The sequence below is a fragment of the Vipera berus genome (genome assembly GCF_964194415.1).
Source record: "Vipera berus genome assembly, chromosome: 2".
In the NCBI taxonomy this organism is placed as follows: Eukaryota; Metazoa; Chordata; class Lepidosauria; order Squamata; family Viperidae; genus Vipera; species Vipera berus.
Genome location: NC_138203.1, coordinates 153,756,325 through 154,000,117, shown reverse-complemented (window position 1 = coordinate 154,000,117; position 243,793 = coordinate 153,756,325). Strand labels below are relative to the sequence as shown.

Sequence of the window (243,793 nt, the reverse complement as noted above, 5' to 3'; positions counted from 1 at the left end):
CTAGTCATATATCTGTTTGACACTTTTTACATCAAGAAATCATAACACTGATTGTGGGAATACAATGTGTGATGGAGTTGAATTCTTTAGAGATCTGCTTTACTGCTGAGCCACATGGAGGGTATTTCACAATTACAAAGATTAAGGGGGCTGATCTGCGTTGACTTGTGATGTGAGACTCAGCCTTTTTTAAAAACTGTAAATGTGTCAAAAGCATAGGGTGTATTGTGGACATAACAATTATATTGTTTGAACAATACAAGAATAGTAAACACTGTGATTTATAGCAGGGGTCCCCAACCCCCGGTCCATGGACTAGTACTGGCCCACGGCATGCCAGCAATCAGTCCGCACGAGGAAAGCCCCATCCACAGGATACAGGCAGCACAGAAAACCATGCCCCCTCTGGTTCATGGAAAAACTCTCTCCACGTAACCGGTCCCTGCTCCCCAAAAGGCTGTGGACCTCTGATTTATAGGATCCAACCTGGGCCGGTCACTGGCACCAGAGGTTTAATCTTCTGAGCTTTCAGACTCATACTGGAGCCCATCTCAGGGAACTTCTCTGAACACTTTCTGGTGAGAGAAAAGTTCCCTGAGGATGGGCTCCAGCACGGGTCCGAAAGCTCGGAAGATTAAACCTCTGGTTCCTGTGACCGGCCCAGATTAGATCCTGCAACATTATCCTGGGACACATATATTTGCCTTCCTTCGTGACTATGATTTATGTTACAAGGATCATAGACAGTAGATAGATTTGTGACTATTTATTAAATGTTTAATTTCTTTTATTAAATGTTTATGCCACCCATCTCCCTTATAAAGTGATATTGTTATTTCTGTAATGTGTGAGGTGATTCCAGTTGGACAAGTGATGCAACTCTTTGATATGTAATAATTAAAACAATTATCAATTTGAGACTCTAGGTTTATTTGATATAGCTACTTCAGGGATACATAATTTTAAGTATAACCTAATGGGATTTCAGTGTTTCATTCTGCCATAGAAAATCACTGGCTTTCCCCATCTACGTATCCTCTTGAGATTGTAATTTTAATCCTTGTACTTATAACAAGGATCTATTGAGGCTTGTTTTGTACTGGTAACATTAAGCCACTTGCTCTGCAATGAGTTTCAACATAATGATGCCTGAATAGGTGATTTAAAGTCACCAGCATCAATGATATAAATATTAAAATATTTGAGAGCACAAGTTGAGGAATTGTAACAGCAATCCTGAAGTTAGTCACAAGTCATCTCATACAGTGTGAGTAATAATAATTCCATCCAGTAACTAACTCGCGAGACCTTTCAATGGAGTTGTTCAAAGTCAAGATGGATGGTTTTGCTTGTTATTGCAAGTTCAGGTATTTCTCTACAAGACTATATTATTAAAATTTAGGATGACAATATGCTTACTGCTTCTTGCAGAGTCTCTGGTAATTACAGTGGCTAATAAATTGATTAAATATATAAATAAATCTCTCACTTTAGCTTATAGATACAAATTCTAGAAATACTATCAGATATATTAGAATCTTCTACAGTGATTAAATATCATCATAAGCTTTTAGAACAGACATGTCAAACACAAGGCCTGGGGGCCAGATCCGGCCCGCGAAGTGGTTTCATGCGGCCCGCAAAGCCATCCTGGAAACAGTGAGGGAACGGCCCCCACTGCCTTGGCCCTGGCCCAGAGACCCTCCTTCTGCCAGAGACCCTCAGATCTGTCCCACTCCTGCCCAGGCCCCCATAGGCACCCTTGATGCGAACGATGTAGATCTGGCCATGCCCACCCAGTAGGCCATATGCACTCTAGCCACGCCCACCCAGTAGGCCACACCCACCCAGGCCATACCCACCCGGCCCCCTGAGAGCAACTGCAATGCTGATGTGGCCCTCAATGAAATTGAGTTTGACACCCCTGTTTTAGAACATTCCAAAGAATTTAGGAAGGAGAAACAAGAGGAAATTAGAGAGAAAAAAATAACTTCATAAACTTGGAAAAGCAAATACAAGTGTCTTTCTTATAAAACAATAATAGTGTTAAAATTAACTTGCAGACATATGTGGTATCCTCACAGAGTCACAGTTAAATAGCAAAGTTGTACTTGCATCTGATTTTAAAGTTTGTTTAAAAATCAGATGCAGGTACAATTTTGCTGTTTAACTGTGAGGACACCACTGATGTCTGCAAGTTAATTTTAGAAGGACATGTGGCTGCTTTATATAAACAGGTGTTTGGTTAAGCAATGATGCTAGATAAACAGAAAAAAGATCTGAACAGAAAACAACAGTATGGATAATTTCTCCAATTAGCCTATGGTTGGCCAACCTTTTGGCTTCCTGGGCTATATTGAAGAATAGAATAGAATAGAAATAGAAATAGAAGCTGGAAGGGACCTTGGAGGTCTTCTAGTCCAGCTCCCTGCTCAAGCAGGAGAACCAATACTGTCTCAGACAGGTGAATGTCTAGTCTCTTCTTAAAAATCTCCAGTGATGGAATTGCCATGATTTCTGTAGGCAAGCTGTTCCACTCGTAGATTGTCCTCACTGTCAGAAAATTTCTCCTTAATTCCAGGTTGCTTCTCTCTTTGATCAATTTCCAGCCATTGTTTCTTGTCCTGCTCTCTGGTGCTTTGGTGAACAACCTCTCCCCCCCTCTGCCTTGTGGCAGCCCCTCAGATACTGGAATACTCCCCTATTTCTTCTTTTCTTTAGACTAGCCAAACCCAAGTCACGTAGCTGTTCTTCATATGTTTTAGTCTCCAGGCCTTTGATCATCTTAGTTGTTCTTCTCTGAATTTTTTCCAAACTCTCAATATCTTTTTTGTGATATGGTGACCAAAATTGGCTGCAGTATTCCAGGTATGGTCTTACTAGGGTTTTATAAAACGGTGCATGATCTTGATTCTATGCCTCTATTTATACAACTCAGGATTGTATTAGCTTTTTTGGTTGCTGCTGCACACTGCTGGCTCATAGTCAAGTGATTGTCTACTAGGACTCCAAGGTCCCTCTCACAGTTGCTGTTTCTAAGCCAGGTCTTGCCCAGTCTGTATTTGTACCTTTGGTTTTTCCTGCCTAGATGTAAGACTTTGCTTTTCTCCACGTTGAAACTCATTTTGTTGGATAGGGCCCATTGTTCAAGTTTGTCAAGATCATTTTGGATCCTGAGTTGCCTTCTGGGGTGTTGGCTACTCCTGTCAGTTTGGTGTCATCTGCAAATTTAATGAGTGCCCCTTCAATTCCCTCATCTAAGTCATTGGGTTGGAATGCCTGATCTAGCCTAATATTGCTTGTATGCTACTAGCTTTCCAAGGTTTCCAAGGTTTTTAGCAAGCCATACTACAATCTTCCTGAAGTTAAAACAGCAGAAATGTATTTGAAGTTAATTCCTGATTACTATACAGTTACATCCATATTATTTTCTTGGGAACTGCACATGTCATTAGCCAATGTCATCATCTCAGATCCTTTTAAACTTCCCTGTCTAACCTACAACCCTAATGGGCCCCTATCCAAGATTAACCAATCATGGTCTTATATAGTTTTGAACTGTTACTAGTCCATAAAGTAGTAGCATCTACTCAGCCTTCTCCAGATACTGAACCACAAATCCATTCATCGTTTACTACTGACCATGATACATTGGCTGATATTGAAGAAATATAGCCAATCCTTGTATTAAATAAGTAATTCAACATATCAAGCATTAAATATGGAATATTCATTCAAGGCACAAACTCCAGATTTTGCTTTTTTACTCTATATTTGCTGAATTATCATTTTTACTCATGCTCTGCCAGGCGAAATAGTTACAGGCAAATACCCCAAACCCATTGAACTAAAGAATGAGAACAAGATCTATGTGGGAATTGTGAACCCAAAGAACATTAGAGGACCATGTGTTTATTACAGGTAGTCCTTGGCTTACAACTATTCATGAATGTTCCGAGTTACAACAGCACTGAAAAAAGTGACATGATTATTTTTCACACTTATGACTGTTGCAGCATCCCCATAGTTGCGTGATCAAAATTCAGACACTTGGCAATTGGCATTTATTTATTAGGTTGCAGTGTCCCAAGGTCGACCTTCTGACAAGCAAAATCAATAGGGAAGCCAGATTCACTGAACAATTATGTTATTAAGTTAATAACTTCCATTGCTTAGCAATGGAAATTTTGGTCTCAATTGTGGTCTAAGTAGAGGATTATCCCTATGCTAACAGGCTGACCCTCTCTCAGAGTTCCAGCTAATACTGTAGTTTCCTCATCTTGTTTCACTTACTTACGAAAATGAGTGAAATTCCCAGTCTCTTGGATCTCGGATGGAAGTGATCCTAATTTCACTGATCAACTTGAGTAACTATAGCCACCAACAGTAAATATTGGAAGACTTCACGAGTGACATCACATCGAAGACTGGAAATTTCTCCAGGCCAAAGCACAAATCTACACTCAACACCTCTCGGGTGCCATAAACAAAAGTGACCTCTCTCTGGGGTTTGAGAGGGAAACTTTGGGGAAAAAAATAAGCCCGAAATCCGTGCAGTCCTCATTGACTGAACCCCTGGAGCCCAGGCATCTCAAAGGCGAAGGGGCTTCCCCTGAACTCGGATCAGGCAGGCTCAGCGGCTTCGCCCCAGGGCTCTGTGGGTTACCCTCCCTGGGTGTGCTGGGGTCAGTCCTCGGGGCTCCTGGGCCTGACTGAGGAGTCTCGCCCCACTTCTACAGCCAGGGAAAGCCTGTGGGATGCCCTGAGGGACTCCCTCTGGGCGTGACGAAACCAGGATTTTGCTCGTTGCAGCTGGGAGAGCGCTCTAAAGGCCGGCGGCGGCGGCAGCAGCGGCAACTCTTCCTTTTATAACAGCCACACATCCACCCTCTGAGTCAAAGCTGCTCTCTCGGCCTCTCGCTTTGTTGCCCTAGCCGGCTGAGCCTCGGGCAGGGGGCGGAAGGCAAGGCGGCTGCGTCTCTTCCTCCTCCTCCTCCTCCTCCTCCTCCTCTCTTCCTCCTCCTCCTCCTGGCGCTGCCCCCGCTCATGGCGACACTGGGCACATCCGGGCTTTTCTTTCTTCGGCGGCCGCCGCCGCCGCCGCCGCCGCCGCCAGCGTCGCTGCTGCTGCTTCTGCTGCTCTGAGCCGCGGCCGGCCCGACTCCATTAGCGGGTCCCGTTCCCCCCCCTCGCCCTTGCCTGCCTGCCCGCCTGCCTGCCCTCCCGCCCTCTCCCCGCAGCGTCCCTGGCGGGGAGGGCCCGAGAACGGCGGCGCCGCCGCGTTCCCGGAGGGATCCACGGTGTCATGTCCAACCAGGGCCCCCGGAGGAACGGGCCCGTCAAGCTGCGCCTGACAGGTGAGGAGGGCTCTGCGGGGCTCCCCGGGGCACACACGTTGCTGGGCCCGCCAAGGGCGCCCGGCCTGGGGAGGGACGGGGGGGGGGAGGCGGCGAGCCGGGAAGGGGCGCCGCGGCTTGAAGGAGCCCCGCGACCTGGGAGCGGGTTGGGAGGAAATGCGTGGGTCGTGCCGTGGGCGGCGTGGCGAGGAAAGCGCGGCCCGGCTTTGTTTCAGTGGGAAGGGGGAGAGGGTCGCACGGAAGAAAGCCTTCTCGGGGGTGGCGGGGCGGTGGTCAGCGAGGGCGGGAGAGGAGAGGGCCCGGTGCAGGGAAGGAAAGGGAAGACGAGGGAACTCTTCCACCCGGGTGGTTGGCGAGAAGAGACGAGGAAGAGCTCGGAACCCGGGTGGGTCGCGTTTGCGCTGAGCTGAAGCGAACGAGCTGCTTCGGTGCCTTTGAGATTGAACCTGGGGGCTCCCGGACTCCCCCGAAAGCTGCCAGGCCTCGGGAGAAAAGTAAACTCTTCACCCCACGTTTCTGGGCTGAGGGGCTGGAAGGGGAAGGGCGGCGGGAAGAAGGGTTTGGTGTGTGCCGCGGAAGGAAAAGTGAAATCCTAGAGTCGAACTAGTAGACGCCGCAAAGACTTGCTGGGCTGGTTCTTCAGAAAGGTGGAAAACAATCCCAGTTTGAACCGCTAGCGTGAGCGGGACGACGGGCTCTGCTTTTCCGCGGTTTTAATTCTTACTCTGATTCTACTATTTGCGGGATTGAGGGGGATTAATTAAAGCCAGTAAACGGTTTATGCTGTGTGAAATTAAATATTGCAACGCTTAGAGGATTAAGCCCACTTGAAGGTTCAGTATAAGTTCCAAAGTTTTTGAGCGTAAACTTGAATCGGTTTTTCCGCCTCTTTGTACTCTTTGTTTTGATGTGCTCTGCTGCTTGCTCTCTTGAATCAACCACCATAAGGAAGGTTGTGTAGGGTTACCTGGGCATAGCTCCTTAGGATGTTGTATGGAATACAAGCGTAATTAGATTTTTCAGAACATTTACAGTTTACATGAATTATCTCGAGTAGATTAGTCCTGTAATTTAAATAAGCAAACCTTACCTTTTAATACTGCAGTTTGCTTGTGCTTTAGTTTAAACAAAATATTCACTATGCGTGCTTTTGGTGGAACTTGGCCTCAATTCTATGTAGGATTGTACTTAAGAGGGACAGAAGCATATAAAAGAACATAAGCAGTAGCTTTATTTACATTTTGATATTATAGCAAGCTTTTAAATGCCAATGTATTATTATATATTTTGAAACATTAAAAATTTAGGCTTGTTTTCATTTACAGTATTACATATGATTGTTGATAAAAAAATCTTACATGTTTATATTTTCTAGTAAATCTGCAATCCATATTTTACTCAGTAAGTTAATTCCACTGTGTTTAGTAGTAATATAAATAAATAAATAAATAAATAAATAAATAAATAGATAGATAGAGCTTATGACAACTGTATAGTGGAGTATAACCCCCAATGTAATATAATTCTGTTAAAGTGTTTTATATTGTGCTGTTGAGATTATGATGTTTAACAAATTTTGAATTTGCATATAAGAATTTTGTAATGCTTACGTAGTAAAGGTTTTTGGAATAACTTCTTGATATTACTAAGCTATCATACTGCAGAACAAATATATATTTTAAGCTTTAAAAACCTGCTGATGTGAAAGGGGAAAAATATTTTTAAGCAATTGTTTTTGACCTACCGGTATTTCTATTTCAGTTTCTAATTTTTCTATTACATGCTAATATATGTGACATTGTTCATAATACCCTAATTAAGAGATTAAAGGAAAATCAGATTTTCATTTATTTCAAGAACTCATTCAGAAGGCAAACACTGCAGTTAATTTAAGAGGTGCACTTTTTAAAGTCAATGTACTCCAGTAGATCTTGAGAACCTTGAATAAATAATATTATGTTGGAGGTATCGCAATTTGGTTGACAGAAGGCAATTTTGTAATATTCTTTGAAAACAAAATAAGAGAATTGATATATGATTACTAAAAACAGAGAAAATATTTGACACTGGAGAGGATACATCACTTGGCTAACTATTTAGTCTGCACATAATGTCTCTTTTTCCCATAGTCTCTAGGGAATCTTTAGCACAAGATGCTTTGGAACAATATTTAAAGAAAAAAATGCTACTATCATATTTATTTAGAAGTAAGCAATAAAGAACTTTGGGGCTTCTGAATATAACATATACAGCTGTGGACTGTTGAGTTTTTAAGGCTTTGTAGAGTGCCTTAATTCCATGCTTCCTCCAGTTTGATTTCTCATCCTGATTAAAAATTTACTTCCAAGAATTTTTGATGCTAAAATTATGCAGATTTTAAATATCTGAAACTACAAATTTAACTGGAACTGTTTAAATAGCTATGTACTATCAATGTGTTTAGATGCTGTTTGCTCTAAGAATCTGATTTCTTTGTACTATATATATTTAGATTTCATAAACTTTGGAATCTCTTGTCTAAATTATATAACAAACGTAATAAGTATTTCAAATTTATTATCTCTGAGTGTGATGCTACAGTCTGAAAAATTCTTTGGAAAAACTGGATTCAATTAGCTATTTTCAGGACATAAACATTAAAGGTTCTAACTAGAAATGTTGTTGTGACTGACTTGATAAATTACAGGATGTTTGATGCTAGTCCAAGAATTGATTTGGACCTAATGCCCAAGTACTCTTGTTCATTTTGAGCAGCCAAATAAAATATTTAGCTTAGGCCTGATTTAGAAGAAAAGGTTGATTCTCTGTGAGACTTTTAAGAATATTTGAGGAATGTTTGGCATATCTTTGCTCTAAGTGTTTAGCAATTAATATATTAGAGATCTAATTTTACAGAATATCTTTTCATAGTTATTTTCCATATTAATTTTGTACAGTTGAAAATTGAGTCATTTGTGGTAACTTCTTTCATTTATCAACAATATATGGATATATTATTTGTCAGACATCCTATCTCAAATTGTTTCTGCTCGTCCTACCAGAACCATCATGGTGACCATGTTCTGGGTCCCTTCTATTAAGCAGCACCATCTTGTGGGACCTAGGAGTTGAGCCTTTTCTGTTGCAACACCTGTTCTGTGGAAGAGCATCCTCTCAGGGCAGAATGATCTTCTTTGATCACTGACATGTGATATATTGATTAATCATAATAATTTGTTTTTAGTTAATTGAAGTTTTTTTATTTTTTGTTTGTCACCTAGAGTCAAAGTAGTAATCATATAAAAATTATTTAAACAAATACTGACACATATTAGGATAAAAATTAGCTTCTTCCATCAACTTTTCTAAGCATGACAGTAGTATAGTAATATGGGTCAGGGATTACTAATGTCATTTGTCTCATATAAATTAAAGTCGGAAAGGAACTAGATGTTTTGAAGTGTTAATTTTGGATTTCCTTCATTTCTGAATAAGGGAAAAGACACAAATACTTTCTTGTTTAAGTATAGATTTATTTTGCTTTCTGTACTGAGTGATAGCTGAGAAATATTTTTTTCAGAGATTACAGGTGATTGATTTCTAGAGCTATTAATCAAAATGCATTATGCACTATTTAGATTCTCACCCCTTAACAGATTATCACTGAAAAGAAAAAAGGTAGCAATAGTTTTAAATAAAAATAGCTATGTAAAATACTGATACTTGAATCATAGAATTTCATGAACGAGACAAATAACTGCTGGATAAAAGCTTTATCTGCATTTAAAAAACATCTAGCAGTATACTAGATGGCTACATTAAAAAAATCCAGGAAGAAAGCAGTGGCAAACTACTCTTGCATACTCGTCAAGAAATTAACATATAGAATTTGAAACTGACTCGATGTAGACTATTTTTAATGAATTACAGATTGTTCTTCATGTATCAGTCATGAAAATTCCACAGAATGACACACCAAATAAACTTTAAGGAAGATACTTCACATATTATTTGCATAATAATTTGAATGAAAGCTTGTTCTATCAACCTAATGCTGTAGTTTAAATGTTTTGGATCAGAGTATGTATATTGCTATTGAATTTATGGATTCACAAAGATGCTGAATCCAAATTATAATGAAGTACCTGTAATACCATAAAATTTAATAAATATAATACACAAGTGGAGCATAACAATATTTTGTAGTAATTAAGGTGATGAATTATGGGAATTATATTAGTCTCTCCTCTCTTGTTTAAGGATGTTTTTTGAGAAAAAAATCAAACAGAAGCTGGTGGCCACATTATCAGCACTTGTGAGCAGTTCTGATTTTTATCTTCTTGTATTGATACACATGAACTAACATATAAACCAAATAACTGAGTAAAAAAAATTCTAGAATTATCTGGAAAAAATGAGTTGGACATACAGGAAAATAAAACAACAAAACTGCACTCAAAATTTAAAAATACATTAGTGTCTCTTGGAAATTGCTCTCAAATTCTTTTTGGTTATGCTTCTTGAAAACAACTTGTGTTTTCAGTCTGTGACTGTTTAAATTATCTTATTTTAAGAAATAGAAGATTCTTAAGTATGATTTGAAGCAAGAGTTGAAAAATTGCAAAAGGTAATAAAATGATCAAGGAGCTAGAAATAATCCTTACGAGGAAAACAGAATGAGTTTGATTGGGAATGATAGAAGTGTATTAAATAATATGCCAGGGAGAAAATGGTAAGAAAAATTACACTAGGACTGGAGATGTGAAGAAATTCAGGATAGATAGAAAGTATTTCTGATAAACCATTCCAACATCTGTCTCTGTGCTGTCATTGTACAGTGATAAGTAACAGCAACTCTGGAATGCATTTATTTCTTTGTAATTTTTTTAGAACATCCTAAATAAGTAAGACTCAACAGTGAATAAAAAAGCATGAATTAAAAGCACAGTAAACAAAGAAAAATGATAAATCTGTGCATGATCAAGTTGGCATAAAGGCACAAAGAGAATTGCAGCGCTGTTTAAAAGTTTGTGAATCTTTTTGAATTTTCAGCATTTCTGCATAAACAACAGTGGTGTGTGTATACAGCAGGGGTATAAAGAGAAAACCACTACTCTCCAAAAAGAACATTGCTGCCCATCTACAGTTTGTATAAGACCATATGGATGAGCCAGAAGGCTATTGAAAGAATGTTCTGTAGACTGATGAGACCAAAATAGAACTTTTTGGCTTGAATGAAAAGCATTCTGTTTGGCAAAAGCAAACACTGCATTCCAGCACAAGAACCTTGTCTCATCTGTGAAATGTGGTGGCAGTATCATGATTTGGGCCTATGTTGCTGCATCTGGATCAGGACAATTTGATGTCACTGATATAAATTCTAAACTATCAGCAAATTCTACCAGAAAGTATGTGTTCAAACTGAAGCTCAAAAGAAAGTGGATCATGCAGCAAGACAATGATGCAAAACATACAAACCATATGACTAAAAACTAAAGAATGGTTAAAGCAGAAGAAAGTTAATGGCCAAATCTCAATCATGACCTTAACCCTATAGCAATGTTTTAAAAGACTTGAAGTTTTAAAAGACTTGAAGTTCATGTGAGGAAGCCCAATAACATTCTTGAGTTGAAGCAGTTCTATAAGGAGGAATGGACTAAAATTCCTTCAAGCCAGTGTGCAAGGAGATCTACACTTATCAAAAATATTTAGTTGCAGTTATTGTTGCTTAAGGGTGGGGGGGCACACCAGTTACTGAAGGCAGAGGTTCACATGCTTTTGCCACACACACAAATAAGTAGCTGTGGTGCCGCAGTGGTTAGAATGCAGTATTGCAGACTAATTGTGCTGACTGCCAACAGTTCAATCCTCACCGGATCAAGGTTGACTCAGCCTTCCATCCTTACTAGGTCAATAAAATGAGGAGCCAGATTGTTTTGAGCCATAGGCCGACACTGTAAACCATGCAGAGAGTGCTGTAAAGTGCTATAGAGTGGTATTTAAGTCTATATACCACTCTATAAGTCTAAGAATTGAATAGTTTTCCTCAACAAATAAATGAACAAGTATATTTTTGACTCATTTGTTGAATTGTGGAGAACAGTTCACATTTTAGATTATATTTATACAGAAATATTGAAAATTGAAAAAGTTTCACAAAGTTTTAATCATTGCATTTCTGTCTTGCAAAATATAGGGAGAAATATACCTCTGGAGAATGTGTTCTAGACTAGAGCATAGGGACTAGGATAGAGAATGTCTGGCACCTCACCCATATCTCATATACTTTTTGCTAGGGAGAAAACATGCTCTTTTAAAAAGTTGGTACATTTTGTTAGGTGCTTGATAGATCACAGATAATGTTTATAGATGACCATTTATCTGTTTTTTACAAACTCACATCTGGATCAGAATGCGGTTGGACTACTACAGTGCATTCTATGTAGGCCTGTCTTTGGAAATAACTCGTAAGCTGCAGCTGGCACAGAAGCCAATGACCAAAATGCCAGTGGGGCCACGGGCTACTGCAGAATAGCAGGAATATTAAAGTCGATGTATTGGTTGCTACTAGCTGCCCATTTCAAAGTGTTGGCTACCAGCTCAGGGATATTAGTGGGTTTCCTCACATAAACTGCTCACCTCAAGTCCTTCTACAACATTTCTATGGCATTAAGGCCTGGTCTCCAAACTGGTCTTTTAGGTCTTTCAATGGTGCATTCATCATCACTAAAACTGAGTCCATCCATGTTGTTGGTCATCCTCTTCTCTCCCCATCTTTCCCAGCATTAAAGCTTTCTTTAAGGAGCTACTGTAGGTCTTTGCATAATATGCCCAAAATATGATCATTTCAGCCTGCCATTTGTGCCTTGATTGAGAACTCTGGGTTTATTTGTTTGGTGAACCTCTATGGCAGACATGTCAAACACAAGGCCCGGGGGCCGGATCCGGCCCGCAAAGTGGTTTCATGCGGCCCGTGAAGCCAACCTGGAAACAGTGAGGGAACGGCCCCCACTGCCTTGGCCCTGGCCCAGAGACCCTCCTTCTGCCAGAGACCCTCAGATCTGTCCCACTCCTGCCCAGGCCCCCATAGGCACCCTTGATGCGAATGATGTAGAGCTGGCCATGCCCACCCAGTAGGCCATACGCACTCTAGCCACGCCCACCCAGTAGGCCACGCCCACCCAGGGCACACTCACCTGGCCCCTTCAGGGTAACCGCAATGCTGATGCGGCCCTCAATGAAATTGAGTTTGACACCCCTGCCTATGGCTTGCATGATTCTGATCCTTATAAGTGGAGAGATCCTTATAAGTGGAGAGATTAGAATATCTTTTCCCAGACCTTGATGGTTGCTTTACCAAGTGCTAGTCTGCACTTTACCAAGTGCTAGTCTGTATTCTTTGACTGCTTGTTTCTTTATTGTTAATGGTTGATCCTAAATGGCAGAAGCTGTCTACCATTTCAATATCTTTATTGTCAATTCTTAGATTACTTGTTTTCCCTGTTTCCATTTGTTTGTTCTTTTAATTCTAGTCCCATTTGTTCACTGTGCTCATTGAGCTTTATTACTAAGGCCTGCAGATCTTTTATATTTTCAGCTATCAAGGTAGTGTAATTGGCACAGAGAAGGTAATTGAAGTTTCTGCTCCATTTATAAAACCATGTTTATTTTCTTCCAGTCCTGCACCCCTTAATATATATTGAACTTATAAGTTGAAAAGGTAAGATTAAAGTATAGTACCTGGAGACTGCAGAATAGAACAGAAAAGAACTGGTGAAAATCACAAAATACAAGATCTACAAATAGATGTAATACTGTGGCAAAAGAAAGCAAATCTAGTACCAACAATAATAGGCACCTGAGATGTATTCCCAAAACAGCTGAAGCACCACATGAATACCACCAGCATTGACAAAGTCACTCTCGGTCAATTGCAAAAGGCAATTTTGCTTGGGACAGCTTACATCCTGCTAGGATACTTTTAACATCATTAAACCACATTTCCCTGTCCTGGGAATAAAAATGGATAAAAATGCCAGATCCCGTCTGAACATCAGGCAGACTGTGTGGCCAACAATTATAATAATGGAGAGGATACATCCTTGTCACAGTCTTTTGCCAACTTGGTATCAGTCTGTTTTACCATGTTCTGTCCATGTTGTGGCTTCCTCATCTGTAATAAGTTGCTCATGATGAAATGTTGTGAGATTCCTTGTGGAATTCCTGTTCCCATGGTATTCTTTGGCTTTCTCAATTACCCAGCATGCATTAGTGTCTCATGTTCTGCAGTGATTTCTAAAGCCAGCTTCCTGTGGCATTTCTTTTTCTCTGTAGGGCTGTAATCTGTGTTTGATGATCCTAAGTATTATTGGGCTTGTTGTTAGCTGCGAAGTCGTATCCAACCCATCGTGACCCTATGGACAACGTTCCTCCAGGTCTTCCTGTCCTCTACCATCTTCTGGAGTCCATTTAGGCTCATGCCTACTGCTTCAGTGACTCCATCCAGACACCTCATTCTGTCGTCCCCTTCTTCTATTGCCCTCAATCTTTCCCAGCATTAGGCTCTTCTTATTGGGCTAGCAGCATGTGAAATTATTTTATGATAATTTACACACCGGTAAATATTTTTGTGGTATTAGAACACCTCTTCCAGTGTGTTGCCAATGTGTTTTCTAGATTTGTTGACACAGCTTGGTTAGAGTCTCTACTGATACTTCTGTTGCTTGCCATTATTTCTGTGATTCCATCAGTTCCTATAGCTTTCTGATTGAGTAATGACCAGAGTGTTGATCTAATTTCATCTTCTTGCATTAGAAATTTTTGTAAAGTAGGGAATATCTTTTAAGATGACTTAAATGTTGACACCTCTACTGTACTATGTTTTAGTGTACCTGTTCGTCACAGTTTGATCTCCTTTCAGTCATTTTCTGTCTGTCCACTGGTATCCTTTAGCATACCTATTTGTGATTAAACCTCTTTTTGAGTTTAGAAATCTTTCGAAAGAGTGTTCTTGTTTTTTCACATCTGTTTCCCTCTTCAATATCTTTACAGATATTGTAATAAAATTACACTAAAGCTGTTCATGACTTTAGTCATTATAGTTTTACATTATATCCAGTAACAGAGGCAATGTGCTTCTCAGTGCTGGCTGCTGGAGGAAGAGCAGCTGGAGGTAAGAAAGGGCTATATTTGTGTCCTACTTATAGACTTATACCTGTCAGGTTGGCTACTGCAGTGTACTTTCAAAGAACTTAAATTGTCTTTGTGTTTCTTCCCTCCAGTGAAGCAACTAGTTTTTCTCGCGTTATTATGTATCAGATAAAATTCACTAGTGATTTTCTTCCTTTGCTAGATAACAGGTTCACAACATAGAGATCCCAGAGGCTTATAAAGACTAGGAAAAAAATTGGACTTCCTGTTCCTGTTTTCCAGCGAGCAGTCTGAAGATTCGGAATGCCAAACTCTTCGGCTGGAATTTCTTTTTTGGGGGGACCATAGGGGCCAGAACCCACCATGAAGGGGTGGAATGAAGGAAGGAAATCCCAGGGACTTAGGAGAGATGGCGGTCTCCCCGAACGGTCCAGGAGAAGCCTCCCAGAAACCAACAGAAGAAAAGGCTGGCTAACTCCATGTCATGTCATACTTGGAGACAACGGAAGTCATAAGCGTTTAAACTAAGCAGATTTGAAACAGCATGCTTGAATCTGGGTAAGAATATTGATTTTCTCTATCCTACCTATTTTCCTGAAGAAGAAAGTCCCAAAAATAAGAGATCTCCGGAAAAAAAAGGAGGGGGATTTTACTCCTTCCTTTTGGTTACCGGAAGCGGTGAAACTTACCCTTTAAAGAGAGAAAAAAAGACTAGAAAGATGAAAAATGAGCAAACGCTGACATCTACTGGTGGGTGAGGATTCTTTTTTTCTCTGACTCTCAAAGTTCTTAGAAAATGCAGCTGTGTAAACAAAGTGAGAGTAACAAATCTGAACCAATGAATACTTCACAAAAGGAAACATATGATAAGTGGCAACAATTTCAAGGGACAATGATTTTAAACTACAAAGAAATACAGAACAACCTTGAGAGTATGAATCAACTTATCTCCAAATTAATTTCACTCCAAGAAATTTCCCAGGAAAATACAGTAGTGATGACTGAACAAAATTCTGAGGATAGAAACTTAAAGATGGAACCGTATAAAATAAAAAAAATCATGATTTAATTCAAATAGGAAATATTTCAACACGTCCAAACAACTCTGAAGATAAGGAAAAGAATGAGAAAAAATACTTTACAGGGAAACGAATGATGCAGCAAAACATACTGATTAAGAAAGGCAATGGCCAGAGAAAAAAGACTAAAATGGAAATCAAGAAAATAGATGATGGGACTTATCAGAGAGAATACTTAAAAAAGAAACATTTGTTTGAATATGGCTAAAAATGGAAAAGCTTTCGAATATATTACTCTTAGAGAGATGAATTTTTTTCTTCTTTTTGTTAACAAATACAATAAGAAACATTTGTTTGAATATAGCTAAAGAAATGGAAAAACTTTGAAATATATTACTCTTAGAGGGATGAATTTTTTTAATTAATACAATGTTTTTTTTCCTTCTAAAAAAGTTGAAATGATTTAAATAAAGCAAACATTTAAATGTGACGATAAAAAAGCATAAAAATGTAATTTGAATGAGAGTTAAAGGATTAGATGATTAGATCTACTGAATGGAATGCCTAAAGTTTAAATAAATTACATTCTCAGCTATGGTCAAAAAGAATAAGAAATTGAGGGAATAAATATATATTAAATTAGGGATACATATTTTAAGTTATATGTTATTGTATCTCAGTGCTTTTGTCTTTTTGTCTTTTTTCTTTTTTTCCTCTTTTTTGTCTCTTCTCTATTTTTTTACTTATTAAGAAAATATAAAAGTATGAGAGGGCTTATATGGAAAAAATAGAATTAAATCCACCAATGTAAATGTAGTTAATTGTTGAAAAAATTGTCACTAGTAAGAATATTTAGAATTTGAGGGGAGAAATAAGCTGAAATAAGCACGGTAACAGGATTTACGATAAGGCAACTAAAATGACAAATAGGATTATTGGAAAAACTATATACTTAATCGTTGTTAATCAAAATAATGAGAATTGTCTTAATCTAATGTTTTGCAAAGAAAGATACTTTGGGGAAAGGGGAAATCAAATGAAATTAACATATGGAATATAGATTATAGAAATCAATTGTTAAAGATTGTCTTATAAATGTTACCCAGACAATATACTGTTTACAAATTACTGAATGATTTATGTTACGTTAAAAAATATCAATAAAATATATACAAAAAAACGTTAGGAAAAAATAGCACCTCTGAGCATCAGTTATGAAATTAACAAATTCTTAAAGACACTGGTTAGCTAGAAAAAAGATTGTATTGAAACTAATCTTGAGGGAAGTTAGACTTTGCAAATTTCCATACCTTTCTATACCTGTTCAAGATAACTCCACTGTTTGTTTTACAAAATCATTTTTTTTGTTCAGGAGTCTGTAGGGCCTAGCTCAGTGATGGCAAACCTTTTAGAGACCGAGTGCCCAAACCGCAACCCAAAACCCACTTATTTATCACAAAGTGCCAGGGGTGCATCAGCATTGTGGTGCCCTCGGGGGGGGGGCAGGGAGGTGCCTCTGAGAGCTGCCTCTGGCACGCAAAAACCAGGGGTGCAAAAATGGGCTACCGTGCTGCAAGGTGCAAAAATGGCCACTGCCACGGCGTGGGGTGCAGATACAAGGTGCTGCACCACACAAGAATGGGGCAGGGCTGGTGAGTATCATGCAGGCACTAGCCCTGCCCTATTTGCAGTGCATGCGTGCTCGTGGCCTCGTGCGTGCATACATGCATGTAAAATGCTTTCTCCTTTTTCTTCCATTCCACCAATCGACAATGGTTGGTGACCTCTGCTCTACCACCTCTACTCGAGCTTGCTAGTCGGCCGCTTCGCCTCCTTTGTGCTCGGCGAGACTCCTGCTCTGGGTGGTGGTGGTAGCCTGATGGACCTGCTGCTGGCAACGGTGTGCGTGCCAACAGAGAGGGCTCTGAGTGCCGCCTCTGGCACGCGTGCCATAGGTTCGCCACCACTGGCCTAGCTGTATACTGGCTTGTTATGTTTTTTTCAGCCTTCTGCTAAACCAGAAAGGGCAATAAAATTAAAACTGCTATAGTATTGCCAGTTGAATAATTTAACCTGGTTGTGCAATTTAAATAGGCACAGGGATGCTGTACCTATAGTATCACTTTAGGAAGCTCAGCTTCTGCCAACCTAGCAGTTCGAAAGCTCGTAAAAATGCAAGTAGAAAAATAGGGACCACTACGGTGGGAAGGTAACAGCGCTCTGTGCGCCTTTGGCGTCTAGTCATGCCGGCCACATGACCATGGAGACGTCCTCGAACAAGCGCTGGCTCTTCGGCTATGAAACGGAGATGAGCACCGGCCCCTAGAGTCGGAAACGACTAGCACGCATGTGCGGGGGAACCTTTACCTTTACCTTAAGTAGAACAGTGGCAGATGAGACTTCACCAAGGATTGGAGGTAGCATGTTTATCAGTTAGAAAGACTCAGTTTATTTTTGCTGTTTAGTTGTACCTGGCTTTGCCTCTGATACAATGGGAGAAGCCTAACAGATTTTACATACCTTGCAGTTGCCATTGAGATTATGTGAGTTTGAGAAAATGCTGCTTTAAATTAATACAGCTAAATATGACTTAAGCCTGTCTTATTTATGAGGTGGTGATGAGATAAAAGCAGTGCCAATGGAACGTGGCAGAGAGAAAAAAACGTTGCCAGGACATGTTTATACTGTGGTTAGGTAAAAGTGAGGAAAGGCCTAGGGTCTTAGGATAGACTGAAGGAAAAGATGCAAATTTAAATGGATTATGCTTTGCGTTACTAAAGGGTGGGAGGAAAAAACTATTAAATTATTTTTAAAACCATAGAATCCAGTAATAGCAAAACTCTTATTAAGTATTCTGTGTATGAACTGTAAAGGCAAAGGCATGTGAGAGCAGTGCTTGCTAACCTTTTTTGATTATGTGCCATTGAATTGGTGTTAGCTCTGTTTCCTCAAAATGCCACTTTTGCTTTCATGGAATATAACAGGGGAAACCACAGTTTGTATGATTCTAATATTTGTAGGTGTAGAAAATTCATTGCATCAGAATATTGTTTCCAAAGGTTTCATTGCTATTCTATTGCTAGTCTATGGCAAATTTTTGACTGCTGGTTCATTTATTGGTGATGGTCAGTTCAAAAAAGCAGAAGCTACCACTTCAATATCTTCACTATCATTTCTTAAGTCAGTTGTTGTACCTGTTGTCATTAGTTCATTTTTTTTAATATTTAATCCTAGAGTTGTTTTTTATTGTACTTTTCTACATTCATGACTAGAGCTTGCAGATCATTTACATTTCCAGCTATCAAAGTAATCTCACATTAATTAGAGCAGGTCCTTGGCATTTCTTCCTCCAGTTTTAAAACAGTGCTCATCTTCTTCCAGTCTAGTTTCCCTCCTTTTAGCATAAGTTAAAAATAATGAGAGAACACACAGCTTTAGTTTTGATGACCTGGAGCCTATTTGTTTCACCATGTTCCATCTAGTCATCAGCTTCCTGACCTGTGTATGGGTTTTGAATCAGGACTATGATATGCTAGCACTTGAAATTAAATATATTGTATGATAGTTTGCATACTCCACTCATATCTGAGCTGTTTCACCAGTGGTTTTCCATATCCTTGAAAAAATAATGTAGTCAGTTTGATTTTTGTGTACTGTATAGTACTTCATCTGGTGATGTCCATGTACAGTATATAAACATTGTTTTTAGTTGTTGGAGAACTGTGTTAGCAATGAAACAAATCACTGGATTAATAGAATGACATTCTCCTGCTCGATTTCAATTTCCTATGCCATATGGTGCAATTAAATTTTCCTTCATATTTCCGACATTCCAGTCTTTTAACTACAAACAGCATATTTTTCTTGCATGTTTTATTGATTTCAGATAGAATTTGACCATGAAACTCATTAGTGTACTACTCTTCCACATCGATGGTTGGAGCATTAACTTGAATAATCATGAGATCAAAGGACTATCTCATAATCATGAGATCAAAGGGATGTAACAAAATTTAATAGATGCTATTCAATCATTGATGCGTTGTACACAAATACTGCTCTTGCTATATCCTTTCTGACTACAAAATCAACACCATTTGTTCTTTGTTTTTCATGTCCTGAGATATAAACAGTATAGGTAGTCCTCAACTTACAATCATTTGCTTAGTGGCTGTTTGAAGTTACAACAGCACTGAAAACAGTGACTTATAACTGTTTTTCACATTTATGACCATTGCACCATCCCCACAGTCACATGATCAAACTTTGGACACTTGGCAACTGGCATGTATTTATGATGGTTGTATCCTGGGGTCACATGGTCATCTTTTGCCACCTTCTGACAAGCAAAGTGAACGGGGAAGCTAGATTCACTTAACTGTGTTACTAACTTAACAACTGCAGTGATTCATTTAAGGTTCTAAAATGCGGCAAAATGACTTAATTGTCTTGCTTGGCAACAGAAATTTTGGGTTCAGTTGTCATAAATCAAGGATTACCTATATGATCTTCTGATGAAAATGTCCAATTCCTGTCCATTTCAACTGACTGATGTCTAAAATGTCAGAGTATACTCAGTTCATATCCACTTTTTTGTGTTGACCTTTTCCCCTCTTCATACCTCTTGCATTTTCTATGCTATTTTTGCAGCTTTGGATCTTTTCCTGCATGGCAACATGAGCAACTAGACATCTCAAAGATTTTTATTTAGCTATGTTATAAACACCATTAGTATTCTGACAAATTCTCAGCTCTTCCTCAATAGCATATTGTGCCATTTGACCTGAAAGGCACTCATCCAGAGCTATATTGACAATAGCTTTACAGTGTCTGTTCATATGGTTTTCTTGGTAAATAGAAGCTTACCATCGCTTTCTCCTTCACAATATGAAATTATATGTTTGCTGATACCATTACAATGATCATCTGTGCTAGTATTTTCATGTATTGCTGTTGCCTAACAGGTGCCTGCTTGATTTAGCTGGACAACTGACATGGCTTTCAGGTTTTGAGTGACCCTGCTGGGATTTTATATTGTTGATAATACATTCTTGATGTACACTGTCAATATTCTTCACGTATTCCTCCTTGGAACACCACAATGAGCAGCACAACAGGATTTCAGGGGATTTTCTAACTACTTGTACGTATTTTTTCTAAAGCATTGTATACAGTATTTTGACATAAGCATTCTGCACTAGCTTAAAATTTCTACTTCTTCATATTCTCACAATGCCAATAGGGTTAAAGAAACTAATTTTATTCTGTCTCAGCTGAGGTGTGCTTAACATGGTTGTGTAGCTCTTGTTGCTTGTTATTGCTCATTGGAGGAAACTCTTGACCCACCTCATCTTTCCTTCTGATATCTAAACTAAAAATTCTAGAAGGAAAATGCTGCGATGAAGATCTTGCAAGTCCTGTTTCATAGAACAGGCTAAGGGAACTGATGAGGAATTTACAAGAACTAGTGTCTTTTCAGGACTGGTCTAGCCATAGATCAGACCAATCAGCCCCCAGGATACCTGGCTATAGAGAGCGGAGGCCAGTCAATCTTCTCAGTTGCCTGTGGTCTTCAGACCACCTTGCCTCTTAAGATGCTAGCCATAGTTGCTGGTGAAATGTCAAATAATCTCTTGTCTAGACCAGATTTAGATATCGGCCAGGAAAGTCTACACCAAAACTTGGTTCAGAAGTAATTTTTGGTAGTTGAGATTCTAACATTTTGTTCTGCATTTTTATATACATATGCATAATTATCTTTCCTATTTTAAGGTTTCAGAAAGCGACAGGCTGAAAAGTACAGTAGATAGAATCATGTTTTTTGTAATAAAAATCATGTGTATGGGAAACTTGATCAGAAAGATTTTAAGATGTTAAAAACAGCAGTTAAAAGCAGCAGTTTGCTCCTTGAAGAACAAAGAATGGCTATCTGCATGCATCTACAGAATGCATATACCTTGGTTTTGACTCCCGGTGACTGCCTAGACTAGTCCCTGCAATTTTCTTGTTAAGAAGTCAGAATTGGTTTGCTATTACCTTCGTCCTGGGACTGAAAGTGAGTGGCCCAAGGTAATTCAGGTAGCTTCATGCCAAAGTGGAACTAAAACTCCTGATTTCTAGCTTGGCATCTTAACCACTATACAGTCTGCTTTTTATGGGCTTATGAATGTAATAAATGTAGAGGTTTTGCCATGAGCGTCTGTAAGAATTCATAATACCTAGCACAGTTTATTTTATGACTTAAAGCTCTGTGCTTTTTTTGGCCCTTTAAACAGCAGAAATATTTGGAAAGTACAAATTATAGTGATGATCTGGTGACAGTGAATTGATTGCATGGATACAATTGAAGGAAGAAATGGTGATGCACTTAATAAATACATTTTACACTTTTTCTAATCTATATCATTATTATTTCATTTTAATCTCTGAGTCCGGTTTTCAAAATCCCACATTTTGCTCATTCCTTAGAAGGAGTAGGAGTTAATCATACAGATAAAAGGTGTGTGGTTAGATTATGTTTCTTTTTTGCTTTTGTTAATAATAGAGTACTTGAGAATTTTCCCACAGATATATAGTGTAGAACTCACACGCAGGAAATACAAGTCCTCTTTTGATTCTTAAGCAGAATGTTTAATGCCATGTAAATTTTAGCCTCCAGGTCCCTGCACTGTTTAATATGGTATGGATTGCATAGTATTTTGTATGAAGCTTACTAATAAAATGCATGTTAATATATTGGGGAAGTATCTGCAACAGTCTTTAAATAAAATGATCAATATTGTAATACTGATTTTATTACATTTTTTTAAATTAAAGAGTTTTAAAAAATTTTTTACAATACATATCCCCAAAACCCATCCACCCCAAACCACCCCCCTTCCCCCCCACTTCCCAGAGCTGAATACAGGGTTATAGATATAACAATCATATTCTAACTAAAATTATCCATTATAAAATTAACCAAATTCATAATGTGCTTTAACTCCCCTTTAACATAGATACATTCAAATTATTAAAAACATAATAATAACTTAAACAAAAATATAATCAATACTAATACTAAAATTAATAACAATATCCCTCTAAAATCTACTCATAAGCTAAGTGGAACTTTTTAGTCCCATATTTATTCTGAATATAATCTATCCATCTTCTCCAAACTGAAATATATCTTTCTTGTGAATGATCCTTCAAATAAGCAGAAATCTTAGACATTTCTGCAAGATTCGATACTTTAAGTACCCATTCTTCTATAGTAGGCAAACTATCCTTCTTCCAGTATTGTCCCACCAGTAATCGTGCTGCTGTTATCAAATTCAACATCAGATTGGTTTCTTTAGTATCACAATCTACAACAATACCCAATAAAAACAATTGTGGAGAAAACTTTATCTTTCTCTTAAAAATCTTTTGAATGTTCCACCAAATTTTAATCCAAAAAGCTTTTATATTTCTACAAGTCCACCACATATGAAAATAGGTGGCATCTAAACTACCATATCTCCAGCATTTAGACTGTAGGTTAGGATACATGTTAGACAACTTTTTGGGATCCAAATGCCATCTATAAAACATTTTATAAAAATTTTCTCTTAAATTTTGAGCCTGAGTAAATTTAACATTTCTAACCCAGATTACCTCCCAAATATCCAATGGAATTGGTTCCTGGATATTTTGTGCCCACTTTATCATACAATCTTTAACTAATTCCGTTTCCGAATCCAATTCAATTAAAACATTATATATCCTCTCTATATGTGCACAATTTAAATCTCTAATTTGTTTTATTAAGTTTTCATCTGTAGTTGTGATGCCAACCTTCTGATCCAGCTTCCACCTAGCTTTCAATTGGGTATATTGAAACCAAGAGTAACTTATGTTTTCTTGCTTTAACTCATCTAATGATTTAAGTTGCCAATTATTCCCTTCCAATCTAAGTAATTCCTTATAGGAAAACATACCCAAACTCACTTCCCATAGATACGCCTTCTATCATGTGTCCGGATGATTTTATTATAATTTGATATTAGATCTCTTCGAAATTTAAAACAAAAGCATAAAGCCAAAGTTGGAACTAAAAATATTACAAGATAAACTATGAGAATGGGTTCAAAAATATGCTTATAACCTTTTAAAGAGATAATGAAGACTCCAGTCCCCTTAATTCAAAGGGTATATACTAAAGATGTAGGGCAGCCAAGTGTACATATGTACAATGGCTATAGGCAAGCCTCAAATACTGGCTAAAGATTGAAGTGGTAGGAAAGCAGAGGGTTGGAAACTGACTATGGTTGCAATCAGAAATGGATTTTGTGGAAAACGTGGCTGCAAAATCTGTTTTATTGAGCTAAGAAATATAGCATGAGGCACTGAGTAGGCTGTTCCAGCCAGGGAACAGACATTGCCAACTTCTTCTAAATCTGTTGTTTCCACTTGGGCTACTAGGACTCAGCTTGATGCTGGTTAACGTCAGGTTTGTCTATTATAAAACCTTGCCCATCCATGATTTGGTGATTGAAAAGCAGGCAAATCTGATGTTTATTATTGAGACTTGGCTGAGGGAGAGCACTGGTGTTGCCCTTAAAGAAATTTGTTCTGTTCAGTTTCAGGTCCTGCACCAACCTTGATGCCAGAGCTGAAGAAAAGGGATGTGTTGATCTTATTTATGGTCAAGGTTGCAGTTCCAGAGGTAGCTGGATATGATTGCTTGTTTGTTCAGTTAGGTCTTTTGATGTGCTGGCTGCTGCACTGCTTGTTATGATCTCTTGCTGAGCTCCTGGACCTGGTCTGTGACCACCATCTGTTGATATTGGGGGACTTCAATCTCCAGTAGAGCACAGGAGTTCATGACCTCCATGAAAACCAGAACTTGTCAAAGGTTATCACGGTGTTGATGCATGTGAACAGTGAGATCTTTCATTTTCAAACAGTTGCTATGTCATGGGGAGGTGGAGGGTATTACCATCTTCCTTTGTCATGGCTGTTCCTGATCCAGATGTGATTGATTATTCATTCCCTACTTCTTCTAGAGAGCTGGACCCTTTTGGATGATTTGCCTCATAAGCATTTGGATTTGTGTTTCCAAGCAAGTGCTTGAGGATGTTCCTACGGATAATGTGGAGAAATCATTTGAGGGTCTAATTTACTGCTAGCATGGGGTGCTATCTTGGGCTTTTGACGGAATAGCTCTTCAGCAGCCTATCTCTGTTGGCTGATCTCAGGAATCTCCTTGTGGTGGAGTCTTGTTGTGGTAACTAGAATACTATGCTGCCATATTGCCTGGGTTTCCTTCTGACCTGTTAACTCCAAGAAACTGGACTGGGTAGAATGTCCTCCGCTATCTGTAGTCAGCCCTACCAGGTAGATTAAAAAATCAACTCCAAAGGAAGGCTAAAACTACTTTTATTGAGAGTGGCTACAATGACAGTCTGATGACGCTAAACCTTCTCTCTGTTCTTAATACTCCTGTGAATAAGGTATGTGTTTGTATAGGTTCCTTTGCAATATTTTGATGGACTTGATACTTGTTTCATCTCTCATTGCTTTGATAATGGAGCATGTCTATGTCTATGTTATAGTCACTTTCCTTACTCTCTACATCAGGGGTGTCAAATTCCCGGCACATGGGCCGGTTGCATCATGTGGAGGCTGCGCCCACCCCAGCTCTGGCAATGCGAAAAAAGTTGTGATATGTTGCAACACATCACGTGACATGGCGAGTTTGATACCCGTGCTCTACACTTGTACACCCTTGTTTTTTCTATGATGGGCTGGTTCTGTGGAATGTCATCCTGTTGAGATTTGATTGGTTCCAATGTTAATTTGCTTTCCAAAAAAAGTAGAAAACAGGGCTTTTGGGATTACTCAGTAATAGATAGTTAGAAGCCTGAATACAGTTGTCAGCTTCAATGAGTCCAATGTAGACTTTTTTTTTATAACGACAACAGCAACCTCCGTTGATAACAAGTTGCTCTGCTGTCGTACAGAAAGGCATTTATGGTGTTAACTAAGATCTTGTCAGCCCTTTGAGACAAGGAACCAAATCTGAGAGTCCTAGCAGTACCATTATTGTGAGTTTACAGTGACAGAATCTTACAAGTCTGAAAGAAGTTCTCCTTTCCCTTGCCTTTTCCAAAAACGAGGGAGGGTCCCTCCTGAGATGCTTTCTCCATCTCCATTCAGTGGGCTCTTGTCAGATGGTGGCTCTTTCTTCTATTTCCCAAGGTTATTTTCACAGCCCATTAGAGATCTCTAATAATCTCTTGGCTAAAAATCGCCATGGATGAAGAAGACAAAAGTTCCAGCAATCTGTTTACATTCTCCAGAGTCATAGTTGTATATTTTAAAATAAAAGTTGTACAAAGTTAAGTCATACTAATACAGAAATAATGTTATTTGTGTAAAAGTGACAACAGGCCAGAAGCTAAAGTGTTTCTTTTAAAAGATCATGTGAAGTACTAATACCACTTTACAATGCCATGGTAAGGCCACACCTGGAATACTGCATCCAGTTTTGGTCACCACAATGTAAAAAAGATGTCAAGACTCTAGAAAGAGTACAGAGAAGAACAACAAAGATGAGTGGGGGACTGGAGGCTGAAACATATAGGGAACGGTTGCTGGAATTGGGTATGTGTAGTTTAATGAAGAGAAGGGTGAGGGGTGACATGATAGTAGTGTTCCAATATCTCAGGGGCTGCCACAAAGAAGAGGGAGTCAAGCTATTCTCCAAAGCACCTGAAAGCAGGACAAGAAGCAACGGATGGAAACTAATCAAGGAGAGAAGCAACCTAGAACTAAGGAGAAACTTCCTGACAGAACAATTAACCAGTGGAACAACCTGCCTCCAGAAGTGGTGAATGCTCCAACACTGGAAATTTTTAAGAAGAGACTGGACAGCCATTTGTCTGAAATGGTATAGGGTTTCCTGCCTGAGCAGGGGGTTGGACTAGATGACCTCCAAGGTCCCTTCCAACTTATTATTATTATTATTATTATTATAGATCATTTTGTAGATTTAGGTGAATTTATGATTTTTAAACAGATGGTCTACCAAATAACTTTATTTTGTATAGAATTTTAAAAATGCTTTTTCTCTGCTTTCCTACTATTTTATGCTTCTGTTTGCACACGTATAGCAATAGCATTTAGACTTACAGTCATGGCCGAAATTGTTGGCACCCCAGAAATTTTTTCAGAAAATCAAGTATTTCTCACAGAAAAGTATTGCAGGAACACATGTTTTGCTATACACAGGATTATTCCCTTTGTGTGTATTGGAACACAACAAAAAAGGGAGGAAAAAAGCAAATTGGACATAATGTCAAACAAAACTCCAAAAATGGGCCGGACAAAATTATTGGCACCCTTTCAAAATTGTGGGTAAACAAGATTGTTTCAAGCATGTGATGCTCCTTTAAACTCACCTGGGGCAAGTAACAGGTGTGGGCAATATAAAAATCACACCTGAAAGCAGATAAAAAGGAGAGAAGTTCACTTAGTCTTTGCATTGTGTGTCTGTGTGTGCCACACTAAGCATGGACAACAGAAAGAGGAGAAGAGAACTGTCTGAGGACTTGAGAACCAAAATTGTGGACAAATATCAACAATCTCAAGGTTACAAGTCCATCTCCAGAGATCTAGATTTGGCTTTGTCCACAGTGCGCAACATTATCAAGAAGTTTGCAACCCATGGCACTGTAGCGAATCTCCCTGGTCGTGGACAGAAGAGAAAAATTGATGAAAGGTTGCAACGCAGAATAGTCTGGATGGTGGATAAGCAGCCCCAAACAAGTTCCAAAGGAATGCAAGCTGTCCTGCAGGCTCAGGGAGCATCAGTGTCAGCGCAAACTATCCGTCGACATTTAAATGAAATGAAATGCTATGGCAGGAGACCCAGGAGGACCCCACTGCTGACACAGAGACATAAAAAAGCAAGATTACAGTTTGCCAAAATGTACTTGAGTAAGCCAAAATCCTTCTGGGAAAACGTCTTGTGGACAGATGAGACCAAGATAGAGCTTTTTGGTAAAGTACATCATTCTACTGTTTACCGAAAACGAAATGAGGCCTACAAAGAAAAGAACACAGTACCTACAGTGAAATATGGTGGAGGTTCAATGATGTTTTGGGGTTGTTTTGCTGCCTCTGGCACTGGGTGCCTTGAATGTGTGCAAGGCATCATGAAATCTGAGGATTACCAAAGGATTTTGGGTCGCACTGTAGAGCCCAGTGTCAGAAAGCTGGGTTTGCATCCAGGATCTTGGGTCTTCCAGCAGGACAATGACCCCAAACATACGTCAAAAAGCACCCAGAAACGGATGGCAAGAAAGCGCTGGAGAGTTCTGAAGTGGCCAGCAATGAGTCCAGATCTGAATCCCATTGAACACCTGTGGAGAGATCTTAAAATTGCTGTTGGGAAAAGGCGCCCTTCCAATAAGAGAGACCTGGAGCAGTTTGCCAAGGAAGAGTGGTCCAAAATTCCGGGTGAGAGGTGTAAGAAGCTTATTGATGGTTATAGGAAGCGACTGATTTCAGTTATTTTTTCCAAAGGGTGTGCAACCAAATATTAAGTTAAGGGTGTCAATAATTTTGTCCGGCCCATTTTTGGAGTTTTGGAGTTTTTGACATTATGTCCAATTTGCTTTTTTTCCTCCCTTTTTTGTTGTGTGCCAATACACACAAAGGGAATAAACCTGTGTATAGCAAAACCTGTGTTCCTGCAATTCTTTTCTGTGAGAAATACTTGATTTTCTGGAAAAATTTCTGGGGTGCCAACAATTTCGGCCATGACTGTATATGCCGCTTCTCAGTGCTCTACAGCCCTCTCTAAGCGGTTTACAGAGTCAGCCTATGGGCCCCAACAATCTGGGTCCTTATTTTACTGACCTTGGAAGGATGGAAGGTTGAGTCAACCTTGAGGTGATGAGAATCAAACTCCTGGAGTGAGCAGTGAGTTAGCCTGCAGTGCTGCATTCTAACCATCACGGCTCATATTACTTTTTACATATGTTGTACAAAGACTCACAAATTTTAAAAGGAATTATTTGAGAATCTCAGTTTGTAGAAATTATAACTCAGAACACTTCACGTACTTTAATGTTATAGAACCTTTCCTTTAGAGCATTAATATAATAATAAATGGCATTGTACATTATTTTAACATACGGTAGTAATTATTCTATTTCTTTTCTGATTATTTTTTCTAAAATTGCATAGTTACTAGTGGATATATTTGTCAGATTAAACTGCTGCCAATTTCTACATTTCCTCTTTTTACAAAACTGCATTAGTATTTTTAATCACAGGATATTTTAAAATGCTACTGATAAAAAGGACAAAGTCTGGTCTCACAAATAACATTAGGTGTTTTGCTTATTGCTAGGTATATAAAATTAGTTAACCTATAACAAGGATACAGGAAAAGCTTTACAAAAGTCTGCCTTGTAGGCAGAAAGCTTGCCAAATGGGAAGTGATTCATCGTCTCTGAATGGGATGAGCACTAAACAGAAATAGTTTAAATTTGAGATTTATTTGGCTCACATACCACCAGTAAATGATTATAAATGTATCTCTCTTCTGTGTCTCATTATTCTGCTCCCCAGGATTTATCAGACCCAAAATACTGTGCCTGAAATGGTTTTTCATCAGCTGTCTGAAGACTTAAATATTGAATTTTGACAGGTTTAAATTATATCCATCTATACAAGATTTGTGTTCTTCAATTAGAAGATTAGTTTTATGATAGCAGTGATGCATGAAAGGCAAGAATGTCGTGATTTACTAGATCTAAAGCAAGTTATTAAATTTTATTGTTTATTTACTGCCTTTGTATCCTCTGGGAACTCCAGGCAACAAACCTGTTTGTCTTCCTCATTTTAACCTCACAACAACTGTTTGAAGCAGTGCTTCTCAACTTTGACTGGTTAAAGATGTATAAACCTTAACGCCAGAATGGTATGCTACCCTGTACTGTCTGGAGAATTCTGGGAGTTTATTTTATTTACCTGTATTTATTTATTTTTATCACTCCTTTATTAGTTTTACAAATAGCTTAAGGTGGTGAATATATTCAACACATCTTCTTCCTCCTGTTTTCCCCACAACAACAACTCTCTGAAGTGGGTTGGGCTGAGAGAGAGGACTGGCTGAAGGCTTTCATGGCTACGGTGGGACTTGAACTCACTGTCTCATGGTTTCTAGTCTGGTGCCTTCACCACTTGACCAAACTGGCTCTTAGTTGAAGTCCACACATCTTCAAGTTGCCACGGTTGAGAAATACTAGTTTGAAGTAAGCTGGAGTTGAGAAGAATAACCACAGAGAGAATTAGTGAGCAAGCAAAATGCTCCATCTGCCCTAAGTTTCTCAGTTCTGTAGGAACTGGGCTACCTCTACATAAGCTTGCTTCTTCCAATAGACAGAGAGTGTTGGGCAAATGTATTCCTGAAAACTCATGTTTATGTGTATTATTTTGGGATATTCTTTAACCAGAATCTATCTTACATGTTAAAAGCACCTGGATAAAGTTCAGATCACATTGTAGGTTACAATATTGTAGGATTATGGATGGTTCTTTCTTCAAAGTAAGTGTTGGGAATTGTTGAAGTTGTGATTACAATCCTGCAGTGCTGTCTTCACTCTTTCACCCCAGACTTATTTTTTATTTGTTTTTAATTTTAATTCCATTTATATCCCGCCCTTCTCCGAAGACTCAGGGCGGCTTACAAACTTAGCAGTAGCCTTCATTCTATGTATATGCCTGCTTATTAGGGCTTTCACACACACCCCAAGCGGCATTATTACAAAGTCAGCTTAATTGCCCCCAACAATCTGGGTCCTCATTTTACCTACCTCGGAAGGATGGAAGGCTGAGTCAACCTTGAGCCTGGTGGGACGCGAACCTGCACTAATTGCAGGCAGCTGGTGTTACTTAAGGAGGCATTAGCCCACTGCTCCACCAAGGCTCTTGCAGTATTGACGTTATGTAGTTGGGTAATGAAACATATGCAAAACAGTCAAGCTCAAAGAGCACCAACGACTATGCTTCATTGTTTGGTCACATTATATTATCTAATACTCAGTGCTTCTACTTGGATTAATTGGATCTTGTGTTCTTCAGCATCATGATGTACGAATAGATGTCATCTAAGAATAAATTATAAAGAATAAATTATAAAACTAATAAGAGAAGCACCAAACCCAATTAATTTAATATATTTTTGCTTTCATACTCTGAGTTTGAAAAATGCCTGGTTGTTGTTTCTAGGGAGCAGAGATGTATGGTCTATCTGAAAGAACCTGTAGAAATTAAAAAGTTAATTTTGCAAGTTCTCATAACTATTATATGCAGGTTTACCCCCTTCTCCTTTATTAGTGTTTCATTGTCCTTCGTTTTTTTTTGACAAGTAAATATGCAGAATTTTAACAAAAGTGTGAATAATAGAATGAATCCAGAGACATAATTAACTGTAAGTAAATTATTTTATATGTGTTTTGTTTTCTGTTTTAACTCTGGCATAGGATAGAAAAATGGGAGGAATTGTGGAAAAGGAAACCTTTTGTTTACTGTGAAACAATACCGTGAAATAGATATGATACTGGCATTTTTTTTAAGTAGCAGTCACAAATGACAGTCTTGTCCTCATTGTAAATTATTCTGCTGAAACAAATGAGGACATAAATGCATTTTTCTGAACTCTTGTTATGTCTGGATATTATTACTCTGTTACTTCATTTTAGTTTTAGGTCTGGAGTTGCGTGAGACGTATCAATGTAATCCATGATGACATGGATTGTATTAGATCCTCCTCTGACATCATTGTACTATTATTGTGCTTTTGTTAGTATTTTTTTTGCTTTGTTGTTGGTTTTAATCCTGCGTTTTAACCTTAGAATTGCAAGAATGGAGGTGGTGTAAATTGAGTGAGTAAATAAATAAATTGCAGTCATCTTTAGTTGGTAGATCTTGGGATGGGGAATATAGTAAAGATGGAAGAAAAAAGAGACACAGGGAGGTGAACTGTCAGAAGGAGAATGGTGAACTTTGGATGACTGCACAACAGACTTATCAAGTATTAGCCATCTGCCCCACTAACCTCTTGGCTAGTCACTGAGGGAGCAAACAGGGAGGATCTTACCTAATCTGGGTGGCACTATTTTGTGACCTCTAGCAGATCACCACAGAGAGCAGACAGCCTATCAACGAATGCAGTTATGTGAAAATATTAGAGGAGCAGGAAAGGATTGAGAACCTAAAGACTGCTGGAGCTACCGGTATCAGCTGGACAGTGCTTTTCTTGGTGTTTAGCAGTGACCACGGGTAGAAATTTCCCAGAAGATTGCTTCCGCTGATAGCAAGAGAACAAGCATTGGATTGGACTGTTCTCCCTCATATACTGTTGTGCAGGATCTGAGGTGTTGCTTGATAAAGAAACACAGGAAACCAGAAGTAGCCTTTAAGCTTTACGTTTTCATTCAGCTGAACAAAGATGGGCTCCTCTAAAAGGGAGAAACCCTGAATGATAGAAAATCCCTATTTTTATACTTTTTGATTACATAAGCAATCCACCCAGCAAAGCTGACACACATAAGATCAAGACTGCCACACTGTAGATAAGAAGGGAGAAAGCAGAAGTAGCTAAAACACCCAAAATGTTCCCAGGTGGGCTGGGGCATGGGATGTTTTCCTTGCTGTCCTTTCATGACCCTGCATCCATGACTCTGCAAGTGCCCAAAGACAGCAGGGCCATCTGCACATATTCACAATTCATACTTCCTAGGCTGTCCCCTAAGGGACGCGGTGGCTCAGTGGGTTAGGATGCTGAGCTTGTCGATCAGAAGGTCGGCAGTTTGGCGGGTTGAATCCTGAGTGCCGCGTAACAGAGTGAGCACCTGTTACTCGTCCCAGCTTCTGCCAACCTAGCAGTTCGAAAGCACGTAAAAATGCAAGTAGAAAAATAGGGACCACTCCAGTGGGAAGGTAACAGCAGAGACGTCCTCGGACAAGCGCTGGCTCTTTGGCTTTGAAACGGAGATGAGCACCGGCCCCTAGAGTTGGAAACGACTAGCACGCATGTGCGGGGGAACCTTTACCTTTACCTTTTAGGCTGTCCCCTAATTCCGGGTCAACAATACCATTCCACTGCTTGAAATGACAGGGTGCAGGAGGAGCTGAAATAGGTACTTCTGAGGAGGAGAAGGAGGAAGTTAGCCAGTGGAGGATAGGAGAAGTGTGAACGGTCAAAGGCACACCAATCCTACTGTTCCCAAGGGGAGCATCACAAGTTTGAGCCAGACAGCCCATTTTAGCTGTGAGAGAAGGGAAAAAAGGAAACCAACATTGTATCACTTTTGCCAAGTTCAAATCTCATTTGAAATGAATGCATTGCTTCAACCAATTTCTGACAGAAAAAAATAATCAGCCAGTCAAAGTGCAGGACTTTCACCTCCAAGAAAATGCCTTGGTGGAGCAGTGGGCTAATGCCTCCTTAAGTAACACCAGCTGCCTACAATTAGTGCAGGTTCGCATCCCACCAGGCTCAAGGTTGACTCAGCCTTCCATCCTTCCGAGGTAGGTAAAATGAGGACCCAGATTGTTGGGGGCAATTAAGCTGACTTTGTAATAATGCCGCTTGGGGGTGTGTGTGAAAGCCCTAACAAGCAGGCATATACATAGAATGAAGGCTATTGCTAAGCACATTGATTTGTGCTTTAAAATTGTAAGCTGCCCTGAGTCTTCGGAGAAGGGCGGGATATAAATGGAATTAAAATAAAAAAAAATATTTTTTTGGTCACTCAATCTACATTAGGGAGAATCTTACTTACTTCTCTTGATTTTATTGATCATTTTACATCCCCCACCTTTCTTCATCTTGTCTTCCAGAATAAATTTGAGAATAAATAGACATACTGGGAACTTCAGGAAAGATAGGGGGATGATTGAGAAAGGAGACTCTAGCAGTGATAGAGTTTTTGTTTAGACCAATGAGATGGATTATTTCAGCCTACATATATTTAAATGAGATACAGGTTTTCAAAACTCCCCAAGGAGAGGCAGACTATGGGTCTTCTCTGACACAGTCTCTGATGGTTTCAGGAAGGAAAAAAGAAGACTTTTCTAAAGATGAAGTTCCTCCCCTCCCCTCCATTCCTTCTCAGTATAGGCTGTTCAGAACAGAGCTAGTTTCTAATATGGGATTCCAAGCCAGTAAAACTAAATTGTTGTGACAGAGGGAGTCCTTCCAAGAGAAAGGAAGGGGGAAAAATTATCTTTTAAAAAAATCTGCATTATCTAGAGCAGACATGTCAAACTTGCGACATCACATGACATCGCGCAGTGTATCGGGACGGTTTTGCCATTGCCGGCAATGGGATGGGCACGGCTTCCGCATAACGCATCTGGCCTGCGGGCCGGCAGTTTGACACCCCTGATCTAGAGTTACTTCTCTAGATAAGGAACTAACTATGCTTTTGTGTCTATTACCTGGTAACTAGTTGGCTACTTGTCAAATCCAACTATCATTCTACCCTGGTGATTTAGCCGTAGCTTCTCAAATAATGCAAAATTTAAATGTTCAGATTGAATCTGCATGCCCTGATCAAATGTATGTTACATGGAAAGTCACATATAGGAAGTCAAATTAAACCTATTAGTTAAAATGTACTCTTATAAAGTTGTAAGACTAGGTAATTTTAAATCATTTTTCACTTTTAATGTCAGGCAGTAGTATGTTTTCTTATTAATGAACAAAGCATAAATGAAAAGTTCTTTTTTAATTAGTGGTGGCTTACTGTTGGCAATCCTTAATTTTGGTTTACATTGCCAATTAAGTGTGCTTCCAGGTGACTTTCTTATTGTGTAATTATTCTTATTTTCAGAACCAGATTCTCCATTTATAACTATTTAGTTTTTTCTACTACTTCTGTCAGGTTTCCTTCCAGAAGAAAACTTACTAAGAAGGAAAAAAATACATAGATCTAATGGTGCTGATGTACCCTATCTGGAAGGACCCACAAATCAACCTGTTTGGGTATCTGTCTGTGTATATATTTGTGCCTTCAAGTCAATCTTGCCTCCTAGTGACTCCGTGGACAAGTGTAATTGCAAGTCATTATGTTATCATAGAAGAGATTAAAAAATATGTTTAACTGGCATATAGAATTAGTGTTAATTGTGACTGCTTTTTGCCCTAAGTATCTAGTGTTCATAAGAAAATTTAATTCTTCAAGTAGTATTGTCTGCTTAGTTAAGGACAGGTTGCTTTGAGATAGAGCTTTTATGGGCTTTATGCATGTAATTTTATAAAGGTTCTAGATGACAAAAATCTTCATTTGTAATGTTTTTGTTTGTCCATACATTGCATTATACTTCATTAAAGAAAATATCAAAGCTGCACAATGATTTTTGATGGTTAGCATTAGAAAAAGATAACAAATGTGGCTGTGTAAGCAGTTTCATATTGAATTATTCTATTAGATTTAGATGACTGGTCTGTTGCAACAGATACAGGTAGTCCTCAAATTATGACTATAATTGAGCCTGGCAATTATGTTTATTTCTCATGACGGTCATAAAGCAGGTCGCCACCCAATTTTACACTTTTTTTGCGGCAGCACTAAGCAAACCCATTGATCACTATGAGGTGTCTTTATGTCATTGTTGTTGTTAGCTGCGAAGTCGTGTCCGACCCATCGCGACCCTATGGACAACATTCCTCCAGGCCTTCCTGTCCTCTACCATCTTCTGGAGTCCATTTAAGCTCACGCCTACTGCTTCAGTGACTCCATCCAGCCACCTCATTCTCTGTCGTCCCCTTCTTCTATTGCCCTCGATCTTTCCCAGCATTAGGCTCTTCTCCAGTGAGTCCTTCCTTCTCATTAGGTGGCCAAAGTATTTGAGTTTTAGCTTCAGGATCTGGCCTTCTAAAGAGCAGTCGGGATTGATCTCCTCTAGGACTGACCGGTTTGATCGCCTTGCAGTCCAAGGGACTCGCAGGAGTCTTCTCCAGCACCATAGTTCAAAGGCCTCAATTCTTTGGCGCTCAGCCTTTCTTATGGTCCAGCTTTCACTGCCATACATTGCAACTGGGAAGACCATAGCCTTGACTATACGCACTTTTGTTGACAGGGTGATGTCTCTGCTTTTTAGTGTGCTGTCTAGATTTGCCATGGCTTTCCTCCCCAGGAGCAAGCGTCTTTTAATTTCTTGGCTACAGTCCCCATCTGCAGTGATCTTGGAGCCCAGGAAAATAAAATCTGTCACTACCTCCATTTCTTCCCCATCTATTTGCCAGGAATTGAGAGGGCCAGATGCCATGATCTTGGTTTTCTTAATGTTAAGTTTCAACCCAAGTTTTGCACTCTCCTTCTTCACCCGCAACAAGAGGCTCTTTAGTTCTTCTTCACTTTCTGCCATTAGAGTGGTATCATCTGCGTATCTTAGGTTGTTGATATTTCTTCCGGCAATTTTAATTCCAACTTTTGATTCGTCTAGCCCTGCCTTTCTCATGATGTGCTCTGCATATAAGTTAAATAGGCAGGGCGACAGTATACATCCTTGCCGGACTCCTTTCCCAATTTTGAACCAATCAGTGGTTCCGTGTCCAGTTCTCACTGTTGCTTCTTGGCCCGCATATAGGTTTCTCAAGAGACAAATAAGATGGTCTGGTACTCCCATCTCTTTAAGAACTTGCCACAGTTTGTTATGATCCACACAATCAAAGGCTTTAGCATAGTCAATGAAGCAGAAGTAGATGTTTTTCTGGAACTCCCTAGCTTTCTCCATGATCCAGCGTATGTTGGCAATTTGATCTCTAGTTCCTCTGCCTCTTCGAAATCCTGCCTGTACTTCTGGTAGTTCTCGATCCACATACTGCTGAAGTCTAGCTTGTAGGATTTTAAGCATGACTTTACTAGCATGAGAAATGAGTGCAATGGTGCGATAGTTTGAACATTCTTTGGCACTGCCTTTCTTTGGAATTGGAATGTAAACTGATCTTTTCCAATCCTGTGGCCACTGTTGAGTTTTCCAAATTTGCTGGCAAATTGAGTGTAGCACTTTTACTGCATTGTCTTTCAAGATTTTGAATAGCTCAGCTGGAATACTGTCACCTCCACTAGCTTTGTTGTTGCTCAGCTTTTCTAAGGCCCACTTCACTTCACATTCTAGGATGTCTGGCTCGAGGTCAGTGACCACCTCATTGTGATTATCTGGGACATTAAGCTCATTCTTGTATAGTTCTTCTGTGTAATTTTGCCACCTCTTCTTAATCTCTTCTGCCTCTGTTAGGTCCCTGCCATTTTGGTCCTTTATCATGCCCATTTTTGCATTAAACGTTCCCTTCATCTCTCCAATTTTCTTGAAAAGATCTCTGGTCCTCCCTATTCTATTGTTTTCTTCTATTTCTTTGCACTGTTCATTTAAGAAGGCATTCTTATCTCTTCTAGCTATTCTCTGGAATTCTGCATTCAATTGGGCATATCTATGTTTTTCTCCCTTGCCTTTCGCTTTCCTCCTTTCCTCAGCTATTTGCAAAGCTTCCTCAGACAGCCATTTTGCTTTCTTGCATTTCTTTTTCTTTGGGATGGTTTTGGTTGCTACCTGTTGTACAATGTCGCGAACCTCTGTCCATAGTTCTTCAGGCACTCTGTCTATCAGATCTAATTCCTTAAATCTATTTGTCACCTCTACTGTATATTCAACAGGGATATGATTTAATTCATACCTGAGGGGCCTAGTGCTTTTCCCTACTTTCTTCAGTTTAAGCCTAAACTTTGCAAGGAGAAGCTCATGGTCTGAGCCACAGTCAGCTCCTGGTCTTGTTTTTACTGACTGTATAGAGCTTCTCCATCTTTGGCTGCAGAGCATATAGTCAATCTGATTTCTGTGTTGACCGTCTGGTGATGTCCATGTGTAGAGCCGTCTCTTGGGTTGTTGGAAAAGAGTGTTTGCTATGACCATCGTATTCTCTTGACAAAATTCTATCAGCCTGTGCCCTGCTTCATTTTGTACTCCAAGGCCAAACTTGCCTGTTATTCCAGTTATCTTTTGGCTTCCTACTTTAGCATTCCAATCCCCCATGATGATAAGGACATCATTTTTTGGTGTCAGTTCTATAAGGTGCTGTAGGGCTTCGTAGAACCGGTCAATTTCATCCTCTTCAGCACTGGTGGTTGGAGCATAGACTTGGACTACTGTGATATTGAATGGTTTGCCTTGGATTTGAACTGAGATCATTCTGTCATTTTGAGGATTGTATCCCAGTATTGCTTTTCCTACTCTTTTATTGACTATGAAGGCTACTCCATTTCTTCTGAGGGATTCTTGTCCGCAGTAGTATACCTGATGGTCATCTGAATTAAATTCACCCATTCCTGTCCATTTTAGTTCGCTGATACCTAAGATGTCGATGTTCAGTCTTGTCATCTCTTGTTTGACCACGTCCAGCTTTCCTTGATTCATGGATCTTACATTCCAGGTTCCTATGGAGAAAAAATCTTTACAGCATCGGACTTTCCTTTCACCACCAGACACATCCACAGCTGAGCATCCTTTCGGCTTTGGCCCAGTCGCTTCATTCTTTCTGGCGCTAATAGTACTAGCCCTCTGCTCTTCCCCAGTAGCATATTGGACGCCTTCCGACCTGAGGGGCTCATCTTCCAGCGTCATATCATTTTGCCTTTTGGTACTGTCCATAGGATTTTCATGGCAAAGATACTGGAGTGGGTTGCCATTTCCTTCTCCAGTGGATCACGTTTTGTCAGAACTCTCTGCTATGGCCTTTCCGTCTTGGGTGGCCCTGCACGGCATAGCTCATAGCTTCATTGAATTACGCAAGCCCCTTCGCCATGACAAGGCAGTAATCCATGAAGGGGCTTTATGTCATAAACAGGAAGTAAATACCAGTTTCCAGCAAAACGGTTGTAAATCATGATCATGTGTCCATGAAATCCTACAAACAGCCATAAATGTGGATTGCTTGCCAAGTGCCCAAAATGTGGTCATGTGACTGGGGAAAACCCAACATCAGAACTGGGTTGTAAGTAGCTTTTTTTGTGGGGGGAGTCTGCTGTAACTTTGAATGCTTGCTGAGCAACCAGTTGTGAGTACCTGTACAGGTGGTCTTCAACTTACAACCACAATTGAGCTCAAAATTTATATTGCTAAGCTAGACATTTATTAAGTGAATTTTGCCCCATTTTATGACCTTTCTTGTCACATTTGTTAAGTAAGTCACTTCAGTTACGGTGGTTCTCCTCCTATCTCCTGGGCCGCTCGCAGTCGGTGTTTACGGGAGGGCAGAGATCCGCCCCGAGGCCTCTCGTTTATGGAGTTCCTCAGGGGTCGGTTCTCTCTCCCCTCCTGTTCAACATCTATATGAAGCCGCTGGGCGAGATCATTTGTGGTTTCGGGGTGGGGTATCATCAGTATGCTGATGATACCCAATTTTTTTTCGCCACCCCGAACCAACCCAGTGATGCCCTCGCCGTGATGTCCCGTTGCCTGGAGGCGGTCCAGGTCTGGATGGGGAGAAACAGGCTTCGTCTCAATCCTGCCAAGACTGAGTGGCCGTGCATACCGGCATCTCTGATTAACCAGAATATTCCATCTTTAACGATGGGGGGTGAGGTGTTACCCCCCGTTGATAGGGCTCGCAACTTGGGTGTCCTCCTGGATTCACGGCTCAATTTTGAAGATCATATAGGATCCGTGACCAGAGGGGCTTTTGCCCAGGTTCGCCTGGTGCGCCAGTTGCGACCCTATCTGGACCGAGATGCCCTACACACAGTCACCCATGCACTCGTGACCTCCCGGTTAGACTACTGCAATGCTCTCTATATGGGGCTGCCCTGGAGGACCACTCGGAGGCTTCAGCTGGTGCAGAATGCTGGTGCGCGAGTTGTGATGGGGGTTTCCCGATACTCCCATGTAACACCTCTTCTCCGTGAGTTGCATTGGCTTCCGGTTGCCCTCCAGGTGAGATTCAAGGTGCTGGTGATGACGTATAAAGCCCTAAATGGCTTGGGTCCGGGATATTTGAGGGAACACCTGCTGCCGGCATCAAGTTCCCTTCATCCTGTGCGCTCCCACATGGAGGGCCTTCTCAGGGTGCCGCCGGTAAAAGACTGCCGGCGGATAACACCCAGGGGGGGGCCTTCTCAGTGGGTGCGCCTGCCCTTTGGAACCAGCTGCCCATGGAGCTTAGGACTGCCCCTGACCTTTGGTCATTCCGCCGGGACCTGAAGACCTGGCTCTTTGAGCTTTCCGGCCCAGGCTGAGAGTTTTTAATTGGGGTTTTATATTTTTCAGGGATCAAATTTAATTATTTTTAACTGTTTTTAACTTTTGTATTGTATTGACGTTTTTAAATACTTTGTAAACCGCCCTGAGTCCTACGGGAAAAGGGCGGTATATAAATTCAATAAACTTAAACTTAGTTAAGTTAGTAACACGATTGTTAAGCAAATCTGGCTTCCCCATTGACTTTGCTTGTCAGAAAGTTGCAGAAGGTGATCACATGACCCCGAGACAGTGCAACCGTTATAAATATGAATCAGTTGCCAACCATGGAATGGAAACTAATCAAGGAGAGAAGCATTCTAGAATTAAGGAGAAACTTCCTGACAGAACAATTAGCCAGTGGAACAACCTGCCTCCAGAAGCGGTGAATCCTCCAACACTGGAAGTTTTTAAGTAGAGACTGGACAGCCATTTCTCTGAAATGGTATAGGGTTTCCTGCCTGAGCAGGGGGTTGGACTAGATGACCTCCAAGGTCCCTTCCAACATCATCATCATTATTATTATTATAAAACTTTTATTCATAAAACATGAAATTCAGTCAATTGAACACTCAAATTGACTGGCACTGATGGTTGACACGGGTTGCTGCCAGCATCCTAGGTATCAACCAGATATCTCCTTAAAATGTAAGATGTTCTGAGTAGTGGAGTTTTTTTTGTAGCTTTGCTGGAGTTATTGCAGAAAGCTGCAATTTTTTGATGTATTTTGAAAAGTTTTTGGACATAGTTCCCAGTGCCCCAATGACAATGGGTATCACTGTTACACGTTTCATCCATAATCACATAGTTTCGATGGCCAGGTCGCAGTATTTTGTAATTTTTTTCCAGTTCTTTTTCTTCGACTCTGGCATCTCCTGATACAGCGATATCAATCAACTGTACGCTTCAGTTCTCTATGACTGCGATATCTGGCGTGTTGTGTTCCAAATGGCGATCTGTCTGTATTTGGAAGTCCCACAAGATCTTCACCCTCTCATTCTTGACAACTTTTTCCACCCTATGTTCCCACAACTTTTTGGACACAAGCAAGTTGTATTTTTTACACAATGCCCAGTGGATTAGTTTAGCAACTCGGTCATGTCTAGCTTTGTAATCAGTTTGCGCGATTTTGCTGCACTCACATATTAAATGTGAAACAGTTTCAACTTTGTCGTTGCAAAGTCGGCAATTTGGATTCTCAGTAGATTTTTGTATCTTCGCTTTCATGGCATTAGTTTGTAGTGCTTGTTCTTGAGCAGCCAGTATTAAGCCTTCCGTTTCTTGATGGTTCCCATCTTAAGCCATGCCCATGTCAAGTTGTTATCACATTTTCCTTCAATATTTTTCAAATGCTGTCCATGCAAAGCTTTGGTTTTTCATCTATTTGATCTGTCATCCAGCTGTTTTTCCTTATATTACAGCATATCCCTTCCATCATCATCATCATCATCATCATCATTATTATTATCATCATCATTAGCATTATCATCATCATCTAAAATTTGGTTACATGACTGGGAATGCCACAATGGTCATAAGTGTGAAAAATAGTTACTTTTTTCAGTATCATCGTAACTTTGAGTGGTGACTAAATGAACTGTTGTAAGTTGAGGACTACCTGTGTACAGTAGCCCACCTTCAAGACCAATTAATCACTAATTGAGATATAAGAAACCTGGAGAAAATGAATAAATGTAACTAGGCAACACATATTTTCTCTCAATAGTGCAAAAAAGCTGGATTATATCACTAATTCCTTTCAGACTCCCCTGATGTTCAAAAATGGTATGCCATACAATGGTATTTGGTAGACATTTGATATACTTTCTTCTAAACAATATACCTTGTTTAAATGACATTATGTGCATATAGTAAAATTGCAAAACGTGTTTCTGAGGAAACAAGGAAATAAAAAAACTACTGACTTTAATTTGGTAAAATGACTAAAGAGATCTTTCTTATCTGCCTTCCTTTTGCCGCCCCAATAGACCCTGAAGATCTTCTGGCGATCCAGGAACAATCTTGAGCTATATGATCTTATATAAGAAAATGTGGTAAAAGCAAGCAAACTCTCCCTTGTACAATGACCAGTTTTTGTCATTCTCTTGGGTGAAAACTAATGCTTGGGGGAATTGTGGGCTTGGGGATTTTTTTTTGTAGTTGAGGCATAGAACATTTTCTGTGGGAGAAATATTTCAGTTTTTATCACATTGTACCTGGATATTTGAATGATATTAAGTGTATTTCCTAGTCTTTTTTGTTAACTTGGTTTATAATTTTTTGGAAGGCATATTACAGCGTTACATAAAAAACCCTAAGTATGGATGGCTCTGTTGCCTTGTGAGTACATAGATATTTGGATGGAGAAGCTTTAAAAAATGAGAATGTTTTGAATGTTCTCTTCTGAAAAGAAGAAAAAAAATTGCCAAATATTTTAATATCACTGCCTTTGAATTGCCAGTGCTGCTCTCTGATTTCAGAAGTAGTATTTTGAAATGGAGAGTTTTCTATTTTTCTAATTCCCTCCCTTCCAGCAGTTTGATTCCAATCAGCAGCATAATTGGAATACAACCACTGTCTGGAGGGAAAGGGGAATTTTTGGCAAGAGGCAATAGAGCGGTTGGAGATTTATTCAGATTAAAGCATAGCTTGTACAACACATATTAACAGCAGTATAGCATTGTGTTTCTACAGCTGGGATATATATTTTAATTATATATGCAAACATAAGGGAACCAATCAGAATACTATGTTAATGAATTCCAGTAGAATATTATTTTGAGTAGAAGCTGAACTGCTATTTGAAGTGGGTTGTGAACTTCCCTTTTCAGTTTGCTTATTTGAGAAAGAGGATGTTCGTTATTTAGATATTTTTTTATAAATAGGTTTGGATATAATGATGTTTTTTTTCTTTGTTGTGATGAAATCACAAAGCTGGAGAATTAGAAAACACCTGGGATCAACTTCTTTCTGTGACAACATTGTTCTTTTCTTAGCCTAGAAATTACTACTTTTGAATAATATCAAATTATATTGCTGATGTAGGAAATGAGTACTGGAAAAGCCTTGCTATTAGATTTTTTAAAAAATAAATAAATAAATATTTTGCTGTAAAAATAGTATAGTGTTTTATTTTTCTTAAAACAAATCTTAATGTATTACATTAAAGGCTTTATGCATGCTAAACAAATGATAAGGTCTTGCCAAGCCTTAGTTTTCAGCTGGGAGACTGTAGCAGATAAAAGATATTTGTTGTCAGTGTTCAGTCTGCTTCATTACTAGAGTGCCAACAGAAATTCCAAACTTGTTTTCTTGAAAATATTTTTTCTTGAGGCCTCCAGTGTTTTTCAGACTTTTTTCTAAGTTTTTGTTTTTATTGTTATTAGAATTTCCATTAGTTTTTTGGTATGTGCAGTTCTGCAGTACAGTGTTATTTTACTGAGATACTTTCCTCTATCAATCAACCTTTATTACTGTCAAAAGCAACATAGGGTGATTGGAGTACAAAAAAAAAAATACATAAAAAACTAATTACCTTCCTCTATTTTCTCTGAATTGCAATAAAGACAAAAGGAATAAAAATACATGTTCTCTATTTTCTTTCTGTTGACTAAGGGAGTGAGAGTTTTTGTTCATTTTTAAGGTTCATTTTCACTTCACTTTTTACCTATTAAAAATGATTTAGGCTCCTGTGTAGGGAAGATGAGAAGGTAGCTGAAGCTTAAAACATGAAAATTAATGAACAATGGTGATAATGAATAAAACAAATTCAATTTGAGTTGCATTAGAAAAACAGAAAAGTATCGTACGCACTACATCTTAAAAGGTTATACAATAGCTATGAGGTCTTTTTATTCTAAAATGTTAATTTTAAAACCTGCTGTTTTGCAGTTGTAAATGCATTTTGCCCCACTTAAAAAACCTAACTCTCAGTCAGTTCTCTGCAAGTTCTGCTTCATATTCTGCCACTCTTTGTTCCTGAATGCTACTTTTTAAAGCTCAGAAATATGTAAATAGTCTCATTCCATGTTAAGAAATAAGAAATTTGGAAAGATTATTTTGCTTAAAACTAATAAAGGTTATGTCTTAACAGGTAGCAGCACTTGAATAACCTTGTCTGGGCTTAAAATTTAAGCAGGATTAGTACTAGGCTACTGACAGCTCTGGGTGAGATTGTAAGTCAAAAAATGAAGAAACAAAAGGAAGGAATTGCAAACAACTTCTGTAGAGTATTGCTGCCAAGAAAACTACATGGATGTGTCCATTTAGTTGGTAGGAGTAGAGCTTGATTGCAAAGAACCATTATCTTTCCAAAGCCATGAATTAGATTATTGTTTATTCGGTTACTTCTTTTTACCTTCACAATGTTTTTCCCCCTCTTTTTGTAAAAGGTTAATTTTGAAATAAGTGGGGATTTGGCCAGTGAAAAGTAGAAATGTATCTGAACAGGTGATAATAAATAGAGTAAAATATCATAGTATAAAGATAGTATAAAAAGTATAGCATAAAGAAATCTGGTGATGCCAATGTTTGTAGTATGTAAACTCTTCTGGGGAAGAGAAGATGAGGATACAAAATGATTCAGTAGGTGTTGATGATCACCTTCTGATTATTATTTACTTATTAATTATAGGAGTATCGTGTGGAATCTGGTATTTTTCACGCTGTAATTTGGCACATGGAATTTTAATTTAAAAAAATGCTTTAATTCATGGTTGTCCAACCTTTTGGCTTGCCTGGGTCGCATTAAGTGAAGAGGAATTGTCTTGAGCCACATATAAAATACATAATACACTAACAGCCATTAACAGAAACCTTAACAACATCTACATACCATTCAAAAGAGACAGTCAAAAAGCCAGAAAGGAAACAAAACAAATACTGTACCTACTCGCCAGCGATCAACAGCCAGATGAGCAGAGAGTAAGACTAAGATTAACATTAGACCAACAATCAAGAAGCAAACAATAGTCCAATCGAGGAATTGCCAAATAAACATCTGTAAACAATATCCAATCAAGGAATCACCAAGACCACTCCCAACAACACTGACATGGGAGCCACTAGAATGTAAAAATGAGGGCAAACCCCATCCTCAACTAGCACTGTGATGTGACCGAGTTTGGTAATGAAATGCCTGCAAGAAAACAACCAAACTCAGAACACCAACACAGTTCAATCCTGAGCTAAAAATGTTATCTTCAATCGATATATAATATGCTTAATGTATATAAATAACTAACTTCTTTTTTAAAATATGTTTAGTATCTTATGGGGCCACATTATTAGCTGTCAGGACTGTGGGTTGGACTTGCCTGCTTTAGTTATTTAATTTTATACCATTGTCTCCCCATTTCTTTTTCTTAAAAAGCTCTTCCACAGTTTGCTTTTTTATCATACCTATTATGTACATATAATCCATGGGCACAGCGGTTTTCATGGGTATCTCCATCATACTATCCTTTGTGGTATATTTCCGGAATATTGTAAGGAGAATATTGGTAAAACTAGGAATTCAGCAAGGAGAAGATAGCAGTGGAGAAAACTTTTTATTAATATTTAACTTGATCCCACTCAAGTAGAGAAAGTAAAAAGGAGAACATGGCAAACCTGGCAGACACCCCCTCTCCAAATATCCTGCCATCACATATTTAGCAAAGGCAACATCAGCTTTCCTTGCCTATGTTCTGTTAAAAGAATTTGAGGCAAATCAACTCTGCTCATACAATGTATTAGCCACAACTTGGTGCTTACTTTATTGTTTGCCAGGCAAGACTGGAAAATTTAGCTGGCTTCGTTTCTCTAGTTATCAGAAATCTTTTCCTCTACTCTATTTTAGAACTCTTACCTTCTTTCAGACATTCTTTCAGAGCTTTTCAGGTACAATCTTTGCATGTTTTGCTAAAAATAATAAAAAAATGTTTTTATTTATTTGATTTAGATTCTATCTGCCCTGAGTTAATATGAAGTGAATGAGAAAAATTAAAGTTTTATTATTTATATCAGTGTAATAAATTGGATAATGGGTAGCGGATTAGGATCAGGGAGGCTTGGGTTCTTCAAGTCCTTCCTTAGCTAAGAAAGTTCCTTGAGTAACTTTGGGCCAGCTATCTGTCATCTACGGTTATCATTTCAGGGATAAAATTGAAGGACGGGATACTATGAGTATCAGAATGCTTGCATTCCTGGAAGAATTGTACGATATAAGTTAGGAATAGTAGGATATAAATTAATGTTTACTAGTACATTTATGGGAAAATGTTCAAGATGTTAATGTGATGTTGAATTAAATACACAAGCTTTGGAATTTGATTTTTTGTCAGGAATAGTGCTTATTCCAGATGTCAAGGAATAATTGTTGAAAATATTTTATCTATCTGTTTTGGAAAAGGCAATATTTTCCGCCTATCAAAGGATGCAGCAATATTTGTTACTATGGAAGAGATTCTATGATATATAGTAGGGGACGTAATGTAAGATATTTTTCTTAGTTTGTATTTTTAAGGTTTTACAGTGTTTTTTTTAAAAATTGGCACTTGTCATTCTGTACTGCTGATGCTTGTTTGTCTCTTAAGCATTTGCATGTATAGAAACTCCTTGCTTATTAACCACAGTTGGGACCAGCAACTGCATTGTTAAGTGAAAAATCACATGATTATCAAAACATATCTTTGGGCTCTATAAGCAATAATTATGTCTAAACAAAATAAATAGAATGACATTTAGGAAGAATTTTTTTCCAGTGTTCCCATTTACTGGCTTCTGAACAAACCAAAATTCAGGGAATTTGATATTGTGACTAGAGATCTGCAGATCCTTTTAAATATATATGCACCTTTATTAAGGTTTTCTCATTTTTACTTTCATCCAATTTGATTCCCTTCTTGGTTTAACCACTTAAGCATTTAAAATCCTGTATTGTTTAGGATTCAAAAGTGTTGAATAAAATTAGAGTTTGAGCCAGATTTTGTTTCCCATTATGCATACCATATACTGTATAACTTCCTTTTTCTAATTGGTACAAAGGAATTGTCATGACAACATTTTTAGAGCTGATATAGAATATTAGTTCCGTTTTTCTCACTATAATATATTGAATAAACATGCATAGAAATTACTTAACAAATTATATTCGCTTTTAATTTATAAATCAAAAAGTATATATATTTTGGGCAATGACATTTGTTTAGAGGCATGGATATAATCTTAGTAATGGTGCTTTTGGATGGGCTGTACCAAACCCAGTTTCTCAACTGCTTATTCTAGTGGATGAAGGGATTGAATAACAGAATGCCAACTTTACAATATGGTTGTGATCCCTGATCTATAAACTGCATTTCTAAGTACATTTACAGTATACTTCAGTGTGGGTACATATGCCTGAGATTGTGTTGTTGAACATTTGGAATACTTACTACATGTATTTAAATTCAAAATGTTAACAGTATTCTATAATTTATTTATTTTTTTTGTTTCAGTTCTCTGTGCAAAAAATTTGGTGAAAAAGGATTTTTTCCGTAAGTACATATTTGTGTTTTTATATCTTTTGTTCTGTATTACCAAGGGTTCAGATTCAAAGATATTGTCCTACTAGGTAGCATTTCATAAACCATTAAACAGAATGTTCTAATAGTCAGATTATCTACTTGCATTCAAGCATTGTTTGTGGCCTGTGCTAATAGAGTATATTGATACACTTGCATTTTGAATGCAAACCAAAGTAGTATAGTCATTAAGACCCTGGACTAAGAGCAGGGAGATTGAGATTCCACTCTCAACCATAGAAACTTATTGGGTGGCTTTGGATCAGATACTGTCTCTCAGCCCAATTGGAGAGGAAAATGTTACTGTGTTTCCCCAAAAGTAAGGCCTATCCCGAAAATAAGCCCTAGTTTGATTTTTGGGGGTTGGCCTAATATAAGCCCTACCCCAAAAATAAGCCGTAGTTTTGGGATGAGGACACACTTAAAAATCAAGCTAGAGTAGGGGTATGGATCTGCCTCCCGCGCCCTGCCCCCCGCTTAACTTGCATCCAGTCCTGCATCTTCTGCAGCCAGGACTGCATTTCTTACTCACAGGCCTTTCCAGAAGGCCACTGCAGCCAAGAACCGAGCTATGGATTCAATCCATAGCTCGGTTCTGTAAGAACTTTGTAGCCAGGGACTGAGCCATGGATCAAATCCATAGTTTGGTATTCGGCTGCACAGGCCTTCTGGAAAGGCCTGACTGCAAAATGCAGGCCGGATTATAGCTGCAGAATGAAGCTGCTCCTTCGGGCCCAGAAGAAGTGGACCTGCTGGACGGGGCTGTTGGTGCTGAAGGTGACCTGGTGCCTCTTTTGGAGGCAAAAAAAAAGGCCTGGTCTTATTTTCGGAGAAACACGGGTATGTATGCTGCCTTGAACCCCTAAAGGAATGGTGGGAATTAAAAAAAAGTATCTATTATGTATCTATTATAATTTTTAATTGTAAACTACTCAGAATCACACTAAGAGTGGGATGGGTGGTATCTAAATTTGAAAATTAAATAAAAGAGGCATGTTGTAAGAATAATGTTTTAATTTGTGTACATTTCTCAATATGAGTATGCAGTCTGTGACACCATCTTTTGTTGAGGTTGAAATCCCAACATCTCCCATTGATCTTGTTTGCTAGAGATGCTGAGAATTGTAATTCTATAATGCCATAAATGCCAATTTATTGTGAAGTTAAAATCTAAAAATGGATCAATATTATAATATACTTTAATCAGCACTAAAATTCAAGATCATAATCCATTTCATAGCATTAACATTTTAGATATAGTTATCAGGAAGCACCCCAAAAGTCTCTTGAGTTTTAAAAATAGCATGGAAATTGAGCATAAGAGTGGTTGGAAAGAGTTGCTGCCACTGGTTTCTTTCGGCTAAATTTGTTGTTTATTAACGAATTACTTTAACTATGGGTACTGCTAACTTATTTAAGTCAAGTACAACTATTGATGATTTCATGAACACATCCAGGTAGCTTTCTTGGTATTAATGTGGATGTGGTCTGCCATGATATTTTTATAGAATGTTTTTCAACTTCTGAACTCAGCTTACTCTATTGGAATTACCTCTTGGTCTCCCATCCGATGTCTGCTATAATCAGGATGACCTAATTAATTTTCTAAGCCCAGTCAAAGTCAACCAGATGCTGCTATCTGCTGATGTTTCATCTGTGTTACAGAATATTTATAAATAACTGTGTGTGTTTCATAAATTTCATCTCTACCGTTATAATTGAATGCTTCAAGAAGTACAGGGAGTCCCTGGGTTAAAAATGAGTTCTGTTCCTAAACCTGTCTTAAACCAAAATTTGTATTTGTCAGAACTCATACTTACAAATGGGCTGCCTACTACTAAAAATGGCGGGTGGCGCTGTTCTTCCTCAAGCCAATGAAGTGCTGAAACCAGGCAATGCTTTCATTAGAAGCAGGCTGTGTATTAAAAACACATGGCTTCAGTGCTGTCTTGATTTTGAATATTCCTGTTCTTGAAAGAATTAGACTTGTGAAGAACATTTTTTAGCATTTACAATGATAGCCCGAAGTGTCTTGAAAGAATGTTGTATGTCCAAATAAATTCAGTATTGGATGTATCTTGCAAAGAACAAATAAATAAATAAATTATGGAATTCCTAGTAGAATTTGTTCTTTATATAAAATTCTACTTTTACAAAAAAGGATTGATACTATTAATGTAGTTGAGTACAAAAATTTCTCAAACCCAGATTGACAGCATAATGGGATTCCTTTGTTCGTTGGATTAAAAAGGAGATAGGTTAGAACATGTAGACACTTTCTAATGGGCCGTCACAAATAAAATGATACCAATTAGCAGTATCCTCATTGTATTATGCATTTTCTGACAGGACTTCCTGATCCATTTGCTAAAGTGGTGGTGGATGGATCTGGCCAGTGCCATTCTACTGATACTGTGAAGAATACCCTTGATCCAAAGTGGAATCAGCATTATGACTTGTATGTATCAATAGAGTTTATTTAAATATGGTCAAACTTTAAGCTGGATAATTGCTAAAAAAATGAAATATATTAAGTCAGGGAATCTTTGTTAAGAATTACTCTGAAAAATAATGCAAGCCTGCATTAGCTGTCTGATTTATTTATAAAGTAGATGGTGGTTCATTGCTAAAGCAGAGGGTTGGTTAATTGATTGGTTATGTGTCATTAGACTAGTGTCAGCTCTTACCAACTACATTCTTAAATGCTGCTTTTTTGTATAAAATCAAAGTGCTTAACTGAGAAACCAAGTATGTATATTTTTTATGACAGTTGGGAAATACAAAAATGCAGATTATTTTAGAAGCTAGTTATTACCCCAGCATGTTTACTTCTAATGATCCCAGTATATCACTGTCTAAGTATTAATTGATATATCATAAATTTATACATAGCACCCAAGAAAATGAAGTAGGGCACTAATATCCCTTGACATAATTCTGAAAGCTCTATATTCTAATGTCTTATATAATCATATCAGGCAACTTTCAACATCAATATTAAAAATAATAAATTTTCATAAATAAATAAATTTCTGCCCTGGCATCCTATTACGGGGATCCCCCAAAAGCACACTATATGTGATATTAAGAAATAGTCCCTCTCTAGTTGCTGACACCATTTGCTGGAAACATAGTCAATGAGTGCCTCTTGGGGAGATAGCACATATGGTAGAGAACATTCTTCCCTTTTTTTGTAACTGAAGGAATACATTTGCAATACATCTGTTCCTGTCCTATATATATATATATGAGAATTCAACTGAAATCTTTGTGCTTGATAGCAGAAATTGTATGTAGAAACAAGTTGAAGGCATCTTTATATGAGTAGTCTTTTCCAAAATGATAATATTCTAACTCTTAGAAAATAATCAGTTTTTGATTTGTAAAATTGGAGAGCATTTATACAGGTAGTCCTCAACTTACAACCACAATTGAGCCCCAAATTTCTGTTGTTAAGTGAGATATTTGTTAAGTGAGTTTTTCCCTATTTTACGACTTTTCTTGCCTTAGTTGTTAAGTGAATCACTGAAGTCATTAAGTTAGTAACCCGGTTGTTAAGTGAATCTGGCTTCCCCATTGACTTTGCTTGTGAGAAGGTCACAAAAGGTGATCACATGACCTTGGGACACAGCAACAGTCATAAATATGAACCAGTTGCCAAACATCTGAATTTTGATCACATGACCATGGGGATGTTGCAAAGGTTGTAACTGTGAAAAACGGTTATAAGTCACATTTTTCGGGCCATTGTAATTTTGAATGTCAAGGATTACCTGTATTATGATGCATTGGAACTCCAGTGTGTTATGGGGTGAGTAAATAATTTAAACGAGTGAGTGTAGAAGGATGTTTTAGTAAATTGAACAGTTTGATGTTTGTACTATGACAGAGGGTATGAAATGGGAGAAGCTTTCTAAACATCTCCCAGAGAGAAACATAATTCTTAAGTGTTACAACTTCTCTCCAAATTAAACACTCAACAACATACCATTTTTTTCTGTTTGAAAGGCTGTGACTGTCTAGCCAAAGGATGTCAGCAATGTTTGATATACAGAAGATATTTTTTAAAAGCTCCTTTGACATTTGTTCAAGTAGGACCTTTCTGTGAGTAAATTAGGATGGAGACTTGAGCACGTCTGTGCATAATGCATTTGACCTCTTCTTCAGCATAAAATAAAAACAAACATTTTATGTTATGACGCTTCAAAAATATTTTGCAGTCAAAAATTATGTTTCATAGACTATAAGAGGTATGCAGGCAACATATGTTTTATTGCTGATTGCCGTCTTTTTCCCTTCCCTTAGATACATTGGAAAGTCTGACTCTATAACAATCAGTGTATGGAACCACAAGAAAATCCATAAAAAACAGGGAGCTGGTTTTCTGGGTTGTGTTAGACTTCTTTCTAACGCTATCAACCGCCTCAAAGACACTGGTTGTAAGTAGGCAGAACAAAAGTACTTCCGTGTTTTGGAGTAAACCTTTTTAGAGTGACTTTAAAGTTAGTTCTATGGAAACTGTAATTTATTTGTTTGTTTACTTATTTATTTATATCCCACCTTTATTATTTTTACGAATAAGGAGGCAAATATATCTACCACAACTTCCTCCTATTTTTTTCACCACCACCACCACAACAACCCCTGTGAGGTGGGTTGAACTGAGAAAGAGTGACTGGCCCATAGTCACCCAGCTGGGTTTCATGCTTAAGGCATGACTTGAACTCATAGCCTCTGACTTTTTAGCCTGATAGCTTAACCACTAGACCATACTGGCTTTGGGGAGGGTGAAAACCAGTATGCTCTTCGTCTTCTTTTGAAATTCTAGAAATGTTCAATTCAGCAATATGTATTTTGCCATAGAAATTACCTTACATGATCATTACATAGAAATAAGGTGCACTTCCTTGGTTGTTTTTTTAAATAGATCAGAGATTAGATCTGTGCAAACTTGGGCCGAATGACAATGACACAGTTAGAGGACAGATAGTAGGTAAGTAATGATTTTATTTTTGCTTTATTTTATAACCTGCCTTGATTATTTTTATAAATAACACAAGGTGGTGAAAATACTCGTTTCTTCTCCCCACAACAACATTCTTGTGAGGTGGGTTGGGGTGAGAGAGAGATAGCTCAAGTTCATGCAGCTGGCTTTCATGGGAAGGCAGGATTAGAATTCACAGTCTCGTCTCTATGGAGATTCTCAGCCAACCAGGTCATGGTTGTCCCAAAGGTGCTTTTCCAAAAGACTTTAAAAAGCATCTTTAGATCATAGTCTCTTGGTTTCTAAGCCAGCACCTTAACCACTAGATCACACTAGACCAGGAGTGTCAAACTGGTGGCCCACAGGCCGGATGCGTCACGAGCAGACCACGCCCACCCCAGCTCCGCAAAGGCAAAAAACGTGATACGTAACGTGACACAATTGAGTTTGACACCCATGCACTAGACCAAATTTAAATATCTATTTTAAACACCAGGATGGAAATGGAAAACAAGGAATGCAAAGTATGATTCTTTCGTTACTTAAGTTTGTTTTGAGTCAGAATGGCATGATTTTGATATAGCCCTGTATAGGTTTGACAGAGAACTCCACCCAAAGATACTATAATTCTGCACTTTATTGGCAAATAAATTTTGAAAGGCTTCTGTGATACAGTTTCGTTCCTAAGTATAACATATAGCAGGTAAAGCAGTATAGCCTTTTGGAAGAGGTCCCTGTAAAAATATGGAAGAGGAATGGTACAGAGTACATTAGATTAAATAGATTGTCCATAAAAGTACCTTGATCCAACAAATGTTTTTTAATAAATAAAAGTGAAAAGCATTGTATTTCCATTTCTTCTTTTGTATGCACCCCCTTTTGCCTCCTCCCATGTGGCTCACGAGGGTTCCCCTGTTATCTGAAGAAGATTTGGGGAGATTAAGGCATAGGCGGAATGAAAGAATTCTCCCCTCTAGAGCTCTGCTGCGTGATTGGATCCCAATTTTGATTGGAAAGAGAAATCATTGCATCTTTTATTTCTGTTCATCAGAATGACTTGGCGTTCATTTTTTTCTCCCTTGTTAATAATTACACTCAGCTTACCATTTCTATTTAAAAGTTGGCAAGTGTAATATATATAAAATTTTAACAGTGGTAGTCAGATATTGTTTAACTGAAATGCTTAAAGCTAACTAAGTTTACATGTTACTGCTTTATTTTCTCTTCTCATTGAAGTTATTTAATATATTGCTTTAGCTATGCATTGATCAATCCTGTTAACGTGCTTGTTAACCCTATGAATTTGTTTTTCAAAAGGAGTGAGTGTGAGAAGGGAAATTGACAAGCAACTTTGTGTTGTGGTGCTCTTCTGAAATACAGTTTGATAGATCTCACCCCTGTGCTGCAAATTATGTGTTTAAATATTAGATACATTCCAAACATTTTATTATGTCAATGGTAGGAGGCTCTGTAGATGAAATTGAGCCTGATCATCCAATTTAACCTTGCTTACAGTACTAACATTTAAGAATCCATTCCACTAAGTGGTTGTTTATGATTAAACAAATTTAAAATTTGGAGGAAGATTAATTACATCTGATGAGAATTTCCAGACATTTGATTTATAAATTGTGTTCTTACTTCCATGTTTTGGGGTTTTGTTTTTTTTTAAATGCTGATCCCAGCAGGTGGAATTATAAGGTTCCCTTTTGCAGATGGTGCCCTACCTTCAGAAAGCCAGCATTCCTTTGGGTTGCAGTGGGGCCCAGCCTCTCTGTTATCGTTCGCTGGGTTGATGCTCATTTTGGTCTAGACTTGAGCTTTCAGTTCCAATCTAAACAGGATTAGGAAAAGCCCATTCATCTTAATGCCACAGAAACCACAAATAAGTCATGTGTTCAGTTTCATTCTTGACTGGCCTCTTTATAAAGTAAACAGAACTACTTAGGTTTACACAGGCAGCCTTTGTTGTATTATTTGCAACACTTTAGGCATAGAATTATCGTTTTATTTTATTTGTGAAAAATCTTTGGACGTAAGAAATGTTAGCGCTAGAGATTGTCTTTTTAATGCAGGTGTGAATATGGGAATTGTTTGTATAGATTTAAACTATTTTTGCAATAGCATTGTGTTCGTCTATGCCATTGCTGAGTCTTGTTACATCTTTCAAAATGCAAGCAAATAAAAATTGTATATCAAATACTTTAAAAAAATGAGTGAGAAGCCAGATCATAATATTATAAAATGAGGACCCAGATTGTTGGGGGCAATCAAGCTGACTTTGTAATAATGCCGCTTGGGGTGTGTGTGTGAAAGCCCTAACAAGCAGGCATATACATAGAATGAAGGCTACTGCTAAGCTTGTAAGCCGCCCTGAGTCTTCGGAGAAGGATATAAATGGAATTAAAATAAAATAAATAAATAAATAAATTATATGGTAAATAAAACCCCTGATATGGAGATGCCTTTTACACAGAAGTATCTGATTCCTAGCAATTGACTTACGGTAAATATGAAGTCCCTTTTCTATATTGTCCACATGTTCAGTGAATTAAACTTCCCAAAGGCTCATCTTTACTGGCAAGATTGTATGTCAGCTTTAAGCAGAACGTTTAGTGGTGGGAATAGGAGGAAAGAACATAAAAATAAGGTATAGCATACAGGGGGGGAAAACAGCAAAAAAAAGAATGACATGTTGAAAATAATGTGATAACAAAATATCTGACCAGGCCAAACCATAAGAATGTCACTAGGCAAGTTTCTTTGAGGAGACGATTCTACAACCTTGGCACGTTAATCAAGAAAACTCTCTCTTTTTCTGGTCACCACTCCCCATTTTCATGGTCCTTAAAGGAGATTCGGTGAAGAAACAAAGCATCTGTTGATTCTCGGGTACTCAGTCTTGTCAGGACTGAGTTGTTGCTTACCGATCCTTGTTCAGTTTATTATTACTCCTGGTATAGTTTCATTATCCTTCACATGAATTTGAATGAGAATGAGAAGTTATCAGCAAAGAGGTGGTGCTTCATCTCCCTTTTGCCTTTTCCAGTTTATTCCGGTATTCAGAACCATGGAGACAACTAAAATCTTGTAGTAGGATCCTATAACGTTGACATATTCCCTCAGTATCACATTTTGGAGTTACTTCTTTAGGTAGAAATGGAATTACTATGTCATTGTTTCTCCCAAAAGAATATGGAAGGAGGTAACGTTGTAATATTGATACTGGAAGTTGCTAGATGCTTCAGAATTAACAAGATCCACATTCCACAATAAATCATCCATTAATATACTGTTAGCAATCTTTGTACTAAGGTAAACATTTCTAACAAAGTATGTTTTGTGTTCTACTAGGCACCTATGAGGAACAGATTGAAGGTGTAAGATTGTAGCTTGAGGTGACATAGACATGGTTATAGGAATACCTATTTACTGAGTTAAAATTTTCAGGGTCAGATTACCTGTATTTTGGAATCTCATCAAACTGCTTTCCACTCTCTTGGAGTAATCCTCAGGGAGTTTTAATGAAAAGATAAGAGCATCCTATATGTTTTCAAAATTTCAAATGTGTATATCACTGAATCAAAAAGATTCATGCAGGATAAGCCATAATAATGTTCTAATTTTGACTTTTGGTTTTTGATAGTAAGTCTTCAGTCCAGAGATCGGATAGGCACAGGAGGGCAAGTTGTTGATTGCAGTAGACTATTTGACAATGATTTACCTGATGGGTAAGTTTTATTTTATTTTTTGATAGTTGGAATAAAATAATATATTGGATGTCCCAAACATTGTTTTACTTTGTGCTTAATATTTGCAGTGATAAAAAGAATGAAAGCATTCTAGTTTAAAATATCACATAAACTTATTTAATAAATAACTGTGAGCTCAGACATTTTAAAATCACACTTCTTACAATATACACTTTTCTTTCAATACAAAAATATTTAGTTGGGAAGAAAGGAGGACAGCTTCTGGAAGAATTCAGTATTTGAATCATATCACACGAACAACACAGTGGGAAAGACCAACACGGTAAGCATTCTTTTAAAGAGCTAAAAGTATGGCGTGCCTACAACTCTAGTGGTTGTCAGTGCTAAAAATTCTCCAATTCTAAGTCAGTTGTTCCACATTATGTCCTTTCCTCCCAAATTAGAGCTTTTTCTCACATTTGTAATATGTACTACATTATCACATAAAAACATAGAACATATTTGCTCATGAGAACCTTTTCAGGGAATCTGGAGAGGCAGAGCATCCAAACTAGTTTTCAGATAAATGAGAGGGTTTGTTTTTTATTCCCCTCTGCAACAGTCATTTTGCTAGAACACTTAACATTATCTCAAACTTCTGCATATGCTATTGGATCAAAACAGTTGCTTATCCCTGTTTTGTTAGATTTCCTTGTCATTATTAATTTATTTTTTAATGTTCAATAATAAGTAATAAAATTGACAAGAGTAAAGAGTCATATATAAAGACAACTGTTTTTTATAGAACTCTGGTTTTTATTAAATTGACTCAGGGTTTGTTATTAGTTTATATATCCTTCCTAGGAAAGGGAAAAACAAGGGAAACAGTTTGGACAGCGTATTAAATAAATTATTCCTATTTTGCTTCCAGTTGAATGGGAGACGGGGAGTTTTGCACCAGTATAAATACACCAGGATTTTCCTGATTCTTCTATTGTTGGTTGTAAAGTTGGCAACTAAGTTATTGCTAATATGTAGGAAATCAGATCTCTCATTTCCCTTTCCCCAAGTCTTCTTTGTTCCCTTTTTAGTACAATGCAAACAGTATGAACATTTCTGAGTGAAGCACAATGTGGGGATAGTTTTAGAACTGCTATTATCAAAGGAGGCATTAGTGGTCTCTCTGGCGAGAAGAACTTTTTTCTAACTACTAGCTGTAACCATTCCTTGTCAGGACTAATCTGGCCTCAGCAATCCTTGTGGTGATAATTTTAGGGCTGGGTTACTGGAAATATGCTTTACGCAAAATTACTCTGGGGGCTGAGGTGGAAACTGCTTCTGATGTAAAATGTTGCAGCCAGATCATTATGAATGTTTTATACCCATCTACCAATCTGTTCATGTTCATGTGAAAGAACGGTTTGGACTTAGGCTGTTGATGCCTAAGAGTAGCCTATTTGTCAAATGACAATTTGTTTATTAGGCCTGAGGCTATGCTGCATTTATCAAGAATTTGCTTTGCCATAATCCAAGAGAATGTCCTCCACACTTGTGCCCTCTTTCACTCTAGCATCCAGCCATCTTGTGCCGCTTCTGATTTTAATCTAATTAAAAGTGAATAATAAACTTTATTTATTAGAATGTGGCTTTTAAACTGGTATTTCTTAAGACGTTAGTTGAAACTCTGTAATTTTAGACTGTAATGCCCATTTGATAGAAGAAACGAAGACTGTTGTTTTTCCCTAGGCCAGCATCGGAATATTCCAGTCCTGGCAGACCTCTGAGTTGCTTTGTGGATGAGAACACACCGGTTACAGGAATAAATGGTGCAACGTGTGGACAGTCATTTGACCCCAGGCTAGCGGAAAGGAGAGTTAGATCTCAGAGGCATAGGAATTACATGAGCAGGACTCACCTGCATACTCCTCCAGATCTACCTGAGGGATATGGTATGTTTTCCTGAAATTGTATAACTATCTACTTGTCTTTTTATAAATAAGAGAGAAAGTATAATTTCCCATTTAAGGGAACTATTTTTTTAAAATTGGATTATAGTGCTGGTGCCAACTATGATGATTTGGCAATTGTGCAACACAAAGGATAATGCTGGGACCTTGTGGTTAATAAATATTTTAACCACTAACATTTTCCTCTCCAGAAAACTCTTACATTACAACCCAGTGTGATCATAAAAATGGATAATTTTGAATCAATATTTTTAGGCAAAGAGCACTTTAGGTTTTTTTTAACGAGGTATATTGTGGCATTGCAAAGATTAATGAGGATAGCTTTGTCTGTGGTGAACATGGGCACATTTGATATATCGTTTTTAAAAATTTAGAAATCCGTAACCGCTTTAGACAAGTCACTAATGTTATGTATTCTCTGTTTCAGAATGCATATATGTACACCAACTCTTTTACTCTTTTCATTTGTTTAGTATGTGTGACACCTGTCAAGGGGGTTATGCTATTGTTATTAATTGTCCTGCAGATATATTAATTTTGAAGGCAGATATACCTGTCCCAGGATACTATTTTAGGATCCAATCGGGGTCGATCACCGGGACCAGAGTTTCCGTCTTTCGAGCTTTTGGGCTTGTGCTGGAGCCCATCTCAGGGAACGTCTCTCTAACACACACTGCTGGAGAGAAGTTCCCTAAGGAAGGGCTATAGCATGGGTCCGAAAGCTCAGAAGACGGAAATTCTGGTCCCGGTGATCGACCCAGAATTGGCTCTGCTATATTAATTTTGTCATATACATGTAAACTACCAAAAATAATTTGATTGTAGCAGGGTATAAGTTTAATAAATAAGGTGTGTGTGTGTGTGTGTGTGTGTGTGTGCGTGCGCGTACACACACACACACACACACACGTATTTACTCTAGTTCAGATACCACAATTCTACCAGAACTCAACTTTTATTATTCTAACATAGATTTTTTTTCCCCTGTACACTTTGAATTTTGATTGTGTTATAGAATTTCTTTACAAAATATGCTATTTAAAATAGCAAGTTCTGAGATCTTAAAATCCATACCAGAAAGTTGTCGGAAGGTTGAATCATGGCAACTGGACTAATTAGTCCAGTTGCCATGATTCAACCTTCTGATGCCTTTGCCTGGATGACTGAGAGTTTTCATTGACATACCAGAAAGTTGTTAATTGACCATCAAAATATTGGGATTCTCTGATCAAATTTAAATTATGTTTGTAAGTTTATGGGCATACATTTGCATTTGTGCATATATGATGCTTTTTAAGGGAAGGGAATGAAAAGAAGTCTCCCCAGCCCCCAAAAAACTCTTAACTGTTTATTTAAAAATCTGTATTGATCTAGTTGGCACTCAGTGTTGGTAAGCATGCAGACACGCCCGATAGGTACCATTTCTGCATTCAGTGGCTCCATCTGCCGAATCTATTAACATATATAGAACTCACTAGCAGGTCTGAGCTGGGAATATTTGTAACTTCAGGATTTCTTCTTTTGTGCAGAAAGTCATTGTTGTTTTAAACAAGGATGAATATTGTATTATTGAAACCTCCATATGAGAAATTCCTGTTAAACTTACCCAGATTCACATCTCAGTATAGAAAAGTACAGGTAGTCCTTGACTTGTGACCAGAATCTAGCCCAAAATTTCGATTGCTAAGGAAGACAGATGTTAAGTGATTTTTGCCCCATTTTGCGACCTTTCTTGCCACAGTTGTTAAGTTAATCACTGAAATTGTTATGTTAGCAGCATAGTTGTTAAGTGACTCTGGCTTCCTCATTGACGTTGCTTGTCAGAAGGTCACAAAAGACGATCACATGACTCTGGACAGTGTAGCCATCATAAATATGAGCCCGTTGCCTAGTGTCCAAATTTTGATCATGTGACCATGGGGATGCTGTAATGGTCATAAGTGTGAAAACGGGCAATAAGTCACTTTTTTCACTGCTGTTGTAACTTTGAATGGACACTAAATGAATGGTTGTAAGTCAGGGACTACCTATATGCATTGTAACTCAATAATGCCTAAACATTTTCTTCCATTTGTAATGGAAAATCCCAGATCACTATAATCGCCACAATAATTGGCACTGCCAGTTTTGTTGTTGTTTTTGTTAGCTGCGAAGTCGTGTCCGACCCATCGCGACCCTATGGACAACATTCCTCCAGGCCTTCCTGTCCTCTACCATCTTCTGGAGTCCATTTAAGCTCACGCCGACTGCTTCAGTGACTCCATCCAGCCACCTCATTCTCTGTCGTCCCCTTCTTCTATTGCCCTCGATCTTTCCCAGCATTAGGCTCTTCTCCAGTGAGTCCTTCCTTCTCATTAGGTGGCCAAAGTATTTGAGTTTTAGCTTCAGGATCTGGCCTTCTAAAGAGCAGTCAGGATTGATCTCCTCTAGGACTGACCGGTTTGATCGCCTTGCAGTCCAAGGGACTCGCAGGAGTCTTCTCCAGCACCATAGTTCAAAGGCCTCAATTCTTTGGCGCTCAGCCTTTCTTATGGTCCAGCTTTCACTGCCATACATTGCAACTGGGAAGACCATAGCCTTGACTATACGCACTTTTGTTGACAGGGTGATGTCTCTGCTTTTTAGTGTGCTGTCTAGATTTGCCATGGCTTTCCTCCCCAGGAGCAAGCGTCTTTTAATTTCTTGGCTACAGTCCCCATCTGCAGTGATCTTGGAGCCCAGGAAAATAAAATCTGTCACTACCTCCATTTCTTCCCCATCTATTTGCCAGGAATTGAGAGGGCCAGATGCCATGATCTTGGTTTTCTTAATGTTAAGTTTCAACCCAAGTTTTGCACTCTCCTTCTTTACCCGCAACAAGAGGCTCTTTAGTTCTTCTTCACTTTCTGCCATTAGAGTGGTATCATCTGCGTATCTTAGGTTGTTGATATTTCTTCCGGCAATTTTAATTCCAACTTTTGATTCGTCTAGCCCTGCCTTTCTCATGATGTGCTCTGCATATAAGTTAAATAGGCAGGGCGACAGTATACATCCTTGCCGGACTCCTTTCCCAATTTTGAACCAATCAGTGGTTCCATGTCCAGTTCTCACTGTTGCTTCTTGGCCCGCATATAGGTTTCTCAAGAGACAAATAAGATGGTCTGGTACTCCCATCTCTTTAAGAACTTGCCACAGTTTGTTATGATCCACACAATCAAAGGCTTTAGCATAGTCAATGAAGCAGAAGTAGATGTTTTTCTGGAACTCCCTAGCTTTCTCCATGATCCAGCGTATGTTGGCAATTTGATCTCTAGTTCCTCTGCCTCTTCAAAATCCTGCCTGTACTTCTGGTAGTTCTCGATCCACATACTGCTGAAGTCTAGCTTGTAGGATTTTAAGCATGACTTTACTAGCATGAGAAATGAGTGCAATAGTGCGATAGTTTGAACATTCTTTGGCACTGCCTTTCTTTGGAATTGGAATGTAAACTGATCTTTTCCAATCCTGTGGCCACTGTTGAGTTTTCCAAATTTGCTGGCAAATTGAGTGTAGCACTTTTACTGCATTGTCTTTCAAGATTTTGAATAGCTCAGCTGGAATACTGTCACCTCCACTAGCTTTGTTGTTGCTCAGCTTTTCTAAGGCCCACTTCACTTCACATTCTAGGATGTCTGGCTCGAGGTCAGTGACCACCTCATTGTGATTATCTGGGACGTTAAGCTCATTCTTGTATAGTTCTTCTGTGTAATTTTGCCACCTCTTCTTAATCTCTTCTGCCTCTGTTAGGTCCCTGCCATTTTGGTCCTTTATCATGCCCATTTTTGCATTAAACGTTCCCTTCATCTCTCCAATTTTCTTGAAAAGATCTCTGGTCCTCCCTATTCTATTGTTTTCTTCTATTTCTTTGCACTGTTCATTTAAGAAGGCATTCTTATCTCTTCTAGCTATTCTCTGGAATTCTGCATTCAATTGGGCATATCTATGTTTTTCTCCCTTGCCTTTCGCTTTCCTCCTTTCCTCAGCTATTTGCAAAGCTTCCTCAGACAGCCATTTTGCTTTCTTGCATTTCTTTTTCTTTGGGATGGTTTTGGTTGCTACCTGTTGTACAATGTCGCGAACCTCTGTCCATAGTTCTTCAGGCACTCTGTCTATCAGATCTAATTCCTTAAATCTATTCGTCACCTCTACTGTATATTCAACAGGGATATGATTTAATTCATACCTGAGGGGCCTAGTGCTTTTCCCTACTTTCTTCAGTTTAAGCCTAAACTTTGCAAGGAGAAGCTCATGGTCTGAGCCACAGTCAGCTCCTGGTCTTGTTTTTACTGACTGTATAGAGCTTCTCCATCTTTGGCTGCAGAGCATATAGTCAATCTGATTTCTGTGTTGACCGTCTGGTGATGTCCATGTGTAAAGCCGTCTCTTGGGTTGTTGGAAAAGAGTGTTTGCTATGACCATCGTATTCTCTTGACAAAATTCTATCAGCCTGTGCCCTGCTTCATTTTGTACTCCAAGGCCAAACTTGCCTGTTATTCCAGTTATCTTTTGGCTTCCTACTTTAGCATTCCAATCCCCCATGATGATAAGGACATCATTTTTTGGTGTTAGTTCTATAAGGTGCTGTAGGGCTTCATAGAACCGGTCAATTTCATCCTCTTCAGCACTGGTGGTTGGGGCATAGACTTGGACTACTGTGATATTGAATGGTTTACCTTGGATTCGAACTGAGATCATTCTGTCATTTTGAGGATTGTATCCCAGTATTGCTTTTCCTACTCTTTTATTGACTATGAAGGCTACTCCATTTCTTCTGAGGGATTCTTGCCCGCAGTAGTATACCTGATGGTCATCTGAATTAAATTCACCCATTCCTGTCCATTTTAGTTCGCTGATACCTAAGATGTCGATGTTCAGTCTTGTCATCTCTTGTTTGACCACGTCCAGCTTTCCTTGATTCATGGATCTTACATTCCAGGTTCCTATGGAGAAAAAATCTTTACAGCATCGGACTTTCCTTTCACCACCAGACACATCCACAGCTGAGCGTCCTTTCGGCTTTGGCCCAGTCGCTTCATTCTTTCTGGCGCTACTAGTACTAGCCCTCTGCTCTTCCCCAGTAGCATATTGGACGCCTTCCGACCTGAGGGGCTCATCTTCCAGCGTCATATCGTTTTGCCTTTTGGTACTGTCCATAGGGTTTTCATGGCAAAGATACTGGAGTGGTTTGCCATTTCCTTCTCCAGTGGATCACGTTTTGTCAGAACTCTCGGCTATGACCTGTCCGTCTTGGGTGGCCCTGCACGGCATAGCTCATAGCTTCATTGAATTACGCAAGCCCCTTCGCCACGACAAGGCAGTAATCCATGAAGGGATTGCCAGTTTAGTTCTGCATTAATTGCCAGTTTAGTTCTGCATTAATTTATAATCCTCACATTATCTCAAAAATTTGTGCCCTGGAGTCCTCTAAGTCCAAGTCACTTTTTTCAGTGTTGTTGTAACTTTAAATGGTCACTAAATAACTGGTTGTAAGTCGAGGACTACCTGTATTCTGCATTCAAACACTTATTACAGATATTGGAGAGTCTTCATTTCCCCATTTCTGTATTGTGTGCCGACTGCTCTGTATTTTTCCAGTCTCTTCAGTGGAATAAAAGTAACTGTGCCTGCATAGGAGAACAGCTTTAAAAGTCTCTTTCTCCTATTTTTCTTCTTGTACCCCACCCTTGCAAATGTCTTTATCCTGTGACAGACAGGCAAGTCTCAAGGGAGATTGGAGAAGAAGCTGGATCTGGACAGGAATTGGGGTAACAAGGTTGGGAGGCCAGCAGAACACACAGTGCTATCCCTGCTGCTCTCCTAAAGTCTAGCAGCTTTTCAGCTATTGTCCAAGGGATTTCTAAAAATACCAAAGATGCAATGGGAAAACAGAAGCAAATTACCCTGGAAGATATTGCTTGTGTTCCGATGAGGTTCAGTTAGGGTTTTTTTTTAAAGCATCTCTGGTCTTTTTCCCACGTAAATACACATCTATGTATCTTTGTGTATTTATGAATAGCCACTATCCTTTGGATTTATCCCAAAGTGAAAAATGCAGTTGTGTATGGATGGAAGTCCTCTAAAGCTAACCCTCTAATATTATACTGTAAAAAAAAGTTCATTCAAACAAGTATTTTTTTAAAATTTTTCCAATATTCTGGCCCTGGGAAGGTTAACAACAGTTAAAAATATAACACAGAAACAGAATAAAGGTTAGGAAAATGTATAAAAAATTACCCCAGTTTCGCTTAGCCAAACTCTTCAAAGTAGTCCCAGTCTGGAACTTCTGATAGCTGTTCTAGAAAAGACCAAAATGGAGCATTGCAAGGAGAAGTTACATAGATTGTAACATTTATGTCTAGATTATCAATGATAACTGGAGATCTGGGGGACTTTTTTTTTAGAAAAGGAAACAATATTTTGAACTTTCTGATTTTGCATTGATAATTTCCCAAACAGAGCAAAGGACAACTCAGCAAGGGCAAGTGTATTTCCTACATACTCAAACCGGTGTAAGCACATGGCACGATCCCCGTGTACCTCGGTAAGAAAATAATGTATCTTCATTGATGCTGGAAATTAAGTAAAGCCCCCTCACAAATAAAATGCAAAATAGCACACAAATTTCAAGTAATTGTACACTTGCCTGGTGTGTGTCGTGTGATTCTATAGAACTCAAATTCAGAACGTGGTTCAGAAAACAATGCATTCTAAAAAATCCCTGTTTTCATTTATAAAGAAGAGAATAGCATGGGCCGAATCTTTATATCTGAAAAAGGATGTATTACATGCCTAATAGGGGGTTTGAATAAGATTTTTCTTTGGTCAGAAATGAAATTAATTAAAACCTAAATTTATTACTTACTTGACTCCAATTTTCTTACCAAAGAAAGTCAAATCAGTGAAGATTTTCTGCTAATGTAATGGCTTTTGTCAGTGGATTTAAGAGCGAGGCAGGTTCCCCACTCTTTACAGTCCTCTGTGTACCCTTAAAATTCCAAGAAATCTCCAAAGGAGATATATGGAGACCTACGAGGTCTTGAGAACTGAAGATGGTCTCGTCACTCGAACAGATTTCCAATATTAACTTTTAAAGTATAAAACTTGTAGTAAGTGCGTTAAAATCAAAATTGTATAGTTTATTTTTTTCTTTAACATTCAGTTTACACACTTAAAGCTAACTTCCCTATTTTTTTATTCGGTAAATGATGTAATAGTTAAAGCATTGTGCTAGGACTGTGGAGAGCCATGTTCAGGTCCCGATGGATTTATGAAGTGTAGTGTGAAAATCTTGGATTGCTTGCTGTGTCTTATCTAGCCTACTTCACATAATTTGTTCTGAGGGTGGGAAGTAAAACACGTACAGTGAAGGATATAGAAATAATGTGAATAATAATATGAATAAATAATGAAAAAAAAGTAAATGGAAGGCTTCTTTTACAAACATTAAAAGATTTTAATCATAGTATATTGAGAAAACTTGTATTCATCTAGAGCTTGTCACTGTAGCTCATGATTAGTCTGCATGGTGAGTTAAAGTCACCTATGGTACACTGCAAGCTTATATAAAATTTATGGAAAATAAGGTCTGTTTTCAGCTTTAGAAAAAGCATTTCAGCTATCCTTAAAAATTAAAAAGTTAAAATTATAACTAAAGATAAAATCAGTATTAAACTCCTATAGTAAGAGAGTGGCCTTTAAGTACTTAAATTTCTAGTAGGAATCACGCTGATTACAGGAATATTTTATTTTTTAAAAAACTGTATAGCTTTTGTGTGATAACAGTGTTTCCAAGGCAGTGTCTTTCTAAGAGCATGTTTTTCTTTTACTTTCATGGACTTACTCCCAGGGAATAGAGATTCAAACTGAAGAGATAATGTTTCTGAAACAATGCGTACATACAGACTTCATGGAATTGTTATGTTACATTTCTGTCTGTTTGGCTCAGAAGGCCTATGCTGAGATATTCCTCATTTATATTTGTTTTTGCAGGGATCTTAGCAACATCAATTGTGAAGAGCTTGGGCCTTTGCCTCCTGGATGGGAAATCCGAAATACAGCCACAGGCAGAGTTTATTTTGTTGACCATAACAACAGGACGACACAGTTTACAGATCCACGACTGTCAGCTAATTTGCACCTGGTTCTAAAGTGAGTTAATGTAGTCACTGATATCACCAATATGTGGCTAATAACATTTAGAGCATTAAGGTAGCATTAAGGAAAGTCTCTTATGCTTTTTAATTTCTATAGGTACATTTTAGATTAACATAATTTACAGCAGAATGTTTGATTTGTTGTAGGCGTGGATTATCTTATGTCATAGAGGCTAATGCTCTAGAAAAGAGCATATTAAAATTGTGTTCTATTTGATGTCACTGATTTGTAAAGAGATGTTAGTAATGTTACCATTGTTATTAATCATTGGTTATATTTTATTTTTACTGTTAGAAAAACATGTTCTGTATTTCTTCTATTCATAACAGCCAAGTTTCTCCTTAATTTCTTTTGCATCTGTCCAAATTAAAATAGAAAAACTTAAGAATGAATACACATGAAGCACAGAAAGAAAGGGGAAAAGGGGGAAAAATGAGATTCAATGTCATTTTCAATTTTGGAAGATTGGTACTTGCCTTAAATATATAATACTAATTTATATACAATATGAGACAATTTCTCTATGCTAATTGAAATTGGCTTTCTAGTAGTAAAGTATGATTTATATTTTCAGGCTAAAAATCTCCTAACCCAGATGGGAATTTTTCAGGATTATCTGATTACATTCTTTCTAAGAAAATTAACATCTTACATTGTTTTAAATCAAAATATAAGATAATATTGATTTTCTCTTGATAGAATTGAAACGGAGGGACCTAAGGAAGCATTTTTAATCCAATAAAATTGTTTTTTCTGCACCAGAGATTTTCCAATTTTGCTCCTGCATTTAACACTTCTGTTCTTCCCAAGAGCAAAAGTTAAGCAAAATTTGCTGTTGTTTAAACCAGAGGTCCCCATCCCCCAGTCTGTGGGCTGGCACTGGGCTGCAACATGCCCGAAACTGGTCCATGCAAACAAGTGAAGCCTCATTCATGGGATACAGGCAGCATGCAAAACCACACACCCCTCTGGTCTGTTGAAAAACCTCTCTCCACGCAACTGGTCCCCGGTGCCCAAAAGATTGGGGGGGCGCTGGTCTAGACACAATTATTATTTCAGATCTTCCTAGAATATTGTACCTTTATATACCAACTGTAAATTTTAACTCACTCGATATTTAACACCCAATTCAGGAACTATTTTTCTCTACTTTTTTTTTCTTAATAAAAGCCTCACAGACATGACTCAGCTTGATTAATCTGTTTATTGCAGATAAGAATAAAACAATATACTCGTGGAAGATTTATCCACTTCAGTATATTGAAATTAAAGTGGTTATATAGGTTCAGGGTTTAAATTCTAGGCTTTTCCCTCTGTCTTTCCAAGTCAGTAGATAGCTATCCATTCTCTTGATTGCCTTGGAAGATACATGATCTGTATTGAGGTAATAGTCGGGGAACTGCTGGCTTCTGCTTTGCCAGCTTCGTTCTGCATACTCTATATGGGAAATAGTTACATGTCCACTTGAGACTCTTTTTAAAAAAAATATTTAAACTATGTTTTCATAGAACAATATTTGGGAATAGGGCTCTGGGAGATGAATTTCTTGGTTAGGTGAACCTAAAGCAGGTTAAAAATTATCTAAAAATACTTGATGTTTATATACCTGTTTTAAAATGTAATTACAAATTTTTAGAAAATCTTTTGGTTTGCATAGCTGTTTAAATCTGGTTTATTTATTTATTGACCAACGTGATATTACAGCAGTCTCTATCTGTTATCTAGAGCAAATATCAAGCACTTTCCAAAGACTTAAAAATAGGCATTTTATGACTAGCAATCTGTATAGAATATAATTTGTGTTTCATATATAGACTAACAAAATAGCTTAACAAATTAGGCTTCTGGCAATAGAAGGAATGTTCTATTTGTCAGGTTCTAAAATCACAGTCTGTTTTTTGCACTTCCCAAGCTACATACTTTATTTTTCCCCTTTATGCATCTGTTTTTCATTATGAAAGGATTTCAGAAATTCAGCTAGGAGTGTCATCAGCAAAATATAGTATCTGATAAATTTTATGTAGCATTTGTTCTTTTATTATACTATATAGGATAAATGAAAATGTTTTCTTCTCATATTTGCACTAAAGAGGAAGCTGGCTGTTTCTGTATATTGAAAACCAGTTATGAGTGTCTATGTGTTTAAGTAAGTAAATACGTGATATAGGGCAGAGTACATTATCAAAACAGTAAAAATCAATAAAGACTACATGTTAAAACTATATTGAACCATTATGCAAAATAACATATATATACATTAGTGCTGGGGAAAAACCCTCACCCAAAGGGTAGTCCACTTCCAGACTCAATAACTGGAGAGCCAGTTTGGTCTGGGATTTAATGCATTTGGCTAGAAAGCTGGAGCCTGGTGGAGTTCTAGTCCTGCCTTAGGCATGAAAGCCAGATGGGTGACTTTGGACCAGTCATTCTCTCAGCCCAACTCACCTCACAAGGTTGTTGTTGTGGAGAAAACCAGTCAAGGAATTTTGGCAGGCAGGGTCCGGGAGAAGGGTCTTCACTGCTGTGGCTCCTGCCCTTTGGGACATCTTACTCCCTGAGCTGAGATCGGCTCTTATCCTTCTGACTTTCCACAAGAACGTGAAGACCTGGCACTGCCAGATGGCTTGGAGCCCTTTTGGGGGAACGTCACAGTGGAGGTGGTTGTCAAATTAAGAGGCAACCCCACCTACATCCCCACATCCTGCCCCCATTTTTAAAGTATATTTTTATCTTTGATTGTAATTCTATTTTTATTGTTTTAAAGATATTTATCTTTTATGGGTTTAATGCTGAAAGCCACCCAGAGTTGCTTTGAAATGAGCAAATAAATTAAAATAAATAAAATAAAATAGTATTAGGTATGTTTGCCACTGTAAGTTACTTATAAGGTAATAAAGGTGGGATAAAAAATAACAATAAAAATCCATATATTTAAAGGCAGGCTAAATAACTTCTGGAGTGGGGACACTCTTCCAAAAGGCTGGAGCATTTGACATATCACATTTGCTACCTTTAATTTATTCCTTTAATTTCTAACTATAATAATTTAAATATGGTTGACTCCTGAGAATATTAAAAAAAAACCTATTTTTAAAAATCCAGTTGAAATTCTACCAGTTCCTGAGAAATGCTTCATGAGTTCTTTTGCCATTCCTCTTAAAGCAGATAAGTTTATACATAATCTTATTTTTAAACTGAGGGTAAAGTAGAATTGCTAGTTATGACTGCTGAGAGCAGAAAACGTGTGGCTAGAAGAATAGAAAATTCTGTAAGCCAGAATGAAGTTTAAAAACAGCAGCCACAGTTTTTTATTACTTGGCATAAAGTAAAGAATGGAGGAAGAAAGCATTTGTTGATGATGTCTTGACCTAACTCTTCTGGTTTATGTTGGCTTTGAATCCAGGTTGGCAACAGTGGTTTTTTTGATATTAGTAAGCATGGTTGGCAAACCATCTGGTGACAGTAAACAAGGCATCTTGGGTGCCATGGCCCATGCCTGGTACTGAAAATGTCAATTACAAGAGAAACAACCATCTGTTTGTAATGAACAACACACTTAATGAACAATACACTTTCATCCCTTATGATGCTGTCTAAACATTCTTATTCCATTAATCAGTGATTATTATTTAGTTTATAGCAGGGTTCTCATAGCATAACACAGAAAAATCTGAGAATTAAAACTAGAGAGCTCTAATATGATTCTTGCAACTATATTAACCAGATAAGGGTTAAAAAGAAGAAACAACACTAAATGACTTGCATTCCCAGCACAAGCTATTACTAGTCAAATGGTGCTGTCTGATGAAATCTAATCCTGATTAGGATTGCAGTCTTGACCAATAGACATTAACTTTTATGAACTATAGATGTGAGTTAATGAGTGATACATTGAATTCCTGATATTCTTTAAATTTTATTAAGTATCCTCAGATGCTAACAAAGATGTAAGCACTTACAAAGTTATATAAATAATTACAAATAAACAGTAGGTTGAAAATTTATAAATTAAGTCCACTATTATTTGCTCTCTTCATTTTTAAAGGGTAAAGGTAAAGGTTCCCCCGCACACGCGTGCTAGTCGTTTCCAGCTCTAGGGGCCGGTGCTCATCTCCGTTTCAAAGCCGAAGAGCCAGCGCTTGTCCGAGGACGTCTCCGTGGTCATGTGGCCGGCATGACTAGACGCCAAAGGCGCATGGAACATTGTTACCTTCCCACCGTAGTGGTCCCTATTTTTCTACTTGCATTTTTATGTGCCTTCGAACTGCTAGGTTGGCAGAAGCTGGGACTAGTAACAGGCTCTCACTCTGCTACGCGGCACTCGGGATTCGACCCGCCAAACTGCCGATCTTCTGATCGACAAGCTCAGCGTCCTAACCCACTGAGCCACCGCGTCCCTCTTCATTTTTAACCTAACAGTTAATTGAAAACGTCCCTAAAATTAGGTTTGGCTTATCTGTGAATATATATGGTAATTCTTATTAAGATTATATATTCATGTATAAGATCATTTGCAGATAAGTCAGTGTTTGAATTTGTAACCAAAATGCCACAAAAATGTGCCAACTGTGGATAAGCCAATTGTGAAAATTATGACACACTAAATTTCAAGAGTTTTATGTGAGAATATAATTTTTCTTCATATTTTGGTTAAAAATTGAGGGTCATCTTGTCTATGAATGGACTTACCCATGTGTTTATTTGTTTAAGTCTTTACTGAATTTTTTATCAACATTTTGATAATATAATCATGGTTGTGCTCTTTTACTTATCAGAATTATTGTGTTCCATCTATATTTGCCTCTTGTTTCTAGTAAAATTAATGAATTTGATTGACAAGGTTGACTCTGTTTATCACTGGCTTCTGCTAATAATTGGAAGTGGCAATGAATTATGTTTCTCCACATTGTGGCTACTAAGAACTATATTACTTTCACAGTTCCATCTGACATTTTATATAGTCTTTTAAACAATCAGATTTAGACATTTTTCTTAGCAAAACTTTTATTCTGAAATCATGTTCTTTCTACTAAAATGCTGCACATTTTGGCATGAGTTTGTAACTATAAAAAAATGTCAGAAGGTCCTACCTTGAATATATCATGTTTTCATCCCTCACTGTCTGAACATATTTTTAAAACACTTTTCTTAATAGCTAGTGAAAATATTCATTTATCTGTGCCAATTGTAAAGTTGCCTACATTCCTGTGGTTAAGACAAATTCAGGTACAGTGGATAGCATCTTAGCCAGACTCTGTCTACCAGCATTTTTGTAAATTAACTTTTCAGGTAAAGCAATTAAAATGCATGATGGTATCCTCCTTTTAGATTGTGTTTTGACACACCTAAACATCTTGGAAAAATAGGGCAGTTTGAGACATTTTGAGTAACAGTGCCCATAAACTATTAGAAATGTTCAGTATTAAAAGAAGCAGAGGTATGTGCTCTTCCAGGCTCCTCAAGAGAATGTTGATAGACTAGCAGACTGAATATATTTTTTTCCAACGTGTTAGCTCACATGTATTTAGTGGAAGTCGTGGAAATGAGAACAACTGGAAGTCTTGGAATCTTGAAAGTCAATGTCGCTCTGTTTCTTTTCAGCCGTCAAAATCAACTTAAAGACCAGCCACAACAGCAGCAACAAGTTGTTTCGCTCTGCCAGCTTTCAGACGAGGCTGAATGTCTCACTGTGCCAAGGTATAAACGAGATCTAGTACAAAAACTCAAGATTTTGAGGCAAGAGCTCTCCCAGCAGCAGCCCCAAGCTGGACACTGTCGTATAGAGGTCTCCAGGGAAGAAATTTTTGAGGTAATGTGAGAATTATAAATTATTGCTGAATTAAAATAAAAGACAGTACCTATTATTATGGTGATCTGGGATTTTGCACTACAAATGGAGGCGTTACTGAGTTACAATGCATACAGGTAGTCCTTAGCCTGTAACCATTTGTTTAATGACCATTCAAAGTTCCAGGGACACACAAAAAAGTGACCTATCGCTATTCTCACGCTTACGATCATTGCAGTATCCCCATGGTCACATGATCAGAATTCAGACGCTTGGTAACTGGCATGTGTTTATCATGGTTGCAGTGTCCTGGAGTCATGTGATCACCTTTTGCAACCTTCTGACAAGCAGAGTCATTGAGGAAGCCAGATTCACTTAATAGCTGTGTTATTAACAACTGCAGAGATTCACTTAACAACTCTGGCAAGAAAGTTCATAAAATGGGGTAAAACTCACTTAGCAACTGTCTTGCTTAGCAACAGAAATTTTGGGCTCAGTTGTGGTTGTAAGTCAAGAACTGCCTGTATTTTGAGATTCAGTAGGGGCTTGTGATTTTATGGAGACAGCATCCTTCTGGTAACGTCTGAAATTAATTTGTTTATGTTTTTCTACAGTCTTTTTCAGAATTAAGTTATTTTTCTTGAATTGATAGGACTTAGATTAGAATAAATAAGACCAAACAAGATAATTTTGTAGGATGATTTCTGGGGATATTGCAGGAATTGTGGAAATTATATTAGAAGAGTATAGGTTTCCTATAAAACATAAAAGACATAAAAGATATACCTTTTTTTCCTTAAGTAAACCAGGTACTGAACAGAACATACCATATGTACTTGAATTTATAAAACTTATGCAAGCATTATCTCTGAACACTAATAGCATTTTTACTGATCTGACAATCAAGAATAAAACTTTATTAATTAAGGCAGTAGTGTAAATTTTGTACAGTCTAGTTAAACATACGAAGTATTCGGCTCATAGGTACCTAATGTAATTGCAGGAGTCTTATAGACAAGTCATGAAGATGAGACCGAAAGACCTATGGAAGAGATTAATGATAAAATTTCGTGGGGAAGAAGGCCTTGATTACGGCGGTGTTGCCAGGTAAATAAATCCAGCTTAAAATATATGTTTTAGCTTTTTTTTAATATGATAATTGAACTAACTTTAGTTCCTACTACCTTTGAGAGCAGTATTGGAGGCAATGTTCTGCAATTTCTGGTAAATTTAATAGCAAGTTAGTTAGCACGTGGGTAGCATTTCATGGGCCAAACCTATCCTTCAATTTGACATCTTTTTAGAAGGCAATATGTATAACGTAACAAGGTATTCAGCAGCCCTTAGTTATGTTCTAGAATGAAGCCTTTTATGCTCATAACCATTTGATTTCCTTTCCTAGACCATTGCCAGGGATTGACCTTGGAAACTTATATGCTCAAAGTTTGCTTTTTACCATCCCAAATTGGGAAGTGTGTCCAACAAAGAACTGACAAGAGCTAAGAACAGATAAAAGTCTAAAGTTAAGCTTAAATCCTACTAACTTAATAAAAATGTTCCATATTAATCACAATACAAAAGTAATTTCCCGTTGTATTCTTCTAGAAGTGTTTTTTGACTTTCCAGTCTAATCTGCCAAAATTTTTACAAACCTGATACTTCTTGCTAGTTTCTCATCCAAGTATTAAGTAACTTTGACTTTCAACTTGACTTTGATTTTCAACTTTGATTTTGGCCACGATTGTTTAAGAGCTGGTAGGTTTCTCTAATGCACTTATATCCACAATGATTATAACCATTTTAGAGTAATTATTGCACTGAAATATTTAGGTTTATAAAATATTTAGTGTAAAATTATTTATACTAATAAGGCTCCACCTTGTGGTAATGTTTCATAAAGCAAACCTTGCATTGCCTGATTTTGCTTGAAATGGTATTGTTTTAAATACTAGGTATGATCTAGTAGTCCATTATAAGTAAATTCTGGAGTGGGAGGATGGAAAAAAAATAAAACAACAGGAAGGCAAATGGTAGTGGGGAAAAATGGATTCAAAGGGAGAATAATTTTGGAGACCAACAGCTACAGTTCCAACTATCCAGATATAAACTGGGAGGCAAACTCTGCAGCGAATGGGAGATCAAACAGTTTCCTAACCAACCTAGCTGACAACTTTGTCATCCAAAAGGTGGAGGAGGGAACTAGAAGTAAAGCTATACTGGATCTAATTCTTACTAGTAGAAAAGAAATGATAGAGGGAGTTGAAGCTGCTGGAACCTTGGGTGAAAGTGACCACATCATATTGGAATTCAAAATAATGCAAACACAATCAATAGAAAATAATCCAACCAGTGTCTTAAACTTCAAAAGAGCTGATTTTAACAAACACAGAGAAAACCTAGGAAAGATTCCATGGATGAAAATCCTAAAGGGGAAAACAACTCAAGAAGCATGGGAAACTCTGAAAAATGCAACCCATAAAAGCAAAATACCACTGAAAAAGAAAAACAAGAAATTCAAGAAGAAACCAGCATGGCTGCACAAAGATCTCTTTGACAAACTGAATGACAAAAAGGACAAGTACAAAAAAGGGAAAGAGGGCCACATAACTAAGGCTGATTATCAGCAGACAGACAGAACATGCAAAGATGAAGTCAGAAAAGCAAAGACTCAGGAGGAACAAAGACTTGCAACAGAAATCAAGGACAATAAAAAAAAGTTTCTTATTGGGACAGAACTTAACAGAAGAAATTGAACAATCAAATACATTGGCAGAAGAATTAAATATTCAACAAATACAGGTTTTTGAAGATTGTAATGGAGAACATAATGGAAGGAAGTTTATTTGCACGAGGACAATTATATCAAGAGGTGAAAATAATGAGAAGATTTGGTGCTGTTGGCAGGTTCTTCAATCCTTCAAAGGTGGAGACTGGAGGGCCACTTCAATATGATATAGTAATACAAGAATGCTTTGATGACCCTGAGGCAAAGAAGCGTAAAATGACATGGCAAAGGAAGAAAGCAAGAATAAGATTGAAGAAATATGAACATTTTTAAGAGGCCTGAAATACATAATATCAAAATAGACAGGATTGTATTGGGATTATGACAGATTGTTTTGATGAGTAGATAAAAATACTGATTAACTAAAATAAAAATTAAAATAAAATACATATGTATGAATACTAATATTGAAATATTGAGTTTTTTAAATAACATGGGTTAAGATGTATATATGCTAAAAATGATAGAATGTAATTAATATACTTAGATGTAGAGACATGAAAGGATGTTGAAATGGAAGAAATTTTGGTTAATTTTTAACATGTGGAAACTATAAATGAGAAACAAGAATATTATATTGTCCTCCCCTTTTTTTTCTCTCCTCCTTACAAATTGCTATTTTAATGACTACTATTCTAAATATTGTATAATTGATATGGATATGGAAATGAGATAAATAAGAACTGCATTACATTACGAGGCATTGAAGGAAATTGTGTAAAGGGAAAGGAGGTTATTTAGCAATATGAAAATGAGAAATCTTAAATGTTTTAATTTCAATATCAATGTAAAATTAAAACTAGAAAAATAGATAAGGTGTTTGATGTGTTAAAGATGGAATGTTTAAATATGAAATATATTAAAGTTTTATACACACACACACACACACACACACACCTATTAAATGACATGGGTAGCAATAAGAAATATGTTAATTTAGATAAGAGATAGTATGTATTAAAGGGAAAAAGAGAGAGGAAGTATTGATTGTAATAACTTGGAGATTTGTAATAATATATATTTGTCTGAAATGGAACTATTGTAACCCGGACACCACGTTGCTTTTTAAAGATATTATTGTAATATTAGTACCCACGCGGCGGCACTACCACGAGTGGGGGGGGGTCTCGCCAGCTATTCCTGTGGCCAACAGGCCACAGTCTGGTACCGGGCCACAGACCATAGGTTGGGGACCCCTGTGCTAAAGTGAGAAGATGGCAAGGAAGTAACAAGCAGTAGGGAGAAAACAGAGCTGCTTAACTCATTCTTTGCATAAGTCTTCACACAAAAAGAAATTATAGCCCAACTTACCAAAAAAACTACTGCAAAAGACAAACTAGAAACAAAAATTAAAATAAGCAAGAAAATGGTAAGAGAACACCTATCTAACCTTGATAAATATAAATCACTGGGGCCAACAGATTACACCCCAGAATTCTGAAGGAGCAGGTGTTATTTCTGAACCATTGCACCATATCTTTCAAAAATCCTAGGGCACCAGGGAAGTACCTGAGGGTTGGAAAAGGGCTGATGTGGTTCCCATCTTCAAGAAAGGAAAGAAAAAAAAACAGACCCAGGAAACTACAGACCAATCAGTTTAACACCAATACCTGGGAAGATCCTGGAAAAGATAATCAAAAAACAGATCTGTGAACAGCTAGAAGCAAACAAAGTTATAACTACTAGCCAGCACGGGTTTGTTAAAAACAGATCATGCCAAACCAATCTTATTTCATTCTTCGACAAAGTAAGTAAACTAATAGACCAGTGAAATACTGTGGATGTAGTATACTTAGACTTCAGTAAGGCATTTGACAAAGTAGACGACAACCTACTCCTTGGTAAGCTAGCAAAAGATGGAATAGACAACAACACCAGATGGATTTGTAGCTGGCTGACAAACCGTACTTAACAAGTAGTGCTCAATGGTACCACATCGACACGGAGAGAGGTAAGCAGTGGGGTACTACAAAGCTCCGTCTTAGGCCCAGTACTCTTTAATATCTTCTTAAATGACATAGAAGAGGAACTCATCAAATTTGCAGATGACACTAAACTGGCAGGAATAGCCAACACCCCAGAAGACAAGCTCAGGATCCAAAAAGATCTTGGCAAACTTGAACAACAGGTCTTGAAGAAACTTGAAGAACGGCTGCAGGACTTGGGTTTGGCTAGTCTAAAGAAAAGAAGAAATAGGGGTGATATGATAGCAGTATTTGAGGGGCTGCCACCAAGAAGAGGGGGTCAAATTATTCTCCAAAGCACCAGAGGGCAGGACAAGAAACAATGGTTGGAAACTGATCAATGAGAGGAGCAACCTGGAATTAAGGAGAAACTTCCTACAGTGAGGACAATTAACCAGCTTGGAACAGCTTGCCGTCAGAAATTGTGGGTGCTCCATCACTGGAGGGTTTTAAGAAGAGATGAGACAGTCACTTGTCTGAAATGGTATAGGTTCTCCTGCTTGAGCAGGGGCCTGGACTAGAAGACTTTCAAGGTCCCTTCCAGCTCTATTCTATTCTAATTTCTTGAACAGTTCTGTCTTGTACAAGTAAAGAAATGAGGAATGGCTATCTTGGGTGGTTCTTAATCTTTTATATTTGTACTGTACATAAACATCAACCAGTGCTTTATGAGCCTCTTAGTAGCAAGCCCTCTTTCCTTCCATTCAAATTTAATCCACAGTTTTCTTTAGTAACGTTTTATCTATATTTTTAAAGTAGTGTGCTTCTAAGTAATGTTTGGCAGTTGTCTTCCAATTCAATTCATTTTGGCATGAACAAACCTATCGGCAATGAGATTAAGTGAATTAGAGCCAGAAAAGTAGATCTCTGAAGGGCTGGGAAATTCTATTCATTGGTGGTGGGAGGAGGTTTCCGTTACTTAAGCTAATATTTACCAAGGGAAACAAGTTTATTTAGCACTTCAAAATGTAAACTTTTAAAGTAATAGCAAGTGATGGCATATTTCAGCGTATTTTAGTATGCTGAGGCTGAGTTGAACCATATGCCATGAGACTGTCCTAATCAGAATTACATTTCCAGTGAGCAGAAGCAGTAAAAAAAAAAGGTTTCGTGGTAATTTAAATTCCTAAGACATAGTTTTGTGCCCTTAAATTAATATCGTCTATTTTAAATCTAAAAAAGTAAATGCCAACAGTTCTAATTGGATTAATGATTTGTTTTCTTTTATTTTCCTTTTTGTACATACAATTTTAAAAAGAAAAAAATGGTTCAGTTTAGCTAAAAAGCTGTTTTTTTCTTTTTCTTTTGGATTTTCTGAGTAAATATGTTAACACTTTATTTGTCTCTTTTTCTTAAATACAAAATAATAAAATACAGCTTGAATCCTAGAACATAACTGTGTAATTTCTACCAGTGCTTTCTTCCTGCTGTACTTCCTTACTTTACAGAGTACTTCTCCATGGAAATACAGCTAGTCCTTGACTTACGGCCATTTATTTAGTGACCATTCAAAGTTACAAAGGCACGGAAAAAAGGATTTTATGATCATTTTTCGCATGACTGTTGCAGCATCCTCAGGGTCATGTGAACGAAATTTGGAAGCTTGGCAACTGGCATGTATTTAATGATAGTTGCATTGTCCCAGCCGTGTGTGTGTGTGTGTGTGTGTGTGTGTGTGTGTATGTTCTGCGATCACCTTTTGTGTCCTGACAAGCAAAAGTCATTGGCAAAGCCAGATTCGCTTAACAACCACCCTACTTATTTAACAATAGCAGTGATTCACTTAACAAGTGTGGCAAGCAGAGTGGTAAAATGGGGCAAAAGTCACGTAAGAGCTGCCTTGCTTAACAACAGAAAGGTTGAGCTCAATTCTGATTGTATTGCTAAGCACATTTGATTTGTGCTTAGATTGTAAGCCGCCCTGAGTCTTCGGAGAAGGGCGGGATATAAATGGGATTAAAAAAAAAAGTCAAAGGCTACCTGTATAAAATGCTAAGCAAGGAACTAAAGCTGCTTCTCTCTTTTCTTGCCACCCTAATCCTTCCTAGCCTTTGTCCCAACTATTTTTTCTAAAATTTCATTTTTTGCCCCACCTCCTTCCAAAATTTAACAAAGCATCTTGTATAGATTTCAAACACTTGTTGGCAGCTGTTTTTTCAGAATGTTGAATTTTGTAAGCGGTATAGTTGCTAAATTATTCCTTGCTACAAAATGGAGTATGAAATGATGAAAGCTCAGGCAAGGCAGTACTCTGCTGAATTCAGACACTGTAAAGTGTTGGCCTTAGGGCATAATAATGAATAATTGCTGTTTCATCCTTGGGACATATTATCACCTTTTTCCTAAGGCTTCGTTGAAAGTTGTCTTTTTATGCAGTGTTTGTGTTTTCTTCAGGGAATGGCTGTATTTGCTATCCCATGAAATGCTGAATCCGTATTATGGCCTCTTCCAGTATTCCCGTGATGACATCTATACTTTACAGATAAATCCAGATTCTGCTGTTAATCCGGTACGACAAAATACTTTAAGGCTTATGCTGTATTTGACCAGCAGGTTTAAATAATTGTGAGCCATTAGATTAAAAAAAATGTATGGGCGCAAATCTGCTAAGAAGTTTACGTTGTAAAAAAACATTAGGCTAAATATAAGGATATTTATATTCTGTGATGGCACAGTGGTTAGAATGGAGAATTATTGCAGCTAATTCTGCTGACTGCTGGCTCAAGGTTGACGACAGCCTTCCATCCTTCTGAGGTTGGTAAAATGAGGACCCAGATTGTTGGGGCCAATAGGCTGACTCTGTAAACTTAGAAAGGGCTATAGGCGTAAATGCTATTGCTATTGGTATTATTTAATCATAAGATTGGCTTAGAAAATGAGTTTTTGAATAAAAATAATTTATACACAATCAGATGTCTATTGGTGGAAGTACGACGGCGACTTTAGACCATCCCTTCTATCCTGGCCTGCCTACCCTTTTTGCCTTGGACATATATACTTATCATCTGCCTGCCTACCCTCCCCCCTCTCCCCTTGGATTTTGGACATACCTGGGTACCGGCCACTGTGGGAGAGTGGCTTGACTTTTCCATTTGCAGCCCCATAGAGGTGGGAGCTCTATGGGGTTTGCCTACCCAGAGGATATCTGGTCCACCCCCAGGAATCAGAGTCGCAACCCGTCGTGAGAGGGCGGGGGGCGGCCTGTCTCTGGGGGCACCCAACTGAGTGGCAGTGAAGTTGGGTGGGGACCCAGATATCTGTCTCCATGCTCGATCCTCCCATGGACAATTAATGGGATGCCTATCCTGGACTTCCTAGACTCATGCGACAATACACTAGCACGGACTTGTACGCCCTCAGGGGTGCCCCCCTCTCCTGGGTGCGACCCGCCTCCTTAAACACTCAACCTCGATGACGGGCCCGAGTTTTGGGACCCTGAGAGATGGCTGGGCAGGGGCAGGGGCCGTCAACACAAATTTAATAGAAGGCCTCTGATTACTTTTTTATCAAAAATTTTTATGGGGTTAGGGAGAGGGGTGGGAGATAGGGGTTGTCTGGCTACGGGGGGTGGCCAATCAACCATGGCTCAGGCCAGACTTGGGTCCGACCGCTCGGGGGGAGAACGGGGTGTGGTTGTCTCCGGGGCTCATGAGCGGGTCGTGGGATTACCGATTCCCACGACGGGGAATGGCAGCAGGTGGATAGACAGAGGGCCGTATCGTTACCGGGAGGGCCGTCTCCGCTATTTGCAAGCGGTGAGGCACTCCGACCCTCTGCCTCTTCCCCGAGGCTCCGGGAGCGAGGATGTGCAGCCTCCTGAGCTCTGGCTGGTGTACCTGAATGCCAGGTCCGTGGTTAACAAAGCTCCCCTCGTTAGAGATTTAGTTGAGGGTGAGCATGTGGACCTGGCTTGCATCACGGAGACTTGGTTGGGCCCAGAGGGTGGGGTCCCTTTGGTTGACCTCTGCCCACCAGGCTTCCGGGTGCTACATCGGCCACGAGCTCATGGTAGGGGTGGGGGTGTGGCGGTGACTATTAGGGAGACCTTATGTCCGCGGGAGACCACCGTTTTTCAGATAGTCGGGTGTGAGTCTCTCTTTGTGAGATTTGGTTCTGGGGCGCAGTTGGGCTTGCTGCTGGTGTACATTTCGCCTAGTCGCGCAGCGGCAGCCCTGCCCGAGCTGCTCGATATCCTCTCGGGGTTGGTGGTTGAGTTTCCCAAACTTATAGTTTTGGGAGACTTCAATCTACCATCCCTGGGAGGTTCATCTGAGCTAGCTCGGGAGTTCATGGCTTCCATGACGGCCATGGACCTGACACAAGTAATTTCTGAACCAACTCATGAGGGAGGCCACACCCTTGACCTGATTTTTTTATCTGGACGGTGGTTGGATGATCTTGGTGGGGGCTCTCCATTTATTATGCCCCTGTCATGGACCGATCATCACCTCCTGCGGATGGTCTTCCGTTTTGCCACCCCCCGCCGTGGGGGTACGGAGCCAATCAGATGGTACCGCCCCAGACGCTTAATGGATTCTGATAGATTCCAAGCAGCGCTGGGGTCCCCACCTGCCTCCATCGCTCACAACTCGGCAGATGCCTTAGTGGAAGCCTGGGAAAGGGCAGCCACTGAGGCACTTGACCGGGTTGTACCCTTGCGGCCCCTGACCCAGTGCAGATCCCAGCGAGCTCCATGGTTTTCCGCGGAGCTCCGGGAGATGAAGCGTCGGAAACGGGGCCTAGAGAGCTGCTGGAGGTCTAGCCGTTCTGAATCCGACCGGTTGCGGTTAAGAACCCATATTAGGTCTTATCTCGCAGCGATGAGGGTGGCGAGGTGTAATTACTTCTCCACCCTCATCGCGTCCGCAGATAATCGCCTGGCCGCCCTGTTTAGGGTGACTCGCTCCCTTCTTAATCAGGAGGTGAGGGAGGATCCCTTGCAGGGTCGTGCCGAGGAATTTAGTCAACATCTGTCAGATAAAATCGCTCGGATTCGGACCGGTTTGGACTCCAGCTGGGCAGAGTCTGGCGATCAGGACACGGGCGGTCTTGTCAATGTTATCTGGGAGGAGTTTGATTCTGTGACCCCTGATGAAGTGGACAGGATTATGGGGAGGCTGAGCTCCACCACATGTTTATTGGATCCGTGCCCTTCCTGGCTGGTTTATGCAGCTAGGGAGAGGACACGAGGCTGGCTCCAGGCGGTCATATCTGCTTCTTTGAGTGAGGGTTATTTCCCCACCGTCTTGAAGGAGGCGGTGGTGAGACCTCTCCTCAAGAAGCCTGCCTTGGACCCAGCTGTATTGAACAACTTTCGTCCAGTCTCCAACCTTCGCTTTCTTGCGAAGGTTGTTGAGAGTGTGGTGGCACATCAGCTCCCTCTGGTCCTGGAGGAAGCGGATTATCTGGACCCTTACCAATCGGGTTTCAGGCCCGGGTACAGCACGGAGACGGCATTGGTCGCTCTGGTGAATGATCTCTGGAGGGCTCGGGATAGGGGATATTCCTCTGTCCTAGTCCTATTAGACCTCTCGGCGGCTTTCGATACCATTGACCATGGTATCTTGCTGTGGCGTCTCAGGGGATTGGGAGTGGGAGGCACGGTTCTTCAGTGGTTCTCCTCCTATCTCCTGGGACGCTCGCAGTCGGTGTTGGCAGGGGGGCAGAGATCGGCCCCTAGGTCTCTCGTTTGTGGAGTTCCTCAGGGGTCGGTTCTCTCGCCTCTCCTGTTCAACATCTACATGAAACCGCTGGGTGAGATCATTCGTGGTTTTGGAGTTGGGTATCATCAATATGCTGATGATACCCAACTTTTCATTTCTACCCCAAACCACCCCAGTGATGCCCTCGCTGTGATGTCCCGTTGCCTGGAGGCGGTTCGGGTCTGGATGGGGAGGAACAGACTTCAACTCAACCCTGACAAGACTGAGTGGCTGTACATTCCGGCATCCCGGGACATTCAAAATGTTCCATCCCTTTCTATGGGGGGTGAGCTTTTACCCCCCGTGGATAGGGCTCGCAACTTGGGAGTCCTCCTAGAAGACCATATAGTAGCCGTGACTAGGGGGGCCTTCGCCCAGGTTCGCCTGGTGCGCCAGTTGCGGCCCTTTCTGGACCGGGATGCCCTGTTGGCTTTCTTCATCAACAGTTTTATGTTTACCTCCATGTACAGTACATAATTGACACAGATCTTTGGAGTGAGACTGAGTTTCCACACTCCGATTTACTTCTCCTGTTTGCGCCAAAGTTCAAATTTCAGTCTCCAAAGATGTTTTATTGTTGATCAGAAAACATTTGTAAATGAATGGCAAAAACATTGCCCTGTGTACGGTCACTCATGCGCTCGTGACCTCTCGCCTGGACTACTGCAATGCTCTTTACCCCCCGTGGATAGGGCTCGCAACTTGGGAGTCCTCCTAGATTCACGACTTACCCTAGAAGACCATATAGTGGCCGTGACTAGGGGGGCTTTCGCCCAGGTTCGCCTGGTGCGCCAGTTGCGGCCCTTTCTGGACCGGGATGCCCTGTGTACGGTCACTCATGCGCTCGTGACCTCTCGCCTGGACTACTGCAATGCTCTTTACATGGGGCTTCCCTTGAAGACCACTCGGAGGCTCCAACTGGTACAGAATGCGGCCGCGAGAGTTGTCCTGGGAGTTTCCCGGTACTCCCATGTTACACCTTTGCTCCGCGAGCTGCATTGGTTACCAGTTGTCTTCCGGGTGAGGTTCAAGGTCTTGGTTATGATCTTTAAGTCCTTACATGGCATGGGTCCGGGATACCTCGAGGACCACCTGCTGCCGGCGTCAACTCCCCTCCGCCCTGTGCGTGCCCACAGAGAGGGCCTCCTCAGGGTGCCTCCAGTCAGGGAATGTCGACTGGTGGCCCCCAGGGGGAGGGCCTTCTCTGTGGGTGCCCCGGCACTTTGGAACCAACTGCCGGTTGAGCTCCGGATGGCATCGGACCTCCGATCCTTCCGTCGCGGGTTGAAGACCCACTTGTTTGAGTTAGCTGGTCTGGCCTGAAGGGGAATTTGGGTTTTTAATTGGTTTTATTATTTCATTATTGTTATATTTTAATTGGGCATAGTTTAATTTTCTTTTAATTTTTGTATACCTATTTATATATGCCCTGTGAACCGCCCTGAGTCCCTAGGGAGAAGGGCGGTATAGAAATCCAATAAAACTAAAACTAAACTAAACTAAAACAAATGCTTTTATTACTCTTATCTTGTGATATTTGATAGAACCTGCTGTACAGTAGAATATGCTTAGAAGTTGTGCTAGAAGAATCTGATTTGATCCTAATTATATATGTTCTTTCAATTCCAGGAACATTTATCCTACTTCCATTTTGTTGGTCGAATCATGGGGATGGCTGTGTTTCACGGACATTATATTGATGGGGGCTTTACGTTGCCTTTTTATAAACAGCTGCTAGGAAAGCCAATTACATTGGATGACATGGAATTAGTTGACCCAGATCTTCACAACAGCTTAGTGTGGATACTGTATGTATTTATCCCTTTAAAATTATACTGTTTCTGGAATGGATATATACTACTCATTTTTATTTAGTGTCTTTGTTAAACTAAATTAGAATTATTTAAATTCTTTCAAATATCCACTCCTTGCCTCTTGAAAGTTATTATTTCTTTTGAGATGCTCTGTGGCAAAAATATAAAGGATTCATTTTTAACTTTTCTTAAATTTATTATTGTTCCAAAATTTCTCCCATATACTTGAATTTACATACTGTACCCCTCCATTAATTCAGTAAGTTCCACACATTATGTTTATCGACACTAAAAATAATCTACCAAATTCATCCTCCCTTCGCCTCTTAAACTAAAAATAGGAGAAACAACTATTCTTCAATTGTCATTTTAGTTTCATAATCGTTTGAGAGCCTCGTGGGGAGACTGATAGCTTTGGCAAGTCTCAATTTTGAGTGGAAAGGTTCTTCATATTTCAGAACGTTTTAGAATTTCATTAATTCTTTTATGAGAAAAGTTTAGCGAAGAAAAAGAAGGGGAAAATACACCACCTATTTAGATTGATATTGTAGAGAGAGCTCTATGGAAATAAATATTTGGTATTATTTTGTTTGAGACTAAAAATGCGCAGTATGCCTAGACATTCACATTTTAATTATTTTTATGTATTTTTTTTCAGGGAGAATGATATTACAGGAGTCTTAGACCATACATTTTGTGTGGAGCATAATGCATATGGTGAAATCATACAGCATGAACTTAAGCCCAATGGCAAAAGCATTCCTGTCACAGAAGAGAATAAAAAAGAATATGTCAGGTATTTTAAAAGTTTACTTGTTAATGCTGTTCTGTCCAGAGAGAATTGTTATAAATTAATAAGGTACATTTAGCACCTAAACGTTTTGTATTAATTTATTTTACAATATTTTGATTGCCTTCCCCCTGTGCCTTAGAACAGTTATTTCAGGTAACAGAATCTGTAGTTTGTGGACAGAAAAAAACACATTGAAGTGACAATTGTGTTTCTTTGCAGGTTATATGTAAACTGGCGGTTTTTAAGAGGAATCGAAGCTCAGTTCCTGGCTCTGCAGAAGGGTTTTAATGAAGTAATTCCACAGCATCTGCTGAAAACATTTGATGAGAAGGAACTAGAGGTTAGTTTGTTAATTATCAATGTTTTTCTTCTACATGCGTGTGTGTGTGAGAGAGAGAGGGCATGTGGGAACTTTTCCTCTTTTCTGATGCATTTTCAGCAAAAATCATGCAGAGGCATAGATTATGCAGACTCTCAGATAAACACAAGAGAGGCACAAAGTTGTGCTTTGTAAGTGTGGCCAGTAATCGGAGCTGAAGATGAGCAGCTCATGTTTGTAGAAGTCCTGTCTATAAGATCTTATCATTGTAAACCAGATTTACCTAGTATGAAAAGATGGAGAAGTCTGTAACATTCTCTACTTTATGAGCTTTGTCATTCTCGTTCTGTTTCATTCTGTTCTGTTCTGCTAGACTGCCTGTTCTCCTCACTCCAAAAACAGAAGTTCCAGATCTGCCTCTTGCTAGAAACTGAGCAGTTGAAAAAAGAATGCCTGCCAGCCCCAAACTCCTCTGGCTAGAATAAAATGTATTGGTTTTTATTTAAATTTAAACGAAGTAACATCACATTGAATGTTTGTTTTTGCCCAAATTACTTTGTAGTTTGGTCCCCAGCAGGTCCCTCAAAAACTTGTGAGATCTTCAGTCCGGAAAACATCATAGATGACTGAGCTAAACAGTAGCTTCTGGCAGCTTCTGAATCAAGTCATACATTTCGTAGAAAAATAATTTATTTATTTTTATTAAAGAGTTTTACAAAAACAGAATTTTACAATATATCCCCAAATCCCTCCCACCCCAAACCCACCCACTTCCCCCCCCCACTTCCCAGAGCTAAATACAGGATTATAGTTACAATAATCATATTCTAAATAAAAATTATGCATAATATACAATTAACCAAATTCATAATGTGCTTTAACTCCCCTTTAACATAACTACAAACAAAGTACCAATAACAATATCCCACTAAAATCTACTCATAAGCTAAATGGAACTTTTTAGTCCCATATTTGTTCTGAATATAATTTATCCATCTCCTCCAAACTGAAATATATCTTTCCTGTGAATGATCTTTCAAATAAGCAGAAATCTTAGACATTTCTGCAAGATTCGAAACTTTAAACACCCATTCTTCTATAGTGGGCAAACTATCCTTCTTCCAATATTGTCCCACCAGTAACCGTGCTGCTGTTATCATATTCAACATCAAATTAGTTTCTTTAACATCACAATCTACAACAATACCCAATAAAAATAATTGCGGAGAAAACTTTATCTTTCTCTTAAAAATCTTTTGAATGTTCCACCAAATTTTGATCCAAAAAGCTTTTATGTTTCTACAAGTCCACCACATGTGAAAATAGGTAGCTTCTGAACTACCACATCTCCAACATTTAGACTGTAAATTAGGATACATGTTGGACAACTTCTTTTTGTAGAAAAATAATTTTGATCACCATTTCCTACATAACGTCCCATATATTCTACCTCTTGTACAGTTGATCTTGCTTACGAGACCTGTCAGATATAGAAAATATGTGCCTTTTGTTTATTTGTTTTATCATTCAGTTTTTATGATGCCCACTTGCCAAGCAATTCTGATTAGCTGTTAAAATTGGACCACTTGTTTTGGGGGGGAAAAATCCCTTCGGTCATCAAAATTGAAATTTATTTATTTATTTATTTAGTTTTATATACCGCCCTATTCCCGAAGGACTCAGGGCGGTTTACAGGGCAAAATTTAAAAGACAATATAAAAGTTGAAATAGAAATAGAATTAAAATGAATTAAATTAATTAATAGCCCAACAAATTAAAACAAAGTTTAAAAACTTAAAACCCCTCAGTCCAGGCCAGATAGATCAAAGAACCAGGTTTTCAGGTCCCGGCGAAACGAACGAAGGTCGGGGGGGAGGCGTGCCCACAGAGAACGCCCTCCCTCTGGGGATCACCCGCCGGCACTCCCTGACCGGCGGCACCCTAAGGAGGCCCTCCCTATGTGAGCGCACAGGACGATGTGAAGTTGATGCTGGCAGCAGATGCTCCCTAAGATAATCTGGGCCCATGCCATTTAGGGCTTTATAGGTCATCACCAGCACCTTGAATCTCACCCGGAGGGCAACTGGAAGCCAATGCAGCTCATGGAGAAGAGGCGTTACACGGGAGTATTGGGAGACTCCCATCACAACTTGCACGGCTGCATTCTGCACCAGCTGAAGCCTCCGAGTGGTCCTCAAGGGCAGCCCCATGTAGAGACCGTTGCAGTAGTCTAACCGGGAGGTCACGAGCGCATGAGTGACTGTGCGTAGGGCATCTCGGTCCAGATAGGGCCGCAACTGGCGCACCAGGCGAACCTGGGCAAAAGCCCCCCTGGCCACGGCTCCTGTATGATCTTCCAAACTGAGCCGTGAATCCAGGAGGACGCCCAAGTTGCGAGCCCTATCAACGGGGGGTAACACCTCACCCCCCATAGTTAGCGATGGACAAAGCTGGTTCTCCTGAGATGCCGGTATGCACAGCCACTCAGTCTTGGCGGGATTGAGTTGAAGCCTGTTTCTCCCCTTCCAAACCCGGACCGCCTCTAGGCAACGGGACATCACGTCAAGGGCATCACTGGGTTGGTTTGGGGTGGAAAGAAAGAGCTGGGTATCATCAGCATACTGATGATACCCCACCCCGAAACCACGAATGAGCTCACCCAGTTCACCTAACTGTCATTTCATACTGGGCCTAAGGCAATTATCATTAAAAGTTAAACAGTATCTTCTTTCTCTGTCCCCAAGGTTTAGTAGTTTCTGATTTTAAGTCATAGTTGCATGTAATTAATGCCATTTATCTTTTGCATGTGCTGTTTTCAATAGCTCATCATTTGTGGCCTTGGGAAAATAGATGTTAACGACTGGAAGGCCAACACAAGGTTAAAACATTGCACCCCCGATAGCAACATTGTCAAGTGGTTCTGGAAAGCTGTGGAGCTCTTTGATGAAGAGAGGAGGGCTCGATTACTACAGTTTGTGACCGGATCATCCAGAGTGCCTCTTCAGGGTTTCAAAGCATTACAAGGTAAAAAAAATATCTCTATGGCTGTCTTGAGTCTAGTTTACTGCCACAAATATTATCCTTGCCAAAGTTGAGTTTCATAATATGTACTGCAAAACAGATTTTTGATTAAATCGTATTTGAAGGGGCCACGGCTATATTTACGCCCTATTTTCAGTGGGTAAACCTGCATGCAATTCAATTCAATTCAAATTTAATTTTATTTATCAATTTGCTTCATCCATTCATCCAAATATTGGCATTATTTTATGCATTTAATTTGACCATGGTTGTCTTGGTAATAATTCCCATTTATTTTGCAGAGTATCAAACTCATATCTCAGATTTTTTCCTTGTTTTACTTTATTTTCATGGGCACAGTGGGATAATAATAATAATAACAATAAAGTTGGAAGGGACCTTGGAGGTTATCTAGTCCAACCCCCTGCTCAGGCAGGAAACCTTATACCATTTCAGGCAAATGGCTGTCCAGTCTCTTCTTAAAAACCTCCAGTGTTGGAGCATACACCACCTCTGGAGGCAGGTTGTTCCACTGGTTAATTGTTCTAACTGTCAGGAAGTTTCTCCTTAGTTCTAGGTTGCTTCTCTCCTTGACTAGTTTCCATCCGTTGCTTCTTGTCCTGCTTTCAGGTGCTTTGGAGAATAGCTTGACTCCCTCTTCTTTGTGGTAGCCCCACATCTTGTGTGCTGTGTCCCATAGCATATAACTTGAATTTTATAAGTATGCTAGTTACTAGTTCACGAAAATATCTTTAGAAACAGTGTATGCTTCTGGAGTTGTTTTACACATTAATTGAAATAATAGCTTTGATTTGCATAATTAGTGGTAGTCCAGTGTCCAGTATAAAGTCTTAGATCAACCTTAATGGAGTATATTTGGGGAAGAAAGAACTTCCTCAGTAAGATATACTATGCACATATATCTTGTATTGACATGTGCTTGCCCATATGCACATCCTTCCTTGTACAGTATAATAGTGTTCGCTTCATTGACCTGTGGTATGTTCTTTGATTAATGTCGTGTAATACAGGTAGTCCTCAGCTTACAACCATTCATTTAGTGACCACTCAAAGTCACAAAGGTACTGGAAAAAGTGACATGACCGTTTTTCACGTGACCGTTGCAGCATCCCCATGATCATGTGATCAAAATTCAGATGCTTGGTGATTGGGTTATAATTATGACAGTTGCACTATATCCCAGGGTCATGTGATCCCCATTTGTAACCTTCCCGTCTGACTTCTGACAAGCAAAGTCAATGAAGCTGGATTCACTTAACGACTGTCGTATTCACTTAACATCTGCAGTGATTTGCTTAACACCTGTGGCAGAAAAGGTCATAAAATGGAGCAAAACTCACTTAAAACCTGCCTTGCTTACCAATGGAAATTGGTGTGGGGGGGGTCAATTGTGGTCTTGAAACTCAAATACTTTGGCCACCTAATGAGAAGGAAGGACTCACTGGAGAAGAGCCTAATGCTGGGAAAGGTTGAGGGCAAGAGAAGAAGGGGACGACAGAGAATGAGGTGGCTGGATGGAGTCACTGAAGCAGTAGGTGTGAGCTTAAATGGACTCCAGAAGATGGTAGAGGACAGGAAGGCCTGGAGGAACGTTGTCCATGGGGTCGCGATGGGTCGGACACGACTTCGCAACTAACAACAACAACAATTGTGGTCGTAGGTTGAGGACTGCCTCTATTGAACAGCATTGTCTTTGATGCAATTCCAGGTGCTGCTGGCCCAAGACTGTTTACCATTCACCAGATTGATGCCAGCACAAATAATCTGCCAAAAGCTCATACCTGGTAAGTCAGGAGTTGTTCTCTGTTAGCATTTTCTACATTGAAGTTATGCAATTAATTAGAGATATGGTTGTTAATGCTTCAAGTTCAAAAACATGATTAATCTAGTTCAATATAGAGTTATGTTACAGAAACCATTAATAAAAAGAATTCAGCATTGGCTATGCTGGAAATGTGGTATAAAATGAAAGATTATCCACGTTTATAAGTTGCATGTGTGCCGACTTACTTTTTCAGTTCTCCCGCTCAACTAACAAACTGATAAAAATCTCAAAACTCTTAAAGACACAGATGGACTCCACAGTCAATTGAGGTAGACCAATTCTGTGGTGGTACATTAATTTCCAAATGATGTCAAACTTCAGTTCCAGCATCTCATCAGTGGTCGTGGTCCTTTGGACTTTGTGCAATTGTAATTCAACAATACCAAGAGGGGCAGCCTTACAAGACCCAGTGTTTGTGTTGGCTCCATCAAAGTGGGTTCACTTGAAATTAAAACTTTAACGTTACTACTAGTTGTTTTTTGTGCCAAGAGTTTCCTAAATATTAATGCAACCTGTGTGTCACATTGTAGTAATTTTTCAGCCATGTGTATAACTTCATAAAGCAGTATGTTATTTTTAAAATATTTTTAAAAAATTGATTAGCTCTAGGTAAGCTAATGTAAAATCCCTCCTTCGGTTTGTAAAATATGATTGTCCGATGCTCTAGATTTAAGTAAACTCAAGTGCACATGGTGATCAAGATTCAAACCTTGAAATGTGTCAACAAACCCTGTCTACATGCATAAGGGAACCCAAGTATTTTACCACTTGTTTAGATAACTAACATACTTTATTCATTTTAAGTCACTTGAATCACAATAAGTGGTTCCTTTGTGAGAACATTAAGGTGTGAGCTGAAAATAAAACTATAAAGATCACGGAATTTGCCTCAGTAAATTGCCAGATCACATTTTACAAACCTTGGTGTAGTGATGTCAATTGATTACTTATTCCGGGTGAGGTTCAAGGTCTTAGTGATGGTTTTCAAGTCCTTACATGGCATGGGTCCGGAATACCTCGGGGACCACCTGCTGCCGGCGTCGACTCCCCTCCGCCCCGTGCGTTCCCACAGAGAGGGCCTCCTCAGGGTGCCTCCAGTCAGAGAATGTCGACTGGTGGCCCCCAGGGGGAGGGCCTTCTCTGTGGGCGCTCCGGCTTTGTGGAATCAGCTGCCGGTTGAGCTCCGGATGGCACCGGATCTCCGCTCCTTCCGGCGCGGGTTAAAGACCCATTTATTTGAACAAGCTGGCCTGGCCTGATGGGGAATTACTTAGGGTTTTAATATTTATATATATATTTTATTGTTTTTATTGTGGGCAATAATTTAATTCTTTTTTAACTTTTGTACTTTTGTAGTTTTAAGATATGCCCTGTTCACCGCCCTGAGTCCTTCGGGAGAAGGGCGGTATAAAAATTTAATTAAATAAATAAATAAATAAATAAATAAATAAATAAATAAATATTGGAAGAGAATTTCTTGGAGGACAAAATAGGCAAGCAATTTTGCCAATAATCTACATCTGTCTGTGTTTACATTCAGAATTGCTGATACCATGCGAGTGAAATCCAAAGAGTAGGTGTATGTGTGAAAGTCTGATACTCAGTCCAGGTGTACCTATTGGAAATAAATTCTGTCATTTACTTGGTGGCTTATCACAGAATGATAGAGTTCCAGATGACTGTTCTGTTTTCTGTATTTTATTTCGATCCTGGGATGGTGTAATGTTGCTTCCTCATCATCAGCTCCATGATTTATATATAAAGATTATTCATTTCTACCCAACTCTGGTGGGACCCTTCTCTGGTGGGAACCTTGCCCACTATGTATGCCACAGAGCTAAATGCAACACCCATGCCTGTGATATTCACATTGTTTGTGGTGACCATAGAGTCAGTCATCCTTCATCGTCATCCGTTAACATCATTGTATTTAAATTCTTTAATTTTCTTTCTTTTAACTTTCCTTTGCTCTTCAAAATAATAAATCAATCCTTGGAAAGGTGCTTATCAATCCACTCTTGTCCTCCTTTCATAATCCTTACCATTTGGGCCATATTTCACAAGGCAGTATAGAAACAGTCCTCAGTCTTACATGGGTATTTATTTTGGATTTTTTTTTTTGCACTAGAGAAGATCACACAGTAGATGAACATATTTACAAAACTGGCATTTAGAGAATCTGGTACATGTAGTCCTTGTTTACTAATGCCTTGTTTAACAACCATTACGAGAATTGGAAAAAGAAACAGTTTTGTGACCAATTCTTATATTTACGGCTGTTACAGTGTCTTGCAGTCACATGATTGCCATTTGCGAGTTTCACAACCAGTTTCCAGCAAGCAGAATTGACAGAGAGTGCAGACATGAAATTATAAGTTATTATCATGTGAGGTCTCATTTTAAGGGCTAAGATGATTTGCTTAACAACTGAAGCAGAAATGAGATTTTAAGTCCAGCATATTCATATGATTTTTCATGTAGCAGTGTTTAGTGTAACTTAGCAACTGAGTTGATGGTCCCAGTTGTGGCTGATAAGCAAGGACCACATGTACAGCATGCAATTTTTTCCCCAGTTCATTCTTATGATTCCAAGCTTATTGAAGAAAGCAAGAGACTTCAGGGCAAAGCGAACTATTGTACTCTCAAATTCTTACCACATTGAGAATCTTTTATAGAGGGAAAGCAGAGGGAACTGCTCTTATTTCAATAATTACTGTCTAATTCTGTGTTATACAGGAGAGGTTAAATCAATTTGCCAATATTCTTTGCCCACAGTCAGGCTTTGTTGCCGCCGCCACCACTGCCTTGTCCAGAAATCAGATGATGCAATTAAAATTTAAATGTTATTATGGGCAGATTAATAGCCAGATAAAACAATAGATCAACTCTATCTTCCTTTTAATATATCTTCTATATTTGTCTTCTCTTTGGACCAGATAACTTTATTCTGCCAGGACCAGCATTTATTTTTGGCCTTCCAAGTTCTAAGGGCTGATACTCTCCCATCAGCATTTCTCTAAATGTATAGTAGCAACCACTGGGTTCCAAGCTGGCTAAGCAGCAATGGCCCTTCTAATTTGCGCTCATTTTTAAGGGTAATAACAGCCAACAGCTTTCCTTCAAAGAATTCACTTACTGAAGTTGTGGCCAGGCAGCTACGTGGGCTCAGCAAAGACTAGGTCTGTTTCTCCCAGAGAAGTGTTGTCTTTGCAAAAACTCTCTCTGGCCACTTTATGATAACCAGGCAACCCCCTCTCTGGGTAAGTTGCTTGCTTGCTACTCATCTGTCTGTGTGAATCACAGAGCCTATAATGAAGAAGTAGTTTCATTTAATTGCAGTTTTTCAAATGATACCCGTATGAGTCCTATCTTCAGATTCTCCTTTGTCTCAGAGGACCTAATACGTTGGATAAATGTTCTTCTGAAGAGTTCAGCAGGAACTGTGCTAGTAATCTAATACTCATGGATGACTCTAGAACTTTCTCCAATATATAGTTCACATTTTTATTTAGCATTGGTTTCACTATTCACCATTCAGTGAAGAACAAAATCTGTGTTTCCCTACTACTGTGCAAAACTTCTGTGAGGAAAGGTGAGCAAAGAGTGAGTGACTGGCCCAAAGTGAATCTCTGTGTTTGAGAGTGGGCATGAATCTGCATCTCCCTACTAATCCAACTCTGTTACAACTTGACCACACTGTCACTAGACTCTAAAAGTTTCTAAATGAGCTTTGCAAAATGCACAACCTATTTGTGGGGGATTCAGAGAAGATCAAGAAAATCCAGTTATAGATAAGTAACCAGTTTTATCCACATTGCTCCAATAATATGTCTTCTGCTAGTTGGATCTACTTTCTGTTCCATAGGAACTGTGTTCTTACAACAATAACGCATCATTAAAAATATGTAACGCACCATTATTGATCAATATGAGTTGCATTGCCTGTTTGAACCATGAACATTATAAGCTGAAATGCTTCTTCTTTGTGGTTTGCTTGCAGCTTCAATCGGATAGACATTCCTCCTTATGAAAGCTATGAGAAGCTCTATGAAAAGCTGCTAACCGCCATTGAAGAAACATGTGGGTTTGCTGTGGAATGATTGTTTGCAGACCTGCGTGGAACTCTTATTTATACTCCAAGCAGAAAACCCTTTCCTCAGCCATGATACAATAAATGCTTGAAATATAGGAAACTCCTCTCCCCTTTTCTACTAGAGGACGATATGAGGGAAAGGACCATTTTTGGAAGTCTTCATTCAAGAAAATGTTCTGTGGCTGCTGCCAAGAAATAATTCAGCTGCTATTAAAAACTAGTATCTTGAACCTGCAGAATGCTGACTTTTCCTTCATTTCAACAGTTAAGCAGTATTCTCTTTGAAAGACGACTACTATTTTTATAAAAGGTGATCTGATTTGTTTGCTTACCTGATTTCTACTATCAGAGGTCCAAGGGACAGCTCTTGGTACAAGCCACATTCCAGCTGACTTATATTACATGTGATTCTGCATAAGCACCTGTACTTGCTATTTTTTTAAATAAAGTATTTTGATTATTCTAATTTTTGCATAAAATTGGCTAAATGAATCACAAACCTTTTAAAGTCAGGCCACTTCACAGTATAAACTATATTTTCTTATACAGTGGAATGATTTTATTCTGTGTTATAAGTTTAATTTCAGTGGTCCTGGGTCAGGATTCTTACATTTCTCAAGCATGAATTATAAGGTTTGGGTTTTTTCTTCAGTCAGATTTCTCTAGCAGAATCTTAGTCTGGGTTAAATTGCACTGCATTTGGTACAGTACTTTGTGGTAAATGTGGAAAGCCCTTTTTTAAAATGTAGGTGTTCAGCATTTTTTAAATGAGCATTTTTGTAAAAAGTCAATACTTGAGGCGTTTTTTTAAAAAAAAATTGCTTTCCATTTTAAATGGAACTGCTGCATTTTTTAAGACTCCTAAATATATATGGATGATATCATTAGCCTTCATAGATCATCAGTTGATTGTTCAAAAACACTCTGTGGATGTCAGATCAACCAAAGCTTTTATGTTCAGATACAACCAACCTGCACTGTATATTAGTTGTTGCTCAATAATCTGATCCAGAAAAAATTGCCTTTACTTTGAACTGCTTGTAGTCAATGAGTTTGTGGTAGTGATGAATAAGAGGAGGGGACACAATACGGTCGATTCAGCGATGAAATGCTGATGTGGTATAATGTGCTCTGTTAAGTGGCTGGTTCAGATACATAGGAATTTGTCTTTGTTTTAATGCAAGCATATGTGGAATGCTTAAAAAACAAAAGGCATCTTCTAATACCGGTGGCTTATATACATTTGAACACAGTCCTTAATTGTTAAGGTGTGCATTTGTTGAAGATGGCTCACATATTGAAGCTTTCTGTGTAATTCTGTGTGGCTGCTATGACAAGAACAACAGCTGGTATAAAAATTGCTGAATGTCATAATCAGTATTAGCAGTGATTAATGCTAATATTTTCCCTTAAGTATATGTCCTTCTTACCTATGTGGCAGATTAAAGTAGAGCTTGCATGTGTGAACGAGCCCTTGTTCAGCAGTGCTGAGAACGTAGCAGTTCAGTGCTTACCTTTCCACTGAGAATCAAGGGACAGTAAACGATGCAGCGCATGCTTTAATAACTAATTGTAAGCCACCACTTTTTTTATTATAATGATAATCAAGAGTGCCAATTACACTTTGGAAACTGCGTAGCTTTGCTGTCCGATCTTTTAAGAAAACGCTTTAAAAGAATGTGAAGAAAAGGCAAGAAGGGCAAAGCGTGTTCGCTGTGCTAGTGTTTCATTTCTGACTTGGTCCAAATGCTGATCCTGGAGTCCAGCAGGTTTTTATGTGTCAGTTGCCAATTCCATCAGGCACATATTGCATTTTGAGGATAAAAGTAGTTTTCGTTTGACTGTTTGTTCTTGAAAGAATTTCATGGTACCTTTGTTTAAGGCAAAAGGCAGAAATATTGGAAGAAGCGATTGCACAAATTAAGACAGTTGTAGTATAGTAGTTGGTGATGATAGATGGTCTATTTATGATTCATAGTTGAGCAGAAACAATGAAGTTTCTGGTAGATTAGATTACTGTTTATGGGCTCTACAGCATTACAGTTAGTCAAAGCCCGCCACTGAGGCATGTGTGACAGCTTAGTTCCAGGGTAAGGAGTTGGTTGCTCTTCAGATGTTTTGGTTTTCACGTTTTAACAATTCCAGCCAGCACAATCAGTGGTAGGTTGCGAAGGTTTGCTACAAAATATGTGTCGAGCATCACTTTATCCGCTCCAGATAAAATAAATTGGAAGCTGATAAGGAACAAGCCCATATTTCCCAGTTAGGATCTCTTCTTTTGTGCCTGTCTGAAGTTGTCTTTTCCTTCAGATCATCTCTGGGATAATCTATGCCTTTATCAGCTGTTCTTTTAGGTTTCAGGAATAGTATTGATTTATTTTCTAGATGTTGAATGAAGAACTTACGGAGCCTGGGTTTTCATACACCACTGAGCGCTGAGCACTTGTGAAGATGGATTCCTGCCTTTTATAATTGACCATTCAGGTCCTTTGTTTTTAATCTACACGAGCTCCTTGAGAGCTTGGATAAACCAGATTGTATCTAAAACCTACCTTGTTTCTTGCTCCATAAGGAAAATCGGCCTGTTCTTCCATTTCTGTAGACTTACCATTAAATTTCTTGTTTAAGATGCCTCCATTTTGAACAGGATGAAACCTAGCAATCTTAGAACGGAAATTGAGAGCTAAAAGAACTTGTTGACAGTGAAGACAATGGGGTGTTAAGTTTGGGGAAGGCAAATCCAACTTGGTCTCATTCTAAAACTTATGTTTTTGAACAGTGACTGCACTGTTGCTCCACTTTAAATTGTGTTCGGAGAACCTTCTATTACAGCGCTAGTCTAATATGTATTAGGCAAAATTAAACTATACCTGCATCTTGCTTTGACCAACACTGAGCAGACGAATGCAAATAGAATTCTCAGGTCTTCTGAGTGCCTTTTTATCTGCATAAAACCATTAAAAGCTTTAAAGCACACAACTTACCAGAAGCTTTTCTCAACCCATCCGTTGCAGATGTATAGCCATGCCTCTTTTCCCAGTGCAAAATACGATGCTGGACCTTTGGATTTTTACCCTAGGTTTAAATGTGAATATTTATTTCCAATGCACCCCTTTTCCCATAGGATTTCTTTATCGATTGTGAAGATGGATTGAAGAGTTAGAGAGAGATGCCACCTCACATTTCCATGCTTTCTTTTCAGGAATGAATGTGTTAATATGAATATTGACAATTTGCTAGGATTCAATGATTAAGTACTCAGACGCGTTTTCAAGTTTAATTTCTAGGTGTAAAGTTTTGTAATGGTGCTTTGTACAGTATGTATTCTATTTTTTGCACATAGGTTCAGTTTCTCTAAACTGATTTTTATCAAACGTTTGTGTTTGTACTAGAGTCCAGAGCACACAGATTTTTTTTTGTTTTATTTTGTTTTTATTCTTCAACACTATATCTGTTAAACCTGTGGTGCAGTTAAACTGGCTGCATTAATGGAAGGAACTTGTGCTTTTGTATCGCATTTGTAGTGTAGCGTGACATCATTGCTACAAACTTTGAACTGCACTATATAGTTTACAGGTTCAATTTGTACTTAAGACATATTGTTTATTTAGAAGATTTCTGACTCTGCCAAATCCTAAAAGTTTTGTCCAACTAAAATAAACCTATATTTGATATACTTCCTTCTGCCACAAACTGACACATTTTTTAGTTCCATTTCTATTGTATTTATTGCAGAATGTGGTTAGCATTGATATTGTATTTTCACCAAGCTGTTACATGAGCTTTAACAATACATCTGTATAAAATTTTTTGAGTATGTACCCATGCAGAAATTGAGCAATAAAATTGAATGCTGTTTGCACTGTCACAGCATCATCAAAGGTTTTAAAAATGGTTTGCTTTTTATTTTTAAATTAACAGTGATCTTCTGAGAAATCACAGAGCTCCTACAGAAGTTGATTAATAAAAGGGAATGCTGTTTGCTCTGTCACAGTGTCAAAAGGTTTTAAAATTTTATTTATTTTTAAATAAAGTAACAGTGATCTTAGTAGTTTTACAAAATCACAGAAGTCCTGGATAGGAATAAGGCTAACCTTGGAGGCATCATTCCACTGTCCATTGGGTGTTTCTATGTCAAATATTTACATTTGTAATTTTTTAAAGGGGAGAGTACAATCGCCTGGCTTTTCCACTGACTTCCTCTGCTTTTGCTGTCACCTTTTTTTAATTCCCTGCTGAGATCAAATTCTGCTGTTTGTAGAACCTAAGATAGTTGGAGAAAGGAAAAAGGATTTTCACTGTATTCCTAGACTAAGTGTGTTCAAAACCTGGCAACCGAGATTTCCCTTTCAAGATTTTTTCTTTTCACACGTGTTATATAACTCAGAAATATTACACAAAATATTACTTATATGTAGTATTCAAATTGCTGTGGTCCAGCACAACAGTAACAGTGTGGAAGAACAATTGTAATCACTTTGCCCTAATGTTCATGATCTGTTTTTTCCAAATATTGTAGTTGAGGTGTTAAAATAGCAATACTTTATATGTAAAATATACCATGAAATTTTTATTTTTTTTTAATGAAAAATGAGCTTTAGATTTTCAGCAGCAAATGTTTCTGGTGCCCCTTCTTTTGCAAATACAAGGAATTTAATTGTACATTTGGCCTTGATATTGTTGTTGTTGTTAGCTGCAAAGTTGTGTCCGACCCATCGCGACCCCATGGACAACGTTCCTCCAGGCCTTCCTGTCTTCTACCATCTTCTGGAGTCCATTTAAGCTCACGCCTACTGCTTCAGTGACTCCATCCAGCCACCTCATTCTCTGTCGTCCCCTTCTTCTCTTGCCCTCAATCTTTCCCAGCATTAGGCTCTTCTCCAGTGTGTCCTTCCTTCTCATTAGGTGGCCAAAGTGAGTTTTAGCTTCAGGATCTGGCCTTCTAAAGAGCAGTCAGGGTTGATCTCCTCTAGGACTGACCGGTTTGATTGCCTTGCAGTCCAAGGGACTCGCAGGAGTCTTCTCCAGCACCACAGTTCAAAGGCCTCAATTCTCAATTTATACTTCAAAGGCCCTGATATAGCAAAATACATTTATTTGATTTATAAGATCACCCAACCTAGCACTGATTCTAGATAATGGATAAACTGAAATGCAATACCTTAAAGTAAAAACTAACCATAATACACGTAACCTTACGAGGAGGAAGCAACATAAACTTGCCAAACTATACAATATGCACTAGATGGACACGTCACCAACCAATCCCAGAGCTACGTCTTCAGAGATTGTGAAAAGGCTTGTGGAATTGGATCATTTGCACAGGCATGTGCATATCATGCACACCCATTTCCCTGCTTCTCTCTTCCTCCAGGCTGCTAACCCAGAAACATTGGGGAGCTCTGTCCTATATAGGAGAGGCGAGTGTCAAGCCTTGAGGCACTTCGCAAATGAGTGGATTTCGGTTGGACCTCTCCACATCAGTCAACATTGACTGACTGGAATTTGCCAGAGAAAGAACCATTTCCCACTCTCGAGCTACATCTCAGTCAATACATGGATGAGCAAGCTAAGTGCTTTCTACAGTAGAACTTGCTTAAATCCAGCTCTTACAGCTGGCCTACTTTTAATTTCACTATATAGAGAGATTTATCTCTAATGGAGTGTTTGCATAGGAAAAGGTATGTTAAAAGTTTTTCTCATATTTTGTGCCTAGAAAAGAAAATGCAGTCAGATAAAAGTGTAGGGCTGCAGAGAAGAACGTTTTCCCCCCAACTATTCCATTAGGTAAGTAATATAATTTGCAGGTGAAACTTGAAAAATTAGAATATCGTGCAAAAGTTCATTTATTTCAGTAGTGCAACTTAAAAGGGGAAACTAATATATGATAGACTCATTACATGCAAAGCAAGATAGTTCAAGCCGTGATTTGTCATAATTGTGATGATTATAGCTTACAGTTCATGAAAACCCCAAATCCACAATCTCAGAAAATTAGAATATTGCGAAAAGGTGCAATATTCTAGGCTCAAAGTGTCCCACTCTAATCAGGTAATTAAGCCATAACACCTGCAAAGGGTTCCTGAGCCTTTAAATGGTCTCTCAGTCTGGTTCAGTAGGAATCACAATCATGAGGAAGACTGCTGACCTGACAGTTGTGCAGAAAACCATTATTGACTCCATAAGGAGGGAAAGCCTCAAAAGGTAATTGCAAAAGAAGTTGGATGTTCCCAAAGTGCTGTATCAAAGCACATTAATAAAGTTATGTGGAAGGGAAAAGTGTGGAAGAAAAAGGTGCACAAGCAGCAGGGATGACCGCAGCCTGGAGAGGATTGTCAGGAAAAGGCCATTCAGAAGTGTTGGGGACTTTCACAAGGAGTAGACTGAGGCTGGAGTCAGTGCGTCAAGAGCCACCACACACAGACGGATCCTGGACATGGGTTTCAAATGTATTCCTCTTGTCAAGCCGTTCCTGAACAACAATGTCAGAAGCGTCTTACCTGGGCTAAAGAAAAACAGACCTGGTCTGTTGCTCAGTGGTCCAAAGTCCTCTTTTCTGATGAGAGCAACTTTTGCATCTTATTTGGAAACCAAGGACCCAGAGTCTGGAGGAAGAATGGAGAGGCACACACTGCAAGATGCTTGAAGTCCAGTGTGAAGTTTCCACAGTCTGTGTTGATTTGGGGAGCCATGTCATCTGCTGGTGTTGGTCCACTGTGCTTCATTAAGTCCAGGGTCAACGCAGCCGTCTACCAGGAGATTTTGGAGCACTTCATTCTTCCTTCCACAGACGAGCTTTATGGGGATGCTGACTTCATTTTCCAGCAGGATTTGGCACCTGCCCACACTGCCAAAAGCACCAAAACCTGGTTCAATGACCATAGGATTACTGTGCTTGATTGGCCAGCAAACTCGCCTGACCTGAACCCCATAGAGAATCTATGGGGCATTGCCAAGAGAAAGATGAGAGACATGAGACCGAACAATGCAGAAGAGCTGAAGGCCGCTGGTCTTCCATAACACCTCAGCAGTGCCACAGGCTGATAGCTTCCATGCCACGCTGCATTGAGACAGTAATTGCTGCAAAAGGGGCCCAAACCAAGTACTGAGTACATATGCATGCTTATACTTTTCAGAGGTCCGATATTGTTCTATGTACACTCCTTGTTTTATTGATTGCATGTAATATTCTAATTTTCTCAGATTGTGGATTTGGGGTTTTCATGAGCTGTACGCCATAATCATCACAATTATGACAAATCACGGCTTGAACTATCTTCCTTTGCATGTAATGAGTCTGTCTCATATATTAGTTTCCCCTTTTAAGTTGCATTATTGAAATAAATGAATTTTTGCACGATATTCTAATTTTTAGAGTTTCACCTGTATAACAGATCGCCATTAGTACCTGGAGAAATAAACATCAGAGTCCCTGGAAATACATGGCATCACTTCCTCTAATACAGTGTGTGAGATACAATACTCATAAAATGTTACAGAGTGGAGCTATTCTCCAACAAGCCACTATGTGTTTCAGTAGAAAACCAAAAGGCAGGATGAAACAACAGGTTGGACATTTAAGATATGGTTAGGGAATACCTCTTTACCTTGAGTGACTTCAAAATTAATTGCTTCTTATAGCAACATTGGCTTAGCTAATACTTTATATATAATTATGAACATTTAGTCCATTGGACAAGGGCCAGATGATACGAGAAGAGTAAATCTCCCCATCTTCAAAATGTAGAGAAAAGAAATAACAGCAAATTATGACCAGCCAGGAAATTTGACAGTGATACCTGGAAAGATTCAAGAACCGTAACTTACCATTTGTTTTTAACATTAGCCCAATCTGGGATAGCAATTTACATGAACAAAATAAAATTTGGCCACAGAAGTTACATCCAGAGATAGCTGCATTGTGATTGTAAGGAAGCTAATCTTTATTGACAAAGTCTTTAAAACCACTTGTTTTGAAAATATCAGTGCAATATTTTCATAACATCAACTTAATCTTGGTCTTGGGGCAGGAAACTAAACTGCTAATTTTATACTTTTGATTCTGGTCTTGAAAAAAGCCACATAGATATGATACAAGCGTACCAGGCCTTTAAAGAAACAGATAGTTCTTGCTACACTGAAAAGAAGCCACCAAGAGTCTGGATTTCAGCCGATCAGCTTCTAGTTCTCGAAAAAACAAATCATCATCATCATGTGTGATCATGTCCTGCAGCTCTTTAATCTCTTTCTCCAGCTTGGATCTCAGTTCACGTTTCACTTTACTTAATGTCTGAAAAGAAACCATTAGGATTATGTTGAGCCATCTGTCAATTCATTTATAGTTCTAAAACTTTACAGGAAAAGTGTGCATACTTCGCAGGCAGAGCAAAATACTTCAAAAAGAGATTGGGCCATTTATTTATTATAATTTTAATTATAATTAAATCTATATAACCCCCTCCCCCTTTGTCAGATTATTGACACTTAGCAATAGCCCTTAGATTTAAATACCGCTTCATAGTGCTTTACAGCCCTCTCTAAGCAGTTTAGAGTCAGCCTATTGCCCTCAACAATCTTGGGGTCCTCATTTTACCGAACTTGGAAGGATGGAAGACTGAGTCAACTTTGAGCCGGTCAAGATCGAACTCTTGGCAATGGGCAGAGTCAGTCTGCAATAATTCTGCATTCTAACTATTGTGCCACCAGGGCTCGTGTACAAATTCAACTGCAACATTGGGGAGTCATCTTCAAAGCACTGAGAAAAGAGTGTGCATTCCCTCTCTACAGGAGAAGACTTACCTGGGCATGTGCTCGCTCTCTGGTTTGGATTTCTCGACGTTCTTCTGAAACCGCTTCAGCCAGCATTGCAAACTAAAGGAAAGTGGAAGAAAAATTAATAATGGACTGCGAGAGATCAAGCGCCATCTTTATGATATCGGGCAAAAGCCTACCTGATCTTTATAATAGTTTTCCATGGATTGCAGTTCATCTTGATACTGCCTCTTTTGTTCAGCACGTTTTTCCTTGGCATACGACCTCAACTCAAGGAATCTTTGTTTCTGAATTTCCAAGGCTTCTTCAAACAGTTGTTTAAATATCTACCAAAACGACATTTCATTAACAAACATAAGAACAGCTGTTTAAAAAAATAATTTCAGGGAAACATAATATCTTTAGACACAGGTCCCAAGTCCAACTTTGTCACAAAGTCATATATACTGTATGATCTTAGTTTCCCTTTTGACAATTCTAACTGATGGTCAGTTTTGTCTCAATAAGCGCTATCCAGCCATTTTATAGATAATTCCTTATTCCCATAAGGGGTTCTTCTATTGTTATCAACTGAGCCTTGAGCAGAAATGGAACACACATTGGGAGTTGTAACATTTACTACAAAACCTTGCAGATTAGGAACTTCATAATATAAAATTTGCTACAAGATCAAAATTCTTACTCTATTACCTTGTGATGCAAAGGATGTAGTAATCGGTACTGTTTAATTGCTTAAAAAGTTAGCAAGAGGGAGAAGCAATAACCCAAGGTATTCTCCATAAATAATCTACTCTTCATCAATCTGAATCACAATTAATCAAATCAATTAACTGATCATTTCCTTTCAACTAGTTAATTCACAGTGTTTATGCATATCTGTATTTTACTGAACTCCCAATATAGATAGTCCTCAACATATGACCACAATGGAGCCCCAAATTTCTATTGCTAAGCAAGACAAATTGTTAAATGAGTTTCACTCCATTTTACGACTTTCTTACCAGAGTTGTTAAATGAATCACTGAAGTTGTTTTGTTAGAACATGATTGTTATTAAGTGAATCTGGCTTCCCCATTAACTACTTATCAGATCACAAATGTGATCACATGACTCCAGGACACTGCAACCGTAATAAATATATGCCAGTTGCCAAGTGTCCGAATTTTGATCATGTGACCGGGGGGGATGCTGCAAAGGTTGTATGACAAAATGATCATGTCCTTTTTTTTCCAGTGCCATTGTAACTTCAAACAGTCATTAAATGAATCGTTTTAAGTCAACAACTACCTGTAATAACCTTTTGAGGCAATAACAGCACAGGAAATGCAATTTTGATTTTAAAAAGTAAGTAAGTTGGCTTTAACTTTTAAGATCATTTACTAAAACTACCCTCTGACATTTATGGCACAGTGTTCTCAACACATAGTTGCTTTTCCAGGACATAATCCTCTCTGCTCTTCTTGATTAAGGAATGGTATGAGGCAGCTACAATATCTAAGCACCTCCCAAATTCATCAGACTAGCTGATGGCACCCAACCATCTAATGTGGGCATTCTTAGTTTGCTGTTGAAATGGGGGTTGGTGGGTTCACAACTGCAATCACACCAGGCTGAAAACACAGTAAATTGATCCAAACTCTCTCAACCTGGCCAAAGTGAATTTGGCTTGGCTCTTTACTAGCACTGCAGAGTGAGATCCCAAACTTACCCTTTCCTCCCGTGTCCTGGTCCTCATCATCTTGGCACGCAGCTGAATCCGGTAATCTTGATAGTATTTTTTGGCTCGGGCAATCTGTTGGCGTCTCTCTCTCATTTTATTCTGTGTACATTTCTGCCTCTCAATGCGCTGCCTAAACTCTTGCTGAAACACAAACCCAAGGAGGAAAAGCTATTAAGATTCCCTGAAGACCAAAGAGGGAAGCCGCCCCCATTTTCTGCACATATTTAAGCAATGCTCGGAGGGCATGAGGCTTTTTCCCTTTCCTATGGTGCAGCTCTGGCTGAAAAAGTGGCAGTGCTCCAGGGTGTCCTGTTTCTGGTTGGCATTGCAGCAGGCGCTGGAATTTGTCAAGCCCCAGACTTGTTGGGGAACGATTCCTAGAACTACTAGGCCCAGATGCATTTGGGAAGATGCCCTGCTTTCAGCCTGGAGTCTTAAACGTTCCACCAGGTGGCAGGATTACTTTCTAATATCTGAAGTTGTTTTTTCAATGCATTGTACACTTTTAGTCCCAATTGTGAGTTCTGGTGGTACACTGGTTAGAATGCAATATTGCAGGCTGATTCTGCCCAAAGCCAGGAGTTCGATCCTGACCGGCTCAAGGTTGACTCAGACTTTCATCCTTCCAAAGTTGGTAAAACGAGGACCCAGATTGTTGGGGGACATAGGCTGACTCTGCAAAACCACTTAGACAGGGCTGTAAAGCACCGTGAAGCGGTATATAAGTCTAAGTGCTAATGCTAGTACTAATTATATATTGGAGAGTTGCATGCTACTGAAGAGAGGACCACAGCAGTTTACAACCAAGATGACTGCGTTTTAATTTATCATATCTTTATTCTCATAGCTCTCTATATTTTTATAGAGACTGAATAATGTTCTAATCTAATCTATTGTTAGAAGGAATTATGTTTTGATTAACTATTGATGTTATATGATGATACTGTTCTATTCTTGGAGTCTTCTCCACTGCCTTACGTGGATCAGAAAGCCTGCCTACCAATACGTTTAAAAATTAAAATTATCATCAATACATTAGTTTGTTTCCACATATACCAATCTTCTGTTGTGAGCCTGCTCTCTCTTAAGAAGATCCACAAGTAGATCGTGCTTCTTCAGTGTTTCCAGTACCTGAAAGAAGTACACAGATTTCATTCACGTAGCACTAATGATGTTTCCTACTTGGGTAAGGAAATGTCTGTAGGAAAACAACCAAGCTCAGAGAGCACCAAGGACCCCACAGATTTCATTTAAATCATTATTTTTCATTCACTTATCAAGCCTCTGCATATTAACCAATTTAGCAGCTCTCAAGAAAGTTTTCTCCACCTCGATCTACTCTCTTCCAGAAACACCTGCTGAATAGTTTCAATGCCAGCTTCGGCTACAACTTCCAATATCCCCAATCATCATGATTTACTCACAGGAAGCCAGCCTTACATTTGAAGGCAGATGAATTTTATGTATTTAATTTTTATCTCACCCTTATTATTTAGTATAAGTAATCTAAGGTGGCTAACATACTCATATCCTTCCTCCACCTATTTTCCCCACAACAACAACCCGGTCTATTTCTCCCCACTTTCCCCTTTCAGTTACTCCCTGTGCTTTCATCAGGACTTGTAATCCATTTTCTTCATTACTGATCCCCCATTTCCTTCCTTTTTCAATGTCATAAAGTCATTGAGTGACATCAGCCTATAGGGAATAAAGCTCCGGTTGAATGAAAAATCTCAGACCCTCCTAGAGTAACTGAAAAATATACTGGCCAATTCATTGCCTTTAATAATATGCCCCCCCCCAAAAAAATAAAAAAATAGGAGTACCATCAATACAAGGAGTCCTCAACTTATGACCAGAATTGAGCCCAAAATTTATGTTGGTAAACAAGACAGTTGTTAAGTGAGCTTTGCTCCATTTTAGGACCTTTCTTGCCACTGTTGTTAAGTGAATCACTGCAGTTGTTAAGTTAGTAACACGGTTGCTAAGTGAATCTGGCTTCCCCATTGACCTTGCTTGTCAGAAGGTCGCAAAAGGGGATCACGTGATCCCGGGACACTGAAAATATGAGTCAGTTGCCAAGAGTCTGAATTGTGATCACATGACCAAGGGGATGCTGCAATGGTCATTAAGTATAAAAAAGAACGGTCACAAGTCACTTTTTTTCAATACCATTGTAACTTTTGAACAGTCACTAAACAAACTGTCACAAGCCGAGGACTACCTGTTTGTATCTTAGCCACTGCTGGCACATTTTTTTGTGCCTCAGTTTTGAAAGGCTGTGACTCTCTCAAGCCTGCAGATAACTCACTTCGTTTTGCAGTTTCCACTGGTTCCCTTCTCTGGGAGGTTGGAATCGCTCTATTTGGGAGAGCTGCTGCCGCCACATCTTGTTCATTGTTGGATGAGAAATGTTCATGTGAGGAAATTCTTCGAGGAGCAAAGGCAAGAGATCGTTCTCTTTGACTTTCACTGAAAGAAAGAGACAGGCCTAAAGCAAAGAACAGCTGGAAGTGGGCCTCATGCTTTGAGCTGCCATTAAAAACAGCTCACTTCCCCATCCTGGAGCCGCCATGATTGGAGAAGGCTGGACCAAGCTTACTGTTATACAAATTAATGGTCATGGTACTGCATGTCACATCACTTGATTTAACATTCTTGCTTATAAACTAAACATCTAAACAGGTCTGCTTACTTTAGGCTAGGACAGGGGTAGGCAACCTCGGCTCTTTTATGACTCACAGACTTCAACTCCCAGAATTCCTGAGCCAGCCATTCTGGGAGTTGAAGTCCGTGAGTCATAAAAGAGCCGAGGTTGCCTACCCCTGGGCTAGGAGCTATAACTAGATTAAAAAAGGTTAGAAAAATATTATTTGTATTCCCCTAGGTGGTGAACATATCCAACACAGTTTCCTCTCTTATTTTCCCCACAACAACCCTGTGAGGCGAGATGGACTGAGGAGGGACTGGCCCAAATAGCTTACATGGCTAAGGTAGAACACAGTCTCCCATTTTCCAGCCTTGACCACTAGACCAGGGGTGTCCAATCTTGGCAATTTTAAGACTTGTGGACTTCAACTCAATGTGAATGTCTGGAAAGTCCACAGGTCTTAAAGTTGCCAAGGTTGGACACCTTTGCACTAGACTAGACCAAACTGGCTCGTATATTTATCGCATAGACATGTTTTGAGAGCAGAGAAATGATCATGTGCCATCAAGTCATGTTGAATCCTAGCGACCACATAGATTTTCTTCATGATGCTCTGCTTCTAACTCGATCTTTCAAGTCTTTCAACAAGGAAACCATCAGCACTATAACTACGTCCATCTAAGAGAAATGAGCATTTCCTAAATTATTTTTAAAAAGGGATTTTTATATCCTGCCCTAGCTCTTTATTGGAATATTGGCCAGCTCTATAATTACAATTGTACCCTATCTAAGGGAATATAGCAGCTGAGAATTATCCTTGCTTCACCAGTCTCATCTGTAATGAGAAACGTCTACCACTGGTGAATTTATGCCCATATTTTGCCAAACAATAATAATGATATATACTTGGATTCAAAAGACCTTCTAATCCTGAACCAAGTTTTAGGAGCCTCTGCGGGCTAAGGTGATATAATTGAGCCCAATAAAACCGACAAAAGACACTGAAGGCCAGCCGGAATGCACGACAATTCACCAACTGGTTTGCACATCACACTAAACAATAGTTGTGAAAAGCAGTTTGCCTGGTATAAACCATGGTTTACACATGATTCAGTTTGCAAACCCAACAGCCAAACAAGTCACATCGGTGTTGAAATTCAGTGCATTAATTCTGTTTTGATTCTGTGAACTCGTTTTTGAAAATACGTAATTTGTTATCTAATGGTTTTTACTACATGTATGTAAATTCTTACAGGTGTAGGTTCTTCTTCTTTGAAACCACAACTCCAAATGAGATACTTGACTGTGTTTAAACTAAACGCAGACTAAAATTTTTGTTATGTTTATATGGAAGGTAATATAAAAGCCCTAACACCAATGGCAGAATATGAAAACAAAAAAAAAGAGAGAGGAAGAAATCAATGTGACTTTTCTGCTAAGCGTTGGATAGGGCAGCTGCTTTATCTTAGACTCTCTCATCCATAGATTTGCTCCATCAGTTAAACATCATAAACACACAGAAATATTTAATTAGCATGGCCGTTGCTAATATCCCTTGTTCTTAGCCTACCTCAAAACAAGCATAGCAGTTCGGTATAACAGCTGTCATAACATATTACTAAACAATATTGCATGCAGATGAACAAATCTGAAGTTACTCTGAGTGGAGTTTTTGCACTTCACATGCTGGGTGAGAAAAAAAGCATTCGGGAAAGAATCATTAGGGCGCCCTTCTGGTCTTTTGTAGAATCAATACATTTTGAAATAGAGGTAGAATAGTTTATTTTAAGACTGGGACGCTTTGGCTGCTCCTCTTCTTGAATTACCCACACATAATTTTATACAGCTTAACAGTATTCATGGTTATTTTTTTTCATCTGGGTCGAGAGGAGGGGTGGGGGGTGGGGGTGGAAAGGAAAAGAAAGAAGAAAAAGGAAGGAAAGGAAAGGTAGTTGGAATGCTGTGCTTGGGGAAACACTGATTTGAAGCGATATCGCAGGGGTCCTCCAACCTGGCCACTTTAAGACTTGTGGACTTCAACTCCCAGAATTCCCCAGCCATCCATCTACAAGTCTTAACGTGGCCATGTTTGAGGACCCCTGCGATATACCAATCAGGTGACAGACTAAACTAGAGAGGACTAACAAGGAATTGCACCCACGGAAGCCCAGCCTTCCTCATGACCTTGAGGAAACAGCTGGATAAAAGGACAAAAGGCTCCCTAAATTCTCTGCTCCCCTTGCCCAGGTCAAAGACATATGGAGGCAATCAGAAGTGTTTTTCACAGCTAGACGCGGCTAAAATGCCAGTGATCTTGGCCCATGGACTGAAAGAACGTGCTTTCAGAGGCTGCCAGGCTCTCGACCCAGAAGGGGGTTCAGTTCTTACTTGGAGCTGCTTTTTTTGGCTTCGCAAACCCTCCTCTTGAAATCCTCGGGTTGAGCTTGGAATGCCGAGGTATATTTTTTTGAGAATAAATCTTTGCTGCGTGTGAGATTCTTGGCGTTTCTTTAAGCACATTCTCTTTGTATTTTTCCTCCTTGATGCAAACACACACACACAGAACAAATAGTTAGCGGAATGCTCATCGTTCCAGTACGGGCGTATCCTAATGACCGCTCAAGATTGATACAAAAAGAGGCAAACCCAAAGCGCAAGAAGAGGCTGGTGACTTTCTGTACATCAGACATTTAAGCTATCCAATGGCTGATCAATGTGGCTATGTGTCTTTAAGATGAGAGCCCAACAATATAATCCTAAAAGGCAGAAAGGCCTATCTTCACACTAGCCAAAAGCACATCTTGGCCTTGTTCAGGTACAGAACAACTTAGTCCCCCATCTCCAAATATCTGGTTTGGAACCAAAGATGTCAACATCCTCCAGTTCACACAGGACAAAGACTCCTGTATTGGTTTCCTCCCAGAGTTTTCCAGAATGGCTTCCCCTGGACACACACTGAAGGGGAGAGAGATCGCCATCTTGCTTCCTCAATCTTTGGAAGCGATACTTCGATCGAAATAGACAACTTTAAAAAAATTCTATATTACCGCAATTTCCCCAAAATAAGTCCCACCCCGAAAATAAGCTCTAGACTGATTTTTTTCCCCCGGGTGGGCCTAATATAAGCCCTACCCCCAAAATAAGCCCGGGGTGGGTGGGCGTGGCCAGCACAAGCGGCAACGAGCGTGCAGGGGCTGATGGTCCGGCAGCAGCCACAGCACACCGGCCCCTTGGCGCAGTGTAGGTAAGTCCAAGTGTGGAGGCAGAGGCAGAGGGGGAGGCAGGAGATCCAGATGCGCCACACACTTTTCACCCAGAGGGAGGCTGGAAGCTTCATCTGCTTGCAAATGGGGTGCTTGGGAGTGGAGCGATTAGCCCTGTTCCCAAGCACCCTATTTGCAAGCAGACAAAGCTTCCAGTCTCCCTCTGGGCGAAGAGTGTTTGGGCACCTATGGGGTGCTTGGGGCAGCTCCACCCACACCCTCACCTCATGGTGGTGGCATGGCAAGTGGCCGCAGAAGTGGACCAGCAATAACGCAGGCTCCTGCGGGACACAGTTGTGGGTGCCACCACCGCCGCGAGGCAGATGTTGAGGAAAAAAAAATAAGACGTCCCCCCCAAAATAAGACTTACTGTCTCTTTTGGAGGAAAAAAACCCCCATAAGACCGGGTCTTCTTTTCAGGGAAACACAGTATCATCATATCTGTGGTATTTCTAGCTATTAAATGAACAATGAATTATTTCCATCTTAAATCAGATAACTGGTGACAGTCCAAGTGGCATTTTACTATAGGAAATAATGCTAAGTCTCCGGCCACCTTCTAAAAGTGACTGTTTTTCTGACTCTGATTCCAGAGACAACCTATTACTAACAGCATCTGCTCAGAGTCACCACAGATAGGGAGAATGTCTTTTACATAATCTTTAAGGGCCTAAAATTCTTCATCTATAAAGGTTAACTTTTTTATAGGTGAAAAATGTTAGGCCCTTACGGATTATTTTTATAGCTAAAAAACTAAAATCTGTATAAAAGGAAACACTGTATGCTGAAAAATCTAATCTGGAATTTTATCCTTTTCCTTTTAAAAAAACCATTACGAATAAGCAGTTACTCATACTGGGATCTATCGATCTCGATTCCAGCAAACAAAATTTATGACCAAGTCACATCCATGATCCAGATATGACTGGATCTTTCCAGAATTTAACACAGGGTGAAAATATAATCAATGTGAAGTGCACACTTTGAAAAAGAGGACCTCCTTCCCAAGAGTCTCAGGAAAACTGATCTGTTTGATTTGTCTGAGATAGACAAAATGGTGGCCACTTCAGGTAGTCTTCAACTTACGACCACAATTGGGAACAGAATTACTCTTACTAAACAAGGTAGTTGTTAAGTGAGGTGCATCCGATTTTATGACCTTTTTTGCCACGGTTGTTAAGTGAATCACCACTGTTGCTAAGTGAGTCAGGGTGTCGTTAAGCAAATCCAACTTCCCTCATTGACCTTTGGTTGTCAGAAGCTAGATGGGAAGGTCACAAATGGAGGCCACATGGTCCTGGGATGCTGCAACCCTCATCAATAAATGCCAGTTGCCAAGCGCCCAAGTTCTGAACATAGGGCCGCTGCGGTGGTTGTAAGTCTGAGGACTGATTGTAAGACACTTTTTTTTCAATGCCCTTGTAACATCATACGGTCACTAAGTGAATGGTTGTAAACTGAGGATAGCCTGTATTTAAAGTTCTGCTCAGGTAAATTTGGTGGGGAGAAAACCTCTCACCAAAATTTAAATATATGACAGTTGACTTAATGCAAAAGTTGCCCATCAGATATTAATGTTCTAAAGAATATTTAGTGTTAAAAAGAAGTGCACAGAACTATCAGCATATTTCTTCTGCATCTTACCATTTCCTGAGCCTTTGCTTTTATCCTTGCAAGTTCCAGTCTTTCGCTAGCTTCATATGCTCTTAGGTCTTCATCATAAGCTTTACTCAGATGCTAGAAGACACAATAAAATCCGAATGTTGTCTGTAACTAGTTATTCTTTTATGAAACATGCCTTTTGATAATTCTATTCTCATAGCAGTTCACAAACTAAAGTTTTAAGAAATCAGGAGCTCCATTTAACATGGTTTCTAGGCCAGGGATCCCCAAACCCCGGTCCATGGACCGGTACTGGGCTGTGGCATGCCAGCAACTGGTCCGCACAAACAAGCAAAGCCCCATCCACGGGATGCAGGCAGTACACAAAACCACGCACCCTCCGGTTCGTGGAAAAACCTCTCTCTGTGGAACCAGTCCCTGGTACCCAAAAGGTTGGGGACCTCTGTTCTAGGCTGTTGAAACTTAACATATTCAGATTCAGTGGTTCAGCTGCAGTTCTAGAACAAAAAACTCAGCTAACATACTGAAAGAGCAATTAATGTCTGAAAGCTTCAGAGGCAAAAAAATAAGACAAGCTCTATTTTTAAAAAAAAAAACTTAAGGAAATTAAAAAGGATCCAAAAAAGATAAAAGTGAATATTAAGGCACCCCTTCACTATTTCTACCTATGTAAATTTAGAAGGTAGGAGAAAATATAAATTCGAAAGACATGGAAAATGGACATGGATCTACAATAAAGATCTAATTTACAATAATTTATCTATGTTCAGATAAAGTTCCAAACCAAGCCTGGAGTTATAAGAACTGATCTTAAACATTGACAGAAATATCCTAGTTTTGTATTAAATTTTATTTATTAAATGTATATGCCGCCCATCTCGCAGTTTGTGGAAACTCTGGGCGGCCATGACTCAGAAGGTTTTTTTTTTCTTCTTCAAGCGGATGTGATCAGTAGCTGATCTCAGTGAGACGATTAGCCCTCAATAGGTAGATTCCTGAGCCACAGGTAGGGACTCCTAGAGATTCATTCAATAAAACAAATAAGAGGACTTGCACTTTTGCTTTCTGCAGTCATTCTACCTATACTACAATTTTGTCACTTTTCTTTTCCTCCAGGTCTGTTTTTTTTTTTACCCAAGTTTCTCCACTGGCATTTCCAAAAGTGTCTAGTTTATATTAAGAATCTCTAATCACCTTTGTATCTTTTAGTAATTCTTTCAGGCTTTCATCTCTAGAACAAGCCAATTAATCATGCTTTTGGATCCATGCCCGTTCCATGTGCACGTGTTGAGACTTACACTGAAACCACATAGTTGAAACAAAATGCCATTTTTCTACAATTTATGATCAGTTTCATTCATGGCTGTGCTTCCAAATGGCACAATCACTTCTTATGTACTCTTTTGCCTCATTCCAACTAACTATTCATGTCACCTAATAAAACATTTTTCCTCCTTGGATCACTTCCATTCAGAACACTCAGCAATGTTTCCAAACTTATTTCTGGTTCTTCTACTACCATCACTCACTGGACAGTAACTTTTTTCTCAGCCCGTCCACAACAATTGAGATGACACCAATGCATACTTTCCAGTACATTTTTCAGCCCAGTCAAATCTGTACTTTGACTTCCCTGTATGATTTTCACAAGATTGGATCATTTACATTCCAATCCTTGACGTCTTTCCCCATTCTGACCTATAAAGCCCTACATGGCATGGGTCCGGATTACCTACGGCAACACCTGCTGCCGGCGTCAACCTCCCTCCGTCCAGTGCGCTCCCACAGAGAGGGCCTCCTCAGGGTGCCACCGATCAGAGAATGTCGACTGGTGGCCCCCAGGGGGAGAGCGTTCTCTGTGGGCGCGCCAGACCTGTGGAACTGCTTACCGGCTGAGCTCCGGATGGCCCCCGACCTTTGCTCCTTCCGACGTGATCTAAAAACTTATTTATTTGAACAAGCCGGCCTGGTCTGATGGGTTTGGGGTTTGACATGGATTTTAACTAATGTATTATATCGGGCATAATTATTTAATGTTTTTTAACTTTTGTATTTTGATATTTATTGCCCTGTACACCGCCCTGAGTCCTTCGGGAGAAGGGCGGTATAAAAATCTAATAAATATAATATAATATTCTTCATTTCCCAAATGTGCAATGTATCTATTTTTATTTTATTCATTCTTCCAGGCTCTTGGTTGTAGTCTTCAGTTTGCCATAGTCATCGGTAGATGGCAAATAAATACTGACCTCAGCTACCAGCCCCCATGACTTTGGTCAATCAGATATGATAAACTAGCTTTACCAGGCTGCTAGCTTTAACCATATCCATGCCCTATGCAACGTTCCCTCCCATCAGCAAGGACAATACTGGTCAGCTTCAGAGCATTTTGGCCACTATGTTACAAGCAGGCAGTTTTACCCCAAGCAAGTGCATGCTATTCTACACAACCTCAGATATCTACAAGATCATCTATCAAGCCAACATACAATGCTACCAGCCCACCCATCAGGAGGTACGTGTAGCATACTGTCACACTTAGAATGTTTTTTTTTCTTTTGGAGACGATATAAAACCTCTGAAGTGGAAAAGCAAAAATTCTTTTCATCCAAGTTCTCTTGACCGCTAAGAGCATCTATTAATACATTCACTCATTAAGGCATTATTTAACTGGCCCCATTTCCATTACTGCTGCCATTACCTTTGGTCTTAACTTCCTTTGATCCTGTTCATTTTGCCAACAGATTCGCACCCTTCGTACTGGCTCCTCTGTATCCTTCTGGGGTGGACTATCAGATACATGTGATGGTTGATAATTAGACGGAGGTGGGGAAGCAGAAAATGACCGTCCCCTACTGGGTGCTTTTCTTGGACGGCGAACATCTATGAAATAAACAAACTTTGGACAGGTCTACCACAATTAGTTTTTTTTAAAAAAACAAAACAAGGGATCATGAAGCGCCTTTCAATAAATTTCAGAAGCTCTGTTTCTCAAACTTGTCCTGTCATGTCTTTGGGATCTAATAAGGGTTGCTCTGCATTACATTCAATCAGATACAGCTTTGAAAAAAAGTACCTTTGTGAGAGAATTATGACCTGGATGACTGAGAATCTCTATAGACAATCAGAGATACATTTTTTTTTAGCAACTAGATTCAGGCTCTTTGTTAAGTTATTGTTTTTAAACTTTTGAGTTAGTTAGCACATTTCCCAACAGTGCACAAACCCCTCAGTTCAGCTATTGTGACCCATTATACAAAGAAATCTCTTCAATCTAGCACTTTCTAGAAGGTGTTACTATGACAATTCTCAGAAGTCTTAGCTAGCATGGTCAACAGGAATTATGGAAGTTGTAGCTCTGATAGATAGAGGGGATCAGGTCAAGGAAAGATGCTAGATGATAGGCAGGTATGTAGTTATTTTCCATTCCTGATGGAAATTATATGTCCCAACATGGAACAATACAATTTGCTCATTAATAAATTTCATGTTCCAAATGTTACCTGATTGTTGTTTGATTTGGCGATAATCCATGATGCTATCACTGTGTTGAGAAAGACTATCCTCATCAGCTGACAACTCGTCCCGGCTTTGTTCACCCAAAGCGTGCTTTAACATCTGTGATATTTTTTTAAAAAAAATGCTTTAACTGTTCAGAGTTCCTTCCAAAGTAATCTTCCATGATTTTACATACAAAACATTTGCATTTAATCAAGAAAAATAATTAAGTACACAAAATCTAACATTTACTTCAAACACTCGATCACCACTTTGTGCCACCAATTGTAGGCCTAATCTGCACAAGCTGATAGAATCTTACAGTGCCAAGAGGTACTAAAAAGTACCCTTAATAGTACTATTACTATTGCACTACTAAAGACCCCAGCAAAGGATTCTACCATATATTATTTATGCTTCCTAGAGTGAAAATCCCTTCAAATAAGAAACTATTATGCAATGTTTATTTAGCTCATTCCTTGTTCCAATTTACACAGTGAAGTATTTTTTTTTCTTTCTTTTCTCTTCTTTTGCTGAAGATTGATGTTTGGAAATGTGAACTCAAACTTAAAAGTATGAAGCCGGATATTGCATTTAATTAAGCAGGACTTGAGTATCTCCTTCTATTGCATTTAAGCCAGACCTATACCCAGAACCCTTTCGGTACCGGCTGATAATATGATTCTTATAAACATATTATAACCTTGAACGTCCTTTCCAAAAATGTCTTTCTGCCCAATACAATTAAGCAAGGAGCAATGGCAAATTCATTTTGCACACAGGTCAGTTTAGCAGATTGATAAAAATGAGCAAAAGAGCCATGTTACATAGGAATAAATATATAACAGAAGTATTATTTATTTGTTTCAACTGTCTTTGGATATTAGGGAACCAAGATCTTCTGGTAAACTACCAGGCAATGGGAAATAAACACTTTGTGTAGAATAGAATAGAATAGAATAGAATAGAATAGAATAGAATAGAATAGAATAGAATAGAATAGAATAGAATAGAATAGAATAGAATAGAATAGAATAGAATAGAATAGAATAGAATAGAATAAGAATACAACAGAACAGAAAAGAAGGGACCTTGGAGGTCATCTAGTCCAACCTCCTGCTCAGGCAGGAAACCCTATATATCATTTCAGACAAATGGTTGTCCAGTCTCTTCTTAAAAACTCCCAGTGTTGGAGCATTCACTACTTCTGGAGGCAGGTTGTTAATCCCAATAATATGCAATTCCCTTTCTTGACTTCAAAATGAGAGGCACTACAAACTTAGACAATTTGCACAATGGAGGAAGAATGTAGGGATTCCTACTAGCAGGCAGAATCAATACCCAGATGGCTTCCATAATTTTACAAAGGAGCTTTCATAACTATTTTTCTTTACTAAATGCAACCATCTGGCTAGATGTTGTTCTTGGCTATGGAACTGGCCATTTTCAGATCAGGTGAAGAAATAACAACACAGATGGTTGAACAGAGAAAAAAAATGTCTCATACAGCACAGTAAGGAAAAATGTTCATGCCACTGTAGATATGTCCAGTGGTAGGTAGTTGGTGGTAAATGGTAGGAATTCTGGAAACTAGAAAAGTCCAGTTTCAATGTTAATCCCTCAATAACCAGCTGTACTAAAGAGCTACCATACTGCAATCATTTGCCTGAGGTCAGAGGTCACAGTGGGTGGCTTCTTAGGTTACGCCTCAGGTACTTAATCTGAGGAGGAAAGATGGGGATGTGAAGAAATATGGAGACTCAACGATGCAGACTCTGCTCTAGAATCTGGAGCCAAGAGGGGAGGGGGGAAAAATCCTTGATCCTTCCTAGAAAGAAACCCTGACTTTTCCCTAACCTTTTCCAGTTGGCTCCGTCCCCTCTGCTGACCATGAATCCCACAACAGGCTAAGCTACAAACCAATTTGCAATTCACAAATCACACTAAGAAAAACAAAACAAACCAAAACATAGGATGATGTATTTTGAGGTGTGATTTCAGTTAACCTGTTCCAGTAGACATTTTTCCCCCCTTCCAAACAATGCAGGAGTCAGTGGGTTAGTCAGCCTTGGGTAAAAGGCAGCCACAAAGGGCAAACCCAGGGGAACCTGGCAGTCAATCGAAGGACAGATCAAGAGTCAGTTTGAGGTGAGATGACAGCTGACCCTGGCAAATGCCAAACTTGTTATTGTGTCCATTCTCATTAGAGATGCCCAGATACCCGGAACAAATCTACAACTGCCACCACAAGCCTGTTATGATTTTACTGCAATAAAATAAATGATGATGTCTCCTAATTATTTTATTGTGAATACTGGTTATTATTCTGGAGAAAAGTTCTATTTTTGTAAAGAGTAACAATCCTGAGCCTTAAGAGTATGACTGCAGGATCCCAAATTGGCTTGATCTCTACCTGCTTAGCTTCAGTCCTGTTGCTCGTTTGGTTAGCACAATCCCAAAAATAGTTGGCATTAACTTACTGTGTCCAGTTCATTCAGCCTGCGGGAGAGTTTCTCTGACATTTCAGAGAGTTTTTTCTTTGCTCGTCTATGGGGAAGAGAGTCTTCTACAAAAGAGTCTGCCAGAGCAGGATGTTCATTCTGGCTGGGAAATCAGAGTAAAACATGATTAAATAACACACACACACACACACACACACACACACACACACACGGGAGGGAGAGTAGGTGGGAGTGCAAAGTAGACCACAGCGGTTTACAAGTCAGCTGAAAGTCAAGCACAGGTTTAATATTAAGGGCAGTAGACCCTGAGCTGCATTTTGGCAGTATCAAAAAAATTCACCGATAGGTCCCAGTAGATACACAGCTGTAACTCTATGCTAGTTCCATAAATGGTAGGCCTGGTGACTGAAGAAATAATTATTCAACGCACTGTGAGCTTTAAGATAAACACTGAAAGTGTACAAATGGGATCATCTTAAGCAAGTAAGTCAGTGTATGGGGCGCTATCCCTGTTTTTCAAGAGGAAAACAGGAAGATGGGTAGGTAGAAAAGGAGAAAAAGAGAGAGAGAAGAGGAATTGAAAGAAAAAAATAAATAAAAATGAACATTAAAAAACCCCAATGAGAACATTATTGTAATTCAGTTTTGTCTTTTGGAGGCTTAAGCTTTGTTTCTTCTTTTAACTGTTCTTCAGGCAAGCTGCCCAGATGGGCAGCTCCAAACTAAATGAATGAGTAAATAAAACCTCTCTTAATAATACTTCATTGTTCTTTACATTAATGCATTGATTAAAAAAAATCTTAATGGGATCATGTGCTCAAGAATATTTTAGAGCCAGCGTAGCATTCAGCCCCGTTCAATAATTGTATTTGACCGAAACCCACTTCTGAAAAATTACTTTTCGCAAAAGGATTTACTCTCTTTTTATGTATCAAATATAGAAACTTCCCATTTCAGTCACAAAGTGACTCTACACGATGTACAATTAAAAACGTAGAAACATAAAAACCACATAAAAATGTATTTCAGTCAAAGAAGGCAGTTAAAACAATAAATAAAAAGGTGGGGGGGACAACAAGGTGCTAACCAACCTCAAGGTTGTGTGCATGCGACTCAGGCAGAACCGGGTCTTCACATTCTTTCAAAAGGCCATGAGAATGGGGGACAATCTCACCTCTGGGAGGAGGATATTCCAAAGGACAGGACAATGGCAGAGAAGGCTCTCTTCCTGGATCCTATCAGTGGGACATCTTTAACTCAGGGCTCCCAAACACCCAGTCTGTGGACCGGCACTGGGCCATGGCATGCCAGAAACCGGGCCATGCAAAAGGAACCACAGTTAAACGAACATTGCCCTAACTGACATCATCAACCCCCATCATCTTTAGCCAATAGACTGAACGACCTGTAGAGCAGTACAAGGTTAAAAGCCCCAGGTTGGTGTCAATATATATGAACTTGGAGGAAGAGGAAACCCAAAATCCATTTTGTGTGAAGGAAGCACATACCTTTTCCCAATAAACAGATTCCTTTGTTTGGGCCTTGTGGTTTGTATAGGGGTGAACTGAGCAAATCCATTCTCCTTGCAACTCCAAATTGATGCGTGCTGCAAACTCCCGCCTATTTCCTTTAGGGGAGGGGAAGAAAGTTTCATTCAAACAGCCCAGGATAAATTCAAGATTATAACTGGTGTTATAAAGATCAGACTGCATGAAGAAAAATTGCCAAATAGAATTACTATGATAATACAGAAAATTAGGTATCAGCAACCTTTTAAACAACAATATTTACAGCAGGATTACCAAGCCAGAAAGGCATTTAGAGTTCAAAACCATCCACAACAATCATTTATACACTAAATGCTCCTTAAAGAAAAAAAAATGGGAAATGCAGTCTTTCAAAAATTCAGCAATCCCAGATCAAAGTAAAACCACACCTCAGTTTTTTAGAATCACATTTTCATAATGGGAATTGTTTTTATGCATGCTTCCTTAAAAAGTTTTCAGTAAAAAAAAAAGATACTACATGACCTCTGAACTAATAGTAAATATTTAAGCTAGGATGATTATAACATTCCAGTTCGTCGTATCAGAGAACCATCATAACAAAGATATACCAAACCAATAAAAATATGATCAGATTGACCATCAGCTGCAATAATGTCAGCATTAATTTGTATTTGAAATATTATTGTCAGTTAGGGTTTGGCATATTTGCATTAAACCACAGTTAACCTTAGAAAAATGATCAATTTCTCATTTTTGCAAACAAAATCCTTGATAGATGCAAAAGAAACATAAAATCCTCAGATTAGTTTTCCGCCCATTGTTAGATCTACTTCTAGCTCCTCCTCACCGCTAGACTTCTCTGTAGACCGTCACCAACTCCACTCTGCATCCCAATACATCTCTGATCTATGATCTTCACTTCCCCCTCAGTGCTTAGCCTTTTAAAGGTCTATTAAATGACTTGACTATTCAAGCTTTCTTTCCCATGAGCCTGATATATTCTCCTAGAACACTTGCACAATGCTGTAACTTGTATTTCCACATGCCTCCTTGCGGATGAACCTTTTCTGAGGAATTCTGTGCTGTGTCTTCATCTCATGGTTTGGACGTATCTTTGAATTCTTCTGTCTCATCCTGCATTCTTTCTCAAGATTCCCATTAGAATTTTAGATTTGTAACCTTGGTCAGGAATCAGATGATTCTGCTGATTGGCCAAAAGGAACATATGTCGAGATGGCAGGTCTCAGAAGGCCTTTGAGGCCATAGAAAGTTTTACCGGAAACTACTAGCCTGTGAGTTAGGCACGTGACCAAAACTACAGGAGCTGTGCTTGGTTATTTTTATTATTTCTATACTTTCTATATCCTATCTGTTGTGTGCCGGCTGCATATTATGTAATGAAGTGAAAGCAAAGAAATGTATAAATATCTGCCTGGCACTATGCTCTTAGATTCCTTCCTTCTTGGAGGGGCCCGTCTTTATTCAGCTGAATAAACACGCTGGCTTATCATCACAGCCTCACCTGTCAATCTGCATTAATGGTTACCTTGAACACATAACAGATACATCTGTAGGCAACTAAACAATGGGTTACCTTTCCTGCATCATGTGAACTGGCTTCTGGCACTGATTCACTAGTTACACCACCTCCTATTGCTGATGGTTCAGTTGGAAAATCTGAGCAGAAGTCCAAAGAAATTAACGATAGAAATTATGTACAAAAATACAGCTGTAAGTTCATTAAATACGAAACGTTCACTTATTAGTTTTATATAAAAGGTGATGCCCCAAAAACCCAAGGCTTCCACTGAGAAGACATATTTGAGAAAAGTGCAAATTCAGTGCTGAAAAGCCTGGATGCCTAGATTAGCCTGCAGCTAGGTGTATGAAAACATCGGCGCTATTGTTTTCACGTGGAATTGGTAACACTGAGGGACTAAGGTAAGGAAGCTAGGCATTGCACAGAATTTTTGCCTGTATTTATTTACTGGTTTTTTTTCTTTTTTGGGATCGGAATTTGGAGTTCTCTTCTTTTCGGAAAATTATGGTAAATATCTTTCTCACTGCAAGGGACAATAAGATTCACCATTATAAAGTTATCTCAATTTATTTACTTGATTATGGATTTATGTGTCTCCTTTTAAAATAAGGAATTCCAGGAGTATGAGTAAAGACTTGAAACCTTTTATAGGCTGTCATTGATCAAAATGATTGGAAACAAAAGTTTTACTTATAAATCTAATCCAGAGGTCGAAGGGAAGATCTGTTTTCTGTCTCTATGCTTGTTAACTAGATTTCTAAAGTGTTTCTCCAACTATAAATACAGTATTGCTAATGTCCAACAAGCAACAGCGTTTGCAAAAATAAAGATGTTATATTAGCAGAAAAATAATTGGAAGAATTAGCACAGCTAAAAATAACTTCACGTTTCTGCCAACCTCTACTTTGTTTCCATTGTGGAATAGGGTGCCCTTAGATTATGTCCTGACCTACCTAACATATTATGCACCTGAGGGTTTTTGAGCAAGCATCTGTTAACTCACTCATTATGGTTTGTCATTATCTGTGAGTTCACCCATTATACGTAACCAGATTTAGCCCCAGGAACATAACTGTCAGATTTGAGATGGTAATGTTTTGCGTAGGAAATTAAGATCTATACTTGCCAGACCTCTACAAAATCTGTAATTCACTTAAACTTGGGGAAGGTGTGAAAACATAACCACAGTTGTCCACTTGACCCAAGAGTGGAAACCTGTTGGATGCTAATGACTGTTGCCACAATATGCGTGTCCAGTTGTCAAGGGTAAAAGAAGAAAGTATGTAGCAACAACTGGAATGCCACAACTTCTCCCTCCTCACTTAAAATTCTGACATACAAAGTAGAACTTGCTTTAAACATTCCAGTCTACAAGCATTGAGTTCTTACAAGCCTATTCCCATGCTAGACATCAACAGCAACTCAGAGTAGCAAAGAATGTGACTTTGATAAAAAAAAAGGTTAGAACAAAACACTTTAAAGGGCGATTCTTACAAGATGTAGCATCTGGAAAAGACTGGATGCCATCTGAAAAAACAGGAGAGTCTCGCTCAGGAGGTTCTGCAAGCTATAAAAGAAATGCAACACAAATAAAAAGACGCATAGTAAAATGATCAAAACAAGTAGGCTGAAAGATCCATTAATATATGCTTAATGAGCACAGAGCCCTGGTGGCGCCATGGTTAGAATGCAGTATTGCAGGCTAACTTTGCCCACAGCCAGGAGTTCAACCCTTTAACAGAATAACAACAGCTGGAAGGGACCTTGGAAGTCTTCTAGCCCAAACCCCCTGCTCAAGCAAGAGAACCTATGTCCAGTCTCTTCTTAAAAACCTTCAGCGATGAATCATCTACAACTTCTGAACGCAAGCTGTTCCGATGATTACAGGTAGTCCTCAACTTACAGCCACAACTGAGTCCAAGATTTCTGTTGCTGTGAGAGAGTTAATTTTGCCCCATTTTACAACCTTTCTTGCCACAGTTGTTAAGGTGAATCAATGCAGTTGTTAAGTTGGTAGTGCAGTTATTAAGTGAATCTGGCTTCCCCATTGACTTTGCTTGTCAGAAGGTCTCAAAAGGGGATCCCATGACCCCGGGGACACTGCACCCAGTGGTGGGATTCAGCCGGTTCGCACCACTTTGGCAGAACCGGTAGCTAATTTTTTGTCGCCCAGGCCCAAAATGGACTTCTGGAAGTGGCACCCACACAGAGAACCGGTTGTTCACATATTTGAATCCCACCACTGCACCCCTCATAAATATGAGCCACTTGCCAAATGACCAAGTTTTGACCACCTGACCATGGATGCTGCAATGGTTATAAGGATGAAAAATGGTCATCAGTTACTTGTTCAGTGCCGTCGTAACTTCGGTCACTAAAGAGACTGTTGTAAGTTGAGGACTACCTGTAATTGTTCATGTTTGGCATGTTGGGGGCAGGGCTACTATGAGAGCGGCTCAAAAACTGTCAAAGGTCTGGCGGCCTTCCAGTTCCTTCAGCTGGGCACGTCTTGACAGCCTGAAGCCTTCCATCTTTCCGAGGTGGGTAAAATGAGGACCCAGATTGTTGGGGGCAACATGGTAACTCTGTAAACTGCTTAGAGAGGGCAGTAAAGCACTGTGAAGCGGTATGTATGTTTTAAGTGCTATAGCTATTACCGTTTTAAAATTCAAATTACAAAATAATCTACAAATAAAAGAGCACACACAGTTCAGTTTTGCCATTTCTCACCTGAAAAGCTAAAACCAACAGCAAATTTTGACTGAAACACACATTCCACCAATAAAAAAAATTGTACTAATTTCTCATATGGAAATTAGTGCAGTTTTTCTATCGTTGGAATGTGTGTTTCAATCAAAATTTCCTATGGGGTTCACTTACTCCTTTTCCCTACAACTTTCCCCACCCCATATCACGTCAGCTTCATATATTTCAACAATATGCTTCCACTCCTCGTATCCAATAAGGTGTGACAGATTTTCTCAATCTCTAAACAGGTTGAAGTTCAGGTCTCATGGGCCCTAGTTAGCTAGCATCCTTGGCACATTCCTGCCTAGCAAGTGTTTATTGGAACTGAACTCAGTTCAGAGTCACTTGATAGTGAGACGGGAGGCATATAAATTTAATAGATAAATAACATAAATAAAAATTCCAGTAATTTGGAAAACCACCTAGAGCCACTCTGTGAGTGAGATGGGTGGTCTCTACATTTGATATATATAAATAACATAAAAAATACAATTCCAACAAATCTTGAGGGCATTGAATTTGGGAAGGCTGAGACATTTGCCTTCCCCCCCCAAACTATTTTGTGTATCCAAGACTTGATTACTAGATTCCCAGTCCAGATTTTCTGATGAATAAGGCGGCTAGGGAGAATGTATTTATTTTTTTTCTATTACACACTTCTTAACCTCCCTTCTCCCTTGGATACTTTGGACAGCATTCAATCAAATCTCCCAAACTTACGAAAACCTACCATGCCATTAAATGATGCCAGCTAAACAAAAACAAAGGAAATATCACACTTACAACAGTAGATGGTTGTTCCTGAGATTTAAGTGGCAATAAAGGTGGTGGGGAATCCCGGTCTCCAGTATCATGGTTTCTTTCAGCTAAATAAGAGACTCCACTGACGGAAGGTTGGTAGGGGGGCTGCAAAGCAATTGCTGGACGGATTGGGTCCCCAAGCTTCTTAGCACTGGAACTCAACTGCTCTTGAGACAACTGGGCAGACTTTGCTGAAGCTTAAAGGCAAACAGTGCGGACAATACTGTGATTCAAAAGTGTGTAATTAATATGCTTAAAATACATTATCGGGGGAGTTTCCTTTGAAAAAGTTAAAAACAAGTATTACTGGTGGAAATTTCATACATATCATCCAGGTACGCTGGCTGAGTTATTTTCTTCTCATATCTTTTAGAACACCCATTAGATTTTCAACGTAGTGAATGAACTGTACAAACATGCCACGCTAGCATAAAGTCACACTTCCCCCCTTCCGTCAGGGTTAGGGTTAGGCACCATTTTGGATGGCTAAAGCCGTATAGGTGCATCATGTGCTATGCTGTGCTCTTCAAAAGCGGACTTTTTTTTTCCTTTCAAATTTTAGTCTCGTTTTTAATCTGGTTTTAAATCTATTGCTTTAAAGTATTATTTTATTGGTGGTTCGGTCATTTAAAAACTACCGTATTTTTCATCAATGGATTGAGCTTCAATACTAAGATTCTCTTTCAATATTGTCTGCCGTAGAAAAAGCACAGCATATTTTGGGGTTGGGCTTTCTTTTGGGGGGGGGGGGAGGGGAACAGACAGAACCAACAAAATTCTTCCCTCCGTAGGGGAAGTTTTCCTTTGTAGTTTCACGAGCAGTCTGGGAAGGACCGGACTGCATTTGGAAGCAGCAGCCAAGGAAAAGTCAGGAAAAGAGATAGGGAGGCTGTGAGACAACGATGGGAACAGAGGTGGTTAAAAGATGTCCCATTTTATGTTCTTACGTACTAGATCATCCCAGTCTTTAAATCCATCTGATTAAGCCCATGGAAGGCCTTATCGGATAACTGCTCTTTTCCCCACCAAAATATAATCATCCCCAGGCTAAGACCTTCGAACATCAGCAACAACATCTTAGAAAGATGCTCACCTGGCCTTTCTGAAATAACACTATTTTTTCCACTGGAGGACAGACCAAACGATTCTCTAAAAGTTGCACGTACTTCAGATCCTGCAGCTTTTGGGGGGACTTCTTTTCTTGCTGGTAACACTGGAAAACATTCATTAGCGGAATGTGAATATTTAACCTTGTAATTTTATGAATGTTAGGAAGTAGGTTTAGAGCAGGGGTCTTCACACTTGGCCCTTTTATGACTTGTGGACTTCAACTCCCAGAATTCCTGAGCCGGGCACGCTGGCTGAGGAATTCGGGGAGGGCCAAGTTTGAAGGCCCCTGGTTTAGAGGCACAAGATACAATGACGTACCTTCTTTCTGGGTATCAATAAAGGTTTTCCACAACTGTGACATCCCACTGGAGGGGGATTTTTTATATATTTTGCCCAGGAAGTAAAGAACAGATTGGGAAATAATCTGCACCTTATTTTCTAGAAATAGCCACAAGTGGAGGGGAACTGGACCATAGGTTGGGGACCCCTGTTCTAGTGCACGGGTGTCAAACTCGATCACGTCACATGAGGTATTGTGATGTATCAAGATGTTTTTTGCCTTTGTGGAGCCTGGGTGGGCTGACCTGCACGTGACGCATCTGGCCCGCAGGCCGCCGGTTTGACACCCCTGTCAGTGTTGGTGGTCTTAGAGATTCTTTGATTGGGCTGTTTGATGGTCTGATATTAAACCTAGAGTTAATCTATGGTGATCTGGATGCTACTTGCTGGTGGAGATGCGCTAGGGTCTCTTTGTTCCTTTTGGGGCTGGGTGATAGTCCCTTTTGCACAGTCTATAGAGATGTTGTTAATGGCCATGTGTTTACAGTCAAGTAAACAATACCCCAATCAAGAAACTGCCAAAGAAGCCAACAACCCAATCAAAGAATCTCTAAGACCACCCCCACCAACAGTGATAGGCAAGCCAGAATATAAACTGACAGCAAACAGCACTCCTTTACTAGCACTGATGATGTTACCTAGTTTGGGTAATGAAACGTCTGCAAGAAAATAATCAAGCTCAGACAGCACCAAGGACTCCTCATGTCAACCCTGAGCTACAAATATTCTCCTTTATTAGTACTTGAACTGTATTACATTACATAAAAACCTCACTTTTTACAACCCTGTAGTCCCTATTTGGGGTAGAGTCAGGGCAACTGGATGGAGGTGAGCATTTACTGGCTGTGTGCCCTTTCTGATGCCTATGCAGAGTTCACAGCAGATATTTTTTTCTTTGTGCTACTTAGGATTGAACTCTCAACCTTCTGAGTGGGAGTCGAGCGTCTTCACCACGAGGCCACTAGGCCGCTTGAATATTACTCTACATTCCTAAAAGAAAATCGGTCTATTAAAATTCTCAAAAAAACCCCCAAAACACACTTATTTTGTAGTGTACAGAGGATGATCCCTCAGCTGGGGTGAAAACTGCATAGGTTGTATAGATGAGTGAACTGATCTATACTTAGCGTGAAAGCTATAGCTTAATGAAGCATATAGGGTTTCTTGGGGGGAGGGAATTCCAACAGCCCACATGTGAGACTTTCAAAGTGTTCCTTGTACAATGACCATTTCATCAGTCACATTTGGCTGTTCCGTTTTTTCCAGAGCCTGCTCACCTTCATTTCTCAGAGAAAACAAATAAGCTGTGTCACCAAGCTTAATCAGCTCACTTGTAGATCCTGAACCATCAGTCTCCCAAGACGGATCAAGCAGCTCTGAGGATCTAAACGGAGCACAATAAAGGACAGTAATGTGCTTTTTGATTTGGCCACAAGGTGGCAGAATACATAAGAAGCATCAATCAACGCCTTCAGTCATTCAAAAATTAAGAGGGGGGAGGGACGTTGGCCTCAAGCTCCCACTTTAACAAAGCAGATTAACCAAATATTAGAAAATAGTAAAAAAAAGATAAAGTAAAACCGTGACAGAAACACACTGAGAAAAAGGTTAACTTCAACATTCCAGCTGAGTACTTATTTGGTGCGGTGCAACTGGTGCCTTCTTTCCTGCGCCAGGCTTCTTTCATGAAAGAAGGTCCTGCGCTGGGCCTGAATGTAGGTCTTGGGGAGATGCCAGAGAAGCCTTGGCTGCTACTGGTGTGAAAAATAGCAACATGAAGGGCCCCGATTAGTATGGTAGTGGCATGTGATATGGCGGTAGGCAGAGCTGGATGTGGGAGCAGCTGGCAGGAACAGGTAAGTAGGCAGCCAATAGGGCAAAGAGGGGGCTAGGGAGATGGGCAGGTAGGAGGAGCTCCAGAGGAGGCAGTCCCTTATCTTACTAAGGCTCTGGGCTGGGAAGAGACCACGGTGTGAATGGCCTGGGCTGGTGGGTCCTCACCTAATGCTCAGATTCAAGGAATAAGGCCATCAGTTAACCATGACTACTGGGATTGAAATCATTAAGCAATGTTGCTATGTGACATCACACTATACGACGGTATTGCTTAGCGACAGTAATTCCAGTCCTTATTACCATTGCTAACTGAAGACTACCTATATTTTATTAATTAAACCAACTTGAGTCTTTCCACTGTGTCAGACAAATATGTACAAGTAAATCTAACTGCAGATGGCAGAGATAAGAAGGTAGCAAATGTTGTTCCAATAATAATTGGAAGAGAAAGCACACATATTTACTGCAATCAATGCTAATGCTACACAGAGTGTGTCAGGCACAATTATGGCATCCTCTGTCCACGTATAAAATATTTCAAAGGTGCAGCCCACTGTACATGCCAAAGGTGAAATATCTGAAAGGAACCTGAACAATTGTCTTATGTACAAACCCACAGCCACACTGCACCAGGAATTATCCAAAACCGAAGACAAGATACTAAGGAAGAAAGAAACAATGTAATCTACAAAATCAAATATAACCATGGCAACCAATTCTATGTGGGACAAATATCACATCAATTAAAAAACAGGATCCACGAACACTGGCTGGCAGTCAAATGCCAGAATCCCAAATCTTTAATCCCTACCCACACCGACACCAAAGAGCACGAGTTTGATTGGAGCAACACAAAAATTATTAGCCACGCTACCACCCGCCAAGCTTCTGAGTTCATCGAAGCCTGGTACTCCACAAGCAATTCCATTAACAGACACACTGACCTACAACCAGCCTACGAACCCCTCAGAATCCAAATCAACTGCACAGCCAACCAGAGACAGCCAACCCACACAAGCGCCCCCCCCAGCAGTTCACCTCACAATGACCCTGACCTGAGGCTGTGACCCATCACAAGACCCTCATTTGATACACCCACACCTGAACCCTTTATAAACAGGAGAACACCGACACTGACATACCCTAAACCAGTGTTTTTCAACCTTTTTTGGGCAAAGGCACACTTGTTTCATGAAAAAAATCACGAGGCACTCCACCGTTTTCCGCACCGTTGGACCTCCCCATGGTCGCTACACGAACGGTCGTAAGTCGAGGATGGCCTGTGTTCTCAAGGGGTTGGACTAGATGACCTCCAAGGTCCCTTCCTTCTTCTTCTTCTTCTTCTTCTTCTTCTTCTTCTTCTTCTTCTTCTTCTTCTTCTTCTTCTTCTTCTTCTTCTTCTTATTATTATTATTATTATTATTATTATTATTATTATCCTCTTTATTTTATTTTATTTTATTTTATTTTGGGGCTTTTGTTTGTTTGTTTTTGCTGTGAAGGAAAAGGAAAGCTTGCATTTCTTTTTAATTTATCTTTCTGTATTTTCTTTTTTCTCTTCTTTTCTTTCTTCCTTCCTTCCTTCCCTCTCTTCCCTCCCTTTTCTTTCTTTATCTTCCTTCCTTCCTTTCTCTCTCCCACTTTCTTTCCCTCCCTCTCTCAATTTCTTGCTTTCTACTTGTTGTGGAAATTGGAAGCTACTTGCATTTCTTTTTAATTTTTCTTTCTGCATTTTTCTCCTTCATTTATTTTTCTTTCTCTTTCTCTTTCTTTTCTCTTTCTTTCTTTCTATCTTTCTTCCTTTCTTTCCTGCCTTTCTCTCTCCCACTTTCTTTCCCTCCCTCTCTCAATTTCTTGCTTTCTACTTGTTGTGGAAACTGGAAGCTACTTGCATTTCTTTTTAATTTTTCTTCCTGCTTTTTTTCCTTCCTTCCTTCCTCCCTTCCTCTCTCTCTCTCTTTCTTTTCTATTCTCCTTTCTTTTCTTTCTCCCTCCCTTTTCCCCTTCCCCCTTTCTCCTTTTTTCCGTTCCTTTTTTCTTTCTTTCTCACCTTTACCATCAAAAGCACTTCACTCCAGAGGGGGAGGGGAACCCCAAAGGTTTTTAATTGCTTTGGTCCAAAGGACATTTTATTATGCAACGTATCAAAAGGACAGGTTAAAAAAAAATCAGCCATGTAATTTTTCAGACGCAAGCGAAGCCTCCAAGAGCGAAGCGGTCAGATCCCTCTATTTCGGGCTGGGGTAAGGGGTCGCGGCGAGCAAAGAAAGCGGAGCCAGGCAGCCGACCAGGCGGGAGTCTCACATCCTCAGCCGCGCGGGGAGTAAGGAGTAAGAGGCGCGTGCTGGGGAAGAAGAGCTTTTTCGAACGTTGCAGGCAACCAACCACGCGACAGCTCAGGCGAGCCAGGCTGGCCGCCCGTCCGTCCTCTTCCGATAAGCGAGCCGGTCGCCTCTCCCCAGCTTCTCTCTCTTCAGCAAGAGACCCTCCGAAGCCAGAGAAGGGGGCGGAGCTACGCTGCCGTGGAACCCTGGTGCCTAGAGCGGTCGAGCCCACTTCTTTTCCCGGGCTTTTGCTTCCAGCGAAGTAGGGCCGTCAGCTTAGCCAAGGCTCCGGTGCCCAGTGCTCCCCGCCAGAGAGTCTTGCAGCGCTGCTCCGCCCGCGGCTGTTCCTCCTCCTCCTCCTCCTCCTCCTCCTCCTCTCATCGCTGTCTCCTAGGTCAGTGTTTTTTCAATTTTTCCCACAGCACACCAGGCAACATCTCGCGGCACACTAGTGTGCCGCGGAACAGTGGTTGAAAAACACTGCCCTAAACTCTGCTGAAGATTTTACCTAGCCTGGTAATGAAACGTTTGGAAACCAACCCACAAGCTCGGAGAACGAACCGTTACCCTCGTCCTACATCCAAGCTACAGATATTTGCCACCATTGCATGCTGTATTATTCCTTATTAATTCTATTTAACAAGGTGAAAACCCCCTACTAATAAGCTCTTTAAAAGCTAGTAAAGCAGCAGGCAATTATGGACCTGCCTTACCCTTCAGCTGAGGGTTGCTCTAGGGAGGGAACCGGGATGTCACAGCCATCTTCTGGCTTCTTTGAATCCGTGTGCTGGACTTCTGTTTCTGACATCACCTTAAGACCACCTGCTTAGAAACAAAAAAACAAAAAAGCAATGAAAACACACATACAGTACACACACAAATGGAAAATTATATTAATTCTCTTCCCTCCTGTACATACCCCTATCCTGGTACATTGTAGAATATATTGGCCAATGAAATAAAAAAAAAATTACAGGTAGTCCTTGACTTACAACCATTCATTTAGTGACCAAAGTTACAATGGCACTGGAAAAAAAGCGACTTGGGACCCATCCTCACAACAGTCGCAGCATCTCCATGGTCACGTGATCAAAATCCGGGTGCCTGGCAACCGGCATGTATTTATGAGACTTGCAGCCTTAACTTAGGCAACACATCCGGTAGCTGGGCATTTTTACAAAGTCAGCTTATTGCCCCCAACAATCTGGGTCCTCATTTTACCTACCTCGGAAGGATGGAAGGCTGAGTCAACCTTGAGCCTGGTGGGACTTGAACCTGCACTAATTGCAGGCAGCTGGTGTTACTTAAGGAGGCATTAGCCCACTGCTCCACCAAGGCTCCTTGATAGTAAGTCACTTTTTCTCTAGCAGCATCGTAACTCTGAATGGTCTATAAACAAATGGTTGTAAGTTGAGGACTACCTGTAACAAGTATTCCATCACAGGCACAAGAGAGTTCTTTTATCAGCAATCTCTTTCCAATAATTCAAACAAAAGGGCAAGCAATGGGAAAAAATATGAATAATCCTCACTAAGCAGCATCACCTCCCACACCTAACCCTGGGTGAGAGTTGTGTTCAGGGCTGTTTTGCACCTACCAGAATTGTGAATCTGTAACTGGCAAACCCAAAAAGGAAGCGGCAGTGACACGGATAGATTCCTGTATCCAGGAAATACATGTAAAGAGACTCTGTTCAATCCTTAACCAAGGTACAACAGCCTTCTCCCTTTTGGATTCTAATTACAGGTCTGTTTTACTTACTTTCATAGAAAGATATTCAACCACAAAATGTCCATGAAGATGATGATACAATTCACAATCTATCCATAAGAATGGCACTACATTCTATAATTCGATTAATATATTTATATATTTCAATTAGTTTGTGCTTGTTGCACTCGTGTGTTGAGCAAAATCATAAACCACAGCCTTCCAAGATTGCCTTGCTGAAATCCGGCAGCAAAGCACAGAAAATTGATACTTTTTTCCTCTGAAAACCCAGTAAAAAAAGTTTGTTAAACTTTTGGGGAGAATTGTTAAAATATCTCCCCTATTAAAACAACAACAAAAAACCCTGAAGAAATAAGAGCCCAATACAGGTAGTCCTCATCTTACAACTGTTCATTTAGAAATCATTTGAAGTTACAACGGCATTGAAAAAAATAACTTACAATGATCCTTGCACTTATGACCATTGCAGCATCCCACCATCGCAATCAAAATTTAGGGGTATGGCAACTGGGATGTACATACAACAGTTGCAACATTCTGGGTCAAGGGATCACCATTTGTGACCTTTTCAGATGACTACTGACAAGCAAAGCCAATAGGAGAAGATGGATTTGCTTCATGACCATATGATTCACTTAACAACTACCTTGCTTAGCAATGGAAATTCTGGTCCCAATTGTGGACATAAGAGGAGGACCACCGCTACATCCGCCTCTCTATTTCCTATAATGTTGCTGGGTAACTTGTGTACCAACTGCAGATTTCAGAAGCCAACGTTCCATTTTCAGTCTTCAAAGACTCTAAAAATTTGCCTGATATGGTTATAAATCGAAATCAACTTGTATCTTACTCAGATTAAACAAACTACATTAAGGCTTTGCATAATATGTAAACCTACCAATGAAGGCACTTCATGTGTAGCAATCAGAATTTCATATTAGAACCCACGTGTCATGTAAATATCACAAATTGCTTTTACTGAGATGAGAAGGAAACACACCACAATTTCACTAATTAATGTAACATTTCCTTTTCAGCAAAAGGCAATTGGAGATAATTGCATGAGACATTTTTAAATTTGCACATTTCATCTATAATTTAGAGTAAAAAACTGTAATTTCAGGGCTTGCCAATATCACTATAGCAAGATGCATACAGTACATCCAAACAACAAAACATAATTATTTTTATAGCAAAGACTAGCAATCAATTAATGAATCAGAAAATGCTTAGCACTCAGTAATGATTTTTTTTAAAAAAAAATTTACTTCCCCATCTCTTGAAGTAGACATATAAATGCTAATAAGACCTTATTATCTCTCAAAAGATAATTTATGGTTAAAAAAGCTATTTCTCTCACCGTCCTGTTGAGAAGCTGTTTCACTGATTCCTTCCATAAGATATTCAAGTAAGCCATCAAATATTTCCAAGAGATTCCTAATAGACTCCTTATCTCCTTTCACAATATTCTCACCTGAATAAAAACACACTGTATTATCTTAAAACAGAAATGAAAGGTCGGGAGGTTGCAAATGAACTGGGCTAAGAGCAAAATCCTCAAGTTCTGCTTAAAAGAGCACTCCTTATAAGTCAACCTGCCCGCTTAAAATATTGGATTTTATTCTGTTGGGAATGCTCATTCTAATGGGGGAAAAAAAGAGCTTCCTTCAGCAACAGGACACTGTGCAAAATCAGTTTCTTTCATTCCAGACAACTTTCTCTACCTGGCTTTCCTCCAAGAAAAGCAATGCTGAAAGGAAAACCCGTCATATAATTCCCATACTGGATTATAGTTTTTAAATAGCTGCCTTGAATCTGCATTGTCCAAAAACCCCAAAAAGTTGTAATACCAACACAACGGAGGTACCAAGTTGAGTGGAGGGCGAAAACAATTAAAAGCAGAAAACATAAAATTCTGTGACTTATTGAATCAGCTCAGTGAAAAACGTTTGAACATCTGGGAGACCATCTAATCCATATGCTTAATGTTACTATGAAATTTAAAGGCTCACAACGTATCTTTTTATTCTTCCCTCTATGCCAGGGGTAGGCAACCTCGGCTCTTTTATGACTCATGGACTTCAACTCCCAGAATTCCTGAGCCAGCATAGCTGGCTCAGCAATTCTGGGAGTTGAAGTCCATGAGTCATAAAAGAGCCGAGGTTGCCTACCCCTGCTCTATGCCCATGTTAGAGATACAGAAAGGGATACAGTCATTGCTTCTGACCTGCATGTCACAGTTTTGATGGGGATTGTTTTGCTACTTTGCTAAAAATAGTTTCAAGAAAAACCAGTTTGTTACAACAGAGACTTTCCTGTTAGGAGGATGGCTTGCACAGAGGCAAGTCAATCAGGAAAAGATTCAGCTAGTGGCTCCTTCCAGCAACCTGCAATACATATTCAGTGACTAAGAGCCTAATGCTTTCAAAATGCATCCTACAAAGTTTAAATCCCATTAGGACCAGGGACAGTGTAGATGGGATTCTTTGCTAATTTTAAGTCTATGTATTGAATCATTTATTGTGTAAACAAAGATAGGCACTTATTATATAATGTGTATTATCAAGATTCTTTGGAAACATTTACTTACAATTACAGCTCAATTTATCATTACCAATTTTCACTTTATTTGCCAGCTAAAACATTATTAAGACCTGGTGAAAGTGTCTTGTTTTTTTATCAGCTAATTACATTTTTTTTCAGAACTAATGAAGCTCGAGTGTAGTATAAAAATAGCCTCCTTGTTGTTAATGCAAAAGATGGCACAGCTTTCAATATTGCTGAGTCTGACCAAGATCTGATTGAGCAGAACACAATAGTTGCCATACTATTTAACCAGCCTAATTGTGTTCTTGTTCATTCTGACTAGCATTTATAAAAGTAATAATTTTATGCCGTCAAAACCTATTTCAATTTTCAGCAATGGATTTAAAATCTGTAAAGCAGATTAAAAACTGCTTCCGCCTACTTGAAAATAACCTTCCCTGAAGCTTACTTTTGAATAGACATGTCAAAGATTGCAAACTGTATTTTATTTCCCTGATTTTACTAGAACAATTTGTGAGCAGGTGATTTGAAGCAGACTGCTTAGCAGTTGTCGCAGTTATCTTTAGAGGAATTTACTTGTAAACAAAACAAAAATAAAATGTCATAAAACATATCTAAGAATCTCCATACTGCTAATTTGGATAAAGAAGCATCTAACTTGAAATAATTTTTATTGGCCCAAAGTATGATCAAATGTAGATTAATTTATGACAAATGCCTATTTTTAACCATTTGGTATCACAAAAGTATGGTACATTTTTGCAACATTGTTTTTTTTTAGTTATACTCACCAGTTATATGTGATAAGCTGATCTGCAAGTAGTCCAGTGCCAAAGAATCTATCACCGCCTGCACATTATGAATGTTGTCTTCTTGGCAAGTAGGAACAGCTATGAAATCTGTTAACAACTTTGTCACATTACTACTGTGCATTACAATATACTAAAAAGTCAAATAAATGAACTTTATCTTACGGTAATTAAATCTTTTGAGAGCAAGTACAATTTCCCCCCCACATAAGTTGGCTTGTAGAAATGTATATCATTTTGAAGTGAACAATGAATTATTGCAGGGAATATAAAAAATACTCCAACATGGTATTTCTCAAGTCACCATTGGAACATTTTAAAAAGGCCTAAAAATTCTCTTCTCACCCCTCTGGATAGTCATAGCCCCAAGTGCTCCCACCACCGCTGAGATCCCTTACATTTACTCTCTCTTCCTCTCCATCTCTCTCTCTGTCTCTCTCACACACATCTCTCACATATACTGTATGAGAGACAAAAGATAGCTTATCCACATTATCCACAAATTCAGAATTAAGCTTTGCTACCTTCGCTGAGGATCTACCGGTACTTGTAGATGACCAGTCTGAGCCCGAGGGTGGGGTCTAGAGTCCCTATGCCCCTGAAAGAGACTTAGGTCCATCCCACCCCCCTCTTGAAGTCCATTGACAATTTGCCTTGAATATTAGTAGATAGGATTCTTGGACATAGGGTGCATGGGACAAACTCAGTGTTTTCTGGACTCTTATCTTGGCTCCTGGCTTCTTGTGTCTGACATCTATTTCACCGAGGCTTTAGTTCACAGTATAGATTATTATGATTTATAATTTATCATGCCCCGAGTGTGACTCTGAAAATTCCAGATACAGAAGACAGAAAGGGGGAAAGTATTTGGGAGAGCAACCAGGACAGGCAGACAAAATAAATATTAAAGCCTAAACTGAGATTCATTGTCTATTTAAGGGTTTTTATACTTCTGTTTTCCAGATTCAGAATACTTTTTCTTTAAATGCAGGTGCAGTGAGGAAAGGTAAGTTTAAAAAATTAAATTAATAAACCCTCTTATCTAGAAATTTATGCCCAAAGCGTTTCAAATGTAAATATGGAGCTGTTACCTTGCTGTAAGGATAATGCAAGATACATGTATTCTTACCAGGGACTTTTTCTCCTACTATCGACTCATAAAGATGAACAAACACTTCAGCTCCACAGTCAGAGAGGCTATTAACATGCAGATGTATGTTACATTTTGTCAGAAGATCATTGGCAACATTGACCCAATCTGTTTTAAAATTACAAGAGAATATGAAATGTTATGATTTTAGGGAAAAAGAAGATGCATTAGCATAAGCCGGGATTCAGACCTCTTTACCAAGCATCCCAATAAGGTATTTTTTTATGCTTTTACTAGGATTAAAAACAGAACTCAGCTACTTGAATCCAAATGTTGTAGCCAAAATCTAGTAAATCACTCTAATTCCCACAAAATGAAATTATGATTGTAGGGATAATATTTAGTTTAGTAAAATTGAAATTTCTTCTCCTCTTAATTTCTATTGACTTTTTTATTTACATCCTGGAGATTACTAGCAAAACCCGAGTAACCTGAGAACTAAGTATTGTGTTTGATACTCATTGGAAATAATTGATTTTTTTTCACCATTTTACCCAAATTTCTTTGAATTTAAACTATTTGAACAGGAAAAAATACAATTTAATTCTTCCATCTATTTTATTAAAAACAACAACGTAGGTGTCCAGACGTTACTGAACTACACCATCTCACAAAGCTTTACATCATGACTTTTGTTTTATCAATGTATAAAATACAAAGAAAAAGAAAAACTGGTGTGTCTTCAGTTGGTCATCTTTTCACCGGAAGTCCCATGTCACAATGCAATAGTGCCAAACGAAGAAGCAAAGGCAAACTATAAGGATTACAAATGTGGTTTTTCAAAGCCAGCAGTTCTCCACAATGAAATCCCAATAGACTCTTAGCAACCACATACTTCTTAACTTGGTCCTTCAAATACAAATCTACCCAGGAGTACTGTAATTCCAATGAAAATCAACAAGACCTATTTCAAATATAAATATAAATTTACTGGGTAGGGTATTCTAAAGCCAGAGCATAATTTATGGCAGTCATGTCCCTTTTGGGTAGCCTCCAGAACCTCTCAACACAACTACAAAAATTAGAAATGGAGTTGTTTTCCGGCCCACTGCTTGGCCTGCCACTCACACAAGTGGAGCTGTGCACAGCCGGGTTCCAAATAGGCCTCGTTCTGGGTAGTGGACCATGGCCCAAGGGTTGGGGATTCCTGAACTAGACATCCCATGATCACTTGAATCATCATTTCAGAAACATTCACCAGATTCCTCAATGCTTTCAACAATGGCAGAGCTTCTAATGCACTGGAAAAGTTCTTAAATAGTTCTTAAAAATTCAGAGACATGAAGAACTTCTAACACACTGTCATCATTGGAAAAGCTGGGATACATTCAGAGAGTAGCCCAGGTTGAAGGTATAACACAGTCAAACATCGAGAATTGACCACAGAAAATGTTTTGTATTGTTATAAAATGCTCTATTATAATTTCTATGTCATATTTTATAAAAATTTAATCACATGGGAGTCGTGGGTCCAAGATTTTGGATTCTGTAAGTTAACCCATTTGAGGTACCTTCGTTCAAAACGTATTGCCCTTTGATGCACTGTTTACCCAGTTAAAGGTTACAGGAAGGAGTGTTTTAGTATTAAATAGAACTGCTCAATGCTCTTCACTCTCAAAAACAAGATAAAAAAACTCATGTGACAAATATCCTACCCTGCCCAATCCATTATAACTCCTTTCTTTAAAAAAAGGTACACATGTACACATGGTCACCAGTTCAAAGTTGTTCACTGTAGAACAGTAGGGATTGCAGCCTGCATTTTACCTAGAACAAATAGGAAAAATAACCCACTATTTTTTCTCATACTTATCTAGAATAAAACAATTTTATTTAATGGAACCCAAATCTGGGTACAGGACTATTGTGTGACATACTTAACATTCCATAGGATTTCATAATACTCAAAGGCTTCAAATAGGCTGTTGCAGTAATCAGAACTACAGGTTGACCTCAATTTACAACAGTTCATTAAGTTACAACAGCACTGAAAAATGGGACTTATTACTGTTTTTCAGAGTTACAACATTTCCAGCATCCTCATGATTATGTGATCAAAATTCAGATGCTTGGCAACTGACTCATATTTATGACAATTGCAGTGTCCTGGGATCATGTGATCACCTTTTACCACCTTCTGACAAGCAAAGTCAATGGGGAAGCCAGATTCACTTAATAACTGGGTTACTAACTCTTCAACTGCAGTGGTTCACTTAACAATTGTGGTAAGAAAGGTCATAAAACGGGGAAAAACTCACAACAGAAATGTTGGGCTCAATTGTGGTCGTAAGTTGAGGACTATCTGTATGTCATAAGACAGGAGTACAGAATAATGGTCCTCCAACTGTTTTTTTAAAAAGAATACAACACACTAACCCACCTCTAGCCTATTATATTGTAGGTGGTTTTAATTTGGCTCAGATTATTCTGCATATTATGCAAATATAACCATTATACTTAGATTAACTAGGTTAATGGGTAAGCATGCCATCTGAGCACAATCAGTGTCAATTTTAGATAACTTACCAAACATACAACTCACCAAACATTTTTAAATAGGGAAATCTATTTCAGAATATTAACAATTCTTCCTGCTTTATGCAAACATTTGACTTATTTACATAATTACTACTCTTCACTTCAGTCAACAGTATAATCCGTTTCACCACAACCTAACTACAGCCTTTGCTTCCTCTCCTCCGTTTTCAAAGTTACTACCTTGCAGATTAACTAACCTTGCATGCCAGAGAATCTTGCTCTCCCATTACTGCCCGAGAAAAGAGAGAACGACTACTAAAACAGTTATGTTTATCCTTTAGGATAAATATCTTCTTAAACTACACTGTTCTTTAAGAAAGCAACTTGCTCAAGTCTTGATGTATGCGGATCTTATGACACGCGTAGGTTTTTCTCATCTGGAGCTGTAACAGACCACTAACACGATTCTCGTACAAGTTCTTGAGGAACTGCATTTTTTAAAAAAGGCTGTTTTTACTGAGCAGCACCGTCCACTTGTGTAAGGAGGATGACAACAGGAAGGCATAAAAAAAACCCATCAAATCTCTCGTTTTGGGGAGACCGATTCCCACTTTCACTTGGGGAGCCTTCCCCAATCCCACCCACCTCTTTCCGCAGCAGCAGCCATTCCGCCACCCTTCAGGCAAAAACCGCGCCAGCAGCCAAAACGCAGGACGCCAAAGCTTCGGCGATTTAAATCCTGGACCGCTCTCCGGATGATTGGTCAGCTAGAAGCGGAAAAGGCGGGACTTCCTCTTGGCCTTACTGCCTCGCCTAGTTCCGGATGAGCTAATACCTGTTCAGTTACGCTTATTGTTTATTTTCCGCCAAGGTCGGTTTCTACGGCAACGAAGGAGGGGGATTATTAGGTTTTATTTTTGTTTAAAAAAAAACAAACCAAGTTCCCAGAGGGAAAAACAGAGGCCGCGCGCGCAACGTAAAGCCTCGAGCGGGAACAGGGCGCCGCTGCCCGCCTTACGTTTAGGCTATTTGTCGCGAGCATTGGCACGCTTGTCTTCCTCCCCTCGCAACAATCTTGAGAGTTACGGTGGACTGAGATGCTTGCCCAGGGCCAGTCGCAGAGTTGTGGGAACCTCAGTAGGGCTGAGTGATATCTAGCTTCTGCACGGCTTTGAAACCGGTTGGCATCCAGGGGCAAAATGTAAAGCGCGCACACACACTTTCCTGAGCTTAAGATCTTCTGGTCAATACCGTGACGAAAGCACCTGGAGAAGCTCTCTTTTCCGACAATTAACCTCCTTGCCCCTAAGAAAGAAGAATACGTGTAACTCAGGATCGAAATGAGGGGTCATTGGTGCTCTGAGCTTGCTTGTTTTCTTGCAGACGTTTCATTACCCAAAGTAGGTAACATCATCACGATGTTATCTAGTTTGGGTAATGAAACGTCTGCAAGAGAACAAGCAATCTCAGAGAGCACCAAGGACCTCTCCGTGCCCGTTTGAATGTTGAGACAAGAAAAGGGAGGCCTAGGGAAGGCAGTCATCCAATAAACACCAGGTCAAAAATCCACAAGTTTGTATCTGAGGTGGAGAATGTTGGAGGTGGGCTGTTTGAACTTTCAGTTTATTCCTGGAACTTTATTCCTCTTGCCTGAGGAGAAGTTGCAGTGCCAAGACTTTCATTTGGAGCACGAAGCTGAAGGGGTGATTTATTTGATTCTTTTTCTTATTCGCCTGATTCTTCAAGACAGCTGGAGCAGGAGAGCTGGCATACCTGAAGAACCTAAAGTATAATATTGATGAAACCTATATACCAATCAACCACCACCCACACCTATCCCCTCACAAGACCCAAGATCTTCACCTGATGTGACCCACACCTGACCCCTCACTAGACCCTCACCTGACACGACCCTCCTATCACAAGATCTACTGACCACATGAAGCCCTTATAAACAGAAGAACATCAACACTGACTCCCTAAATTTTGCTGAAGATGTTAGCCTAGTAAACCAACCTACAAGCTCGGACAATGAACCTCCACTCTCACCAATCAATCAGAATAGAGCTGAAAGGGACTTTGGAGGTCTTCTAGTCCAACACATTGCTCAAGTGGGAGATCCTATACCACTTCAGACAGGTAGTTGTCCAGGTTTTTTTTTAAAAAAAAAACACCTAGTAATGAAGCACCTACAAATCCTGAAGGCAAACTGTTCCACTGGTAAATTAACAATTGTTAATTGTTGGTTAATTGTGCAGAGGGCCATGATCATAGCCATAAATGGTACCATTCCTGGCTACACTCCATGTCAAAGGAAATCCATGTATGTCTGTGCACACAAAATGCCAACAGGTTTTGTTTTGGAAATGATGACAAACTTGGAAAAAAACATTCTGGAGCAATCTCGAAATGATTTTATGGGATGAGTTGGGCAAAATTGGTGTAGGTGCTGCCCTTCTCCCTCCCCAACTGCTCCAGCACCTGCCTTCATCTGCCTTATGCTCAGTTGCTACTGAGGTCCCACTTTGCTCCAATCTTCTGGATGCCTTTCCTCCCTCTCTTAGCCTTTGCTAGCCAGATACCTGGTTCTGATTTGCACGGTCCCAGAAGCAAGGAATAGGATTTTCATGCAACATATCCCATCAACCTGCCTTCTTCATGCATTTTTCTTTTGCTCTGGTACCCCAGTCCTTTTACTGGTTTTCTTGTTTTATTCCTGATATTTATCCCATCAACAAGAAAATGTTGATGAATTTCAGAAAGAAATTCTTTTTATGTTAAAATCAATACAAGATACAATTGCCTTAGCTCATGATGAGACTAAAAATAACACAAAGGAGATAAAAGAACAATTCTTTAATCTAAATCTACAAACTCAGAAAATGACTACAAAAAAGGAACTAGCAACCCAGAAAATAGAAGGAAAATCAGAGGAAACAGATCCAAAGATGGGAGGACCTAAAAAAAGGAACTAACAGACAGACTCAGACAAACAAAGAATTAGAAGACGTAGCAATAATATTGGAAATGGAAAAGATATTTTACCTGTCAAGATCTCAGAACACACTTAATAAGAAAGAAGAGCTGATTGAATGTAAAATAGAGCTGTAGTTAGGAGAATTGTGGGAAACTGGAGAAGGAGGGAGGCTGTTTAATGAATATCAATGGGCTGAGCATCCTTCCAAAAATACTTTAATCAGATTGTCTTTCTTATTCCAAACAATATACACAAAAATAGAGGAAGAATTACTTGATGATTCAAAAGCATTGACTTGGAAAGTTAGTTGGCAAAGGAAGAAAGCTAGAGTAAGACTGAAGAAAATAGAGGTTTTGACGCATTAGATGGGATATTATACTATTAATCAGATGTTTGAACATGCCTGAGAATAGATAATTGTTAGAAATAGAAGTATTATTATAACTAGAAAGATAGGATTTATAACTAGAATATTATATTTTGGTATGAGAAGGGAAATATGAAAATGCTAAGAGCGTTTGAATAAGGGAATCTTTTGGTTACCCAAATATAACTTCTTATGAGAAATTATAAGCGATAGAGACATTTTGAACACTGATGGGAAATTAAAATTTTTTAAAAAGCAGGAAAAACAGGTTATTAATTGAATAAATGGATATTAAGTGCAAATGCAATTAAGATATATTTTGGTTTGAAAAGATATTTTAAACTGACATTATTGATATTATTAGGAAAATATAACAAAGATGTTGATATTCAATTGTATATGTATTAACAACAATAAGAATTGTATTTGCCTAATGTGGGAAAATGTGTACTACCGGAAGAAGAGAGGAAGCATTGGATGATGTAATATTGGGCCTAGATTGAAGAAGTTAATATGTACCACTGAATTACTAATGGAACCAGGACAACACATTGTTTATTAAGTACTTATGATTCTAAAACTAGAAAATTAATAAAATATTTAAAAGAAAAAAAAGAAGTTGAAACAGAGGAAATGGATTTAGAGATGGAAGAGATCAAAGAAGGGAAATACAAATGACTATATACAAACAAAATACTACAAGATTTGGCTATATAACAACAAAAACGCAAAAGACCTTTTACCCCTCAGGTCTGCAAAATATATCTGATGGCAAGGAAAAAGATTTTTTAAAAGGGAATATAAAGCTGTTAGGGGAAATGTCACACCTTGGGAGATAGGGATTGAAAACAGAAATGGAGGGAGAAAGGAACTGGGAGTTGTTTAAGGAATATAAATGAGCAAAATCCACCCCCCAAAATACCCTACCTAAATTGTCTTCCTCGTGCCAAGCAATTTTTACAAAAATAGAAAATTCTTGAGCGATCTAATTGCTCTGGCTTGGAAAGTGACTTGGCAAAGAAAGAAAGCGAGAGTCAGATTTAAAAAACAGAAGATTTGACCTTTTAGAGGGGGTATTATATGTTTAAATACTTCTTTGAATAAGATTAAAAGAACAGAAGACCCTTAGATATAATTAGACCTTTATAATGCAAGATATGATTTAGAATTACGATAGCTTTTTCTTTTTTCTTTATATGGGAAATATGAAGATAGGAGGAGGATTGATTTGAATAAAACTTTCAGCTATATAAATGCAATTAATATTGAGAAAATCATAACTGATAAAGACATTTCAAATACTGATGGGAAATCAAACTTTAACAAGAACTCAGAAAACAGCATATTGATTAATGAATTGACATTATTGATTTATGATATTATTTGTATGGTATTAGTAAAATATAATGAAGATGCTTATATCTAACGCTGTATACATTACCAAAAATTGTAATGAAGGGAAAATGGAAAAAAATGAGAAGAAAGGAGGATCAGGGAAAAAATACTGGATTGTGTAGTATTGAACAGATTTATATTGAAGAGGTTAATGTAAAATATCTGAACCCAGACAACATGTTATTTACTGAGCACTAAAGACTGTAATTTTAAAAAAGTAATAAAACTTTTATAAAAAAAAATCAACTTTCAGGTGATCGAAGCAGTCCAGGTTGTAGCATTACTAAAATTTGTTTGGCTCAAAGCTTACTGTATGTTCAATTATGCTATATCTTTATATTAGTGAAAATACAATTAAGTAGAAATGAATAATACCATAGTGTATGAATAATCCAAAACATCTGTGTGATACACCAAACTATGCACATACTAATCTAGAAAAGTGACTTTGATGTGGTGAGATTGTATCTTGTCCAGCCAAGAGTCTTTTAATTAATACAGCACAGTAACCGCAGCACAAGAAAGTTATTGTATTAATGAAAAGTACACATGAAAAAATAGTAGGGCATTATAGCCACTAAACATCTTTGGGCCATCCCCAAATCATCCAGTTTGACAAACAACCTGAATATGACATTTTCTGTACACATAGTATCTCTATATACAGCAAAAGGCTATTTTAATGAATATAAATATAAAATAATAAACATCAAAATATTTTGTATATTTATTATTGAATTCATGCTACAAGTTTTCATTTTTTCTAACATCCAGATGACTTACCACATAAAAATATGAAGTATACAATAAATCAAAAAATACACCTAAAACTAAAACCAAAATTAAGTTAGTGATTAAAATAACATTTGGCAAAAGTTGGTGTTTTACCAACTTCTTATATATTTGGATAATGAGTTCCAATCTACCAGCTTAGGGTGCACCTGGAAGCCATATAAGAGAAAACCCTTTCTGAAGCCCCTGATAATTAATTTACTGATAGTAGGGGTCTTTAGACAAGCCTTTCCTGATCTAAATATCTGGGTTGGTCCACAGAGGTTATCAGGGCATAAATAAGTGACACCTTTAAGGTCAAAAGCAGCATCTTAAATAAAGGGTAGGCTATTTATTTCTTCTTCCTCAAAACAACATATATACAGGTAATCCTTGACTTACAAAAGTGACCATTTGAAGTTACAACAGGACTTATAATAATAATAAAGTTGGAAGGTACCTTGGAGGTCATCTAGTCCAACCCCCTGCTCAGGCAGGAAACCCTATACCAGTGATGGCGAACCTGACCGAGTGCCCAAACCACAACCCAAAACCCACTTATTTATCGCAAAGTGCCAGGGCCGCATCAGCACTGTGGTGTCATCGGGGGGGCATGGGGGTGTGACCCACTGGGTGGGTATGGCTGCAGTTGTCATGGCAGACTGGGTGGGCGTGGCTGGGGTGGGCATGCCTACCTCAATGTTGCTCAATGGGGGGACGCCTGTTGGGGCCGGGCAGGGTTGGGGGAGATCCAGGGGGTCTCTGGCGGGTGGGGCAGTGGGCAGGAGGACCAGCATAGATGGGAGGAGGCAGGCAATCCTAGCTGGGACTGGGGGCCACGGCGCCGATGGAGATCTGGCTTTACCTGCTCGGGGTAGCCTTTGGCTTACTGGGGGTGGGCGTGCTCTACCACCTCTAATCGAGCTTGCTAGCTTGCCACTTTGCCTCCTTTGTGCTGGGTGGGGTTGCCGCTTTGGGCAACGGCGGCGGCCTAATGGACCTGCACAAGCTGCTGGCAGCGGCGGCGAGTGTGCCCACAGAGAGGGCTCTGAGTGCTGCCTCTGGGACATGTGCCATAGGTTCGCCACCACTGCCCTATACCATTTCAGACAAATAGCTGTCCAGTCTCTTCTTAAAAACTTCCAGTGTTGGAGCATTCACAGCTTCTGGAGGCAGGTTGTTCCACTGGTTAATTGTTCTAACTGTCAGGAAGTTTCTCCTTAGTTCTAGGTTGCTTCTCTCCTTGACTAGTTTCCATCCGTTGCTTCTTGTCCTGCCTTCGGGCGCTTTGGAGAATAGCTTGACTCCCTCTTCTTTGTGGCAGCCCCTGAGATATTGGAAGACTGCTAACAGCACTGAAGAAAAGTGACTTATAACTGTTTTTAATACTTACAACAATTGCAGCATGCCTGTGGTCATGTGATCAAAATTAAAACACGTGGCAACTGACTCACGATGGGTGCAGTGTCCCGGAGTCATGTGAACTTTTGTGATTTTCTGACAAGCAAAGTCAATGGAGAAGCTAGATTCATTTAACAACTGTGCTACTAACTTAACAACTGGAATGATTCACTTAACAACTATAGTAAGAAAGGTCGTAAAATAGGGCAAAATTCAGTCAACTGTCTCACTTAGCAACAGAAATTTGGGGCTCAGTTGTGGTAAGTTGAGGACTACCTGTATTTTGCTTCTTGTACGGTAGGTGTTGAAAGTCCCATTGGAATCATTGACAAAAGCACAAAACTCCTATGGGCAATACTAATTGCTGCTTTTTTGTGGCTTATACTTGCTACTGCTGTGTTTGTTCAGACTAACTGTTGTTTTCAATCCTTGTTTTTCCTGCACAAAGTTGACAATTTTGTGTTAATATCACCTTATTTCTGATTGTCTTTTTCCTGATTTGTCACTTGGGAGCAGAACAGTATGCTACGATTGTTTTAATTCCATTGGTGTGATGTTGCTTAGCACTAGAGCTCTCTGAAACTCTGTAGTAATGAATATTCTGTCACTATGATGGGACTGTAATTCATTCCTTAAGGGGAGCTATATGCTATTTTTTCATTCTTTTGGTTAGGTTTATTTAGCATCTACTGTGCTGTTCCAGATTTAGAATACCATGTCTCCTTGTTTTATGTTCAATCATCAATACAAATATTGCTACTTTTTTCTTTCTTAGTTGTATTAAGTTTTCCTAAACAATATACTGTATTAGACAAACATTTTCTTGTGTCAATATATTGCTATTCTTGCGCTATTATTTTATTGCTGATGTTAGCAACTAAAATATGTTAAGCAGAATATGCAGTATATTATTAATGATCTGACTCTTTAACCATGCAATATTACAGCAATGTAATTAAATTCCTTTGTATTAAATATACATATTATTGGCCTGTTGGACTGGGCATTCAAAAGGGCTGCAGTACTAATTTTATTATGAGGCAGAAAGCTCTTGTGTTTTTTTAATAAATGTTCATGGCAGTCACATATTTAGTATACTCTAGCTTCCAAGCTAAAACACAGTGAAAGGAAAAGCAATCTGTTGACATTCCACCTATCATATTGCTGAATTACTGAACTCCCTCTGTTATGTATAGGGGATGTTTCCGCAGTAGTGAGCCACTGAAACCACCAGGTGGCATGGTACCCTGTCTGGATTGGCAGGGTAGTCCTTGGCGGGAAATCCAGATAAGGGGATTGGTCCCAGGTATACCTGGCTAGGTATATAAGTGGGGCTAATAGCCCTTTGTCTCCAGTCATGTGTTAACTTCAATAAAGGTCTATTATGCTGAGCCCTGTTGTCCGAAGTCGTCCATGTGGTCCAGAACCCACTACATAATAGTGGCGACGAGGGTGGGATGCTGATTCATGCAGATCTGAAGTCACTTGGAAAGGAGGAAAGGCAAATCCTTACCGAGAAACCTTCCAAGCGAAGTATGGACACGCCAGCGAATTCCGTTTTAACATCGACGAACCCGAGCGGTGGGAAGCGCACCTGGGATGGATCGAAGGGTTCCTGCTGATCAACAAGATCATGGAAGACCGGATGAAAGCAGCAGCCCTGCTGTGCCTCAGTGGCCAGGATGTATATGATGTGGCCATCGGATTGTGCGCACCGACACCCGTCACATCCGTTCCGTATGATGAACTCACGGATAAGCTAGCAGAACATTTCATGCCTTCCAGGGCTTCAATTTTTTGGCGTTTCCAATTTTCCCAGTGCATCCAGCTCCCGGGCAAGACAACATCACACTACGTTGTGGCTCTGAGACAGGCTGCCCATTTGTGTAAGTTCCCTGATCTCGAAGATAGAATTCGAGACCAGGTGGTGTTCCGGCTTAGAGACTATCAGTGCCTACAAAAAATCCTCACAAAACCGCTGATGAATCTGCGAGAAGTCCTAGACGAGGTAATGGCTGACGAGGCAGCCAATGGCGCCGTCAAGCCCACACACCGTCCTGGCAGCAGCCCAGGAGGGACAATACATCATGAATGTGCCACGAACAGCGGATACGGAGAAACGGACGGAGAGGCAGAGATAGATGTGGTCCAGCAAAGGCCCGGGAAACAGCCAACGTGGCGGGACAACAATGGAAGCCATTGGAAATAGACATTGGTCAGCAAAAGCACCGCTTGCAGCTGCAGCTGCAGAGATCAAAGAGCAACCAACTACGCCAGCCAAAAATGTGCCAGCTGCGGAGGAAACCATCTGAGAGTGACCTGCAGATTCAGAGCTGCGAAATGTCGCTCCTGCGGCAAGATGGGGCACATCGCGGCTGTCTGCCAGAACCGCAATCGGGACAGCCTGAATGAATTACAAGCCATGGCGTCAGCACTCGAAGGTACTGGGTCCCCGCAGCGCATATCTCCAAAATCTGGGGGGAGCAGGCGGACTGGGTCCCCGCAGCGCATATCACCGAAATCTGGGGGGAGCAGGCGGACCGTGTCTCATACGGAGATACACCAGTTGCTCAAGCCTAAAATTACGATACAGGTCCATCTGCAAGGGGTACCTTGCATGATGGAGCTTGACTCTGGTTCTGCAGTCTCAATAATTTCATATGAGACATTTAAAGGAATTTGCGACCGGAGCAAGCGGAGAATCCCTTTAAAACCCACCACATTGTTGCTGTCTGACTTTCAGCATTCCCCCATTAAAATCAGGGGAAAGGCCACCATGATAGTGGGGTTCAAGGATTTCCAGGGTCTTTTGGACATCCTGGTGACTGACGGGTGGAGGACCAGTTTAGTGGGGCTGGACTGGTTTGATGCCCTGGGCATTTGGTTGGGGGGAGTACATAACATCCAACCCAAAAGTCTCGAATCCATCTGCAAAACGTTTGCAGACGTATTCGATGACAAGCTGGGTAAATACACGCCCCCCCCATTAAATTTAAGCTAAACCCAGGGGTCTTACCTATTCGTATCAAGCCCCGGAGAGTCCCTTTCACTCTCAAGCAAAAGATTGAGAGTGAATTGGATAAGTTGGTAGAACAAGGGGTGTTAGAGCCCGTGGAAGGGGGAGAATGGGAGACCCCTATAGTGACCCCACTTAAGGCTAATGGGGAAGTAAGAATTTGTGCAGATTATAAGGCCACAGTAAACCGGGCCTTGAATCCGCATGCTTACCCGGTCCCGACGCTCCAGCATGTCCTCGCTGCAATACAGAGCAGCGCCATCTTTGCAAATCTCGATCTTGCGCAGGCATACCAACAGCTAACAGTTTCCAAGGAAACAGCTGATGCTCAGACAATAGTGACACATAGGGGAGCTTTCAGAGTTAACCGTTTGCAGTTTGGCATCTGTGTAGCTCCAGGGATTTTTCAAGAAGTGATGGAGAGGACGCTGAAAGGCATACCTGGTGTATGTCCTTATTTTGATGATGTACTTATTGCTGGAGAATCTGAAGAGATCTTGGCTGACAGGTTGCAGGCTGTTTTAAGCAGGTTTCGCTCTGCTGGGTTCAAACTTAAAAAAAGTAAGTGCAGTATTGGAGTGGCATCCAATGATTTTTTAGGGTTCAGGATTGATGCCTAAGGAATTCACCCTACTGATTCCAAGGTTAAAGCAATCAAATTGGCTCCAACCCCAAATAATAAGGCTGAATTGCAAGCTTTCCTGGGGTTACTTAATTTCTATCATGCATTTTTTCCCCACAAAGCAGCAATTGCAGAACCTTTACACAGATTATTAGATAAGAAAACCCCATGGAATTGGACCAAGGTCCATGAACAGATTTTTAGAAACCTCAAACAACTATTGTCCAGTGACTCAACCATCACACATTTTATAGAAAACAAGCCCATCTGCATCGCGTGTGATGCATCCCCTTATGGAGTGGGCGCTGTATTGAGTCACATAGAGGAAAACGGAGAGCAAAGGCCCATTGCATATTACTCCTGAACACTGTCAAAGGCAGAAAAGAATTATGCACAAATTGACAAGGAAGCCTTGGCAATTTTGACTGGAGTCAAGAAATTTCACGACTACCTGTATGGCAGGGAGTTCACCATTTTTACTGACCACAAACCATTATTTGGGTTGTTCACAACTGACAAACAAACACCACAAATTCTATCCCCAAGGATGCTAAGATGGTCCATATTCCTATCTGCATACACTTGCAAACTGGTCTACAAACCAGGCAGGGACATGGGCCACGCTGATGCATTAAGCAGATTACCACTAAGAATCACTGAACCTGACCCAGCACCTGCGGAGCAGATCCTATCCATCCAAGATCTACCGGATTGCCCCCTCCAGGCGAAGGACATTGCTGCTGGCACCACAGCAGACAAGGTACTGTGCAGGGTCCAAATGTGGGTAGTATCTGGGTGGCAGGAAAAGAACCCGGGTCCAGAGTTTCAGGCATATTTCGTGAGAAGGAATGAGTTGTCTTCTCACAAAGGATGCCTTTTGTGGGGTAGCAGAGTCATTATCCCAGAGAAGCTTCGTGAGAGGGTTTTGCAGTCGCTTCACGAGGATCACCCCGGCATAGTCAGGATGAAGGCACTAACTAGGAGTTACTTATGGTGGCCTGGTCTCGATAAGGCCATAGAGGAGCAAGTAGCGGGGTGCTACATATGTCAAAGGTCGAGGCCAGAACAGCCGCAGGCCCCCCCACACAAATGGGAAGCGACATACCCACCACATAATACCCTCCACCTATTTTTTTCCAGAACAACAACCCTGTAGAGCAGTCTGGGTTGGAATAGTGGGACTAAAAGCCCAGTGAGCTTTCATAATTGGGAATAGAATGGAATTTGTGTCTCCCATTCTAATTCACCCCTTGAACTATCCCACCTTACTGGCTGTCTTAATAGACATACTGGAAGAACTGTGGTAAGCAACTCCTCAGCCAATTGGAATATTTCATTACATCAGGTATGTCCAAAGTCCGGCCCACGGGCCATTTGCAGCCCGCGGGGCGGTTTAATACAGCCCTCAACAGCCCTCCCTGCTGTATGTAAATGCGGCCCTCCCACGGCCCTCCCTTCTGATTGAGGGCCGCCCCTTCGGGAGCTGCTCCCGCCTCCCCCGCCGAGGGGCCGCCCCAGGAAGCGCAGGCCGGCCCAGCTGCCACCCCCACCCCGCCAGCCAGGCTCCGGGGCTCCACGCGGCTTCCTCCGCCTCCTCCTCCTCCGCCAGGCCTGCTCGGGGCCCGGGACGCTCCTTCCCCTCACCCCGGGCTTGGCGTGGAGTCTGTGCCGGTGCAGCGAGGCTGATGGTGCACGCCTGGCCTGGCTGAGCGCGTGGCGGTTCGGCCAGGCAGGAAAAGGTGCAGGAAGCGGCCGCCGCCTGGTAACGGCGCCCGGTCTCACAACATGGAGGCGGCGAGCAAGCTGAGCGAAGCTCGGCCGGGGTGCCCGCTCTGCTCTGCCTGGCGCCAGCTCAGAGACTCCGCCCGCCAGGCCCTTCTCCCGCTCAGCCAGGCCAGGCGCGCACCGTCAGCCTCGCTACACCGCCTCCACGTTGTGAGCCCGGGTGCCGTTACCAGGCGGCGGTCGCTTCCCGCACCTTTTCCTGCCTGGTCGAACTGCCGCGCTCCTCCCCCCCCTGCCCCGGGCTTGGCGCAGTGTCTGTGCCGGTGCAGCGAGGCTGACGGTGCGCGCCTGGCCTGGCTGAGCGGGAGAAGGGCCTGGCGGGCGGAGTCTCTGAGCTGGCGCCAGGCAGAGCAGAGCGGGCACCCCGGCCGAGCTTTGCTCGGCAGCAGCGCAGCCCGGCCAGCCACTCCCTCGGCGCTCTTCTCTCACCGGACCGCGGCCGCCTCGCCCTGAGCGCGTGCTTGCTCGCCGCCTCCACGTTGTGAGCCCGGGTGCCGTTACCAGGCGGCGGCCGCTTCCCGCACCTTTTCCTGTCTGGCCGAACCGCCACGCTCCTCCCCCCGCCGCGGGCTTGGCGTCTGTGCCGGTGCAGCGAGGGCGCGCCTTCTTTGCCGCCGGAGCTGCCCCGGCTTCGAAGCCCTCTGGCTCCCCTGGGCGAAGGCGACGTCCAGGGAAGGGCGGGTGTGTCTGTGTGTGTGTGTGCACGTGCGCGCATTCTCTGTTTCACAGCCATTTTATGGGCTGGGATGTGGGGAGCTGGACAGGGGTAGGTAGGGCCCTGGCCTAGCAGAATTTGTGAAGTGGTGGAAGTGTGTGAGCTGTTACCAGAGAGTCTGACCTTGTCAAAGCAAATAACATTTGCCAACATTTGCCTGGCTCGTAACACTATAGCACGGAGAATTGAATTGAATCAGTTTCACCCTTCACATTAGTGCAGGTAAGTTTTTTTTAAAATTTATTTAAAATACATTGTGAAAACTCAGCTGTCAGTTGATCTTATGTTATAAAATGAAAAGTATGCCATTTGCAATTAACTTGGCATAAAATAATTCATTTGCATTTAATTGTAATTGTTCAAAGAATGTTCGGAAAAATGTTCGGCCCTCCAGCATGTTCACTTCATCCAATCTGGCCCTCTTTGAAAAAAGTTTGGACACCCCTGCATTACATTAAAGGCAGTAGCTAAATTATACAATCAGATACTTCTTTCTTTGCAAAACTCTTGTAGAATACATGAGGTTTTGTCAACACATGTCAATTGTATGGTTTTCCTGTAGTTTCATGCTTTGCCAAATGGATATTTTTTGCGGTGGAATGAAAACCAAGCACACTTTTCCTGCCAAAACAGAGATTAGACATGAAAGTTTTGCTAATTTGTAGGGAGGTGGCTATGCTTCCTGAACTCTGTTTCATATATAAACAGTTATAAATACTGTAATCCTGTGGTGCTACATGGAACTGATTGCACAATAAATGACCATATGGAGACTTCAACAAAGTCGAACGTTGGAGCAAAACTGGTGATAGAAACAACCACGTAGGAATTCAAGGGAGAACAAGGTCATTCAGTTCTGAGATATTCTTGATGTATATAGCAGTGTGATTCTTTTTAGGCTTTGTGTTGTTTGTGCTGTATTGGGTTGAGTGGTCAGGGACTTTTTGATACAAGTTGTGTGGAAATCCAGGATGCTCAGAGAGGCTCGAGTCGTACAAGAGGAGAAACGCTTCAAACTTTTGCTTATATTATTTAAGGCTCGTCTAGGCTAGGGAAAACGGCCCAAATCTCTCGAGATATACGAAATACACTAGGGTCTGAGCAACCGTGGGCAGCTCAAATTTTGAAATGAGTGGCCCACGAAGCGGAAAAGAGGCAAATGGGTGAAAGGCAAAGCCTTTTAAGCGAGTCCGAAATTACGGAGCTGGAGTGACGACATCGTGGGCTGAGCCTTTCCGTTCCTTGGAGATGCAAAAGGCAACTCTCCTCGCCAGCCGACCACCCAGCTCCCTCCAGCTCACCGAAGGGCGCCTGCTAATCTCAGAGGCTACAGCGCACGCGCCACTCGCGTCAAAGTCCCGCCTCCAAAGGAAAAGCGGAGAGAGCCCTTCGAAGAAGAATGCGTACGTAGAGCACAGAAGGGGGCGGGACCTTCAGTGACGTCAGGAGCCGGCTTCCCGACATTCGTGGCGGTGCCGGGTATATAACCGGCATCCGGCAGTTCAACCACTCCCCATTCAGTCGCCCTCGTCATCGGCTTCAATATTGCTTGCGGTCTTCTCGATCCCCGCTGTTAAGGCCCTGTTCGTCGCCGTCGTCAACATGCCTGGGTATTCCAGTGAGAGGGACCGCGGGTGAGCCGTGGGGCTCGGTTGAGTCGGCTCGGCCATCGCCGAGGCTCAGCCATTTCTTGTGCCGGGTGGGAAGCTGGGGCGTTAAAATGGCGGCGGAGGCTTAACGCGCCGTTTTGCCCGGCGCCACCGACGGCCGCGCGCCACGGGAAGGGGGGGGGCGTCGGTGTCCGAGGCCTCGAAGGAGAGCCGAGCCGAGCCGAAATCCTTGAAAGCCGCGGCCGGATGCTGAGGCCGCGGAGAGTCGGAGGGAAATGAGGAAGGGGCGAGGGAGAGCGGTAGGGTTTGGGGGCGGATGGACTGCGCTGGCGGGGAAAAAAGGGGCGAGGAGGTGCCGGAATGGAGGGGGAAGAAGAGGTGCGACTAAAAGCACCGTCTTCGCTGCCTTTCCGTCGAAAGCGGCTTCCTTATGTCTAAAAAAAATGGCTCCGGCTGTTTAATGGTTGGCCCCGCCATGCGGTGGCTGAGAGGAAAATCAAAATGCCGGCGGCGGCCGCTGCTGCCTCCGTCGTCGTCGTCGTCTTTGTTCTTCCTCTCCGCCTGCCTTCTCTCTTATCCCCGCCCCGGCCTTAAAATGGACGCGCCGCCGGAAAATGTGGCGTAGACGGAAAAAGACAAAAGAGGAGCCCCCCTGGAGCCGCTCGACCCGAATTCCCTTTTATGTGTGGGAGGGCGCAGCGCCGGCCGCCCCCTTCGTCCCCCGCCACCGCGTCTGTTTTGCGCCGCAGACAAAAGCGGAGCCTGGGGCAGCGGCTGATTTACTGGTGCCGAGGGGGCAACGATGCTTTCCGACATAGCGGTCGGGCTCTAGAAAAGCCTTTGGTATTCGCCGGCGCTTGCGCACAAACCTTTCTTCGCAGGCCGTGCAAGCAGCCTTTTTTACGAATCTCTTAAAGAAACCATCCTGTAGATTTCATAATTATTCCCGCCCACTTCAGAGTCTGACGCAGAGAGGGAGTGCCCAAATGCGTTTGTTTGGAAGATATTGTATAGTTTGGATTTATTCCTAGTTTCTCCAGTTGTGCTTTAAGGGCCCAGGGTGGATTAATTTTGAGGTTGGCGATAATAAACACCCAGTGCTATAATAAAAGTTTCATCTTGTAAAAACAGTATGGCTTAAGCTTTTAGGTAATTTTTTGTGTGTGTGTGTGTAATTTGCCATTGCAGGTTTGGTGGCCCTCGTTTTGGAGGAAGTAGAGGGGGATCTTTAGGAGGGAAGAAATTTGGAAATCCTGGAGAAAAGCTTACCAAGAAGAAATGGAATCTAGATGAGCTTCCCAAATTTGAAAAAAATTTCTATCAGGAACATCCTGATGTTGCCCGGCGTGCTATGGTATGGAAACTGCTTTTACTTACTTAACTTGTATTTTAAATTCTGGTAGTAAGATTGTACTCTAAAAGCAGTATTGATTCTTGTAAATGTTGTCCACTGAAACATTTTGCTATCTTTGCAGCAAGAGATTGAACAATATAGAGCAAGCAAAGAAATCACTGTTAAAGGCCATAACTGTCCCAAACCAGTTATGAATTTTTATGAAGCTAATTTTCCTGGTAAGAAAATATTATTGGTAACGTAGCCTAACAATTTTAAAGTAGATTTTTGGACTATTAATTAGACAGGTGCTTTGTCTTCTAGCAAACGTTATGGAAGTAATCCAGAGACAGAACTTTACAGAACCAACTGCAATTCAGGCACAAGGCTGGCCTGTTGCTTTGAGTGGACTAGATATGGTTGGCGTAGCACAAACTGGATCAGGGAAGACATTGTCTGTAAGTAATTACTGCAGTTCTTAATATATCTTAAATTAACAAACATATTGTTAAGATGATTAACAATTGTTCGTTCTCTTTTCTTAATAGTATTTGTTGCCAGCCATAGTACATATAAATCATCAACCGTTCCTAGAGCGAGGAGATGGACCTATTGTAAGTATTTGAACCTATGACCCTTATCTTGGGAAAGAGGGAGATGAAATTAGTTTTGATTATCCCTGCAATACAATATAATTTTTCATAGAATTAAGTTGAAATTTGGTTGTTTCCTAATGGGAAAATAAAATCAGTTAAATTTTAGCATTACCTTTTAAAATCAAACTATATTGGTATATTTAAAGGAATTTCTCTTAAATGAAGTAACATAACTTCTAGGCTGGAGTCAGTGAAATGGTTCAAATTATATTGATACTAAAATCCTATTGATACCAATGGGTTTATTTTTGATAGAACTAAGTCTAAATTTAGTGCTTGTGGCATTTAATATAACAAGTGGCAACAAGTTCAGTAATTTTGTCTTAATTTTGGATTTGGATTTCTCTCCATAGTGTCTGGTGCTGGCACCAACTCGAGAATTGGCTCAGCAAGTGCAGCAGGTGGCTGCAGAATATGGTAGAGCTTGCCGTTTAAAGTCTACTTGTATTTATGGAGGTGCTCCAAAGGGACCACAAATACGTGATCTAGAGAGAGGTATTAAAAAGGGACTATTTAGCAGATTTCTCCTAAAGATGATAGGAGAGTACAGAACTGTATATCCACCACATTTATTACTACTTTCAGGTGTGGAAATCTGCATTGCAACACCTGGTAGACTCATAGATTTTTTAGAAGCTGGCAAAACCAACCTACGGAGATGCACTTACCTTGTTCTTGATGAAGCTGACAGGATGCTTGACATGGGATTTGAACCTCAGATCCGAAAAATTGTCGAACAGATTAGAGTAAGTATAAATACTCATGTTTAATAATGTGCTGAATGATAGGAAATTCAGCCTTGGAATATGCTTGTTCCAGGTTTTGTAGGTAGCGACTGAAGTAGCTAATACATTCTTAACTATTAATTTACTTCTAGCCTGATAGGCAGACACTGATGTGGAGTGCAACATGGCCTAAAGAAGTTCGGCAGCTTGCAGAAGACTTCTTAAAAGAATATGTACACATCAACATTGGGGCATTGGAACTAAGTGCAAACCACAACATTCTGCAGATAGTGGATGTATGTCACGATGTAGAGAAGGATGACAAGTAAGTAAACTTGATTAATTGTCTTCATAGTGGTGGGATAGATTGGTTTTTATGTGGTAGTCAATTTTATCAATAAATTCTACTTTTATTGTGATAGGCTTATTCGATTGATGGAAGAAATTATGAGTGAAAAAGAAAATAAGACAATTGTGTTTGTGGAGACCAAAAGAAGATGTGATGATCTAACAAGAAAAATGAGGAGAGATGGGTAAGCTATACCTTTCTTTAAAATAAATTGAAGGAATAGGCTTTACGCCTGAATTAATCTCCTTCATCTACCTCTACTTTCGCAGTTCGCTCCTAATACAAATAACAGTCCTGTAGCCTTTCTCTAGCCTTATTGCCAGAAATCGGGTACTGAGAAAAGAGACCTAATTGGATACTGTGTGTCTTGCATAAAGCAGTACTGTCTTATTCTCTTTAAACAATGATTCTGCCAACACGGCAATTAGTTCCTGCACAAAATGGAATAATTTTTGGTATAGGAATCCTATACATTTATGACAGTGGCACTATCAGTGAGCTACTGGTTTGAGAAAGTATATATAATGTTAAATATAATTGTATATAATGGTATATAATGTTAAATATAATTACAGATGGCCAGCAATGGGTATCCATGGTGATAAAAGTCAGCAGGAGAGAGACTGGGTTTTAAATGGTGAGTAAAAAGGATAATAAACAATTATTCTGCAAAATACTTAGTGAAGCAAACTAACTTGGCCATTTCTTGCAGAATTCAAACATGGGAAGGCTCCTATTTTGATTGCTACAGATGTTGCCTCCAGAGGTCTAGGTTAGTACAACTCTAATCTTGGGCGATACACAGTTTTTTTTTAAAGAAAGTTAATTGCTTTCTTTAACCTCTGCGTTTTTCTAAGTTTTTTCACATAAAGGTGCAGTCTTTGTGGCAAGGCCTAGGCATGACTATCGGAGGACTCGAGGGGGATGGAGGACTAGTGGAAGTGATCGTCTGGACGCTTCCAGTCTGGTAGAGAGGTGAAAGTTGATCATTGTGTGCCAGTAATCTTCAAAAGGCAAAGACTAAAACTACGGTCCCATAAACTGTTCTCTCAAACGGTAGCTTCATTCACGGTTCACTTTTGCCCGGTTATTTCTACTGTTCCATGCTTTGCATGACTTGCCATGGTGCACTGCTGTTTAGTCTGTGTGCATATTGTTTGCTGTGGTCCGTGAGTCTTTGGATTTCAGTGAGTTTGCTGAAATGTTGAAGAATAATCAAACTTCAGTGGCCTGGTATTTTTCCCCCAACCTTTGAAATGGAGAGAGCAGCTTTAAAATGTACTGAGCCTTGAACAAATTGGTGAGTACTGGCACATGAAATTTGAAAGTCCACCTCTCATTTACAAGTTGGGGTGGGAAAGCAGTGGCTTTTCAAACCTGGAGTTCCTCCGTCACCTATACCCTAACCGTCATGTCGAGACCTGCCAGAGAGAGAGACACTCAAGTGAACGCTGGCTTCTTGGAAGCTCTTGCCTAGACGAGACACAGTGCATGAAAACAACTTGATGACCTTTCGGGGACAGGTATGTTTTTCTTGCAGCTGCGGTTAAAAGGTCTTGGCAAGATGAGCAGTGTGGCCCTCTTTTTGAGCTTCTGGTGCGTGGCAAGACCTCATGTTTAAAGTGAGGTCCTTGGGAGCACATGAAGAGGCTACTGTGAACTTATTGGTCCTACTGCAAGAAGCGTTCAGATGTCACTTGACTTGTAGGGGCACTCTGGTAAGGATTTAGATCATGGGATAAATTACAAAGAATTTCAGAGGGAACAGTGCATCGATACTCAATTTTTCTTTTTTCTTTTTGGAATAATTAACATTATTTTCAGCAGTTACCATCTTAAGATCTGTTACTATCTAACTTGCTTTTTCATCTGGCTGTTGTGGTGTGCAAAATTTTGTACATTGCTTTTGCTGCACTGCAACACTTTACAGATGTGGAAGATGTGAAATTTGTCATCAATTATGACTACCCAAACTCCTCTGAGGACTATATCCACCGAATTGGACGAACTGCCCGCAGCACCAAAACAGGCACAGCATACACATTTTTCACACCTAATAACATAAAACAAGTGAGCGACCTCATCTCTGTACTTCGTGAAGCTAATCAAGCAATCAACCCCAAATTGCTCCAGTTGGTTGAAGACAGAGGCTCAGGTAATCATGACTTACCTAACACTTTGATTCTTAATTGCCTTTTGGCTTAAATATTTCAGTGCCTGAAATAGAGATTTTTGGTAATGCTTGGCAAAGATAAATTTTTACTGCTTTAGCTGTACTATGTAAAATATGTTGAATCTAAGCACATTTATATCTGTTCAATGGGAAGGTAGTGTAAGCCTCCCAAGAAGAGCACATTTGGAGGAAGAAACTTGGGAGTAAGGGAAAATCCTGTTAATTTTGCTTTTTAATTTTGCAGGTCGTTCCAGAGGGGACCGACGTGACAGATACTCTGCGGGTAAAAGAGGTGGATTTGGTTTTAGAGAAAGGGAAAACTTTGAAAGAACCTATGGTGCAGTGGGCAAGAGAGACTTTGGAGCAAAAGCCCAGAATGGTGGCTTTGGTGCTCAAAGTTTTGGTAATGGAACTACCTTTGGTAACAGTTTTGGAGCAGCTGGCATGCAAGGTGGATTTAGGGCTGGCACTCCAGCCTATCAAAATGGCTATGACCAGCAGTATGGAAATAACATGGCAAACATGCACAGTGCAATGAACCAACAACAGTATACATACCCTACAACTGGTGGTACGCCAATGATAGGTTATCCAATGCCAGCAAATTATACCCAATAACTTAGTCTATTTAAATGTCTTGTTTTTCATAATTGCTCTTTATATTGTGTGTTGAGAAAAGATAGTTATTTAATATGGAACATGCAGAAAGGTCTGCAGTGCAGCAGTAACAATGGTGCACTTCCGCTATTTAAGTTGAATATTCTCTACATTCCTTGAATGATTTTTAGTTTTTTGTACTAGAAAATGCAGACTGTGTTTTCACAAAGTAAATGTACAGTGATTTGAAATAACAGCAACTGAAGGCATTGCATGGCCTTCTAATAAAGGTATTTCAAAACAGAATTTTCTTCTTGTTTGAGTGATCTATTTAGGCTAACTACAGCTAGTCAATGTTACAAAGGGCACAAATTTGATGTAGTGATTGAAATCTTTGGAAACCAAAGAAAGAAAGATCTCTTTCAAGCCTTTTGAGACTGACTGGGCAATTGTCAGATGGAGCTGAGCAGGCTACATGGGAAATAGACTGTTACTAAGCTAGTTGAACCTTCAACAAAGATAATTTTGGAGATTTATAACTGGGTTCCTGAATTTTGGGGAAGAATTCCAAGGGATACTAAACATTCTCATAAAAACTTAATACCTTTTAATAAAAGATGTCAATAGAAAAGATTCTACTATACTTTTGATTTTTTGTAGACTTAAACTGCTCTCCTATTGCAATGTAAACCCAGATTCCTGATATGGGCAGATTACAGCTTCAGATACTTAAATGTCTAAAATGGTTTTGGGAATTAGATATGTTCTAAATACAACATAAGGCTGACAAATGTGCCAAACACATGCACACATTCTAGAGATTTTGAGCCTTTTGAGTCAATGTTGACTCCTGTCTACCTAGATAAGTCTGCAGTTTTCTTGGCAACATTTTGGAAATGATTTGCCTATCTCCTAGGGCTGAGAAAGTGACTGGCCCAAGGCCCTCCAGCTAGCTTTATACATAAAAGCTAGGATTAGAACTCAAATCTCCCAGTCTATATCCTTGACCATTAGACTAAGGTGCTCTTAAATTATTTTAGGCTAAAATATCAAATATGTTAAGAAATAAACTTGTGCTTCAGGTAAATGTAAATAATTGAGTTGATATGTTTCAACTTGCCCATAATGGGATTATGTTGCATGATAGAAAGTTCCTCTGGCCTATTGAGTCAGTGATTGTGTCAATCCAAATCTTAGTTTGCACAGTAGGTTTCCAGGTGTTCAAGGAGATAAATGAATTCTTAAATAGTGGCAAATTCTTAAATAATAGTCATGGGGACAAAAATTGGCCTTCAGCATTCATTAGTTACTGAAGTATCATGAAAAACACCAAATAATAAAGTACACATTTTAAATATAAGTGAAATAAGATTCTGATACACATCACACATTTACATTTGCTAAATGTATTTGCAATACAGATACCAACTGCCGCTAAGTGACAATTGCTGGTCCCAGTTGCCATTGGTGAAGGCTACCCTGTACAGCACTTAAAAATTGGGTCACTTAGCTATGGCAGAAAATATTGTAAAATGGAGCACATTCATTTAACAACTGCCTTGCTTAATGGAAATTTTGGTCTCGATTGTCCTAAGTCGAGGACTTCTTATATTGCAATACACTGCCTTTCTTTGTAAAAAAAAAAAGTGCAGGAACTCACATCACCCAACCTGCCTTGCCTACCCTATAAGGTTTCCATCCAAAAAGTGCTGGAACTCCTGGCAATACGGTAGATAAAAGTCTGAAGGCCAATCCAACATAAAATTGCTCTGTGAAATACTCGTGGCCTTCCGCCACGAGGCTTCTTAGTCAAAACAATCAGGATCGTAGTTTCCTTTAAGCGTCTTGAATTAACTGGACGAGGGCATATGGCGAATATCATTCAAATCTCACTAATTTGTGAGATTTTAAGATTAGAGCCCTGCGGAAAGCCGAAGGAAGACAAACCTTAGGCAGCCCCAGGCAGCATGGCTAACAGCGAAGGATGCCGGGAGTCGTAGTTCATCATCACCCGAAAGGCTTTGCGGTCTCGTCAGTGTTGCCACTGACGGGAGAGGAGAGATGCACCGGCGCACTCCCGCCGGGCGAAGCGGCGCGTGCGCATTTCAATCAGTTTCCCGAAGACGTTTCATACATGTGGCTCGGGCGTTGCTCCCGGTGGGGCTGCTTGTGCCTTGCAAATTCCGGCGTTTCCGTAACTCGCAGCGGCGGACGCGGCTCCGGTTGCCCCGTATCTGGGAGGCGGCTCAGTTTTCTCCACAGGCGCTCCCGAAAGAGGCGGAGAGAGAGGCAGCCAGGAACCCCGGGGTGGGAGCAGCTCGACAGCCTGAAGCTGCTGGCGGGGAGCCGCGCAGCGCCGTCGCAGCTTTTCCGGGGCTCCGCCGTTCCCTCGGTGGCCCAGTCGCGCCTCTGCCTATCTTCAAGCAGCAGCAGCAGCGGCAAGAGCAGCCGCGACCACGCGGGCGAGGAGTGCGTCGAAACAGCCTTGGCTGCTTGTCAGAGGCGGCATTTCCTCCGAGGAGGGCGAGAAGGCGGCCAGCAGAGCTGGGCTTCTTACCTGCGAGGGGACCACCCGGCCTTCGGGCCTCTGGGGGTGGCGCTGAAGAAGAACCTGGCCGCGCAGTGGTGGGAGGCCGTGGTGGTCTTTCGGGAGCACGTGCTGGGCGTGGAGAGCCCGGCTCGACTCGGCCCCGCTGCTGACCACGGGCCCCTGGGGGAGGCCCTGCGCCTGGTGCATCCGCGCACCGTCGGGGAGACCTTGCAGGAGGCGGGATCGGACGGAGAGCAGCCGCTCGCCGCCTTGCAGAAAATGTTAGCCCGATCTGGGATGCTTCGCGACAACCACCTTCACGGTAGGATGTCACTACTTCTGCAGATAGTTACTTCTGGTCGGGGGGGGGGCGGGCGGGCGGAAAGGCCTGTAACGCGGAAGTCAGAGGGGAAATCAGAATGGAGATGTGGATGCCATTTGCAGTAGATCACCAATAACGTCTCTCAGGGTCGGGCATGCGATGATAGCAGCTCTTATAATATACCACAAATAAGCAAACTTACAAAATTGAATGCCTCCTTAAGTAACACCAGCTGCCTGCAATTAGTGCAGGTTCGCGTCCCACCAGGCTCAAGGTTGACTCAGCCTTCCATCCTTCCGAGGTAGGTAAAATGAGGACCCAGATTGTTGGGGGCAATTAAGCTGACTTTGTAATAATGCCGCTTGGGGTGTGTGTGTGTGAAAGCCCTAATAAGCAGGCATATACATAGAATGAAGGCTACTGCTAAGCTTGTAAGCCGCCCTGAGTCTTCGGAGAAGGGCGGGATATAAATGGAATTAAAATAAAATAAATATAAATGAATCTGTGAACAGGCTGCACTCTGTTGACCCTTGTGTGTCAGGAAATGTTGGAATATGTGGAGTTTGGGCAGATGTGTCTGTAAGGTAAAATGAGTCTAATGGCATGTGGGGATGAGCTTGGGAGACAGGAGGAAGAGCTGCAGCCTAGGCGTTCCTGATACATGAAATCTGAATCCAAAGGATTGGTGGGAATGGAGAAAGTATCTCAAAAAAGAGAAAGTACTCCCTAGCTTTTGGGGGAGTAAAAAGGAGGGACAGGGGAGGTACTTTCACTCTTGCAAGATTCTGTAACTGTATAATAAAGGTTGTGTTAGTATTAGCGGTTGGTGCTACTTGTCTGCGCTACCACAAAGTGGAGACAGTAGATGATAAAAACGCATAAGTGTGCTGCTACTTTTCCACATGGAAAGGAGGAACTTGCATTATGTCATTATGAACATTTTGCTGTTTTGGTGTGTGTGTGGTTAGTTAGTTGCCTAATTCAGTACTTCTATGTTTTTATGGTTATGTGACTGTTGTATTCCTATGCTTAGTTTAAATTTTCATTTAATGGTACAGAGATGGCACTGTAGTTATTAATTGAAAATGCAGGTATGTTAAGTGTTATGTCGGAGATTAGATCATTATATGGTATAATCAAGCATGCGATTTTATGAGACATTTACATCACTGCATAGCATATTTGCATATAATCATCCACAGGCTGTTTCTCTTCTGGATAAATGAAATTGTCCTGAAATATTGTAATAATGTTTATTAATTTATGTTGATAGGTGCTTTAGAGCATTATATTGATTGTCTGGAATTGGTAAACCAGAGACTGCCTTTTGGAATTGCACAAGTAGGAGTATGTTTTCATCCAAATGACACAAATCCTATGAGGTACAGTAATCCAGATTCCTAAATTCTTTTTTGTAGATATGTTCCCTTTTCTGGAAGATAAACAACTTGCTTATTTATTTACCTCTTCTTGGTATTCTTTAAAGAACAGGTGAAAGGACAATGGCATCCCTTGTTTGGTACAGCTCTGCCAGAACAGCTGGGCAGTGGCTTGGCTATTGGTTACGTCAGCGGCTCCAGTGGTGGAGAAAGGTATTTAGAGAGATCTTACCTATATTAGATGTTAAAATTATCAAAATATTGAATAGTTCCTCTGAAAAAACTGCTGTTAAGTTGAAAGTAAAATAGATATTTTTACATTTAATTAATTCAGCTCACTGCTTTAAATGCTAATTTAATGGTAACCGAATTGCTTTTCTTCTGAGTAGTTAAGAAAACCAGCAACTGCAAATCAAAAGATTCAGTTTCTATAGGTAACAGTCCAAAATTAATTTGAAATTTAAACAGAAAAATTTCAAATGATTTTTAAAAACACTTTTTCACAAATACTTTGGGGGATGTTAAGATACGTTTTTACAACTTGTTAGAATTAGGATAATTTTTCCCATATCAGCAAAAATTGCAGTCTGTGTCTGTATAGTATGGCTCTGGGGTATACGTTGTTTCCTAACCATATTTTTCAAAATGAACATGTACTTATTTTCCAAGGTGAAAAGCATACCGTTTTCCGTTTGTTGAGAATGAAGATAAATATTTGTAGTCTTAAATTTGGGTGTACCTGGAATATACTTAGTCTGTAAATCCCTGCATATTTATGTTACTTTTTAATAGTTTGCCACAAGCCCATCCAACTTCAGCAGCGGCGCTTGCAGTGAAGAAGGAAGAAAAGGAAACAATCTGTATTATAATTTTCCCTGGGGGAAGGAAACAATAGAAACTCTGCAAATGCTGGGAGATAATGAACTATTACAAATGTATCCAGGAAACGTATCAAGATTGTATGTAAGTTTTATTAAACTCTTTGGTGCTGTTGCTAGGTAGGCACCGTCACTTTTTTTTGTACCATCCCTTTTGATGTAATATGAGCAGCATAGGTGATAATGCTGAAATGTGGGCACATTTAACTGAATGCACATTTTGATATTTTTTCTTCAGGGTCGAGACGGGCGAAAGCATGTTGTTCCTCATGTCCTCTCTGTGAACGGCAATTTGGACAGTGGAGTTTTAGCGTACCTCTATGATAGCATGCAAGTGTCTGAAAATGGCTTGACCAAAAAGAAAGCTCTGCAGAGAAGGGTGATTCATATTCCTAAATTAAATTAAATCAATGCCAATGGAAGCTGAGCATAAGATTCTTCCCTTGCAATTGTATTCAGAAAATGTGTTTAACACTGTTCCTGTTTTGAGTCTTTTCATTTGGAGAATTAAAGATTCTATTGCTGTAAATTTGGAAACTATAAATGTAGTTTGCATTGCTTTTGGTGGGTTGGATATAGAAACTTCCCATAAGGAAACTGTGATCTTTGACCCTTTCCCCATCTACTGTATGTGTGACTCTTCTTCCTCCCCCCTCGAATTCTGAAGATTGAAGGCATGGAGAAACAACCACTGGAGATTGCAGAGGGACTAAGCAAGTATCACCTTCATTTTTCCCAGCAGGAGTATTCTGAGATGAGGAAGCTAGCTTTAAGAACTGTCCTTCTCTTCAAATATTTGCAATTGTTATTTTTACGTTATTTTTCAAAAATGTTTTATTTCAGGTCCTAAAACTTCATCCATGTCTGGCACCCATCAGAGTAGCTTTGGATATGGGAAGGGGCCCAACAGTCGAGTTGAGGCAGGTGAGCTATCACAGCAAGATTTTTTAAATAGCTTTTATGTCTCTCTATTTGAACAAAAGCAGCTGATTTTTTTTTAAAAAAAAACACTTTCCATCTAACTGTTTTGGCCAAGCGCTAAAGATAAAAGATAAAAACCCTTCCCCAAGAAAAAAAGTAGCCAGAATCTACATTCAATGCTGGGTTGTTTCCAGGAAAGTATAATGTAACAATAGGGCAGATTTAATTTATACACATTAAAGGAAACAACTTCAGTATATGTAGCTTTTCTGTACTTATTGTTGGGTCAAGGGTTCTGCTGTGCAGAGGAGAAATATTTTTGATCCACCAATCTGTTAACATGCCTAACACTGAAGCTAGTATCTATGGAAGTTAGGTCTGCACTAGAAAAAAGGTAAAAGGTAAAGTTTCCCCCGCACATGCGTGCTAGTCGTTTCCGACTCTAGGGGCCGGTGCTCATCTCCGTTTCAAAGCCGAAGAGCCAGCGCTTGTCCGAGGACGTCTCCGTGGTCATGTGGCCGGCATGACTAGACGCCAAAGGCGCACGGAATGCTGTTACCTTCCCACCGTAGTGGTCCCTATTTTTCTACTTGCATTTTTACGTGCTTTCGAGCTGCTAGGTTGGCAGAAGCTGGGACGAGTAACAGGCGCTCACTCTGCTACGCGGCACTCTGGTTTCAACCCGCCAAACTGCCGACCTTTGATCGATGTCCTTTGGTACTGAGTCACTATAAAATTATGTGAGAATAGGAAAACTGGACAGAAAATCTCCATTCTGCTCTTAAGTTCACCAGGGTTATAAAGATTGTTCTATTAAGCTTCTGTACCAGTTGGCATGCTGCATTTGGTCACACAGGGTTTAAATTTGGGGCATCTAATATGGAAAATAAGTAATTAAAATAAATTGAATATAATTTGTATTATTAAAAAATAAATCTTAAGTAAATGGACAGATTGTTTAGCTCAATCCCACTCATAACAGCTGAATATTTCTGAGGATCTATGTGGTAAGCAGGGTGATGGACCACATAATCTGAGGTCATTTCCAATTTTGTGATTCTGATTGAACAGGCAGCATAAGATTTTGATCCATTTTTAAAAATCTTCTGATTGCTTCTGGAAAGCTTTTACCCCTGTAACACCTTTGCAACGTTTTTGGCTTCTTGGCTACCTCAAATAAAGAATTTCTCTCTATAATTCTGTTCAGTATTAGTGTAGGGTAAACCTACATTCAATATTAGAAGTGCATCATATTATATAAATATTGTATGAAAACTCCTGAATCGTAAGAAAATGTCTAATAAAATAGGACCCACTTTACATGGATGGGAGTTCAGAGCACCAAGCTCTTAGACCTAGCAATGCTAATAAATCTTAAATAATTACACAAAAAATAGTTTAGATGCTGAATTTTGCAAACAATGTAGAAAATTAAAAATAAAATGTATTGGAAGAAATGATCCAAAGTTAGCCATAAGGATATTTTTTCTTTTCTCTTTCACCCAGAAAGTATCATGTATTTAAATCTCCTTACTGCCAGATATAAACTTTTCTATCATTACAGTCTTTTCGTTTAATGATTGAAGAAAGTTTTTTCCCCCCAAAGGTGTGCCAAGAGTTGTTCAAGGAATTGTTAGAAAATGAGATTACTGTTTGGCCTGGCTATCTTGAAACCATGCAATCCTCTTTGGAGCAGCTTTATACAAAGTAAGGAGGAGAAAAGGGGCATAATTCAGAATTTAATGTTGAGAGGTAAATGTGGAAAATGCATAATATTGACAAGTTGTTAAATTTGCTCAAAGTCTTTTTGAGCAAACCAATTAACCTTAAGATACCAAAAAATGATGGCTGCATTTATTTGTAAGTTGAATTTAATCATATGCCTTAACATACAGTTTAGTGAGCTGAAAGAATAAATAAGTAGCATAATTGTGGTTTATCGGATAAATCACACTTGGATAAGTTCCCACTTAAATCAGATTTATACAAAGTACTTTATGGTTTAGAGTGAAATACAAGTCCATCTACTGTTTAGGTCTTGAAAATTCAGGACTCCATTTGAAAAGTAAGCAATTATTTGTTAAATTAAATTTAAAAGGAATTTAGAAGATGTAAATGGATCATATCTACTCTCTAATTCATTAGTCCCCAACCTTTGTGGCTTGGCGGCCCAGCAGGCGGGAGGGGAACTAGGCTGCATGAGTGGCGGACTGGCGCACTCGGCATGCACATGCAGCTTGACTTGTGCAAGTTGAGCACGCGTGTGTGCATGCATACCCACCGCTCATGCAAGTCAAGCTGTGCATGCGTGCTGGTCCGCTGCTCGTGCACTCGGTTCTGAATAGGTCACAGCAGAGTAGTGGACTGCAGCCTGTGGGTTGGGGACCCCTGCTCTAATTGATTCTGAAAATACGCTTTCCTACTATACATGCCTGATGCTGCTGTTGCAAACACTGGATAGTAACTCTTTGTTCTTATTCCTGTTGATAGGTATGATGAAATGGGCGTGCTCTTCACAGTCCTGATCAGTGATGCCACACTAGAGAATGGGCTGGTGCAGTTGCGAAGCAGAGATACTACTTTGAAAGAAACGATGCATATATCTAGATTAAAGGACTTCTTAATCAAATACATGTCTGCAGCTAAAAATACTTGATTTTTTTAAAATAAAGGCAATTTTGAACCTTTCTTTCTGAATGTTGACACTTCTTTACCATGGGTCATACAATATAAGTCAGAATATATCTTCTCTAATATGTAGTTCTGTTTGCTGGGATATGCATTCTTTCCATATGAGAAGGGAAGGTAAAGCAGACAAAACCTTTCATGTGTAGAATTACGATTGTGAGTTCATAATATTACAGAACTATGTCTAACAGAAATAGAAATAATATGTTAACATTCCATTTCCAAGTTTAAGAACTTGGTGGTTGTTTTTTTTTTAAAAAAATAGTATTTCAAAGGTTCAATATTGTTTTTCTCTAATTTGGATTTAAAGAGAAATTGGGATGTTAAGGGCATCTTATCATCTGAAGAAGGATCATTTAAGCCTATATTTAAATCAAAATGTTCTTTTTGCCCATTTTCAACAACAGTATACATAAATGGCATTTCCAAAAGCTTGAAAGCATACTAATATAGGAAGTTGGTGTCATATGTTTCAGTGTCCACGTTGCTCTTCAATAAAAACAGAACTTCACCTTGGAGCCAAATTGCCAAGGAACAATAAATAATGCTGAACTTCAGAACTGAACAGAAAAGACCTGATCAGTTCTTGGTTGTTGTATCTCAACAGAACTGACATCAAATCAAAGACATAAAATAAGGGGCATTAGCTTTTTTAAAATGTGACATGTTATAAGTAGTGAAGAACTTTCTAGAAATTCAGTATCAATGAGCAATTGGAAGAGCCTGTTTAGCTTGGAGAAACAAGTGGCAATCCTGCTTCATAAGACAGACTCGGTATCTTTATATAATGAATTATATAATTATTCACTCAATTCATTATATAATGAATTATATAATTATTCACTCAAAGTGAATGGGAAAAAAGCCCACTGATTTATAAGGGAGCCTCTGAAAGGATCCCTCAGAAACCAGTTGGCTTTGACTTCCCTACACCAGTTATAAGTAATCTTTTATCTTCTGGTTATTTTGGAATTCAAATGAACTCTGAAAGCCTGTGTTCAACCCTGTCTTCCCAGTCCATGCAGACAACCAACAAATCTTATTTAGTGAGCAGATAAACAAACCTGTGAGTAGGGCAGGTGGCTTAATTTCCCATAGGAAAATTCTGATAAAGGAGAGAAAAGGAAGGCTAATGAGCTGCCAAAAGACGACTGCCTTGAAAATTCTGAGAACAACTTAGATGGAAAAGGCAAGGTGGCCGAGACATGGATCTAGACAGTGGTGGCTGTTGAAGATTTGTTTAAAGTGTAATGCTGAACAGTAAGTGAATTGGATAGGACAGGTTTATCTTGGTGAGGGCTCTTCCAGGGCAATTCAGGAGAAAATTGCTGAAGGGAATTGCTATGTGAGTTCCAGAAGAAGACTTGTTGAAGGTGAACAGGAAGATCATGCCTGGCTTTCGCGAGTGATTCCCCTGTTGCAGGAGGTGACAGAAGATAAGGCATTCTACCAGTCATCTAGGAAGGAAGCCTGTACTAGTCTTAAAGAAAGTCTGACCTGTAGATACGTAGGTATTCTTGCCTGTTTCCATCATGGCATTCTTACGTGACTTGACCAAACAATATAGTTCTGAATGTTATATATCTTGCACATTTTTGTCATTTTTCATCTTCTTTCTCTTAACTCTTACTGTAATCCTTGAGAGTAAACTAGAATGGTTCAAAACGTGTTTGCTACCAACATTTTTCGGTATTGTGAAAAATGGGATTCTGGGGACCGCATCAATGTTTAGATACTTATTCCGATGTTAGATTGTCTGCTGTGTTGTACAGATAAAGAGTGACCAAAAAAAAGGAACTAAAGAATAATTTAAAAATTCATCCTTGTCGTAAAAAGGAATCACTCTTATCTACAGATGACTTCTGCATAGATTACGGAACTGTCTTCAGTGTCACTCACTGGAACAGAAACAGGTAAATTTTAAAAATGTTATCACACTGAGGAGAGACTCCCAAAAATAACTCTTAAAACTAAATAACACGACTTAGATCTATGCTTACTGGTAGAAGATTGTGACAAATTGCTATCATTGTACCTGGATAAATCAGCTATAAAGCTGATACCTGTCCAGTCAGAAAACTGATTGGTGCATGTCCATTGCACTGTTAAAAGTTGTGTAATTTGCATTGGGACATACTGGTGATTCAGGCCTACCTCTCCTAGCAGGGAATAGGTCTGCAGCTGTACTGAACTGGAACTGGTATTTGGAAGTCTCACTGAAATCAATGGCACTCACTTCTGAGGTAAATAGAATGACCTCGCAACATTTCAGAAATAGACCTCACTTTCAACCAATAACAGTTGGTAGAGCAACAGAAAGGAACCTGTAGTTTTTCAGACTGCTGAACTACAACTCACTGAATTTCTCACTATTGGCTATTTTAGTTGTGGTTGCCAAGAGTTGCAGTTGGAAAACCAAAACCAAGTTTTGCATCCAATTCTAGGGAACTACAGATATTGTTTTATTTTAGTACCATTATGTGCTCTGCATTTTAATTACATTGCTTCACACCCAAATGATTTATCTCATGTATATCCTGAGTGTGTGTAAGCTAGTAGTTGAAACAGCAAGGAGCTCTCTTGCTCTGATATGTCTTTTTTCATTATCTTTTCTAGGAAGCAATGATATGTTCCTGTTTAGGTAGGCAGCACCATCTAATATGACTGCAATTATTGGCTAGTTTCACCAGCCCAAATATAAATAGACCAATCTCCGACCCTTTTAGCTTTCCATAAAGCTCTTAAAAATCTGGCTATGCTGTTTAGCCTGGGGTGCTACATGCCTTCTGGCTATATTGTTAACAGGCCAGACATTTTGCTTTAGTATCCACTTCAAATTAGACGTTTTAAAGTTTTTACTGTTCTAGTGCTTTTTACTCTTTTTATTGTCTTAACGTTTTATAAACGTTTATAAACGTGACTTCAACCTGCCTTCACTGGAAGGGTCGTCTGAGTTAGCTCGGGAGTTCATGGCCTCCATGACGGCCATGGGCCTGACCCAAGTTATTGAGGGCCCGATCATACTCTCGACCTGGTGTTCCTATCTGGACAGTGGCTGGATGATCTGGGACGGGGTTCACCAACCATTGCTCCCCTGTCATGGTCAGATCATTACCTCCTGCGGCTGGTCTTCCGTTATGCCACCCCCCGCCGCTGGGCTGCGGAACCGACCAGGTGGTTCCGCCCCAGGCGCCTAATGGACCTGGAACGGTTCCAGAGGGCGCTTGGGCCTATACCCATCACCCTTACCCACAGCCCAGTCGATGTCCTGGTGGATGCCTGGGAAAGGGCGGCCGCCGGGGCACTTGACTGTGTTGTACCCTTGCGACCTCTGACCCGGCGCAGATCCCGTTGGGCTCCATGGTTCTCTATGGAGCTCCGGGAGATGAAGCGTCGGAGACGGGGTCTAGAGAGCGGTTGGAGGTCCAGCCGATCCGAATCTGACCGATTGCAGCTAAGAACCTTTATAAGGTCTTATCTTGCGGCAATAAGGATGGCAAAGTCTAACTACTTTGCTGCCCTTATCGCGTCCACAGATAATCGCCCGGCCGCCCTGTTTAGGGTAACTCGCTCCCTCCTTAATCAGGAGGTGAGGGAGGATCCCTTACGGGGATGAGCCGAGGAGTTTAGTCATCATCTGGCGGACAAAATCGCTCAGATCCGGACCGGTCTGGACTCTGACTGGGCAGAGTCTGATGTGGAGGAATCAGACGGTCTTGAGCATGTTATCTGGACTGAGTTCGATCCTGTTTCCCCTGATGATGTGGACAGGATCATGGGGAGGCTGAGCACCACCACCTGTTTGTTGGATCCGTGCCCCTCCTGGCTAGCTTATGCGGCCCGGGAGGGTACACGAGGCTGGTTCCACGCAGTAATAACTGCTTCTTTGAAGAAGGGTGTCTTCCCTGCCGCCTTGAAGGAGGCGGTGGTGAGACCCCTCCTCAAGAAGCCTGCCCTGGACCCGGCTGTTTTAAATAACTATCGTCCAGTCTCCAACCTTCGCTTTTTGGTGAAGGTTGTTGAGAGTGTGGTGGCGCATCAGCTTCCTCTGTTCCTGGAGGAAACTGATTATCTGGACCCGTACCAATCGGGTTTCAGGCCCGGATACAGCACAGAGACGGCATTGGTCGCGCTGGTGAATGATCTCTGGAGGGCTCGGGACAGGGGTTGTTCCTCTGTCCTGGTCCTATTAGATCTCTCAGCGGCTTTTGATACCATCGACCGTGGTATCCTACTGCGGCGTCTCAGGGGGTTGGGAGTGGGAGGCACCATTTTACGGTGGTTCTCCTCCTATCTCCTGGGCCGTTCGCAGTCGGTGTTGACGGGAGGGCAGAGATCCGCCCCGAGGCCTCTCATTTGTGGAGTTCCTCAGGGGTCGGTTCTCTCGCCCCTCCTGTTCAACATCTATATGAAGCCGCTGGGTGAGATCATTCGTGGTTTCGGGGTGGGGTATCATCAGTACGCTGATGATACCCAACTTTTTCTTTCCACCCCGAACCAACCCAGCGATGCCCTCGCTGTGATGGCCCGGTGCCTGGAGGCGGTCCAGGTCTGGATGGGGAGAAACAGGCTTCGTCTCAATCCCGCCAAGACTGAGTGGCTGTGCATATCGGCATCTCGGGTCAACCAGACTATTCCATCTCTAACGATGGGGGGTGAGGTGTTACCCCCCGTTGATAGGGCTCGCAACTTGGGCATCCTCCTGGATTCACGACTCAATTTTGAAGACCATATAGGAGCCGTGACCAGGGGGGCTTTTGCCCAGGTTCGCCTGGTGCGCCAGTTGCGACCCTACCTGGACCGAGATGCCCTACGCACAGTCACTCATGGGCTCGTGACCTCCCGTTTAGACTACTGCAACGCTCTCTACATGGGGCTGCCCTTGAGGACCACTCGGAGGCTTCAGCTGGTGCAGAATGCTGGTGCGCGAGTTGTGATGGGGGTTTCCCAATACTCCCATGTAACACCTCCGCGAGCTGCATTGGCTTCCGGTTGCCCTCCGGGTGAGATTCAAGGTGCTGGTGATGACCTATAAAGCCCTACATGGCTTGGGTCCGGGATATCTGAGGGAACACCTGCTGCCGGCATCAAGTTCCCTTCGTCCAGTGCGCTCCCACAGGGAGGGTCTTCTCAGGGTGCCACCGGTAAGAGATTGCCGGCGGGTAACACCCAGGGATAGGGCCTTCTCAGTGGGGGCGCCTGCCCTTTGGAACCAGCTGCCAGTGGAGCTGAGGACTGCCCCCGACCTCCGTTCATTCCGCCGGGGCCTGAAGACCTGGCTCTTCGAGCTCTCTGGCCCAGGCTGAGGATTAATCTTATTTTAACTGGGGTTTTATTTTTAACTTTTGTATCTTGGTTTTTTAATCACCCTGTAAACCGCCCTGAGTCCTTCGGGAAAGGGCGGTATATAAATGTAATGAAATAAATAAATAAATAAATAAATTGTAATATATGTTTTGAATTGTGAGCTGCCCAGAGTCATTTGCTGAGATGGGCAGCTATAGAAATCAAACAAATAAACTAACAAATAAACAAACAATCAAATAGACATGTACATGAATGCTCACACATAATTAGAATGCTTTTGGTCCACAATATTTAAAATTACCATATCTGTCATCATCTGTCTTGGTTTTCATTTTCATATTGCAATATTCCATTTCTTCGGTTGCTCCATAAGCTGAACGATAATGCAAGAAAGGAATCAGGTACTGTTATAATAATGGGGGTGAGAAATTAAGTGACATTTCTCCGAAAAGAGTTTCAAATGTATGAATTGGGATGTGCAAAATGGGTCAAACCTGAAACAATCCAAGTTCAAAATTATTCATGCATGAAACAAAACAGTTTTGGTTTGAGTATGAAACCATGCAGGCTGGTTTCATGTTCAAGCATGAAATACAATACAGCGGTTGGGAAAGGAGTACTTTCCTTTGTTGCTTTCATGATAGGATTGGAAGTCGTTTTGTCTCTTACCGTTCTCTCTGGGTGCTACAGCGGGAAGTTATGCCCTTGTGTTATGGCTTATACTGGATGGAAGTCACCTGGAGGTGGAGTTTTGGAATGAAGAAGCAGGCATTTAAGAAATACTTAAATGCTGTGAGGAAACTGTTCTAGAGCTGGCTGTTCTCCCACTTGTCACTTCACAGCATAACTGCCTAGAACAGTGCAGTGTATCCATGCTGGCTAGGGAATTCTGGGAGTTGAAGTCCATATATGTTAAAGTTGGCAAGACTGGCCTAGAAGGTAAATTACTGCTTGTTTTCCCCCCCTTCATTTGTGTGCCAAAGAAACCGATTGTAAATACAAAAGTATTAACATAGGATTGAGTTGACTGGATTGGCCTGTCTAATAAAATGTGTGTGTTTGTGTGTGTGTGTGTATTTACTGTGTCAGTTCTTTTGTCTCTTGATTGTGGAGCTTCCAGAGTACCTTTAAGGACTCACAGCATTTGTAGAGGCATCTTGAGACCCACACAGGTTTAGCAAGCCATCCACATAGGGTTTTTTTCCTCCTAAACATTTTCTATATATAGTACATGTATATGCTTTGCTTTGGTTAGTTGCGTGAATACTGACTCTTTTGGAGTTTTCGGAAAAACCGAAAAGGTTAGCATTGGTTGGTTAGCTAATTGTGCTTTTGGTGTTTATCACTGCACTTTGTGCATGTTCATATGCTCTTTGTTTGTGCAGGCATCGGAGTGCATTTAAAAATGCAAATGACTCTGTCGATAGGCTTAAAATAGCATTACAAGCATGATTTTCTATACAAATAGCGATGGATTTTGCTGGAAGGGCATGTTTTATATTGTTTGAAACAATTTTGTATTATGTTTGGCCATAGTTTGTTTATTATAGCCGATTCACATAATTTTGGAAGGTTTCAGAACTTGCAGGAGAGCTTGTAGGAGAGTACGCTGTGTGAACTCAACCAATTATATTTTAGTATAAATAAGCTTAAGAAAAAGGTCACTTTGCATATTGTCTGACAAAGCCTTTGCTCTTGACACTTTAGTTTGAACTAGAACAAGATTAGTATTGGCTAGGTTCACATAACATGCTTAATTATGTTTTGTTTTATTCAAGATTAGTTGAACAAGACATGGTAGCTTGGCGCACAGATAATTCTAAACTATAAAGGTTAAAAAAAAGATAAAGATTTCCTCCGTCCAGTCGTTTATGTCTCTAGAGCAGGGGTAGGCAACCTTGGCTCTTTTATGACTCGTGGACTTCAACTCCCAGAATTCCTGAGCCAGCTCATGCTCCTCTCTGTTTCTTAGCCAAGGGAGCCAGCGTTGTCCAAAGACACTTCCATAGTCATGTGGCCAGCATGACTACACACCAAGGCGCATGGAACGCTGTTACCTTCTCACCAAAGTGGTACCTATTCATCTGCTTGTATTTGCACGCTTTCTGAACTATAAAAACTTTTTTACAATGACAGTCTCTAGGCTTGTATATCACACTGAGCTGGAAACAAACTATTTTGTAGTTTAGCAAGATCCATCAATCCATATATCTAGCATCCATAACTTTCAGGCCAAGAAAGAAAAACCAGAGAAGAGATATTCCTACTCCTTGTTATCCCGCTCACCACCTTAGAGTTTCCTGTGGTGGTATTTTTTAAATTCTCTCTCAGTTCTTTTAGCTCTCAGCTGGTGACTCTTCAGAAGGCAGTTGAAATTTAAGAAAGAACCGCCTGGCTGGTAATCCTACAAGTTATCCTGCTTGTATTGATTCAAAACTAGTGGGGCCCTTACCACTCTACTCCACTTACTAATTATTGGCACCCCAACCTTAAGGCAGAATTTGCAAATTGTTGTAAGTGCCAAAACTAAAGAAAAGGTGTTTAGCAATAGTGGTAATAATTGTACAGTAAGTATCATTGTAAGAGAAATAATAGCACTATGGAACGAGTGAAGGAGTTCAAACATTAGGGGGTCATCCTCCTTAAAATGAAAGAATCAATCAAAATATCTCATTGTTGAAGACCAAAGATTCCCAGTGTGGTCACTCAAATTGCTAGCTGTAGAGTTTTTTCCCCAAACCAGGAAAGCATTGAGCCTTTTGCTTTATGGCACGTTGCCCTGCACGTGTAAGAAGATTTAGAATAAATATATAAAAGCAACTGTTCTCTGATATTCTGTCTGGATTTGCACAGAAAAGTGTTTCTGTTGGCTAGACTTCATGACACTGATAGTTTTAGAAGGCAGGTATATAGGTAGTCCTCGATTTACAACCACAATTGAGCCCAAAATTTATGTTGCTAAGTGAAACACTTGTTAAGTGAGTTTTGCCCCATTTTACAACCTTTCTTGCCACAATTGTTAAGTGAACCACTGCAGATGTTAATTTAGTAACATGGTTGTTCAGTGAATCTGGCTTCCCCATTGACATTGCTTGTCAGCAGGTCGCAAAAGGGGATCACATGACCCTGGGGTGCTGCAACTGTCATTATTATGAACCTGTTGCCAAGCATCTAAATTTTGATCATGTGACCCTGGGGATGCTGCAATGTTGTAAGTGTGAAAAACAGTCATAAGCCCCTTTTTCAGCACTCTTGTAACTTCAAACAGTCACTAAATGAACTGTTGTAAGTCAAGGACTACCTGTACAGTAACAAGATCCCCCCTACAAGATTGTCTACCCCTGATCAGAAGGACCAGTTGAGTTTTTGTGGCTCACTGCTCTGTGGACCTAGGAGGACTTAGACTGTATTTATAAAATCTGCATCCCCTGCTCTGTGACAAGTGTCTTAATAAATAAGTAAAATTTAATAAATAATATTCTTGCACTTGGAAACTGATCTTTTCTCTTATAGGTGCACATTGGAGAACTTGAATAAACTATATGGAAAGTTCTCTTACCCACACAATGTTCATTGTCAAGTTGGTTCTCTTCTGGAAGAAAAGAATAGGCCCAAGGTTAAGTGACGGTAGCCTCTGAGCTCTATTCTTGCTTCAACAAACACGCAAGGAACTCTGGAGTTAAACCAACATTTCAGTCTAACGTCCAGAAAGATGGAAGGATAGCATAGCTTAATCATAGCCAGCTATTTCCCTTATATTTGGTATGAAATCAAAGAGTATTTTAAAACTACTAGAGAACATTTCACCAAGGCTGCTATGGGCAGCACCAACTTGAGGCTAACTTTACTCCCATGGCACTGTCTTATGCCTGAAGAATATCTACCCATGTAGTAGGGCTGAATTGCCATTATCCTTCTCATCTTTCTCATCTTCTCACCTTTCCTAGTACCTTCTCCTATTGGTATCTTATGATTTATGATCTATGACTTATCACTTTGTTGTTTGTATATACACTGAGAGCTTATGCACCAGAGACAAATTCCTTGCGTGTCCAGTCACGCTTGGCCAATACTCTATTCCTAAAGAGTATTTTTGGTAGCAAACCGAAGAATTGATCTTAATGATGGTTCTGCAAGACAGGTGCACCAACATCCACCTAAAAGGTTGATGTTTGCCCTCAAAGACAAGGAGAGGGCTGTTTCAAATACTCAAACATATTTCCTTCTTCTTATTCATTTGCAAGAAATACATTTTATGGCAATAGTAAAATGTTGACAGTTACCAGTATCATCATATGCAGTGGAAATATTAGCTGACTTCAGTTTCCCTGCAAAAAAAGAAAAAGAAATTCCAGTTGTAGAAACAATGGGTTCAAGTAAACAATGGGTTTTTTTCCTTTGTGGTAAAACCAGGGCTTTTTTTGTCATAGAACGCTCAGAACGGAGTTCCGGCACCTTTTTTGGATGGAACCTTGTAGGATAGGCAAGGCGGGTTGTATGACATGTATGAGTTCCGGCACCTTTTTCTTTTACAAAAAAAGCACTGGGTAAAACTATAATCTTCGTGTTAGATTACTGCAATGTGGCCTGCTTAGGACTGCCCTTGAAGATCACCCAGAAATTGCAATTGATCCAGAATGCAGTGGCACAGGTAATTAAGGGCGTACCATGTACAATACTATTTAAGGAGCTGGTGATTACCTAAAAAGCCCTATGTGGCACAAGATTGATGTTTGTGAGACCACCTGTCTCCAGCTGTATTGTCCTATCCCAGATGCTATTCTTGAGAGGAGTCCATGTCCTCTCTTTCAGTCAAGGTCAACTGGTTGGACCTAGGAAATGTGCCTTTTCTGTAGTGGTACCTGCCCTTTGTAAAAATCATTCCCCCCCCCCCCGGTGCGCAAAAAATAAATAAATAAATAAAAATTGACTGGCTCTAACTCTGATAGCCTTTCAGAAGTCAGAAAAGCCTGTCTTTTCCTCTATCATTTAGGTCAGGATATTAGATATACTTGTCTTGGGAGATGACATTATGTATTTGATTACATTTTCATTTTTATTTATTTTTTAATGCCATATTAACTGCCCAAAGTTTCTTTGGTGACCTGAGTGGCCATATAAATGAAATAAAAAGAAACAATGTAATGAAATCAAATGAAATCCTGGATTCCCAGCTGAAAACCAGAGGTGCTCAGTCTGAGTCTTCAAAGCCATATGCAATCTCTTGAAGTTTTGAGTATAGTAGCTGGTTAAACTCCAAAATTTAATTTTTTCCTTAAATTACTTTAGTAGTTAATCCTATTTATGATATGCCATACCACCAGGGAGCCCTGGTGGTACAGTGGTTAGAATGCAGTATTGCAGGCAAAATCTCTGCCCACAGCCTGGGCTTTACAGTGATCACCAGCATCTTGAATTGCACCTGGAAACCCACTGGAAGGCAGAACAGCTAACCAAACAATCGTGTTGCCTGAGCATATTATAATTATGTGCGCTACATTTAGTTCTAATTTAATTGAAAAGTAAAGGAAAATAAAGCTGTAAGCTTGTGAGGGGCAGTTTGCAAGGATTATGCTCTATTCTCTAAATTTGTAGGAGACAAAATAGTTCTGACAAAAGGAATGTAGTTATAAACCAAGCCCAGCCAATACTCACTTGCCTTGCACCAAGGAAGGATCAATAGTCGAATTGTCACAACTGCTGCCATCAGTAGCAGCAGGAGAATGAGAGGAGGCACAATGAAAACAGCTAGATTATTATTTTCTGTTGCCAGAAGGAGAAAAACAATCACATTAATGGATATCTATCTTTAAGTATGATGGTATTTTAAATAAATTAAAAAGCAATGCCTTGGATCCTAAAACTGATATCCCACCAATTACTACTTATTAAATCTGGTTTGGTGTAGTGGTTATGGCATCAGGTTAGAAACCAGCAGATGATGAGCTTTAATTCCTAAACTCGAAGCCAGCTGGGTGAGTTTGGGCCAGTCATTTCTCTCAGACCTAGGAAAAAGGCAATGGCAAACCACTACTGAAAAACCTTGCTTAAAAAAGCCCTGCAGGGGCTTGTCCAGGTTGTTTCTGAGAATTGGACACAACTGAACAGAATGAAAAAAAAATTAATTATTTATATTTATTTATATTTAAATTTATATACCGCCCTATTCCCGTAGGACTCAGGGCGGTTTACAGGGAAAATTAAAAGTTAAAATACATCATATACAATTAAAAACAATTAAAACTAAGATTAAATTAATCCCTGAACTTAACTAAAACCCCATTAATTAAAAATTAAAACCCCTCAGTCTGGGCCAGACAACTCAAAAAACCAAGTTTTCAAGTCCCTACGAAATGAGCGAAGGTCGGGGGTGGTCCTAAGCTCCGTGGGAAGCTGATTCCAAAGGGCCGGCGCGCCCACAGAGAACGCCCTTCCCCTGGGGATAACCTGCCGGCATTCCTTAACCGGCGGTACCCTAAGAAGGCCCTCCCTGTGGGAGCGCACAGGACGATGGGAAGTTGATGCCGGCAGCAGGTGTTCCCTTAGATATATATCCATGGTCAGCAGCAATTTCCATCAATTTTCTCCTCAGTCTGAAGACTTTCCCCTCCTTGTTATTCCCAAGTAGATGCTCAATTCTCAGGAGCAAGATTTAAAGAGGGATGGGGTGCAGAGAAACAGGGGCAGACTATCCAGCAAAATTCCACTTATTCAGCCCAACTAAGAGACAGAAAATTCCTGAACCGAAGCAAAATTCTGCTGTATTCATAAAAGGAGCAAAATCAATGGCTGGGTAAACATATTATACTAAGAATCTTGACCTGTTTTAATAGCACGCTGTAAATCAAGATTTAGAACCATACAGTACTGTCTCAGTATGTATTCCATTAAGCTGAAGTAAAAAATACATGGTGGGTTAAGGCAGAAGTTTTCGGTTGTGATACTATGACCCCTTAATAGCATACAGAATCTGTGCAACCTCATAAATAAATCAATTTATTTCACTGGGATAAGATTCAATCAAAAAATAAACATACCAATGACTTGTAATGAGCCATAATCTAGAAAGTAAAATAAATTATGTTTAACAGGGAGGAAGAATCTGGATCCTTGTTTTGTTTCTTTTCTGGCATTTACAATGTAGAATTCTACAAAGTAGTGTTTTTCTAATAGAAAATGTGAGGGCCCCACTAATGTTCCTTACAGTATAGTTGTTTGTAAGAGTCATTGAGATAAAAGATAAATACTGGCAGAAACTGACTCTAACATTGATTTTTTGATGAAGTAAGAACTGGGAATTATGATTTGTCTGGTTACTGTTCTCCCCTCAGTTCATTATTGTGTGTTGTTATTTTCACTCAGTAAAATCAGGGGGGGGGGGGAAAGGTACAAATGGATATTTCCTTTGTCCAGACTACTATGAGCACCAGACTAAACACAGTCTTCCCCTTTTGGAATATGGTTTCTAAGACTAACACAGAAACTAACAACAATCGTTGTTCAGTGTAAAGCATAACTATTTAAATTGTAGTTAGCAGTTGGGGCACAAATGGATGGAACAGAAAGGATTGTTTCTAGAAAGTTTTCTCACTGTGCTTTTTTAATAAAAAATCTATACTCACTACTTTTTTATATTTTAGTGATATATATTATTGTCCATAGAAGAGAATATTTGTGGCTCTCTGAACTGTGCCCTCTGAGCTTGGTGGTTTTCTTGCAGATGTTTCATTACCAACTAGGTAACATCATCATATAATAGATTGGACAATTAGATAATGAAACATCTGCAAGAAAACAACCATGGTCAAAGAGCACCAAGGAGCCTATATATTATTATATTATGTTGCATTGTTCATCATTATTCTTTTTCTTGCTTTCTTTCATATTCTACTATTTATTATAATTTTTTAAAAAAAATATTATCTCTCCTTCAAAGCTATGAAAAAGCTCCGGACGCTTGGAAGGCAAGCTCAACCTCCATGTTTGATTTCACATCGCTGGGGGACCCTGGAAAGGGTCGAAAGTCACCCTGTAGGGGTGACCAGCAAGGAGGGGATCCCCTCTGCATCGCGGGCACATGGTAGCTCTTCCGCTCGATCCAGCGCAGCCCTCCAAACTGGCGGATGAAAAACCAGCCATAGCAATATGACTAGTCACTAGGCTGCAGACAGCTGAAGTCATACCATCAGGCACCTACATAGCTGCGTGGATGAGACTGGGTGAGATCTGAACCTCTCTTCAATCCTAATTATTTTTTTTACCTGTATAAACTGCCCAAAGTATTTCCCCCCCTGTGGAGAGAGGGAAGGGAAACTCTATCCCACCCTCTAAAAACAGTGGTGCCTGACTATCCAGGGGAGTTTAAAACATTAAAAGAATAGCCTGATTCTAACGGGACTTTTACCTTTATAAAGCTTGAGGACTAAAAGATTCCTTATTTTTATTGAAGATTTGGGTTTTTAATCTACAAAAAAGGAAGTAAAATCAGGAAAAGGATTACAAAATTTGGACTTAAAAAAAATCCCAAATGGTATCGGTGACACCTTGTGGCTAAATCTTATATTGCAACCTGTTATTGCCTAACAGAGACTTGGCTTGCAGCCCAGATTATAGACAAGATTTCTGTAACCTTGGCAGATATCAGCTGTGAGAAGCCCAGCTGTGTTCCACACTCAGTGACAAAATTACTCTTATTTTTTGATTATAAAGCTTTTAATTTAACACACTATTAAGAAAATACAGCTGAAGATCAGGAACAGATCCCTTTTATGATGAAAACAATTCTTAAAACTATTATTACAGCTACTGATGAAATAAGAGGCTACAAAGAACAAGATGTCAGCCTAGATATACAAATGCAAACTTTGACTACAACTAAAGAACGAACTACACAGAATATAATAGAAGAAGTGGAACAATTAAATACTATTATAGATTTAATTGATCAACAAATAGAGTTAATGGAAAACCCAGAAAACAGATTGATAATATTGAAAATGGAAAAGACTTTCTACACAAACCAGAAGCCTGAGGACCAAGAAGAAGAATAGACTGAAGGGAAGATAAATATTTCAGGACAACTATGTCCAGACAGAAAAAAAGAGAGACGATTTGTTAGCACTGTCAAAAAATGGCAATTGGATGCCATCTTTTATTTCAAATATGTATAATAACAGAGGGAGATCCATTTGATGATTTAAAAGCATGGAGATGGAAGGTGAGTTGTCAAAGAAAGCAAGCTAGAATAAGGCTGAAGAAAATTGGGGTTTTGACTTAGTGAAGATTAAAAGAGAATATATTCAAATAGATAAGATGTATACTTTGAATACTAATTTCTGTTATGAACTGAGATGAAGAAAATTTTGATTATTTTAAACTTGGAAGTATAAAGATTAAAAGTCAAAAATGAATATTGATTTGTCTACAAACATTGAATGTAAAAGTAATTAAGATATATATAAGCTAAAAATCTATGGATAAATGTAATACACGTCTTTACTTAGCTGATATAATAAGAATTGTACTAGCCAAAATATGAGATATTAGACATTAAGAGAAAAAGAAAGGAAGAAAAAGAGAGGACTGGAGGCTCAAACATATGAGGAACGGTTGCTAGAATTGGGTATGTCTAGTTTATCAAAGAGAAAGATGAGGGGGGACATGATAGCAGTGTTCCAATATCTCAGGGGCTGCCACAAAGAAGAGGGAGTCAAGCTATTCTCCAAAGGACCTGAAGGCAGGACAAGAAGCAATGGATGGAAACTAGTCAAGGAGAGAAGCAACCTAGAACTAAGGAGAAACTTCCTGACAGTTAGAACAATTAACCAGTGGAACAACCTGCTTCCAGAAGCGGTGAATGCTCCAACACTGGAAGTTTTTAAGAAGAGACTGGACAGCCATTTGTCTGAAATGGTATAGGGTTTCCTGCCTGAGCAGGGGGTTGGACTAGATGACCTCTAAGGTCCCTTCCAACTTTATTATTATTATTAGGTATTATTTGATGTTAAAATAAGAGAAATTCTTTTTTTTTATTGAAAAGTTTTACAATACATTTTATCTTTAACAATCCCTCCCCCCCCTCCCTCCCTCTTATTTCTCAAATAAGAGAAATTCTGATTACTAAGGTTAGGATATTTGGAAATTAATAGAAAATAAGAATGCTATATTGTATTATTAATTAGATGATGTAAGATGGTGAAAAATAGAATACGTTTGAATAAATCAGGGCTTTTCAACCTTTTCACCCACTGTACCACTTTTAGGATATGGCAACATCCGAGTACCACCGGTCGCCTAGCAAGGTGTCAAAAACTTGATGACCAAAAAAAAAAGGAAAAAAGTGTTGAAGTACAGGTAGTCCTTGACTTACAACAGTTCGCTTAGTGACTGTTCGAAGTTACAATGGCACTGAAAAAAGTGCCCCCCAAGCCACAGCCAAGCAAGACACCTGCCTGCCTGCCCAACGGCGCTCTTCCTCCTGTCCAAGGTTTTCATTGTTGTGAGCATTTCTGTTGAGAATTGGCAGCAGGGGTGGAGTGGGGGGGTGTTTGGTTTTTATTCCATCTGCTGGGTGGTTGCAGCAGGTTTTGGTCACTTCCCTTGAAAGGGACACCATCTGGTAGCAGTAGAAAACAGAGGTGCCATTTTGTTCTTCTCTCCCCCCCCCCCCCCGAATAAACTTACATAATAGCCTCTTTGGAGAAGATACCAATTTCACTCCCCCACAGCCCCCTGGATCAGACCCCCACATGCTCATTTTCCCTTGCAACCCCCCCCCCTTCGCTAAAGATCCCATTTTCAGCTATTAGGCCTAGACTGCTTATTATAAGCCTCTCTGGATTCTTTCAGCAATGTAACGGGCACTTTGGATCTGGTGTTCCTGGGAAAGAGGTCAGTTCTGTGTTTGTGTGTGTGTGTGTGTGTGTGTGTGTGTGTGTGTGAAACCCAACTGATTCAGGTAGAATTTTTAGTGGATTTAAGAGTTACCCATTGGAAACATGGGACCACTCGCCGCAGATTGCACGGTTTAGGCACATGGCTTGCGGGACGAAAACAGCACAACTACGGTATGCAGCGAAGGTGGGGGTGGGGGTGGGAAGAGGAAAAACTCCCAAAAATAGACCGCCGGAGGATTAGGGTGTGGAAAAGCCATAATACGGACCTAGAAGGAATCGAAGCATTAAACCTTGCAGCCTGGAGGCCATGCCTGTGTTTATAAATCTGTCGGGCGGGTGGGGGGAGAACAACAGGAAGGGAAGAGTGGGAGATAGGGGGAAAAATGCAAGCGGAAGAACTAAACTGGGCAAAAGCAGAGCGGGCAGGAGGAAAGTTCATCCTATCCTGCTCAGGATGAGGGGGGAAGGAACTGGCTGCAACACCCCCCCTCCGAAAACACCCACGATCGACCCTTTTGGGGGGAGGGGGTTGAGGGAGCCTGCTCTGGCTGCGGGCCCTGCGCGGCATCCTGGCTCTGCACTACGTAGCCCGCCGAGGCCCTGCTGGCTGGGCGCCTCTGGCCGCGACTGCTCACTTATCCATTGCAGGAATTTGACGAAGCCGATTGGCTCCTTGGTGGGCCCCAGATCCAAACTAAACATTTTCAGCGGGGAGCGAGCAGAGCATAAAGGGAAGCATTTCTTTCAGTTTCTCGGGGCAGGGCAAGGGGAAGGGGCGATCACGGGCAAAGGAGCTGCCTGCCTCCTACCTGATTCACTTGCTCTGGGCTGCTGCAGCCTTGTGGCTGCTGGCGCTCTGACCCGCAGCAGGAGTGGCGGCTGCAAGGCATCAGCCCAGCCTCTGGTGACAGTCGGCCTTGGAACAGCGGGGGGAACGCGCTGGCTCGGCCGGCAGCCTCCGTCCGGCCAAGCCCTCTCTAGTAGCGGGCAGCACTCTCTTCCTCCAGGGCCCGCTCTATTTTCTGGGCGGAGGGGGAGGAAGACGAGCAAGACACTTGCCCTTCTGAATTAAGAAGGGGGGAAGGGTGACACGGATCCCACACGAGAAGAAGTTGCTGCACAACGACTCCCTGGGGAGGGAGGGGCCTTGCTCTGCGCCTGCCCTCTTTGCACGCCCTCGGTAGGGTTCCTGCAGGCCATGGCCAAGCAGCATGTTTTCTGGCAGCAAGTGAGCTGGGAAGGAGCAGAGCAGGGGGGAGGGGGGGGAAACGAGGGGAGGAAGGCGATGCCGCGTACCACCAGCCAGGTGCTCATGTACTACCAGTGGTACGCGTACCACCAGTTGAAAAGCCCTGGAATAGATAAGATGTGTATCCTGAATATTAGACTTTGTGATGAATTTGATAAAGGGAATTTTGGTTACTCAAAATTTGGAAATTATAAACAACAAATGTTAAATTCAAATATTAACAGGAAACTAAAAATTGGGAAAACAAATTAGGACATTGATTGTCCATAAATACTGAATGTTAAAATAACTAGGATATGTATAAGCTAAAAATTATTGATAAATGTAAAAATGTTATTTTTATTTAATTGATATAATAAGAATTGTATTAGTTTAAATATGAGACAGTCAATACTAAGGGGAAAAGAGAGGAAATATTTAATGTAGTATTTTGAGATTTGTATTTAAGATATCTGTATGAAATTGAATTATCGGTTAACCCAGCCACCACATTGCTTTTCAAATACTTAAGTGTAAAATTAGAAAATCAATAAAACCTTTTTCAAAAATCTATTTTCTTGCTAGGCTATGAATGGAAAATCTGAAATAATGTAGACCTTGCTTAGTTACAACTGTTGGAAGTCCGCACCCACCCACCCAACCCTGGAGCTGTTGGGATTAGAAAGACAAAGACCCCTAAAATCTATACCCCCCTACCCAAAATCTAAAGACATGACCATTAGGACATAATAGGATTAACCCAGCAACATTAGAATACCAAAAGGGCACACTGAACCTCAGGTCAAAGTTCATTGCCCAGGAACAGGAACAACTCCAAATACAAAAGCCCAATAAGGTATAAAAACCCACCACTCCTAGCTCCATTTTGTCAGTCACCCCAGAAACATGCTACTGTCACTGAAGTTTCTGGCAACTAAATAAACAAGGCTGCTTCTTTCTAAAGCAGTCTCCATTTTGTTTATTCCTGGTTTGGACTGGAGCCTGATGAAGATTTTTCTTTCAACACAACTTTAGTATTCTTCACTGAGCAATCTGCTTCAGACTCTCTTCACTTGGCTAGGAGATATTCCCAGTACTGTTATATCTCATTCCCTCTGCCTTTTCCATATTTATGGGAAAAATGTACTCTAGATTCTAGAGCCTTGATACAGCTATTATGACAGAGACACTAATCAGGTGGAAGAACTTAAACATTCCCCCATTTCTTTGAGAATAAGTATTAAGAGCACACAAAAAAACCTAAAACAAAGAGGCACTCCAAAAGCTGCCCCTAAAAACATACTTGTGGTCTTAATAAGGCCTTCCTATTGGAAAATACACATACCTCTTAATGTAAAGTTGAAACCTGGGCTATATGATGCTATATTTCTGTACTCAGCTTTGCACTTATATAGACCCAGTTGACTGCTGGAATGGATTGTGATGTTAAATACAACTTTTTCTTCCTTCATGCTCTGTGGTGCAGGTCCTTGTACTTTTCCTTGGTCTAAAAATAAGACGTAATTAATTGGTAGACAATCTGTCTCCCAGTAGCACACCAATGTCACTTTTCCTCCAATTGTGATTTCTGGTGTGGGACTGTAGATTTTGATATCCTTCACGATCTTTGAGCAATTCTGAGGTGATTCTGTAATATAAATTGAACACTGATTATCAAACAATTCACACTGCATTAACTTCAGTAGCACTGACTCTTCAGCACATCCTTATAAGGTCCTGGCCGCAAAGGGAAGCAGAGTATGTTATTATGTCTAAATAATCCCCCATACATTATCTTCCTTCCCCCCCCCCATCTTCATCTAACTCTAGCTCTAAAAGTGATACACAAGTAGAAATATAAAATAGCTGCTTTTTCACCCTTTGTCAAAGCAAGAACATCCAACATTAGCAGCCTTGACAATTACTGAAGATGAATGTTGCTCATTACTGTAAGGAATTTTTTAAAAATTCCTTCTCTGATGCAGACCCTGTAAAGAGATCATTTCATCTTGAACATCTTTATTTGCTTTCAGCAATGCTCCAACATCTATGATGTTAATCATCAGAATTTTCAATAATGATGATCTGTTTTATGTGTGAAGAAATTGCTAGCACTTTTAGTTTCCGATCTAGAATCAAACTTTTGTCTCTAGGAGGTCTGTTTCTCTTCACTACTGCTTTTTTTTATCAGCATACTGCTGTCAAAAGATAATATCATGAGCAACAATAACTAGATTAATGCACCTTACTTAACTTATTTTATGGGTAGTTTCTCTTTTTTGTCAGAATAAAAAAAAATCATTCTGCTTTTGGCTGTTCTTCAACGCCTACTTCAGCTTTGAGAAGCTTTCTACATCAGAGGCAATAGAAGGCATGTGTGATTCCTGCTTCCTCTGTTTTTTGACATTAGATACATTATCACAGGGCAGTAATATAGATGAAGGAATTTTCACAGAGCCCGTAAGCACTAGAGCACAGCTCGCCATTGTTGGAGGTCTGAGATCTAAATGAGAGCCTCCATACCAAATTGGAAATCTGAGACTTCTAAATTGGAATGGTGACCCATAGCTCTCTTGCCCATCATGGCCCCCAGTCTTATTTTTCAAGCAGCCTGCATGTTGATGTGTGTTGGTATAACTTTCATTCAAGCTCCTCTCACTTGATTTTACTCACACATTGAGTTGTATGTGTGTGATGGTCTTTATAAAATCTACTTGGTGCTCTATATCAGGGCTTTTCAACCTTTTCACAGATTGTACCACTTTTAGGACATGACAATATTTGAGTACCACCAGTGCTTAGCAAGGTGTCAAAAACGTGATGACAAAAAAGGGGGGTATTTGGGGATTTACTGATTAGATTCATTTGTTGTTATAGAAATGGCTAGTTTATAATATTATGGAAAAGTAAAAAGTTGTTAATGCCTCTTTCCACTGCAACAGAGGAAGTCTGTTCTTTTTCCCTTCTCTCACTTCGCCCCCATTTTCCTCCCCACTGTGTTCTACTATTTGCTTTTGTATTTTTGTATTTCATTCTATAATATAGTAAAATATTACAAACTGTAGAAAAAAAGGAAAAAAGTACCAGTTTAACTTCTTTGGTGGCTGTTCCTTTGCTGAATCACTTTCCCTTTTCACTGACAAATGTATGATGAATTTATCCATGCTTATTAATATGCACCACTACCAGCTACCTCAGGGGTCTTCAAACTTGGCACTTTTAAGACTTGTGGACTTCAACTCCCAGAATTCCTCAGCCATCATGGCTGGATGAGGAATTCTGGGAATTGAAGTCCACAGGTCTTAAAGTTGCTAAGTTTGTAGACCCCTGAGCTAGATGGTCAGCCATTCTTAGCTCTCCTTCCACAGTGTAGTAAGAATGCACTCCCCCATCCCTTCCCTGTACCCTTAAAGACACAGGAATCAAGTGCAAAGCACAAAATAAAGAAACACATAAACTCTGAGGTTTTTATCTTTAAGCTGCCCCAGATGTGTCACATGTCACAATGTTGCAATCCGAAAGGCTCCAGCAATTGCAAAAAACTTCAGCTTTAAATTAAGTCTGTTTACCTTCAAAGAAAACTTTCTAAAAGCCATAGACTCAAGATAAGGGGGTAAAACTAATTACATTTGTTTAAAGGGATTAAACCTACGGAAATCAACACTTTGGACTTATTGCTAGCCTAAAATACAGACTAAAATGTTCCAATAACCAAAGCACACACAGGAGCCTCTGAATTACAAAATGCTGTAAAAACTGTACAAAAATCCCTATGGTAACCCAATCAAGCTGCCAGCTGATCCAGAACTAAATAAACCCACCTCCTTTCTGACATGCTGGCTTTTCATTTCATCAGCACTGATTACATTCTCCTGGCTGGAGAAAACGAACCAGGGGACCTTTTCTTTCAGCAACAGCTGCTGCTTCTTCTCTGTCCCTGTTTCCTCCCTGCTGGCTCACCTCTTTCTCTGTTGTCTTTTTTTTCCCCTTTCCCACCCAAACCACCTCCTTTTATAGCCTCTCCTCTCTCCCCCCCACTTTTTCTTCAGTTCACCTCCAGTTCTGTGCTGCTTCCTGAAGTGCCAATCACCTGGAGCCAATCACCTGGAGCCCTGCTGGCTCCTGGGACTTCTGCTGAGCCCAAACACTCCTGCAGCTGCAGCTGCATCTCCCTCAGGCTTAGGTTGCTTTGGCTCATTCCCCTCCCCTGCTACACTTGGCTTTCAGTCGCATACCACCTGCCATGTGGCAAAGTACCACAAGTGGTACCCGTACCACCAGTTGAAAAGCCCTGCTCTATATGCAGCTGCAGTTGAAGAGTTTTTGTAAACATCACCTAGTGCAAAATGCAATGGAATGAACAAGGGGTGTGTGTGTGTGTTTGTGTGTGGTAGAACACATGTTACACCTCTGCTTTGCGGACTGAACTAGTTACCAGTCTCTTTCCAGATCCAGTTCAAAGTGCTGGTGTTGATCCTTAAAAACCTTCATGGCATAGGACTGGGTTAGTTAAATGATCCTTCCATTCCCTATCAGTCAGTTAGAATGGGAGAAGCTTCTTGGATGAGATGTGAAATGGTTTCAAAGAAAACACCAAGGAACACCATTTGCCTTTTAGAAAAAACACCTGTGGGACAACCATGACCTAGATCAGGGGTAGGCAACCTCGGCTCTTTTATGACTCATGGACTTCAACTCCCAGAATTCCTGAGTCAGCTGACTCAGGAATTCTGGGAGTTGAAGTTCATGAGTCATAAAAGAGCTGAGGTTGCCTACCCATGACCTAGATGGTTGAGAATCTCCACAGACATCAATTTTAACTATAAGTCATCATAGCTATTTATTGTGTACTGGATATCAAAAGGGAGTAATTCAACATCATGAGTATTCTGAACAATAACCATAATGAGATTTTGCTATTATGCTAATATAAAATTACAGATATTATAATCTTGGTACCGTGGTGGGTTCATATATCATGTGAAACCATTGTTTGTTAATTGTGGCTTGTTGAGTTATTGCTGATAGGTGATTTACAATTAATATTGTGAATTGTAATATTGAAAATAAATACAGTAGTCCTTAACTTACAACAGTTCATTTAGTGACCATTTGAAGTTACAATGGCACTGAAAAAAGTGACTTATGACCATTTTTCACACTTACGACTGTTGCAGCATCCCCATGGTCATGTGATCAAAATTTGGATGCTTGGCAAGTGATTCATATTTATGATGGTTGCAGTGTCCCTTAGTCCTATGATCACCTTTTACGATCTTTTGACAAGCAAAGTCAATGAGGAAGCCAAATTCACTTAATACCCATGTCACTAACTTAACCACTGTGATGATTCACTTAACAATCTTTCAAGATTGTGAAATAGGACAAAACTCACTTAACAAATGTCTCACTTGGCAATGTAAATTTTGGGCTCAATTGTGGTCATGAGTAGAGGACTGCCTGTAATGCAAGGTCATAGCTCATGAGGTAAATAAGCCAAATTGGCTGGAATGGCAATGGCTGACTTTTGTTCTTGCTCTTTTCTTGGCAACAAGTCTTCAGGTTGAATCTCAATATAGTCATTTGTATTGTTGTCCTTTGTGAATTTTCTCAACTTTGAATAACATCTAACAGCATGATTATCCATAGGCAGTAAATGTTAGTAATTTCAATAAAGTAAGATTCAGTAAAGTTGATTTGCAGCAAGGAAGGAGAGATACCCTTCTCCAATTTAGAGAAGGGACATCAGTTTTTAGGAGTGGTTCAGAATATATATTCCAAATATGAATAAAAATGTAATAATAATCTGAGCACAGAAGACACAGAAAATCCTCAGCCATTCGGCCATCATAACATACAACCAGATTTCCAAGGTGACTAACAATTAAAACTTTTCTATAAGTTACATTTTTCTATTAAAATTTGACATATATTTTGATTATGTTTGAACATATGGTTCTGCATTCTCACCAGATATGCTTTAGCACACATCACAGCCAAGTTCATGAAGTGAGCCTTAATGGAAAAATATTAGATTAATAATAGAAAATATAAATATAACATATAATAAATGCACTTCTAGAATTTCAAGGAGAAACTTACGAGGGTTAGCTCTATTATCCTCATTAACACCATCATGCTCCTTCGAATTTTGCACACCTAAATGGACTGAAATTAAGAATAATTAACATTGAGTGACATTAAACAAATTAAACTATTATTAAAAATAAAGCAATCCTTACACAATGCTAACAAGAGATAAAGAAATCCTAGTCTTTCTGTCATCTTAAAACAAGAATGAAGAAGCTGTTTCCTCTTTCATGCAAAGCACTGGTTATGCCAATGAAGTTTTGTCTGAAGAGGAAGTTTATGCAAATAAATGGGTGGAAATCACTAGAATGAAGTTACAAAAAATGTTTAAAAATTGTGATAATACTTCTCTATACTAGTTTCTGTTTCTGCTTAATTTGCTACTCTTAGGAAAAAATATTTTGTAATTGGAAAGCAAGTATGGGGTGAGTTTATGTCATTATTGTATATCAAACATTGAGAAAGTCACCAGAAAACTCCATTACAAAACTGTTTGCATGTTTGGAGGAAAAAGAATAAGATGAAAAGTGAAAATGACACATTAATCTGGAAGAAAAAGAACAGAGAAGTGGAGGAACAGATTCCTAAGTATAAGATCGGGATCCAAACTTAAGGCTCAACTGTAGTGATAATATTTATTAAATTTTAATATCATCCTTATTTTTATTCATCTCAATACTAATTCATTTAATACTTATCTCCTAATTTCCCCACAACAACCCTGTGAGGTGGGTTGGGCTGAGAGAACGTGACTGGCCCAAAGTCATCCAAATGACTTTTATGGCTAAAGCGGGATTAGAACTTAGAGTAGTAGTAGTAGTAGTAGTAGTAGTAGTAGTAGTAGTAGTAATAATAATAATAATAATAATAATAATAATAATAATAATAATAATAATAATAATAATAATAATAATAATAATATAATACCTAGGATGATACCTAGGTATAGGTATAATACCTAGGATGCTCGTAGCAACCCGTGTCAGCCATCAGCACCAGTCAATTTGAATGTTCAGTTGACTGAGGTTCATGTTTAACAACAACAACAACAACAACAACAACAAGAATGTTGGAAGGGATCTTGGAGGTCATCTAGTCCAGCCCCCTGCTCAGGCAGGAAACCCTATACCATTTCAGACAAATGGCTGTCCAGTCTCTTCTTAAAACTTCCACTGTTGGAGGATTCACAGCTTCTGGAGGCAGGTTGTTCTACTGATTAATTGTTCTAACTGTCAGAAAATTTCTCCTTAGTTCTAGGTTGCTTCTCTCTTTGGTTAGTTTCCATCCGTTGCTTCTTGTCCTGCCTTCAGGTGCTTTGGAGAATAGTTTGACTCCCTCTTCTTTGTGGCAGCCCCTGAGATATTGGAACACTACTATCGTGTCACCTCTAGTCCTTTTCTTCATTAAACTAGACATACCCAATTCCAGCAACTGTTCTTTATATGTTTTAGCCTCCAGTCCCCTAATCATCTTTGTTGCTCTTCTCTGTACTCTTTCTAGAGTCTCAACATCTTTTTTACATCGTAGTGACCAAAACTGCATGCAGTATTCCAAGAGTGGCCTTACCAAGGCATTGTAAAGTGGTATTAACACTTCACATGATCTTGATGTGTTAAGATGTTAATGCAGCCTAGCACTGTGTTGGCTTTTTTGGCAGCTGCAGCACACTGCTGGCTCATATTTAAGTACGGTAATTGTCCACTAGGACTCTGAGATCCCTCTCACAGTTGCTACTATTGAGCAAGTTACCACCTATACCAGGGGTCTTCAAACTCGGCCCTTTTATGACTCATGGACTTCAACTCCCAGAATTCCTCAGCCAGCATGCCTGGGTGAGAAATTCTGGGAGTTGAAGTCCATGAGTCATAAAAGGGCCGAGTTTGAAGACCCATGACCTATACTATACCTGTGCATTTGGTTTTTCTTGCCTAAATGTAGAACCTTACTTTTTTCACCATTACTGCTAAGCTTGTAAGCCGCCCTGAGTCTTCGGAGAAGGGCGGGATATAAATGGAATTAAAAATAAAAAAAATAAAATAAATAAATTAAATTTCATTTTGTTAGATAGCGCCCAATGTTCAAGTCTGTCAAGATCCTTCTGTATCTTAAGCCTGTCTTCTGGAGTGTTGGCTATTCCTGCCAGCTTGTTGTTGTCTGCAAATTTGATGAGTTCCTCATTTATCCCCTCATCCAAATAGTTGATGGAGATGTTGAAGAGCAATGGGCACAGAACAGACTCCTGGGACACCCCACCACACACTTCATGTAGATGCAGTTCCATTGAGGACCACACGCTGAGTACAGCCGGACAGCCAGTTACAAATCCATCTGGTGGTGATGCTGTCTAACTCACATTTTTCTATCTTATTAAGTAGTAGGTTGTGGTCTTCTTTATCAAATGGCGCCCGACCTTCGCTCCTTCCGTCGCAATCTAAAGACATTCTTATTTGGATAAGCCGGCCTGGCCTGATGGGGGATGGGTGGGTTTTTTTATTGTTATTTTAATATTTGTATTTACTGTTTTTAGTTGGGCATATGTTTAATTCCTTTTAACTTTTGTATTTTTGTATTTTCTATATATTTGCCCTGTTCACCGCCCTGAGTCCTCTGGGAGAAGGGCGGTATATAAATAAAATTATTATTATTATTATTATTACTGAAGTCCAAGCAAATTATATCCACAGCATTCCTCTGGTCCACTAATTTTGTCACCTGGTCAAATAATGCAATAAGATTTGTCTGGCACGATCTGTTTTTGACAAACCCATGTTTGTCAAAACAGTCGCCTTGTTTCTAGGCCAACATCTTAACCACTGCAACAAACTACCTCCATAATCATAATTATAGATATAAACAGAATATAAATTATTTCCATTGCTATGTAACAGGGAAGAAAAAAAATGAGTCACAGTACAGATTGCCTAAGAGATAGCTTACTTAGGCAATCTCTCCACTCCATAAAAGACAAAAATAACAGATCAGGCACAAGACAGTGTAAAATAAGTGACTATAATGGCAAACACTTGACTGAGTAGAAAGAGGTCTACCTGTATTGTTATTGTTATTTACTCAACTTGTATGCTGTCTAACAACTCTGGGTGGCTTACAACAAACAAAGAAATTACAATAAACATCAATAAAAGATAAAAGTCTCACTCTCTAGAGGCCTGGATGAAAAGCCACATCTTCATGACTCTTCTGAACAAGAGCAAAGTGGGGACTACCTGTGTCTTGGGGGAAACCTCATTTCAGAGGGAAGGCACTGCTATAGAGAAGACGTACTTCCAGAGTCCGGACAGATGAGGTTTAATCGAAGGAACCCAAAGAGCACCAACCCTGGAAGAATGAACTGGCCAGGCAGATGTTACGGGAGACAGGCAGTCACTCAAGCAACCAAGTAAGCAACCAAGTCATGTAAGACTTTATTCATAACAATGAGCACTCAGAAGCTAACAAGCAAGCAGTGCAGCTCACAAGCCATATCAGGCAGTCCTAATTTATTTATCCAACCTAGAACTAAGGAGATATTTCCTGATAGTGAGAACAATTAATCAGTGGAATGGCTTGCCTTCAAAAGTTATGGGAGATTTTCAAGAAGATATAGGTCGGTGATTTGTCTGAAATGACATAATAAGATCTCCTGCTTGAGCAGCGGATCTAATCCAAGGATTAGAAGACCTTCCAACTCTATTATTCTGTTGTGTTGTGTTGTATTCTGTTCTGTCTTATGCTCTACTCTGTTCTACTCTATTCTGTATTATTCTGTTCTATTCTTTATACATCATACAGTATTTAGAGACCACCCATTTCCCTCACAGAGTGACTCTGGGTGGTACAGTATACATAAAATATAAAAGCTATCTATAAATATTGTAAAAACAGTTGAAAGCAAGAATAAAAGATATTTTGTTTGCTCAGCACGAACTTTGGAAACACACTGATATTAGCGGGTCATCACTGCTTTTGAAATGAAATGTATATAAAGGGAGTCCGAATGAACAAGTAACACCAGGGACTGGATTTGTTTTATTCATTTATAAACAAGGTCATCTACCATGTAATATCCTAAGATGAAAAAGTAATCATCCTATTTAGCTAAGTTAAGATAATTAAAAGGAGAACAAAAGCCAGCTGTGTGATTCTTCACTATGTATTGTAAGGGATGTATGGAATAAAAGAGCAAGACAGCTTAATGAGATAATAATAATAATAGTAATAATAATAATGATGATGATGATGGAAGGGATCTTGGAGGTCATATAGTCCAACTCCCTGTTCAGGCAGGAAACTCTGTAATATTTCAGACAAATGGCTGTCCAGTCTTTTCTTAAAAACTTCCAGTATGTTACTATGGTGTTACTATGCTTAACACTGATAGTTAGCAAGTGCCCGGATATGATTAAAATGTTTATTTTCATACTTTGGAACAATTAGTTTGGAAAAGACTTCAATCTTTTTTAAAAAAACCCACTGATTTTATCAATGTGAAAAATGTAGATAACTGGAAATGTCTAGTTACCCACTGTACAGTATGCTGCCATAGCATTACAGATATATTTTACCCATGTGCAAGAAAAAACGATAAGCAGAGATCTTTGAGATTTAGTTGACCAAACACGGCACAGTTCATATAGTAGCTAATGCAAACATAAGACTTGTATTTCTTGAGATTTAAACTGACTGTAAACCCCTTGTTTGTGCATGAGTTCAAAGTTTTGCCCAAATAATGTTATCTAACTTATTTTTGTAGGCTTGACCCAGACACTGTACACTCTGAATAAGGGTATTTCAGAGACTAACCCACATTGTGATTGAGTAAGGGAATAGTTCCAAACTTCCTCATTCAGATTAATGGCAAAGGCGCTGGCAGTTTGCTATGAATTTTATTCAGCAATATGTACGTATGCAGTGCTTATTTCAACCCAAAAGCCCTAAATAGAAGGCTTCTTCATTAAATAATCAAGGCTGCTTTGGGCCAATCTTTCCTTTCGAAACCTCACCATTTTTTACTCTCTTTTTACTCTCTTGCAGTGAAGTTCTTAGCCACAGAAATTCTAAAGGCACCTCCTGCCTCGCTGAAAATAATTTTGGAAACCCTCCACAAAAGGTTGTTTAAGCTTATCCATTGGGAAAAGTTTACAAAATGATTCTGAAAGCTCTCAAGAGTTCATTAATCCGTAGTTAGAGACAAAATCTTGAAAGGGAGATGAGACAATAGTGATGTTTTCATGCAGCTGGAAGAGTGAAACTACAGTTATTTAATCCAGGGGACTTCAAATTTGGCCACTTTAAGACTTGTAGGGTTCAATTTCCAGAATCCCCAGCCAGCATGAGTTGATGTCCGCAAGTCATCGAGCAGCCAAGTTTGGAGAGCCCTGATTTAATCTAATAGGCAGGGCAAGTCCGTATGCTGTCAAATTGCGGCAGCAGAAGACAATAGCTTAGGTTTCCACCCATCCCCTCCATAAACCATTTTTCACATAAGTCGCAGTAGCAGAATTCACACAAGATGTTACAATAAAAACAAACAAGTCACAGTTTAATTTAGGGTGAGGAGTTTTAAATTTTGGGGGGAATGGGGGACATCTTTGAAAATTTGAGAACATGTATGGGCATGGTCACAGAATGACTATCCAAGCTGCTAAGGCTGCTTCCTAACAACTTTTGTAGCCGATGTTGCCCTCTGTCATCTCATCTTATTGTGTTTTTTTTTGGGGGGGGGGATGATATAATATTGATTATAAATTAAATTAGCTTAAGAAGAAATGAATTGTTCCCTGTCACACAAAAGATGCTTTTAAAGTCATTATTCAAGAACTTCAGTCATCGTTGAATTCCATGAAAGTTTAATTTTTGTCAGAGGAGCAACTTTCCCTGTAAGACCCAAAGCAAAACCTAGTTCCTTAGTTCCTTAGTTCATAAAATCGGTCTTTCATGGAGAAGTAGAAGGCCTGGCCTAGAAAAGATCAGTTGGTTTTGTGGTGGCTGTTTCCACTAGATGGTGCCATTATGCAGTGCACAATTGTCTGACCTGTGCACTGATGCAAAGATATTTCTTGCTTATGTTTTTAAGTATGGGCACCTTTTCACAAAAATATCAGGTGGATATTACGGACGTTCTGCTCCAGCAAGTCAGGAGGAGAAGAAGGATAAATGAGAGTCAAGATTGGTTTCTTCATATTTGTTGTCACAAACAAATATATACATATATACGTTAAAAATTTTAGAGTTCTAAACATCACTACAATTACTGAAGCTCATTGGTTTATTTAGAAAGCAAAATGCAGATCCAAAAAAATGCTAATAAATATACTTTATAATCTGGTTGCATATCTGACATTTTTTTCCTGAAAGCTACTTTTCATAATTCTCTGAAAATTAGAAGGCATGCAAATATGGCAGTTCTTAAGCAATGTACAATGTTCAGGATTTCTGGGAGAGTTCAGAGTAAAGAAAGAGGGAAAGGGATCTATTTTCTTAGCCATTTTCGCTCTCATAACTGGATCTCCTCCAATTATGAGGATTGCAGTCCAAACACAGCTGGAGAAGAGACAGGTTACACCAATGTTTCTGAACATGTGATGGATGTAGGGAGGAGCTGGATCCCCAGGAGGGAGGGGCTGCATTCCAGAGGAGTAAGAGGCAACTCAGTTTAAGGTTTATTAAATTTATATGCCGCCCTTCTCCCTGAGGACTCAGGGCAGCTCACAACAATAAAAAGTTAAAAGATATAAATACAAAAATTAAAAGAGGATTAAACAATATAAGAAATAAGAACAATTTAAACCAATAAAAACCAAATTTAAAAACCATGATCAGTCCAGGCCCGCTTGTTGGAATAACCAGGTCTTTAGGTCACGGCGGAAGGACCGGAGGTCAGGGGCCATCCGCAGCTCCGGGTTCAGTTCGTTCCAGAGAGTCGGTGCGCCCACAGAGAAGGCTCTCCCCCTGGGGGCCACCAGCCGGCATTGCCTGGCCGACGGCACCCTGAGGAGGCCGACTCTGTGGGAGCGAACTGGGCGATGGGAGGTTGACATTGGCAGCAGGTGGTCTCGCAAGTACCCTGGGACTAAGCCATGTAGGGCTTTAAAGGTGATTATCAGCACCTTGAATCACACCCGGAGGGCAACCGGAAGCCAATGCAGCTCGCGCAGGAGTGGTGTAACATGGGAGTATCGAGATACTACCATAAGCACCCGTGCGGCCACATTTTGCACCAGTTGAAGCCTCTGGGCGCACTTCAAGGGCAGCCCCATGTAGAGAGCATTGCAGTAATCCAGGCGAGAGGTGACAAGGGCATGGGTGACCGTGCATAGGGCATCTCGGTCCAAAAAGGGGCGCAACTGGCGTACCAGGTGAACCTGTGCAAAAGCCCCCCTGGTCACGGCAGTTAGATGATCTTCCAAATTAAGCCGTGAATCCAGGAGGACACCCAGGTTGTCCTCAGGGAAAGGGCGGTATATAAATGTAATAAAATAAATAAATAAATAAGTTGCGGGCCCTTTCTGAGGAGGGCAATAGCTCCCCCCCATAAGAAGAGATGGAACCTGTTGGACAGTACGAGATGCCGATATCCACAGCCACTCGGTCTTGGAGGGGTTCAGCTTGAGCCTGTTCCTTCCCATCCAGACCCGCACTGCCTCCAGGCACCGGGACATCACATCAAGGGCATCATTGGGTTGACTCGGGGTGGAGATAAACGACTGGGTATTATCGGCATATTGGTGATACCTCACCCCAAAGCCATGGATGATCTCACCCAGCTGCTTCATATAAATGTTGAACAGGAGGGGGGAGAGAACCGACCCCTGAGGTACCCCACAAGAAAGGGGCCTCGGGGTATATCTCTGCCCCCCTGCCACTACAAACTGCGAATAGCCCGAGAGGTAGGAGGAGAACCACCGTAAAACAGTGCTTCCCACTCCCAACCCCTCGAGCTGTCACAGCAGGATACCATGGTCGATGGTATCAAAAGCCGCTGAGAGGTCACGTAGGACCAGGACAGAGGAGCAACCCCTGTCCTGGGCCTGCCAGAGATCATCTACCAGTGTGACCAATGCCGTTTCCGTGCTGTAACCGGGTCTGAAACCGGACTGGTACGGGTCCAGATAGTCTGCTTCATCCAGGAATTGCGGAAGCTGACGCGCCACAACACTCTCAACCTTCGCTACAAAGCGAAGGTTGGAGACAGGATGATAGTTATTCAATGAGGCCGGGTCCAGAGCAGGCTTCTTGAGGAGGGGCCTTACCACCGCCTCTTTTAAGGCGGAGGGGAAGACATCCTCTGTCAATGAAGTTTAGCTGTTGTATGTGAGAGAAAGAGGGTGAAGACAGTGCCTCCCTACTAGCTCACAAAAGATATTGTAGATGCAGATAATAGAGTCCTCAGTCTGGCAAGATTTTATCTATAGGTGTGAAACAATGAAGAACTCAGCTTGGAAGAATCACCATGTGTGTCATTCTTAGTTTTGGGCCTAACACAACTTCAGCAACTTTAAGATGGTGGACTTGAATTTGCTGGCTGGAGGACTTCTGGTAGCTGGAGTGCCCACATCTTAAAATAGCTGAGATTGAGAAACACTGCACTTCCTCTAATTCAAGGAAGAAAGAGAAGCTGACTTACAGTTGTCTAGTTCCAGTTCTCCTGGTCTCCAGGATCTAGTGAATTACTTCTACCCTGTTGCCTTCCCATGTTTCTTGATTTCACATTTTGTTTTGCCTTGATAAAGGGTCTACATGGAAAGGAGGAGGAGGAGGAGGAGGAGGAGGAGGAGGAGGAGGGCCAGACCCAAATAGTCTAAGCACCCTGGTGGAGTCCTGTAGCAAGACCCTTCCCATGTTATGGGGCCATAATGATGGATGTTTTGCCGTTGACTAGTCTCCTAAATCCAGTCACTTTAATGACTGGCACTCTCACACATCAACTGTGACTCAGAAAGATGCAGCAGGGACTGAATTGGGATGGGTAGCTTTTCTACTGGCAGTATTTTATGCCAGCTCAAAGATGGAGGGTTAGCAAATTTGCTGAGTCGTGGGGAAATGGCCTTTGTTTTGTCTTTTACGTCCATACTAAGCCCTCACCCTTCCAAACTCACTGCTAAAGAGAATGATGATAACTACATGGTCATAGCCATGATGTCTAGACTTCCAGGGTTCTGAAATTAGGGGCATCCATTGTTACCAGCTACTTTTGTTAGTTTCCTGTTAATTGTTATTCTCAAGGAACAGCTGGCAAGCTTTAGAGTGTTTCCTCACGTCATGAAACTGGCCCTGACTTAGGCCCGTTTGATAAGCTTGAAATGCAAGAACTATCTGATGTTTTCTTCCACACCAAGATGTCCCTGCACTCTCACACACTCAAAGGCATACACCCTTCATATGTCATAAATTGGCTATAGTAAGGTGGGCTGACTAAACACAAAGTTATGTTACCTCTCCATGAACCCACCCAAAGGAAAAGGTGAGAGACCCATCCACAAAAATGATTTTTTTTCCAAAAGCTAAAACAAAGATGCACACAAACGTTTTATCATTTTTTGCTAAATCTCAACACTTTTTTAAAATTTGAAGACTAAGAGTGTTTTTAGCCAGCCTGTTTAAAAAAAACCCTGTCACATGTGCATGATTTGTCCTTCTAAACAAATGTAAACTATTTTCCTCTGGTTATTTAAAACTTGCTAATTGAATGTAATGAAGTTAAAGTTGACTTGGGACTCTGAACCCCGAGATGCTTTTTTTTTTAAGATTCCCACATTAAAATGAGGTGTAAGGGATGAGGAGGAATGTATGCTAATGACTACTGAACCAGCCAATAAACACCATGGAGTGAAATTGCCATAGGTCTTTCCTATTGGAACGGATCTGTTGATTGGTTCACCAGCAGATAGATGGATGCCACACTGCCACACCTATACAGGTAGTCCTTGACTTACAACAGCTCGTTTAGTCACCATTCAAATTTACAATGACACTGAAAAAGTGACTTATGACTGTTTTTCACACTTATGACCATTGCAGCATCCCCATGATTATGTAATCAAAATTCAGATATTTGGCAACCAACTCATATTTATGACGGTTGCAGTGTCTGGAGGGTCATGCAATCACCTTTTGCGACTTTCTGGCAAGCAAAGTCAATGGGGAAGACAGATTCACTTAACAACTGCAGTGATTCACTTAACAACTGTGGCAAGAAAGGTCATAAAATGGGGCAAAATTCACTTAGCAAATGTCTCATTTAGCAACTGTGGTCATAAGTGAGGACTACTGTACACTTTCCTGGCCTTCAGATGTGCTGGATTAGTACACTCATTATTTTCTAGCCTGCACAACGATCTGTTTCCCAGGAATTTGCAATGTATACAATTCTTCTTGCTGTTGCTTAGATTATTACATTTTGTGCAGGAGCTTGAAGCAGCATACATATCACTCCTTCCTATCTTCCTCACAATGACTTTATGAAGCAGATTGGGCTGAGAGAGAAGGCCTGGCTCAAAGTCACCCAGAGGGCTTCTATGGATTAAAAATCTGGGTTTTCCCTCTTCTGTTCTCAAGCTACTGTACCATACTGGATTAAACAGATTTGGAATACTTCCAAGTTATTTTTTAAAAATCTTCCTTATGCTACAATCATGGGCAGGTCTACAGCTCCTGATAAATCATTAACCAATCGGTGACTGCTCCAATTTCTTCTAGGCTACCCAGTAGTTTAGTGTGCTTGTTTTAAGCCCTTCCTTTGTAAATTAACAAAAGTTCCTTTATTCCCTCACCTTCCCAAAAAGAAAATGAAATAACTTGCCAGTGCTTCCCTACCAATAGATACCTACCAACCCAGTGGTGGGATTCAAATATGTGAACAACCGGTTCTCTGTGTGGATGCCACTTTTGGAAGTCCATCCTGGGCCTGGGAAACAAAAAATTAGCTACCGGTTCTGGCGAAGTGGTGCGAACTGGCTGAATCCCACCACTGCACCAACCACACATCTATCTACCCTTCTCACAGTTTGCAAAACTTCTCTGCAGATGTTGCAGTGCTCTACTTCCAAACGGAAATGACATCTGGAAGTTCAGCACAAGAACATAATGGGGGAGGGGAATAGGAAAATCAAGCTGTTGCTATGTGCTGTAGATTTCTAATGGGTGGAGGTTGCAGTGTTTATAACATTGTAAATTTCAAAGGAAAAAATGGGTTTTCACTAGTTGGAAAAAAAACTGAGAGGGAAAAAAATATACCAGTTTATCTGCAAGAAGACTTTGGTTTACTTTTCCCAACTTGCATGTAAACATGGCACAAATATGCCCTGGTAACTTCTTATTTCTATCCCTGTGACGCTGTCCTTCTCCTCCCCAGCCCATAGGAATAAAATAGCCAGGGCTTTTTTTGTCATAGAACGCTCGGAACGGAGTTCCGGCACCTTTTTTTGGATGGAACCTTGTATGGTAAGCAAGGTGGGTTGTATAACATGTGTGAGTTACGGCACCTTTTTCTTTTACAAAAAAAGCACTGAAAATAGCCTTAGCTGTATTGGTGTTTTAGCTATGGCTATCAGGGAACACAAACATAAAAACCTCTCTTACCCTGATCAGTGATATAAATCACATCATCAGTCATCTGTCCCGGTAGCAGCCACACTGCCTGCCTGAAGCTCTCTAGGATTCCAGATAGCAAATGTTCATAGTCCTTCTCAAAACGTGAGATACGAAATCAAGAACTTTCTACCGGCAAAGAACATGATTCATGCCTATCCTACAACACTGTATTCTTAACACTGAAGGTCTGAGGAAGTGAGAGGATGTTGCTACAGGCACTTTGTGGCTGTCGAAGAAGTTCAGACTCATCTGACAGTTTTTCAAAGAGGGTGCCTTCTTAGAGTTTGTTAGAGAGGATATGTGCTTATACAATCTTATAATTTCCTTGGGCATGCTTCTCTCTCTCTCTCTCTCTCTCTCTCTCTCTCTCTCTCTCTCTCTCTCTCTCTCTCTCTCTCTCTCTCTCTCTCTCCCTCTCCCTCTCCCTCTCCCTCTCCCTCTCCCTCTCCCTCTCCCTCTTCCTTTCTCCTTAGTAGTCCAGGTTTGGCCCAGTTCCTATTGACACTTAGATGAAAATGGTAGACCATACATAAGCATAATTCATAGAATAAATTTTGAAAGTCACCTAAGCTAAAAGCCAGCTTGCAACAGTTATGTACGCATGGTCCAGTGATCAGGGAGGCCAGCAACCGATGTCTACAATAAAAAAGATTTAGGACTATACCTCAGCAACAATTAGCCCCAAGACAGCTCAATGTGTAGCTCGGATCTGAGTTCTTATACGTAACTTCTTTTGGCAGGGGAAATCAAAGCCAGAGGGTGGGAAAGAAAGACGTTTTGCTCCTTCAGTCTTGGAAGGAAGCCTGCAGGGAAATCTCCGTAGTGGTACACAGGCTTCCAAGAAGAAGGAATTTAATTTTTCTGTGAGACCAAGATTTACAGCCACACAATGCTGGGAAATGTCCAGTCAACATGTTTGTGTTGGGACTGGTGCGCAGGGAATAAGCGTTTTGGCTGAAAGCCAGTTTGATAAGGAGACCTCTGCACAGCTGAAGCAAGCTCACAAGAGAAAGCCCTGTGACATTGGCTAGAAGGGCAGTGGGAAATAGGAGATATCGGTTTTAGTTTCCTCCTAGAGAGATCCAAATGTGACCAGAACCAGGCAAAGCCTGGATTTTGTTCTGCAAAGGATAATAGTTTTAGTGAAGGAATGTAACAGGAATTAACATCAAGAACTCCTGGTCTACACAGCCAGCATGAATCAGGCAGCCAAGGCCGACTGTAGAAAAAAAATAACATCATGGACCATTTCCACATGAGGATTGCATGTGAGCTTGAAATCAGTTGTGGTCTTTAGTGTAGTTACAACTGGCACTTTAACAAGCACCATGACTACTTCCCAAATATCTCCAAAACGTTTGGAAGTGGGTGTGATTATCTTCATTACTGATAACCTCAAAATATTAAGCCATTTGGTGCTTCCTCCTGCCAACCAGTAAGTTGCACAAATCATAATTAGTGCCTGTTCCTGAACAGGAGTAAGAAATACCCCTTTGCATTTGTTTTGTGGTTTTGCGTATTATAAAGCCCAAGCTGTTGTTATTAATTCAGCTGTCCACCTTCAAGGTATTATGTTTCTTGCATATCAATTCCCATTGAAAGCTAAAAAAGATGGCATCACTGCAGCCATGGGCTTCTTCTCTTGTGTTCAACATGTTTGTAACACTGATGTCTCTGGTTAGGGGAGCTAGAGAAGGGAAGAGGGCAAGTAATGTGCTGCTTGAATCTCAAAGCTTTGAACCAATGTAAAACAAGAGCTTCTCCCATGCTGCTCATGTATATAAGGAGGAAAAATCAGGCTAGGTAGCTTTCTTTAGAGGGATTGTGAGTAGAAGGTTCAGCCCCACCAGTCTCTGTGTAGTTATGAGAACAAAAAAAGTGGGAACTACATAAAAGCACCTTGAGCTCCTGGTAGAAAGATGGGATATAACTTTACTACATATATGCAAATAATAAGCCCAGATTTGTTGATGAGGTTACCTGTGAAATCTGCAGAGAGCTCTGTGTTCACATGCTGCAACGAAAGGGTGAGGCAGTTGTTCTTGTGAACTGGTGTCACTCCAGCATGGTAAATCTGAAGAATGAATTTTAACTGCTTGAGTTACACCACAGCTTACCTGGAAGAAAATGAATTTGACTGCTTGAGAAGGAATATGTTATGAGAACATAGTAGGACTGTACTGATGCTTCAGAGTGCAAATGCTACATAGAGGGGCCAAAGCTCACCTGTGTTGCTGAGCTGAGTTGATTTATTTCTAGTAAATGTCATCAAGTTGAAACCAATGCAAAGGTAAATTGTCTGAGAACAGAAGAGCAATAGCACTTAGACTTGTATACTGCTTCACAGTGCTTTATAACCCTTTATAAGTGGTTTATAGAGTCAGCCTATTGCCCCCAACAATCTGGGTCCTCATTTTACCGCCCTCAGAAGGATGGAAGGCTGAGTCTACCTTGAGTTGCTCAGGATCAAACTCCTGGCAGTGAGCAGTGAGCCTGCAGTGCTGCATTCTAACCCCTGCACCGCCACGGCTTTTAATGCCGTTGAGATGCTGTAGCTTTAATTCCCTCTGGAGGAAATTCTTGCCTGACCCTTCCTCCTGACTCCAGAACTTCAGGTCCTGCAAGGAAAATGATGCACTGATGGTTTTGCTGTTTCCTTTCAGCAGAAGAAAAGAGCAAGAGTGAAATTGGCAAGTCTGTTCATTCCTCTTCCTGCATGGCACCAGGCCAGGGGCCACAGCCCTGAACGGAAAGGGACTGGTTATGTTATTTCCTTTTTCTCCTTGTAGTATGGAGTGAGGAGATTCTTGCTACTGAAACCTAAAGGTGCTCTTGAGCATTACGTATGGATTTCTGCTTGGCATGACTTGATGAGCAGGGTTAAAGAGATAGGTAGTCCTCCGGCTATGATGGCAATTGGGACTGAATTTTCCATCAGTCAGCTATTGTAGTTGCAAAGCTCAAAGTCAGATGATCACATCACTTAGATTGCTGTCCTAACCCCAGGACTGCACTGGTTGTTAAGCAAGTATTTCATGTGACTGCAATGTGGGGAAAAAGTAGGAGTCCTGGGCAAACTGGCTGGCAGGCGAAAGCAATGCCAGCAGGTGGGTGCCACAGGTGAATGCTATGGCACAGACAGGTTCTGCGGGCAGGAGGGCACCACAGCTGGGCATTACAGAGTGCAGGCAGGCAGACAAAAAAATGGCAGGAGCGGCTTGCAACCTCCTGCCAGCTTCCTCAGAGAAGCCAGCAGGGAAGGTTTCAAACAGCAATAGCACTTAAGCTTATACACCACTCCACAGTGCTTTACAGCCCCGTCTAAGCAGTTTAGAGTCAGCACATTGTCCCCAACAATCTGGGTCCTCATTTTAGTGACCTCGGAAGGATGGAAGACTGAGTCAACCTTGAGCCGGTGCAGATCGAAATGCCGAACTGCTGGCAGCCGACAGTCAGCAAAAGTAGCCTGCAGTACTGCTTTCTACCCACTGCACCATGGCTCTTGATAGTGATAACATGATGGTGGGAAGCCATTGTAATTGTGAGCTGGCTGCCAAGTACCCAAATTGTGATCATGTGACTGTGGGGATGCTGGGACAGCTGCAAGGAAGTGTGGAAGTCCCCCTCATTCAGCACCTTTCTAATTTTGAATGCTTGCTGAACAAGTAGTTGTAACCTTTAGTTGTAGTTGTAATTTTGAATGCTTGCTGAACAAGTAGTTGTAACACTCCCCACCGTGGGTGTGTGGAGCCTATTAGATGGTACCGCCCCAGGCGCTTAATGGACCCTGATAGGTTCCAGGCAGCGCTGAGGTCCCCACCTGCCTCCTTCGCTCACAACTCGGCAGATGCCTTAGTGGAAGCCTGGGAAACGGCAGCCACGGAGGCTCTTGACCGAGTTGTACCCTTGCGGCCCCTGACCCGATGCAGATCCCATCGAGCTCCATGGTTTTCCGCGGAGCTTCGGGAGATAAAGCGTCGGAGACGGGGCCTAGAGAGCTGTTGGAGATCCAGCCGATCCGAATCCGACCGATTGCGACTAAGAACCTACATTAGGTCTTATCTCGCTGCGATAAGGGTGGTGAGGTCTAATCACTTCGCTACCCTTATCGCGTCCGCAGATAATCGCCCAGCCGCCCTGTTTAGGGTGACCCACTCCCTCCTTAATCAGGAAGTGAGGGAGGAACCCTTGCAGGGTCATGCCGAGGAGTTTAACCAACATCTGTCGGACAAAATCGCTCGGATTCGGACCGGTCTGGACTCTGACTGGGCAGAGTCTGACGATCAGGACACGGGTGGTCTTGTCAATATTACCTGGGAGGAGTTTGATTCTGTGACTCCGGAGGAAGTGGACAGGATTATGGGGTGGCTGAGCTCCACCACATGTTTATTGGACCCGTGCCCTTCCTGGCTGGTTTATGCGGCCCGGGAGGGGACACGAGGCTGGTTCCAGGCGGTTATATCTGCCTCTTTGAGTGAGGGTAGTTTCCCCGCCGTCTTGAAAGAGGCGGTGGTGAGACCTCTCCTCAAGAAGCCTGCCTTGGACCCAGCTGTGTTGAATAACTTTCGTCCGGTCTCCAACCTTCGCTGTCGGGCCTGGCACGCCCGACATTCGGAGGGACCGCAGAGTGACCCGCCAGGCCCCGAAAACAACCGCCGGCGCCCGCGGAGCGCCCCGCCAGGCCCCGAAAGCAACCGCCGGCGCTCGCGTCAGCAACCGCCCTCCCAACGGCCGGAGAAGCCGAGAAGCACCCTACCGGCCTCCAGGGACTCTCGGCGGCCTCTTCTTGTTTCCTCCTCCCTCGGTGGCGCCCAGAACGGAGAGCGGCGACGACGAAACACCATCTGCAGCCTCCCAGCCTGGGAGCCGCTCGCCAACGCATCCCACAGCGCCGCGCCGCTCTCGCCGGCTCCCGGAAGCGACCAGCGAGTCGGGAGGGAGCGCGGCTGGCGTGCGAGGCCATGGAGCGGCCAGCTGACTGTCGGGGGCTGGAAGGGAGGGCGAGAATGCCGACACGGCCTGACAGCCTCCGGAAGCGACCAGCGAGTCGGGAGGGAGCGCGGCTGTCGTGCAAGGCCATGGAGCGGCCAGCTGACTGTCGGGGGCTGGAAGGGAGGGCGAGAATGCCGACACGGCCTGACAGCCTCCGAGACCGACCAGAGGGCCAGGGGGCGGCTGTTTGGTGGGGTGGCCGGTGGACACCCAGAACTCAAGCGGCAGGATAGGGACGGGTGCCGGGATGGCTCAGGGGGTGGTGGAGGCTGCCGACGAGTTAGGGAGGGGCTCGGGACACAGCTCACGGCGGACTGGAGAGATGAGGGGGGCAATGACAATAGGCGGAGCTCTGGGGGAAAGGAGGGTGGTTTGGGCTGGGGGGTGGCTTACCGGCTGCAATGGTGGTGGGGCGGGTGCCAAAGGGTGGACACCGTGGGGGGTGGTGGTTAAGTAGGGTGTGGGCATGGTGGAATAATTAAGGGTGTGGTGGAGGGTGTTGGCTTTGCCGGCTATTTAGCAGCGTTGATTATGCTGTAGAATCAACGCTGACTTCGTCTGTCTTCGAGCAACTGTTTATGAGGCTAATAAACGTGGCTTAGGAGAACCAGCTCCCGTTCCGGTTTCATTCTTTTTGGTGACTCGTCGGACGGGCCCTGAAATTCGCTTTCTTGCGAAGGTTGTTGAGAGTGTGGTGGTGCATCAGCTCCCTCTGGTCCTGGATGAAGCGGATTATCTAGACCCGTACCAATCGGGTTTCAGGCCTGGGTACAGCACGGAGACGGCATTGGTCGTTCTGGTGAATGATCTCTGGAGGGCTCGGGACAGGGGACACTCCTCTGTCCTAGTCCTATTAGACCTCTCAGCGGCGTTCGATACCATTGACCATGGTATCCTGCTGCGGCGTCTCAGGGGATTGGGAGTGGGAGGCACGGTTTTGCAGTGGTTCTCCTCCTATCTGGGACGTTTGCAGTCGGTGTTGGCAGGGGGGCAGAGGTCGACCTCGAGGTCTCTCATTTGTGGAGTTCCTCAGGGGTCGGTCCTCTCGCCTCTCCTGTTCAACATCTACATGAAACCGCTGGGTGAGATCATTCGTGGTTTTGGAGTTGGGTATCATCAGTACGCCGATGATACCCAGCTTTTTATTTTGACCCCAAACCACCCCAGTGATGCCCTCGACGTGATGTCCCGTTGCCTGGAGGCGGTTCGGGTCTGGATGGGGAGGAACAGACTTCAACTCAACTCCGACAAGACTGAGTGGCTGTGCATACCGGCATCCTGGGATATTCAGAACATCCCATCTCTTTCCATGGGGGGTGAGCTATTACCCCCCGTAGATAGGGCTCACAACTTGGGAGTCCTTCTAGATTCACGGCTCACTCTGGAAGACCATATAGTAGCTGTGACTAGGGGGGCCTTCGCCCAGGTTCGCCTGGTGCGCCAGTTGCGGCCCTATCTAGACCGGGATGCTTTATCTACGGTCACTCACGCGCTCGTGACCTCTCGTCTGGATTACTGCAACGCTCTCTACATGGGGCTGCCCTTGAGGACCACTCGGAGGCTCCAACTGGTACAGAATGCAGCCGCGAGAGTTGTGTTGGGAGTCTCCCGATACTCCCATGTTACACCTCTGCTCCGTGAGCTGCATTGGTTACCAGTTGTCTTCCAGGTGAGATTCAAGGTACTGGTAATGGTGTTTAAGGCCCTACATGGCATGGGTTCCAGAGTACCTTAGGGAGCACCTGCTGCCGGCATCAACTTCCCTCCGCCCTGTGCGCTCCCACAGAGAGGGCCTCCTCAGGGTGCCACCGATCAGAGAATGTCGATTGGTGGCCCCCAGGGGGAGGTCCTTCCCTGTGGGCGCCCCAGAGCTATGGAATCGGTTGCCGGTTAAGCTCCGGATGGCGCCCGACCTTCGCTCCTTCCGTCGCGATCTGAAGACATTCTTATTTGAACAAGCCGGCCTGGCCTGAAGGGGAATGGGTTGGGTTTTTATGTCATTTTTAATATCTGTATTTATTGTTTTTAGCTGGGCATATGTTTAATTTTCTTTTAACTTTTGTATTTTTGTATTTTTTATATATTTGCCCTGTTCACCGCCCTGAGTCCTTCGGGAGAAGGGCGGTATATAAATAAAATTATTATTATTATTATTATTATTATTATTATTATTATTATTATTATTATTATTATTATTATTGGGCATTGGTTCAGGCTTCAGTTGATACATAAAAGTTTATAAACTGTAATTCTATAACTTGTTTATTCAGGAGGGTTACTCAGCTCTTTGATGTAGAGCAGACTAAGAAAGCTAAGTTGTGAATGCTAGTACTATTTTTATTATAAGGTTACCGCATAAGTAAAAGAATCTTGCATGTCTGAATATGCCTACCCCCTCGTTCCCTTTATCGTGGTGAGAACTAGGCAAGTCTAAAATGCCTTCTTAAATTATGTTTCTGCCTTAGACCCAAAATTCATTTATCTGACCATTGTCTCAGTTGTGCTTCTTCCTCTTGTTCCTTGGGGTTATTCTTACTGCCCATTACAAGAGTAAGAACACCTTGATAAATATGCTTGTTTTGGAAACAAAGATGATAAAAACAGTTTATCTGGACTTTAGCAAAGAGCCAGAAATGATGGCAGCACTGATAGAGACACGGTGGTGTAAGAGATAAAATAATATCAGAAATTGATTAATGCTATCCTTTGTACGGTGGGCAATATGAAATTGCAAATTCATCTATTTTAAAGATATACCGACAGGGGTAACACATTGGCAGTATCATATGAATATTGGCAAAATGAAGTAACTTAGGCTTTTAGAAGTAGGGGCTTTGACACATGCAGGATAATTACTTTGAAATATATAGGTTCTGTAGGAAGCTAGAAGTAACCACAAGCAGGAGGAAATATAAAAATAAAGATTTTTATTTATTTTATTTTATTTTAATTCCATTTATATCCCGCCCTTCTCCGAAGATTCAGGGCGGCTTACAAGCTTAGCAGTAGCCTTCATTCTATGTATATGCCTGCTTATTAGGGCTTTCACACACACCCCAAGCGGCATTATTACAAAGTCAGCTTAATTGCCCCCAACAATCTGGGTCCTCATTTTACCTACTTCGGAAGGATGGAAGGCTGAGTCAACCTTGAGCCTGGTGGGATAGGGCTAATGTCAGCAAAAGGTCATGGTTAACAAGTATATGAAATATAAGGGCTGTTATATATTCAACACACACACACACTCCCCTCACAATATTAAGGAATCCCCGGCAGCCGTTGACAGCCGTCAAACGGCTGCCACGGCATTCCCCCCCTCACACTCGCGGCAAGCGGCCGATTCTGACAGCTGTCAAACTGCCGCGCATGCGCAGTACACTGACAGCTGTCAAACCGGCCGACTCTGACAGCTGTCAAACTGCCGCGCATGCGCAGTACACTGACAGCTGTCAAACTCCAGAGAACCGCGCATGCGCAGTTCAGCCGGAGCTGTCAAAGCTGCCAGCTGGCCCCGGCAACAAGCCGCTAACAGCCGCGCCTACCTTTAGCCGGTCTCCTTCTTATTGGGCGTCCTTGTTAGGCGGGAGAACCCCGCCTGTTTATTGGTTCTTGATATTGTTGTTGTTGTCCCTGTTCACTATAAATACGGGGGATTCCCGGCGGTGTTTTGCCCGGGACCTCTGCCCAATAAATGTTTTGTTTGGACCGTGCCTACTGTCTCCTGTCGTCCCTCAAGACAGTCCACCTGGCGACGAGGATGGGATCCGGGTCTGCTTGTTAGCTGAAGTCACTAGCTGAAGCCACAAGTGAAGGAGGGAAGCCGTCCCACCAGCCGACACCGCTGAAGTCACTTGCTGGTCGGGAGAGCCCTCCACGCACACCACCCTAAGCAGACCCGCGGACCTGACAGTATGGCGAATCTTGGGCATGTCCGAGAATTCGATGTCTCCCAGCCCGAGGGCTGGGAATCACATCTCGGGCAAGTGGAGGGGTACCTCCTCGTCAACAACATTGTCGAGGATCGCCCCAAAGCCGCGGCGCTCCTCTGCCTCAGCGGCCCGGCGGTCTATGATGTCGCCGTAGGGCTCTGCGACCCTGCTCCGGTGGCTACTGTGCCATACGCCGAGCTAGTCGACCGCCTCAATCGACACTTCTCGCCGAGACGGTCCGAGTTGTACTGGCGCCTGAACTTCACCCGCCAGTACCAACGACCAGGCGAGCCGGCCAAAGCGTTCATAGCGACGGTCCGACAAGCGGCCCGACGCTGCCGATTCCCGGACCTCGAGGACCGCATAAGGGACCAGGTCATCGTCGGTCTGAGAAACCTGAAGCTTCAGAAGAAACTCGTCACTAAGCCGACGATGGACCTGGCCGAATTAACAATTGAAATAATGGCGTACGAAGATAGCCATCGGGAAGACGCGCTGCCAGCGGGAAATCCCTTCACAGGGTCAGTCCACCACGACTGCCCTAGAAATGCCGACCCAGGAACGGCCGAGCAGAAGATCAAAGTGGACGCCATCCGTCCGAGACCGGCCAACCCCCAGGCTCGCCGTGAGGGTGACAAAAGACCAGATCGTACGGCCGGAGGCTCAAGGGAGACCGCCAACCGCTCCAAGTGCGCCAGCTGCGGTGGCAACCATGCCAGGGCATCATGCAAATTTCGCAATGCCAAGTGCCACGGCTGCGGCAAAACCGGCCACATTCGCTCCGCCTGCCGCAGCACCGGCCACGAGACCCTTCAAGACCTGGAGGCAGCCCCGGAAGGTAATATGCCCTCCCCCAAATTGCCAGGAAAGTCCCTATGGTCATCTGTCATGACCACTAGCACGGACCAGGGGCCCTTAACCACCAGCTTTATCCACCCCAAAATTAAAATTCAGGTCCGGATTCAAGGAATCCCCTGCGAGATGGAGGTGGACTCTGGGTCCTCAGTCTCCATTCTATCCTGGGACACTCTACAAAGAATCGCGCGTCAGTGCAGACGCCGGTTCCCTATTACCCCCTCAAAAATTCTTCTAGCCGATTTCCAGGGCGCCCCTATCAAATTAAAAGGGGAAACTAGGCTCTCTATTAATTATCAGCAATTCCAGGGAGAACTAACAGCCCAGATCGCAACAGGTAACCGAGCCAGCCTCATTGGCCTTGACTGGTTCGAACCCCTAGGGATAAAAATTACGGGCGTGAACCACTCTCAGCCTCACCAATTACAAGCCGTCTGCCAACAATACGCAGACGTTTTTGACGGGTCGCTGGGGAAATTCAATGGCCCCCCCATTGACCTAAAACTAAACCCAGAGGTCCTGCCCATCAGGATTAAGGCAAGAAGAGTCCCTTTCGCTCTCAAATCTAAGATAGAGGCAGAGCTCGACAGGCTAATTGGACTGGGAGTCATAGAACCCACGGAAGGGGGCACTTGGGAAACCCCCATAGTCACCCCTGTCAAGCCTAACGGGGAGGTCCGCCTCTGCGCGGACTATAAAGCCACCCTGAATCGTGCTTTGAACCCCCACGCATACCCAGTCCCAGCTGTCAGGGACGTGCTTTCCTCTATTCAGGCAGGCACTATATTTGCCAAATTAAACTTAGTCCATGCATTCTTGCAGCTGCCAGTCTCAGAGCAAACGGCCAATGCCCAAACCATAGTCACCCACCGCGGAGCGTTCAGGGTGAACCGCCTGCAGTTCGGAATCGCAGTAGCACCTGGAATATTCCAGGAAACCATGGAGCGAACCCTTAAGGGAATCCCCGGGGTCTGCCCTTACTTCGATGACGTGCTCATCGCGGAGGAATCCGAGGAAATACTAGCTGACAGGCTGCGAGAGGTGCTTCAAAGATTCCGCACCGCCGGCCTCAAATTAAAGAAAGAAAAGTGCTCCATAGGAGTCCCTTCCACTGAATTTCTGGGTTACAAAATTGACGCCAACGGAATCCACCCCACGGATTCTAAAGTCAGAGCCATCAGGGCAGCACCACCCCCCCAAAATAAGGCAGAACTACAAGCCTTTTTGGGTCTCATAAACTTTTATCATGCCTTCCTCCCCCACAAAGCTTCCATAGCAGAGCCGCTCCATAGGCTTTTAGACAAAGGAGCCCAGTGGCTCTGGACCCAAGCCCACGACGACAGTTTTAACAAATTAAAACAACTCCTTTCAAGCAAATCAACTGTCACCCACTACAAAGAAAAAATGCCCCTCTGTGTCGCTTGCGACGCCTCTCCCTATGGCATAGGCGCCGTCCTCAGCCACCTCCACAGCGATGGAACTCAATCCCCCATCGCATACTACTCCAGGACCTTGTCCAAAGCCGAGCGCAATTACGCGCAAATTGACAAGGAGGCCCTAGCATTAGTGGCGAGCGTGAAGAAATTTCACGATTACTTATACGGTCGGCACTTCACAATTTTTACTGACCATAAACCCCTGCTAGGGCTCTTCACCTGGGACAAATTGACCCCACAAATTTTATCCCCCAGAATGCTTCGCTGGACCACATTCCTAGCAGCATACTCCTTTAAAATTGAACACAAACCAGGCAAGGAAATGGGTCACGCAGACGGTCTTAGCAGACTGCCCCTGCCCAACTTCGACCCAGACCCCGCACCAGCCGGCCAAATCCTGGCTATCCAGGAACTGCCTGACCACCCCGTATCTGCAAAAGAAATAGCTACAGCGACCAGCAAGGACAAACTCCTGGGAAGGGTTCTAAGCTGGGTCTTAACCGGCTGGAAAACCACCTCCCCGGGTCCAGAATTTCAGCCTTACTTCCTAAGGCGCCATGAACTGTCAGCCCACCTCGGCTGCATCCTCTGGGGTAGCCGTGTCATTATACCGACCCCGCACAGACAACAAGCTCTAACCTCCCTCCACGATGGCCACCCCGGGGTGGTCAAGATGAAATCCCTCGCCCACAGTTACTTATGGTGGCTGGGGCTCGATGCAGACATCGAAAACTTTGTAGCTACCTGCAACATGTGCCAGCAGACCAGGCCACCCCTCCCACACGCCCCTGTCCACAAGTGGGAGGTGACTAAGAACCCCTGGTCCAGGGTTCATATTGATTACGCCGGCCCCTTCCAAGGACAAAATTTTCTTATAATAGTGGATAGTTTTTCCAAATGGCTCGAGGTCATCCCGGTAGCCAGCACAACCTCAGCAGCCACAATCAGGGGATTGAGGAAGGTATTTGCCACCCATGGGTTGCCTGATGTCATTGTATCCGACAACGGCCCCCAATTTACCTCTCATGACTTCCAGATTTTCACCAGGGCCAACTTGATTAGGCACGCCACCTCCGCGCCCTTTCACCCCTCCACGAACGGTCTCGCAGAGGCCATGGTGAAGGCGACTAAAGAAGCCCTAAAGAAAATCATCTCCGGCGACTGGCACTGCAGACTGGCAAAATACCTCCTGGCCCAACACTCCACGCCTTGCACCACCACCGGCAAGTCTCCGGCTGAGCTCCGTTGGGGGCGCCACCTGGTCACCAAACTGGACCGTTTGCACCCCGACAGGGCAGCCGCCGAACCAATCCACGCGCCATCAGTCAAAGTCTTCCCTCCCGGCCAGCCCATTTAGGCAAAGAACTTCGGGGCCGGCGACAAGTGGCTACAAGGCGTGATCTCCAACCAGACTGGCCCAGTCTCCTACCTCATCGACTTAGGAGACGGAAGGCTCATCCGGCGACACGCCGACCAACTGAGATCGCGGGTGCCACAGGACTGCATTTCCCGAGCTCAACCAGGCACGCTAATTCCCCCAGCGGCACCACCAACGCCACCTAGCCCAGTACCACACGTTCCAGACATCGCCGACGACCCCCAACCTCCAAACCCCGAAACTTTCCCCGCCGAGGAAAGGGAAGACCAGCCCAGCACAAACCAGCCCAGCCCAAGCCTTCGCCGCTCCACCAGACTGCGGAAAGCCCCCTCGTACTTGGCGGACTATGAATGGGCCGGCAGCAGAAATAGCGGAGCCAACCCCAGCTGAAATTCCAGGGGCAAGGGGGGAAGGGGTGTTATATATTCAACACACACACACACTCCCCTCACAATATTAAGGAATCCCCGGCAGCCGTTGACAGCCGTCAAAAGGCTGCCGCGGCATTCCCCCCCCTCACACTCGCGGCAAGCGGCCGATTCTGACAGCTGTCAAACTGCCGCGCATGCGCAGTACACTGACAGCTGTCAAACCGGCCGACTCTGACAGCTGTCAAACTGCCGCGCATGCGCAGTACACTGACAGCTGTCAAACTCCAGAGAACCGCGCATGCGCAGTTCAGCCGGAGCTGTCAAAGCTGCCAGCTGGCCCCGGCAACAAGCCGCTAACAGCCGCGCCTACCTTTAGCCGGTCTCCTTCTTATTGGGCGTCCTTGTTAGGCGGGAGAACCCCGCCTGTTTATTGGTTCTTGATATTGTTGTTGTTGTCCCTGTTCACTATAAATACGGGGGATTCCCGGCGGTGTTTTGCCCGGGACCTCTGCCCAATAAATGTTTTGTTTGGACCGTGCCTACTGTCTCCTGTCGTCCCTCAAGACAGTCCAAGGGCTTTTTCCTGGGTGGGGATGAACTGAAATGTATTCTGTTTAGGCGCTTCGGATTAGCTGATCAGGATGAGCAGGTGGGCTGTTGAGTGCGATAGGGGTGGGGGGGGACCAGCTTCATGAGATGATATAAATATGTGTTTTTAAAAACTATGTGTGTGGCTTAATCTCCTACATGAGTTTAAGATCACCAGCTTTTGCATCAGCTTTATTTCAATAAAACTCTGTTCCTGGAATGCCAAGTGAGTTTGTTTGACTTTGGAAACCTGAGCCACATTCCAAACAGTGGGAACTTCAACCTTCCTATCAGCAAGGATCTCAGGGAGTAAAATATTTAGGAGCCGTGGCAGAGAAGCCTCTTTTCCTGGACTCTGCCAGTTGAAATTCTCCCGCAGCATGCCCCTTTACTGGCGCAGGTGGGGTGAGCCAGTCCTAAAGTAACCTAAACCCATGCCACGCAAGGCTTTAACGGTGATAACCAACACCTTGTTTGAGATAATACCATCTACATAGCTCAGGCATAAGGACGTTTTATGCAGAGTTAGAGCTTAGTGGAAAAGGACAAGGGCATCAGTCCAAAATTTAGGTTTCTTTCTAGGTTACAGACTTCAGGAGGAGAGGGAGATAAAACCTCAGCTACAGCAGCAGTTAGTCTGAATGGCCAAAATTACAATTCAGCAGGCCCTGTAATTGTAATTTTGAGCAGATATCTGCTTTGTTTATTTGGGTCTCTGGGAGTTTTCATTCAACCCAGACTTTGTAGAGTGCCCTACAAAATGAGAGTTAGCAACCCTTTGCATAGGGTCATTTTATGTTACCTTCAACGGAACTGCTATAGCATCATATATTTAATAGGTCTGTCGATTGAAGAACACTAGAATTTTCCAATTCAGATTAAAACTCAATCTTAGTTTTATCCTGGTCTTTCTTGGATTCAGCTTGGATCACATATAGCTATTTAGTTTACTTGCCCTCCCTACAAATTCCTTCCGTTCCATCTGCTTTAACAGGATGCGAATTCTCCCTTGAGGATCTTGTCAGAAAGTATCACGGGTTTATTTGTGAGACATCTTGTTCTATACCTCATTTACTCACAATGACTAGTGGCATGTACGTGAGAGGGAAATTGTATTTGTTCTTAAATTTGCTACTGCTAGGAAGAAGTGTGGCCAGACTGTTGTTTGCAAAGGTAAATTTTGTTCTCCATATACTTTATTCTGCCTCCCTGCAACAATTGAATATTTTCTCAGTTTTCCCATTATGAATACTGTATATTCAGTCAGATATTTCTGTACTACTTGTTGGTCCTCCTAAAGAGATCTCAAAACAGGGAAACACGATGTTAATAATCTATTCATGGCTTTGAATTACAAAATTATGCATAGTTATTATAAACATGAGAACAAATAGACAACAGAATTTTTTTCAGCAGTTATGTATTCCAATAGCAGCATGACATCTTTTCACTGCAATACTGCTCAACCACAACAGTATTGTGGTGGAATGTGGCCCAGAGGTGCAGGAGGGAAGGGCCCTTTCCCAGAGAGCAAAGACAACAGAGATTGACCCTTTGGTGTGCAGGAAAAAGTGAAAGTTGGATTCTCCCTGGCAATTCATAGACTATATCTTAATGGTTACGCAGATATCACTAGTTGCTTTAGTCTGGCAAGATTTCTGTCAAGTTTCTGTCTGAAACTGCTCAGAAATAACTCAATGTGTCATTCTTGGTTCCTTGGGCCTAATATGTATCCAAAGAAACCTGAAACAAACTTCCTAACTGAACTATAGGTTAGCCTCAACTTATAGTTATTCGTTTAGTGATTGTTTGAAGTTACAAAGGCACTGAAAAAATGTGACCTACAATCAATCCTCATACTTATGATTGTTGCGGCATCTTCACAATCATGTGATCAGAATCTGGGCCCTTGGCAACCAGCATCTATTTATAACAGTTGCAGCAACTTGGGGTCAGATGATCACCATTTCCAGGCTGGCTTTTGACAAGCAAAGTTGATGGGGGAAGCCAGATTTAATTAAAAATCATGTGACTCACTTAACTGCAGGGATTTCCCTAAAAATCACAGCAAAAAAGCTCATGAATGCAACTTGTTTAATGACCACCTTAGCAACAGAAATTCTGGTTCTAATTGTAGTCAAAAGTTGAGGACTAACCTTGAAGCTGGTTTTTGCAATTTGGAAAGAAAAATCTTCATCAGGGTCCAGTCCAAGCCGGGAATAAACAAAATGGAGACTACTTTAGAAAGAAGGTTCTTGTTTATTGAAGACAAAACAACAACAGCATGTGGCTCTGGGGCAGCTGACCACATGGAGCTGGGAGTGGTGGGTTTTTATACCTTCTTGGGCTTTGTGTTTGGAGTTGTTCCTGTTCCTGTGGCATGAACTTTGACCTGAGCTTTTGAGCATGTTCTTTTGGTAATCTGATGATGGTGGGTTAAAGGTCCTAAAGGTCATGTCGTGCTTCTCTGTGGCTCTGGCTGATGGCTATGTCCTGTGTTGGATTTTTGGGCGAGGGGTTGCTGGCTCTAATTCTATCACTCTCCTATTGTTAGCTATAAAGTTTTGCTGCAAGAGATTTCAAAATATTTTCTCTTGAATGGGCTTCTGCATGCTAGTATTTGCTCATGAACGGGGCCTCAGTCTTTCTGAATGGGATTATCAAATCTGCATTTCTACAGAGCTGGCCTGTTTAGTTTCTGCTTGGGGCTATTAAGAAAAACTGGGCCTGCTTTTCTGCCTTTAAGATCCTTTGAGGAAATATAATATTCTGCCTTTTTAAAATCCCCCAAAATATTTCCTTCTTTGGGGGGAGGTGACTTCCCACACAATCATTTTTACTTCAGCTGATCTTGGAACCCAGAGAACAGGTAGGAGGTACCTGAACAATAGGAGATTGTGGAAGGTTATTATGTACATCACTCACATTCTTGAAGCTCCTGCAGATTCTGGATTAATAAAAATCCACTCCCACATTCCATTGTAAAAAGTAAGAAAGCAGAAATAAATTACTGGTGGTGCACTCCTAACTAGATTTTGAGAAATATTATGTACCTTTGTTGTTTCTAACATAATCTGAGCTATTTCTCTAAAGTAGTGGTTGTTTTCCAAACTTGGTAACTTTAAGATGCAGGGACTTCAATTCCCAGAATTCCTCATGCTGGCTGTGGAAATTGGGAGATGAAAATTACACAATTGAAAAATGCTGTTCTAAAGGGAAGCTGCAAAGCTGCTAAGCAACTACTCCTATTCCATTTGAAAACACATTGGTATCTATGGTGGTGATAGCATGTTAGCCATTTTGAAACCAGATGCTTTCTCACAGCTGTGACAGTGACCTGGTGCTGGAGTGGAGGGTGTTATGTATCCAGGTGCAGGCCACCTGCACAGCAGCGGCCACTAGGGGGCGTTGGCCTGGACGGTTTGGCGGGAAAACCTACTTTCGGCAGGAAACCTAGGGCCAACCCCATTGGCTAGCCACCTACCTGGCTAGGTATATAAGGAGGCCAGGTAGCCCTTGTTCTCTAGTACGGAACCCCCCTTCAATAAAGAGCTGAACCTGTACTCCGGCTGGTGTCTCTTCCTTGCATCAGACCCACTACATTACAGTGGCGACGAAGGTGGGATTCTGCCGACAGAAGAGCTGAAGTCACTAGGGGAACGCACCGTGTGCTGGAGGAAAAGAGGCATCTTTCCTCCCCCCTCAACGCGACCGCCAGCAACCACAACCCGGCCACCGCGAGCGACCTGCGACAGGCTCCGGCCACCACAACTGCGATTTGAGACCAGCCACTGCTGCAGCCACCAGGGGATCGATGGCGAGAACGGGACAACCCCATGAATTTGACACCCGCCACCCGGAGAAATGGCCCCGATACCTGTCGCACACCGAGCTGTACATGAGATTTAATCAGATCTCGGAGGACAGCTCGAAGGCGGCAGCCCTGCTATGTATCGGCGGCCCCGCACTCCTTGAGGTTGCCGCAAACCTGTTCTCCCCGGAGCCCATCGAGACCGTCTCCTACCGGGACCTCGTCGCCAAGCTGAACGCAAACTTCCGACCCCGCATGTTCGTGCTGGCCTGGAGGTCACAGTTTGAGAAGAGGGACCAGCGAATCGGCGAGTCTGGGACCGACTACATCGCTGCCCTGCGTGAAGCTGCTGTTCCCTGCAAATTCTCAAATCTGGAGGAGCGGCTACACGACAGGCTGGTTTGCGGCCTATGGGACGCGAGGCTGCAGGAGCGCCTGTTCGCGAAGGATGAGGTCTCGCTCCAGGAAGCCCAGGACGCCATCCTGGCCCACGAAGCGGCCTGCAGGGCCGTCCAGGGCGTACAGGAATCCAGAGCTGGCAGCCAGATGGGCAGCATCCACCAGCAGGTCACCACGGCCGAGGACGAGGAGGACGAACAAAGCATCGACCTCCTCCGGCGGAAGGTGACCCCTGACCAACGAGACAGACGCCCGGACAAACCCAAGCCGACCAATAGCTCACAGAAGTGCACAGGCTGTGGCGGAAACCATGTGCGCACTCTCTGTAAGTTCCGGTTGGCCACGTGTTGGGCCTGCAAGAAGACAGGCCACATAGCCGTGGTCTGTCGTAGCCACCGCCCCCGAAAAGAGATCCACGAGCTGCGCCCGGAAGAATCGCCGTTGAGAGGTACTGGGGCCCCGGCCCAATTACGAATTGAATATTTTGAGAGCCGGCTGAGCATCCACAACACTGGAAGCCGCCGGCTACTCACACCCAAAATTAAACTAACAATCCGCTTGCAGGGCGTCCCCTGCAACATGGAGCTTGACTCCGGCTCTGCGGTCTCAGTCATGTCTGACGAGACCCTTAACTACATTAACAGCCGGAGCAAGCAGCGGATTCCATTATGGCCCTCAAATTTAGCCCTGACCGATTTCCAAAACACGCCGGTCAAGGTAAGGGGGGAGGCCACCATTTCCGTGGGGTTTAAGAGTCATGAAGAGCATCTGGAGGTAGTAGTGGTAGAGGGCCAGAGAGCCAGTCTAGTCGGCCTAGACTGGTTTGAGGCCCCGGGAATCGCAGTTACAGGGATCCACCAGGTCCAGCGAGAATCCATCGAGGCCGTCTGCAAGGAGTTTGCAGATGTCTTCGATGGGAAGCTGGGAAAGTACACAGGGGCCCCCATCGCATTCAAGTTAAACCTGAGCATCCCCCCCCATCAGAGTCAGGCCGCGGCGAGTCCCCTTCGTGCTCAAGCACAAAATCGAGAGCGAACTGGACAAGCTGGTAGGCCAGGGAATCTTAGAGCCCGTAGATGGAGGAGAGTGGGAGACCCCAATAGTCACCCCACTCAAGCCCAATGGGGAAGTGAGGATCTGCACCGACTACAAGTGCTCGGTGAACCGCGCCCTTAACCCACACGCTTACCCAGTCCCCACGGTCAGCCACGTTCTCGCTTCCCTCCAAGGCGGCGCCATCTTTGCAAAGCTGGATCTTGCGCAGGCGTACCAGCAGCTCACGGTTACCAGGGCAACGGCTGACACTCAGACTATAGTAACACACAGGGGAGCCTTCTGGGTGAACAGGCTGCAGTTTGGAATCAGCGTAGCTCCTGGCATTTTCCAGGAAATCATGGAAAAAACCCTCAAGGGCATCCCAGGAGTCTGCCCTTATTTTGATGACGTCCTGATTGCAGGAGCATCAGCTGAGGAACTGGCAGGTAGGCTCAGGGAGGTTCTAGCCAGGCTGCGTGCTGCTGGCCTCAAATTGAAGAGGGAGAAGTGCAGCATTGGAGTTCCTTCCACTGAATTCCTGGGGTTCAGGATAGATGCCAAGGGAATCCACCCCACAGAGGCAAAGGTAAGGGCTATCAAACTGGCACCCACACCAAGGAACAAAGCAGAGCTGTAGGCATTCCTAGGCCTGCTCAATTTCTACCACACCTTCCTTCCCCACAAGGCAGCAATCGCAGAACCACTACACAGGTTATTGGACAAGAAGGCAGCATGGGTCTGGACTCCTGTCCACGACCAAAGCTTCAGAGCCTTAAAAGCACTACTGTCTGACAAGTCCACAGTGACACACTTTATAGAAGCAAAGCCCATATGCATCGCGTATGATGCATCTCCTTACGGTGTGGGCGCTGTACTAAGCCACCTTGAGCCTAATGGGGCACAAATTCCAATCGCTTACTACTCAAGAACGCTGTCTGGAGCAGAGAGGAACTATGCACAAATAGATAAAGAAGCCCTGGCAATAGTGGCAGGGGTAAAAAAGTTCCATGATTATCTATACGGCAGGGAGTTCACAATTTACACAGACCACAAACCACTGCTCGGCTTGTTCACAACAGACAAGCAGACCCCACAAATACTATCTCCCAGAATGCTCCGGTGGTCCATCTTCCTTGCAGCTTACAATTGCAAGCTGGTGCACAAGCCAGGGAAGGAGATGGGCCACGCAGACGGCCTAAGTAGGCTACCCATAGACACCGCAGAACCAGACCCGGCCCCAGCATCACAGGTCCTAGCATTGCAGGAACTTCCAGAATGCCCAGTACATCGCAGCCAAGACAGCCTCTGACAACATCCTGAGTAGGTTACACTCGTGGGTCTTCACAGGCTGGCAGGACAAGTCCCTGGGACCCGAATTCATGGCATACTTCACCAGGCGGCACGAACTCTCCACACACCGGGGTTGCCTCCTTTGGTGAAGCAGGGTCATCATTCCCACACCATTCTGGGGCAGAGTATTGGAGTCTCTGCACGAGGGACATCCGGGGGTGGTTAGGATGAAGGCACTGGCCAGGAGTTACCTCTGGTGGCCAGGGCTGGACAAGGACATTGAGGAATGGGTCAAGGGTTGTTACACATGCCAGAGATCCAGGCCAGAGATGCCCCACGCCCCCGTGCACAGGTGGGAGGCAACACACACACCCTGGTCCCGCGTTCACATTGACTATGCGGGGCCCTTCCAGGGCCAACTGTTCCTAGTAGTAGTAGACAGCCACTCTAAGTGGCTGGAGGTAGTCCCTGTTCCCAACATGACCTCAGCAAGGACAATCCAGGTGCTCAGGGCCCTCTTTGCCACACACGGCCTCCCCGACATAATTGTGTCTGATAATGGGCCTCAGTTTACCGCTAATGATTTCCAGGCATTCTTGAAGGCGAACTGGATTAGACATGCCACCTCCACGCCCTTCCACCCGTTGACTAACTGGCAAGCTGAACAGATGGTAAGGACGACCAAGGACGCACTTCGGCGCATCATCAGCGGGGACTGGCATCACCGGCTGGCTAAATTTTTGCTCGCCCAGCACACCACACCGTGCGTGGCCACAGAAAAGAGCCCAGCAGAACTACGATGGGGACGGCGCCTCATCACCAAGCTTGACCGGCTACACCCTGACCGAGTGGCGGCAGAGACCGAGAAGCCCTCGGCACCTAGGGCGCTCAACGTGGGGGACCCGGTTTGGGTAAGGAACTACAGGGCAGGACACCCATGGATTCTGGGGACCGTGGTTGAGAAAACTGGGCCTCTCTCCTACATCGTGGGGGTGGAGGGGGATCGACACATCAGGCGACACATCAACCAGCTCAGAGGAAGGGCCCCTGAGTGCACCACCCATGCCCAACCAGACAACCACACCTCAGAAGAGGCCAGACCAACGGGAAACAGCACGGACCCTGAACTAGTGGAGGAAGGCCCCCTTCAGCCGGCCCTGCAGCAGAATCAGGGCATTATCGGTGGTGGGGACCTGGCGGCCGGAGGCAGGCCAGATAACATATAAACCAGAGTGTCCCAACCTTGGCCACTTTAAGACGTGTGGACTTCAACTCCCAGAATTCCTCAGCCAACCATTCCCCAGGAAGTTGAATTCCATACGCCTTAAAGTGGGCAAGGATGGGAAACCCTGTTATAAAGCAGGGGTCCCCAACGCCTGGGCCATGGACCGGTACCGGGCCGTGGCATGCCAGCAACCGGTCTGCACAAACAAGCAAAGCCCCATCTGTGGGATGCAGGCAGCACACAAAAGCATGGCCCCTCCAGTCCATGGAAAAACCTTTCTCCACAGAACCAATCCCTGGTGCCCAAAAGGTTGGGGACCTCTGATATAAAGAATGCACATAGTTAGACTTCAGGAACAAAGGGGGTGGGGGCAGTGGTGGGATTCAAATATGTGAACAACCGGTTCTCTGTGTGAAGTCCATTCTGGGCCTGGGCAATAAAAAATAGCTACTAGTTCTGCCGAAGTGGTGCGAACCAGCTGAATGGGTGGTGGAAAAATCTGCCCCTGGTACAGCAAAGTCCCTGCATCTTCCCCTCCTTTTAGGCAGAGAAAAACCAGCCAGCAGCCTTATACTTTGCAACTAGCTGTTTCCTACAAAGACAAGAGAGAAAGAGAGAGAATTCAGTCAGTTTCATTCCTTCTCACTCTGCCCAGAGAGCAGTTACAAGGATGTAAAAAGACAACAAAAAAAATTCCCATTGCATCATAAAGTGGAGTCAGCCACTAGGTACGTTTGTAAGGTCTTCTAATCTATCACAAAATTCAAACAGTTGCTATGAAAGGACAGTTACAAAGTCCTCATGCTACATTTTTCTTTTCAGGACCTTTGAATCTCTGGAGCCAGGAAGTATGGTGAGATAAGATTTTAGAATACACTCAAAATATTGATCCTAAAGACATAGCTACAAAAGAAATGATTGCTGTTTTTGGTTATTTTCAATGCTCCTCAGTTAAGCAAGAAATTCACTGCATAAGGGACATGGGCAGAATTACTTCTTTCATCTTGGAAAATACAGTAGCCCTTTTGGAAGCATCATAAAGTCCATCCTTGGCCTCTCTATATTTCTCACATGCAATCTTGATATGAATTATTTATAAAGTAATAAAGACAGGATAAAAATCTACTAAATGAAATGAAATGAAATGAAATAACAAAATAAATATGCCTCTTTTCTTCTGTGTCAGAACAATGTAACCTGGCCACTGTTCAAAGCTTTGCCGCAAGAATGTATATACGATAAGAAACAACACGAGGAACTTACTCATAAACTTGTCAGTTACTTCCTGGTCATTTGTTGCTACGGCAACTGTATTTGTGCCCCCCATTAATAAAAGGGTGGGTTTAATACTTGCTAGGCCTTGTTTCACAGAAGAATATTTCCTTCCTGCTTCCTGCCACGGGAATGAATATAACATAAAGCCTGCAGCAGAGATTACACCTGAAGTTATAAGCTTGGGAAAAATGCTTCCCATTGAGTAGAAGAAAACAAAGAAGTCCTTATATAAATACGGAAAGCTGGGAGTACAAAAGATTGTGCCTTCTTCAACTTCCTTGATTTATACCAGCGAAGTGTGATATACACTGGCTTACTCCGGATAGATACTTTTTATTACACACACACACACACACACACACACAGGGGGGGGGGGAGAGAGAGAGAGAGAGAGAGAGAGAGAGAGAGAGAGAGAGAGAGAGAGAGAGAGAGAGAGAGAGAGAGAGAGAACTAACTTAAAAAAGCACTTCTGAGTTTGTAAACCAAGCTTGTGTCCTACTCCTTCTGAGTATAAATAAGTGCTAAAAATTAATTGGGCTTCTAGTGCAGAAATGCAAGAAAAGCATCATCATCATCAAGTGATCCTAGAGAACAGGGTCACCCCACTCTGTTGAGGGATCTACAGCCCTACAATTCCATTCTTGTTCCGATTGTGCTTTGACTTCTTTTTATTTTTTTTAATACTTCCCAGAAAATTTATTCTTGATAGGTGGCATCCATACTTAGAAGGTATAAATAAAAAAACTGGATGAATATAAATGGTAGCTTTAAAGTTTACTTTCATGATTTCTGCTTTCCTCAGAAATTGAGAAAGTATTGCAGAAATAAATAAACTAAGTCATGTGCCGATGCATGCAAACCTGTTTTGATGTTTCTTCTTTCCCCCATATTAGTAGGAATGTTCAGAGAAAGTTATTTATAGGGTCAAGAAGTTATTGTGAAGCTATGGTACAGTATTCTCTAACAATACATGTTTGCTTTGAAATATACAACAGGCCAGCACTGTGATAAATAATGCTCCATAATTGTTGATGGGTTTAAATTACTTTCTATCCATTTGTTTGAAGTAGACAACCTAGTCTTTTCAAACATGTCTGTGTGGCTAACTGCAGTGGATTGTGTGGGAGAGACAATCCAAAACTTCCAGAAGATTCCAGAAACTGGCAACTGTATTCCAAGAAGGCTACCCCCAGCTTCCCATTGTCATCTTACCCAAAGCTATCCCTATAAGATGACCAACAAAGTTGGGGAGGGGAAGTAAGGGTGACAGTAAAACAACTGCAACATAATAAGATAAGGCATGTGATTCTCATTACCCTTGAAGCCAACCTTGGCTGATCTCAAAAGGGTACGTAAGTAGAATCAGATGGGTTATTATTGGGATAGGAGATCTCAGGAAATCTTAGGACTCTGACCTTAATCTAGGAAGCTGAAAACAACATCTTAAGGAAAAGCAGGGCCAACTATTTCCACACTGTTGCCAAGAAGATAGCAGAGCCACGGCCATAAAGTCACCAAGCTTTGAGTTTGATGTAAGGGAGTCTTTAGTGACTTTTGCACTTAATATCTCTCTCTCTCTTATAAAGAGTTGAAGAAATCCTTATACATTTCACTAAATTCTCTCCCCCCCTTTTAAAAGCTTTTGTGGCATCTTAATTCCAGGCAGCTACATAGACAAGTATGCAGTTTTAATGGGAGTGTTTTAGAAGTAATTTGCCTTCTTCTTGAGTCTGAGATGGAAGGATTGGCTCAGAATCACCAACTCGCTTTGTACCTAAAGTGCTCTCCCAGTTTTTAGCCTGGTGTCTTATCCACTACTCTACCAAACTGGCTCCTTAAGTTATCCCCCTTGAAGTATGCTAAAGCTTCTTTTGCTACATGAATGTTAAGCCTGATTCTTTGATGCTCCATTTTCCAAACCTTCAAACAAGATTATGCTGTAAACAAGCAGTGTCAACTTCCAATATGTTATCTGTTTATTTGTGCACTTATTCAGTTTTGAGGCCACCCAATTCCATAGCAACTCTGGACGGTGTAGAGATTTTAAAAATTAAAGGAAAACAAAGTATGTTAAATAAAAAGTTTGCTGCAAGTCAAAAAGAGTGGGACTAGTACGAATTTCTGGGAAGATATCCTTCAAACAGGGTAGGTGCCACCACCAAGAAGCCTCTGTACAGTTAACTTTCTGGGATTCTTCCCGTTGCAGTTCCAAACCTGTCAACTAAATCTTCAGATTTCTTTATTGGCTACTTTCCGAAGGGCTAAAGCTGGCATTTTGTAAACTTTCAGTTCCCCTTGTTAAAGTATTTCCTTCATATAAATGTTGAATTGTAAAGGATGGATAATTTTCATTACTTTACATAATGAATCTTCATCGACATTACTTTAAATACTTTAACTTTAACTGAAGAATCCAGAACAAAACCAACAGAAATTCAAGTATATCTGTTTTATTGGGGGGGGGGCGTTACTTGCAACAGAAACAAAACATTAGAGGGCAGGCATTTAATTTCCCTTCTTCTCTGCATTTTCTTTGAATATGTTCCCTTACATTTTTAAAAAATGTTGTTCTTTTTTATTTCGTTAAATTAAAATAAGTGATGGCTGAATAGCTAAGAAATGACAGCACACAGATCCTCATCGGCAGAGTGCCTGTGGAAAAAGTGACCTCAGCTAAAAAAAACACAGGTTCTGATTCAGGCCATGGACTAGGTGTGGGAGAGGCCGAAGGGAAACGCTCACAAAGGAAAGTTCCTGGGATCATGCTTGCTTAAAAAGTTTAAAATCCTATGAATTCTTTTGCCATGGATCCCAAATGCAAAGTCTGTTTCCCTTTCCACTGATATGGTTCCTCATTTAAACGTTCCACAGTCATTATTCCAGTTCACAAGTGTGCACTGAGGATAGGAAAGGAAGGGTTGTAAGCTCTGACTACAGCAACCTTGCCCAAACAAGAGGTTTCATGTATTTTGGACTTAACACAATCTCCACAGCTCTCGTCAGCACAGGCAGCAGAAACCATGAAAGTAGAAAGTCAAGAGATGTAGAAGGCTCTAGCAGTCTGTTTTGTTCATAAAAACCTTATTTTGATATGTAAATTATCATTGGAATGAAACAGTGGTGTGCAACTATCCCAGGTTTAAGTCCTCCTGTAATGCTGCATTGCATACTTAAGCGTCTATACTCCTGAGTTCTTAGATACAGCCCATGTGCTAGTCTCAGGTGGAAAAGAGGTGAGATGCTTTATAACCATTATGCAATAAATCTGTGTCAGTGGTAAAGACATAATTATTTCAACATGCTTCTGCCTGCTAAGAATCTGCCATTTTATTTCACTTTGTTCTCTTTTTCAGTCCTCAGGGTCACTCAGTAGGGATAGCAAAATGAGATTTTGACTCTACTGCAAATGTACCACTGTAGGGTTTCATAGCTACAGTAGAGAGTCAAGATCTAACCATTTCCAGCGTTCATAGTTAGTAACAGAATTACAGTCACAGCCAGAGCAATGGATTTTCATTTAAACCAAACGTTCCACAGTCATCCTTGCAGCCAATGCAAATTTTCCTGAATAGGCGCCAACATCTAGAAATGATTATTTGTACAAAAAATGGACGCTGTGTTCAAGACAGCGTAGACTTGCTCAATAGCTTCACCATTAAAAGAGAGAAAGAAAAATAGTACCATGAGTAAAAACGTGCTACTTTTAAAAAACTGACATAAGTGTATGGCTGGTTCTGTAAAAGCACACTTAAAGAATGAATTTCATGTGTTTTAAAGTAGCTATTCAAAATTATTTTAAAATATAGTGAAAAAATATCATTGGGATTTCTTGTTTTCAGTGTACCTTAAGAAAATTGGGCAAAGCAAATGTGTTAACAAAAGCTCTACGGAAAGGCCAGTCATTTCCTGTCTGTTTGCTAGAGACAGATGTGTATTGTTTGCCATTTCCAGTTCCAGTAATGGGAATGAATACTTGACCAATATCTTGCCAGTTTGTGGTACTTGGTTGCTGAAAACACATCTGCCCCATTGTCTTTCACTGGGACTTTTGTGCTGCCAGGGTTTCATTTTTAGAAAAGATAAAGTCCTTACGGGAGAGAACTATTGGAACTCATGATCATTTCTTTATGCTGGAGTTTCATGTCCGCTTTCCGATTACAAGATGTATTGCCTTTTGCTGTTGATCCTTTTATTTTGTAAGTTCTGGATGGGGACACCAGCAGTAGAAACAAATTAATACTTGTTTCCTCCTACCCGTTGTTTAATGCTCTTCTCCTTCTCCTTCTTCTTAGGCGGCAAGGTGAAAAGTCAAGATAAGGGTGAGTTTGCATGTTTTGAGAAATATATATCATTCTACTCAGAAGAAATTTGAAGTTATTGCTCTAGATCTGCATATGTGAGATAAGCATTTGGCCTGGGTGAAAATTTAAAAGTCACAGTATGTTTAAAGAGTATACACAGAATGTTCTGTCTTCAGCTTCTGGAGTGATTATGCTATGGGCTAAGTTATTCTATTATAGCCAACTCTACAATTCTCTTATGGCGCCTTTAAAGTCTAACAAATTTATCAGCGTTGAAGGATTCTGAACTGCAATCTCTTTCCTAATAATCATGGAATATTCTGAAATAATATTACTATATGGGTATATACTGTAAAAGCTATTCCTGTTGTATTTCTGTAGGCATAATATTCCATGAACTCGAATAAGTGAGCTGCAATTCGCTAAGGCTCGATCCATAAAATATTGATTAGACTTCAAGGCACACAAGATTGTTAATTGTTCTTCTAATATAGGAATCACAATGTACTGATTGAGTTTCCTCAGTATAGACTGAAACCATCATTATAATTATTAATCATAATGAATACTAATTCTTACATTCTTCACTATATACTGGTTTTGAATTACCTAGAATAGCTTAAAAGTAGTTCTTCTACTTTTCAAAAGTGTCAATAGCAGTTGTGCCTTCATTGCCAATTGTCATGCCTGGAATATTACATGGAGGTTTTCTGTTTTTAGACCTTGGTTGGCCCAAATGTTCACTCACTTTTGACACGCAGTAGGGACCCCTGAAGTTATCATTTGCGTTCAGACTCCCCATCATCACCAATGTCATTGAATGCTTTAAAAAAATCCTTAAGATAGGATTGGACAAGTCACATCATATTAAGTTCAAACCATAACTTTAATGCCACAAACACTATTCAGAAGATAAATTCTTAAAAACTGTGGTCCTAGTCTGAAGGCGAAGAACAAGTTGTAATTTTTGATAATTGTAGAAATTTGAGAAAGCAAATGGTCGGTCCCTTGTATTCATGTAGGAACAGGTCGTATCAGATTAAGTGAGGCAAGACTACACAACGTTTTTGAAATTTGAAGTACTCAAAAGAGCCTCATTGCTGAAAGAACTTAGGTTAATATTGGAGGGAAGAGATAGACATTAATTCAGTTATTATTTGTGGAAGTTGCAATATTACAAACTTTGAAAATTATTTCACCATGGTAGTTTTGCTCAACCATTGTTTGTTCACATGCCATAACAGCCACAAGCTATGGGTTACAAACTACAGTTGTTCAATTCACACAGTATACTGAGTTATAATGGGGTTTATAGGTTTCTGTTCTAAGTGTGATGTGTTGATGTCTGGTTGATGTCTTCCTCTTTTTTACATATTAGCTGTAATACTCAGTATGATGTCTGATTTAAAGATTTAATGTTTCTAGAAGAAGCAAAACCAGCTATGTATAGGAGTGTTTTTCTTCCCACTTTGTTTACTGGAAAGTGAGAGTTGTGTATGCCAGGAAAAACATATATGTAAGAAAATGTTTACTTAAGAAGTGTGTGTGGTAAACAAGAAAAAAGGGAGTTAAAGATGTAATGAGTGAATGTGTGAACTCAATAGAAAAGCGAGTGACCAGTTTGAAAGAAATAGGGCATAATGGTTTGATTAAACAGAAGGAAGGAATGAGGAATTAATTGGAAAGCAAATATACAAGGTTTGTGATTAGTTGGCCAGTAGAAGACCAATAAAGTTTGTGGTTAGATGGAATTAATGAGATCCTAAAAAGAGAGCGAGGTGACTTTAAAAAAAGAAAAGGGAGAAAGAGATGAGAGAGAGAGAGAGCCTGAGAGAGGGAGGGAGGGAGAGAGAAAGAGAGAGGAAGAGGGAGAGAGAGAGAAAGGGAGAGAGAGAGGGAGAAAAAAGATGGAGAGGGAGAGAGAAAAAGAGAGAGAGAAAGGGAGGGAGATTTCATTGTAATCATCCATAACTACTATAGCTTTGTAGGTAATTTATTTATATGGTGTTAACATCATTTCTGAAAGCCAATGAGTAGCTGAGGCATGGTTTTCTTCCAGTATGGAGAAAATAAAGTTTTTCATAGCTATAATATAAGACACAGGGAATCAATTTTCTTTGCCCAGAAGTCAATTTCCAGTTGATAGCAATTATAGAAACTTGTAACGACATTCTCACAGTTGAATTAATACATGTAATAACTTTCTCTTCAAAAGGAATAATTATAGGATATTGAACAAAAACTAGTTTAAATGAAGTGTTAATCTCATTATATCTCCAACTGCATGAAAATTTTCTCAGGCCTTTTCTATTTAAGTGTAATGTGTCTAAAATATGTATTTTTGGTGAATAAGACATAAGATCTACTAAAATGTTTGGCGTTAAAACCTCTTCTTATTGTCTGGGCAAAATAGGAATCTTTAATTCTTTATTCCATTCAAACATTAAAGCTTGCATATCAAATTGATTCATCATTAACTTAATTTCATGAAGACTAATTGCAGGGGGTCTGAATCACATTAATAATTGCTTGTATGTGAACATCTCTGGGATTAAAAATGACACAGATCCAAACTGGGATGTCAGTAGATGTTATAATTGTCAGTACTGACAAAGTGATCCATATTAGGTAAATTGTATTTGTGCTTTAAAATAGAAAGGGATAATATACCATTGATAAATTAGAATATATGTATTTTGTGCTTTCAAGTCAATGTTGACTCCTGGCATTACTTGGACAAATCCCTGCAGTTTTCTTAGCAAGATTTTGAAAGTGGCAGGGCAGAGGGAGAGTGACTGGCCCAAAGTCACCCAGCAGTCTTTGGGCCTATGGTGAAAGTAGAATCTCCCAGTTTGTAGCCTGGTGCTTTAACCATTATACCAAACTGGCTCTCTTTACATATAATAGTATTCTTTTAATTAATTCCAAGATCTGGATTGCTTTATAGCAAGAATTTATGAGAAAAAGGATCAAAGAACCATTTCCTAGAAATAAGGTACCATAATCTTTGAATAAGAGGAATATATCTTCCCATTTTTTGAAACTTTTTCCTGACTTGGGAACACTGAATGTTCCCCTAAATATGGGGAAATGACCCATTGGTTAAATGACCCGAAATCATTTTTAATTCTGCTAGTTGGTACAAATGACCACAATCGCTGCCTTCTTTCAAAATATTTTATTCAGCAAGACATGTTCCAAATTTTCCACAAAAGTGTTCTGGTTCTGGGTTTTTCAAACTGTGTTCTGGAGATCTCAATATACCATGAGAATTCAATGGGATTCCATTAGACCCTAAGAGCAACCAAAAAAAAAGGAAAAAAATAGAAAAGTTTACTCGAACACATCAAATTTTCTTTTACTAGGTTTTTTAACTTTGATCTGGGGTTCAGAGAATATTGTTTTACTTGTGTAGGGGGGGTGTCACCTAACATGTTCTATAGCCTGAAAAAGTGTGAAAACTTTTATTACAGTTATTGATTTCATGGATACCTAGCCCTTACATGTTGCACATGGTGCTATCTTATAAGACCATTCTAACCCATGATTCAAAGCAAGGGAAAAAACTGAGTTGTGTTAAAACTATCAAAGGTCACAGATTTCCTGGCTCCAGGAATGATTTAAATTACCGATGAACTGATAAAAAATAATAGCAACATTGAGTTTTTGAAAATGGGCTCTTCAAATGTTGTTTCATAGGCATACCATTAAGAACATCTTATTTGTGAAGGAACAAAACGTTTTTGAAAAAGGCAGGCTTGGGAGCCATTCTAATGCAACCTTTAACTTTGCTGGTTGAATTATCAAACAGAACTCTTGGTGGTAACCATCAGTCGTTTAGGTATGAGAGAGTTGATGTTTATTTTAAAATGTTGTCTGCAATATTCACATATGCATGTAAACAAATTAGAAGGCATTTATCATTCCCACTTTGGAAATGAATGCTTCAGATATCAGCACTATCATGTTTTTAGAGATGCTTTTGTCTTCTCTGCCAATCTGCCTTGATTGTCTGTACATGTAGTCCTCAACTTACAACAGTTCATTTAGTGACCTTTCGAAGTTACAAGGGCACTGAAAAAAGTGACATGACCGTTTTTCACACTTATGATCATTGCAACATTCCTATGGTCACGTGATCAAAATTCAGATGTTTGGCAACTGGCATGTATTTATGATGTTTGCGGTGTCAAGGATCGTGTGATCTCACCTTTTGCAACCTTCTGGCAAGCAAAGTCAATATGGAAGCCAGATTCACTTAACAACTGTGTTACTACCTTAACAATTGCAGTGATTCACTTAACAGCTATGGCAAGAAAGCTTGTAAAATGGGACAAAACTCACTTAACAAATGTCTTGCTTAGCAACAAAAATATTGGGGTCAATTATGGTCGTAAGTCAAGGACTACCTACATAGGGCACTCTTTCCTAAACTTGGCATTTTTTTAGAAGTGTGGACTTCTGATTGAGTTTCTTCTAAGAAGTTTAGGAGTCAAAATTCACGTAAATGAAGGGGTTTGGGAGATGGATGGATGAGTAGATGGGCTTCATACAGTTCTCAGCTATAGAAATGGCAAATCTTATGGATTTACAGTATACAGTCAGCAGCAGATAGCACATGGGAAACAGACTGCTAGTTCCTTGCTGCCATTATTGAATGTCAGCAATCAAGCCATCATTTGCTAAGCCAATTAACTGATTGCAGGAGGGAGAAGAATGGCCAAATCATTGGTTTCTTACTGCTAATCACATTGTAATGGGCACATGATTTTTCTTAGAATTTTGTAAAGGCATATTTTGATTGCCTGTTCTTATTCACTCTGTTTCAATACAGTCCTTTGTTTAAAAGCCTACAGGTCCTTTTATTTATTTCTTAAGCCTTTCTCCATAAATAAATTAGAGTGCTCTCTGCCCTTCCTCAGATCTGCAGAAACCATACCCACATTTTCTTTGTTGTTCCCATTGCCAATCCCTATCCTGTCTCCATTTCCTTTGTTCGTAATCATTGCAGCTGTTAATTTCTTCCAAGCAATGGTGACAACACCTAACAGATTTTATCAACTTTGAGACTGTTTGTGGATGGCATCACTAGTACAACAAAGATGTAGTACGCTTGTCTCATCCTTTGGCTAGGAACAAGAGGAAGGCAACTTCATGGGAACACAACAGAAGATTATGTTAGAAAGATGTTGGTGCCAAGGTTACGTGACATAAGAACATAACCCTTGCTCAGGTTTGACAATATTTACAGTAGGGTTTCTAAGATTGAACACAAAAATTCAAACACCTGCCAAAATCCAAATATAAGTTTGGAAATTGTATGGTGTGCCAATCCTTGGTCTCTAATTGTTCAATAACTTTTTCAGCTTAATTTAATATTAAAGGCCCATTTTTCTTCATGTGATGTGGTACATTTCAAACTAGCATGTAACTTGGGTAAAGTTTTTTTCTTTGCAATATTTTTATTAGAGATTTTAACATTTATAAAATACAAACTAAAAAAAGACAAAAGATAGGAAGAAAGTGAATAGAAGGTGCAGAAAAGAAAAACAGAAAGGAAAGAATGTTTAAAGAAATGACTACTGATCTTCATTACAGTAGACACAAGCAAACTCTCCCTCCACTTTTAAAATTAGGTTACATACAGTAGATCATTGTGAAGATAGTTGGGCTCTTCCAAAGACTGCAGTCATCATATGGGGAATTAAAACAAGCAGGGTAACCCTTGCCTCCACGGGCTATGTCCATCTCAGATGGCTCTTCTGTAGAATCCACCAAGAACAGAACAGCAAGTCTGGCTTTCCCTCATATTTTAACTCTATGCTGGATTCGGCTTCCTATTCCATCTTTCAAATGCAAACATCCCCTCAGAGTTTCTAGTACCTCTAAATATTTCCTCTGTTTCTAGTTCTAGTTATTATATCATCTTGGGACTTTTCCATTTAGCCACTAGATGTCTCCCCAAATGTTCTTCACCAAAATCTCAGAAATTTTCTGGCAATGATCCACATTTGTCTGACTAGCCAGCCTTCCACGGGGCAGTGTCAGAACTGGCATCCCAGTCTGCACCACACCTTCTGTTCCCATTTCTGCTTCATCATGTTTGCTTTTGGATAATAAAAATAACTGCTAGTCACCATGGCTACATATTGCAATGTATGGCAGTGAAAGCTGGACCATAAGAAAGGCCGAGCGCCAAAGAATTGAAGCCTTTGAACTATGGTGCTGGAGAAGACTCCTGCGAGTCCCTTGGACCGCAAGGCGATCAAACCGGTCAGTCATAGAGGAGATCAATCCTGACTGCTCTTTAGAAGGCCAGATCCTGAAGCTAAAATTCAAGTACTTTGGCCACCTAATGAGAAGGAAGGACTCACTGGAGAAGAGCCTAATGCTGGGAAAGATTGAGGGAAAGAGAAGAAGGGGAGGACAGAGAATGAGGTGGCTGGATGGAGTCACTGAAGCAGTAGGCGTGAGCTTAAATGGACTCCAGAAGATGGTAGAGGACAGGAAGGCCTGGAGGAACATTGTCCATAGGGTCGCGATGGGTCGGACACGACTTCGCAACTAACAACAACATGGCTACATAATTGTGTGGAGGGAAGGCAGCCAGGGAGTTAAGGGGTGCCATGAGGCAGACATTCCCACTAATGGGAAAATGACCTGCCTTTAAGCTTCCAGGAAGATCTAGTGTTGCTGCCCAAGGAAAAGGAAAACAACTGATGAGCTAGAGCTAATTTGAAGCAAATTGGGCGCTTGGTCCAATGGTGGCAGGAATAGGCTCAGAGAGGCATGGCGCCTGTTCAGGAATAGGCACCAATCCCCAAGATCCAGAAATTCTTATCAGGACCTTCCCTGAAAATTCCCTGGCATGTTATTATAATATCCTGTACTGCAATCAGCCATAACAGACATTTTGTTTGGTTAGACACCATATCTGAGCAAAACGCCTTTTTGTGAATTAGGAATGGAGATTTATGCTTCCCGAATAGAAATGGATGGTTGCAAATGTCATATCCAACTACTGTTCCCTGGATGGAAGCCGCCGGCCTTGTTTTGGGTCAATTTAAAACATGAGATTTTGTGTGCTAAAAGTCTTATTTTTTGTTTCAGTCAGGACTGGCACAAGTCCCTGTTGTCTGTCTTTTATCAGGAATGGAGCATCATTAGTTGCTATTCCAATGGAACAACCACTCAGTAGGGGAGAAGGAAAATGATGGCGGTCCACTTTACATAAAGAACATATAAAGTGTAGCCTTCTAGACTGGCTTTAGATACCACCTTCAGAGCCTAAAATTATCTAGCTGCAGCAGTATCATCTGTAAAACAGCAGACAGTACAGTCTTTTTGTCTTTTTCTGACAAAACCAGACCCCACTCCAAGGCCTTTGTTTTTACATTGCTTTGCCAACAGTATCCAATATCAACCCAGCCCAACTGTTAATGAACAACAGAGATACCATCAATCATATGGGGGCAAAAACTCAATCTAAGTGAAGCCTATTTCTATGTTAGGTCTCTTTAATCTAAACAAGCTGTCATGGTAGCCTGAATTAACCTCAAATGTACCTGATTCAACTCCTAAATCATGCCTAATTCATCCTTAAATTTTCCTTCTGACTAAGGAAAGCTTTCCACAGTTTCCGCCCCCCCCTAAAAAGTGATCTATCTATGGCAGTTTGCAAAGGTCCAAAAATCTCTAATATCTTTTCTTAATAGCAGCTACTGTTAATGACATCTAAAAATCTGGTGTCTCTCCTGATGTTCCACAACTGGCAATTCCAGAAGGACAATCTTTTCCTTGCCCTCACCCCACCCCCACCTCAATCCATTGCTTTGAAAGATTAGCTGTAAAAATCCAAATCGGTTCCAACAGTTAGGTTTCCTCTGCTCTGCCCTCAGTAGGTTGCTCAGATAATGAAGAGCAAGCTTGTGTTATGTTCACAGTTGACCAATGGATAGGAATACGAGGAAACAACCCACTTTAATTTTCATTCTGTGGAGAGGAATACACCGTCTCCTGAGAACTTCTCAATATGTTTTCAAGGGTTTTTGTTTGCAATCCATTAGTTCTCGCCCTAATAGCAGAGACAAAGGCCTGCAACATTTTATTACTTATTGATTGATCAAATTGTTACACTCCCCATGATGACATGTTGTGTAGATTGGTCAGTTTAGGATCAATCAAGATGCACTTTTTCTGCTCACTAGTGTAGATCAAAGAAGCAGATCCATCTCAGGATATAAGGATGGTACAGACAGATTGCTCCAAAAATGATTTAAAAAGGAAAAAAAAAACTTGATAGCACACATTTGGAAAGTTTCCCTTGGAAATATACTGAAGTAATTTCCACATCAGTAATTTATAATATGTTCTAGAATCACCTAATCATTATTGTGCCAAAATAATAGTAGCGAAGAGAAAATAATATAGCGAGGACAGGCTATATATCACTTCACAATAGTTGGTGTTGCTATGAGTCACAAGTGTGGAAATGACCTATAACTAATTCATCAACCTACATTCTTCTCATGAAGAAAATAACAAAATTAATACTTGTAGCCGTATTCCGGAGGGATTTTGTGTGGAAGAGGGAGAGATTCGGGCAGGGAGTGGGAGACTTCAACTGGATTTTCCTATTTAAGGGCAGAGTAATTACCGTATATACTTGAGTATAAGCCGAATTTTTCAGCCCACTTTTTGGGCTGAAAAATTCCACTTCGGCTTATACTCCAGTCAACAAAAAAAACTTACCGAGGACTTGTGCGCGGCCGAGGCTTTGGTGCTTCCGGGATCACGCGCACCTCTCCCAAGCCACCGCCGTCCGGAGACCTGCCGACGTTTGGGGAGGTTTGGGGAGGTGCGCGCCTCCCCAAACCTCCCCAAACGTCGGCAGGTCTCCGGACCTCCGCGCCCTGCCTGCCTGCTCTCCCCAAACGTCGGCAGGTCTCCGGACCTCCGCACCCTGCCTGCCTGCTTCTTTCCGCAGCGGAAAGAAGCAGGCAGGCAGGGCGCGGAGGTCCGGAGACCTGCCGACGTTTGGGGAGGTTTGGGGAGGTGCGCGCCTCCCCAAACCTCCCCAAACGTCGGCAGGTCTCCGGACCTCCGCGCCCTGCCTGCCTGCTCTCCCCAAACGTCGGCAGGTCTCCGGACCTCCGCGCCCTGCCTGCCTGCTTCTTTCCGCAGCGGAAAGAAGCAGGCAGGCAGGGCGCGGAGGTCCGGAGACCTGCCGACGTTTGGGGAGGTTTGGGGAGGTGCGCGCGCACCTCCCCAAACCTCCCCAAACTTCGGCAGGTCTCCGGACGGCGGCGGCTTGGGAGAGGTGCGTGCGATCCTGGAAGCACCGAAGCCTCGGCCGCGCGCACGTCCTCGGTAAGCTCCGGGCGGTCACTTGCTTCGCGTCTCCTGAGGGAAGGGGGGGCGACTGGAGCGGGCGTGTTTCCTCGCCTGCTGGGCGCCGCGATTTGCCCGGGGAACGCGCGGGCCCCGAATGGCAGCGTGGAGCGAGGAAGCGGACAGCCAGGGCTTCCCCGAGAGCCACGGCCACACAGGGTATTCCTGTGTATTCAGGCTTGCAAAATGGCGGATCGAGCCTCTGCTGGCGGCAGAGGCTTGCAGAGCGCGGATCCAGCCTCCGCCGGCGGCGGAGGCTTGCAGAACGGCGGATCGGCTTATACTCGAGTCAATAACTTTTTCCAGTTTTGGGGGGTGAAATTGGGGGTCTCGGCTTATACTCGAGTCGGCTTATACTCAAGTATATACGGTAACTGTTTGGGGATAGGATAGTTGTCTTTGTAGATTCCTTCCTGTTCCATTGCACCCCCTGACCTTTCTCAGCCAAGTTTTGCATCAAATATGCAATGTGAAAGTAAGTGTTTATTTAGTAACAGTTGAATAATATTATGTACCCAATAACAGCAACTCTTAGCACCAATTTCTGCTACTCAATAATGTTCCTCAGGAGAAATCATCTTAGGAACAATAGATCCCCAAGTCCACTAAATCTTAATAACTGCATTTGCTGTTTGCATTTTCTTTTGGGGTCACTTGTGCAAAATCTCTGTTTCATTTGGACTCACAGTTAATAACTGTGACTGTTGTCAGTTTTCTGAATTTTAGGAGTCCTGTTGCTGCTTGTATTATCTCTTGCACACTACAAGTTCAGTTTACAGATATTGATCCATTGCCACAAAGCATCTGCAAAGTTCAGGAAATGAGAGGCAGAGAGTTGGTTCTGATGTGGTTGGTTGATTGGGAGTGAACATGGCGAGGCTTTGGTGAACCAATGGTTTAGGGAATGAGATGCAAGATGCTTTATTATTTATTCATTTATTAACAAAATGTATGCTTTGTTTAATTTAACCAAGTTTATAAATAATAATTTTAGCAGTTAAAGATGCTGAGCTTGTCAGTTGGAGAACTGACAGCCTGAGTTCAAGATCTAAGGGCTGCGCAATGGGGTGAGTTCCCATTCTTGCCCCAGCTCCTGCCCACCTTAGCAGTTTGAAAGCAGTTTGAAATGCAAGTAGATGAATAGGTACCACTTTGGTGGAATGGCAACAGCATTCCGTGTGCCTCAGCAAATAGTCACATTGGCCATATGAGCACGGAAATGTCTTCAGACAACGCTGGCTCCCTTGGCTGAGAAACAGGGATGAGCACCATCCCCTAGAATCAGATATGACTAGACAGGGGAAACCTGTCCACATATGGACAGAGGAAACCTTTACATAGACAAGATAAGAGAATCTGGAATTGATGGAATGCTGCTACAGCAGCAGACCTAATGAGAAGGGATATATAAAGCTCATGGGGGAACTACAGATAGACAGAAGACTTGCATCCAAGCTAACTGAGAAACAGCTAGTTACTCAACACTTCAACATAGTGAAAGGAAGTTGCTTTCACAACTTGAGAAGACCAACTAAAAATCCCATGCTGAAGAAGACTCAGAAGAACAACTGAATGTGCAGCCAATCCCTGAAGCTGGAACGTCACTACCGCTCTTTCCATTAAACAGCGTAACAGTGATATGAGGCACAAAATCATGGATAAACTAGCTAGAATCAACCCTTGAAGCTGGTTACCAAGGCTCAGAAGAAAAGCACCATCTGATAGATCCAGTGTCAGGTCTTCAAGCATTTTCTCTCGATAAATCTATATTTCAGAACTCCTGCCCATGACTGAGTTAAAGTGAATGGGTTTATTTATTTCATTTATTTATTTGTATCCTGCATGTATTATTTTTGCAAATAACTCAAGAAAGTGAATACCCCTTCCTCTTCTTGTTTTCACCACAAAAACAAACTGGTGAAATGGGTTGAGCAGGGAGAGAGCATGACTGGCCCAAGGTTACCCAGCTGGCTTTCATGGATCAGGTGGAACTAGAGCTCACAAACACCTGATTTCTAGCCTGGTGCCTGAACTACTAGACCAAACTGGTTAGCTGTCATTTACTATTCTGTACTTGTCATTGGACTGTTTACCAGCAGTTGGTCTGCTTTTTTAGCACTTGGTGCAGAGGTTAATTTAGTATAATATTAAGAAATGCAAATGAAATCATTCAAATTTGTGTTATTTTCCTTTTTATTCTGGATGGAATCCATTCAAGCTGTTCTGGTAATGGAATTGCTTCCTTCAGTGGAAGCAGGGCATTGGGCCATGTTGTGGGGTGAGCCTCTTTTGATGTTCTGTGAGCGATTAGGTGATTTTGTGTGTGTGTGTGTATGTGTGTGTGTGTGTGCAAGAGAGAGAGAGAGAGAGAGAGAGAGAGAGAGAGAGAGAGAGAGAGAGAGAGAGAGAGAGAGAGAGAGAGACGGGTGGGTGAGAGGGAGGGAGGGAGAGGGGGGAGAGGGATTTGAGTTAGTGTTCAATATGAATGAGTGGCTGCCTGGGTTGTTTCCTGCAATTTTCTTGGCAAGGTTTTAGAAGTGATTTGTCATTGCCTTCTTTTGAGGGTTGAGAGTGTGTGTCTGGCTCAAGGTCCCCCTATTGTCTTTATGCCTAATGCAGAGCTAGAAGTCACTGTCTCCCCCATTTCTAGCCTAGTGCCTTAACCACTACCATAGACCAAATGAGCTCTCTTTGATTGCTATCAAAGTGTTCCTGTTGTTGTTTGATCACAGGTTATTTTATTGTTTGTCTCAGGTATTAGTGGGTAACCATATAAACTAATGTTAAGAAATAAATGAAAAATAAATAACATGAAGAAGAGGGATGATTGGGGGAATAAGACTTCTCCCATGCAGTTTCCCCATACCGCCTGGGGAGATTTGGAGGAGATCCTAAAATCCTGCAGCAGAAGAAGAAAGGAGTAGGGTGAGGAGAAAAGCTTATGACATATCTCTAGTTAACAAATTCAAATTCAATGGAATACATCAGTCAAAGAGTGTAGCATCCATCACCTTCCATACCACACATAATCAAGGAGAGAAGCAACCTAGAACTAAGGAGAAACATCTTGACAGTTAGAACAATTAACCAGTGGAACAACCTGCCTCCAGAAGTGGTGAATGCTGGAAGTTTTTAAGAAGACACTGGACAGCCATTTGTCTGAAATGATGTAGGGTTTCCTGCCTGAGCAGGGGGTTGGACTAGATGACCTGCAAGGTCCCTTCCAACTTTACTATTGTGATTATGACTAATTTCCTATTTCATTTACAGTTGGTTCGCTATCATTTCTCATTGTTGAGGGACAGCTCCTTTGGATTGCTCAGGTTTTCTCTTATATTAACCTCTATGTTATGCTCTCAAGAAAGTTGTTCCATCAGCTGAAACAATCATATGAAAAAATAAGGCTGGATATTTAGAACCATCAAGTGAAAGATGAGCTATACAATTATACAATGACCTAGTACACTTTTTTTGCAATCTAGTATGTTTTGGACTACAAGTCCATCATCTTTACCTAGTTTAAGGACATATCAAATAAATGCAAATCAAAACATTTGTTGTTAGCTGTGAAGTCGTGTCTGACCCATCGCGACCCTATGGACAACGTTCCTCCAGGCCTTCCTGTCCTCTACTATCTTCTGGAGTCCATTTAAGCTCACGCCTACTGCTTCAGTGACTCCATCCAGCCACCTCATTTTCTGTCATCCCCTTCTTCTCTTGCCCTCAATCTTTCCCAGCATTAGGCTCTTCTCCAGTGAGTTCTTCCTTCTCATTAGGTGGCCAAAATATTTGAGTTTTAGCTTCAGGATCTGGCCTTCTAAAGAGCAGTCAGGGTTGATCTCCTCTAGGACTGACCGGTTTGATCGCCTTGCAGTCCAAGGGACTCGAAGGAGTCTTCTCCAGCACCATAGTTCAAAGGCCTCAATTCTTTGGCGCTCAGCTTTTTTTATGGTCCAACTTTCACTGCCATACATTGCAACTGGGAAGACCATAGCCTTGACTATATGCACTTTTGTTGGCAG

General features: G+C 41.1%; 5 protein-coding genes across 8 annotated transcripts in view; 4 read left to right on the top strand and 1 right to left on the bottom strand.

Moving 5' to 3' along the window:
* The first annotated feature begins 5,098 nt into the window (after positions 1–5,098).
* Positions 5,099–98,154, top strand: SMURF2 (SMAD specific E3 ubiquitin protein ligase 2). 2 transcript variants are annotated; one of them, XR_014025109.1, is made up of 20 exons: positions 5,099–5,357; positions 47,263–47,301; positions 49,678–49,786; positions 51,634–51,767; positions 52,256–52,321; positions 55,959–56,043; positions 56,264–56,347; positions 57,751–57,953; positions 64,446–64,530; positions 65,979–66,137; positions 71,745–71,952; positions 72,935–73,038; positions 79,075–79,189; positions 84,012–84,190; positions 84,855–84,992; positions 85,209–85,329; positions 88,131–88,332; positions 90,059–90,134; positions 90,369–90,607; positions 94,176–98,154. XR_014025109.1 is itself a non-coding variant. In XM_081317648.1 (19 exons), exons 1-19 carry the CDS (start codon positions 5,306–5,308, stop codon positions 94,273–94,275), a joined length of 2,259 nt encoding a protein of 752 aa, XP_081173774.1. In that variant the 5' UTR covers positions 5,099–5,305; the 3' UTR covers positions 94,276–98,154. The 2 variants fall into 2 exon arrangements, 1 of the variants encoding a protein (XP_081173774.1); XM_081317648.1 differs by lacking the exon at positions 90,369–90,607.
* A 297-nt stretch (positions 98,155–98,451) lies between these two features.
* Positions 98,452–139,926, bottom strand: CEP95 (centrosomal protein 95). Its single transcript, XM_081317647.1, has 23 exons — positions 139,823–139,926; positions 136,679–136,807; positions 135,532–135,639; positions 133,554–133,667; positions 131,176–131,284; positions 127,580–127,686; positions 125,947–126,066; positions 124,836–125,050; positions 122,799–122,871; positions 121,359–121,441; positions 119,765–119,883; positions 118,275–118,398; positions 115,800–115,914; positions 114,998–115,179; positions 112,318–112,410; positions 109,799–109,949; positions 107,072–107,232; positions 105,817–105,891; positions 104,749–104,901; positions 103,220–103,366; positions 103,068–103,139; positions 102,096–102,558; positions 98,452–98,532 (listed from the first exon to the last, which is right to left on the bottom strand). Exons 1-22 carry the CDS (start codon positions 139,842–139,844, stop codon positions 102,379–102,381), a joined length of 2,652 nt encoding a protein of 883 aa, XP_081173773.1. The 5' UTR covers positions 139,845–139,926; the 3' UTR covers positions 98,452–98,532; positions 102,096–102,378.
* Positions 139,927–153,718: 13,792 nt separating this feature from the next.
* On the top strand, positions 153,719–159,975 carry DDX5 (DEAD-box helicase 5). 2 transcript variants are annotated; one of them, XM_081321433.1, is made up of 13 exons: positions 153,719–153,836; positions 155,025–155,190; positions 155,312–155,408; positions 155,494–155,627; positions 155,718–155,783; positions 156,179–156,320; positions 156,411–156,571; positions 156,703–156,875; positions 156,973–157,083; positions 157,475–157,536; positions 157,612–157,671; positions 158,830–159,054; positions 159,317–159,975. In XM_081321433.1, the coding sequence occupies exons 1-13, from the start codon at positions 153,829–153,831 to the stop codon at positions 159,688–159,690; spliced, it is 1,779 nt and encodes a 592-aa protein (XP_081177559.1). In that variant the 5' UTR covers positions 153,719–153,828; the 3' UTR covers positions 159,691–159,975. The 2 variants fall into 2 exon arrangements, with proteins under 2 accessions (XP_081177559.1, XP_081177558.1); XM_081321432.1 differs by having other exon boundaries at positions 153,721–153,860.
* Positions 159,976–161,722: 1,747 nt separating this feature from the next.
* POLG2 (DNA polymerase gamma 2, accessory subunit) lies at positions 161,723–168,387 on the top strand. The gene is made up of 8 exons (XM_081317058.1): positions 161,723–162,521; positions 163,795–163,903; positions 164,008–164,113; positions 164,693–164,863; positions 165,017–165,157; positions 165,622–165,702; positions 167,306–167,406; positions 168,190–168,387. The coding sequence occupies exons 1-8, from the start codon at positions 161,804–161,806 to the stop codon at positions 168,353–168,355; spliced, it is 1,593 nt and encodes a 530-aa protein (XP_081173184.1). The 5' UTR covers positions 161,723–161,803; the 3' UTR covers positions 168,356–168,387.
* A 61,660-nt stretch (positions 168,388–230,047) lies between these two features.
* The window catches only part of PECAM1 (platelet and endothelial cell adhesion molecule 1), a 63,152-nt gene continuing 49,406 nt past the window's right edge, over positions 230,048–243,793 (top strand). For both annotated transcript variants that reach the window (XM_081317650.1, XM_081317649.1), the window contains exons 1-2: positions 230,048–230,276; positions 230,373–230,399. In XM_081317650.1, coding sequence (XP_081173776.1) covers positions 230,243–230,276; positions 230,373–230,399 — 61 coding nt within the window. In that variant the 5' untranslated portion in view covers positions 230,048–230,242. The remainder of the gene's footprint in view (positions 230,277–230,372; positions 230,400–243,793) is intronic.

What these genes read in the sequence shown, in the direction of transcription:
- SMURF2 (XM_081317648.1), top strand. Translation starts at nt 5,306, where the DNA reads ATGTCCAACCAGGGCCCCCGGAGGAACGGGCCCGTCAAGCTGCGCCTG. An exon ending in CCGCCTCAAAGACACTGGTT is followed by an intron (nt 51,768 to 52,255) that starts GTAAGTAGGCAG and finishes TTTTTTAAATAG; the next exon opens with ATCAGAGATTAGATCTGTGC. An exon ending in GATTACGGCGGTGTTGCCAG is followed by an intron (nt 73,039 to 79,074) that starts GTAAATAAATCC and finishes TGTTTTCTTCAG; the next exon opens with GGAATGGCTGTATTTGCTAT.
- POLG2 (XM_081317058.1), top strand. Translation starts at nt 161,804, where the DNA reads ATGTGGCTCGGGCGTTGCTCCCGGTGGGGCTGCTTGTGCCTTGCAAAT. An exon ending in GAAACGTATCAAGATTGTAT is followed by an intron (nt 164,864 to 165,016) that starts GTAAGTTTTATT and finishes TTTTTTCTTCAG; the next exon opens with GGTCGAGACGGGCGAAAGCA. An exon ending in AGAAAGCTCTGCAGAGAAGG is followed by an intron (nt 165,158 to 165,621) that starts GTGATTCATATT and finishes GTTTTATTTCAG; the next exon opens with GTCCTAAAACTTCATCCATG.
- CEP95 (XM_081317647.1), bottom strand. Translation starts at nt 139,844, where the DNA reads ATGGCTGCTGCTGCGGAAAGAG. An exon ending in GCCAAAAAAAGCAGCTCCAA is followed by an intron (nt 107,233 to 109,798) that starts GTAAGAACTGAA and finishes TCTTTCTTTCAG; the next exon opens with TGAAAGTCAAAGAGAACGAT. An exon ending in CCAGGACACGGGAGGAAAGG is followed by an intron (nt 103,367 to 104,748) that starts GTAAGTTTGGGA and finishes TCGTTTTGGTAG; the next exon opens with ATATTTAAACAACTGTTTGA.
- DDX5 (XM_081321432.1), top strand. Translation starts at nt 153,829, where the DNA reads ATGCCTGGGTATTCCAGTGAGAGGGACCGCGG. An exon ending in TCCAGTGAGAGGGACCGCGG is followed by an intron (nt 153,861 to 155,024) that starts GTGAGCCGTGGG and finishes TTGCCATTGCAG; the next exon opens with GTTTGGTGGCCCTCGTTTTG. An exon ending in AAATTGTCGAACAGATTAGA is followed by an intron (nt 156,572 to 156,702) that starts GTAAGTATAAAT and finishes ATTTACTTCTAG; the next exon opens with CCTGATAGGCAGACACTGAT.